The sequence below is a fragment of the Prinia subflava genome, chromosome 6 (assembly GCF_021018805.1).
Source record: "Prinia subflava isolate CZ2003 ecotype Zambia chromosome 6, Cam_Psub_1.2, whole genome shotgun sequence".
NCBI classification, from domain to species: domain Eukaryota; kingdom Metazoa; phylum Chordata; class Aves; order Passeriformes; family Cisticolidae; genus Prinia; species Prinia subflava.
In genome coordinates, this window is record NC_086252.1 from 12,936,987 (window position 1) to 13,201,898 (window position 264,912).

At 44.5% G+C, this 264,912-nt stretch overlaps 6 protein-coding genes and 1 long non-coding RNA gene across 12 annotated transcripts; 4 read left to right on the forward strand and 3 right to left on the reverse strand.

Moving 5' to 3' along the window:
• The first annotated feature begins 15,294 nt into the window (after positions 1 to 15,294).
• Positions 15,295 to 126,230, forward strand: PLEKHM3 (pleckstrin homology domain containing M3). Of its 3 annotated transcripts, XM_063400310.1 has the most exons (11): positions 15,295 to 15,406; positions 15,547 to 15,627; positions 23,909 to 24,755; positions 31,043 to 31,978; positions 44,224 to 44,369; positions 49,084 to 49,277; positions 60,712 to 60,775; positions 77,670 to 77,827; positions 87,795 to 95,161; positions 107,053 to 107,233; positions 124,642 to 126,230. In XM_063400310.1, exons 3-9 carry the CDS (start codon positions 24,101 to 24,103, stop codon positions 87,970 to 87,972), a joined length of 2,331 nt encoding a protein of 776 aa, XP_063256380.1. In that variant the 5' UTR covers positions 15,295 to 15,406; positions 15,547 to 15,627; positions 23,909 to 24,100; the 3' UTR covers positions 87,973 to 95,161; positions 107,053 to 107,233; positions 124,642 to 126,230. The 3 variants fall into 3 exon arrangements, with proteins under 3 accessions (XP_063256380.1, XP_063256379.1, XP_063256381.1); XM_063400309.1 differs by lacking the exons at positions 15,295 to 15,406; positions 15,547 to 15,627 and adding an exon at positions 15,909 to 16,043; XM_063400311.1 differs by lacking the exons at positions 15,295 to 15,406; positions 15,547 to 15,627 and adding an exon at positions 16,480 to 16,606.
• Positions 108,197 to 114,281, forward strand: FZD5 (frizzled class receptor 5). The gene is given in 2 exon segments (XM_063400308.1): positions 108,197 to 109,935; positions 109,937 to 114,281. Coding segments are annotated over 2 exon segments (2,829 nt in total). The 5' UTR covers positions 108,197 to 108,768; the 3' UTR covers positions 111,599 to 114,281.
• CCNYL1 (cyclin Y like 1) lies at positions 117,475 to 150,565 on the reverse strand. The gene is made up of 10 exons (XM_063400312.1): positions 150,200 to 150,565; positions 137,954 to 138,028; positions 135,658 to 135,692; positions 133,890 to 133,990; positions 132,418 to 132,453; positions 131,635 to 131,686; positions 128,428 to 128,547; positions 126,237 to 126,403; positions 121,759 to 121,921; positions 117,475 to 119,207 (listed from the first exon to the last, which is right to left on the reverse strand). The coding sequence occupies exons 1-10, from the start codon at positions 150,441 to 150,443 to the stop codon at positions 119,091 to 119,093; spliced, it is 1,110 nt and encodes a 369-aa protein (XP_063256382.1). The 5' UTR covers positions 150,444 to 150,565; the 3' UTR covers positions 117,475 to 119,090.
• LOC134551885 (collagen alpha-1(I) chain-like) lies at positions 150,442 to 153,386 on the forward strand. Its single transcript, XM_063399868.1, has 2 exons — positions 150,442 to 150,922; positions 151,341 to 153,386. The coding sequence occupies exons 1-2, from the start codon at positions 150,442 to 150,444 to the stop codon at positions 151,574 to 151,576; spliced, it is 717 nt and encodes a 238-aa protein (XP_063255938.1). The 3' UTR covers positions 151,577 to 153,386.
• A 2,733-nt stretch (positions 153,387 to 156,119) lies between these two features.
• LOC134552055 (uncharacterized) lies at positions 156,120 to 160,647 on the reverse strand. Of its 2 annotated transcripts, none has more exons than XR_010080752.1 (4): positions 160,539 to 160,647; positions 158,386 to 158,513; positions 157,953 to 158,104; positions 156,120 to 156,291 (listed from the first exon to the last, which is right to left on the reverse strand). It is a non-coding gene; the product is annotated as an uncharacterized LOC134552055 (long non-coding RNA). The 2 variants fall into 2 exon arrangements; XR_010080751.1 differs by lacking the exon at positions 160,539 to 160,647 and adding an exon at positions 160,358 to 160,476 and having other exon boundaries at positions 158,386 to 158,516.
• On the forward strand, positions 160,646 to 163,687 carry METTL21A (methyltransferase 21A, HSPA lysine). Of its 2 annotated transcripts, none has more exons than XM_063400313.1 (3): positions 160,646 to 160,943; positions 162,068 to 162,179; positions 163,208 to 163,687. In XM_063400313.1, exons 1-3 carry the CDS (start codon positions 160,797 to 160,799, stop codon positions 163,603 to 163,605), a joined length of 657 nt encoding a protein of 218 aa, XP_063256383.1. In that variant the 5' UTR covers positions 160,646 to 160,796; the 3' UTR covers positions 163,606 to 163,687. The 2 variants fall into 2 exon arrangements, with proteins under 2 accessions (XP_063256383.1, XP_063256384.1); XM_063400314.1 differs by having other exon boundaries at positions 163,110 to 163,247.
• A 4,092-nt stretch (positions 163,688 to 167,779) lies between these two features.
• CREB1 (cAMP responsive element binding protein 1) lies at positions 167,780 to 208,021 on the reverse strand. Of its 2 annotated transcripts, XM_063400315.1 has the most exons (8): positions 207,526 to 208,011; positions 188,810 to 188,931; positions 185,270 to 185,416; positions 183,335 to 183,435; positions 180,316 to 180,458; positions 178,731 to 178,913; positions 177,150 to 177,300; positions 167,780 to 174,249 (listed from the first exon to the last, which is right to left on the reverse strand). In XM_063400315.1, the coding sequence occupies exons 2-8, from the start codon at positions 188,921 to 188,923 to the stop codon at positions 174,105 to 174,107; spliced, it is 984 nt and encodes a 327-aa protein (XP_063256385.1). In that variant the 5' UTR covers positions 188,924 to 188,931; positions 207,526 to 208,011; the 3' UTR covers positions 167,780 to 174,104. The 2 variants fall into 2 exon arrangements, with proteins under 2 accessions (XP_063256385.1, XP_063256386.1); XM_063400316.1 differs by lacking the exon at positions 188,810 to 188,931 and having other exon boundaries at positions 207,526 to 208,021.
• Between the last annotated feature and the right edge of the window lie 56,891 nt (positions 208,022 to 264,912).

Below are 264,912 nucleotides of genomic sequence, written 5' to 3' on the forward strand. Positions count from 1 at the left end.
AAAATACCTGTACTGGACACCAAGGGTATCTAGACAGGATACTAGGTGACATGACACACTTACTGGTTTATAATGGGGGCACTGGAATATAAAATTGATGGATAACTTTCTAACATTAGCTAAATTAATTTTTTTTTGTCTACTCTCTTCACATTTCACTATAAAGGAGGAGTCTCTGTTAAAGGGAACATGGTGAATTGTTAGTTGTCCATAAAACTGTTTATGAACAGTTGGATGAAAAAGACTTCTTTGATAATGAATTAGATCAGCTTCAGAAAGAATTGCTCTGTCATTGTAACTTCAAGGATTTTGTTCCAATGATATCACTCACTATTGATTATTGTCTTACTGTTTATTTGCTGTAAGCTTTTCTGGCTATGTCAGGGCCATAGAAATAATACATATGGCAATTCTCTTTTCTCTTGAAGTTTTATAAAAGGGAAAGGAATCCTTCATTTTGCAATTGCCACCAGCTGCTCTGGAAAGGTCCATGATTATCTGTGTTCCATAGCTACCAAAAAATATTTTGTGCTGAAGTATTCCTTAAACTTGTAATTTTTCCTTGGATCTGGCAAAGTGAATTTGACATCTTAAAAAAAAAAAAAAAAAAAAAAGGCAGACTACACTGGAACCAAATTTAGCTGTGACCTTCAGGAGCTGTGACCTTTTTACAGTTGCAGTTGTAAAAAGATTGATGTTTTCATAGTGAAATGTTTTTATTCATCTAGTTTAATCTACAAACAAAAGTGTCTCCATTCCTCTTATTTCAGACTTCTGAACTCCTTTGCAAAATGAGAGATAGCTAGTGAGATTAGCTGATAACTGCAAAAATGGAAAAGTTTCACGGGGGACAGGTACTAACAAAATGAACCATAAAGTCAGCCAGCATAATTAACATTAGTAAGGTAAGATCTTTCAGAGATTAACTACAGGCTAGTACTTTTGGTAGTTCACCGATGTTTATTCTGATTTTGCAAACAAAAATAATGTTTATGAGCCATTGCAGAAAGAACTGGGAAATAAAGCACTTTGTAAAATGCCAGTCTGTGGTGGTTTTAGTTTCTGTTGGCTTTGTCAAGCTTTTACTTGGTGTTCATTCCTCTGTGTATCCATTATAGGATCTTATGTAGACTCAGTTAAAATAAGTTAATAGTTAATTCTTAGAAATACATAGGACATAAGTATTTCATGGCAAGAGATGATATTTCATGTATTTTCTAACAAATAGTAAAAATTGAATATTCTTGATAATGATCAGAAGACATTTGAGAGAGACTTCACATGCTGTATTCACTCTTTTTGTCTGTGTTTCAGAGCTGATGAATTCCCATTTCTTTAAGAGCTGTCAGGAGATTTTAGCAATGAAATTACTATTTTAAAATGAACTGTAGGTTCTTGACTACAGTTAAAATTATTTCAAGTAGGGAAACCAGGTTTGTATTTAATTTTGAATGGCCAGAATTTCCAAAAAGAAGAGACACTGGAGCCACCTCTGCACTCAGAGAAACACTACTTTTTGGGCATAATGTTACAAAGATCAGTAAGATTTCCAGAGAAGTTTGACTGGCATCATAGCCAAGGATAACATGGTGTGAGGCAGCGCTGCTGCCTGCTCTGAGATGCCTGGGATACTCTACCAGTGAGATGATAAAAAGATGAAAGTCCATGGTAAATGCTTAGTTTAAACCCAGAAACAGAGACAACAGCTGGCATATTTAAAATTTTTACACAGGTGAGTGTCTTGAGATATTTGAGGAGTGAAAATTTGTTGGGTTTTTTCTCTCTCTCTCTCTCTCTTTCTCTAGCATTGTCTGGTAACAAAAGATAATATGTTAAGCTTATTTGGAGAATTTCCTAGGATCCAGGATCAGGTAATGCTAATAATATTACAGTGCTAATTTGGGTGCTTTTTTCAGATTTCTAGTTGCTGTCACTTAATTTCTCCAGGGAATTTTGTCAGTACATTCCAATGGCACACTGTCTCCACTGTGTTGAAGTAGTATTGTTTACTAACTTAGAAAAAAATTTCTTTCCCATTTCTGAGGTGATTTACAGGAAGGTTAGTAGAGTTGGCTGTCTAGATAAAACATAGTCTTCTGGAGATGAAATTGTTTAAGGCAGCTGAGATGGCAAAACAGGCAGAATATGGTGAGTACTGAGATTTTGAAGAATCAGAAAAACAATTTTTTGATGTTACCATTGTTGAACTGTAGCATTCTCCAAGGCTGATAGCTGAAGCAGAAATTCTTTTGCATAGGTCAGCCAGAGTTTACCATCCTTGCCCACAGAGTAAGAACTGAACTAGGTTATTGACTGCTTGAGCAGCACTTACTCCAGTTCCTTTTCGCTGTTTTAGAATGAATGGTGAACTTTTGGCTACTTGAGAAGTGCAGTTTCACAACCAAGTACTTCAGCTCTCTTCTGGGTGACAATGAGCTGTGTCAGAACTTTCTGAAAGAGAAGCAGTGGAAAATACTGAAGAAAGACCTGGGAATGTCTGTATCGTTAAAAAAATGTGCACCAAAACAAACTCTTGCTTTTGAGAAACCACAGAACACGTTCTGAAATCCTGGAGCATGAGCCAAGCTGGCGTTGTGGACCTAAGCATAAAGCTATCACAAACCTCCAAAACCCTCTCAGCAGCACACACACAAATTCATTCCTGTTCACCCCAACCAGAAAAGAAGTCTCTACTTAGGCCACATACTAAGTCAAAGTTAATTTTTAGTGTCATTTTACCACATCCCAGTTTAAATGGCTTGCTTGAGAAAGCAGTCTAAAAATAATGATGCAGTCAAAAATTAAAGCTCCATTTTTAAAAGTAGGCGCTGAAAAAATGAATCTGTGTTAAAATCTATAATTCCTGTTTTCCATTAGAAGGGATACAGTGGGGAAATAATATTTACTTGACTATTGCTATGTAGCATAATAGGTAATAGTCTGATTAATTTGTGCCAGGAAGGAGTGTTCATAATGCCTTAAAGCATGGGGACAAAGATATAACATTCTTTTGGAATTTTTAGTTAGTTTTATTGTAAAAATTTCTATCTATATTTACATGAACCGATGTTTTAATGTATTGTATGAGGAAAGCAGGCAATTTTTGATTTTTTGATGGTTGGTTCTCATTGCTAATGCACATCTTGACATTCTAATCCACATTTATAGCATTATCACTTACACAGGGACAAGCAGTGTCAGACAGTAGAGAATTAGCATAGAATGGGGCATCCAGTAGTACTTCTGCTGGCTTTTATCAGATTTTTGTTTGTTTTGTGGCAGTAGATAACTGCCAATAATAATTTAGAGCCCGCTCTTTCCTTGGAAGGTCTGTGCCTGCTGTAAGTCTTTTGTCATCTACAGGCTCAAGCAGAAGAGATAGGCTGAGGGTTCTGCTGTTTGGAAGATAATGGCTGTAGAGTTACTGAGTATGGGCAGGGGACACAGCCATCATCTCCATATCCAGCAGATGAGAGAACAAGGAATGAAATAGAATATAGATGTGAGCCCTGTTTTCTTCTGGTGTTACCTTGTTAGGTCAAAAGATTCCTAGGGGAATTAATGAGCAGCACTGCGGGAGAAAGCAGAGGTGGGAGCTTGGTGATGGCATCTTTGAACTCTGCTAAGTCATCCAGCTACTTCTGTGGCATTGGAAGGGGGAGGATACTTTCCCAGTCCTCCTTCAGACTTTTGGGAGGAGTGTGTTCTATCCCAGGCTATCCATTCCCTAGTTCTTGACTTCGGGCGGGATGATGCCAGTTAAGCCAACAGGTTATGAGAAGAGATGGATGTTGGCTAAGTGCACCCTGCTCAGATAACAAACATTAGTAGCAGTTCTTGTAAATGTCTCCATTTCTTTCTGCAGCAGGTGCTCTGTACACATCAAGAGATGGCAAATTTAGGAAGTAACTACACTTCTGGAGGCTACAAAACCCCTGAGATCTGTGTGTGTATGTGCAGCCTCATGCAGTGCCTATACACTTGTAAATATTTGTTACAAGTAATAATTTGTTATGTAATCATTTGTTAATAGTAACTGCTATGAACAACTTGGCAGAAAGCTGCTTTCAGTCATCCTATGAAAAGCAAAGAGCTTGTTTTCATGTGACAGCTCAATAAGGCAAGAACCTTAGAAACTGTTTATAGAATGTACAGCAGTTTGACAAAGACAGGGATTAAAAAATTCTTATTTTCTGAAGTGTTAGGTAGTTTGCTTGTGTGTTAAAAGAATTTTAAACCTTTAGCATGGCTGTTACCATGTATTGCTGCTTCTGTGCTGAACAGTCACTGAAGTCTATATTATAGTTACACACTCAGAAATTTAAATTTTTTACCTTTAATTAGAGAAAGCAGTCTCCAAGCTGTTTCCAGGCTGGCATAGAAGAATTAGAGGGTTTGTTCTAATTAGATATTGAAATTTAAGAAATGTAATAAAATCACTAGCAGCTGTAATCAGTGACAGCTTTCAGTGAATTGTAAAGTCAGACTTTTGGGAAGGGTCTGGGTGGTTTGTGAATCATGAGTGACTCTGCTTTCTTCAGCTAACATCAAAAATTAATTTTCAGCTTCTATCAGCCAGTATCCAGGCATTGCTTTGTTCTGCAAACAGGTGGAGAGAAAGGAATTGCAGTGGGGTGGCCCATGCAATCACAGACAGGAGTTGGTGCATGTAAGACATCAGAAAAAGTAGCACTGAATGAAGGGAGAGGCCGTGCCAAAATTCTAAATGTAGATGAGCACTAAGCAATTACCAACATCATTAGGCACCACTTCTGGAGCACCAGCACTGATAGATACGTGGTTATCTCAGCCTGGCCTGACCTGGTGTTCCACATCAGCTGATGTCCCTGCACTTCAGCCCTTGTGTCTTTTCCCCCTGCCCTGGCAGTAGGGAGGTGTGGCAGAGGGCGCAGTGTCCCTGCTCAGCACAATGCTGTTCTTTTCTTAAGAAAAGCCACAAGAGATGTGTTTTGTGTGTGGGTCACTGGGACTCTGTGGCCACAATATGAGTGCATGAAGTTAAAGCATCTGAGACTGTATGAAGGGAGAAGGAGAGGAGAGGTTCCTGGACTTACAGTGCTACTTATTCTGCAGCTTGCAACGTGGAATGAAGTCTGTGATCCTCCCAGCAAGACTGGACCAGTTTGGATTTAACACAGACACAGATTCCTCTTACATTAACAGCCTCTTCAAAACTGAAGCCTTGTAGGGAGATTAGTTAGGTGCTTGATCTTTCTGGAATATTGGTAGCACTGATGGACATGTGATGTATATGAAAGACAAGACTTGGATGTCAAAGACAGGACAGCAGACACTAGTGTGCAGTCATTGGGAATGTCACAAACAACAAAATCTGCAATGCCTGCCTGGACTACAGAGTTGTGGCTTTCTTCTGAATGTGGGAGTAGGAGCTCTCTAAACTACTGAGCACTGGTGTAAAGGTTGGTGTTGCTCCTATGTACTCATTTGGCTTGCAGTTTGGGCCAGCAACTGTGTGTAGCAGCAAATTCATTTGACTTTTCCTATCAGTCGGGAATTTTGCCTCACTCTGACATTCTTTGCCCTCTCTGTGTTTTGAGAGAATTGCTGTGCCATAGAGAGAGGCTTCCTGGGCCCCAGGCACAAGAGAAATACTGTAGGCAGTGGAGCAGAGACATACAGGCTTTAGTGTGTTTGTGCTTGTCACCTCTAAAACCACTCCCAAATGCTGCCAAAAAAGATGTTGGCTACATGTTGTCTTTCCCTGGGTCTGGGAAAGGAAACTTGCTAACACACTCTGGGAGATTTAAACCGTAGCCCATAGATGCCTTTCTCACTAACATGATTTACTTAAGTAACACCATTCAGGTACTCCTGGGGAAGGGGAGCTCTAACACCACTGAAACAATCTTGTTTTGCTCCCAAGTGCTATGAAATGGAAGGAAAAGCTAGGAAATCTTTAAATGCCCAACTTGAATATTTGGGTCTGAGGTACTCTAAAGGATTATTTCACCCAATTACTAACCAAGTTCATTCTGTTTTCTCTTTTTATTTCTTTTCTGGTAACAATGCTTGTCTAAACAATGCACACATCTTCAAGGCCAGAATTATCATCTTGCCAGCTTATATTAGTCTCCTGTGAAAGCTGATAACCAGAGTGAACTTGTACAATCTGTACCTGTATTTCATGGATTAGGATATAAACTAAGATCCTGCCTTTTCCTGTCCCGTGAGTGAGTTTGCCTCATCATTCTTAGGGTGACAATGTTAGCTATGTGCACATAACTAGCTTAAAGGATTTTAAGGATTTGGGGGGGGGGGGGGGGTTTGTTGTTGTTTGTTTGTTTTTGTCAAAAAAGAAAAGGGTCAGACTTCCTTCATCTTACTGAAATTTCCTTATATTTGCTCTCTGTTCCTTCAGGATGACAAAGGTACCAACTGCATTAATCCTTTTTGATGCTAGAGGGAGCTCATGGCTTGAGCAGTCAGAATGAATCATGATACCTTGCACAATTCTTGAGGAAACACAGATGGAAAGTAAAGTGCTATTGATGACTATAATGCACCTTTTTCCATCGCTGGCAAAATTAGAAGGGCTGAATGCATCTGCTTAGGAAATTACACATGGCTTTCAGAGACACTCAGAACATGAAATGCTGTAGCTGCATTTTCTTCTATATCTGAGCACCTCCCTTTTGTGACTGGATTTATCTTCCCAGCTTTCTCTGAGGAAATAAGTTGTCTCTCATATCCCTATGAAGGCAGGGGAACTGTAACACCGGGAGCACTCGTGTTACTATGTATGTGTGTATATATACACAAAGTAGTAGTCCAAGCAAAATTCTCCAGAGCCAAAATTCTCCAGGAGAAGACTTGAAAACACAAGGTAACATCGTGAAGCAAAAAGAAGCATGACTGCCTCTTTTGCCATCTCCTCGTTGTTCTTCACTAGGGATCTGTCACTGTAACAGTGCAGGTGACAGCACACTAGCAACCAGAATTTAGGGTCTTTGGAGGCTGAAATGCCACCACACTTGAACTGGCTTAAATATAGCTAGCTAAATTTAGCTTAAATGTAATTTAATTTAATATAAATTAACCTAGCTTAAATATATTAGCTAAAGTAACTTTCCATAATCAAAACAAATTTTAATTTACATGACATCCATTTCATCCATTTTGTTTCAGAGTTCTTGACATGTGGACCTCTAAACTTGGTGAGAACCACCTCCAATCTGTTTAGTTATATTTCAACAGATCCTTACTCCTTCAGAAGCAGCTCAGCTGTCACTTTAGTGCATGGTGAGGTTACTTGAGTAAGAGTCAGGGCAATAGCAAATGGACAATCATACTGCTCCAGTGCCTGCAGCAAAGCACGCTTCCCTGCTGTGCAGAGCTTTGGCCAGCCGGGCTTGGCGTTGGTGCCAGGGCAGCTCTGCCCGGGAGAGGGCAGTGATGCCCGGCCACGTGCCCCGGCAGAGTAGCCGTGGTGGAGAAAATGTCATATATCGGACAAGAAAGTCCACATATACAGGTGGATATGGGCTGTGATTCAAAATAGTCACTCACATGCAAGTCACAGTATTTCAGTGGCATGTTACTGCCAGAGACATGCTGTGCTGCTGGATATAGATCCTGGTAAGGAAGCCATACAAGGGGGCTCTTGCAAAGGGCTGAGATGGGAAGGCATTACAGTGGCATTGACTTCATAGATACCTGTGCATAAGTACTACAGTTTTGATTTGCAGCTCAGTCTGATTTGTGGAATACAAGATACTTCAGCTCTCTTCAGGGTATACTCAGATACAGAGTGCCTAAGCTTTTCTCCTTGGTATCTTGTGACACAGTTGTCTAAAGCTTGATTGCTCGGGCTTTACTCTTCCAGGATGCAGTAAGTACTAGATACTGTTAGTCTCTTATAGGTGACACTGTAGAGACTCCTCTGCCCAAGGCAAACTTATGTTCCTTTATCACCTAAGAGGGTCATCTGCATGAACACCAACACATCATTTTTATTTACTTGTACTTGATTCCCTGTTAATTCTATCAGCCTTTTTCCCTTAATTTTATTTGTGCCCTAGCTTTAAAAGTTAAAATGAAAAAGGCTGAGACTATTATAACACCTAATATTGAAGCTGACTATATTATTGGATGTACTTTGAACATGAGTTACCATGATAGATAAATGGAGTAAAGAGGATTTTAAGTCTCAGAATACTATTTGTATAGCAGTTGTAGCTATGGGGAAATTATACCTGTGGGCCACATTTATGGTTTTGAGAGTTCTGGTCCTTATACCAGAGAGAAAAAGAGCCCTGAGGCTGCTTTAACTTCCATGCAACTGCAGCTGCACCTGAAAGGCTAAAACATCAACCAGAATTCCCTGCTCTGCTGCTTGCTAATTAAATTAACATTAATATGAAGAGTCACAGTAGAGGAGTACAGCAACAGACACTGAAGGTCTGGCTGTAACTTCATAGGAGAAAATAAAAACAATTTGCTAGCAGCGACAATTACACATGGTCAGTTGTTGTAGACTTTTTTTTTTTTAAGGTAGAGTCAACAGATTATGTTTGCAAAAGCTTTGGCATCTCAGACTTCTTGTAGATGAGATCTGGGTCAGGGCTCTCTGTCCAAACCTTTCCAAGGGAATTGGGGTGGAAGTTATTGCTGTATAACATCTGTTCACTCATCTCACTCCAGCTTCAGCATTTCCTTCCCACAGCATTTCCATCCCAGCAAGGAGCTGACGTAGGCTGTATCCACTGAATGCAAACAGTGTCTTGTGAGATATCCCTGAACTGGCTGGAGGCTCCACAGAGTTGTGCTGCTATGCAGGGGCCTGGCGCAGGCTCTGGGTGCAGGAGGGCTGCTCACAGGGTAGGTGAGTGAAGTGTTGCACAGCACTGAGGTGTCAGTGTTCCTCCCAGTCCCCAAGCTGGCAGGATGGGTGCTGGACAGGGGAATCTCTGCACTGAGATGGTAGAGATGTTCCTCTCTTCTGCTGTATAAAAGACCTCACAGGGTGAGTGAGCAATGTCCTGACAGCAGAATAAGGTCAGTGCCTATGGCCAGGAAGGTGGAGAAACCATGGACTGCACCAAAGCAGGCCACAAAAGGCCAGGATACTGGGTGGGGCCAGGACAAGGAGACAGATGGGCTTGGAGCAAAGGTAGGCAGAGAGAGTTCATAGGCAGGTAGAGCAGAGCAAAACGTGTCAGGAAATGAGAGTACTGAACATTCAAGCTGCATCCCTTAAGGCTGCCTATACCCCCATAAGATAGGGAGGCTAAAAATGGTGCAGGGATACAGAAGCCACTCCTGGCCAGGACAGGAGTTCATGAAAACTTAATTTCTCAGTCCCTATCAGTGTAGGGTTGAAGTGTTCTCAAATGTACCCTTGCAGCAGCATTCCCCTTTCTGGACAGGGAAATGGAGATGTGGAGACTAATGCAGCTTGCTTAAGCTCACACAGGAAGCCCATGGCATACCAGAGAAGTAAAGAAAGAAAGTCACCAGCCTAATCTGGCATTCCTGCCTGTAAACCTTTCCAAATGGGGCTGCAGAGACAGACAAAACTGTCACATGGTCTCTACTGTCCCACCTTTTCTAGTGGACGCTTGGTGTAACCAGGTTGCTGAGTGAGTGCTTCTCTGTACCACTCCTGATATCCAGGAGAATGGCCTGCAGGAACAAAAAGGACGTGCTGGAAACACCAGTGGAGGGCATTAGATGGACAAGATTTTGCTAAGCTGGCAGAACAAGACCTGTTTAGTAGAGAAAGAAGAGTTCTAAGGATACAAAGACAAAGCACGGAAGTTGCCCTGAACTAAACCAGGATGGCACATGCAGAGATTAATAGCTGTTTCCTGTCCCATATAATATGTCTTCTCCTTGCAAACATACACAGAGGACTTTCTGGAAATGCATACTTTACTCCTCCTTTCTCCAGTTTCCCCTGGGTTTCAAGACACAGGTGCAATTGAATAAATGGCTCAAGTCTATATTAAATGAGATCAAACATAATTTGAGGCACAATCCAAAACTGCACAGCCGATGAAGGCCTTTTCACTGTTTGAGTAGATTCAGATCAGATCCCAGCTGGATGGTTTATTTAAAGTGTAACAGGATAACAGTAGTAGAGTGAAGTACAGCAACCTGGAGGAATCCATTTACATTCATTGTCTGTTAGCTTCAAATGCTAGTAGAGTTAATAATAAATAAATAAAGGGGGAGGGTGGTGAGAGAATATCTCTGTACTAAACTGTAGGTGTTAATGAGCAAGTCCAAATAGAACTGGTTTGATGAGAACTGATGTAGTCATTCCCTGCTTGCTGGAGGAACTAGACCTGGAGGAGAATAAATTGGACAGACTTACAGGCAAGGTGGTGGCTCTTAGACCAAAACTTTGCTTCCAAGACCTTACTTGCTGAGTTTCCATCTTTTGTACCTGATGCCTTACCTTCAGTTGTTCTAGTCTGGCTGAAGTTCTAAGAAATAGATTCACCAGTCTCTCATTGCCCATTCTCTCTCTGTCACTGAATGATAGGATAGTGTGAGCTCTCCTCCTTTCCAAAAGACCATATCATTTCAGCCTGCCATGCACAAGCTGCTCACTGAGCTTTCCTTCATGCAGGGTCTCAAGACTTCTCCTTCGCACAACAAATCTCTGCCTTGACCATCCCTCCCTTATGTGATGCAATTACTTGTTTTGTGGTACCCATATCTTCTAAGTCATAAACCAACTTTTTTTTCACCTTTCTGTTAATTTCCCCTTGCTTTGGTTATCAATGAGATTTCAATTCTTCCGAGTCACTGCTTTGTTTTTGTTCAGATATTGTTTTCATTTGCAATAAAGATGGCAGTATTATCTGCTAGTGGCAAAGAAGGAGGATTTTAAAAGACACTTATAATGCAAAATCCATGCCAGAGGCCAGATCCTGTGCTACCAGAAATCATTGCTTTATGCATGTTTAATGACTATTCTTTTAAGAAGAAAAACCCCCAATATAAACAGAAACTGGTGAACATGAAAAGTTAAATGAAAACAAGATGGATTTTCTGTATCAGGAGTATGATCCTGAAGTGCGACTCAAAAGAGGGTGAAGAAATACCAGTGATCTTGATATGCTGCAGTAAGACTCTGGAGAAAGAACTGTATCGACTTCCTAGCTCTTCCTGGCAAGAATGACCTCAGGTATTATTTAATTTCTCTGAGGCTTAGCTCTCTGTATGTAAAGGGTGACTGCTCTTTCTTTGACTTGCAGGATTGTTCTGAGATTTTTTGATCCTATAGAGATGGTGTTCAGAGGAGCACCTCTGAGAAGTTTCTTCTGTTAAAAGAGATGCAGTTACTGGTGAAATGTTGAAAAGGCCAAAATCATGAAAATTTCAAAACTACCACACCCTGAGGAAACAAGGGTAAAATCCTTTGTGCAGGCTCTTTCTTCAATCCAGTGTCATGTGGTTTGAGTGAGGAGTCTGTCTCCACATATCTTTCTCTGCTTGTGATAAACCTTTAGCACCAGGATATTCACCTAAGTGGAGAGGACTGGGTGGGTGCCTGTGCAGAGAATTCTGTCATTCCATACCTTGGCTGAATGAAATAATTTATCATAACAAAAGAGGCTCAGCAGTGAGGTTCCCAAGGCTGCTGCCCTGCACACGTACAGGCACAAAGGCACTGCTTTGTCTGTGCAGTGCATGGACCGGTTGTACAGTACAACCATCAACTTCAAGGTGAGACAGAGTAGCACAGTGTCCATACTTGGCTCCAGCAAAAGACCTTCTCATGGGAGAATAATTTCCTGTTACTGTTCTTGAGATTCCTCATTGGCTAAAAATTAGCCTAGCAGTTCTCAACCTTCTATCCACTCCACCTTGGGAAAGGCTGTATCATTCATTATTCATATCTGTGTGTACCATTACAGTTCACTCTTTCAGTGCTGTCTTTTGCAGAGACCTCCTGAGACCTCTTGGCCCCCTTTCACTGTTTAAGTGACCAGCATGCATCTGACCCTGTAATATTGCAAATGGCCACAAAAACTGGCCTCTTACAGCTGGTGGTTGAAGATGGAGGAAGTTTAGGAGCCCTCAGAAGAATTTTAGCTGCATACCCCTGAAGTGGCTCTGAAGAATCTTGGGATAGAGGTTCATGCTTGCTTTTACCTCAGTCCATCTCTTCATCACCAGAGAACTGCCAACAGCCAGAAGGTAGGAGACTGGCCCATGCCAAATCCCAGCCTGTCTTGTCCAGCAGAGTAGAAGGGGAGCTGCTCCAGTCGTGCCTTCCCAGCAGCATCTCCCGGTCACAGCTGCTGGATAATGGACAGCAGCCCCAAGTTTTGCTGCGAGAACTTAATCTGCACTGTCGTCCCTCATTACTGCCACTCAGTGCCGTCGTGTCCAGCCATGAAGGGTCACAAGATGACATGAGAGAGGTCGGGCAGGGGCTGTACAAAAGGGTCTGGCGAGCACCGGCAAATATGGAAAGGCTACAAAGAGAACAGCTAGCCAAACGATGCTCCTCCGAGCGGCTCGGTGGGGATGGGGCTGAACGCGGCTGGGTTCACACTAAGTTTTCCCGAAGGTCACTCTGCAATATGGTAACTCCCAGCCCGGCTGTCAGTGCCCATAAAGGCAGCTCTCCTCACAGTGCGGGGGTGGGGAAGGGAAGGAGGTTTGTTTAGAAGCATTAGTGCGCCCCTCCCCCGGCCCCATTAGTGGCCCTTATTAAACCAACACAGACAAAGAGCAAAGATGCCCTCGTTAATGGAGAGTCTTCGATAATTACTCTGCTCTGCCGCTTCTTTTGGGGCCTGAATAGCCTTTGAATAATGTTTCTCTTGCTGTGGTTGCAGACAATACCCTCGCAGACTGCTTTAAGCGGTGCCAATCCCATTAGCAGAAGAATAGCAGAGCTTTCTGGTTGTGTGGGTGTGTGTGCTCACGGGAGGACAGCGGGCTTGCAGTGGGAACAGACTGCGCTGCCCACTGCTTCGCTCTCCTCTCCTACCCTCCAGGGCCCAAGGAAGCAAAGCAGGCAAGCGCTGGGCGAAGCTCCATCTCGGAAACCACCTCCCTATTTAAGCAGCCCCCGTGCCAGGGGGTTTGTGAGAGCCGTGCTGCCACTCACTGCTGGAGCGCAGAGACGGGCATGGCTGCTCGGCAGCAGGGAGGGGAAGAGCAGAACTGGGGTGCCTCCAGCCTTTCCTCGTGTTCCCCAGGCACAGCTCTCCTTGCACCCACAAAATTCATAAGGGGATGGAGGCCTAATAGCCCCCAAAATCAGAATTAGGCAGAGCTTTTGCTTTACTGTATAGAGGAGATGAGACACATCCTTCTGCGTGCAGTTGATTACAGACCGTGAAAATGGCTATACCACCCAATTTTGGGAGGGTTAATTTTGTGCTGCACACCCCAAGCAGGAAGCTAATTAGTGTGTTCAGTGAGTAGCTATCAGCCAAACTTGGAAGAGTTGGGATAATTCTACCTGAGCCTTTCTCTTTGATCTCCCCTTCCTCATGATAAGTGAAAATAGTGTATAGCCGGCCTGGCTGTGGTGTTTAATTTAATCATCTGATGATATTTATTTTCACAAACATGAACTCAAGCAACAATTATCAGAAAGGTTTCATCTTGTGCTGAACGCTCCAGTTAATGGCCTTTCTGTGAGGAAATAGCTTCTATGTAGGGAGTCAGTAATTAAAACGTGTGAAAAAAAGGCCACTTTTTCAGAGCCAGTGAAAGACTGGTGGGTCTAATGCTCAGCTGGTGTGAGCTGTCAAGTCGGTCAATAGCCACAAGAAATGGGCATTGCTTCTTCCACATTGTGCCTGCAAAGGATGTGCCCAGAGGGTTGTTGAGAGTTTCCCAGTTTGAGAAGGTTTGGGTTCTTGTCAGCGGGAGCCACACTTAGGAACACTTGGTGCAATGATCTGATCTTTGAAAGGTGATTCCGGAGTACTCATGGAAGATGTTCAGATTGAAGGAGCACTTGGTCCTGCAAACTGTCCCACAAGGAAAGCAGCTAAGTTAATTTTCTAGTATTACTAAAGAGAGACAATTTTCCCTCTTTCAAAACAGTGTTGAAACTAAGGAAAAAAAGTACATTTGACACATTCCAAGTAGCAGGAAGATGAGTTCCTTTATGTCTTTGTCATATGGACAAATAATGTACAGGCTTTTTACTCATACAGGTGACCACCATATGGCTCCACGCACAGTTCAGTGTTGGGCTATGTGCTGATGGTTGGTGAGCAACGAGGACACAGCTGGAAGCCAAGCTGTGTGGAAGGTTCTGATAGATAGCTGCCAGCCACTATGTCTTTAACCAGTATATCTTATTGGAAACAGCTTGTGATTTCATGTTGGGGGACAATGATGTGCTTAAACAATGAAAATTGCAAAATCTGAAGCTTGCATTCTGAAAGTTATATATACTAATAACAACAAAACATTTCAAAGGTTCCTATTTCATCAGAACTGAGAGTGTTTTTCTGCAGCTTTGAAAGATAATGTTAATAATTATTTGGGGTTTTTTCCTCTCTCTATTGGCACACAGACTGCAGGAAGAAAAATCTCTACTGGAGAGATTGACTAGAGGAATCAGAAGCAAAGAAGAGATAGAGCCTGCTTTTCTCCCCACAGCTGTGTCCCCACAGGTAATGGACCAGCACACCCTGTGCACGATTTGGTTGGGCCTGAAAGGAAACTTCTACCTTGTAACTGGAAGAGAGGCAAAGTTCTGAAACACTATCAGAAAGGAGTCCTAGAGAGTCTCTTTCCTTCTGAGGACCTCAAGAGATAAATGTCTAAGTACTATTTGAGAAAAGGCTGGATGGTGATTAATAACCTGGCAGGTAATGATACTGCCTTGTCCTTTGTGGGATCTAGGTGAATACAGCTGAACTGGCATAAAAAAGATCAGTCCTTGACTGTTACCAGTGAAGAAGCCATTCATCTTTGGGAGCAGGACTTGGAATGTATGGTGGTCTAGTAATATGTTATTTTTGAAGGCCAAGATTAATCACTTTTCAGAGAGATTAGCTGGTATTTTGTGTGCCAAAGGCTCTCATTTATCCTTTCTGTCACTGAAGTGAGATAACCCATACAAATACTATTTTGTTAATTGCCAGTTGCATTTTGCAGTATACACTAAAGGGTTGATGTATGAGGAGATGAAAAACTACTGGTGGAAGCTGACCTAACACCTGCCTTGTGCTGTGGATTGTGAATCTGCTTCATGGATTCAATTCAGCACCACATTTGTGGTTCCACTTCCGCACTAACCCGATCTCAGCTGCTCAGCACAGCACCAGTGACTCCCCTGTGGCACAGCCAGTGAGCCAGCACCGCGCCCGTGAGCTTAGAGCTGTGCAGGGTGCTAGTGAGAGGTGGCCTGTGTACACCAGACGTCAAAATTCAGGTGCGTCCCTGATCCGGACATGGCTATTTCTTGCTGTGAGGTTATTTTTACAGGACCAGTATTGACAGGTGGGTTGCCATGCTACCTGAAACAAGCAATCTGTAATTGTCTTGTAACTCTTTGTTTTCCTTGGGTAACAGGTTCTGCTGGAGATCCTTCTGCTGCCCTGTGGCGATACGGATTCACGCAGCACGCTGCTCCCTGCAGCCTTCCCCCCTTAGGTAAGCGAGCTCACACTAGGGACTGTTAAAACCCGGTTAGGACTTTGCCTTTCCCATCTGTCCTGAAGTCAAGTGCCAGCTCCCTGAGAATCTCGACTGCTTTAAACTTGGAAAGGTGCAACTTTCCCCGTGATGTTTATCCAGGAGAACCAGTGGTTTTTCTAGCGCCGTGTTTTTAAGGGAAGGAGGCTGGCGGGCTGGCGGGACGGGCGGCGGCCGCCGCTCCGCGGGCTGGCGCAGGGCGGGCGCGGCGGCTGTGGCGGCAGTGGCGGCAGGAACCTTGGTGCGGCGGAGCCGTTTCCCGCGGCGGCCGGGACGGCTTTGCGGCGGGACGCGGCGGCAGGAGGGGCCGCAGGCGCCGGGCAGGGCCAGCGCGGCCCCTCCCGGAGCAGGGGCACGGCGCGGCCCGGGCGCAGGTAAAGACATCCTCCCTTCGGTCCGCGGGCGGGGCGGGGCCGGAGGGGCTGCGAGGTTCCCCGGCCCCTTCGGGGCGGGCGGCCGGGCCGGGCTTCCCGCAGCCTTCGCCGCGCTGCCTGCCCGCCCGAGCGTACGGGGCTGTGGGCGAGGGCCCGGGCGCGGCCGCGTTTGCATTTATAGCACAAACACGCCTGTAGTCCTGTGCTCGTCTGGAAGGACATGTTCCCCTCTGCATGAAAAGGCCCCGCGCTTTCGTTTTCCCCACCCGGCTCACGGTCTCAGCAGGAATTTGGGCGCTCCTCGAGTCCGACTCCAGTATGTGCAGGCACAGGGTGCTGACGTCCCTCTCTATTTTAGTAGCCCAGAGTGTGACATAATGTCGTGGTTTTCTTACCTTGCTGTAAAATCGATTCTTTTAAGGAGCAGGCACCCAGACACAGCCAGTGGAGTTACACCTTCTGGAACCAAATAGGCCCGACAAGAGAGTGTGTTGTATGGGAATGAATGTGTGCTAGCTGGAGTGGCAGCAGAAATGCTGGGGTCACTGGCAGTGCCAGGCGAGGTAAGGGAAGAAACTTGAGTGTACCTTTGTGTAGGGCATCATGACTCGCTCCTGATCTGTTCTGCAAATATGCACAAATGGCCCTCATCCCGCAAAGCTTTACAGACAAATCTGACTTTCAGCACTGCATACCCTACTAACTGACTACAAAAAGGTCACAGTAAGAATAAGAAAGCGTCTAAATCTTAGTTGGTCCAATGCCCATACACTTTAAGGAATAGAAATTTTCATCTTGCCATTTTTATGTCTTGTTTATTCAAAAGTAATGAATGAAATTTGGGACTTAAATCAGAAATCTAAAATGTGAAACAGAGCTCTGTACAGTGGAATGAAAGTTCTTATCAGTCTGTAGTAGCTAAATACAATGTTCCTGCAGGACCTTATCAGACTGAAGTCAAGTTATTGTTGGCATTTCAATATCATCAGATACCTTGAGGTTTCTACAGGGCTTCTGCTAAGATTTTCTGTAGTGAAGATGTAGTTCAGTTTGAACAGAGCAAGCACTTGAGCTGGGTAGTCACACAACTATGTAGAGGTGCCTGTGGTTACAGCCATCCCACGGGGTCAGCTGTTGTGGCAGGGCTGCCAGGACCTGAACATTTGGGCTGCTGTGGTAGGTTGCTGAACTTCAGCATTATTTGGATCCTTGCTTCTTTTCCTTCTCCCGCCAATTTATGTGACAAAGCACTGTGGTCCTGGCTGTTTGAAAAACAAGAGAAGAGTTTAGTTTGAGGTCTGAGATGAGATAGTGATTAAGTGCTGCGTTTCGCTCAATGTCAGTATCCAACCACTAACAGTGTTGGGAAATCCAAGTCTCACTGTAGAGTGGCTTGTACTGTCCCAGCTGATCCTTTGGGTACCACAGCTGGAGAGAGGAGTTAGCTCCAGCTGCAGATCAGGGCTGCTCAGAAAGCTGTACAGTACAGATTTGGATGTCAAGTGTGTTTTCTTACAGCTGTGCTGGGATCTCAGGGAAGAAATGGTCTCCTGTGTTCTTGTGGGAGATGGTGTATTTCTTATCTTCTTTTGGGCCTCAGGGGCAATGCAAGCTGTTGTTCCCAGCTGTGCTTTTGACTTCTTTTTACAGCTTAACAAGGGCAAATTAAAAATGTCTTAATTTCTCAACTTCAAAAAAAAAGTCAAGGATTTAAGGACTGTCTCTCCTCTTCAGCCTAGTCCTAGAAAATGTGGAATGAGGAGATACTTATAAAATTTCAGTTTGCATTAAGTAGAAACGCTTATTTTTTTAAAAGAGAAGTTTTATTTCACCTGGCATATACAAAGTTGCAGGACATCCTAGCAGGAGTCAAGTTGCCCCATAGAGGCAGATACAATTAGAAGTATTAGACTGAGTCATGTTTGTTGTTTCCTGCTTGTCTGGTTCAATCATGTTTCCTCTTGTACTGGAGGAGTTTGTATCACCCCTCTTGGATACCCTGTTCCCTGACAATTTCTGTACTCTGTACTGAGTTCAGCAGGTGACAGGCTGTTCTGTGGTGTCTGTGTGCCTGGCAGAACAGACGGTGTTCTTGTGGACAAGGACAGCATGTAAAATCCAAGTTATACAACTTTAAACAAAACTGGAATATAAGCACAGAATATAAGCACTGGAATATAAGCACCCTTGGGTTGTTATTTGAGGCTACAGGTGTGTTTAAGACCGCAGATCCATGTCTTGGGCCATGTCACTGCACTGCTTTGTTCTTTTTGTCCCTGTGGATTTTGTGAGGTCAGGCAGGCACCAGGCAGCGTGCAGAGGGGGAGGTCTGGATTTGAGCCAGATGTGCCCACGTGCTGATGGGTTTGGCTGGTTACAGCCTGGGCTGTGTGTCACCACCAGCTGCTCCGCTGCAGTCAGTCTGCTTGGCTTTTTGTTCCTTTCCTTGTTCAAGTCCTTCATCCTTCATCCCAGACCAGCTGCTGCGATTTTAAATGGTTACTCATCCCCGGGAAGTGACACAGCCCTTCATTGCTTGGTGGTGCTCCCCAGCCAGGAGGGATGTGTGTCAGATGGCTGCAAGGCAAACAGTCAGCGATAAAGATCTTGGGAGAGCTGTCCAGCAGTCATTTTGTGGAAAAGAAACCCTCCTGGTGGTCTGTCTTCCTCCACTCCTGAGTGCTGCTCAGCCTCCAGCCCCGCTTTGTTCTAGTGTGGGCTCTTGTGCTCTTTGCAGCTTAGTGTTCCTTGTGTTTTAATCACTGTTTCCAAATCACAGTTAAAACTGAAGATAATGTATACTGTAAGCACTGTTTATTGTGCATTGCTGTGCTCATCACTGGATGAGCTGCTCTGGAGCTGTGATGTGTTAGTTCTCCACACGGTGAGGATGCCTGGGGACCTTGTTATCAGTTGCCTCTCCAAGATGAGTGTGACAGGCAAGCCGGAGTGCAGCCTTCAGCTGCTGCTCAGAGAACTGCCCACTGCACTTTCTGGGGTTCATAACCACACTCGGAGGGGAAGTGTCTTGAACCAGGGCTCTGGCAGGGCTCTTCAGCTCCTTACGCAAGCACTTTGTGCCAGTGATATGCAGAACTCCATAGGCAGTGGTAAAAGTGTGACAGCCATCTGTGCATCCTTGTTCTCTCTTCTGTCCACTCGGGTGTGCCCACCTGACAAATACTGCTCAACTTCTTAACTCTTAGGTAGCACCTAAGTCATCAGCTTCATAGCTTTTTCCAGGGATTCTGCACAGCAGACCCTGGTTTTCAAGGACTATTTTGACATAAGTGTGTTCTGTTTAGATTCAGGGCAATACTTGTCAGATGTGACCTACAGAGCAGGTCAGAAATCCTTGTAGCAGCAAAACCTGTGGGTTGTGCTTGTTTGAGGTACCACTGGAAGGCATTCAGGCCACAGTCTGAGGTTGTTCAGAGTGCCAGGTAGAAAAGCTCAGTAGGTCCTTAGCTGTGCCAGCCCCAGTGGATTGTATTCAATGAGACTGTGCATCCACCTCTTCTGCAGATGACCTGTAGTTCAGACCAGGTTTGTCTGAACACCACATAGCCCATAAACTAGACTGTAGTGCTCCAGGCCTACAGCATAACAGAAATAAAAGTCCCTACGCTGCATGAATTTGCTCAGCTACCCAATTGTTACCTAACTGAAAGAATCTCTCTGTTTTTCTTCTTCGTGGAGTTTCAGCCCACAGTTGTAATGCAATGTGAGATAAGCAGAGCTGGTTCCCACAGAAGATTCCTGTGTGTTGAGAAGGGGATAAGGCAAGCTCCCCAGTGCCTGAGGCACCCCTGCTCTCTATTTGTTTGCAGGTAGCTTGTAAAACTCCTCTTGTGCTCTTGAGATAAAATTCTCAGAAACCCAAATCTTTGCCAGGAATTTGAGCCCAAGAGTCATTAAGAATCAATGAGACTTGAGAGACTTTTAATATTACCTGTCTTTTGCTACCTTTTACTGACTGAGAGCTCCTGTAATTTATGCATTTCCTCATGAATATCATTGATAGTTCCTTTCTATTTCTCTCTCCAAATACCAGAGGAAAGGGGAAGTCTCTGTTTATCTGTTGTGTATCACTTGTGTTAAGTATCTCTATTATCTGGAATGGAGGTAGGAAGTCCTCTGAGCATGAAAACAAAAAAGATAGCTTATTGAGTTGTGTGAGGTCTCCCATTCTTTCTTTCTGCTTTTCTCCTCTGCTTCACAGGATTTTCCGTGCTTTTTAAACTTTGCCATGCAGTGGTTGGCAAAGTGCATATTTTCCATGACATGTGAGGATCCAGAAAACGTTATCTGGAAGTTAAATGATCTGTCCAGTGTATATTCCTTGGCATTTGTCATTCATGATTTTTCTCTGCTGTCAGACTGTGCTGTCACCCAAGGTAAATCCATGTGGCTTCTCCAAGGGAGGTAATCTTTACTAAGCTGAACTTCCGTGTCTCGTGCGCTATGACCAGTAATCCTTGCTGTTTACCTCAGCCATGTGAGTGATGGGGCCTCTATAAACTTGTGATAGTAAAGGCTACTCATGTTGTAAGTGCCCATTAATTATCTGACTGCTGCATGCTCATGCTGGGCAGATATACAGAATACTGTTTTTCAGCTGCTGCAATCCCTGTGTCCAGCAGTTTTTGCTGAGTACAGTGCAGCATGTTTCTTCATCCTTTTTTCACTGAGACTAGTTCCCAGGGGCCTGGATGAGCTCAAATCCAAGCTTATAGCTGCCCATAGCTTCATCAGTCTGAGATGGTTTGGGCTGATGCTTCTTTGTTCCTCTCATATTCACTGCCTTAGACTGAATGTCTTTGGAAAATTTAATGTTTATTTTAATGTAAAATGTAAAATTTGTTTAATGTAAAATTTAGCATTTCAAGAAACAGTACATAAAACAAAACATTTTATATAACTTAAAAGGAGTGTAACTTATCCCATTATTTGCCTATTTTTACCTTTCCCATGAAGTAATTTTCACTCTTTTCCCTCCTGGAGGAGATTCTGATGAAACTGTTTACTGCCGTGTCAGAGTTTGGCACCAAATCCATGCAGACATCTGAATTAAATTTTTGTGGAGTGCCACTGTTAGAAAGTGCCTAATTGCATTTATGGAGGATATGTAACTGCAGGATCCCAGTGCTAGTGGGAATTGCTGGCGCAACTCCTTTGGTGGTATAGGAAAGGATGATGCCCTGCCTCCACTGATGTCACCTTTCACATCTTTATTGAGCAGGCCAAACAGACTAGTTGGGAAGGTATGAATGCTGCAGTTTGTGAACCATGTGATGCAGGGGCCTGTCATCTTCTCATGACCCTGTGATTCAGCATCCTACTGGATATGATGAGGTCAGTTTGTAGTTTGGCATCACCACACTTGGCTGGGTGGTACTGGACAGCTCCAGTCTCCCAGGATCCAGAGAAACGTTCAGCTGCTTGAAGCCTCCAGCATGTAAAAATGGACTTGTTAAACGTAAGTGTCAGTTTTTATCCCTTGCTTTCCACCTTTCCTAGTGACTGTTTAAAATAAAGAACAGACCAGCATTGTATCTGCTGTCACTAGAATGCTGCAGTGTCAAAGCCCTTCTGAAGTGATTGCTGCCCCAGTTGTGTGAGGGAGCGCAAGGCTGCATTCTCTGCCAGCCAGTCCCCATGAGGCAGCATCTTTGAATGGACCAGGCTGGAGCCTTCACTGCAGGCCTGTGGTTGTGCTGGTGCTAGTTTTGTTCAAGTGAATGCCTCTCGCAGTTTGCAACTTCAGAATACCATTCTTGCTGTAAAAATATGCCACAGAAGGATGTAGAGTAAGTGGACAGGTTGCACCACATTATGTCCCTTAGGCTGTTCCTTGAGCTCCCAGGCTCTGTGGTACCAGGGAGCAGAACACTGTTCTGGGGCTGCTGGCAGGAGTGAGCTTCAGGAGTAACCTCCATGCTGCATTAAGCTAACAGTGCAGATGTGCCCAGGATGACTTAATTTCCCACTGCTGTCAACTGGCACAGTTGCACAGCTTTGTGAAGAGTCTGCTCCCATACTGTTCTGATTTGAATTAACTCCAGGTCTGATTTGTTCAGCCCTCTGGTTGTGGTTTTGTCTCTAGGTTCACATAATTGAAGCTGATCCTACCCTTCTTCACTTTGAGACTAGCAGTGAATCCTGGTAAAGAGCTAAGGGGAGAAAGATCTCAGTGTGAAGGCTTGATGTTCCAGAGTTGTGTATGTGATTGGTTGTTGCTTTTGAAAGTTATTTAGTTGGAATATCTTTGTGGACATCACAGTCTGAACTGCAGATCTGCTAGGAGGGAGGGTGAGCTGCTGCTTTGGAGCACAACTGTGTCATGGCTGGCTACAACTGGAGCAGGTGTGGGAGGAAGCCACTGGGGGATTGCGGAGGAGATTGATTTGTGCTACAGAATTCTGTGCCCTCTTCTTGGGGGTTTGCCTTCCTCTATCCCTCTGGCTTGCTGTAGTAAAGGGTGCCTATTTAAGCAGCTTTCCTAATAGAAATTAGGCTAATAGACTGTTATGGATTTACAAAAACCCAGCACCTCAAATAGAAGTATTGTCTGTTTTTGATGCTGTTTAATAGATGTTTTTTCCTGCTAAGTGTAAATCTTCATGGGTCCTGGTAGCACTTCAGCAGCATTTACAAGCTAATAAGCTGCTAATTATCAGCCCAGCCCAGCTAATTAGTTTTGTTAAGAGTGTATTCATCTGGGCAGAGCTCTGAGCTAATGCAGCTTTGCTCCTTCTAGGACTTGAGCTAATGTGTTCAAAACTCTGACTTTAAGCTGTTCTGCATGTCCAGGCTCTAGGTCCTGTGATTTGTCTCAGGAGACTTGAGGGCTGTTCTCCTGCCAGTACAAATGCCCAGTCTCCAGGTCCCAAGAACTCGCAGACATTTGACAGGTTACCCTGATTTAAACTACCTACCATGCATTTCCCTTTAGCACAGCAGCACTGTGGTTGGAGCTGCAAGACTGAGAAGTCAGACAGCAGCAGACTTGGTGTGGCAGGAGTCAGCAATGGGACACCCCTCTACTGCACCATAGGGAATAGAAATTCCCCTTTCTTCCCCCTCACAGGTGTAAGCTCAGGTGATCAGTACAGATCTCAATAGTTCTAGCTTTATAGCTCCTTACTGGTCTTATGTTTTGCCCAGTTAGTCAACAGTTTGGTAGTAAAGATCTGCACATTTGCGACAGTGGATATGGTATATGGTGTATTTTGTTTTGGTGGTAGGATGCATTGTCTGTGGGGCTTAGGTTGCTGCATGGTTTCACTTAGGTTCACAGTGATATTCTAGAAAGAAACTGTGCAATGCTCTGCAGCAGCCTGGTAGCATTGATTTATTTGGCAAACGTCACAGTTTGGTTCATGCAGACAGGTAGGCAAAGTAGCCCTGTAAAACTCATGTTGGTCTCCATAAAGTTGTGAGTTCAAGCAATCTTGGACAAAAAGGCAAACTGTGTGAGTCTGGCTGGCCTATTTTATGACCCTGTAGTTGATCAACTTTTTTCTTAGAGGCCCAAGGGAAACTCTATGAAGCATTCCTTAGGTGGCTACCTCTCAATGTAGCTTTCTAAAGCTTGGTTAACACATGGTATCACTTTGGTTTCCTGTCATCTGATGCCCCATCCTGCTCTCTGCAGTTTTCAGTTCAAAAAGTGATTATACATGGAGTTCATATGGAGTGAAGAACAGAAACCACAAAGGGTTTCTCCATACACAACAATATTGGTGCCAATTGAAGGAAAAAGTTAAATGAAGGGGATTATGACTATGGAAGGAGTGATGTGATTAAACATATTTACCTGGGAATAGACTCTTACTGATGTAATGTTTTGCTTTTCCTTACAGGTACTCTTCATCGCTATGAGCTTGTTTCATACAGGGACCATAGCCCACATAGTCAGATCTTCCCTCTGAGGACAAATTGAGTTAGTTACTTCCTACCACTATGGGTTGGGCCTGGTGACTGTGTTTGCTCATCACATCTGAGTTAATGGTGTGCCGAGGACAGATGTGAGGCGGCACTTTAGCTCCATATTGATGTGGTATCTTAAGGCATTGCGGCGCCTTGAGCCCACAGCAGCACAGGACATGGAGGCTCTTGAAGTGGATGATATTAGCCCTGCCTTGGAAGTGACTGAAGACTTTTTCAATAGTTTTGATACTAAGCTTGAAAAGATTGTGCAGCCCTCTGAGGTGTATGGTGTGCAGGAGGTCCCTGAACTGGTTGGGCATGAGGTATTTGATCAGATAACAGAGAGCAGGAACCTGAGGAATGTCGCCTCCTTAGCCAAAAACAGCCTCATCTGGGATCACTGCAAAAATGGCCTCTTGGAAACCAAAGCTCAGACAGCGTTCCCTGCCAAAGACCAACGCATGGTGCAGAGGGGAACAGCTGCTGACAACCTTGCTTGGGCAGGGGAAGGGGAGACCACGGCTTTTAACATCTTCAAGATCTGCCAGCGGCGGAGAGATCGGCCTCGCTCGGTGAATGACATCCTGGTGCAGAGTGAGGAAGCCCCCATGTTCAAACCAGGTCACAACAGATCACGCTCTGATATCAGCCATGTAAACTGGAGAGTGGTCTTCACAGGCACCTCCCTGCAGCAGGCACCTGCACCTGGTCAGGACAATAACTGCGCTCTGCTTTCCTACCTGGCATTAACCAAGGGAGAGGACATCCAAGGAAACACAGGTTTGTGCTGGTGCTTTGTTTATGTTTGTATGAGGAGTTTCCCATTTAGTTTTAATATTTGTCTTGAAAGAGGAGCTACATACTAAAAAACACAAAAACCCACTCAAAACCCCATGAGATTACTCTTAAAAGAATAGAAATCAGTATGGCTCTTTTGTCTTTGATGTGGCTCTGTGTGTTTGCCTGCCTAAGGATCATTTTTTAAACCTACCTTGATTTCTGTTCTTTTTATGGTTTAAATAACTAAACTTGTTTTACTTTTTGCTTCTATCTTATTCAGTTTGACTCAGGAAAAAATAATTTATTTGCTGTATATCTCTGATCATTTCCTTGAATGATTTTCCCAAACTCAAAAAAAGCTTTGAATGCTAAAGCTGTTTGGGAGAATGGCAAATCCAAACAAAACCAGTTTTCATAAAATGAAAGAGCGGCCATTAAAAAGAGGGCGTACAGAGCTTTACTGTAAGGCCCGAGATCTCTGCTCTGTTTCTTTAAATAATGCTGACTCTTCAGTCCATAAACAATTAATAGAAACTAAAGCACTCAATTTGTCAATATTAACCTACAAACGTGTAGGTTATTGTGTTATATTGTGACATAGTTCCTGTATCCCACAGAAGGGTGTTCGTGGTTGACAAAGGCAAGTGCACCTGCTGTTATTTTTATTTAGAGAGATATACTGCTTCTTGTAGAGTGGGGTCTCTGCTCTATATCTTTTCTGTGGAAAGGATGCAGAACAGAAATGCACTCACAAGTCTGGAGACAGAGCTCTTCGTTTTCATCAGCTGTATCATGGGCATCTCCTGGGTTTGACTTGATGTGTAACAACTTCATATGCCCACAGAAACTCCATTAAAATGTAGCCACTGAAGATCTGTACATGTCCCTGGTAGGGTTCTGATCTGTGATTTCTGTGGTATGAAATTCCCATGGACCCACTTCTCGAGGTTTTCAGTGCTTGCTGTGTGCCCTCCAAGAGCCTTTCTGTATGGAATGTTGGAAGGCAAGGGTGCCTTCTTTGAGGAAAGAGAGCTTCTGTGCTCTGAAAACATGCTTTTTTAACCAGTTTCTTTTAGCTGTCCTGTTCAGCTGCTGTGCAGGTTTTACAAGGTAGCCATGCTATTTCTTCCTTCTGTGTTTATGAGAGGGCCTCACAAAGAGTTTGCTCTTGCTACTGTGAGCTGAGCTGAAAAGAGAAGCGCAAAAGCAAGAAAGTAGGTTTTGCAGACATGTATCTGTGCTAATTATTCTCCAGAAAAGACTGAAGAACGTATTTGGAGGTTGGATAAAACCTGCTGCAGTTGTCGGAGGGATCATAGTGGCTGCATCTTTAGGAGACATCCCTTTTCAGCATTTTAATCCAAACCTTCAGCAACTCCTGTCAGTCCTCAGTGCTGTAAAGGACTTCCCTCTGGAGCCTGCAGAGGTCTCCCAGTCCTCCAAAGCTGTCCCAGTTACTGCATAGATGAACTCTTCACTATTTTTTTTTTCTTACCGTCATACTGTGGGCTTATCTGTTCTTGCTGCTTGCTCTTTTTGTAGAATCATAGAATCATTTAGGTTGGAAAAAACCTTAAAGATTATCTACTCCAGCTGTTAACCCAGCACTGCCAATTCTGCCACTAAATTGTAATACAAACAAAATGACACTGAATCCTTGCCATGTGCTGAGAAAGAAAAGGACCTGAACAGCTTTTGGAGCAGTATTTAGGCCTGCTGGTAAAAGAGGTCATGTGCTAGAAATAAACGCTGTTTGTGCTATGGGGCACAAGTGGGAAGCAGAGCTATCAAAGACAGAAGTAGTAAGCAAATTCAAGGTAGGCTCTTGTATTTCTGGGCATGTGACCTGGCAGACAAAGAGAGAATACTGCTTCTGTAGTATGCAGTGAAGCTTGCTTAGATTCTTAAAACACAGTGTTTCAAACATGGCACAGCTTGATGGTCATGTGGATGTTGTTCAAACATTGCCACTCCTGACAGTGTGGGTGCTACAGTACTTTTTCCAGGCAGCTGTTTTGTTTGCCTGCTGTGCTTGTGAGCTTGGGGGACTCTAGAGCTGTCACTGTTGTTGAGCACACTGACAAACTGAAAGATATATGACTGCAGGCTCAGGTGGGAAAACAGGTGGGAAGAAAAGACTGTATTTTTAAGGAGGAAGATACTGGACACTGTGGATCCGAGGCACAGTTTGTCCCTGATCTAGCAAATCCTGCCAAGAAGATGACTAGCCCAACCCAATTTGAGAGCATTTTAAGTCCCAAAGGTGTTTTGTAAAAATCCGAGAGGAAAACTACTGACAAAAACTCTGTAACTTACACTTATCACTTACTAAGCATTAGAGAATTCAGAGGAGTGCTCCCTCAAGATGCAAACTCCTCACAAACTAGGCATCTCTGCTTCTGCTCTTTTCCAAGTTACTTGGCATGACTGTTGTCAGAAATGCTTCAGTGCTGGGAAACAGAGTAAGCTTTCCTGCCATGCCAGCTGAGATGCAAGTACAGTCAGCTGTTCGGAGTGTGTATCCTCTGGACATGCTGATACAACCTTTGGTCTCTCTCTCCAGGGGTGCAGGTTGCACCAGCTGCCCCGTGTGTGGTGGGTGGTAGGTGGGTGCTAGGCTGTCCTGGTTTCAATTCTGTGTGCAGAGTTCCAGCTGGGACGAGTGGACAGTTCTCAAGAGGGAGGAGAGATCCTGAGGAAGATATTACCCAGCTGCTGATTCTCTCTTTGTTTTCCACTGCCTTCTTCCACCTCTTTCCTTGAAATTATAACTCCAAATGGCTCAGATGTGGGCCATTTACTGTGATTATTTCATTTTTTTACTCTTCTTCAATTTACTCTGCCTGTCTCCATAAGGAGGAAAAGAGATGCAGTTTCTGTTTGGAAGGTGGATAAAGAGATGGTACCATTTGTTCTCTGAGTAAAAAGGTATTATCTGGTATAGTGCATGTGGAGGAGATCAGGAGCAGAGCTGTGAGATGTGTGTGTATGTGCAGTATATGATTCAACCTGTCTCTGCCAGCATCTATTGCCCTGACCTAAACAATACGAGGCATTTGAATGTTAATCAAGGTGGCGGCTGGTTCTGTCCCAATTTGAGCGAGAGCCATTGGAGCCAATTTCACAGAGCCTGAAGGGAAGGAGTGGGGTGAAGGAGGGAGCGGGGGTGCCTCTGTGAAAGACAGGGAGAGATAGCCTTTCTCTAACTCAACAAAAGACAAGCAAACCTGCGTGCAGATGAAGGAGGGGTGGCTGGGGGAAGGTTATGAGTTGTCTTATTATAGAGAAGCTTGAACGGTCATCTGTACTTGATGGAAGCGAGAGAGATTGCAGTTGGAGCTGCAGAAGCGCTGCCTCCCTGATTGGATTAATAGAAAGGGAAGATGACTCTAGAATGGCTGTCCATTATCTACACTACAAAGGGATTAGTGTGGGTTTCAGAGAAATTAATGGCTTTTGAGTTAGTGCAGAAATACTAATGAATGTCAGGGCCAGAGATGAACGGTGAACAAAATTGGTTCTCTTTTAGTGCATCCATGTTTGTGCACATCTATCCATCTGGGCTATCAAGGAGTGCTTTTTCTCCACCATTTTGGGTTATAGATTAGGCTTTCAGTTTTCATATTTAGCTGAAATACTCTTGAGTAGATTGTTGATATGCTAGGTATAGTTATACTGACCTTTTTAGACCTAGTGCCAAAATAGCAATTTTTAAAATTGTTGTTATGGTTTTAGTCATATCTCCAGGAAATCTCTGTAGATGGAGTACTTTGAGCATGGTGTTAAAAGCAGGCTCCATTCTGAGTATGTGGATGAATGGGGAAGCTGAGCTGTCAAGGTGAAACCTAAGTGCCTCCTTTTTGTTAGGGGGGCTGAAAGGTAGCATTCTTCCCCCATTTTTAACCCCCCTGAGATCTCATAACAACATTAAGTATATCAAACAATAAATTTTCATGTATGTTGTTTAAGTTTAACTGGAGCTTGTCTACTTAATCCTTATAAATCCTTTAAAGTTGGTCTTTGCTGAAGAGCTGGCAAAAGCTTTTACACTGCTGCTATTCTGCTTCTCTCTCATACCCATAGAAGAATTAGCTGCAGGAATACTTCCAGTCAAAGGCAGGAGCATCTTCTTGGAATGAAGGTTACAGCCCAAGGTTGCCCCAGTTGGTATCAGAAGCCCCTGGACAGTAACTAAGTTCCTTGAATACTCAAGAGTCCCTGGCTCTCCTTGTGCTCTGGGAGGACAGACAGACTCACCCCTTAGCCAGCAGTGGTGAGAGCTGTTTGGCCAACAATCTTGGCTGTATTAGCTGGGAAGCCCAGTACTGATGGGGATGTAGTTTCTATAGAGGCCTGGTTTTGTTTCCAAGCTTTATCCACTCTAGATGTTTCTGTTCTCTTAGCTCTGTGTTGCAGACATCCTCGGTATACTCAGAGACGATGTCTAAAGCTTGTTAGAGTGTGGCCTGTTAACATGAGTGTAACTGGTTAAGCTGAGCTGCTGAAAATGTTTTATGCCTCCAGCTATCCCTGTTTCAAAGGCTGTCAGCCCCAGGGTAGAAATCTGGAGTAGACCAGCTCTTGTATTGCTGTGGTCTGTAATGCTTGTGTTAAGGTCAATTGATGCCGATTTTGTTGTGACCTCATTATGCTGGGCAGTGGATGAGGAGCTCTTTCCAGGTGGCTACCTTGCTTTGGTGCCAGGAATAGCAGACTCCGAGGGAGATAGACAGATGGAGGCAGAAACCTGGACTTGTGTCTGCTACTTCTGTCACTGTTGGTAAGTCAAGACCCAGCACAGGTACCCTTACTGGAAGGGTGAAGTGGAACTCAAATGAGAGTAAGAGTTTGTTCCTCAGCCCTGGGTTGGTTTGTGGTGCCCAGTGTTACAGTTGCTATTACAGTGTAACAGTGAATGCTTCTGAATTTATAAAGGGACCAACAAAAATTGCCTAGAGCCACATGCGTAGTCCAAGGTGAAAATACCAGTCTTGCCTGTGGTGGCTGAAGCAGTGCAAATCAGGTTGGAACAAATTTTGTATGGAAACCTTTTTTTAAAACTCTGAAATGCTTTAGATAATTCCTTTTAAAATTGCGTAATTTTAGTGCTTGGAGTGATTTGTGTATGGCTGGTTTTCTGTGGATGAAGAAAATTCCCCTCAACTTTGCCTTGGGGCCGGAGTTTGTGTACCAAAGCACCTGAGGTGCTGAGATGTGTCTGAGTCCCTCTGGGCAGCCTCTTTTCATTTTTGGTTGGGTCTGCTGCTCCTGAGCCTGATTCTCATAAATCAGCCAAACTCTGGAGTAAACAGAGCTGCACAAAATGCTCTGGTCCCAGGCTGTGCTGAAATGTGGTGAGAGGCTGCTGTGGTGGGCGCAGTTGTGCATTCCCGGGTCAGTCCCGGTGCCAGGCGCTGCAGGGAGTGCGGGCAGCAGGGCTGCTCCAGCAGCCCCTCCACGGGACACGGCCGTGCCCGTCAGACACAGGTGGGGCCTGTCTGGCAGAGCACGTCTCAGGAAGGGCACAGCACTGGCAGCCGTGTCAAGGGCAGCTGAGGGTCACAGGATGAGAATATGGTGTAGCAGGATCTTCCTGCAGGCCCGTGTGGGACCCCATGTTGGAGAATGTGGAGATATCCTGAAGGAATTGTGGCCACAGAGAGCTCATGCAGGGGTATGTTTAACCTGAAGGACTGCAGCCCCTGGAGAGGACCATGTTGGAGCAGGGAAAAGGTGTGAGAAGGAAGGAGCAGCAGACAGGAGCTGGCCAGATAGCACTATTCCCTTTCCCTCTGAGCTGCTTAAGGTGGGGGCGGCAGAGGAGGTGTGTGTGAAAACGTGAAGTTGAGCTTGGGAAGGAGCAGGAAAGAGAGGGTAAGGTGTTTTAATTTGTATGTGTTTCTCACTGTCAAAATCTGTTTTAGCAGGCAATAGGTTACTTGATGGTCTTGTCCACTTCTGGACTAGGTTCTGGGAGACCTCTAGTGTTTTGTTGCCATTGTCATCCTGGATATCTCAGGAAAGTTGCTTTGTTTCTCTGTTTCTTTGTTCCCTTTTTGTAAGGTGTTTTGTTACCTCTGGGTAAAAAAGTGCTGTATTCTCAGTGGCTCAGATGTAGAGTTAGTGCTTGTGTTTGATAATTACAACCTATTAGATGAAGAGTCTCTCTGTGATCCTATCCTCAGATACACCGTGTACAGGTAGAAGAGATGTGGAAGCCAGAGTTATGTAGTAATTTGAGACAATTTAAAAGAAATAATTGTAATATTCTAATTTTTTTCTTCCAGAACACCAGACAGTGTTCCCAAATCTTCTGAAGAAGGGATACTTGGAAGTTAGAAGAGACAATGACAGCTACTGGCAAACCTGCTACGCTGAGCTCTCCCAGTACAAACTGTACCTATATTGCTTGGACAGCAGTGGCAACCAGACTCTTCCCACCGTGTATCCACTCATGCGTTTTCAGAGGGTCTCTGTTACAGGTGGCATTGAAACCAAGGTGGTGGACACTGTCCTGTCAGACAGCTCACAGCTGCAGCTGAAGGCAGAGTCCTCATGGGAGACTTTGGACTGGGGACAGAAACTTTGGGAAGCGGTGCGTGCTTCTGCGCCTGTGTTTACAAGACAGCAGGAGAAACTGGAGAATGTGCCAAAGCCTGAAAACAACAGTGACCTTTCTCAAACTAATGGATTATTAGAGAAGCCTATGGAGCTCTTCCTATCCATGAATTTGACTGAAAATGCTAAAGAGCACCAAAATATTCTGAAATCAGGGACTCTTTACAGGTTAACTGTCCAGAATAACTGGAAGGCATTTACTTTTGTCTTGAACAGGTCTTATCTCATGGCATTCCAACCTGGTAGGCTTGATGAAGATCCCTTGCTGAGCTACAATGTGGATGTGTGCCTGTCTGTCCAGACAGATACTCAGGATGGCTGTGACTCTTGCTTTCAGGTCATTTTTCCCCAAGATGTGCTGCGCCTGCGTGCAGAGACCCGGCAGAGGGCCCAGGAGTGGATGGAGGCCCTGAAAGCAGCAGCCAATGCTACTCGAAGTTTAACTCAAAACCCACAGGTCACACTCAGGAGCAAACCTGCAGATCGGCCCTTTGGGAACGAGCTCAGAAAGGCCAAGCGCCAGTCTGTGACCACCAGCTTCCTGAGCATCCTGACCACGCTGTCTCTGGAGAGAGGGCTCACAGTGCAGAGCTTCAAGTGTGCAGGTGAGCAGCCAGGTTACAGCATCTGCACCTGCATCCCCTCTGCAGGAAAAGAAAATCACTTGAAAGAGCATGTGTGTGTTTAGCAGCACAGCTGTTCCCTGCCTCTCACTGGGGCTGTAGTTAGCCCTTCTCTCTGTCAAATGTGGAGAAAAACCTATGGGATATTCAGAGGTTCACCTGCTTTTAATGAGCAGTGCTGAAATGTTAGATCCTGCACATACAGCACTACATGGGCCAGGGCTGCCCTGCAGGGTGGCTGAGCTGTTTTCCTGATTCAGGACACTGTAAAGGTGGTCCAGAATCAAAGGGGTTTGAATTAATTTGTTGTCTGACTCTAGTCCTATAGGCAAGATCATGTTTTTATCCAGTTTGGGAATGAAGTGAAAACAGAGAGAACCTGTGTGAATGCAGTTCATTGTCATTTTACTTTAGCAAGAGCACCTGTGTGAAGCAAATTTGGGCACCTTATGCCTAAACTATAGTCTCTGACTTGCTTTAGTTCCACTCACTTAGAAATTGTCAGCTCAAGCAGAAGCAGTTCTCTTGGAGACTTTTTCTTTTGTATTATGGGAGCTGTGTTGGTCGTGGCTCCTCCCCATGCTGCTTTGGAGTGTGATTCTCATGTTGCTCTGGAGCCATACGTGACTGAGGAGTGTCTGTGTGGGCCCAGGACCTGCTGGCTGGCCTGGATCCCTTCCAGGGGAGACCTGGGCCCTAGAAGTACTGGACTGCCCTCTAAATTGACTGTGGCTGCAGTTGGGTTTGTCCTTCTCTGCTAGTCATCTGCAGGTCACGTTCCTGCTCATCTCTCTGCAGTGCATGGGCACCCACCTGGCAGCTGGACTATCATGAGGGTTGGCATCATTGCAGCTAATGATTTGGTCACAGTATCTGGGCTTCTGCCTGAATTCAGCTCTGTTCTTGGCCACCGTTTTATGATTTGATGTAATTTGTTTTATATTTTGCTTCATTCTCTGACTGAGGTTCAGGAGAGTTTGAAGTGAGTATTTTCAATGACTAAAATAGGATCAGGCCCTGGAATGGCAACAAAACGCATGTCTCCAATGTGAAACAGGCTTTAGTCTTGCTGTATGTAGTATGGGAGCAGACTTTTCTCTGGGAAAGGGTGAATTCCCTCTCCCAAACTAGGGATGAATAATCTCCATTCACTCGTGTATTCCCTGCAAAAATAAGGTGCTCTGACCAGGGTTGCATGATGTCTTTTCCTGATACACCTGAGGCATTCCCAGTACTCCTGTGGTCTCCTTTTAGCCTGGCAAACTGGACAAATGTTCTTGTACAGAGAAACTCCTCTTGAGCTGTGGAGGGTCTGTGGGAAGCTGGTCACTGAGATTTCTGTCCCCGAGGATGGGGATTCACAACACTTTCTGTAGGAGCAGGTCCTTTGCCATTCCTGAAACCCTTAGAGCCGGCTGGAACTTGGAGCTGCTGCCGTGGTGCAAAGAATCAAATAATTCTAGTTAGAACTGGGAGAAACTGGGGAAACTTGTTTGGCTCAGAAAAGTTTGTGCTGAGGAGGCACACGGGCAAGCTGAGGCTGTCTCCTTGTTCGTGCTCCCCGCGGGCAGTGGTGCATGGGCTGCTGTTTAACCTGAGGGGCTGCTGTGGTAATTACAGCTTGCAGGCATTGAGAGCGCTTTTCCCCAGGGCTGCTGGGAGGGGTGAGCTTGGAGAAAGATGAGGAGGAGGGGGGAGGAAGAAAAGTTTTGCTGTGAATTCTTCAGCCATTTAGTGCAAATTCCTGTAATTACCGTCTTTGTGTCCTGTCCCAATGGCACATAATACAGCAGAAGCCTTTCCTAATTGAGACCTTACAGGAGGTACAAATCCCTCCTTTGTTCAGCCTGACAAATTAGTGCCAGAAAGCGGCAAGGTCCGAGTGGGAATCAAAGGCAAGCAACACAAAGATGGAACTTACGGCTACAGTAATAACCCTCTCTAGTCCTGCAGGGGTGGGAGGGAAGGAAAAGTAATGACCAATGAAAAATGATGGGTTTTTTGTTATAAATTCCCTTGACATGACAGCACCTCAGGGCTGCTTTATTTATTTAGGAAAAGCGATTAAATAGTAATACAACAGGGCAGACCATTGTCTCTCGAACTACCCCCCTTCCTACAGACCCCTGCTGCCTTGGCTAACTGATTGACAATGAACCTCTGATAAAGAAGGTTGCTGGGAGGACCTGATGGGGACAGGCTTTTTAAAATTTATTTTCTCTTTGCAGTCTTTGTGGGGTTCTCCTCCCCGACTTTTTTTTTCCTGTTTGAAATGCTCTCTGCATACCCTTTTCCTTTTCTCTGTCAGTAAAAGCGTTTCAAGGAATTGGTCCCAGACAAACAGCTGATATTCACAGGCAGGTAGGAAAGAATGTGAGTGTCTGCGCCTCGCTATTGACAGGTTTATCTTGGAGTCTGAGTAGCACTTTTCAACCCCCGATATAAGCCAGGCCAGTGGTGTCAGATGTAGTCATGGGGCAGGGAGGACAAACTGTTGATACCCTGGAGTCAGAAGGGCAGTTTGAAAAAAGTTGTCTTTTGCTTGACCAGCAGATACAAAAGCTTTTCTCCACGTTTGCAACCCTGTTTTACTGCAGAGGGCAGGGCATTTTTTGTTGTAATTTGAAAAAACTGAACAGGCCCCTGATTAGCAGTGGAGAGGCAGGGAGTTTATCAACCTTTTTAATTTTGTTGCCATTATTTATATTTTTGGCTTAGACAAAGGCTTCTAGGGAAAGGTAGGCATTTCTCCTGGAGGAGTTCTCCTCGAGGTCTGTAAGGAGCAAATATCCCCAAGTGCCCTTCACTATCGTTATTTCTTTGTCATGTGGCATCACTTTTCCATAGATGGGGAAGACAAATGGCCTTTGTCCTTTCCTCCTGTTTTTGCATAGCTCCTGTTCTTTTGATGGCTCTCTTCTGTTTCACCTTTTGTTTTCTTTCTCCCTGTCCTTTATTAAAACAGACATTTTTTCCAGAGAAGTCAGTTGTGTCTGCCAGGAACTCTTGTTACTTAGACAGCAAGTCCTAATGGATGTGGGAATTTCTGCCTTCTGGAAAATATGCTCTGTGCCCTTTCATTTGTCTGTGTGGCTTTCCGTGCTCCTCTTCTGGGGTGCCTTCTGTCTTTTCCTCCCTGCTTTCTCCATGTGTCCTCACTTGCCAAAACGATAAATACTGCTATTAGGGCTTGAATGACTTGGCTGGCTGAGCTGAACACTAGGTGCAGAGAAGCCAAGGTTAGTAAATGTGCGATTTCCTGAGCTTGCAGCCCTGTCAAATGAAGCAGCAGGTGGAGAGCTGTTGTCTTTCAAGGAATCATTCTGCACCTAGTGCTGTGGTCATGTGTGTAGCATGGGGACAGCCCAGTGCAACATGCACGGGTCATGCAACCTCTGCTCTGTCTCAGCCCCTTGCTCTGGAATCAGTCCCTACTGCAGTAAAAATGAAATTCTTCCCCCCCCCACCTTAATGAAGAGAAAGTGTTTCCTAATAGCTTGCAAGCCAGCAAGTGTGATTTAAAAACAATATAGTCATGTCTGATGTCAACTTTCTTCAACTTTCCAAGGTATCATCAAAAAGCCTTGCAGTTGAAACATCTCAAATACAGAGAGTTGAGAAGCATCCTTAAATTTAGCAAATACTTAGTGAACTGTCATTACACCCAACTCTTATTTGTAGCATGCCACCGAAATAAAAATGCTAGAGGATAAACCCTAGCAAATGCAGCACATAAGGTCCTTTGGAAGGTTTTCAGCACGCTTGTCACATTTCAGTTCTGAATAACCATTGTTCTCACCTGTCCAGGGCTTTTAGGATTGTGCTTTTTCTAAGTGCTGTATTTGTTTTGTGCTTGGTTTCATTTCAGTTGATCTCTTTCTTCCAAGGCTTCAGCAGCTTTTTACCTTCCCTGCATTTGAGACTCCATAAAATCCCCTAGGAATGTTTTGCACTGTAAAGGTTCTATTGTTTAGGTATCTTCACTTTAGGCTTTAGTCTTCTAGTCTTGTATGTGACTTTCAGCCCTATTTCTATTCATTTAAAGCTTCCACTGCTAACAGTGGGGTTTCTAAAACAGCTGAACAGAAAAAAACCTTGGTCTAAGTTAGTATTTGGAAAATACACCTTGTTTAAACAAGGTCACTGACTTGTTGGGAGGAGTGGGGGAAGTGTTTCCAAACAAGGGTGAAAAAAAGAATTTGTGTAGCAGGGACCTGCATGCCTCGAAACATTGCTGGGCCACGGTGCTTTGCTATATGACTGCTCGTTTTGGAAAAAGATTGGAAGATACTACATGCTTGGGTTGATTAACCTGTTTATGAGTGATCAGTTATGATCACAGAGGCCATTTAATTTTCATTGATGAGTTCTCCAGTGCAGTTCTAGGATGGCATGACTAGAGGAAGTGACAGTGGAAACTATCAGCTTTTTCTGATAGAAGTTGGGACCTTCACCCTCCTGGGATTTGGCTGGTACCTTCACAGAGTGAGATTTTCACCTCCATGGGATTTGGTTTGGACTTGGGTGCTGCTGCCTAGAAGTGTAGTTTAGATAAGTGCTTGATCTGTTCAGTGCCTGTTCTGTGCCCTGATGTGCACTTTGCAATCGACTGGTGTTAAGTGACTTCTTTGTCTCAGCCTGCAAGAGGAACTGCTGATAGGACTGTCTTGGCTGATGAATCCACATATTCCTCCTGGCAGCCTTGAAAGGAGCCTTTTCTGCCTCTCTAGGGATAGGTGACCCCATTGCTCTAGTCTGCCCCTGTCAACAACTCTGCAGGTTCTCAGCACATTCTTGTGCTAATTTATTGTACTATTGTGAGCGCAGTTCTGCTGGGTGTAAAGGTGTCTCTACTGTAGGCACAGGCTGTTTGTTCTTGGCTATGCCTTGTTTCTTCCTGCCTTGTGGGTGCTAGGTATGAGTTCCACTGCCCCCAAAGAACTCTTGGTTGTCTGGGGACATTTTTGGTCCATTTGTTGTATGAAACTATTCTTGAGGGATCTTTTGGCATGGAGTTCAAAGAAAAGAATGCCCAGACCAGGGAGTCTACAAGTGCAAGCCTCACCTTTGTTGAGGTAGAAAAAAGCTACATCTGGGCATTTAGTTTTTTAAGAAAGCAAAGCATATGTTCCAATGCTGCTTGCTCAGTTTTACCCTTGCCCCATAAAATTTGGATCTACCTGACTGTTCTGACAAAAAGGAAGTATTTTTCAGACCTGAAAACACCAACACTTATACACCACCCCCACACACCCACAGTTCTTGTCTGGAGAACCCAGAGGTTCTTCATGAATTGTGTGCAAGAGAGAGCTTTGTTGGGCTAGCATCTTTTAAATCAGTCAAGCCAGCTTTTGCTACTAAAGGCCTTGTTGTCCCAGAAAGGCACAGCCATCTGCACAACACTTTTTCTGAAGTTGCAGTTTTTACCAGGTTCCTCAATTGGTTTGGGCCATGACTGTTAATTTAGTTTTTTAAGAAAGCAAAGCTTATGTTCCAATGCTGCTTGCTCATTTTTACCTTTGCCCCATAAAATTTGGGTCTACCTGACTGTTCTAACAAAATTTGACAGAGAAGAGGTAGCGAATCTCAGAGGTGGAGAAGAGATGTGTGAATCTCAGAGGTGTCACAGAAGCCAGCAAGCATCACAGGGAGCCTGTCCTAATGCTGCTCTGGAAAAAAATTCTGTGAGGTGCACTGTGCATTTATTTGGCATCAGTGTCCTTGCAGATGTGCAGCCTTGAGGGAAACACTCAAGGAAAATGGCTGCTTTCGGGTCCACTGCTGCAAAACACGGGCATTTGTGTGTGCATTGGCAAGGCTCTCCCTCTTCTGTTGCATGCCAAAGCAGTGTACTATTGCAAAACCATTACACGTGGATCAAATCAGGGGCAATGTAAAAGAAGTTACAGAACAAACCAGAGGCCAACTGGTAGGAAGGGTTTAGGTTCTCAGTCTGGCCTTCTGCAACATCTGTAGTCTCTGATATGAACCTGTGCTGTGTAACTCTGGATAATTCATATGCCCAAGGCAGTGCTGGGGTACTGATGTGGGACCAAGAAGAAATTCAGCCAAAGAGCATTGGTAAAAATGTGTAACCATACTTACTGCACAGTTGTTTCTTCTGTTAAAAGGAGATACAAACCCAGTTGTGTATTCAGAAATAGCTGGTTATTTCTAAGTGTGCTAATACTGTATCAAATGAAACTTGGCAAACCAGGTAGCCTTCAGTGTAAGTCAGGGAGTGAATTATGCAGGGGTAAGTGGTCTTCAAACTACTGCAGAGCAGAAATGAAAACTGGGTTAGAGTAGAGACTCATATTGCTAAATGACCTGGCTGAGGTGCTAGCACCAGTGTTCTGACACATAAATGACTGGCTTACTCTTTGCTCTTTGCTCTGTTCTCTGGTCTACCTTCTCAGTATGTAGATCCATGCAGGAATGTAATTGACTGTACAAATAGGAATGCCATTATTAATTATGCTTACATTATCTCCTTACTTCTAGCTGGCAGGCAGGCTTCAAGAGCTGATCCAGAGAGTGTGTTCAGTTCCCATTCCTGACCAAAGAGCTGGTGAATTACTGACTCCTACCAATAAATCATTCCATGGTAGATCCCATTTCCTTCTGTCAGGGAGCACTTCAGAGTCTCAGCAAAGCACCAGAGACTGCAGAGAATAATTCTATAGGGGCATGGGGATTAGTTTGAGGTGTGTGGTGTTATTCCTCAGCACTGTTGTCCTGCAAACACAGGGAAAGGATTTGAAAATGTGCTATAGGAGAATGCAGACTGGCCATGTCTTAGGTTAAAAGGATGACAAACAACAACTTACGTATAAAGCATGGCTTCAAAGCTGTTTGTAATTTCCTCAGAGCATATTATCTGGGAAGAATATAACTTTGCCACCTCTTAGAATTTGACACTAAAGGTAAAATCACCTATCTTCTGATGAAACTCAAGTGAGGGGAAATCCAAGCACATAAAATCTAGTTTCCAAATGTATAGTTTTGTTACTTGTCATTTGACACAGCTAAGATTTTTAGTTTTCATTTAGTGATGAAATGTTACTCTTGACTTATACATGTGAAGAGCAAGCTTACACTTTGAATTTTAAATTTGGGTGTTATATTTGAAGGCTTAACTACTATTGGTTCTGCTGGGAAGGCAGAATTCAGCTGTGTAAGCTACAGCATGCCTGTCTGCTGTCTTCTGTAAAGGACATGTACAATGCAGGCATGCAGAATGCTGTGTATGCACCCTTATGTGCTATCACCTGACTTGTTTCCAGCATGGGGTTTTTTTTCTTGATTGTTGATCTTTGCAGAGAAAGTCACAGCTCTGTGTGTTCAGCATGACTGATACGAAGGGTTTTATTCACTTCCCCTACCCTCAGCCATCTATTGGGTGTCTACACCAATCCAGTCTTTGCTGATGGGAAGAAGGGCTGGGTGCCTAGGGAATAATTCATCTCATGGGCCTTGGAGAGCTGCTCTGAAGCTGGGAGCCTGTCGGACATCTCCGACACTGGGATGGGTCACTGGAGTGTCCAGTCTCCCCAGCCCAGAGCCACCAAGCCTACACAGCTAAGTCAGCTGAGCTGGAATGTGTGAGACAGGAAAGACAGGCGTATGCATACTTTCAAATGGTGTTAAGAAAGATCTGTTATTTTAGCACTTAGTCCTGAGCTGTAGCTGATAGTCAAGGTTTCCATTGACTTGGAACACTTGGGACATCCTCTGGAGTCAGCTGGGGATGTGTGAAGCCTTCCTTATGTCTGGAGAAGCTGATCTAGTTTATAATAAAAATGAGGTGTGCATATTGCTGACATGATATGAGTTTTATATGTTGCTTAGGTAGTTATAACTTGATAGCGTGAAACCCACATGGTTTCAACACAGGATTTTTTTTTACTTTAATCTGTTAAGGCATTGTTGTCTTTTTTAAAAGTTCATAAGAAGCTCACAGAAAATGTAGGCAAGGTGAGTAGTGTCAGACTTCGCTTGGAGGTTTATAAGGTTTTAATTATTTATTAAAAATAAAATTGCTCTGGAAAGTAATGGTGGGGAAAGGGCAAAGTGTAATGCAAACCTGGGTAGGCATAAGAGAGAACTGAATTGTTAGTGTATCTTCCTTGTGAATTTGAGTTTTCCCATGGTGGAGTGAATTGGAATAGATGCACAGGAATAAAGGTAAGCAACTGAAGTAATTCTCACCTTATTTCTGTTTGTGCTGAGCTGATAGAGCAATGTTGTATGTCTGATCTAACACTGAAAATTTGTCGCTGTGCTCCTTCTGCTTAGTCTGCTTTATGCCTTTATCAAGCTGAAAGCTTTTTGAAGTCTGTGGATCATTTTCTTTTCTTTGTATTGTATGTTGTTTCTAAATGAATTAGCCTCTAAGCTAATCTGTCACAGATTTAATTATGGCACACAATCACAAGGGACTTGCTTTTTCCTGTTACTGAGCAAGGAACTCTATTGAATAAGGAAAACAGTTGTGTACTTGATTCTAATTTGATCTTTCATTTTCTCTGCTTCACTGTGGAGCTACTCTAGTCTTTTCTTGCCAAAAGATTAAAGAGAAAGCTATCTAGATAAAAAGGATAGTTGGATACGTCTTCCTTGACCACAAGAATATGCAGCAACCTGAAAGTGGTGTTTTCTGTGCTTCAGAGAAGACGAATTCTGTTCAGATATCTTGGATTCCTCCTCCATTCTAGACCACCATCTTAAGTTAAGGAGAGACTTGTGTTGCAACTTTTTAACCTCACCTTCTGTACTACTTTCTTCCTGAAGTCTTCACACTTGGACATGAGCCTCTTGACGTTGATACTCCTGGTCTGCTTACAGAAATGTTGTTGAAATAGATTCATCTGTGCCCAACAGCACTTTCTTACTGCTATTTTTTCTAACCCCTATTTTCTTTCCTTGATTCCGAGGTTGTTTTGTTGTATTTTCCGTGATGAAAGGTTTGGGATGATTCCTTCCCTCTCCTTGCTAACAGTATACCTTGCAGCTACACTTCTTCCCTCTGTAGCTTGCTCTGTAACATTCTTTAAGGAGGGATGATTTTAGGTGCTAGCAAATACTGTGGTATTCTCTTTGCATTAGGCTCCAGGCTTGCCAGACCTTTGTACAGATGTTATATAGATAATATTCTGTGTGAGCATTAGGAATGGGTGGGAGAGGTTTGGTAAAAGTTGTGCTGCTTTTTTCTCCCATCCAGTGCAAGGTGCTTTCTCTAGTAATGTAAGCAATTAAGTGTTTTCTCTGCAAGCATGGTCGCTTCCCAAACCCTAAACTATTTGTTGAGTTGCGTTATCAATCTCAGAGGTGGTCAGCTACATCTGATTTACCTGCTGAGAGAGGTGCTCAAGAATTGCAAGCCAGGAATCAGCACTACCTTTGCCTTTGGTAAACATCATGGCAAGTTGATGTACCTGAATGCCCAGGTGCAGGATTTCTAAGGTCATTAAGGCAATGGCCAGTCCTTCTTCCTCTTCTTTCTCTCTAATTCTTGATCTATTTTATTCCATCTTAAAAAAACAAAGTAGCATAAGTAGTCTGTGCCACAGAAATATGTTTGTCACACTACACCACTTTGAACTGCATAACATCAAAGAAAATCAGTGCTTTGATAACTTGATTTGAAAGGGTTGTAGAAATAGCCGTCATTATGAATCACAACAGAGAGGAATGGAAAAGATGGTGATTTTCAAACAGCAGAGCTTGTAAAGTAGGGGAAAATGTAAGGTGGATGCCAGCGCCACATTATCATCTAACAAACCCAAACTACACAACTGCTATGTAGCTTTGCAGAATATGTTTTCTTGAGGATATGAAGAGGAATGAAAAATACTAGGTGTAAAGAGGAACAAGGAAACCCGTGTGGGCTCAGGAAAGGGTTGTAACAAGGGAGAAAGCAATTCATGCTGCTTGAGTACAAATTTCTTCCATTTTCTCCTCTTCATAAAACCACCCTTCCTGAAGATGAAGGGCGTCCACGATTGCTTGCTGAGGCTCTCCTCACCCCAGAAAACTTCAGTTCTTATGGGCTGGACATAGGGAAGATGAGAGAAGCCCCCCAGCATTTCTTGTTTTGTCACTCCTCTCCTGAGAAAACTCTCTCCATGGACTGGAGTTTCTGGTTCTAGGAGGCTGCAAAAATTAGGCCTTAAAGTGGTAAATTTTCAACTGCAAATATTTTGATTTAGAATTTTGGCAATTCAGATTGGACTTCAGTTTATTCTTACCTTCAGTCTAACAGACAGGAGGTAGAGCATTAGACAATGTAGCAGCCAGTGGAGTGGCAGGGGATGCATGGTGCTAGTTAGGTGAAATCAGTATGTCCTGTCCCATCCTCATCCCCAGACAAGTAAGTGTTGGCTAGTGGGGAATGTTTATAAGGTTTCAGTGACACTGAGTTGGGAGACTATTTGCATTCAAACACAGCTTTATCACTAGAACTTTGTTAATACTTACACTCTGGTCTTATGAAGGGTAAAGAAGAAGAAATGAACATAGTTATCTTTTATCAACTGACCTGTTTATATATTTACTTCTTCCAAGAAACTACATGTCCTTTTTTAAAAAAAACAACAAACAACAACAAAAACCAAAAAACAAAACAAAACAACAACAACAACAAAAAACAAACCACAAAAAAACGCAGAGGAAAAGGGAGATGGAAACAGGGTATGTCCCCTACTGATTCACTTGGTAGTGTGCATTGCAGAGAATCAGTGACCAAATGGCCCTGGAGTGTGAAAGAGGAGGAAGTGAGCTAATTGTGTTGGTTAGGTCATTCTAATGATTTTCTTAGAGCAGAGGGGGACATGGTGGCATCATTTGATGTGGGGAAGGAGGAACTCAATTTATGCCTAGAGAAGCTGACCTGCAATCTTTCCTCAAATCAGTGTGACTTCTGCTGGGGAGAAAAGATGCTTTCAGCTGGAGAAGTCACATAAATTACACTAAATGAAATTATTATATTGATGAAAGCAATCAGTCAGTGGACTTCTACCTGAAAAACTGTTTAACCAATGCTTTTGCAGTAAAAGTGACGTACAAGGATTCTGTTATTCAGTATTTAGAACCAGATGCAGCAGAGACCATCTGAGCATACAGCACATGCCAGAGTGGGGCTCTGGTGCTCTGGCTGAAACAATAAATGTCATATGGGGACGCTGGCATTTGAAGGAAAAGCAGAAATACCGCCGTGTGTGCTGTGTCTAGAGGTGTTGTTAACAACCACATACATCTTGGTGTATCTTACCCAAACATTTTTATCTGCACTTCCTGAGCAGGTTGTTTAATGTGACTGGGCTGTCTGTCTTCAGCCATCCACTCTAATATTATATGAACTTCTGGCTCATTTTAGTCACTGTTGAAAGACAGAAGTGTCAAGTACGTTGAGGTTTTGTGAAAACAGGTGGTCAGGTGAAGGAGATCTCTACATTAGTTCTTTTCAACTAAAGCAGCAGCTTTTGAATACATTGTTTTACCCCAGGGACTCCACACAAGAGGGCATGGGAAGAAGCAAGGGATCTAGCTGTGAAAAAAGTGTCAGGCAGACCTCAGACCTTGTAAGACACAGAGTAATACCATCGTAAGGAAAAAAAACCCTGCTGGAAACTGAGCTGTGTCACTGCTGCTAGTCAAGAACTACTCATTCTCAGTGTGACTGCTGCTCAGTTATTATTCATGATCTGACTGTGGTTTGCCTTGGCTGTGCTAATTCTGTGGCTGAGTCTTACCTGCCAAGTCAGCATCCCTTCTGGCTGTCAGCAGGAGCTGGCTTCACTCCTGCAGGCAGGCATTGCTGGCCCGTTCTGTTGTGGGGAAAACGGGAACTCTCTGGAGCAAGCACACAGTAGAATGTGACCTGTCTAAGCTTCAGGCCATGGTTTTCAGATGGCCACGGCTTTTAAATGCCCAGTGCCTCACAAGCAAGTCTTCTGCCTTTGTTTCTTGAGAAGTCTAAGTATCTTTTGACTGCTGTCTGAACTTTTTGTCACAGACGATCAAATTAACGTGTGCTTTTTTCAGTGCTAGTCCAAGAATACTGATATTTATTTCTCAATTTTTTATGGAATGAGAAATGTCTCTTGGGTCAAATAAAGAAAATATTAAAAGGATCTCAAATGGAGGAATACTTTTCTGACTCCATCCTGAATGCATGTCTCTGGCTTGGTGTACAAACCCAGACTTTTGCCCTCTCTTTTCTCTAGGCTGTCAGCGCTCCATAGGTTTGTCCCATGGGAAGGCCAAGGTGTGCAGCTACAGTGGGTGGTACTACTGCAGCACCTGCCATGTGGATGACAACTTCCTTATCCCTGCACGGCTGGTTCATAACTGGGACACTTCCAAATACAAGGTAATCTCCCTGCAGGTTGGAGTGCTAGCAAGTGAGCTGAATTGCTGATAGAAACACAACAGCCCAAAGGCTGCAGGCATTGGCTGCTAAATACTGCCTTCTTCATCCCTCTTGACAAAATGAGCTACACTCTCTATATAAAACATGTTTTCATCACAGTTTCCTTGGCTAGATTTAAGGTGTTCCTCCACAGGAGCAGCCATGCTTCTCCTTCTTGGTGGCATCTTTTTCATCACTGCTTACCTGGCTGTTCAAGGGACAGGGAGAGGTAGCACACAGCAAACTCTCTCTTAGCTCTAGTCCTTGTAGTTACTGGGCCCTTGAGGAGTACCTGTTTCATGACCACCAGGGACTAAGGATTGGCACCGCTTAGTGATGGATGCTGAATTGTGGAAATGCCTATAGGAAACTGGCTTACCAAATGCAATATTTGTGAGGCCCAGTATGTCCTGTCTCTTGGCATGAGCATTTTGAGGATATTAGAAGGACATTGCTGTAGCACTTGATTGAACCAGACAGATGAAAGTAACATAACAAGAAAATTCTGCAGTTGTTAACTTGACACACAAGAGCTTTTCTAAAACTTTTATAATCTGCTATTTGCTGCTGCCTTGGTGGCTGGTTGCTAGATAGAGGCACTGATTACATGCCTCAGAGCTTTATACCAGTAAACACAGTGTTGTTTTGCCATCTCAGGCAGTATATGCTGAAGGAATAACAAACTCATAAGGAATCCAGACCATACTAGAGCTTCAGACCTAGCAGCCACTGTTAGGAGAGGTTGTTTGATGTTTTGTGTCTGCAAATATTATTATTATGTGCTATTTGTAAAGGAAAAAATAGCCAGTAAATGCCCTATTAGAGGAAAAGCAGGTCTCTTGAAGAAAATTTGTCAGATGGGGAGATTATTAAAAGGTAGCCAGAGCCTGCCATCAGGAAAATGATAGTCTTGTTGTGTGAAGTGCAAGATTCTTCAAAGTTGCAAAGCTCCAAGGTGTGGAGACAAAGAGCCCTCCCATACATATAAGTTAGGAATATTTAAAAGTTCCTTTTTTGGATGCTTTTACCAAGGACTAAACTTGCTAGCACATGGCAGTATGAGCAGACCTGGTATGGGGCTAGTGGATGGTAAGGCAAAGACCTCATATCAAGCTGTCAGTAATACTGCCAAGAAAATTAACTGAGTTTTTTTTCTCAATCTGCAGCATAAAAACTATGCTCTAGTCTGTTTCCTGTGGTATAGGCAGCTGAGGCACAAAAAGAAACAGAGCTTTAAAGCTTAAGCATTCATGGAAAACTTAATCTATTGTCATCTCATTGCAATAGTGAGAAATTCTGTTTTGAACTTTTTGTAGACAGAACAGCTATGAGGTGCCTTGGAAACACAAGCAAATTCTGTGCAGCAGCTTCACCTGTCTTTGTGTGAAAGTGCTCAGAGAGGTATATTTAAGAAAGGAACACAACCCTTCAGGTAGGAAAAAATCCAACATCATCCCCAACTATTAGAGCAGGAACTAAGGCAGGGAGGGGATGTGAAGATAAGAGCACTGCCCTGCCCCTTGTAGGTAGCACAGCACTGCCTGAAAGTGGAGCTTCCGCAGAGGGGCACATGCCCCTGGCTGTACTTGTAATGCACACCCCAGAGAGGTCCTACAGGAAATAAGCACATACCACATTTGATGGTCAGGACTGATTCAAAAGGATTTGAAAGCTTCTTTGTTTTATACAGTCTGGAATGTGTCAGTCCACCAAATTGGAAGAGTTTGTAAACCTGCACTCCTTTCCACTGCCACCTATCCCTTACCTCCTCAGAGGTTTCTGGGGTCTGTCCTGTTTCTGGTAAAGCAAGCACCAAAAGTACTGTAGGACATGAACTTTTACAGTGTAACTAGGCATGTTTCTCTTTTTATGTTTCATGAGCTCAACATCTGAGCAGCAGCTGTAAAATAAGTTGTGGCATCAATTAAGGTTGGAAATTGAGAGGTTCTTGTCTGCTTTTGGCAAGATGGGTCGTGAAAAGCAGAAACAATAAACTTGTCTAGAGCTGTCTCTTTCCATACCCAGGATCCTGAAAAACAATGATGCAGTTAACATCTGGTAGCACATGGGTAGGAAAAGAGAAATCCTCTTGGCTGCAACAGAAGCTCTTTGAAAGGAGTCTGCAGTTAGACATGTTCTTTCTGTCAGAAATAAAGCTGCAGCTCTGTCCCCAGGTTCATTTTTTCCCTCATGTCTCCTACTGTTTTCATATTTATATTTTTCATGTGTTTGTGTGAAGGCAAAAGAAAAGAGGCAGTTTTGTGAACACTTTCTTCCTTTTGCTTGGGCCGAGTGTTTTCCCTGTTTGCACGCAAAGCCCACTAAATATTGCAGTTTGTTTCAGGTGGATTCAGGCTGCACAAAATGCCAGACAAACACAGTAGGAAATGAACTCCCTGTGCCAGAAGGTTTCAAGAGAAGCTGACTTACGGTAAATTGGATTTTGGACTGTAAGTTTGCAGGCTCTAGAAAGGAAAGGTTTGGAAATTTCAGCATCCATCCTTGTATGATATTTAAAGCCAACACCCTTAAAGCTGTTGCACTTTGCATCTTCTCACTCCTTCTGGCTGATTTAATAGGATTGTTTTACTGTCCAGTAAAGCTAGGGGACTGTGAGTATCCTAGGATGGATACAAAAATATTGAATTACTGTGGCTGCCCAACCCTTCCCATTTTAAGACTGTTTCAGCCTCTCATAACGTTGCTGTGTTTGGCAACGTGAGTTAATGTTTTACAAGATCTGTGTGCCTGTGTCAGCCATGCAGAGGGGACTGACACCTGTCTGTCAGCCAGTGATGCTGGGCTAAGCTACCATTCCTGCAATCAGCACTCCATGGGTGCATTGTGTTGGCAAGGAGAAGGAAAGGTTTGGTTTGCTCCTCAAAGGCTGCATTCAGACCATGCAGCAGCAGTGCTGCACAGTAGTGCTTGGTCAGCATAGTGCATGCATGTGGCAGAGTCACTCAGGGGACCTCGGTTGTGGCATCTCTTTGTTCCTATGCTCTTAATGCCTCAGGAGAGATGCCCAGCAGGGGAACAGGTGTGCACAGGTGTGAGTGTGGTATTCGGACAGGAACCACCCTCCAGGTCCCAAGACAGCAGGGATGAGGAGCAGGTGGATGAGGAGCCCATCACTTCAACAGAGGCTTAAAGCAAGGAGATAGACAAGGACAGCACTGAGCACCTGGTCCTCCTGGTGGGAGGAGCTAGTCACTGTGCCAGCTATTCACACACCTCCTAGGGAATCATGGAATATGTGCTGTAATTTGCTAATTGGTGGAAGAGCACTAATAATTGCTATAGATACGCAAGTTGCCAGGGCATTGCTGATGGTTAATGATTGTAAAAGCAGATTGTTTAACTGCAGTTTTTTAATGCACTGCAATAAGCATAATAAAATATCAACGCTGCTAGTGTTAAAAAACTTGGTAAGTTTGGAGTTTATAGAGTTTTGTTCTACAAAACCTGAAGTGCTTGTGTTGTAGCATTAGCTCAGATTCCACTCAGATTGCACAGTTCCTTGTACATGCAGGATATTAAAAAAAAAAAAAGATAAATTAGTGGGGTGTTTAATGTAAATAGATAGGCTATTTAATACAGCTTCAGGGCCTGAGAAACCTGTGGAGTTATAGTCTGCTGTATTTAAAATTGCACATCTTGTTATCTATGTAGTTACTGATGGGAAGGCTGGCCTTGGTGTATTTCTTAGATTTGTGTTAAATGTTGTGAAAAGAGTACACACTCCGGGGCTAGCTTGCCCTGTCAGTAGCTAGTTACTCATGCTGGTTTTGGAAGTGGTGCTGTTTATAAGGATGTGTATTGTTCTTACCTACAGCATCAGAAGGGATATAACCTGCTAAATCTCAAGAGGCTGTGGTGTGTGTGCCCTTTCTACTTTTGTTAGCCTAACTCATCCCTCCCTTGTCTCAGTGTAAACATTGACTTAGAGGTCCAGGGGGACTAATTGAATCGTGGAACCAGTAATATTTCTGTAGCAGAGTTTCAGGTGATTTGCAGCTCGTTTCATATAGTCCCATCTTCTCTTTTCCAGCTGTGATAAAATGCAGAAATCAGGAATGAGGGGGAAATTGGCCTTTTTACTTAAGAAACAGCAGAAGTATCTTTTCTAATGGAACAAGAGTCACATTCATTTTTTGAGATTACAGTAGCTTTTTGCAGGTGGAAATAAAACAGGCCACTATCATGAAAAGTGGATGAAAAACTTCTTGCAGATGGAACTGTGGGAGTATACCAATAAGATTCAGTTTTATTTATCTGTATTTTAAAAAGCACAGCAACATGGGGTTTTTTTTGCCAAAAAGAAAGCAGCGAACAAACAGAAGAATATTAACAGGGAAGAAAATGTTTTTTTGGATTTTAGACTTCAAAAAAGTCTAGTAAGATATGTTACTCTGCAGCAAAAGCTTATGTGCCTGCAGATATCACTGTACTTTGGGTAAGTAGCTATCTCATACATGAAATTTTTGAAGGCCTTGATTTGAAGTTTGACTTGGCTGTAAGCAGAGAGAGTTGGATCTCTCTCAACTCTGTCTCCATTTGTAATTGGTAACAGAGTAAGTGTTCAGATGCATAGGACTGCTGACAGATCACAGAGGGGGAGATCTGCTTAGAAAGAGTCGGGAGAAAAGTCTAACTAAACTGTTTTATATTTTAGGTATCAAAGCAAGCCAAAGAGTTCCTGGAATATGTTTATGAGGAGCCATTAATTGATATCCAGCAGGAAAATCCCATGTTGTACAATCACGTTGAACCCCTGGCAACTATTGTCCGCCTGAGACAGCAGCTGAAATCTCTGCGAGCCTACTTGTTCAGCTGCAGAGCAGCAGTGGCTGAAGATCTGCGTAGAAGGTAAGAACCACAGCCAACCTACAGCACGAGGATGGGGCTTCCTTGGCATGTTGGCCCTCCTGCTGCCTGTTTTGTTTCTCCTCACACTCTGGTTCTGAAGGCATTACCTATTTAGAAAGAAGATGTGTGTGTATCTGACTTCCCTGGGAAGCTGGGTTATGCTCTGCCAAAGAAAATGATTTTATAGGGTCTGAATATCTGAAGTTGTTCTTGACAGCTATTAGCCCGTGGCATCACAGGTTGTGGTGAGCATCTTTTACTCCTCCTCAGGCTTTCTGGCTGTATGTGAGTATTTTGAGGCAGATCTGCTACTTCATGCCCCCTTGCCATGGCATCACAGTGAGGTAGCCGCTGCTGGGACCTTTGAAGCACCTCACAGTGTGGCAGAGCATGAGGGGGGCCAGAGTCAACCACCTTTGCAGCACCTCTGCTCTCCCCTGTGATACAACCTCAGCCAAAGGCAGGGTCAGATGCAGTCCCCTGGCAGGTGACCCAGCATATGATTTCTGCTGGCCTCTTCCTCAGCCAGTATCCAGACATGGCTGCACTGAAAGTTTTGTTTACTGGCAAATACATGGTCACAACACAGCAAAAGGTGTTTCATATTGAGTTTGCTGTGGTGAAAACAGGAGTTTTATAAAAAGTGAACTTCATTTTAGAAGTGCTGTATCTTAGTCCATTCAGCTGCTGCTGCATTTTTCTAACAAGCTAAAAATGAACAATTTTCTTAAAACTGTCAAGCCACAGTTGTGATCTTTAAAAGGTCAAGTAGTTTTTGGTGTGGATCTCCAAAAGAGATGGGGAGATGTCTCTGCCCATGCCATACTGTGGCTCTGGGCACATGCAGCTGACCTGATGCATCTGTAAGCATTTGTATACCCAAGTTTTTAATACAAGACAGCAAGTAGGAAAGCCACTGCTTTGACAGTGGCAGGAAGCAGGTGACATCAGTGACTGTATTTTGAACATGGTGTTCTAGGGACCTGAATTCTTTGGAAGGGAGAGGAGGCTGCACCAGTGTCTTTATCCCAGGTAAGGAGAGCTGGTCTGCTGTTTGGTACATAACCTATGTCATTGCTTTGATGAACTACCTGGAACAAGTAGGAGAAGGATACAGCAGCAGGTTTATGGAGAGCATTGCTGAGTACTTTTGTCAGAGGCACTATGGGTTAATATGTGTTTGTGTGTTACTATTCAATTCCTGTTATTTGCTAGGGCAGCTTAGAGCATTTTAAAAATTAGGATGGTTTTCTTTTATTCCAGAGAATGGTATTTTCTTACAGAACTGGTTTTCTATGCTATCCTCTTCAATAAAAGTAAAAGAAAAATAAGATTTTTGAAGGTTGTTTGGAAAAGGTAGCAGAAAGAAAATTGCTTTCCAATTAGTATGGAAAAAAGTACTTTTCATATTAAGATAGGAGGAGGCAAGGAACTCAATAACTTGGGTAAGACAGTAAAAGAAGAGAGTTCAAAGGAGGCTTAGCATAGCTATCAATTGACTAGAGGTAAAAAAAAGATGAGGAAAAGCCAGGAGGAGTTTCAAATAAGGAAGAAATCTCAGGAAATTGAGTTAATGAAGAAACCAGGACAAGAGGAACAATCCAAAATCTGTCTCCAAAATGGAGAGATGACAATTGCTAAGGAGATAGAAGAGAGGATGGACAAAATTTAGCACAGAAATGTGAGCATGCTCTTTTCTTGGAGCAGAGAGGAGAGAGAAAACATCCCTGTGTCAAAATGAAATGCCCAGAAAGGTAGAAGGAGAAACTGGGCAACAGTGCTCCTAATGCTCCTTTTTGTTTTTTAAGAGTTTCTTCATACCATCTCCAAGTAAAGCTGTGTGGTGAAGAGAAGGACCTCAGCCCAAGAGGTTTGGTTTTGTACTAGGGGAGCATCTCCAGTTCGATAGGACTTGCTACAAGTGTAAAAGTAATGTACAATACACACCTTAGAGCCCAGCTCCTTCTTGCTTTGTAACATGTCCGTTGAGGTGACTTTGGTGCTTGGTTGTTCTCTTAGGTGTCCTCTAAGAGGTGTGCAGAGATGAGAAGAAGAAAGTTCTTTTCCTGTAAGGATTTATTCCTTGCTCAAAATGCTCCCAATGGCTTTGCTGCCTTCATCTAGTATCCCAGTGTGGAGATGTTCACTACCAATGTGATGATTTTATAGAGCACAGCTGAAAAGTAAACAAAGAAAATATGTGATTTAAATTTTCCTTTGGCTCATCACAGGGGCACGTTGCAAGAAAAGGAGGAGTTTAAACAATATGGTGAGATAGCATTCCTAAATTTAGTACTGTTTCCCAATTAAACATGAAAGATGGAGAGAGAGAATCCAGTTATCTGTCCTGCTCTAAAAACATTCTTTTTCTGCTTGGCCTTCACCTTAGTATGTGAATAACTATTAATCACAAGAGAGTGAACACAGCATCTTGAAGACCCATCAGACTCATATAAACAGACTGAAACAAACTGTTAATATTGCTGTCTACAGAGAACTAAAAACAGACTGATTAATTGTATTGGCACTTGCTGCCTCTGGGACACTGATAGAGCCTGCCTTATTAGGGAAAAGCAGATCACTCTGAGGTTTCTTTTATTAATACTATTTGCATTATCATCTACTTTAAATCTATACCTGGCTCTTCAACCCAGATCACAAAACGAAGATGGCAATGAAGTTGGAAACTCGTGGTGTCCTCTGTGAAGACAAAACTGTTTACAATGCTTACAGTCACTTTTTCTGAAGAATCCCAGATGGCTATAAACCAGGTTAGCTCAGGATCCAGTCAGCTTAAATTTGGAAATGTTATTTATAATGTTTGGTGTGCCTAGATAGGTACTTTGAGAACTTTGAAACCTGGCATCTAGCAGGGAACTCGGGACTGAAACCACATGGTGAACCTCGAAGACACAAGTGACAAAGTAAAAAGAAAGGAAGAAAAGAAGGAAGGAAAGAAAAGACAAATCTTTAAAGTAGCTAGAAGGCTCACAATAAAAATGGTGTTTGTCAGTTATAGTGATTTATTCTCACCTATTGCTCCACTGGATTCTACACTTTTATATTTTCAGGGGGAAAAAATAAAGAACATGGACTTGGCTGAGAGGTGAAGTAAGGCCCTCCACAGGCACATATAAGCAGTGTTCCTCTGATATTAGCCAGATGAGATTCCCAGCCTGTTGCTGAGCTCCCTGTTTTACAAGGGATGTTGTTATGCCTAGTTAGCTATAACTGTCACCTCAGTATTGCAACACATCATTTGCCTCAAATGTCTTTACTGAACAAGTTCTCGCATGTTTTTCTTGCCTTGCTCCCGTGGATGCTGTTCAGGCAGAGGCATATAGGACCGAAACCTTGAGCCAACACAGAATTAGTGTGAGTGGAGCTGTACAGATCCCACCACCACCTGCAGATGGTGAATCAACGGCCCAGACAAAGCAAGATGGAGTCAATAAAATTGATGGCTGGGAAGGAAACAGAATCTCTGAGTCCATTAGAGAATGAGGGTATTCTATGAAACTGTGCTGAAGGATGCAAGTTCTCTTCTGGGTTTGCTTTGTTCTTGCCATGATTGAAGATTCTTCAGGTCAAGGAACTGCCAGAATGATTTTTGGGGTAGTGTTCAGATGCCTGCATATCTACTGTAGGGTAGGGTAACATAGGGCAATCTTGGAGCTCCATCTGGGGAGCCCTCTGGGCTCTCTGTTCTCTCAGCTGTACATCTAAACTTGCAGTTCAGGTGCAGCTAGCCCAGATACTTTAGACAGATGTCAGTGACACAAGGGAAATGTACAGCACATTCCCCTTTGCATTAAAGCTTGTTGTAGTGCCCTTGTTCTGTAAGTAAATCTGAATCGTAGTGAGAAACTATATGAAAAACTTTCCTCTTGTTACTCATCTCTGTCTGATACCATTTGTCTGTCAGCTCCAGAACAGCAATGTATCAGTTTTACCCCAGCAAAACTCCAGTGCTAGATACATCACTTAGCAGTGATGGTCTTCCTGTATAGCAGCAGGAGGTTAAAGTGCACCTCCACTGCTGCAGACGTGGGGTCCTGGCTGAGCCTGCTGGTCTGTCAGCACGAGGTGGAACAAGCCCAAATTCGGTTATGCTGAACAATAGAGTCCTGTCACTTCCTACAGTGAGGCCTTAGACATACCACTTCTGACACAGGAATAGATTACTTTCAAAATATTTGTGTGGCAATTGGGGAACCTGTCCAAACACATCGCAGGAATCCTGATTGATCTAGTGCAATCACTCTACCTCCAAATACCTCATGAATGTGAAGCTGGGGCTGTCATCTTTCAGACCAAGGACAACAGAGGGTCACTAAGTCATCTTCAGACTGTCAAAGGAGACTCTCCATTTTCTTTGCTATTTGGGGAGTGGAAAATGCCAAAGCAGGAGAACAAATATACAGGTTCTGAAAGCAGTAAACTGCAAAAAAAAAAAAAGTTTGAGTAGGGAAGAAACAGAAGGATGTGGGTTTGAGGCTCTTAGATAATGGCGAGACCAAAAAAGAAGAAAATTTGTTGCATGGGTAATTGGAAAGAGAGTAAGAGAGAAACTCGTTCAAAGAGGATATCTACATATCCTGAGAGGAACCAGTGTTAAGACCAAACAACATCTCAAAGTGAGGAAAGGTGAGAAAATAAAAGCAGAGAAGTATGCACAAGTCATTTGTTGTCTTATTTAGATCCTGCATGCCTGTAGTCATTGCAGGATGACTAAATAAAGTTACCTGTTGATGGAGCTCAAACAGACTACCTTCACCTCTTCCTTCAACTCTTCTCTCTTTTGGAAGAAGTAACCATGCATGGAGGGTCTTTGCAAATTAGCGTCTTAGAAAGTGTTTGGCTAAAACTGAGGGGGTGGTGTTAAGGTGGAATTTGAGCTTTCATTTCAACTAGAGGTAACAAACAAACATTGAGATGTGGTAGAGCAGCCAGAGTGGAGGCAGTGCTGCTGTCTGTTCATGTCAAAGGAAGGTCAAAAGTGCAAGCTAATGCTCTCCCATGGTAAGCATCCAGCTGAGGAACCTGCCAGAGCTTTCCATGGTCAGTCTTCCAGAAGATGGGTGGGTCTTTCAGTTCATGTGAGCGTTTTATGGTCTAGGGGGCATACCTGTATCTCCTTGTCAAAGAGATGAGTAATACTACATCTCTTTCACAGTGGTAATATCCATTCACCTTTTGAGACCAGGTTGCTTTCAAAAAAACAAGTTCCTGTTAGGTGTGGATACCATGTTAAATATGACTTAAGCCTTTTTTATCCCTGTGTTTTTATATCAGAAATTCTGGCAGCAAAATGCAAAGGTTCAAGAGTGCCTGACAAAAGCAAAGACCATTTTCTTATTCCTAATTTCAAGTTAACTAGGGGATCTAAACTATTTGGATTTAGAAATTAAACTGTCTCTAATTCTCTGTTCTGCTTTTAGTAACAGTGGTACTTGATTCATGAGTTAAATCTAGTAATTCTTGTCTTTCACAATGTTACCATAACCTTGCTCAAGGAACCACAAAGGAGAGAGAGCTGGTGTACTGCATTTTAGTAGGAAGTTTATAAACTGGTTCGGGATTGCTGATGGGTGTTAAGAGTAACTGTTTCAACATAGGGATGCTCGTGGGAATTTCATAACAACATGAAATAACACCTTACCTGGACATGCTTGCTAATAAACCTAGCACTTAGTGTGGGCTGAAGATATGTGGGAGTGACTGTTCCCAGAACACAACCAGAATTGTTCATAACTCATGAATGTGAAATGATTCACAAATGCTTTTTTGCATAAACTCATAGAATTAGAAAAAAGCAATGAACCTTGTAATCTATTGCCACAAGAATTAAATGAACAATTAGTGTTTTGGTTTGGTTTAAATTCATTCATTTATTTTTACCTTTTGACTTCAGATCACTAATTTTCCCAAGCCCCTACTTTTCTGAACAGCTTTTGTTGGCTGGAAAGTTTGGGTTCTTCTCTCTCAGCAAAATTCCAGGAGCTAAGATTTCCAAGGAAATACAAAATCAAAGAAAACAATGAGAATTAGCAGCACTGGAAAAAATCCTACCTTTCCCCCTCACTTCTGATGCCATTCTCTTCCTTAAATTGACAATGTCCATATCAAACGAATTGCAAGAGAAAACCCAACAAGAAATGTTATTTACCTTGCCATGTATATTAGGGATAATTGGCAATTCACTGATACCTCTCTGTACTTTTACAACTGAATAGTAACCCTGAAAAACTGGAGCTGCTCTCTGTGAGATCAGAGTGCACACAGGTTCTGCCCGTCTGCTGCACACGTGGCTGCCGCTGGTGCTGGTGCATGGCTGCAGGGACACGACCAGAGAGGGCTCTTGCCTCTTGTTCAGGGCCAAAAATCCGTGGGAGGGGCAGTAATCAGCATGTGCTGGCCTTCTGCTGCTGTATTTGCAGCGTGATGCAGTAGCTCCAAAGGTGTGAGTTGCAGTGCCAGGGTATGAACTGGCTGAGGAAGCAGCTTGGCACCCTGGTGCAGTGCCAGCTGTGGGTGTGGCAGCTCCCTGCAGAGGGGTGCGGAGCAGGCTGAGCACGGCGCTGTGCTGCAGCGGTCATTGCGTCCCCATGAGTCACAGCTCAGTCACAGTGCTCAGCCTGTCAAACCCGACACTGCTGGCTGGCACATGAAACTGTGCTGCCAGCTTCCCCCCCTTCCCCCCTCATATCCTAGGTTCTAAGAGTCCTTTTGGTATAAAGGAGACTTGGTTGTGCCCACCTGCCAGCTAACTTGATTTCTTTTGATTGCACTGTAGAAAGAAGAGTTCCCCCGCTTATCTCGTTTGTACTTTGGTTATAGTGTCAGGCATAGGCAGATTAATTTGTTGTAGCTTTAGCAGAGCTGTCAGGGTATTTAACTCATTGAAGAAAAATTACCTACACTGGTGATAAACAGGCTTTAAATGCAGAGCAATTACTTAGTGCTAAAAAAGCACCATGACTACACACTTTATCCAAATGCAAAAAGCAAACTCTTATCAGTGGCTCTGTTTGCAGGAGGACACTAAAAGATAACCTTTGTTTGTGCAAATACTTACCTGATAAGATCATCCGAGAAGGAACAGATGAAATTTCTGTCTTGCCTGAAGGTTATATTTCAGATTACAAAGTATCAAGCAAAAAAGAACAATAATCAGAAACTAAGAATGCTCACTTCTTTTAGTTGGATCAAAAGTCTTGGATGGTATGTTTCTTTTCTGCTTGCATCGATTGTGTTTATATCTAGGACATAACAATAAAGCAATTTAGAGACCTTTAACCAATAGGACTTTGGATTTCATTGTTCCCAGTAACTGGCAAAGCTAGAGGCTGGCTAGCATTGAACTTGGTTTGTTCATTGCAGGCTAAAGCCCGAGTGGTAGCCTTTCACAGCACAGCAGTCCTGTGACTCATCAATGGTGAAACTGGTCCGGGAGTTTCCAAACTGTGAAAGCTTAGGAGGTGCTTTTAGTGGGACGTGCACTTGATACCATTTGCCTCTCAAGGGTCACAGGTCACATTCTGAAGCTGCAGAGGTTTGAATTTTTATTGTGATGAGTCTTAACATCTTGTGTTTGACCTCTGTCTAGTTCACTCTGGTTTCTTTTCTGTGTTAAGATTTGACTGAAAGGCTGCTGTTTATTGAATGCTTTTAATTGACCAACTTTTTTAAAAAATCTAGTTAGTTGTAGCACATCAATCAAAAGATTTACAAAACTGACATCTTTTATTTTGCTTTCAAATGACTAATCAGAGATTTCCCATGTGGTGTTTATAGAGGACCTTTATATTAAGGGAAAAGTAAAATTCAAGCACGTTTTGGTCTTTTTGTATCAAGACCTTGTATGAATCCAGGCATGCTCAAAGCTCCAGATGCAACCTCCTGCAGAAATAAATACATACTTTCTAGTAAAGTGTCCTTAAGTGTCATTATTAGCCTACTCTGGGTCTCTGTAGGATTTTTGGGCATGAGGGTGATTTTAGGTTGATCTGGGTGCTGTGTAGTACTTTGTCTGGTTGCAAATGCCATGGTGTGGTGTTTCTGTGAGCCCCGTTTCACCTGCTGTTCTCTACTGATTTTGATTTCCTTTGAATAATTTCAGTTGTAGATGACAGAGGGGCAGAGACAGCATAGACACTACTTTCCTACTACTCACATGAGAGGAGGCGTCTGTGTTGGGAAGCAAGAGGCTCTGAATTAGTCCTGTGTGCCTCCTGCTGAAAAGGACTTTATATGAGGCATGACCTCATTAGGCTCAGAGAACCTGTGCAGGCAAGCAAGCTGTTGGAAACTGGCTCTCCGTCATTTTCTTGCGCACTAGAGTACTTGGTCTGTATGGATTTCCTGCCTCAACTGATTTGCTTGCATTTTATGATGAGTTTTTTTGAAAATGTGTTTGGGTTTGGTATTTTGGTACCTGTAATGCTCTCGTTCCCCACCCACTAGAGGCTGACAAAAGCTGGCAATGAACAGACGCATTTTTGGGAGGTGGCTTCACCACCTACATTCAGGTAGCTGTTGAGCTTTGGGTTTTTCTTTCCAAATGGGACTAATAGACATTTTCTGAAGCTGAACTTAATTGCAGACATGCAGCACAGCAAGACCTGTTTTTGAAGCAGTTGCTCAGCTCACCACAGGTGAGGTGAAAGCATTTTTATGAGTGGGGGCTGAACTGCCTACTTTTAGGCAGTTTCAGGGTTTCACGGCCGTGGAGCTGTATGCTTTCCACCTTTGGTAGTGTGGGCAAATGTTGAAGGAGTGTTTTGCACCTCTGCATTTATTGGGAATCATGCAGGGACTGGCCTGGTTGCTTCATGACTTCTGTAATGCTGTTGCATTTGTGAGTTTTGCCTGCCTGGCTGTTTCTCTGTGGCCTACCACAGAGAACCAATTTTAATTTTCAAGTTAGAAGCTGGACCAGCCTTACTTACTGAGGGTTTTTTTATGCCTCAGTTTCTGTAGCAATGGAAATAATCACTCCCCTCACTTGAGTGCTGAATGTGTGTCTGGGAGGGCAGTGCCTGCTTTTTTCTGCTGGAAACAGATTTGGAAGGGAAGAGGTGTGTTGGATACCAGCTTTGCAGAGCTATTGCTGCAAATTAGCATCTTTTAAAGAAGGGGACAGGTACAAGGATAAGATTTGTCACCAGGGCCTGTGCTGGCTGAGACTTGTCTGACAAAGGAATTTGGTCGATCATGAGTTTGCTTTTACCTGCACACTTTTTACTAGGAGTTAGAACTTGCAGGAATTAAGGAAATAAAATGCCATCCCTGAAGGCAGAGGAATGTGATGTTAGTCATCGATACTAGTCATTTACAGTTTTTGCATTATGGGCTATTCAGGCTATCTCCTGAAAAAGGAAATGTTTCATTAGCTAATTGTTTTCCTTAGCAGCGCTGTAAGGGCATCAGCAAACAAAACAGTTTCTGGCAAAGCTGTTTAGTGCCTGCCTGTGTGATCAGGGGAGAATGATGGGCAAATTTTAATGAAAGAAATTCTATCTGAGCTGAAAAAATACTAATGCTTCAAAATGCTGTTCGGAGTTGACTCCTTTTAATAAGTCTGCTATGTGCAAATGAGCAATTCCAGTGTCATATGTTGTCTGATGTCTGGATTTTTACTGTTTTCCAGTGGTCTTTGACATTGTGCCAAATGTATTATGAAAGTGTGATGCAGCAGAGCCACTGCAACACAGTCCCCTGAAAAAGGAGCCATAGTATAGCCTACAGAGCTGAAAAATGGCAATGCCCTAGTGGGATTGCAGCTGAGAATTGGGTGGGTAAAGTGGATGTTCCTGGTGAGTGAGAAGGAGCAATGCTCCAGAAGAGTGCCATAAGATGGGTGGTGTGCAGTTGTCAGTGCCTTGCTTGCAAAACTCTTCTCCTCCTACCCCAGCAAATCTAATTTTTTTTTCAAAAGCGTGAAAGGAATTAATTATTTGTACTGTCCACCTTAGCAACAGTGAGAAGTCCTAGTCCCTTCAGTACATACAGCTTTGAAAACTATCAGTTTCAAACAAGGCTGTTGTTTAAGATAACCAATGGAATACCAGAAATAGAGATATTGTCATTATTTCTTAGAATCCATGTTCTGTGCTCAGATTACACTTGGTAGTCTTGTTCTCTTGATCTGTGATTTAGCTGGCTATGTTGTTGCAGCTTCTAAAATCTCTTCTCTGAGCTACTGTGTGCTTTCTCAATAGTCTCATATCAAGATATCATGTAAGTTCATATCAGCCTTTCACTATCTTTGAGGTGTCTTTGAACATGTGCAGTGGTCTCTCTGTTCACTGCCATTACAAACCAGTCTTTGCCAGAGCTTTGTTCATGCTTTTAATAATATAAAGAATTTCGTTTCTGGATTGCCTCAAAACAGTGTGATTGAGATTTAGGAAGGGGATTTACAATTTCTACTCTGAAACAGAACATATAGTGGGAAATAGTTTCACTTCTTAAGATCCTTGGTTACTTTTTTGCAACAGTAACGTGCAAGAGTATACTCCCCTCCCCAGGAGACCTGAGTGTGGTGGTGTATTTGTTCTGTGTGGATGGAAAGTAAAGCTGGTCAGATTGGTTTTTCTCTGTGCATGCACACAAAGATAGATGTACTTTTTCTGTTCTTGACATCTTTACAGCAGATACACAGATTTTCATAAACTTTCTTAGTTAATATCCACTTAATGTTCCGATATCCTTTTCTTTCCTCTATGTTGTTATATTAACCCAGTTTTTCATTTTACTGCCAATCAGTCTAATTAGGGCATCTCTTCTATGCTCAGTTTCCTGTAATTTAGCTTTACTTATCAGGTCTGTCAGTACATAAGTGATGGTCTTGCCTGAAACCTTGGCTTATGTAAGGTAAACACTGCTTTTTTAAGTCAGTCATTATAGAGTCTATACCAATACATGTATTTCCGTGTGGAAAGGGGAATTGATATCAGTCAGCTTTATGCTGGAAGAACAGTATCTGCATGGCCTTTTCCCCAACGTAGTGATATCAGTTACAAAACCACAAATCACATCTGAAACTAAATGTACAGCTTTGTAACAGACCAGGAACTTTGTCTCAGACCATAAGAAACACTTCTGATGTGTAGTCTGCATTATTTGTTTCTCTTGCTGCATTAATTGTTTAAAGAAACATCGTGTGTGGTCAGAAAGAGCTTTCAATGGCTGTTAATGTCTCAGCATATGATCTGACAATTAGAGAATGACACTGGCACAGAAGTTATTCTTATTGTGGGGCTGTCGTGCCCATGCAGAAAGCTTTAAAAATAGCTGGTGCTTAGAGAGTGATATAATTCTAGTTTCTTTCTCTCTAACATCCCTGTCCTGCCGTTATTTGGTGGGGAGAGGAAACTTTCCAGTTTCCCAGTCAAAAAGGTGTGACACATACCCATTTTTCTCTTTTCAGGATCTTTCCCAGAGAGTATCTTCTTCAGCAAATCCATCTTTATTCTCTGGCAGACCTTCAGCAGGTGAGTGTCTTTGGTTAATTCTACCTGTTACATGGAGACTGTTCTCACCTTCAGAGCTAACTGTACATTTCCCTTCTAGCTATTCATAGCATAAATACCTGCATTTCCAAGTAGTGTCTGTGGTTTGTAGTTTAGCATAAAAATGGGTTAATGGTGACACTGGTTAGGGATGAAAGCCTGGAGCATCAGTGTTCAAATAGGGATGGAGAGAGACTGTGAAAGAAAGCTGTAGTCTGCAAAGAGAACTTTGCTATGAGAAAATTTTTATCTGCTCAATAAATTCTCATTAAAGTCTCAGCCTACAGGTGACAAGTAGTATTTATTTCTTTGCTTGAAAGAGTAGTTGTTCAGGAAATCAGAAGTTTGTAAAGTCCCTAGTGCAACATGATTATTTACAGTTTGCTGAGCATTGCCAAGAGGAGGGCTGGGGGGGATCCTAACCCCCACCCCTCCCTTCCCCCCAAACCTCAGGCAGCCCAGCACACAAAGCTGAGCCGTGCAGTGTTACCATGACAGATGTGACCATGGAAGAGGTAATGTGCCAGCAGAATTTGTCTTTGCGTTGATACTGATTCAACTAAGCAAGAACCTTGAAGTACATTTACCTGAACAGCAGAGTTTTATTATGTAGCAGATTAAATAAGAAGAATTTGGAAAAAAGAGCTGAAAAGGGAGGGTAGGGAATCTAAGGTGAATGTGCTGCAATGCTCAGATGCACAGTGGAGGAAGCAGTGAGGTGAGGTGTGCTGGCTGACCTGGGCACCTCTGTGTTCACTCTAATGCTGTTGCCAGTGGCATGTAAAACACAATAATTTAAGCTTCTTTAACCTATGTTTCCCTTCTCTAGTGGTGCCTTTTTGGCAGGATAAGTGGAGCATAGTCAGTTCTGGATGTTCAGTTGACACATTAAGTTGAGATAGTTCAGATGCCCCTCAGAGCTGGAGACTACAGAGCAACAGGAAATGTGGCTTTTGCTGGCTGGTCAAATCACAGGGCAGAAATGATTCCATATATAAAATAAAAAGGCCAGTTGCCTGAGGTCTGAAGCTGTTTCCGCATCTTTTCAGCGTGTTCTGCTATCTCATCTTTAATAATCAAGCCATGAAAAAGTGAGCTACTTAACTCCAGAGCTGCAGTCTCCCTGGTGGGCCTGTCTATTAGCCCCCAGTGCTTTGTAAGCTGCTTAATCAGTTCCTAACATTGGTAGTAGATATTTTAGAAGCAATCAGCAGCTTATCAAGCACCCTGGGGGAGAGAAGGAGGGTAGAAGTCATAATTCATGCATTGATTTAGCACTTTCCTTTTACGTGTTTCTTTGTGTTTGTGTTTGCAAGACACCTTCTCTTCCCCTGAGGGTCCCAGTCCCAAACTTATCATATTTACAGGCAATATAATTTGATTACCATTTCTGCTGGGTTGGGTTAAATTACATTTACCTTTTAATCTAGCTATATCCTTGCTGTCAGCATGGGGAGGGTTTTCCACATTTCAGAGGCTCCATGTTTGAAACTGGATTGCCTGTTTTTGTCAAAGTGGATCCAGAGTGGAAAAGAGAGGAGGGCCCCATTGAGAGAATAAATCCAATGGTCAGATAAATACTCCCTCCTATCTGCTTTGCCCCTTACTGCTGCTTTCTCCCAGCTGCTCATCATTTTCCACTGACCTGCAGTTTGGGTAGTTTTAATCCTGGAAGTTTTTCCTCGTTTTTAATTCCTCTGCTGCCTATTTCCTTGTATCCATGGACTGCTTTGCACTGTATCCTGCTGTCATGTAGATTGCATGTGTTTGGGGAATTAACTAAAAGGTTTATTAAAGATTAATGGAAAGATAAGGCATGGTGAGTGAATTAGAAAAGCAGAGAGGGGTAATCTGCAGATATAAGCAACCTTTACCCTGGTTAGTCCCATCTCAATTCTGATTTGTTACCTAGCCAAGTTCCCTTTAAAGATCCTAGAAAACCTGGCTGTTTCCTACCAAGCAGCTGAGTTTCAAAAATGGGGTTTGAGAGTCTATTCTTAGTTGCAAAAAGGTTGAAATGCCTGTTTGCCAGTAGTTGAAGCAGCTTATAATAGTGTTCTAAAATAAAATCCAATATAAATCTCTTTCCAAGATTAACAGGGCCTAGATATAATGAGTCTAGCAGAGTATATATTTGGGCTATCTGGTGGTCTGGGGATGGCTGTTGCTTGGATCCATTTGGATAGGGTTCCAACAGGGAAGACTTTACTGTGAGGTTAAAAGCAGAGTAAAAAAAAATAGAACAAAATGGCCTTAATTTTGGAAATTTCCCAAATCCTGGTGAGGCAGTGGTTTTTGCTAGTACTTGGGTTGTTAACAAATGCTTGCAGTGCAGATGTGAATAACCAAAGAGGCAGCAAGCGACCATCTTCATTTGTATGTGCACACAAATGCACACATGGACTCCAGAAGGTTTTGCTGCAGACCAAGGCCCCAGGGACTACATTAAAGTTCACAGAAGTCTATCTGTGGGTATTCCTGTGAGGTACATGTTCTTAAAATCCTGGTGTCATTGGAGGTGTCAGCAGACAAGATAACTGATTAGGTGTGTTCAGATTGAATAGGCAGAAACACCCAGTGTGATTTAACAGGCACAAGCACCACAGCTCGCCTGTTCTGCGTCATTGGCTGCACTTGCTTGTCTTTGCAACCTCATGTCATCTGCCCTGCATCACCCATAACCCTCTGCATCTGTGTTAGGCAGTTTATCCAGGGTTATTCCAGTCAATTAAAGCTTTCAAGGGGGAGATCTCCACTTGTTAGGAAGCAAGTATTCACTCCTGAATTTGCTGGTTTTAGCAGACATAGTACACTGGAAAAATGGATTAGTCTTGTAGACCATGAGACTGTTACAGTCCAGGGTAGTTTCATCCTAAACCTGCTGAAGATGTGAACTCTGTTCTCTGCTGGCATTACCAATGGACATATCACTGCCTTTGTGCATGTATGGGCAGAGTTTATGCAACAGGAATTAAAAATCATCCATTCAGATTTTACAGGTGTGATTATTGGACTGCTTTTATTGCAACTGACAATTTTTACACTGTTAGATGTTGATTTGGACCAAAGTTGACTCAGACAAGAGTCTTTTATTTCTTAGGAAAAATAATTCTTGCTACTTACACTACATAACATGTTAATGGGAGCTTTTGAAGTAAGAGACTGGAAGGGGCTGTTGTGGTGACTTTCAAATTCAGATGGTTCATCCATAGAGAGTTAACTAATGTCTTGTCTCTTTTTTATGTTAAATAGCAAGATACACAAGTATACCAAGATTATTGCTGTGATGCTCAGGAAGTTCCACCTGAGCATGAGGAAGAACTTCACTGTGCAGTGACCATGCATGGGAACCAGTTGCCCAGAGGTTGGGAAGTTTCCCTCTCTGGAGATATTCAAGAACTGCCTGGACACAGTTCTGTGCCACATGCTCTGGGATAACCCTGCTTGAGCAGGGAGGTTGGGTCAGATCACCCACTTTCAGCCTTACCCATTCTGTGATTCTGTAATGGTCTTTACTGTAGAAACTCTCTAAATTGTGGCAATTATTGCATCCTGGTTATAGCAAGTCTAAAAGATACAGTAAAATGAAAAGGATCCACATAAGGGCAAAAATCACTGGATGTCAAGAATGGAAATTGTGAACAAAATGGGAGATTTAAAAAGATGATAATTTGAAGACTTGTTTATACAGGAACACTCAGGGAAAAATAATGAAGTGACAAAATATGGGAATTTAAAATGATGAGTTGAATTACTCTGAATCACTATGTAAATACTGTTATTCAAAATATAAGTGGCTTTCATTTGGTTTATCTCCATTTACTTTGGAAGCAAAGTGACATAAATTGTATTAAGGCTATTTTCATTCTGAATGTGTATGTCCATACAGGGATTTAATGTAGTATAATTTATCCATTTTAACATTGTAGATAAACTAATCTGTTGAAATTTAGTTAAAACATTATTGACTTCAGATCAACTTTCCTGACTACCTGTAGATGAACCAACAAATAATGTGAAGAACAGTACAGAGAAAGGATGAACAGGAGAGCCCTGTTCTCACAGTAATATGGCACAGATCATACAGTATTAGGGATGCATAAAAATCCTTAATGGAAATGCTTCTTTGCAGAACACAGTGAGTATGACAGCTTTAATGCCACAGTAGTGAGGCCAGAAATATATCATCTTTGAGAGGATTAAGTATCCATAATGAGAATATCCACAGTTACAGTACATAAAATAAAGGGATTATAAGATTTCAGACTAGACATACTATACTGAAGGGATTAGGAAGATGTCTCCCCTACTGACAAACAGATCAATGATTTCATCTTCCTCTGACGTTTGTAACACTGATTGCATACAGCACTGATTACAGCTCCTGGGAGCATTTTGGGCTTGCTGAACTGTTGGTCTCACAGAAACATTCCTCTCTGAGAAATCTTAATGTTTCTGGTCAAGCTTTTCTGTGTATAAGACTCCCTAACAAGAGTGTGGGGAATAAAAATGAACTTCAATGAAACAAAGGTTCTGCCTAATTTGAGCCTAATACATTGTGAGACTGTGATTAAGTCTCTTAGAAGAGCAAAGAAATCATTAGGTCTCCTTCACTCCTCCAGGCTTCTAACCTACACTGTATTTTCACTGCACGTCCTAGACAAAGGTGAAGGAGGAGATCAGAGATGTTCTTTTTACTATTCTTATATATGCAGAGCTTTAGTTGATTTAGACAAGTTGTTTCATCAGTCCCAACAACAGCAAAGAATGCAAGATGTGGACTTCTTTTGCCTTTTACTTGCTGTTTTTTTCAGAAGTAAAACTTCTTTTCTGATAACTCAGTCCTCATACAATTGCTGATAAATACTTAGTATAGATTTGTAACATACAGCCTGATGAATCCCAAGTCCATCAGTGGTGTGTCCCTGCCCAGCAGTTCCTTTTTATTCATGCAGTAAAAGGATGGGAGTTAGCATCTAACCCACACAGAGCTCACACCCCATGTGTTAGCATCTAACACACGTGCATGGGGCTGTATTGATTGAAAAAAATGGGGTTTGTCTAAAGTACTTTGAGCTTGCTGTCCTTTTAGAAGTATTGCTGAATTGGGTACATGACAGATGCCCTCCTGCTCTTAGTGTATGCAGCTGAACCTGTAAAATCATGAGTGCAAAGTCAGTTATATCAATGAGAAAGTCTGTTGCTGTAATTTGTGTCATTCAGTGAGTCAATATAAGCTTCTTCAATATATTCAACTGCTATTTACCGAAGAGATTTTACCTATGTAGCTGTACCAGCAGATTCTTCTAAGTATAGGCAAGCCCTTTTTCTGCTTGAGGGGCAGGAGGTGGACAGTGAAAAGGAGAATTAGGTTTTGGGCAGGCCTGGCTATTCTGAGATGACTGAAGATTTGTCTGTCACAATTCTCTGTGGGACTTGACTGTGCTCAACAAGGGCAGCAAAATGCCAGGCACATCATCTGTGCCATAGCTGCCACAGTTCAGCGTTTGGCACTCTTGGAAAACACTGATTCACATCCCCAGCCTCCCTAGCAAGGGTTGACACAGCATGTGTGACAGAGGTGCGAGCCTGCAGTGTGTTACTACCAGTGTGATAATACCAAATAGTTCGCTGCATTAACTATGTACAGATGCATCTTGGACCACAATGGCATAACGTTAATAGCTGTCTTTATGACATCCTTTATGACCTGTGCCTGATTGACAGTGTTCTAAAATAACTATAGTTCTAAAGTAAGTGTATTAGCAGAGAAAAATGAAAATAATCCTAAGATGGGAAAAACATACAATATACATCTTCATAAATATTAAAAGATCTGATTGCAAAGCAGCAGTTAAACACCTTGTCTACTTTCCTGGGGCTGTGGCTTCTTTATCACAGAATCACAGAATGGGTGAGGTTGGAAGCACCACAGTGTGTCATCTGGTCCAACCTCCCTGCTCAAGCAGGGTCATCCAAAAGCACCTGGCACATCATTTATTTCTGTCACTCCCTGGAGTTTGCCAGCACTGCCTTTCAACAGAACAGGAAGCTTCAGGTTAGCTGATATTCCTGGTGTGTGTGTAATTCCCCAAAGTGCTGACAGCTCTGGTTACAATTAGTGGTAATGACAGTGATCTTACTGGCATTTCCTTTTTACCTCAGCTCTGCTGGGGAGGGGAGTTGCTGTCATTCAGAGTGGCTCATGGTCAGGCAGAGAGCATGGCAGAGCGTGCCAGGCTCGGGGAGGAAGAGCTGATTAGGAGCATTTTGGCAGGTGGCTGTCAGGATGACAAGTTCATCTGAATTAGGTATTGCAGGCAAAGTCTAGAGATCTAGCAAGGTTGTTAGTAGATGTTCTTAATAGTAGGACTGATTCCAGCACTGTGTGAAACCAGAATTTTTAACAGGATCTATTAAATACTTGTAGTCCTTTTCCATGTGAATATGTAATCTAGGGCACTTGGAGTAAGTGTGGCTTTTTAGAATGAAACTCTGTTTAAAATGACCCAGTAGTGGTGCAAGTGATTCATAGGAGCTTTTGAGTTGCGATCTCCTGAGATATTTTAATTTTTTTCAGCCCACAGAAGCAGCAGCTGTAATATAAGTTACCCCTTCTCTGCTGCCTTGTGCTAAACAGGTATCTTTTGTTATCTTCTGCTGTGCAGAATGAAAACCTCAGTACTGGAGATGCGGATTAGCAGTGTGAAGGATTGGGCTCTGAACTCATTGCTCTACTTCACATAAAATGATGGTTTCGGAGAGCCAGCTGGGTGTTTCTTCAGGACTAACATCCCAAGAAACCAGATTTCCTAAGAAATAAAATGCTGTCTCAGGGCTACCTGCTTGGATGACAGAAGAACTTTGGATTTTTTTAGATTTTTCTTTTAAATATACTTTGTACTCACAGAGGTTTTTTTCAAAGCCCTAGCTATTTCCTTGGTATGTTGCTTTCTTGTTCTAAAATGCCCAGATCCAGTCCTATGCAAGGCAGGAAAGTTTCTAATTTTGTGCTATCACTCATGAAATATCATCTTGCTCAGTGGGCATGTAGAGTCAGTTAATATCTCTGCATGCAATTGCCTGCTTAATCTTAAAGCGTATATATACTCTCTGCCTAAATGCATATTTGCTTCTGTGTTTAGAGTCATGTATGTTTTTAAGCTAAGTAAAGTGCTTTCTGTTTTCTACCAGCCAAATTCCTGGTACTCCTTCAACCTTGTTTGATTAAAACAGCCTTTAACCTTTGCTTGAATACCTTTTTCTTAAAACAACCTATAATTCATCCCTGCAAGACGATCAGGAGAGCTTGGGGTGTGACAAAATTGACTTGTAGCTGCCTGGAATCCTTGAGAGAAGGAGAAGGGAGGAAAGACAAAGCACAGTGAGTGTGAGTCTTGTTGCAGAGCTGGTGGGGGAGCTGGCACAGGTGATTTCCAAGCATGTTGCTTATACTGAGACAATTCCTTCTCCTCTTCACTTGTGTCAGTTTGCATCCAAAGACCTGCTGAAATTTCTGGCATTTCTTCCTTTCAGTGAGAGGACGGGGGGAGAGCTCGGAGGAACCTTGTCATCCTCTCTGTCTCCTGCTATAAATTCACTTGAACTGTCACCAGTTTGTTTTTCCTCTCCCCCGGCCAATGTAAAACTCCATCTTCACCTTGCCCTCTGCCTATGTATGCTTGTTAGAGATTAGCAGTGTTTGCTCTTGACCTTGTATTTCTTCCTCTTCCCAGTGCCTGTTTTAGTTAGGGGCTAATTTGTGGAGTATCTGTTTAATACCAAATTAAAGTGAAATATATTCAAGGGTTTACTCCGGAAGGACTGTGAACAGCAAATGGCTCTGCCATCAGTGCAGGCTGCCTGATGCAAACAAGTCAAAGGGGGCTTCTGATTTCTGTTTATTCAAATCTCACTCATTTAATTTGCTCTGCTTTAGTTTGATTTATTTGGCAGTTGGTCTTGTGGGGCTCTTTTTGTTCTTTGCGGTGTTTATTGCAAGGTTTCCTTTCGGGTTGCTCTCTGCCCTGTGAGGGTGATGAGTTAGCGCAGCTCAGTGTGCGCTGCTGTCAGCACTGGGTGAACAGAGTCCCTGGCCTTGCCTGCTCCTGCCCACCCTGCTGTCGCCTGTACCACAGGCTGAACAGACTTTTGGGACAGCAAGGGACCTGGAGGGGGTGTAAAGAGGAGGCAGAGGGTGGGGTGGTGTCACTCGTGCTGTTGGGAGCTGGGACTGTGGCCCGTAGCATGCCTGTCACAACCAAAGATGGGACTCTTCTAAACTTACTGCTGTGTTCTTCTTGAATTTGTTTTATAGCAGTGCACAGTGACTGATTCTAGTGTGCATGCACACAAACAGTAAGAGATCATTCTTCCCTTAAATCACCTGTAGTTTAAATAAACAAGATGGCATCTGAAAGAGGTGACTGGGAGTCAAAATGGAACAAGGAAAGCCAGCTGACTTTAGTATATTGCACAAAAGATGGGGCCTAAGATCTGATATCTGCCTCTCTGTGACTTTTACCTCATGATCATCCTTCCCCCTTCCATTTCCTTTTCCTCTGAACTAAAGATTAATTGTGCATTGAAATCATAACAAGAATTTGTGGTGTTAAGAATCAAGCCAACGGAAGAGAAAATATCCTCAAGGAAATTAGCAGTCCACAAGCATTGTCTGTTCCCTACATATAAATGATTGGAAACTTCCCAGCTAGGGAATGTTTTCCCTTTATTTTCTGTGCAACTTGCATTATTCTTAGCTAAGCATATTGTAGCACACTTGTTTCCAAGTCAATATTTTTATCACAGAAGTCCTAACCCCACTAAAATCTTAGTGGGGCAGAGATTGCATTTACCATTTCAGCTTTAATGCTTCCATGTTTAATGAACGCAGAATATACCTGCTTATTATCCAGCAAACAAATAGCTAGAGGCAATCGTTATAATGTTCCTGCACCCCCCAGTCCACTTTTGCTTGTCCTGGCTTGTGACAAAGATTACCTGTGACAGACAAGAGAATCTGTCAGAAAATGGTTTCTGAAATAGATGTTGCAATGTAAGGATAGGAAGTAGAGTGTAAATTAAAGATAGCTGACTGCAGCAAAAGAGGTCTGAGGCAGGCATTAGGAACAAATTCCCAGTTGTTCTGAGCACTGCACTGTTGTGGATCTCTCTGGTGAGAAGTTTTTAAACAAGTCAGTCGTTTTGGTTGTGCTGGAGGGTGAGGAACAAACTGGATGTGTCTAAAGGTGATTTTTCTAGACCTGTTTTCTTGTATCATTGGTAGTTCCTTTAAAAGCATATTTCTCATCTGTCCTGGAGGTGAAGAAAGATTATTGAACGTTTAGTCCTCCTCCACAAAGCTTCCACTGGTGGAATTTGGAGGGCAGTGAGCATCCAAGTGGTGAGTTGGAGGCAGTCTGTTCAGGATATTTTATCTGCCCTTTCATTCAGTCCAGGAAGCATATTCTTTGTGGTACTTTAAAGTCTAGGCAAAGCTGGAGCTTACCTCTGAATTTGTTAGGAAAAAGGCATGATTCAGACTAGCTGTTTCTGGAGAGGTAGAAAGAAAACAACCAAAAAACCTTTTCTGTAGAGGATGGTGGAAAGCTGTGCACAATTGTTGACTGCTCCTTCAGGTAGCTTCCTTCTGCCAGACATGTCTGTGACATTATTCCTGTGAATTAAAGTACTTTCTATCTCTTCAATTTACATAATTGGAGCTCATGAATGAGTTTCATGTCCACCACCCCTTCTATTTTCTAAGTGCCTCTTGGCCTTTCATGTCTCTCCTGCATTGCGTCAGTGCCTCCTGGCAAATTCTGTCTGTGTCTGTCAGATAGAACCAAGTGTGCGTCTGGCCTTGAGAAATAATCATAAATTTTGTTCTGTCAGGAGGAGAGGCCAGGACAATCCAGTTTAGATTTGAACCTGTAGTTCAAGGTCTCTTAGGGATTTCATGTCACTTAACCCATACCCTCCAGGCATCACTTGTGTCTGACATGTAGATCAGACTGGAGGAATAGGAGGAACAGATTGCTCAGTGCTCCAAAAGAAGATTATGAAGCAAACCTGTGTCTTTAAAGAGAGTGTCTTCTAATAAACACTATCTGCAGAGAAATACACCAGCTCCTGCATAAGTAGTTAATGTTACTGCTTCAGTGTTGGCTCGTAAAACAACTTTATCGCCTCTATGACGATAATGATTAACAAGCTGATTTAGAAGGGTGGGGTTCACAAAGCCATTTGGCAAATTTAGTTTATCTCACAGTGGCAGGAGTACAGAACCTGAGTTTTACAGTATTTTTACCACTTTACCTGGAATACTTAACCCTGGTGGCCAGGCTCTTAGGCAGAGCAGTAGCAGCAGGTTCTCCTTTATGAGGATAATAACCAATGCTTCCTCCAGTGCTCCCGATACCTGAGGAAATTGCAGGTCTCAATCTGAGGATTCAGGAATGCTGGGGATGTTTCACGAGCTCCCATCTCAGCGTTTATTCCCTGATCACTTAGCCACAGTGAAGTGACAGTGTTTACAGACACACTGTTACATGATGCCTCTGGTTGATTGCCCCTTGTGCTGGCAGAATATCTACCCAAAGATGTGTATAGATTTATCTTCCTGCTCTTAGATTCTGGATAGCTTATGTTAAAATATCCTTCATCATTCTCCATTATCTTGGATCCTAATAAAGGATTTTTTTTGTTTAGACTGTGTCAGATTTTACTTTTATTATCATATGGTAGGAATTACTCAGAGTAGCAAATTTAATTTTAAAATCATTTTAGTCCAGAAACACTTTATGTGGTTGTAATATACCATGACACTGTTGAGAATCTAGATTTCTTAACCTTGACAGTTTCTCACATTAAGCAAAACAGTGTATCTGAAATCTCAGCAAGCTGTATTCCCTTTACTGTCTGTTCTGACAGTCCTAATGTAGGTGATCAAAGGTATTTATGATCTCCATGCTATGTAAACATCTACTGCGCTTCTAGAAGTTGGTAAAAATGCACAGACAATAGGAATTTTGATTACTTTCACTCAAATTCACAATACAGACTCCTGCAGAGGTGGAGGTCTTACTCAGTACCTTTTGCTTCTTATCTGGCATTGCTGACAGGAGCCCTGCCCTCAAAACAAACACTCCCTGCCCTCAGAAATGGCTGAAAAGTGTGCTGTCTTTTCTTTCCTGTCCAGAAAGTTCATCATACCTGATGGACTTTGGTACTGATTTATGTGGCCATGATGCAAAGTTGGGGTGTTTCTGTGGCCCTGATCTAATAGGTGGGTGAAGGCTATTCAGATGTTCCTTGAAGCACCAGGGATTACAGCTAACTCATTTGTCCTTCTGTTCCTACACATCTCTCCCCTAGTTCCTGCTAAAGTTGCTGGGATATTACATCTCTGAAATAACACAGTCTGAGTTAGGAGGGGTCTTCCATGCGTGCCTTATCTAATCAATGTTTGATTGCTTAAAAGTTAGTCCCACCCAGAGGTTTCTATTAATGTCTTTTGTAATTTGAACAACTCTCAGGAACTGGAACAAACTCTTAATTCTGTAATAGTTTTTTGGTCTTGTTCTGTTTCCCAAACAGAAAGTTATTACACGTCATGAGTTTAGGTTACCATCTTTCTGGGCTAAAACTCTCAACAGACTTGAAGTTCTGCCACTGTTCCCTTGGCCACCTTTCTAGTTTGGTTTTTAATATGAAAACATATATTGCAACACCATATTCACTACACTGCTCTCCCATGGGACTGGTTTGTGCAACCCTCCTTCATGCTGGCAAGTAGGTTCTCATCCAAGGAGTTTTTGTTGACTGAACAGGGAAGACGAAGTGACTTGGCCTCTCTGCTGTGTTGGTGGTGGCTGGGGGTTTGTGCTGCATTGAGGCACAGCTGGGTCTGGGCAGTGGGGCCCTCAGAGGTGGATTTCTGCCAGCACTGTGCTGGGCCCAGGGAGCTGGGATGAGGGATGGGCTCAGCACAGAGCTGGAAGTCGCTGTGTGTCAGAGATGAGGGGATCACCTCTCCTCCAGTGCAGGGCAGTGTTGTGGGCTCAGAAATGTGTTGTAAAGGTCAGACACAGGGACAGTGGTCACAGACCCCTGGACAACACCTGCAGCTTCTGAAAGTTGTCTGTGAACAAGAGCCCTGTTGTGCACATAGTGGGGGATTTCTCTGGCTTGGTGGATGCTCTGGTCTATGGCCTTTGCAGTTCTTGTTCTCTGGGAACAGCTGGCTGCCCGTTTGTTTGTGAAAACACCACCTTGACAGAGCAAGGGAACTATGAATAACTTTCAGTATTTGAATAGAAGGACCAGGAAACCTCTGGGGAGTGAGCAGCCCTCCTGACAAATAGTTAAACTTTGATCACACATTGCCCTCATAATCATATTAATGTGATGTATCCAAAGCTACTTCAACTTGCACCATAGCCACTGCTGCCTTTTATTTTGGTGAATCAGGAAACACATAACCCAGTCATGTGTCCTGTCTTCCCACTGCAGATGACTCTCACAGCCTTTGCCAACATTGGCTTGTCTGCTGCTGTTTGGCAATCCCTGTATTTTGCCCTCACCTCACTTACTCTGAGCAATTGTTTCTTCAGAATTACACTGCTCCCCAACTGAACACAAAGGTACAGCAAGAAAGTTTGATTTACCTTTGTTCATAACATTGACTTGTATGAGAAGCCTCTGTTTCAGAAATCATCTAAAATAATTGTGTCATCACCCTTGCAGGACATGTTCAGATACTTGTACCCCTTCCGTTTCTCCCATTGCTGCAGACGTCTCTCCCTTCCCCTCTTGCTCTTCAGTACAGCTTGAGCTTTCCCAGGCTGGGTGCAGGAGGCTGGGCAGTGGGGCAGGTATCTGCTCCTGTTAGATTTCCTGGTTTCTACTCTCTTCCTGGCAACCCTGGCACCTGCAGCCAAACTCTGGCCAGAGGGATGCTCTGCAGTGTGGGCAGGGAACATGTGTGGGAGGCTCCTCCAGAACACAGCTTGTCCCATTTCAGGTGGGAGATATGTGGCAGTTACTGTAAAAAGCAGTGTTTGCTTTGCTGGTTTGAATTGTAAGTGCTTTGAGGGCAGGGCCTGGCTTTTATGTATGTACATGTGGGTGTGTATTTTTATACAGTTCTTAATGTGACACACACAGGAGCTACTGTGTGCAAAGCCATGGCTTTCTGTCTTGTGGAGGCTTAGAGAAATGTTTTTCCTGATCCAGAGAGATGAACAGTAATTCTGATCTGGACACTTGGGCTATTCAGAGACACAACTTGCTTTGGACCTCTGGACACAACTGTTTTCCTTCTGTTGTCACCCAGTAGTGTAGCCCAATTCATTCTGGGTACGGCAATGATAAGCATGGCCCTGTGTCCAAAACGATGTTGGGATGGATTTGCTTGACCAGTTAAGGAAGAAAAAGCTGCATTGTACCCTCTGTCAATTGCTGACTGGGATGCCAGCATTAATCACCTCTCACCTGTAGTTTTGACCAATTAAACAATTGCTTGCTCTACAAAGAGTTTGGACCTGCAAGAAACAGACTTTGCTCTTTATGTGTGCTCTAGTAGAAGGGAATCTGAACTCAGCAAAATTTTAGTTCAAGCTTGATACTTTTTTCTTTTTAAGAGACAGGCATATATTTTTATTTTTTTCTAGGTGTATGCTGAGACATCTCCTATGTTAAATAAGTCAAGGGTGAAAATCTTGGTTTCTGTTCCTTTGGCATACTCTTAACGTAGTTTTGTGCTAAATTGCCACACTTCTGAAATGTGATGTACTTTCCTGTAGCTGGTAGTGAGTGATTTCACAGTTTCTCTGTTTTGTAAACTTATTTTGTAAACTGAAATGTTCTTAGGAAAGGTTCAGGTCAAAGCTTAGGAGTGACTCCAGCAGTGAGAACGGTGTGTGGATTAGAAGCAGTGTGCTGGATTAGACTGCATGGGGGCTGTGAAGTCTTCATCACTGAAAGGCTTTAGGAACAGACAGAGCTGTAAAGAGTGGTATAAATATTAGTGCCTCTGCCAAGACAGTCTCTCGAGGGCTTTCTTTTCCTCCCCTAATTTCCATGATATCTGGATAGTGCATTGCATTTTACTATCATAGTTCTATTCTTTAATCACTTGTGTTTCCTTGAAACTCAAAACCAGATTTTAGCAACAACTGGGAGAAGATCCTGGGACTCTTCCACCATGGTTCTGGGATGTCTCAGCTGACCTACTCTGGACCTCTGGCAGTCACTGGAGAAGTTTTAAAACCTTTGATGACATATTCTGTGCTCCTTTTCCCAAGTCATAAAACACTCACTGTGAAATTGTTACCACAAAACAGTGAGTAGGCTTGGGACAGCAAGTAGAAATCTTCCTTTCCGGTTGCCTAGCATAAATGGAGATGAGGATTTTATTCTTATTAGCCACAAACAAGAATGAGAGAAAGCTGCAAGGAAAAATCGTCCTGTGCACAGCCTTGAGGTCTCTGATGAAACGAAATAACACAAAATTTACAGATGCTAAAACCAGTGATAACATCAATTTGATGCTGCACTTTGTCTTCCTTCTCTAATACAGTAAAATGGCCTGTAATTCACATTACAAAATTGGCATGCATGGCTCTTTGAAGATACCATCTTCCTTGTATGTCTGCAGTGGCCAGAGTAACAAGCCCACCCACTACAGTGTTACAACAAGCCATACAAATAAATAAATAAGGAGGGACAAATAACACCATCTCCTCAGGGCATCTGCCCACTCAATGTGTCCTGCTTAGGTTGTGAACTCTTCACCACAGGAAAGCTTTTGTTCTTTGTAGTTTTCAATTCACCCCCAGCGCTTAGGAAGGTAACAGATTATGATAATTGTATTTATTACATTATAAAAAATGTTACTTCAATTCAGAGATTTAACTTTTACATTGTTGCTGACAGTGACATTAGTTCAGATTTAGAGAATTTGTTTGCAGTGTGTCTTTAGCCTGGCATTTTAAGCTGAGCACTTGTGGCCTGAGGTAACTGCTATAGAATGAAAATTCTCTGGAAAATTTGTATGTATTGTGGTTTATTTATTATCTTTGTATGTGTATTTCATCTGTTAGTGCCGAAGTGGGTTTTTGGAGGGGATTGTGGGCTTTTCCCTAGCTGGGTGGCTTCACTCTTTCTTTCTGTTTACTGAATATTGTCAGCTTCCATGTCTTTCCCCTACTCCCAGCTTGTTTGGCTTTCAGACCCCCTCTGTAACTGTGGAGTCTGCAAGCAAAATATTTCTTCCTTCAAAATGAAAAACAACCCCCAGCCTAGGGGAGCTAAATTAGCTTCTGACCATCTGTTAGAAGGTTAGCAGTAACACTACCTTGAACTGTGGCTTCATTTTTGTATTTCATGCAGCAGCTTCTCTGCATTGTTTATATTGTGGTTGAAGAGGATCTTCCTATAGCAGGATGCAATAGGAACGTCATTTTTCCTCTGACATGAGCAGATGTCCTATCTGCAGTAGTAACAATAACATTGCTGCTTCCTGTTGTTGCAGGTGTTGTTAGCAGGCTGGAGCTGAAGGCAGAGAGGGGGCACATTTCAGGCTGTGCCACTCCCTGCCATCAACACCAGCACTCCCCATGCACCTCCTTTGCCAGGTGGACTTGTTAGTAGCAGTTTTCCCGGCTAGTGGGCAGGAAGTTCCCTGGAACACAATTTTCTTCCTACCTGGCACTTGACTCTCTGTTGTTCTTCTTTGCCCTGATATCTCTGCTTTCTCTAGATTTGTTTACACTAAGCCCAAATTACAAGTGGTGTGTTACCATATTTAGGGAAGGGATGCCTGAACTGAGTCTGACACTCATTTAAGTGTAAAACTCCCCACTCTTGGGTTTCAGGGCACAGCCCTGTGCAAGCCTTCAGTCAGCAATTACTGCATTCTTTTTCCTTTTTACAGGAGGTTGCTATCAAATCCCATGACACATTTCTATCACTAATCTGGCAAGCTGCCATTCAGACCACAGGAAGCCCAGGAGAGAAGAATATACACTTAGGGCCTTATTCCATCTTCATTATTCCCTACAACAGCAGAATTCCTTAAAGTCTCTAGAAGTTGGATCTGAATGGAAAGTATTTTGCCTGAATAGCACCCCTTATTGAGACATTGTCTCCAAGTGACAAATTTAGATGAGTGTTGTGATTAGCAGTTTAAGGTATATGGCTTGGTGGTTTTTTTCCACACCAACATGAGGAGTGCTAATCACTTCTAATGGTCTGGCAGGATTCTCTGAGACTTCTTGATTTGAGAGCTGGACACAAAAGGAAAAGAAAAAAACAAGTTCCTCTTTAAGACTTTATGTAGGGAAGTTATTTATTTTGGCAAGGAGTAGAACATTATATTTGAATGGTTTTCAGTGGGAAACACAGTCCTACTATAGGACTAAAGCCAGGACTCTGTTCACAAAATACCTGCAAAAACTTGTACTTTGAAGGAAAAGAAACAAAGCCAAAACTGTGATGTGTGCATAAGAAGTAAAAATTGTAAGGCAATTGTAAGCTGTCAGAGATAATGTGGAAGCCTTAAACTTGTTTCCTGATTACTTCTTTGTGCCTTATTGTATGAATGCATTGTTGTACTTAAAATGACTACTAATATTTTGTTTTTGCCATGTAGAGAGTTACAAAGAGATAGTAAGTTAGTTTTCATGTTCAGATCATTGCTGCTTCATTGGCTCTCATTATGACTTTCATGGAGCTATAATTGTTGGGAAGTAACTTTCCTGTTGTTTTAACCAACAGCATGTAGCTGCATTTCTGTAGTAATAAATATTGTCTCAGTCCTTCAGGGCATTCTGGTTATTGCTGGGGTTCATTCAGTATTGTCTTCTCATTCCAGGTTATTGAAGGAAAGCTGGCTCCTTTCTTGGGAAAGGTGATCAAGTTTGCCACCTCTCATGTGTACAGCTGCAGCCTTTGTAGCCAAAAGGGTTTCATCTGTGAGATTTGCAACAATGGAGAAATCCTTTACCCCTTTGAGGACATTTCTACAAGCAGGTACTCCAGTGTGGTAATGTCAGTCATACATTTGATTTGAGTGTTAAAGTCTTGAGGATTCTCAGCCTCATGACCTTTTATTTAAATAATTAGGGACTACATTCCACTAATGCACATTTCTGGGCAGCTACAGCAGATCACTGCTCCAGGAAAGCAGCCATGAGCAAACGTGGAAACAAATGAGAAAAGTTACTTTCCAAAGCCCTGTAAGTCTCAGAATAGCTGTTCAAAAAGGGAAGAGCCCCCTGTATCATCACACAGTGTGATTTATCCAAAGCTCTTCTGAGTTTGCAAAGTGTCCTGAACAGCCAAATTACTTTTCTGGAGTGATCACAGACATCTTTCTGTTCTCTGATATCACTGGACCCATAATGTACAGGGATCATCCATTATAAAACAACAGCCATCCACTCTGAGGGGTCTTCCCCGTGAAATGTTACCCTAGTTCTCTGCTCTTTGCTCTTTGTCTGCTTATTCCTCTGTGCCTGTGTACACAAGATTTTTTTTAAATGATATTGCTATTCTCAGGTGGCAACAAAGTAAGTGTAAGTGTATGCGAGTCCTAAACTAAACAAAAAACCCCTTTATTTCAGATGATGTAGAGTATTGGATGCCAGGTCAGGGGCAGTAGTCATGTGGAAAACCTAGAAGCAAAATGCAGGAAAGCAAAGCAGACTTGGCGACACAGCAGTGTTACTACCCTTTTTCAGTAGTGTCTTGGATTTTGAATAAAGGAGATATATTTTTTCCACCTTAACAGAAGGACAGTATATCTGACAGCACAGCATTCCTCCACAGACAAGTGGTTTTATTGGTTTATCTGTTGGTTGGTTGGTTGGTTGGTTGTTGTGGGTTTTTTTGTGGTGTGGTGGGTTTTTTTGTTTTTTGTTTTTTTGGGTTTTTTTTAGCTTGTCTGTTTCAAATACAGACATTGTAATTTGTTCTCCAAAGTGTTCATTTGAAAGGAGAAAAAATCAAGGACCCACCTTTGGAAATCAGGACCTGCCTGTTAAAAGGGTAAAGAATCTGGTTCCCTTGCATGCACAAAGATGTTAAATTACAAGTAACCAAGGACTACTGTTCAGGGATTTTCAGTCTGATCTGAGTTTCAAAGTGTTTGCACATTGTTTTTCCAGAGTCTTATTCTTAAAAATGTATTGATAAAGCAGTGGATAAAAGCTAAACAAGGTGGGTGGCTGAGTTGTATAAACAGTTTTTAAGAAAGAATGCATCTAGGGTTCATGGTGAGATAGGCTGAGTTAAAAAGAAAGACTAAGATGGCATAAAACATAAGATGTCTGTTGAGACTGTATAAAAGGTGATTGAAGATATTCCCAAAAGATTAATGAGAATGTGAAGGGACACTTGGGAATACAAATTTACATTCAAATTTGATATGTCTGGGGGATTTTTGGTCACAAAACCTTTTTTGGGTGTATGTTGTTTCCCTTCCCTTCAGCTGAGATCAGACATACCTTGCAATTACAGAGTTCAAAACCCTCTGGAATCAAATAGAATTTGTCAGCAGTTCAAGCCAACAGAAGCTACTCTAGCTCCTGTGCTTATGTGAGTTAGAAACCAGAAAGGACTTGTGTTCATGTTCCACAAATGCAGAGTTATGCTTGATGTCATGCCAAAGGCAGCGGTCTTTGTTAATGGTTTTAATTAAAACACAATCAGCATGGAAGGTTCTCCAATATTTCTCTTTCTTATTTCATCATTCTGCTTACTCCTTTTTTATTCTTTATAGCTAAACCTTGTTTTTATCTCCAGCATTTTCTGTTTTCCTTCCTAGTTAGTTTTCTCATCTCATTACTACACATGCACCTAATCTGAACTAACCAGATTATTTCAGTTCCATATTTTTGCTCTGGAGGCAAGTTATGCCAACAGAGGAGCTTGTGTGCTTTACTCTTCAGCTCCATCAGCTCCAGAGCAGTGAGGGAGAAGGCCAGGTGGAGAGATTTTGTGTTTGCTTCCAACTTTTGAGAGAGGTTTCTGAAGTAGGTGTACTGACCTCTACAATGACAAAGGTAAGGAGAGGAGGCTAGTTAGAAATAGGGAGATGTACAGAGTAACCTGTGGCAAATGCAATGGCAAGTGCTAAAAGGGCCATATGAACACTTGCAATTATACCTGAAAATTCTGATTATGTGTTCAGCTTTCCTTGTCAATTGTCATACAGAGCTCTAAGTAAACAGCTCAGATTTGTGATTTAATTGTACTATTCTGAGTGTACAGAGATGACTACAGCTCTCTTTTCTCCATCCTGGTTTTCTGGAATTGCTATCGACAGCATAGTATTGATATTTTGTACACAGTACTGGCCTGCCAGGTACCCCAGCTGAAGCTGGTGAGTTGAGGAGGAAAGAGCTGCTGAACTCTGAAGACCATGTTTTACTTTTTGCATTTGAATGTTTGTTCACCTTTGAGCTGTTAACTCTACCAGCAAACTGGGTTATTAGGTTAGAAATATGCAAAAGTGGGTGCATGACATCTTTTGCAGACTTCATCTCTTTGCTGTGTGTTTGAAACGTGAAGCCTGCTTTTGTTTGTGTGTGTGTATGTATATATGTGTGTCTGTGTCTGAGCTGGCATTTGGTTTTTTGGCTACCTCCCTGACCTTTCTTGCTCTTTGGAGAGAAGAGTGACAGCTGTCAGAGTGGCCATTGCAATTCCAAGGTGATTCCCAGTTGGCTGTTAACTTTCCATCCCCATGGTCTCTTAGGTCAGCTTTGAGGTGAAGAGATTGTTTCTCTGCAAAATATTCTCAGCAGTTTCTGGCACAGCATTCAGCAGGAATTTATGAAGGATGGGTATTCTTTAGATAGATACAGCTGAGAGAAAAAGAGGGCCCCTCTTGAGGGCTGGAGTTTCTCTTTGGTCTGGTTATTTGCTCGAGAGTCATTTTTGTCAGTCCTTGGGCAAACAGAGTGAATACCTGGGTTATGCACTCCTCAGGGTTTGAATACACATATATTACATACCCTTCTCTCACTAATCAGTGTGACACATTCCTTTGTTGGCAAACCATTCCAAAACAAACACAATCAGTTCACTTAATTAGCGGGTCTGTGGGCTGTGCTTGGCAGGCTCTTTACATCCTGCTCAACAATACAGCGCAACAGTTTGCTGCCTTGAATGTAAGGGTGGGCTCACAAAGTCATAAGCTTTCTAATGATACATCCTTTCTCTGGCTTTTCTTGGGAGGTGGCCATTGTCCACAGATCTTAATGAAAGCTGTGATTCAGTAGTTAAACAATTTCTTAAAAATTGTGCCATCCTTTTGATGCCTCTTCCAGTCAGTTTGATCCTTCTGTCCCTTATTTCCCTCTTTTCTGTCTTTCCCATATTTATATAATACTTAAGCAGGGTTCTTTCAAAATTTCACAATTTCACCTTGTTTTTGAAGGCCTTTAAATCATGAGAACTATTTAAAGCCTCTTGAATTAATTGCACATTTCATGGACCAAATTTTCAGCTAATGTAAACTCTCAGAGCTCTGCTTTACCTTGAGTTCTGGCAACTTAAATGAACTGAGCCTCTACCTCCTATTTGGTTTCTTGGACTGAATTTGCCCCAGGCTTAAATTTAGTGAGTAAACATATAAAATTATTATATTATATCACTTATTTTATATTTACAGGTGTTGTGCAATGACTTTAAATATCCTTGGCTGTAAATTGGCTTGTTAGAGCTATCCTTGCCTATTAGCAAGCAGGCACTTCCCCTCAAGTTGCTCTGATTTTGCTTGTTCTTCACTAATGTGGGGAAAAGGTTTTGTTTCTTTCTCTTAAAATTAAAAAAGACCCAACAACCAGACAACAGAAGTGAAGTCTGTTGCACTGTTATCTATAGTAATGGCTATATTTGTTTTATAACTTAAAACAAATTTTAACAAATTTTAAATCTTAATGAATGCTGAGAAAATTACCTTTGGAATGAGAATAGAATTCATTAAAACATGTTTTCTGTCCCATCAAATAATTAAGCAATCATGGTTATGATTAAGATTATTTTACGTTACACAGTTAATAAAGTTTTGGTCTTGCCTGTCATCATCCTAGTGATTACTTTCACAGGCAATTAAATTTGTTGTGTTTTGCAGGTAAAGTTGCTTGCTTGTTAAGAACAATTTAGACCATTCCTTTCATGTGCTGACTGTAGATGTATGTGAACCATGGAGAGTTGCTCTTTTGTGTTCATATTCATTTATCACGGCTAAACTGTTTTCACTTTGCTAAGTTAATTTGTTCTGCTGATCAGTTAAGACATGTAGACCTTTTAAGATACAAACCAGAAGGCCCAAGTTTAAAATAGACGTGCCACGGAACAGGCTTGACTATATCAAGCAGCTTGGATGCCTCCATAATCTTTGGCCACCATCCTGATAAGCCCTGTGAATGTACTTTGCACATAGTGACAAGTCTTACTAAAGGCTCTGGGGCTGTGCATGCCAAAGTCTTTGCAAAGTTACAGTTTACTGTATTATGGGTGCTGTGTTACTGGACAAATGCAACTTGGAGCATTTGGGGGAATGTTAAAGATAAAAGTTAGGTGGAGAGACTGAAATATGTAGTATATAGCATTTGCAGCAAAATACCTTGGCACAGGTCAAAGGCATCATTCAAAGTACATAATTTTCCCTTGTGCTCAGATTGATTTGTCTTATGCTAGAAAGCCTTTCCCCAAGCCTGGCTCACCTGAGTTGTGCCAGTAGTTTAGTACCTAATTTTTGAAAGAGCTTAGCTTATCAGATGCTGATAGCTAGTTCAAAGCACTCTGAAGTGATCAGCTCAGCACTTATTTGAGGAAATGTAGGCACCTAAGTGGATGTTAAGTTCTCTTGGTAATTGAATTTCACCTGAATCTGTCAAAACTGATCAAAATCTTCTGGCCCACATTGTCTTATTTTTGTTTGTGCAGGGTAGCACAGTAATATTGTCTGGAATATGTAAACAGAAAACAATAAAGTACACCAGCTTTTTCATCAAGTATTGTCTTTTGCAACTGAATTAGCTTTAGAGGTTGGTTTTACTTGCCTCATGTCACAGTGGTTTTTAACTAGAATGTTCAATCAATGTCATATTAGTGCCAGCTTTCTTCCATTCATTTGCTATGTGGGCATCCCTCACTAGCCAGGCTACTTGCATTGGTTCCTAGGCAACTGGAATAATATTGCTGCACGTGTGTGTCAGGCATTGATTGCCTTTGGGGCTTTTTTTGTGTTGTAAGTGAACACAGGCTAGTCCTTTTTCCTTTTCTTTGTGTTCTTCTAAAGGCTCAGAGTTTGAAGGGCCTGTCTGTGATATTCACAGCTGAGCAATTCAGAAATGCTTGCAGACATGTGCATAGTGTGGGATGGTGGTCATGCTGGAATCCCCAGGCAAGGCTTACTTCAGCCAGTGTGGTTTGCTCTTTGGGGTTTTGTAATAGCCAGGTTCCAGGTGGTTTAGTGTTTTGGATGCTTGGTGAATGTTTAGCATCATCTAAGGAAAACATAATGAGTTACCCCATTTAATTGTGCTTTTACTCTGCATGGCAGAAAAGAAGAAACTGAAGAGTTAGTCAGTGAAGGGTTCAGCCCTAAATCAAATCTTTGCTGAAATTTGTTTTAAGGGATTACTCACTTGACCAAATATATGCAAGATCTGGCACAAAAGCAGTGAGTTTTTTAAATGAAAAAATGAAAGCAAATATATAAAATTACAAAAGAAAGGGAGGTGGGTGAGTATGGCACTGCAGTGAGACGGGAGCTCTTTGCCCTTCTCAGCTCTGCTAGGAGCCCCTGGCTGACCTTGAGCAAGCCAGTTTACCTCTCAGTTCCAGTTGGGAGGTGGGAATGGTGGCATGCCTGGTACAGCCAGCCCACGTGCATGGGACTGAAGATGTCCTAATAAACGTCATTGGTTCCAGCAGCTTCATCCCACCTTTATACAGTCACACTGGAAGTGTGGAACCAGTAAGGTTCTTATGAGACAAAAACCCTGTCTTTGAGATGACATCCTGGGCCACCTGTTGATCATCTCTGCTTCATTTTGGCTGTTGAAGGTGAAGGATCTTTGAGGCCTCTTTGTGCTGTGCCCCCCACTTCAGCCACGTGATTCTGCTCAGGGGCACTTAATGGTGGTGCAGTACAGAGGAGAAATATGAGCATAATCAATCAGTTGTGCAGCATCTAGAATTACTTGAGTTATAATCCTGGGGAAAATAGATGGGAAGCATGAAAAGAACATGCCAGAATTTACAATTTACCAAATACTGATATGTTTCAAATGCCCAGAGTTAATGGGGGGTACTAACGTTGGCATTTCCTCAGCATACAAGGAATGATTATATGCTTTTAATGTAGAAAGGCTTTTCTTTTGTAACTAGTAATAATAATAATAAGAGCATTATAATGCCTGTCTGGCTGTGGAGAGCTTTGCCCTTTCTCTTACACTTTCCAGTGCAATAGAAATTATTTAGAGGATTGAATAATTCTCTGTATTTTTGTACTCTGTACAAGTAAAACATCCTTAAAATAAAAATCCTTAAAATATAAAACCCCCTAAAGTCTCAACAGAAATTGAGTTAGGTCAGGAAAGAGGAAAAAAAAAAGAGAAAACACCAAAATAGAGAGGAAGCTATTTCAGCTGCCTTCTTAAAAGACTGAAAGTCTGTGTGAAAACAACATGCAATGTTCACTAAGTCTTCAAATACTGTTTGAAAAATAGCAAGATGCTATTAACGTGCAGTGTCACAATATCATTCATTAAAGAAGGAAACATGAAAGGCCTGAATGGCTATGGGCTCATCAGCTTATTATCAGTGGTGAATAGCATTCTCACAAAGGATGTAGGGACTTTTTGGCCTCTAGACAAAGAATAAGTCAGGATTCAGAAATAGCACCTGAACTGTGAATTACCTATGACAACAACAAGGGTTAAGGGAAAGATAAGTAAGTGTAGTGAACTATTAAGTGAGCCTTTTATAGGCTACAAAATATATTTTATTTTTCCAGAGAAATAAAATCATTTTGATATACTGAGGTTTGAAAACAAGAAAAAACTCTATGAAATTCACATATGGAGACAAAATTAGATCTCAGGATTAACTAGGAAGCAATCTGTTTGTAATATTCTAAAAAGAAATACAATGTTGGTGGAGTTTTCAGGATCACTGGAGAATCTCTCGCAGTGAAGTTAGAAATGATCAAACAGTTGGCATTCCAGGGCCTGTTAAGACTAACTGTATTTGAAATGAGGAAAAGCAAAGCTGTGTAGGTAGCCTGGGGTAGTATAGCTCCACCACTGCAGAAGGAGTAACTTGCCAGCTGCACGAAGGCAGAGCAAGATCAGCATTGCCCTCGCCCTGGTGACATTCGTTGTCAGTGAGGGGGACACAAGCATGCAGTGAAGGCTGATATGGGTGTCCTCTCTACTTGTTTGTAGAGAGGACTTTTTTGTCATCTGCACCCCTTGGTTGGACTTAGCCTTCACCAGAGAAGGCAGAAAAGAGATGCTGAGAGCAGCAGTCAGGGATGAAGGCACCAGAATGGACCAACTGGCAGGAGTGGGTGCCAGTGCAGTGGCTGTGAGATCAGGGCTGGCTGTTTGCTCTGCCTCTGTTTGGTGCCTGACAGTGTGGGGTCCTGGGCAGAGCTTCAGCTACTGCACCAGCTGTAATGAATAACAGTTCAGACAGTTTTTCTCTGTGTTTTGATTCTGAGCGATGGGAAAAAAGTTTGTTAATCTTTTCACTGACCTTATGTCTGAAAAATGAATTTGTATTAATTTGAACACCATCGGTCTTTGTTTGCTCTGCTGATGGCCTTTGACTTGAGAGAGCAGGTGTGCTGGCTCCTCTCTCATCTTGTTCAATCCATTTCAGCTGCAATTTCTGATGGGTTTTGTCATTTCCATGCATACTGTAAAGAAATATTGGGCTAGCATAGGGAGTGGCGATGTGAGAGCACAAAATTACACTCCTCATCAATCATTACCCTCTAGCAACTTCCAGAGCACTGTAAACTGCTGACTAACAAGGGAGAATTACCTTGATAAAATCACCATTAGTGTCAGTTCAGAGTGGTGTAAAGTTTTAAAGACACTGCTGTCTTCTGTCTCTTCTTTGCCCATTAGTGTGTCTGTTTGTGGAAATCCCAACCCAGCAAAGCACGTAAGCACATTTAATGGAAGGCAGATCAGTAATCCCAAAGAAATCAGTGGATATGAGTCCTAAGCATGTGTGTACGTGCTTCAGTGGATAAGGGCAATAACACACTCTCTGAGTACAGAAATTGTAAATATCTCTGCATGAGCCGGTTTCTTGATTCAAAACCAGGTTTAGACTGTAGCTGGACTGAGAAATCCAACAGTCAAGTTTTACTGCAAGACAGCATGGAAGCCAGTAGATATACTGCTTTATACTTAGCCTTGTTCACCTGCCTTTTCTTACTCATATCTGAGTTTTATCAGTTTATGCTAGTTAGAAATGTGCCTCCTTAAATCTCTGCACGGACTTCTCAAAGCTCTGCAGTTATTCAAATTTAGGCCATATTTGAACCCATGCATAAAACTTTAAATGCAGCCAGACCAAAAACAGATTTTGTAAAAGTTACATGTGAGATGCAACCGATACAGCTAACAGGGTGTGTTATCTTATGGACTTCTCTCAGTATTGTCAGACCACATGCATGCTTTATGGCTTCTCACTTTTTGGGGGTTTCTTTCTTCATGTTTTCAGTTTTTCTTCACAGTCTTGAAGACAAGAACCTTATTTCTATGAAAAATAGGTTCAAAGCAAACCAACAAAAAACCCCACTAAAGTTATAACAATGGGCACTTGGATTATTATATAATCATTTGACTACAATAGCTACAAGAAAGGAAAAAAAGATGTCCTACAGAATCACCAGGGGTGACCAACACCTATTGTTTGTATTTCAGGATTACTCTAAAATTTCATGTTGTGTTGCTTTTATTATTTGATTATCCAACTGAAATCTAAGACTTTCTACCTCTGACAGTCCATCTTTTAGTTTTTTCTTTGGTTCCAAAGCTGTAGTGACAAGTCATCACTACAGATAGTTATTTGCATTGAAAGGCTGAGAATGTCCAACTGCTCAGTTGTAGCCCCCTCATATCACCGGATGTTTCATTGCTCGACATCCATCTGCACCTGGGGCTTGATCTGCTGTGACATTAGGTTGACTGCCTCACAATGTCCCAAAAGTAAACCAGTCATCTTATTTGACCAGTTGATTTGTTTGAAGTCTTAATGTCACATTTGAGAACAGAATAACACAGCTTTGAATGCCAGAAGCGTAGCTGAGTGTATTGATCAATTGATCAACATAGATCAGTTGTGTTCATCTAGTCTAGTCTTTCACAGGACACAAGGCAGACACTCACCTGTGTTTCATTTTTTACTTTTGAAATGACAACTTCTCCTGCTGTTGAAGTGGACTGTTCTTCAGTCTTTCCAGAACAGCTGACCACTGGAGCTTCAATGAGAAATATGTCTTACCATGGCTGTTGCAAATCACAGAATCTGTTTCTGCCAGTGCTGAAATATACTGTACTGGAAAACAATATAGTCACTCCTCATTTACAAACAAAGCAAGATTTGTCTTTCATAGAACAAAGTTGATATCTTTTCAGTGACATACCTGAATACTAGTTACTAAGAAGGTAAGTATTAATCCTTCTAAAAGCTTGACTGTGAAGCAGAAGTGCTGGGACAGATTCTCAGCAACTGCAAAATGAATGCAAGTCAATTTATTTTAGTGCTCCTGAGTAGCTTAATACGAGCAAAGGTGTGGCCATACCAGTGTCTTTTACAATGCCACTCTAATGAAGCAAAATGCTCTTACAGCTCCCAGAATGGTGTCAAGGAATACCTACTGCCCACAGCCCATGTGAAGGCTGTTGCATGCTCTGGTCCTGTTTTGTGATTCAATTTTGACATTAATTTGTGTTTGCAGGTGTGAAAGCTGTGGTGCTGTCTTCCACTCTGAGTGCAAGGTGAAGGCTGTACCATGCCCCAGGTGTGTGCGTAAAGAATTGCAGAAGAAGCAGAAATCCTTCTGGAGGCAACTGAATATGGACGAGAACTTCGAAGAGTCTTGCAACATGTTTGAATTGTCATATCAGAACACATGAGGTTTTTAAGGCAGTGGCCAGCCTGAAGAGAATCCCTCTCCCAGCTGCCAGCTCAAGCAAATTCTTGGCTTAGACAGGCAGAAAGTTTTTTGAAAAATATTACCTGACCTTCTTCATCTGTGAATAAGAGCTGCCAAAGTGGCCATAAAGCCTTGTTGGCTTTGAAATACCAATGGCTAAACTGCATTGAAGTCCAGCCGTTAGCTCTCATACAAAATGTGGTTTATGAGAGTATCTTTAGGTCTAGCTAATTTAAGTACCCAACTTTCTTTTCCACCTCTGGAGAAGACTTTATCTCAAGGCAGAAAATATTTGCTGCCATGACTGCATTATTTTTTATGTTGTTTGTTTAGAATTGATGAATCATCTACTTATTTATGTGTATTATTTATTTATTAGTAGCCTTGGCAGGGGCTTTGGTGAGGTGTTTCACAGAACCCAGTAGAGCAGGAATTATTTTAAATCCACTGTCTCCTCCTGATATGGACATGTGGTTCCATTTCCTCATGTTTTCAGAGAACTGTCTTAAAGGATCAGTGCATTTACATTTTAAAGGATCTCCTTGCCAAGGAAAGAAGAGGATCTCCCATTAAACCTTATTTGGGGTGCTTACAAACATAAGATGCAGAATAATTCCTTCAGTTATGTTTATATATTTTTAACCACCCCAGTGAACTACTCCATATTCAGATAACATGGGACTTGTTACTCTTTTTGTTCAGCCAGGAATATCAGTTAAGCTCTGTCACTGAAGTCCTTTGAGATTTGTGCTGGTTACTCTTGATTTTTGGGAGGCTATGTCCTTGTCTGTCGTAACATGATGTTGGTTCTCCTTCTTCCAGTCTGAAACTTCAGGGCATTTTAAGTGTTCACATTGGTTTTCTTTTTATTTCATGAAGTTTACATCAAATGTTTTTCTAATCTGTTAAACTGATAGTCAGGAAAGCGGTCTTGCCCATTTTAGTTAGCAAATACCTCCAAAATTGTGAAACACTAGTTTGCTGGTTTCATATGAAACTTGTGTCCTGCATTCTCTTAGACTCCAAGGCATTTATAGTTCTGTAATGACTTCCATGGTGGACAGTGAAGTTCCAGAAGGTAGGATTCTGTTCCACACACCTGGAACATAGGGAAGTATTAAACACAGTGAATTATTTTGTAAAGGGAAGTACATGATGGATTTAACTGGGAGGTGTGTGTCATTACTGGCAGTATGTTTAATTCATGGCGAGTTCACCTCCAATGAGCAGCTAAATTGTCTTCCCCCATTTCACATTCCTGACTCTTTTCCACACCTTGCAGTGATAAGTGTATTACATACCTATGAAACTATTCATATATATACACACACACACACTCACATATCTATTTACAGAAAGCAAATATGATTTCAGGAGAATAATGCCAGTTGCATGTGTATTTTCCTCTTGTCTCACATAGGTTTGTGAAAATATGGAGTACTGATTTTTGCTTCCTATATAATCTACAGACTGTTGTATTCAAGGCAGAAAGCAGTTTTGATTGTTGAAGCATCTCACTAATTGCTGAAGTATATTAAATAAAAGAACAGGGTACATCATACTTACATTAAAAGGTAAAATGCTACGAGTTGCCTTGTACTGGAATATAAGTGGTTACCTTTTCCAGCCTCCAGTCAAAGAAAAAGTAGCTTTCTCAAATTTGAATGCAACTACTATATAGAAGCATGTTTATATATGTATACATTAGACAACCAGTGCCTTTCTTTTCCAGAAATCCTTCTTTCATTGGGATTTTTTAGAAGGAAGTGAGGGTTTTTCCATGTTCTTGGCAAAGTGCTTGGCAAAGGGATTCCCATACTTAATAGACCTGGTGAATCATGCACCTTTGTCACTAAAATGAATACTTCCCATACACAATGGTGTCTCTGTCTCAGCTCACTGTTCCTCATGTGAAATGAGTTGCTTTTGGCTATCACCCTTAAAGGTATAATGTTCCTTGCAAATCCATTCCCATGCAAAGAATTCCCTGTGTGTTCAGAAATGCAAACACTGGGGAAGTACTGTGGAATTAGTCAGGCAAACAGGAACTGCACTGGTATTGGCTGAATAAACAGAACGCTCCCATGTTTTTCAGCTTGTGTCACTACAATTACTCCTGTGGCAAAACCAGTAGCTCTGAAACTGTCAGCATCTGGCAGGTACTATTTTGAATTATCTGTAGACATAATGTTAGGTCATTAAAGAAAAAATGGTGGCATTTTTCATATCATAATGCTCTGGTATTTATGATACCTCACAGTGCTGGTTCATGTCCAGCTCAATTTAGAGAAGACTGCTTGAGTGCACTGTCAAAAACCATATGGAGTCAAGGAATCAAGGTTCAGACCTTGCAAAATATTAGTTACATTCACATATGTCCTATCTCCAAAGTACCAGTCATGTGGGTGGTTAGATATTGGAATTGAATTCTAGAATAACAACATAGACAGCATTGGAATTGTTCTGGGTTTGTGCAGGTATTACAGAACAGTTTCTTTGCTAACAGAGATTTAAAGGATATAAAGAGTATGATGTTGGCAAAACTGCTGAAATTAGCCATGGGTCTGAAACCACTGCCATTACCAATGACACAGGGCAAGAGCATGTTATGATATTCTGTCAGTGCCCAGAGCTTTATGTGAAAGGATCCTGTAAAGTACAGATCATGTGATCATGTTATTTACTTTAAAATCCAGTGTTGTTGTAAACCAGCTAGTTCCTAAAATGAGTAGACATTAATTTTTACTTTGGAAAAGTAGCTCTAGGAGCAGGCTGTAATGTGCAAGACAATGTCCTCTCAGGGATGCCTAGCTCCTATCCAAAAATAGTTATTCCTTATGAATGGGTAAGATAAAGTACTCTGTCACAAATTTTTGTAAGCATAATGAAAGGCTTACTCCTGCCTTCAGTGGATTTTCTTGCAGGAGCCATCTGGAAGCAGGAGCCTTAGCCTGGGGTTCTGCATGAGGTTTGGGTTTCAGACAGCGCTGTACCCTTGCATGGTTGTCTCTGCTGTACTGACAGTGCTCCATGCTGGTCCCCACTGCTATTCTCTGCCCATTTTGCAGCCCACAGCCTGCACATGGCTCTGCTCTGCAGACTTCTGGATGAGCATCAGCTGGTAAAGTTCCTGGGGGCTTTGCAGATTGCACGGCTCTGCCCACACCCTCCCTGCCAGCCCAGGTGAAATTATGTATTAGTACTGCAGTCTTGTCCTACCCACGCATGAAATAAACTGGAATGATGCCATTTCATTGTGAATCAAGAATGAAATATGCTGTTTGTCCTCTTCAAAGAGAGATGCTTTCATAGCTGACTGAGAAGGAATTGGTCTGTAATCCAGTTACTGCTTTTGCTTTGTACAGAACTTGGTATCAGTGTAAAAATAGGATGCTTAACTGCAGTGGACCATAGCTTCACTCTCTACAGGTACTTATAGTTGTAGTCTGATATTATTTGAATTTAGGACACTATTGAGATCCTTATTCAGGTCTCTTTTCCTCTTTACCCTTACCATCTACCTTTCCTTTAATTGGAAGATGGACCTACCTAGGGGATGCAAAATGCAGCTTTTTTTGTATTGTCAATATATAAAAAGAGAAATTTATATTTCTTGTGTAGGAATCCTCCTATTGCTTTTCTTGGTTTTTGTCTGTCTTACGTGGTGGAAAATGATGGATTTGTGATATGACAAAATATCCTGGCTGGCACATACCAACATGAGCTCTGCTGGGATTGATAGGAATTGGCAGGTGGGAGGAAAGATACTTTTTCGAGAGCAACTTAAGATTTTGGCACAGGCTCTGATGGCCCTGTTAGGAGTGAATCATCAGGGTATCACTAGAGCTCCTCTTGTCAAGGCTTCTCTTACTATTAGGATAGTGTGTGTATTACAGTAGATGGATGATAATGTCTTGGAAGATTTTTAAAAAGAGCAGAGGATGTCTGTTTACAATGAAAAGGGGAAGCTGCCTAGTTGAATTTTGCATTTTTCCCTGTAGCAACAGAAGCCACCGAGTTTGCTAGGCTTCCCAAAGGTCACTGCCTGGATTGCAGCTGACTGTTGATCTGTATAAAAGAAATTAATTGAATAATCATTATAATCTTCTAATTTTTTTCTGTCGCTCAGTTGCAAGCCAGTCTCCCCTCTCTCTCCACTGTCTCTGTCCGTGTCCTTACTCACAGTACTGAGCCTATAGCCAGAGTTGGAGCTTCATAGCTCTTTGTGTTGCTTTTGAACCAGTTGAGTCCAGTCATTCTCTCCTTTGTGACTTGCCTTCCAATTTTCCCTTCCCAGTAGGAGTGCCTTACAGTACTGTATATTAGCATCTCTCTTCCTGTTTCGGGTTTCCTGATTGCATCTGCTGCTTTATTAACTTGTAGACTTAAACTGAAACTCTCCTGTGCTGTGCCTGCTCTTTTGCAGGAGCACCTGAGTAAATCAGTTTGTTTGTTCTGCCCTCATGAAGTGAACTCTACAGGCTTCATATACCAGCTCTGAAGACACCAAGCTATGTGGGAACTCCTCACTTCTGCTCATTTTGGTGCCTTAAATTTTGAGAAGTGAATAATTTTTTTAGAAATGCTCTGCCATGATGCAATATGTTTGGCATTGGAGCTTAAAACCCTTGCTCATGACAGTTTTCCATCTTGCTAGGAATGGTAACCATTAAACTTGTTTACTATCTATGCTTTGTGAGGGCATTATGAGAGAGGATAGCGTGGAAATGGTATTGGTTCTTATTATGTGTGTTTTTGAGACTAGCTGGGCTGCTTAGCCTGAGATGCAGTTGTGCAAGACCTTCAGAAGCTGTGCATATATAAAGATGTCAAGTAGAGAGAATTAAAGCAGGGTCACATGCAGTTTTGCTCCTCCTGGAACCCCTGGCCATTCCACACAGCGTGGCCAGGGACTCCCACTCAGAGCTCCCTGCTCACTTGCACAGCTGGGTCCAGTGCTGTGGGAGTGGAGGAATTTCCCCAAAGCTCAATTATAATGCAGCCTGGCTCCCTGAAGGCTGACCCTGTGAGGGTTTGGTCAACCTTACTTTAAAGAGAGGGTTAACCCATTGAAATCTTAGCATTATTTGCTGAAGTATGTGGCATGTGTCAGCCTGGGGCACATGTCCATTCTAACTGTGATTTTATAAGTCCACATTTGACACCAGTAGCAGGAATCCCATTTGACAGTAGCAGTGCTGTTACTGCATTTTAGCAGTACAGTGAGGAGACAGTCTGAATAATAATGTGCAAAGTCCTTCTTTACTTGAAAACCCTGGTGTGGCCATGATGGCTTGAGTCATACCTTAAAATGCCAATTTCACCCAAATTCCTTGGGGTGGTCATTAATACAAATTGCAAAGATGCTACTTGCAGTCAGCATCAGAGATACCTAGGTCTGGAGAGCTATCAGCAGGACCAAAGTGTGTTAGACTTTGTGCACAAGTGTCAGGGGCTCAATTGTTTATTTATTCCTGCCTAATCCACATGTTGAACCTTATATTATAAGGTACATATAACCTATTATAAATCCTTGAATACACAGCATTGTTTTGGTGGAAAAAGGGTTTGTTTCCGTTTTGCTTATGCACTTGTCTACCAAGTTGATTTTGTTTAACTAAACTGTGCTTTCAGGCTGATTTTTAATTAATACCTGTGATAGCAAGTTACCTTATATGAGTCTGCTATACTTCCGGTAAGCAAAAGTAAATTCATGAGCAAAATGTGTGTTTCATAGGTATTAAGTGATAGAGGCAGCTTCCAAATCAACTTTATTTCAGTCAAGGCAGTAAAAAGCCAGGAAAAGCCAGATGTGAGCAGCAGAGCACAGTGGCTGATGTGGTGCCTGGCAGCCTGAGCTTTCCTTCCTGCCAGAGCACCAGCTCACCTGCACCACTTACAGTGAATTTCAGCATTGCTGGCAGTGCACCCTGAGTTTTTGGAATACCATTGTGTGTGTGTGCTACTCTGTTAACTTATTTGCAACATTGTTATGTGTGTTTCATTGTTTTTGTGTTTACATTTTTTGGTTTGTTGTTTTTTTTTTTACTTTTGACAAGGATTATTTTTTTAAATTATCTGCAGCTACTGAGCAATAGTCTTAATTTATTATTGATATGTAATGATGTTATAATTTAAATCCATTGAGTTGAATTGCTTGTTAACACTTGAGCAGGGTTTATTTGGGTTCACTTGTGACTGCATCAGAGCACTGGTCCCTCCTGTATAAAGGCAACTCTCAATAAACACTAAAAAAAAATCTTACTTCTCCTTTTTAATTTGCCTTCTGGTGAGTACTGTATCATGGGTAGGGCAAGCTTTGAAAGAGTGATTGTTTTCTTAAAAATGCTTCTCTGCTGGTTAAAGTCTTTTGAAGCTAAGAAAATGTGATACTTACTTTTCCCTGAAATCAGCCAGGAGGGCCTCTGGAAGTATTGTTGATGTCTACATCAGGCTCTGGGGGCTTGGATTCCCGGTTAAATCTTGTGGTTTTGGAAAGCCACAAATTGCTTGATTTTTAATAGTGCTGACCCCTGCCACAAGCTCCCAGGGCAGCTTACTGTGGCTTTGAGGCACCCTTGGATACAGAGCTCCTGGGAGGCTTGCAGGAGGCAGCTGCTCACTGTGTGGACCTCTGCCAGAAGTCAAGGTCAAGTTCAAGGTCATTGAATTCTTGCTAAGGAAGGCATCTCCCAGGTGAACTGAGGGCTGGAAGGGCAGGATTTTGCCCATGTTATAAGGGTTCTCACACCTATGGATGTAGGAATAGGCAAGATTCTTCTTGTTGTTGTTTCTTCCAGTGCACCTAAGGAGCTTCTGCAGCTCATTGAATCTGGGTTTGATGACTAAAGATTGCAGCACAGAGCTGTGGTGGAGCTCATGGGCCTAAACCCACAGCCTGAGACTCCCCAGAGCATTCCACACCCAGCCCTATGCTCTGGCAGCTTTCAAAGAGAAGGATGTATCCCCTCCTTCACTATTCCTGCCCCTCCTCAGGAAGACCAGAAGCCCATCAGGAATGTCAATCCTCTCTCCTGCAGGAACTTTTGGACTTCATCTCTGTGATGAAATCAGCTACAAGCGATGAGTTAATGTTTGACCGGGACCACACAAGCTACACAAGGAAACCATGTGCAAGACCTTCCCCTCTTCCTTATTTGCTTTACAAGGTGAGCAAATTCTGTTATGACATCTCCTTCCCCTTTCACAGCCACCTCCCCATCTCACTTCACCCTGTAAGAGATGAAAAAGCATCCATGCAGGGCAGAGACTGGGGGGTCTGTGGAGCCCTGGGAAGAGCATCCCAATCCAAGCTCTAGCTCTTCTTTTAGAGCCAGGATAGTTAATTTTAAAAAAGCTACCCTTCAAGCTCTCAGACCAAAATTAATAGTATTTGGGTTAATATGTGAAATCGATTGAAGATGCTAGTCCATTGTGAAAGAATGGCACAAGCAACCTCCTTCTTTCCTTTGGGACTGAGGGGAACCTTCTGGGTGTGAGGCTTACCACACCTTTTCAGTGAAAGCACACTGAGGGCAAATGAAAATATTCTGGGAGTGTGTATTCTGGACTGTCTTGTTAAAAGAGTTCTCGTTTAACTAAATACACTCCAAAACAGTGCTCCCATCTAGAGGCCTGAGTATTACCACTATGAGAAGGTGATGAAAAGCATCTCAGATAAAGTGTTACAATTAAAACCAGACAAAGTCTCCAAGGCAAGCAGGAGTAAATTCCATCCATTTTAAGCATAGACAAATAAAAAACTTGGCATTGAAGCTGTAAACATGCTTTTAAAAAGTCAGTCCATTGCTTATACTAAGTGACTTTCAATTTTCTATAATTTAGTTCAAGGCATTAGCATTCATTTAGATATTAAAAATGAAGTTGTAAGGCTCATCTGGAAAGCAAGACAAGTCAAATAAGAGCTTGTGTTAAGAGCATTGACTTGAAAATTCTCATGTGTTTATCATGGAGGTACAATATCATGCATTTAGAGGTAAGTAAGAAGGAATTATTAGTAACTAAGTTAGGTACTGTTTAAAAATAAAGTGCAAATTACCATATTGGTGTAAGAAAGTAATAGATGTAATCAGCATGCATGGAGCAGTTCAGTCCAAAGTGCTTTCCTAGCATTTAAGATTATAAATTAATCTCATTTCTGACTGACACTGCAGGCAAATATCTGATGTGCAGCAACAAAGTAATGAAACACAAGGAGTGTGCTGTTTTGGGCACCACTATGTAAGTAAGAGATTAGGCTGTTAGAGACCAGCCAAGAGGGGGCAACCAAAAGGTGGTAAAGGGCCTTGAGGGGAAGCTGTATGAGGAGCAGCTGAGGGAACTTGGTCTGCTCAGTCTGGAGAAGAGGATGCTGAGGGGAGACCTCACTGCAGTCACTACCTCCTTACGAGGGAACGAGGAGGGACAGGCACTGATCTCTTCTCTGTGGTGACCAGCAACCAGACCTGAGGAAATGGCCTGAAATTCTGTCAGGGGAGATTTAGGTTGGGTCTTAGGGAAAGGTTCTTCACCCAGAGGGTGGCTGGGCACTGGAGCAGGCTCCCCAGGGAGAGGTCCCAGCACCAAGCCTGGCAGAGTTCATGAAGCATTTGGACACAGCTCTCAGGCACAGGGTGTGACTCTTGGAGATGATGCTGTGCAGGACCAGGAGTTCAACCCCCTAGTTCTTGTAGGTCCCTTCTAACTCAGCTTATTCTGTGATTCTGTCTCTCCCTCAGTTTGTACATTCTCCTGCAAGATTTCTGAGAGCAGGGGTATAAATGCCCATGAAAGCAAGGCTAGGGTGGAAAACAAATGCCAGCACCATCCTGTCATCAGACATTGTCATGCAATGACTTGTGACACTGGTGGATATTTTGTTGTGTACATATTGCAAAATGTCCTGTTCTGGCTTGGACTCTGCACTTCTGAAGGACACTTTTTCGGATTTAACAGACAGCATGTTCGATGCTTTAAGCAGATCTGAGATCTGCTGGCTCCAATGAAAGCTGCAGTTTGTCAAAGAACCTGAGCTGGGCTCTCAGTATTTAAAGATAGGAGCTGTAGGAGTGTATAAAATTGGCAGATTCCTTGTGAAATACAAGTGCATTTGACACAGAGTTAACCCTGGGTGATAACAGGTAAAAGAGGGCAAAAGTGTAATAAAATACAGGTCTCTACTGTAGGTATTTACACAGTATCGACATTGTTAGCTGCACTTAGAGATTTATGTCAAGTGTTAACTGCACTGTCATAAAACAATAAAGTACTTCTTTATTGGGCTCAGGGCAAAGGGGAGGCATAGAAGGCTCACTGTATAAGGCCCTCCTCCTGCATCTGTGGTAATCCATGGGAATGTTTCCACAGTTGTCCGCAGGAGCTGTGTGGAGGCCTGCTAGGGGAGGGCAAGCAGGAGCACATTTACTATGTTTAGAGCATGTAAATAATGATTTTGTCTCAGGGAGGATACTGCCACCACCAAATTCTGGGAACTAACACTTCTGATAAGACAACCTTGCAATAAGTGGAGAGATTAGGGTTCCTCCTGGCAGCAGGGATGTCCTTTGGTGTTTCATAGAAATGCTGACAAGAACCCATATAATCTGAGAGATTACAATAAGAGAACTACTGTGCTCTGAATGGCCATGAGGTGAAAAGGGCAAGAGTCCAGGGGTTTCTACACAGTGTACCCTGGACTCTCCACACTTCTGCAACTCTGCTACTCACACTGGGCTCACAGTAGGCTTCCCCTCAGCGTTTTGGCTGCAGGACCAGACTTCTCAGCTGAGTTTAGTGTTTATATGGAGTGGACTAAACTGAAACGCCACTCCCAATCAGTCAGAGCACCAGGGAGTTTAGATCCAGGCACAGTGCCTGCCTGTCCATGGGTCTGCAGCTCCAGTTTATCCTTCCTGCTTGTTGTGTCTGCCCTTTGTGAGGTTATGACAAGATTGCTTCAGTAAGCCATGGTTGATACACGGGACTTAGCAGGAAAGCATTGCTCTTCTTCCACTGGAGATGGTTCCTATGTAGTTGTCCCCTGTCTAGATGCCACTGTATAGGAAGGTGTTTTCTTTCTTCTTTCCAGATGCAGGAGGTAATTCTTCTTTATCAAAACATTTAGTAGAAGTCTCCTCCACCACAGCAGTCCCACAGCTGTCCTAAGAGGAGTAGGACAATTATCTGCTTCCTGATCCTGCTCTGGACAATGCTTCTCAAAGGTCATTCAGCTTCAAATAAGAGAAACACCCTTGTTCAGAAGACATTTCAGAGTCCTTCATAAACTTGAGTATTGCTGCCAGCCTGGCTTGCCTTGCTTGCTCTGTCAGGGACCAGAGTGCTCCACACCTGCTGGTCTTCACTGTTCTCTGAGGGAGCTGATAGGAGCAGTTTGGAAAACAGATGGGCAGGTGTTGAGCACTTCAGTATCTAACCCCATGTCTGTCAAATGTCTGAATTAATTTTGAGGCAAAGCAACTGGATAAGCCTTCCATACTTCTTTTTCAAAAGCATTGTCCATGCCTTTTCCTGTCCCATATTTTATCTTAAAAGCTAATGAATAGAGCTGAAATCCGCCCCTCATGTGTCAGCCACATCAGCTTTCAAACTCCAGGGCTAACTTCATACCGGGACAGTTTTCGAAGTCAGTGGGTTCATTCCTGCCATGTTTCAGTGTGAGACTGAGTTAGTCCCTCCCGAGTCCTGGGTGGTGTCACAGTGGCAATAAGCAGCTTCAGTCCCATGGCACCTGTTGTCCCTTTCATCCCTCCAGCCCCCTTCGCTGGTGCAGGAGATGTGGCCCAGATTCATTCCCCTACTCCCAACAGCACCACAGGCTCCTACTCCACAGGACCAGCACCTACCCCAGCAGAGTGCTGTCCTTGCATCCCATTGTCCCCGTGCAAAATACAGATATGTTAAACTCAGAGCGAGGTGAGCAGTCTCCCATGTGTACCCAGAGCAGAGTGCCCCAGCACCTTGTCTGTGTGCATGACCTTTTCCCATAACTATCTCAGTGGTGTCCTCATCACAGGAGTTCTTCATCCTCTAGCGCGATGAGACAGCCTGGGAGATTGAGATGACCCTTTTAGATTGCACATCCCCTGCTCTGCATAGCCACGCGTTCAAACTTTTCGCATTACGCTTCCCTATAGGAATACGGGGGGCCCTTGGAGCCAGCGGCCTGGGACGGCACGGACGTGCCCGCGGCAGAGACGCGGAGCAGAGCGTGTTTCTCGCTCCTCGCACTTTTCTTTTTTTCGTGACCCGCCTCGGTGATTGGAAAGGACCCATGTCCCGTGTTCCACCCCCACCCCCGGCCGGCCCCCTCTTCTTCCCCAGCCGCACAATTGTCACCGCCAATTAGTGCATTGTTAGGGCACACAATGGCGCTGTGGCCACTGGAATGGGCCGCTTTTGTGCGTCTCCAGTCGGCTGTAGGGGCAGTCAAGATTCATTTAGGGCCTTACACAACATGGACAGAAAATACTATCAGAAAAGCAAAAGGGGGAAAGAAAAAGGGAGAGGTAGCGAGGAGGGGGGAGAGCCTGCTATTCAGAGGTTAGCCCAGCCGCATGAAAGGCCCAAGAAGCAGTGCCACATTGAAGACGCCCCTTGGAACACAAAAAGGAACCGGGGCTTAATAGTAATTAGTGGGCAAACTGCAAAGCGCACCGCGGCTCTCCGGGGAATTGTTCTGCACTTTCTGCCGCGGCTGCCCCTTCCCCCTCCCGTCCGCGCTGGCTGCGAGGGGAGCGGCTCGGGGTGGGAACTGGCAGCCCTCCTTTACCCAGCGCCTCTGGGGAGGCCTCACCAAGCTCTTCTTTGTGGCAGGTAAATTGGATTTCATTCTCTAAAGCTCGTAGCCAGTTACTGGAGGTACTTTGCAGCCAGGGCAGGGGGATGGTGTCAGAGTCAGCACCGTTCTCGTGTCAAGGACTTTTAAACTGCCCTGTCCCTTCTTGCAGCCTGGCTCGACACACCTTGAGGCTGGGCTGTTTGTCTGTGGCCTGGCCCTCTTTCCCCAGCGGAGACTTGGAGGCCTCTGCTGTTGTTTTGCTTCTATTGTTTCCCTCTTTGTTCATAAAATAATCACCTGCACGAGGTTTTATGATCTATTTAGGGAAAGGCCTGATAGCACCTCAGTCAGCTTAGCAAGGGTGACGAATCAGCTCAGGCTGAAGACCAAACCTTGCCCATCCTTCCAAAAGTCTACACAGTGCAAGCAGCACTTGCCTCCACCTCTCTCCCTTCATATCTCATATCTATGCCAGCTCTCAGTCACACTAAGGCCTTCAACGGTCTTAAGTTCTTAAAGAACATTTTGGCCCAGCACACCTTGGAATTGTCTTTGGCAGCTGCATTAGGGTGCAGCTGAATATGTTTAATCCCTACTTCTGTAGAGATCGAGTTGCTGCTGTTACCAGTCTCAGCTCATCTCCTGAACTTCTTGTACTAGGTTTAGTTAGGAGCCTATGTGTCCAACAGAGTTAGCTGTGTCTTGGTAATATGCCAGATTCAAAGAGCCACAAGGCAGGTTTGACCTTACATAAACATGGTTAAGTATTGAGAATTCAGGGCATCTTAGCCCCAATGTGAAGTACACAGAGGCAAGAAATTAAGAATAATTCCTTTTATGTTGTCAGGGAATCTTAATAAAATCTATTAAAAAGAAGAAAGCTATGGGGTCTGATGGTTATTTTGTTGGCTTTTTTTAGCTATCCTTGAGCACAGGGCTGCTGGAACAGGTGCTCATCTCAAGCACAACCACACATAGTCCCACAAATTTAAACTGGGCTCTTGCAGATTAAGCTCAGTGTGATGAGACACTGTGGCTAGACCAGACACCAACTGACCAAATTAAGTAGTCTCAGCTGGAAATGTTTCCAAACTGCAGTGTGTGAGATACACAGAGTTCTGGACCACCATCTCACTGCTGGTAGAGGTTGAAAATGCCTCCCTGTTTCCTCTGGTAGCTACAAGTGCCACACTCTCCTATCTCCTAGATATCCAAGCAAGCCTACGAATTACAGATGCTGCTCCAATACCAGTCTTTTTCCATGACCTGGAATCCACAGCCACTCCGTATGTCTCTACAAAATAGGTTTGGTTGTATTAGAACAGTGAAAATAAGATTTACAACCAAGACTTTTTGTCTGTCTGGAATCCCATCAAGGGTTTCATGTGAGGCTGTGGGCAGCACAGCGGGCATCAAGCGCTCAGCTGGTGTTGCTGGGATGGCTCCTGCAATACAAACACAATCAGGGAGCTCACAGTGTCTCACAGATAGAGCTGGTTGAAGGCACTGTCTCACAACACAGAACGTGTCTGTCTCTCACCAGCCGCAGTACATCCTCTCTGCTAATTAGCAACATCCTTGGCAAAGTCTCAGCTGAAAGGATTACACTGTCTTCTCACCTTGCTTATCCCTTCCTCCCCCAAAGAAGGATGTTTAGTCCTGTCAGGATGCAGCCTGGCTGGCTCAGGTAAGGAATCTGCCTTGTTTCCCTCCAGACTGTTCGTCTATCAGAGGATGGATTTTGTCTTCAGGACAGTAAGTCTGGCCCTGGCTGAAGGGAAGTGCAGCCTTGCCTCCCTGCAGCAGAGCCAGAGGTTGTCAGTCTTGTGTGCTGTAGTGGAACAGAGACAGGGAACAGCATCTGCAGCAGGAGCCAGAATGGTATTTTCCAGTTTAGGACTATGGGGTTGATTTCACAGCTCTCCCTGGCTATAGAGACAAACCTCAGACCTTTTGTGTCTGCAAAAACAAGGAGAATTACCCTTTTTTCTCCTGTTTTTTGTGTTCCCTGTCTGCTCAGCCCAAGAGCAGTTTGAACTGCAAGTACATTGAGTACTTGGCACAGGTGGAAGCTTGCACAGGAGTTTCTGTGAGTGCACCCAGTGGAATCCTGTCTGCCACGTGATGGTGTCATGGTTGGGGGTCTGGCAGTGCCAGTCTCTGGGAGACATGGAGAAGGGCTCAGCTTCTCCTGTGTCCCAAATAGTGGGACAGTTAATTCACCAGCATAAGGGAAATACATATCCAGCATGAATTTTCCTGCAGTTGGACAGACTTTGAGCAAAAAGCTGAACCAGGCTACTTCAGCATTTTCATGCCATTAGGAAGATTCTGATCTACATGAGCCCCATCTTTGCAGCAATTGTGCTACCTTTTGTATCAGCTTGTTGCTTATACAAAATCAGATTGTATCTGTTTGGTAAAAAAAAAATACTGTAAGAGTAAGTACATGACCTTGTCATCAATATTTTTGGCAACTCTATGCTAGCACTTGCAGAATATTTTGGAGCACTTTCTTGCATCACCAGGTCATATCCCAAGCATGATAACATAATTGTGTGCTCAAGGTTGCTGTACATGACAGTGAAGTATAGGATTTAGAGAACCGATTCCTTCTTTTGCCAAGCAAATTTCCTGATTTACTCCAGTTCTGTTAACATTAGTCCCTGCTCTTACGGCTACAGAACTGGGAAATCAACCACTCAGCCTTGAGCTGGAAAAGGACCATTCTGGCTCCTGCTGCAGACTCTGTTCCCTGTTTCCATTCCACTACAGCACATAAGGGTCACTTGCACGTGTTAATCCTTCACATCTGACTAATAATTGAATGGGAAGGTTGCTAGCCACATCCTTTCCAAAAATCACTTTGACCTGTGTATTCTATTATGCGGTGAATGACTTACAGAAGGAAGTAATCAAAATGTATATAGTTCTAGCTAGTGTTAATTGCCTTTTCATCTGTTTCTGGCTCTTTTTATTGTGTCCAATAAATGTTGATTATGCAGGGATTTAAATCTGTATTTCAACATAGTTTCATTCACGTGATGTGAATGATATGACTCACCAAACCTTAGTTCCAAATATTCCTCTAGCTCTGTGTCAAGCACTTCAAGGATGTCAAAAGCAGATAGGGAAAATCTGAAGTGCCTGATCTTAGCAAGAACGCCTAAAAGGTCAGGTAGAGGACATTGTTTCAGGAGGTCTCTGGCTTTGATACATTCTGGTTCATAGAAACATGAGAACACAGCATGTGTGTATTGTATGTGAATGTTCTCCTTCTAGGGTAATGTACATATGTACACATACAGGATAAAATTTTCAAATGCATAATTTTTGATTACTTCTGATCTTAAGTGAGTAATTGGCTTGTTGCAAAGAAGTCCAGTTGCTGGAAATAGAGATCCCTTAAGGCTGCTTCAAGAGAGTCTGGAATCACTGCATCTGGAAAGTCTCGATTGCAGCATCTTGAGAGGTTAGTGAAGAAATGCAGTCAAACTGGCTTACAGGTTTGAAACCTATTTTAAATCAGCTCTGTATTCTAGGAAAAGACAGACTGAACTTGCTTTTAACAGCAACAGTTGTTATCATAGGTTTTGCACCAATGCATGGAATTTTAAGGCCAGGAGAGACCACCCATAACTGCAGATGTTCATACTGAGGGCAGTTTCTTTGTAAAGTGTCAGTTCAGCAGAGACAGAAAATTTCTTGGAAATGTTTCAGTTTTGAATGACCAACTTTCTCTGAAAATCAGGCAGGACCTAAGAGACAAAGGCTCACCAGGCAGATTCCTGCCTGAAGTCTGTCCAGTTTGCCAGCAAGATCCATCACTCCAGGATTTCCATGTCCCCTGCTCCAAATCCTCCCCCATCCTGTGCTCCTGAGGTGTTCCTGGGCAGGGGTCTTCTAGGAATTCTGCATGTTTTGAGAGGAAACCTTCTAGCTTTTTCTGATGCTGCAGGATTGCTCAGAAGTATGGGCAGCTCGCCCTGTTTGGAACAAACAAACTGAAAACAGAAACTGTAAGTTATAGCCAGCTTCAGTCTAGGCTGCCTGACTGCTCTCCAGAGGAATGGCCATTACAAAATTGGGTCCTAACTCTGGAATACTTGCCACAGATTTTTCAGACAGAGGGTCCTCTAACCTGTCCCTCTTTTTGCTGGAATAAAAAACTGCTTAGTACTTCTGTCTCTGCAGCTGTAACAGACAATATGTTAATTTTGGTGTAAAACAAACAGATAAAAAAATCTCCAAAGGCTGTGATCTGCAGCAGGACAGAAAAAGCATTTTGCAAAAGAAGAACTGCTTTGAGCAGTTTAACCCTGAAGGTCTCACACAGCAAAGGAGAGGGTAGGAAAAGGCAAAAAAGGACAGAGATATTTTTGAGATAGCGCTGATCAAAACAGCATTGGTGTGAAGATAAGTCGAGCAGTAATTAGTCTATATTGTTATTATTTCATAGAGGCACTTGATGGCTCCCATGTATGAGCTGGGGGTTTCTTTTACTCTGTGGTCAGAGTCAGAGCTGGTGTAAGTCAGCGCTGAGCTTTGCTGGGCTGCAAAGCTGTGCTCCTTCAGGCCTGCTGAGGAGCCTGGCCAGGGTTTGGCTTCTCACACCTGCACTGGTCTTCAGGAGCCAGCACGGGCTTCTTGAGTGTTGGCCCCCAGGAGATCACAGGGAAGTGGTGACAGCCCCACCTCAGGTGCATGCAGAGGGTTACATGTGCCATGATGCAAACCACAGCTTTATGGCTCTTAAGGTCATCTTTGCTGGACTTACAGATCAGGCAGCAAAACTCATGTGGTTCATGGGAAATGCCCTGCTCTCTAAGTTAGGAAAAGGCCTGAGCTGCTCAGATCACTAGAGTGACAAGCACTAGCCCCTTGGTTGAGAAAAAAATCTCAGATTCCATGCTTCAAGGCTGCTCATTTTGCAGCTTTCCTGAGAGCTCGGTTCACTTACAGCTATAGACATACAAATATATGTGCCATACAATAATCCGGACTGGAGCAAAGTATTTAACTCTGAAAAATATTTGGAGCAACTTCTTTGCAATGTATAGAGCAGCAAGAGTTTAAAAAACAATCTCACTGTATTTAAACAGTCATTACTGCTTTCTGGGTAAATAACACATGTTTTTAAAATGGTCTCTATACACAATAGAGGCTAACACAATAAATCCTAATTGCTCTGAAGGACCCATTAGACTGTATCAGGTCAATACATGGCGGAGCTTTTTTGAAAGTCACTCACCCTGTTGTTACATAAGCCACAAATTGAAAGTCCATAAATAAGTATTTGCCAAATGAAGAGTGAGGGCTTTGCCAGGGCCATACTAATTTATCATGTCAACTTCACTATGGGGACTGTTTTCTTTTCAAGGGCCCATGAGAGAAAAAGAAAAGAAAGCATAATGTGATGTGTTTCAAAAACTACATATCTGAAAAGTTTCAGATGTTTCAGGCTGCACTATACCCCCCAAAAAATTAGATGTAAGGAACTTCACTGCTTCCTCTTTATCTCAGTGTTGTGTGAGTCACAGTGAGGGGATTTGAAGAGCAGCCATGGCTGTGGCATGGCAGAGGCCCATCCTCATCACCCTCCCTCCTGCACCTCTGGGCCAGGGCCCTGATCCTGCCTCTGCATTCTGTGGTAGTGGCATCTCAGGATAGGGACATCCCTTCAGTATTCCAACTGTGGCTCATGGGAATGTTCCCAGTGCCTGGGGAGACCAGAGAAAACTTATTACATACATTTTATGCACACTTATATGTACAAGTATAGTTAGTTAATAAGTGATGAGTTTGGCAAGATTAGTTTTATGTGCAGCGACTCTTCCTGATTTTATTTTGGTCTTACTTACCGGAACTTTTGGTGGCATTTTACAAACTTCAGCACTTGTGTTAGATATTGCTAAAGTCTGTGTCACTGTTAGGAATCAAGTTTTGGATTAATTCACTCAGAAGCTTTCAAGTTCCATGTAACCTTTTGGATATGGCTACAGTTTGGCATGGTTTTGTTTTGCTGCAGTATGTTAAGGTGTGTAATTGCACAGGTGTATATAAAAACAAATTGTATTGACGTAAGCTAGGATTTTTAAGGGAATTTCAGCAAGGCATGGTGAAAAGCATTCAAGTGATTTAAAACTGAATTCCTGTCCCCAGGCCACAGCCTTTAATTCATCTGGGCATGTGAGAAATGTTCACCCCTGCTGCTGTTGCACTTCAGTCAGATTTGGGTGCCAGAGTCCCTCTGCAAATGCCAGCAGTGATTGTCACTCTGCTCTGCCAGCTTGCAAAGGGCCAGAGTCCCTCTGTCTCCCTGCCTGTCAGGTGCCTCCTGCCTGTAGTGCAGCAAGAACCTTGGTCTTATTTAGGAGCCCCCGCTCCAGGTGCTGTGACACGGGGTCGGTCTTGGTGCTGGGGTTTGCAGCACAGGCAGCCTGGAGCTGCAGCTCTCAGGTGGGAAGGCAAACATTTGCCACAGGAGGAAGCAGAAGCACACCTGCCCTGACAGCATGCAGCCGTGTCCTCAGTGTGGGGCAAACACTGATATCCTTGTGTGCCTGTACACAGTGGTCTGCTGTGCTGGAGCTGCCTGGGGGCTGCACCGTGATCCAAGAGTGATGTCTGTTCCTGCCCTCGTGACAGGCAGTAAGGCACAGTCTTGTCCTGCTGCAAACCACCCTATGGTCCCCAGCACCCCTCACTCAAGCAGTTTGTTATCAGGGGTCACTGCTAATTCGAGCAATGGCTGAGCCAGCACAGCCTCCAGCTGGGGTGACTGGCAGGCTGCCCACCAGCACCGGGAGGCCGGAGTCACCGCACTGTGCCCCCACTGCTCTCTTCCGGGGAGCTGGAGACTTGTCAGCAGTGCAGACAAAACCAGGATTTGCTGCTTCAAGCAAGAAGGGTCGAGGGCCAAAGGGTGGTGTGCTGATCCTATGACAAGAGGGGCAAGAGGTTCCTGCCCTGCTTTGGTACCAGCAAAGCCGAGAGCGAGATCAGTGCTGTCTGGCTTTGTCCCTGCCCAAAGCCTGGGCTGAAAAGCTCTTTGCAAAAGTCTGCTGAGTCCTCTAACAAGGGCAAGGGCAATAGCCAGTCTTTACAAAGGAAACTGGCTTAGTCCTTTTCTAAAGTCTTTTAAAAGTCATGGTATCCTTCACAGAAGCAATTTGTCCAGGTAAACAGTGTATGCTGACAATCAGCAGTGCAAGAACCAAATACAGAAATATTTATCATGTTTTTACTTCCTTCTTCTACCAGGAACCACTGCATCCCAGCTGAAAAGGCCTCAATGAGTGGAAGGTATGTCTGTGAGGACACATATTGTCAGTCCATGCCCGTATCCTCTGGGCTGGAGCCAGGAGCAGGGATTAGAGGAACTCCCAAGCAGACCTGTTTAGCATGGTGGAGCTTCATGGACACTCCTGCACATGCATAAAAGGTAAAGCAATTTTTAGTAATTTAAGAGCTTTTTTATCTACAAAAACAATTTCTTTGGGCCAGGAAGCACTTCCTTTTTTGTCTGCCGGGTTTGACACAGTAAATTTTGTTCAGACACATTTTCTGTTAATAATAGTGCTGGATGCGCATAAAGCATGTACTCTTGTACTGAAGAGATGAGTAACAAACCTACCAACTGCACTTGCACTTACACCATATTTAATCCTGCTCTGGTTGTTCTGCTACATATTCATAAAAAACAAAAGGGAAACAGAAACACAGAGCAAGCCAACAGATGTCTACCTGGCTCTTAATTGGATTTTATGTGTCCCCAGTGTAGCAAATACAGCATTATTTACAGCCAGGCTCTAAGAATTAGATATATCTGGAGGAGTGGCAAAACCTGAACCAGGCTACAAGAGTTGATAGATTAACTGAAATGAAGAGCTGCCCCATTTTTCCCTTCTTATCTTCTCTCTTCCCACTTATATACCCGTTCCCCATTGTGTGTCAAATCAAACTAAGATGTTGCCCAAGAGAATGCTTATAAAAATGAAAAATGCCAACAAAAAAAGAGAATTTCTGCTCTTATGGAGCTTCATCAGCATTTTCTAATTGTACAGCAATGATGATAATAAAAAGGCTGCCCTCTGCTCTCAGCTATAATTTGGATAATCAACTGAGAGCCATAATGAAACTGTCTGTGACTGCCTTCTGCTGGGCTGCTAGTCCACAGAAACTCATTGTTGGGGAGAATTAAAAGTTATGACTCCTGCTATGAGGATATGCCACTGTCTTCCGAAGGAGCATGAGACTTGTAATTTTCTTCTGTATAGCTCTATTATAGGGAAAACTTGGAGCATAAAGCAAAGAGGTGTTGGGATGTCAGATTTTTTTTTCTTTTCCTTTTTTAAAAAAATGTTGTTAAGCATCAAAGTTGACAGTGCTAAGTAATATGCATGCCTAGGCTGGGTGGACGTGGATTTCAGGGGTGGTCGTGAGATCTCTGGCCTTAAAATCCCTGATGACTTTGGTCAGCAGCAGTCAGTGCTCTGCCCGGGGGTACATCAGCCACTGCCCTCAGAGCAATAAGCAAGCCAGCTTTTACTTCTGGGAGGAAGGCAGGAGCTAAGTCATGCTTTGAGTCTTTGCTTTGTGGGCTCTGGGTGCAGTTAGGGGTGTTTTGGGTGCTGGTGTTGCCCAGCACCAGGCCTTGAATGCAAGCTGTCTGTATCTGTGATGTGCTGTGGGTATGTCTTGACCGGTAGATCCAGGGCTGGATCCAAATGCTCTGGTCCAAACTGCCCTTCCATCCGCATCCACTGAGGTGGACTGGGAGCTCCTGTGCAAGGGCTTGAGAGCAGCCTTCTTTCTGCCTTGGCCAGAATACGGCTCTGCCATAGCAGCTGCGGTCGGTGGCCCCCGAATCTGGCTTTTGAAGCAGGTCTGTTCCCCTGTGTGCCCCGAACGTGCCGTGGGCTTCAGGGCTTTCAGGGAAGCGCTTGAAAATCAGGCTGGCAATTTCGGTGTTTACGAATGCGTGGACTGGAGGACTGGAATTCCTGGCAGCTGAGCGTGACCACCTTGGTGGCCGTGGCAGGAACCCGCGGTCCCAGGGCGCTGGGCAGAGCCCTCTGCCCCGGCACGGTCTCTCTTTGGTTCGCGCTGCGCTCCGGCGCTGCCGCCCGCCTGGGAGGGGAGAAGGGGCTGGTGGAGCGGATGGAGACCGGAATCCGGGGCAGGAACGTGGCAGCGCAGCTGCCTGCACCCGGGCAGGGGCGGTTTCCCTTCCTGCCGGGGCTCCGCGTTCCGGGGGTCGGGAGCGCTGTCCCGCCGGGCAGCTCGGCGCGGGCAGCGCCGGCAGGCAGCGGCGGTAGATGCTGCACTGCCCCCTGTGTCCGGGCTGATGTGCCGTGGCCGGAGCAAGGCAAACCCAGCCAGGATCCTTTCAAGACTTCCCTACCCAGGGTTTCCCCCCGTTCGTCCCAATCCCGTTACGGCGGGCAAGGCACCGGCCCCTTCCCGCGAAGAGGGGCTGAAGGGCCCGAGGAGGATGGGGCGAAGCGGCAGCAGCGCCGCGGGCACCGCCTGCCCTGCTCCTCCTGCCGCCCTGCTCTTGGCGCCGAGCCGGGGAAGCCAAGCCGGGCCGCCGCGGCACTGGGGGGCCGGAGGGGCCCGGGTCTCGGGAGGGGCCCGGCGGGCAAGGGGGGAAGGAGATGCACAGACACGGAGCAGCGGTGGTTTGGCAGCACCGTCGTCTGCTCACTCCGCCGCCGGCCCCCGGGCCGCCGCAGGACTCCGAGCGCGGGCGGACGGGGACCCGGCGGGACGCCTCCGGCAGCGGGGCCCGGGGCAGCACGGCGTTTCGCCGCCGCGGGACTCGGTGCCCGGGGTGGGGGCGGCCGCGGGGAGCCCCGGCGGGGCGGGGCCGCCGGCGGGGGCGGTCCCGGGGCGGTCCCGGGGCGGGGCGCGGGCGCGGCGCGGAGCGGGGGCGCCCGCCCGCCCCAGAGCGCAGGTGGCGGTGGCGGCGGCGGCGGCGGTCGGGATCCCGCTCTCGCTCCCGGCGGGGCCCCGCTCCCGGAGCGGAGGCGGCAGGTGCCCGGGACATGCGGCGGCGGTAGGACGCGCGGCGGCGATGGGCGGCCGGGGGCTGCCGGTGCCGCTGCTGCTGGGGCTGCCGCTGCTGCTGGGGCTGCCGGCGGCGGGGCGCGCCGCCTCCAAGGCGCTGGTGTGCCAGGAGATCACGGTGCCGATGTGCAAGGGCATCGGCTACAACCTCACCTACATGCCCAACCAGTTCAACCACGACACGCAGGACGAGGCCGGGCTGGAGGTGCACCAGTTCTGGCCGCTGGTGGAGATCCAGTGCTCCCCGGACCTGCGCTTCTTCCTCTGCAGCATGTACACCCCCATCTGCCTGTCCGACTACACGAAGCCGCTGCCCCCCTGCCGCTCCGTCTGCGAGCGGGCCAAGGCCGGCTGCTCGCCCATCATGCAGCAGTACGGCTTTGCCTGGCCCGAGAGGATGAGCTGCGACAGCCTGCCGGTGCTGGGGGACACCGAGGTGCTTTGCATGGGATACAACCACACGGAAGCCACCACCCTGCCGCCTTTCTTTGGGAAGCCCACGCGCCCTGCCAAGGACATGGCCAAAAACCTGACGCCGCTCGATGGGCAGCGCCTCTCAGGGCTGGACTGTGGTCAGACTTGCAAGTGCAAAGCGCCCCTGATCCCCATCTCCAAGGAGTCCCACCCGCTGTACAACCGCATCAGGACTGGGAAGGTACTCAACTGTGCCATCCCCTGCTACCAGCCCTACTTCACCCAGGATGAGAAGACCTTCACTACCTTCTGGATCGGCCTCTGGTCCATCCTCTGCTTCCTCTCCACCTCAACCACCGTGGCCACCTTCCTCATTGACATGGAGCGCTTCAAGTACCCTGAGCGCCCCATCATCTTCCTCTCTGCCTGCTACCTCTTCGTCTCCGTGGGCTACATTGTGCGGCTGGTGGCGGGGCACGCCAGCGTGGCTTGCAACCCGGAGCACCACCACATCCATTACGAGACCACGGGCCCTGCTCTCTGCACCGTGGTTTTCCTTCTTCTCTACTTCTTCGGCATGGCCAGCTCCATCTGGTGGGTCATCCTGTCCCTCACCTGGTTCCTGGCAGCTGGCATGAAGTGGGGCAATGAGGCCATTGCTAGCTACTCGCAGTACTTCCACCTGGCTGCCTGGCTCATCCCCAGTGCCAAATCCATCGCTGTGCTGGCACTGAGCTCTGTGGACGGTGACCCGGTGGCCGGGGTTTGCTACGTGGGCAACCAGAGCCTGGAGAATCTGCGGGGCTTTGTGCTGGCACCACTAGTGGTTTATCTCTTCACCGGCAGCCTCTTCCTGCTGGCTGGCTTCGTCTCGCTCTTTCGCATCCGCAGCGTGATCAAGCAGGGCGGCACCAAAACTGACAAGCTGGAGAAGCTGATGATCCGCATCGGCATCTTCACCGTGCTTTACACTGTGCCTGCCACCATTGTCATCGCCTGCTACATCTACGAGCAGCACAACCGGGAGGCGTGGGAGCAGGCACAGAACTGCTCCTGCCCGGGGGACCCTCACCGCCCCAAGCCCGACTATGCTGTCTTCATGCTCAAGTACTTCATGTGCCTTGTGGTGGGGATCACCTCCGGCGTTTGGATCTGGTCTGGCAAGACACTCGAGTCCTGGAGGCGCTTCACCAGCCGCTGCTGCCGGGCCAGGAAGCCTGCGGGCGCCTCTGTGTACGGTGAGGCCAGCCCGGCCCTGGTGGGCAGGACGGTGCTGCCCAGTATGGCCTCCTACCACAAACAGGTCCCACTGTCCCATGTGTGACCGCAGGGAGCCTCGGTGACCCCAGCCACAGGGAGAAGAGGGTTGCGAAGACCCTGGGCCACAGAAGAGGGGCTGACAGCTGGGCCACCCCTGGCATCTTCAGCCCCACCATGGTGGTGGCTGCCTGGGACCATGGGCACAGAGCAGCTGCAGCCCCAGGCAGGGCAGGGGGAGGTGCTGCCAGCTATGTGGGGGCAGAGGGACAGGGATGCCTGGAGCCTGGCACTGCCATGTATGTATGCCCCATTTGGGGTCCCACATCCTGGATGGTGTCCTGGGATGCTGCTGCCTGTTAGCCAGTAAGGTGGCAGTAGCCCTCAAGCACTGATTTGTGTCCTGCAACAAGCCTCTAAGCAGGTCTTGCTGGTGCTGGGGTGAAAGGCAGAGCTGTAGCAGACAGGGCAGATGGTGGCCCCCAATCCCAGGTGGGGGCTGGCACTGCCACTGAGCCCCTCACTAAAGCCCAAAGAATGGGTCAGGGAGAGCTGGCAGGGGGTGCTGCCTCCCTGGGTGCCCTGGGCAGAGCAGGAGACTGCCCTCAGTGCCCCCAGAGCCCCCAGGCTGCATTGAGGAGGAGGAGGAGAGGGTTGGGGGCCTTGGTGTGGGGCAGCCGCTGGCCCTGCTCAGGCAGCAGCACATTGAGCAGGAGGGGTGGAGCTGCACGGGCCGGAGGCTTCATGGGTGGTGGCAGTGCAGGAGGAAGGGGCCGTGGAGAGGATCTGCCACAGGGACAGGGTCCTGGCTGTCTGCAGTACAGGCAGGGACCAGGTGACCCTTACAGTCCCTTCTGCTCTGGGCAAGCACATCCAGCTCCCTTCAGCCAGGGGCCCAGGTCCAGGCAGGAGCTGGCTCCGGTGGGCTCAGCTGGGTGGCTTTGACTCCCTGCTCTGCCTTGGGCAGCCGGCTCCACATGGAGCCACAGCCCGGGGAGCCGAGGGGCTGCACAAGGGCCTGTGCAGGTGGTGAGGCTGCTGGCCCAGCACGGGGCTTGCCAGGAGCCCTGGCACCGCTGGCTCTGGCAGCGGGAGCGGGGCTCTCCTCAGCTGCCCTGGGAGGGGTCAGTGCTGCTTCTCCTCTCACCTGCAGAGGGGTGAGTTCCTCCTTCTCCCTTGTCCCATGTGAGTTCCTGGGGCAGGCAGTGTGTCCTGCCCGCCAGCTGTGACATGTGGCACAGCAGCTGAGCGTGGCACAGCCAGCCCTGGAAGGGTGGTTGTACCCCTGCAGTGAGCAGTGACTGCACGGGGCTGTCCCAGCCAGGCAGCACGCTGTCTCTCCGGAGCAGCTGCTGGGTTTTGCAGTCAGCTTCAATATTGCTGCTGCTTTTTTTCAAAGCTGTGCCTTTGGTAGAGAGTACAGGTTTGAGAGGGAGCAGGTAATTTAGGAAAACTGAACTAGCAGAGCGCTCGTACCTCTTTTCCTCCAACTTCCCAAGCCTTTTTCACTTCCCTAGATCAGACAGCAGCTGAGCACTGACAGAACCATTGCCGGGTGTTAAGCAGTGGTGACAGCTGGGTTTCAGTAAGTAGAATAATGGTGTGGAGGCTCTGTTGTCAAAGTCACTAAATGCAGCCAGGGCAAGGGACTCCAGCTGTGGCATGGGATGAGGCTGGCTGCCTCTGGCTTCAGGCCACTTGTGAAAGCACCTGCGTTTTATTTATTTTTTTCCCTGCACTAAGCAGTGGTGATGTATGTAACTACCCAGCCATTACTGGAGTCCTTTTTGCCCTCCTTCAAGCATGGCACTGTGACCCAGCTGCTCAAGCACTGGAGAACAACTGCTGGCTTTGCTCCTGCAGGGCTGCAAGGATCTGAGCTTGTTCTTAACACCTGTGAACCACTTCAGTCAAAAGGTTTCCACCTCGTTTTAAAACAAAAACCTGGGAAGTGAGGGAACACTCAAGTGGCATGTCTCCAGATAAAGGTACTGCAGGAGTGTCTCGGGGGTGTCATGGATAGAGGAGACAGAGGTGCAAGGATGGAGGGCTCACCAGGGGCTGTTCAGCTGCACCCATCCACACTCTTGCAATAGGGCTCACTCCCTCCAGCATGTTGGAGTGCTTTATTGTGGACAGAATTGTTGTGTTATGAATGTTGTGTTATAAACTGTAAATAGTTGTATTATAGCCTAATTTGTACATACAGAAGCCATAGTGACCTTTGATACAGGTTAGGGACAGGTGTGTTCTCAGCAGTGAGGCAGGTCGGCGCAGAGACATGGTAGTCTCGTGCTGTAATCCAGGGCATTAAATAATTCCAACCTCCTCCAGCCTGCACCTTGCTGGACTCCTCTCTCTCTATAGTGCCTTTTGTAGATACAGCTAAACATACATCATGCAATACAATGAACAAAACCATGTCAAGGGTGGTATTTTGCTGTTTTTGTTTTTTCCAAAGTGCAACTGACTGTGTAAAGAAATCCAAGATTAGCTACAAAACGTTGCCTATTGAAAAATGCAAGAGCGCTTTCAGCTTTGATCTAATGGTAGGGTAATACAATCAACTCGTGTTTGAGCCTGGCTTCTCAGCAACAAGTGGCAGGAGGGGGGAAGAGCCGTTGCAGTGTGCCCTGTCTGCTGTAGCAAATTTACATGTTGGGGTTTGCCTCTTCCATTACCGATGCTGTTCAATGTTGCTTAAATAACTGTACTATATTATGTGAAAAGCTGAAGAAATTTTATTCAAAGAGAAGTATCAACATTAGTTATTTATGAGGATAAAAAAATAGTGTGTATTGTTTTCTTTACTTTTGCTTCTGTTAAGAATATCTATTACCTTAAAAGCTTACCTGTCGGGGGCAGGGGGAGGCGTGTGCTGGAGGGCCGTGCAGGGCTCTTATCACTGGGATCGTGTGGAACTGGTGAGGCAACTACATTGTGTGGCACAGGAATAGCATGTTCCATGTGCACCAAGCCCACGCAGCGCTGCCCCTGGCACGGAGGATGCCGCACATCCGTGCGCGGGCTGGGCGGTGCGGGCGGGCTCTGCCCTGCGCCGGTTCAGTGCTCGGGGACGGCCCTGCCCGCCGTGCCCGTGACCGCGCTGACAGCGCGCTCCCTGACGGGCCAAGGTCACGCCTCGCTGCTAAAAGAGGGTTAACTATCAACTTTTATTGGCGTTCTGCAGTTTGCACAGTACGTGTCCCTTGCCCTGTGCTGAGATTGGTCCCCAAAGAAGTGGCCTTTGATACTCCTGAGGCCAGCAGATGACAGCTCCACACCGAGCAGGATGCTGCACGCCGGCCCGTCTGGGTGGCCGTGTTGCCATCTGCTGTGCGACCTCTCCTGTTGCGAGGAGCACTTGGGGAGGGACAGCAAGGGGTTAAGGCTGGCTGCGTGGTGACTAATGGTGCAGGACTCTGCTATCTAGTTAGGTGTGTAGGCACACACCAGGTCCCACCAGATAGGATCTCTTACCTGGAAGCAGCATTCCAGCACCCAGTGATAAACCTGACAGTCCCACAGCCTGACTCACCTGATTCTGCAGGGATCTGCCCTCCATGCTCAAGTACAGGCAGAACACACCATTTGGGCTGATCCTGTTGCTTGACGGGCAGCAGTTTTGGGTTGTTGAGGGGACATGAATTATTTCAGGATCAGGTTCTACTCCAGGAGCTGTGGACACTCACTGGCTGCTCCCAGAAGTAACTCTGCCAGCACCTTGCTGGCAGTCTTGTCATTCTTGCCTGCCAGGAAGCCGTTGTGTCCTCAGCTCCTCAGTAAACAGGAGTTTGGCAGCACTGCCATCCACCGCCTACCTCAAGCCACTGTTTCCGAGCAAGGGAAGGGCCTTTCCTGGAGGCAGGGTGTGAATCACCTGCAGGACTCTGTCCCTGTGAGCACACACATGATCCTGCACAGCTGGCCTAATGCTCGTGCTCCTGTGCTCTCCAGGTTCCACTTGGTCAACTTCAGCCACCCTCCAGGCAGTCACCGGCTTCCCTGGGGCTGACTGGTGCAAATGCAACCCAAGTTTAGGCTGGGTGGCGTGGGGAAGGACAGTGTCTGATGGTGTGGGGACCATGTGGCTCTTCAAATGGGTTTTAATATCATAGATCAGAAGCCAAAGTGGTTATTTCACCTAGAAAATGCCTTGTCTGTGAAGGCAGCCTGAGAGTTTCCCAATCCTAAGACAAACAGGCCCCTGCTCTGCCATTTAAGTGCTCTTTTGCCAGGCCATTGAGAGGTGGGTGTTAGTAAGGGCACTGCAGTCACTTTGGCAGCACCCTGAAATTCACTGTGTGTTGGCAGCCTGCCCAGTGCTGAGCTCTGAACGGAGCAGCTCACCCTGCCCCGAGCACTCCTGCCAACCTCCTGTGCAACCTCTTGCCTCAATGGCTCTTCTGTCCAGTTCTCTTGCTCAGGGTATGCTTGACACCTATACTCTTTATCCAGGAGCAGTGGTCTTGACATTTATTCCATCCCTCAAGTGCCTGTCCTCTTAACTGCCAAACCCAAACTGAAGTAGTTCTCGTAAAATTCCCTTGGAAACAAAATACACACTCCCTGTACACAACGGGAAGGGGCTGCTGGAGCCCAAGGACATCTTGTAGCCCACAAACACCTCCATGGCCTCCTGCCCCTGCTGCCTGCTAGCACTCGCTGCTCCTGCTGCTCTGGCTGGTGCTCACAGCACTCTTGCTGGGCCGTAACACAGCTATTGTCTCTGCAAACAGCACTTACTGCCAGATGGGGAGTGCTACCCTGGAACTGAAGCAGGTCACCTCCACATAGATTAAATATTATTCAGCTGTTGGATTAACAAGGTACATTGATCCCATAGCCAGTTGCTCTTCCCTGGGAGCAGAGGTAGGTAACAGTCTCTGTAATTCCAGTATTCTGACCATGACTGTAATTTTTCTTCTGCCTCTTTGAGAACCGTGTTGCCAGCATATAGAATAGTGCAAACTGGAGGGTATTTCCCCTTCCCAGTTCATTGTCCAGAACCACCTAAATGCAATTCCTTCTGAAACACTATTATTGCCCAGCACTTCAAAAGGGAACCATATGGTTTACATGTTATTGTTTAGGTAAGAAATACACTAGCTGTGTTTTCCAGAATCTAACTCTTTTATGGGTACCAGAATAGTAAATGGAATTGCTTTTTTTTCCCCTCTTAAGAAGCTGAGTTGGAGTTCAGGCCTGCTTAGTGTCTGCTGAACAGCTCAAAATCCCATTGCTAATGTGCTCTGGGCTGCAGTAAAACTAAAGCAAGGTAATATTCAAAGCAAAATTGGGTTCATAGCAACTATCTCCGGCAGGATGTACTGCAGAAGCAGCCTTCAGCTTGAGATGTCGTTCACCTGCCATCCGGATCAGCAGGAAGTCTCCATCTCACCTGGCAAGAGAGGGAAAGGAGTGCCCCAGTCTCTGCTGAGCTGCTCGCAGAGAGTGGCTGCTTGTGGAGCAGCCCCACAGCAGAGTGCACCAGACAGATCCCACCCAGCACCTGGCGGTGCTGAGGGAAGTAAAGCTCCTTAGCAATTAGGTCACAAGTCAATCCAGGAGCTGGTCACTTATAGCTTCCAATTCAGTGCTCCTCAAGGGAGGACTTGAAAATCAAATTGTCTCCAGAGAGCCTGGCCCTACTTAGAGACCACTGAAGTGCAAAGAAGCTGTCAGTGAGTGGTTTATTTGAGCAGCCCGAGTCAAGTTCTGAATCCAAAGACCACGTGGGAGGATGTGGGCAGCCATGCAAGGCTGCACCCAGCCCAGGCCTCTCCCAGACACTGCCAGCCATGGGGACCAAAGGAAGGTGATAGGCTGCTGTGGGGAATGGAGAGGCCTCAACACACACCACTGGGGTTTCTCTTTTTATTTTCCTTTTTTGAGAGGCAGGGGAATCCAATAGCTGTACAGAACACACCCTTCAACTTTAACTTTAATTAAAATAGAGTTTATTAGCTTTTCTTTTAATACAAACATGAGAAAGGAAAACCACCTGAAGATGTAGTGTTATTTTCCATATTGAATTGTGATCAATACCTGAAGTGCCAAGTTCCGAGGGTTTGGGAGCCAGGGGCTGGCCCGTTTGCATACTGCAAAAGGCTGCATGCACCCTTTGAACAGCTGAGTGCAGCCACACTGACCGTGGCACTCACACAGCCCCACTCCCAAAGGCAGATGGACTTGTTGTTCAGTGTAAGTTTCTGGGCCTTGGCTGTAAGAGGAAGTGCACAAAACCCGTGTCATTCGGAAGGAGATCTGCTCCTAGGACACTGCCTAGAACCTATTTGGATCCAAGAAGGGAAGATACTACAAAGACTTGTAACAGGAAGAGTCTAATAACACTTATCCTGTTTAGAGTTCAGTTTCAGAGCCTGAAAGTAAGCTCTGTTCCAAAGTCTCAGAAAGAGCAAACCCCAAGCCTCTAGCGCAGTTGCACAAGATAAAATTCACTTTGGGAAAAAAAAAAAGTTTATAGAAAGCTTTTTGATAATTCTCAGTTGAACACAATATGTTTCCATCTACCTTGATAGGTAGTCCAGGATTCTCCAACTCATTATTGTCTCATTATGAATGTAACTTCCTCCCAGGAAACTGAAACCCAAGGAGAGCCAGATGGATGCACAATATCAGCTTTAGGAACTCACTGTATATAGCACAAGAGATCTGCAGTAGAACTCAGAGAAGCAGTGCTGCACACACGCCATTCACCACTGGATTGCTACACTGTTTGGGATGGTGATGATGTTTCCAGACCAACTTTTGCATTCAATGCCTCAGAAAAATACACAGATCACATCTCTTCCAGAGCAATATAAGTATTAGAAAATGAGAGAAGCACCATAATTCACAAGAAATGCAGCATGGACCCTATACATTTTAACAATACATAAAACTGTATCTCTGCCCCCAGTCAAAACATTCAAAGTCTTTTGACAATCTTTACTGGAGTGAAGTTGTGGGTGCAGAGATGGAATTCCTTCCTGCCGGGCAGCTTCTTGGTATGAACACATCACCAATAATAGCAGCTTTTAGTAGCCAAACCAGGGAAAAGCCATCAATATGTGTCTATGCTACTGTTTTCAGCTCCAGAGTGGCTTTATACTTTAAGAGTCCCATGTGTTGTTTTTGTTAACACTGCATTGACCCAAAATACAAATGCAGTGAGACTCTGGATGACAAGGGAGAGGGAAGAACATAGTAACTATAGTCATGTGGTTAGTGTTTAAATTCTAAAATTTAAAACTACTTATTATTAAAAACCTCAAGAGTTCACAGCTATAGGCCTACATAGTAAGCAAACATCTGTGGGGGAGAGAAGGAGATAAGTTTGTTTTTGCACCTCTGGATACATTAGAAGGAGGAGAGAGTTGATTTGACAAAGGTCTTGTCTTTTGCACCAAGCGTGTTCTTCAAGCTCTGGGCTCCCTTGGCGGATGGGCTCTCCTCGCCTCCCCTTGCTGGAAGACACCATCACCGCTGGCCGTGTGCAAGGAGTGGTGATTCCTGCGGGTGGATGCTGGTTCCTGGTGCTGCGCCCTGCTCTCTCCTCAGGAGAGGATGGCATTAGAACGGCGGATACCAACTAAGTTATCAGCACTGAAAGATCGTCTCATAGCAGCTTTTGACAAGTCTTTGTATTTGTCTTCACACAGCCGGGAGATTGCCTGGACACCGCAGACAGACACAAAATGAAAAGTCCCCATCAGGAGAGTGTGAACGTTCCAAGGGAGATTTTACAAGTGTAATCCCAACAGCACAGGTGCTCTGTAGCAGTTGGGCAACACAGCACAAAGCAGCACAAAACATTATTTTAACAGTGCAGAAACACACACAGGCATTTCTCTGGGAGAAAAGGTTCAAAGTGAAAAGGTTTCTGTGCTCCCTTGGGTATCTCACCCTTGGCCACTCCATGCAAGCAAGCCAAGGAAATGAATTTCTACTAGGGTGTCTATTTTGCCTTTACCTTCTCTATGCCTTCATTCCCAACATACCCTTTCTTACCAGGATCACCCTCATGATCTGAGAAGGAAGGGCAGCCATGGTACTTTATTATGGCAATTAAATATTAGCACATGTAGACAATCTAGTGTTGAATTGCTTTTTCATCCGTTTATTGGCTTGCCTCTGCCCTGCTCTATCTGGCTATTCTAGCAACAACCCTAGTTATTTAAATCCTAGTAAATTGCCAAAAAGATACTGTGTCTCCTCCCCTGCAAGGCCTGTTTCTGATTGGAGTTTTCAGGCATTATCAATGCAAATTAATAAGGATACCTGTAATAAAAAAGTCGAACTTAATTTCAACCCTGAACATTTACTTCCATTAATAATTTACCACCTATCACCAGCTGAACTTTCAGAGTCCTGTGATCAGCTACAAGCCTACACCTTCCCTTTAAGGCAGCACCCATTCAGCACAGCCCAGTGTTCTGCAAGTTCAAAAGGTGAAAAGCACTCTGAGCATGAATAAAGTTCTAAGTGTATTTTAAAATAATTATTTACATTTATTTCTGCCGACCTTCTGGAGGCATGCATTTGGCTCAAGAGTGGCATTCTTTGAGACACTGGCGGCATGAGCTCCTGGTGCAAGACCAGACAGACTCTCCATCCTGCTCTAATGCTAGCACATCAATCACACAGCAACCTGTGTTGACGTATTTAGCCCCAGTTGCCCATATGGTGTAAATCAGTTTTCAGTTTCTGGAATTCACTAATTCGCTGCTTTATACAGGCTCCTATCAGCTGCTTATGTGCTTCTAACTAAAAGGTGGAATTGAAAATTTTACCAAATAGTCTAAATATTTATCACATTTTAGAATTAAACCACCAAATGTCCAATATACATGCATTAGTAAGTGCATGATAGCAAATTACATACTGTCCTGAAGATTACTCTGGTTTTAAATACCAAGCCCCCAAATACGAAGAAAGAAGAAACAAAACAGGCTCACAATCTGTAAATCATCCACTTATGCCCTGGCACTGAGCAGTTCAGTAAACAATTTCCTGTGGACTATGAACTGCCCTATAACCACATTTACAACTAGTGACAGTGTTAGCTTAAAGTGCAAGTAACAAGGGTGAGACAAAACAGAAGAGCTGCACTGCTTAACTTTAAATAAAGGAATTCATAGGCATATCATCCTTATCATTCCAAAGGACCGGGAGGGATCACACTTACTCCTGAACTTCAGACACTTATAGGACAAAATAAAACCCCTAGCCCTTGGCAGAAATATTGGGGGTGGACTATGAAACAATATAAGCCAAGAATCTGCAGCACACCCCTCTCTGAAAGGGACTGTGGTATCAATGTACACAGGGCCTGTGGTAAGGCTTTTGTTGAAAGGTCAACAAAACAACACGCAGAGTCATCAATTAAACCTGGACAGATGAAAGGTTGCATTGATCCAACAAGAAATTTCCCTGGGAACCCAGGTAATTGTGTATTTTCCACATGTCTTACATATCTCCTGCAACTAGGAAGACTGACTCTGCAGAAGTTAAAGCTTTTTGAAATGAGCCTCCACACCAAGAAGGCTGCAGGGCATCCCCACAAGGGCAGCCTTTCCCATGGAGCAGGAAGGGGCAGTAATCTGCATTCACACTCCTCTGGGCATCCTGAAGGATTCACAAGAAGGGGCTAGCCCGAAAGTTTATCTTAAAGCAATGTTTCTCTGGAAAGGTGGGAAGCCACAACTTAATTCTGCAGCTGCCCCCAGACAAATTGTTTATTAAACCATGAGAGCAGTAAGAGGGCTCCCTCTAAATCTGAAAGCAGCTGTGCAGTGGGATGCAGTGGGAAACCTTCAGCTGGTAGAATTTAGATGGGTCTGAGTGTGACTGTCTCTAGGTGCTTGGAATACAGACTGTGACTATGGAAGGACAGACAATCCATTACATATGACACTAATCCTTTCAATCTTAAGTAGCCTAGCTGAACCACCGTTCCCAAAATAACATCCATTTTATTTTGCTATCTGCTAGACTTTTGTAATCTCTTCCAAAACCCTTCCTTTCCTCAGAATTCTAGCTTAGCCTAGGCATGGTTTTAGAATTGCTAACTGTATTTATAAAGGGGTTAAATTACCCTGTAATACACTAATTTAAAAGCTTTTTAGTTTTTCTAACTGCCACTTAACATGACTAGCAACAGATGCTCTTACTACTCATACAAGACAGAGGAGTCCCCTAATCAGCCACTCTCAGACCATTTACCTCCAGCTTCTGTGCTCTCTCTTTACTGAGAGGCTCCAGCAGAAAGCTCAGGTTATTGTCATCTGCTAGGGAGCGAAGATCAAAGTAGTATTTGGCGTAAACACTGGCAGGAACATTGATATTAAACTGCAGTAGCTCCAAGAAGTGTCTTTCCATCTCGTTCCTGGGAGGCGTAAGAGACAGGAGACAAAGGAAAAAAAAGATTGTTTTAGCTGGCTGAAAACACTGCAGAGACCTCAAGCTTGTTTTAAACCCAGCAGCTTTGAAACAGGTCACCGAGAGCTCTGCATTATTAGTTTCGAGAGACAGGTCATTCCCTGGTGCTCCAAACAAGGTGCAGCTTTTGAGTCCTGGCACCTCCGGCTCGGCTCGGAAGGCAGTGCCCTGTCGTGCACTCGCCCGGCTGAGCCGGGAGGTTCATTCTTCGGAGTTCCATTAGTGCAGCTGTACAATTCATGCGCCATTCTCACTCCCATACGGCCCCACACTATAGTGATCAGATGAAAGGAATGATGTATGCTGTTTATTAGCTCTGAAGAACTTGCAGACATTTTCACCAGGCTGATAACAGGAAGGGGGTTTATTGAAGTAGAGGCGGACTAACAAAAGGAGTAGGCAGATCACCACGGCAACAAATGGATCTATGAAGAGCTGCTGCTATTATCTCACAGAAAAAAGCCTCTTGAAGCAACATGGATTCATCTCCAATAAATAAATAAATAAGCAGCATTAGGTGGGAGAAGGAATTTTCTCCTCAATAGCATTAGGCAGGATAACAAAGTACTATGTCAAAGGGCACTGTCCGGTTTTTACTCTCTTGTCTGTTTTCACTGGGCAAAATACTTGGAGGAAAGCGTGGAAAGTGCCATGACATGAAAAAAACTGCTTCAGCTACTGTAATGTGGTCAGCTAAGGCAGAGATATTCCACAGAGGAAAATAACGTTTTACAAATTAACCTAGAAAGAAACTGGTGGTACCCAAATCGAGCAGTTCAGTTCAACAACTCAACAGTCCCTCCAGGTAGCAGATCTGTTCCAACAGAATTTAGCAGCTGTATAGGCCAACTGTGAATACACCAGAAGATGAGCTGCACCAAGCCAGTGCCAAGGCTGTTACTGCTTTTTCTGGGAGCTTTTAAAATGGATGCTTTACCTATCAGTGCGGGGGCCAAGTAAATTAAGGAGTCATCCGTGTTGTCCGGTACTGGGTAGTGGATCTCAATATGAATAGAGCTTTGTGCTTCTTTCTAGAATAGCAGACTTGAGTATCATTGAACCTAGTGCCAAAATTAATTTCCTGTTCATATGGTCATAAGCCTTTAGAAATGTAAATCAGATAATGTTTTGATGATCAGCTGATCAGAGCTTGATTTACCCTGTGAGTAAATGCTCTTCACTGCCCCTTTTGTACTCACTAGGCTAATACATTTTAATTCTGTAAAAACACAATTCTTCATTGGATTAACAAGTCTATTAACAGTGGTTTAAAACCTGGGAAAGGATAATGTCCATGTTTTTCTGTGCCTTATTTACAAATATATGTAGCCTAAAGAATGACCAGCGTGTGTCCCCTTACAAACAATCATGGCAAGATTAGCAGCTGTACTGTTAATTTTTCAGCAATTATGGATTCGGTCTCATCAAAGCTAGAAAGTTCTGACAAAGGATGACTTCCAAAAGTCAACTGAATTTCCTTTGATTTTTTTTCCCCATCAGAAATAAGTAAAACAAAACAAAAAACCACCTCCCAAAACTCAAAAGAAAAATGTCTTTCATTAAAAAACGCCACCTTTGCTTGATCAGATAGAAAAGGGCTTGTCATAGAAAAGTTAAGATGAACATTTCAGGTATGTTGAGTAGGGTGAGGCAAAGGCAAATGACCACATGTGGCAGTGGCCAGGGCTGGATCTTGGACCTTCAAACCTGAGAGCCCCCAGCTCCTGCCCTAACAAAGCTCTTGGGTTTGGTAGGGAGGAGGTGCAGCCGTGCTGCCTTCTCAAGGGGTGCCTGGCTTGTAAGCACACACAGATTTGCAAACTGGGTGAACCAAACCAGATATAACACCTTTGGCCAGTTCCAGAGTGGTGCAGCCCCTGTGCTTGGCTTGCAGTGCTTCAACAAGAGCATCTGTCATGTTGTGAGATCATTCTAGCTACAGAGAGCCAAGAGAATTCAGAGTTCACAAACAAAACTTGCCACCAGTTCTTGTAGATTGGCTGTTCCTGCACGGGAATGGCCCACCCGGGGAGCCATACCTGGTTGAGTCCTGCCAAGCAGTCTTTGGCTGGGAGCTGCTGGGATTTTGGGTGCATTTTTTGGCAGCATCTCCAGCCATCTCCAACATTAGAATGCAACTGTGACTGAAATCCTTTGCCAGTTATTTTCCCTCCCTAACTCTTGTATTTGGAATATTCACTATCAAATGACTGGTTTAAAAAATACTGCAACTACTAAAACTGACAATAACTATAGTACCAACCATGAATTGAAAGTAGACTTGTAAACTTACAACAATTTTGCCAAGTATTTGAAGCAGTTTTCCAAGGTCCCTATAATGATGATGTTATCCAGCCAAGGAGTGGTGAAGTCTGCCCAGTTGCAGACCTGGGATGAACATCCTGTGCCACTGTCAGGAAGGAGCTAGTACGGTGTCTGCCCATACCTAAATTGAAAGGTCTAAGTCATCTCAGATGAGATGGGATTACAAAAATCCCCTCCTAAAATTGGAGGGAAAAAAATACGCCTAAATTCCATCTATTTTCCTTACCACCACTACTGCTTTGAAAATGACAATTTCAGGAGACCCAGCATTGGCAATAGAGCATAAATATCCTGCTTGTTACTGATTTTTCCAGTGCTATCAGTTTGATTTATCCCAAACAGGGCTAGAAGAAGAGACATCAAAAAGAGCAAGATGTACACTCCAGCACTCCTGGCTTTGCTGACCCCACTTCAGCCATCTCAGAATTATTTGCAGCAACGCTTCAAGTATGTTCCTCAGACAGACGAGCACTCGGGGCCAGCTGAGTGAAGATGTACATTGTATAAAATCACTAATTATGCTTTCCCAAAAGCAGAGCTGGCACAGTCCTGGATTTTGAGACAAAGAACTCCCAGGCAATGGGTATGTATAAAACAAGTAACAGTGGTTACTGTTACAGATGTGAAATAATTTGAATAATAAAAATTGTTTTGGTGCAGAAAACTCCCTCCTTTTTAGAAATACAGCCCCATACCTAGAAGTAAGAAAACTAGATATTCCTCCTCCTAAAGAGTCCCAAATGAGTAATTACTTACTGTTTTTTAAACATTAGTTTGGGCTGAATCCAGGGAAGAGAGCTTGGGGCAAGAACACTGCCCCCTGACATAGGCAGCCTCCCAGTGCTGTGTGCAGAGCTCTGCCAGCTCAGTGTGCCCTGTGCTAGGGCTGGCTGGCACTGCTCAGGGCACAGCACTGTGACTGAACTCAAACACACACAAAGCGTGTCAGGAAAGCAAGGCCAGGAAGCCTGGTGTTTTAAGCTGGACTTGTATCGTTTCTACCTGTGATAACAAGAGAAGTAGGAGAACAAGCTAGCAAATAGAATTAAAACAAAAATGTTGACATTTCAAAGCTCTGAGATAGAGCTTAGTGAGAAGGAATTTAACAAAAAAACTAACGGGCCAACTACAATCCACATAAACACACCCCCAGCCCAGTATGAGGATGAATATCTTCCCATACTGCAGGATCTGGCTTAAAGCCGAGTGCAGCAAGAAAAGACAGCAGATCCAAAATTTCTGAAAAACTGAAACTGACATCTAAGACAAAAATACATCTGAGGAACAGCCTCACAAAAACAAGCAGTAATAAGACTGAGGACTTTGTTTTCAGCACTGGAGGCACATCTCAGAACCCACCCAGAAGGATAAGCTGTAGCAGTAGCTCTGTAACACAGGCAGCCACAGCTACCCACACAAACAACTGCTAGCAGCAGCACTGGGAGTTCAGAGCTTGAGATGTTTAGGCCTTAACTGGATACACAAGCATACATGAAAATCACAAGCTATGGTTCACCTTGCAATTCTTCAAATTCTAAAACAGAAAAGGCAAGGGACAAATTTAGTTCACTTTTTTCCTTCTAAAAAACTCTTTTGATAAGACTATAAATTGGGCAGTTTTGTTCCATGGCTCATCACTGAGATAAAGAAGGTAAAGAAAACTAACTTGGAAGTCAGTCACACAAGTCATTAACATTATTAATACAGATTTGTCTCAAAGTAGGGTAATTATCCTAAGTTTCTTGAGGTAAAAAAGAGAATGAGGCCAGACACTAAATATCCACCTTATATATAAATCATAGCAATAGAGAGGTATTTTTTCAGCATGATCACAAAGACTGCTATTTAAAAAACCACAAACAAACAAACAAACAAATCACACACAAAGAAAAACCAAAAACCCTACCACTGTAGATTACCCAAACCTTGCAACTTACATGTCCTCAACAGTAATGTCCTTGAGTATTTGGCAATAATCCACATTCCACACAGCTTGATCATCCCAGACTTTAGAAGCCAGCAGAATAGCTCCTAGGACTATCCTCTTCCAGTTACTAGGGCATATATCAATCTCTGCATAGGTTAAAAGCCTTTCCAAATAAACCTATAGAAAGAAGAAGGAAAAAAACCAAACAACAAAACCCCACAATTGTATGTGTGTAATTACAACGGGGAGCAGAGCTGGGCAGCAAACATGCCAGTCCAATATGACTATTTATGACTGTTAAGTGTGGCAACATAGGTATCACTGATTACTACCTACACTTAAGAATCAAAACTTTCAGGGGTTACAGGTTCCATTTTTAATCATCCCACAAGGGCTGGACCTCCGGGGTACACGGCAGCTAGTGAGGAGTGAGTTCTGAGCGGTGAGCACTGCTCCTTCAGGGAGACACTGCTCCAGCCCTGGCACAGAGTCCCCTTCACTGGCAGGTTCTCTAGGGGCTGCCTGCACAGCAAATCCCTCAGCATCACATCAGCCTGGCAGCATGGTTAAGGTGCAGCACTTGCAGCTTAACAGGAAGTGCTAAAACCTGCACTTGGATCTCTAGTGATGGGACAAAGATGTGTTAATGGCTGTCTTTCCACAATGAAAGGCCTTTAGTGCTATTTCTGTTTTACCCTGTATAGAACAGACTTCAATCCCTTCATCTCTATCACCAACTGCTTAGGCAGTGAGACATTCCCTAGTCCAAAGATGTGCCTTGGTCTTTTCCTCCCCTGAGATCTCAAACCTGCTCTAGAATGTTGAATCTATCTCTTTCTTGAAAGTTCTCTACTATTCACACTCCTATAATTATCCATTGTACTAAGTAATATGCACTTTCAAACTTGAATATAAATTGTTTTTACTTTTCTATTCCCTCATCTAAATCCAAGTTTCTAATGTAGCTTTAGAGAAATCAGTGGGTAAGGGAAGCTCCACCTCTTAAGGTGTATGGGAAGGATTAATCTTTGTCACTGAGGTTTCCTCATGCTTTCTTCCTATCCTTGGCTTGTAGCCTTCAAATAGCCTAAAGGTGTTCCTATAATAACAGGGCCATCTAGTGGTAAAACTGACTTTATAAACTAGCTCCATTTTTTGTAAACACTTCACATAGTTGGCCCAGGGTTAGCTGTCATCTTGTTCTGTCAAAATTGCTTCCCTGTCTGAAAAAGCAAAAATCTCCAAATACTTTCAGTTTCAACAGCTCTTAAATATTCAGCCTTTTAAATTACTCATTTCCTTATTAAAGGGAGTCCTTCAAGCTAAGTTTGCTTAATTGCTATATTGTCCTTTGTTGACAGTTCTGATCTCTTTTCACACCATTTTTCAAAAAAAAGCCACAACAAAGACTGAAGTTTAGTGTGCAACAAAATGCAGTTTGAGAGACAGTCGAAAGTAGCAATTATACCTGTTGTGGTTTTTAAATTTCCTTTCATATACATATATGCACACACATATGTATATATATATATACATATAAATAAAAAAACATTGTCATTGATACATTTTTAAATCCATCCTGCTTTCTGAAATCAAACAACAAACTGTAATGAGATTATTTTCTTAATATCATTCTTATACTCTAAGTACCTCCATGTCACCTGGGAAAAAAGCTCTTTGGCTTAATTAAAAAAAAAGTTTGGTAGAAAGGTGGCAATGATTGAAGGACTTAATGAAAAAGATCCTTTCCTAGAGTTCCTATAGGATTGACTCTTGATCCCCTGAGGCAGTATTACTTCTTCTGGTTAATATGAACTCAAAACTCACACCTTCCCCTCCACACGGGTGAAATAAAAAGCATCTTTGTGTATGATCTCATCACAGCCCACTGTTTACAGCATCCCACTGTTCTGCTCTTCTCAAGCTCCTTCAGGCAGTTATGTATTATGAAACAAACAGGGTTTATTGGATAAGTAATTAAGCATTACATATTTATACCCTGAAAAGGAAATTGCCCTTTTATTTAATCACTTCTGTGACTACTTAGAAATCTCTACTGAACCCCCTTGTACTGTGCCTTTATTAACAGGGTTTCATGAGATACTCTCAGCTATTTAGATGTCAGTTCAGGCCGGTTCTCTGAGTGAGGAGAGGGGAAAGTCCTCCCGAAGCCGGAGCTGCAGCCCGAGGGCGCCTCTTACCAGGGTCACTATTGCACACTCCGCTGTCAGCTGGGCGGCGCTGAAGAGCGTCCGGACGAACCGGTAGATGTGCTTGTGGTCAGGGTCGTGCTTGTAGTAGTCATCGGGGACCTCTTCCCGCTGAAACAAAGTTCTTGGAGTTACTGAAAATCTGTCTTACTTAACACTGACTCTAAAGAACAGGGTGTTTCTTCTCACCGAGGTGTATACACCCATTTCCTGTCAGAGGCAGAACAGAATTATACACTGAAAGAAGCAGCCTGGCAATATTGCAAACATTCCAAACAAAACACTTTAGTGTTTTGAGTAGCTTTAGCTGGTATCTCTCTTCTGAACTCTTGTTTGATCTGTAGGGCCAACAGGAAAGAGCATGAACTGCCACCATCACTGCAGGTGCTAACTATTGTCCCTGGAACATTTTTCAGACTGAAGGAGATGTAAAAAAAAAGCTTCTCCCTGCAGGAAAATCACAGGTATATACACACAGGGAAACAACAGCTCCTCAAAAGGCAGAATTAACAGACTTCATGAGATTCCTCTTCCAGCTGAGGAAGCGCTGAAGAACATGTGGCAATAATTCTGTCAGAGGTAGAACTAGAAGGTAATTTACACTGTCTTCATAGGACTCATTCTTGAGAGACTCCAGAGAGACAACAAAGCTAATGAACAACTAGATATAACTCCAACACAGTGCTAAACTCTTTCTAAACACAAGGGAGAAGAAAAGCTCAGCAATAAACAGTCTGTAAAAGCAATCCTAAAGTAAGTGTTTGAGATATTTCTGATATTCAGCACTTTTTCTGGAGGGATGAAACTTCAAGAGCTCCAACTCTGCACGCTGGTTCTGCAAGACTGATCCTGAATAGATTTCTGTCCACAGTCCAAGTTAGACACACAGTATGGTCAGGACAGCAGCTAAGAACAGCACACCTGCTTGACACTCAGTGGTTGTAAGGTGAGCAAAGCAGCGTTTTCCTGTGGTTTTATGGTTTAAAATAGCCGGGGAGCTAAAGTCAAGTAAAGTCAAGTAAATGCAGAGGGAAGTTAACTTTGCCCTGTCCACACAGCTTTCTAATATCCCACTAACCACCAGAGGTAAGTTATCTCTGCAAGGGGCACAGGCAACATTAGGCATAGCACGAGCAGGAACACTCATCATTCCTGTGCCACACATGGTACAAAAGCACATCTGACAGTACATTTTTGCTGACTGGGTGTTCTGAGGTAACCCAAAGTGGTATTGCATTCCCCATCCATCTGTGCCCACAAACAGTCACAGTCTCTTTAGGACCCTGCTGCAGGAAGCTGGGGATGGGTGGGTGCTATCCCAGGTGCTTTTCAACTCAGCTCTGGAAGGCAGCTGGGCCCTGCTGCTGTGTGGTCTTGGCTTTGCTGGCTGCTTGGTCTTGCCTTAAGCACAGGCTTTGCCCTTTTTGGGTTCTATTTTTGGTGCTTTTTTTCTGGTCTCAGAGAGACTGTAGTTAGGGCTTTCTCATCCTGGGAAGGGTATTTCTGGCCTTTTGGGTCTCTCCTTCTTCCCACAGGGTGTGAGATTCAGCAGTTTGCTATTTAGCAGTTATTTACTGTTAGTTTTTGCCTGTTGCTGTTTTGTTTGTTAGTAAACTTATTTTCTCACTTACATCTACTTGTATTCATTACTTATTGGTGGAAAGGGATTCGTTGAACCTATACAGGGAAGCAACTTATTCCAGAGCGTTCTCCTTTTAAATTGTCTTAAACCAAGACACTGGAACTGAGAAAGGAAGCACCAAGACTGGTATTTGTGACTAAATCCATGATACCGGTACCTGGGTCCCATTAGGATCAGCAGAGCCTGGTGTGGACTCCTTGTGACTGCATCTTTAGAAGACAAGGTGTTCAGAGATTTCTTCCTGCTATAATTAACCTTTCTGAAGGAACAGTAGGTACCCAGGCAAAACACCATTGCTCTAGAAACTAACAAGCCGTGTGTGCCTTTCCCTCAGAAGTGTGACAGTCAGCCATAGCTCTATTTCTGTGTGCTGCAGTAAGACAGAAGAGACCTTTAAGTGTTCCCCAGAGGACACAATGATTTTCTTCTCATTAAGTAGCAGGTAGGCTGTCTGAAAGGATCAAAGGATGTCAGGTTGTTAAATAAAGAAATTCTCTGATCGAGTCCATCTTACATAAATAATTTTGAATGCAAAACAACAGATTCAGGCATTTAGAATAGTTTTGGTCCACACTTTTTGCTCTGAAGTACTACAGTCCATACAAGAAATCTTAGCTAATATAGCTCTTGTCCTGAAGTTCTTTTTATTTTAATTGAGTAAAGGGTTGTAGTTATTTATATTGTATTGTACAATTCCTAGTACAATGGGTCGTATTTAGGGATAAAACACAAACAAATATAAACATTAAATTGCTTATTAAAATCTGTTGGTTAACAAGCAAAAGCTGTGAAATAGGTTGTACTGCATTCACTCCGGTAAGTCCCAGAGCAAATTCAAATTTTAAAGCCACCCAATCTTTGCTAAATTAATTTCATATGAAAAACAAAGGAAGTGGTTCTGCAGGACAGGCATTAGGATAGGAGTGCTCAAACTGGATGTGAAAAGCACACACTCCACTCTTGAGCTTCCTGTGAGGTTTTGCAACTTTAGGAGTGTCTAGAAAGGTGTACCAGGACCAGTCACATTAAAATCACATCCTGAATGCTCCTTGCTGTTACTGCAAGCAGTCTTAAGTGTATTTGATTTAAAATATTGCCTTTACTGTTTTTTAAAGGCCAGACTCACTCTTGCTTACTTTGTGTCATGCTTCATGTATTACATTCTCCTGTCTGCAGTCATTTAAAAGGTTGGGCACATACCTACTAACCATGTCTTCCTAAAGAAACAGAAAACATTTCTAATAAAGCAGTATTAAAGAAGGGAAGACAAGAGACAGACAAGAAACTTTCAGACATGGAATACAAAAGAATTAGGCACATGCTTGTTTCTATTTATAGTCAAGGCATAAAAATCAAACATAGCTTGTAACATTTAGAAAGACTGGGCTCTGTTAATAATCTAGCTGATCTCAAAAGTCACTGTTTGCACCTTGTATTATATACAAAGAGACAATTTAAGATCAATTTGACTGTGGCCTGGTGCTAATACATTTTTATGACTTATATAAATCAAGATATTACTGATACACACGCAGAGGACAAAAAATTACACTTACTGTGAGAGGATGAGATTTTTCATCAAAAATATCCAGTGATCTGTCAGAATCTCTGCAAAACAAAAGTATCTGGTTTAGCAATAAGAGTTAATTGGTAATGCTATGCTCTACTAAAAATCATTGTTCATTAAAGAGGATCATGGGACATATTTTATAGTTCAGCTTTTCCTAGAATATGGTATGAAGCTACCTTGTATTTTTGCAAAGCATTTAATGATGAGTCCTTACAATTAAATATTTAAGATGCTAAACAATGAATAGCTTTCCATGCTCTTGTATTATGCTTACTGAAGTTCTCCCTCAAAATGTGAAACCACATGAAACTCATTAATAGCATTTACTTCAAAAAGTCAGCTGTAATTCAGAAGCATATGCTGGAACTAGCTGTAATGGCAGAGTGATTTGTACATGGACAGAGTATTCCTTCACCCATCAAAACTAATCTGTACCTCTGTATTCAGGAAAAGCTAAACAGAGTCCAAAAGCTGATTTGTGGTGAGAGAAGTGTGTTTTCCTCCCTCCCTGTTTTGGAGTTTTATGTGCCATTGGATGGGTGCATTACTGACCCTTCCACAGCTGCTCAAGAGAGGGTATAAAGAGAAAACAGATACAGCACAAAGTGCCAGATTTTTCACTTGAGTCTCATCAGCTGTCACTGAAGTGACCAAGACCATATTTGACTCTGTGATCTTGAGTTTCTTCCCAGTCTTAGTGATGCTATGATTTTATATCCCTGTCTCAAAAAGAAAGTCATTATGTTCAGCAAAGGAAGAGTTCACTCACCTGTTCTTTATATGGTAGAATATTGCTAAAGTTACACTAAAAAACAGAAAAGAAAAAAAGATTTAACAAAGCATATTCCATGTGCACTATTCCACTGTAAAAGCTGTCACTCAGTGCAAAATGTTACAGATCCATTTTGCAGTGACCTCCTCTCACATCCCCAAGTACTACACATCTCATTTCTGATGATTAACTGGACAGAAATTGGCCAAATCAAATCTGCCAGCCAAACTACTTTTAAATTCATTGTACAGATATTTGTGCAACAAAATACGTGTTAAGCAACATTTTCAACATATACCTTCATTTCCTGATTAGGTGATATGTAGTGAAAATGTGGACTATTCCCAACTAAAATGTAAGTTCTCCTTGATGTTACATATCTCATTGCAGAGATTCTGCATATGTTTTAACCCTGTCTGGTTGTCTAATCTAGGAACTGTCTAAAAAAGAGAATAATAAAGATGGTGTTATGCCAGCATAATCCAAGAAGTGGACAGGAACAGATTTCAGTCTCTGCTAAGTGAGGCAATAGGTTTCATACATTAACACTCATCTGCTGTGGCCAAATTTCAGATTCTTTACTCATGGTGATAGCAGGAGTGTTGCCATCACAGGAGCCTATCATGAAAAGTTCTGATCTGCTCTCAGCTGTACAGCACTTCAAAACAGCACAAGCACAGCCTTTTAGGTTTTTGTTTCTCTAGAAATGGAGAAGTGACATGCTGCATACTTTCATCTAAAACCAAATTTTAAAGTAACAAATGCACTTAGACATTTCCAAATTCTACAACACTATTAAATCAGTAAAGCCTTCTGGGACTCAATCTACTCAGCCTTCCTTTCCCCTCAGGCACAATAAAACTCTTCTCAGTTCTCAGCTGGTATCATCTATGCACTAAGTGACTTTCTGGTACCCAGAAAACCACCTCCAGCAGCCATTGACATTGGAGAACATAATTATCACCTACCTAAAACTACAAGTACGTGAAGAAAAGGCAGAAAGGCCAGAACTAAACCCCAAGTCTGCAACATGCTGGTTTTCCACAACTAGAGGGCAGACTAATATCACTGGAAAGGACCAAACACAGTCCTGTAACTTTTCCCGCAACTCCACACAAAATCCATTTCAAGTTTTCCCAGGTCAAGAATTTTGTGATTTGGCTTTGTGAACTGAACTTCCCACCTCAACACAAACCTTCAAACCCACACTGCTGACACACTTCTGCACTGCCTCACAATGAGAAGGACTTTGGAAAAGGACAGTCCATGAGCTCTGTCACTGAAACAAGGGCTCCCTCCAGCAGTCAGTGAGCCAAACCTCCACACCCATTCCGTGACCAACCTGCAGAAGCAGTGCTGTGCTTCTCATTCAAGGGTGCAGTTGGCTTTGGAACAGACAAGACCCCCAGAAAATCCCAAATAACCCTTACAAAGTCACTCAAGCCCTTGTTAATGACAAGGGTCCTTACCACTTTATTGTGCTTCTAAGGTTAGGTTGACTGACGGTGCTGTCATCTATAAATATTGTTGAGCATGAGCTGTATTTTTTCGTAAGCTGCCCAGGAGAAACCTTGCGGGGAAAAAAAGAAAGAAAAAAAGAAGAAAAGAACTGAAATACATTCAAGAAGAGAGATTCAGTAAGCTTTTGTTTAGCACACTGAATACTAGCTTTACACCTGAAGTGGTTACTGCACAGGTGGTGACTGTGGATGGTTGCTGCTGCAATGTAAGCTACCCTGTTGCCATCTAGTTCTTTTGTGTAAGACAGATTTATAAACATCCCTTGTAATACACAACATGATTTTAGATAATTTACAGCACATAAAGCTGAGCTCAAACAGCAAGTCCTGATTTTCTCAGTTCTCCCCCGTTCCATTCTTGTCAGTTTGTGTCCCAGTCTTCCCTCTCTGTGATGTACTCTATTAGATTTCCCTGTGACTCCATAATCACCATCTCCCTTCTTTTACATCCTATGCCTTTACAGTTTGTGGTTATCCAGTTTAACATCTGGGTTTTTGTCATGTTACAGTTTCAAAAAAAATAACCCTTTTGCTGACATGGCTCCCTTCACACATGTCCAGTTTAGCATCTGGAATCTGAAACAGAGTACTGTCTGTTACCCTGATTTTACTATTATTATTTAAAGCTAGCAATATGCTCCATCATCCATCCTCATCCTGTCCATTCTGTATCGTAAGAAATCTTCCAAGGCTACCTACCCAGGCTTCCCTGAGCATTTTCAGAGAATGCCTTGCACTAGAGATAGGACATATAATTGAGGGAGAAATTTTAATCAAGCATTTCAAGATTCATTCGTTTTCACCAGAATTTTTTAAAATGCCTTGTCTAAAACTTGGAAGTCTTCCATATGAAAATGTTGACACCCTTCAAAACTCAACTGCTGCCTGGGAATATCTCCCATTCCAGCTGAACTTTGCCAGCAAAAACACTCCAATCATGCTTCACCTTGGTACTGGCAGACCAAAGCTGGAATTGTAAAAAAAAAAAAAAAAGAGAGAAAAAAGATAAAATAATCACCCCCACTCCTTGCATAATCATGCAAAATAAGAGACTTGAAATACCATTATCTTACCAGTACTTTATCAGTAGACATTTTGATGTTTTTTAAGCTTTATGCTACTAACTTCCATTCTTACTTTTTACTAGTCAATTTTTTTTATCCACTTATTAGTGACGTTGCATCTTTTTTGTTTTGGCTGTTTTTTTGGTAAGTGAAGTGTCCAAACCAACTAATATTTGTGGAAAAAGCTCAGAGCATATTTTCAGATTTTAACAGTAATGGAGTATCACTTGTTTATCATACTGATGATATTTGTTCATTATTCTCTTTTCATACTGGATACACTTCTGAAAATACGTCCTGTAGCAATACCCCATCAGCAAGTCATTGAAGACTTGCCATTTTGGTTGAGAAATTAATGCAGTTTTATTTCTGTTTAAAAAAATAAAGACAGGTTGGCTTATATTTTTTTCTTTACTATTTTGAAATGCTTAAGACTGACAACAAAAAAAAAATTATTCTTTTGACATCCGCCATTCTATGCTTTGTGATATTGTGCCTGTTTATTGCTTAGAGACGGGCAAGGATAATTCAGTTTCACCTTTCTACAGAAGATTTGGAACATGTACAAAACTATATACCTAGAACTACTACAGTTGTTTCCTTGAATTTGTCCAATATCCTAGTATCACTTACACAGAATCCAGTTTACTTACATGGTTTATATGGTTACTCTTCCTCTTCTCTCGCACTAGAAAGAGGGAAAAAGAAGGTGAACTGAAAGGTTTCCCAATTTACACTCAATGAAGTCATTCTATTAACCTAGTTTCCTAAAGTATGGGAATATTAAGTTTCAAATTTTACTTTAAGTGTCTAGAAAAGTAGTTTGAGGAAAAAATACCAAGTTTTATCAAGCTAGTAAGCCACATACTCCTTCTGTCTACCCACATGTAAATTTAAGAACAACTACTTTCCTAAGGGGAAAAACATCTCAGCTTTGAAAAGATGCTGTGTAGCTTGAAAAACAGGATGATTTCAGCTAGTTCAAACAGACAATGCCCAATATCCTGCAGCAAACAGAAGCAGAACCAGCACACCCTGAGCCTGCAAAGGCACACGAGGAGGAAGGGAAGTGTCCAGCATTATTTATGTGTTCTCTCTCCTCCTACTAGACAGCAGCAGGTAAAAGGGTATTTCACTATATAAGATGCTGGCACAAGCTGTGCATATGATAAATATGATATATTTATCATATAACTGCAACCATGTCATTTGATCATTTTAAACTGTGTTACTCTTTCAGAAGAGACTGCAAGCTTCCACTTCCAGCTGTGACAGCAGCAATACAACAGCGTGTTAGGGAGAGCTGAGAGCTGCACACATGCATGAAGTACACAAATATGACCAGCATGGACAGGCACCTCTCCAAAGCTCTAACCTCAGATCATTACCACTCTTAGCAGGACACATTCTCTTACATATTTAGAAAAAATGACAATTGGAAAAGAGTATCCACATTTTTAAAATCTTTTTGCACAAATTTGAACTCGTAATCCTGATAACATCTCACTGAGAGAGAACTTATGGTTATTAATTCTACTAATTCCATGGAAGGTCAACTAAAGATGAACAAGGGAAATTAGAAAATAAATTATTCTGTCCAACTACTCCATAAAAATCAATTATTTTAATACAAACTTCAGAGAACAGTTTAATAGTTACTACCTCACATAGAGGAGCCTTTTTATACATGAACACAAGTCTACACAATTCAATATATTTCATTAGAAGAAAACCAAATGATGTTTAAAAGCAATACTACTCCCACCAAGCCTTCACATAGTTTGAACACTGTGTGCAGCAAGGCTGGCAGGCTGCACAGGGACTGTTCTCTGTCAGCATGTGAGCTGCACCTTCAGCACTGCTCATCAGAGGTGTCTGAAATGAGCAGCTCAGACCCTCTGCCTGTTTGAAGAATGACCTTAGAGGCTCCAAAAAAAGAGGGCTTTACATTTCCTTGGTGTCATCTCTTCTGGGGAGCCAGGCTAGCGCTTGTTCCCACTGCTCACAGATTCTGTGAGCACTGCAAAGTTGGTACAACTGACAGTTCTACCACTTGCCACAAGACTGAACAGCAGGACAGCAACTGACAGACCTGTCAAAAGAATTCTTTTCTGTGGCAAAGCTGTGCCAAGTTAAGACACACTGCAGCTTTCCATCAACACATCCAACCTCAAGTGCATCACTTTCTTAGCAAAACAGTGCTTCAAACAACAACCAACTATAAAAGAAACAAAAGCATTTAAAAATATTATTTTAAACTTTTTTTTAGTTGCAACTTCAAAATGTCCTGTTGTAACAATTTGCTTTTATTTGTGCAATATAGAAATGCCTCCACTTTTTAACAGCCTTTTGGAATGCACAAGCTATAGCAACTGTTTCAAAATTGAGTTATTATGTAAACACAGGATCCGCAAAGAAATTGAAAATTGAGTTATTATGTAAATACAGGATCTGTGAAGAAATTGAAAATCCCAATACATGTATATAACTAAAACCAGGACTGGAGAATATTTATCCTCTGAAACTATTCTAATAGTTTAAAACAATATATTCAAAAGCAACTGATATAGACTAACAGCTTAGGCTTATTATTTACTACAGTAAACTTACATTTTTAACTACAGGTTTTTAATTTTAAACAATTTTTGAAACTGTCCTTGGTCATAAAAAACCCACCATTGCCTGAAACTTGAATTACACTAATGAAGAGAGCCTTGCTCTCTCAGACTACTTGGATCTGCACTCTGAAATATGATACGTAAGCATTTTAAAGATCAAGTGATTTTCAGTGTTAAGTAAAATGGTCCACAAACACATTTCTATGTAAATACATAAACTGCTAATCTCTTTCCTTTGAAAGAATGGAGGCACTGTTCTTGAGCTGTTACTTTTGGTTATTTTTCCAATTTTTTCCTGTTTTTTGTTAAATTGGAAAAAACCTTAGCTTACCATCCGTTTGGGACTTGCTCAGGAAAATTGTGCTTGCTCTGGGATGATCAGATGGATTAGATTCCAAGGCTAAATCTGAAATAGGAAGGACAAAAAACAGGAGGTACCTTTAACAGAAGATGATAACTGCAACAATTCCCACCCAGCCTCAAAATGCTCTAGCACAGTGATGGGGACAAGATCAAACCCACATAGAATGGGCTGTCTCTCTGAAACAAGACCGTACTTTTGCCAAGATGAATCAAAATTTTACATTTTTCCCTCTGACAAAAAAAAACTGCACAGGGAGATCTCAAAAAACCCCATTTATCTTCAGAAGTCAATCTGTGCCCCTGCATGTTAGGGTTGCTGGGTGTGGGGCATGTGCTCAGTAGTGAGCAAAAAGCTACAACTTCAGAGAGAAAATAATTTAAAAAAATACTAAAACAACAAAAAAATATCACTGCTGATCTTTCTCTCTGTGGTCTTTCCCTCTATGCTTTATGGACCGAATACAGCAGGAAACAATCTCTGTGGTATTACAAAAGAACCTAATAAGTAACATTTACAGTGTTGATAAATATCAACACATGGAGCTTACACTATTCAGTTCTTTTGGAATTTCAGATAAAACCATGTAAAGCTAAAACAGAGTTACTGAAGAACAAAATGACTGCTGTAATCCTTTGCCACAACAGAGCAGTGATGGCATTAGAAGAGGATATATTACTCCCTCAGATTAAGACGGAAGTGATCACAAAAGTTTGTTGATGAAACTGTGATCATGATGAAATTCTGAGCTGCCTTAGCTTTGACAGAAGAAACAGCTGTTCAAGGAGGTCATGCTACAGACACAGTGACTTATGTGAACACACGAACAGAATAATCTAGGACTGTGATCCTCTAAGTCCTGGAAAGAACAATTTTGCACCCATTTACAGTTATTATTCTTATGCCATGCCAGCCACACAAGCACACACACTCATTGCACTTCTCAGTGTTCAAGGTGGGACACTAACATAGCTACCCCACCCCTGAAACACAAAGCCATCTAAGAATCACCATCAACCTTTAATTAAAAAAACCATAATCTTTTATGCACCCAACCAACAGAACTCTGACAACCACAAACTGCTGGGTGCTGAACTGTGTGAATGTTTGTGCTACTGCACCTCGCCACAACACAGCCACAGCCCCCATGTGTCAGCAAGGGAACAGAACTGCAAAAGTCCGTGAGTCCCCAGAACTTCTCATTCCAGATTCCCACTGGTGCTCAACACTGCTGTCCATGGTTTGCAGGTACTGGCCTTTACACACTGCTATCCTAGCCCAACTGTGTTGCCCTGGCACTGGTCCAGGATGTGGACCACTGTAATTTCGAATCTCTACTGTTTAAGTAATGTAGCCACCATATGTCTAGGAAGACCAAGACTGTTCAAAAGGGAATTCCCCGTCCTCTCAAAAAGACCAGAGTCAGCCATTAAAGCAGACCATCTTGTGAAGAGTTTAAAAGCTCACTTACAAACCCAGTTTTTCTATTGTTGCCTTACTGTGCTCATTCCCAGCACACAGAGAACAGATACCTGAATTTATTAATGTAGTTAAGTGTAAGAAGTCCTGTCTTAGATGCCCTAGAGTGGAATTTGCCTCCCAGCTCACACCTCAAGTACTTCTGATACAGTTGATTCTCTGAAAAAATAAAAAATCCAGTATGCAATAGGATGCCATACTGCCACATTTTAAGTACCATTTGTAACATCTTAACAAAATAGTTTGTTTAAACAATAACTTGTTTAAAATTTGTCCACAAGTCTGGCAAATTTCTGACACTGATTTAACAAAAACACTTTTAAGAGACAGTATACAGCTTCTAATGCTAGCACTGCATTAACAAACCCAACACAGTGATTCAGAAATGGAAGTATATTGCCAGCCTACAAGTAACTGAAGTATCATCAACAGGCCAAACAAGACTGCAATATGCAGACTTAAAATACAGATTATTATCAGTAAGTTATGATGTAAATGGAGCAAGCAACCCAGAACTTATTTATTTACTGTTCAGTAGCAACTTCTAGAATAACTAAGTCAGGCTAGAATGGACCTAGAGCTCTACAGTTCAACCTCTTGCTGAAAACAGAATCAGCTTTGGAAGAATGTGAGGCTGCTCAAGGCTTTGCCAAGCTGGAAACTTCCAATGGGGGTCCATACAGCCTAGATCACCTTTCCTTTCAGGGGGACTAATGCCTACAGGGCTGTGAGACTCACTATGGAATGGTAGAAAAGAGTCTGTAGGACTGTACAAGTCTTGAGCCACATTCAGGGAAAGTCAGCAAGGAAAACTGGGGAGGAAAAAGCACAGGAAAACTGAAGAAAAAGGGCTACTCAAGTCCGAAACTCCTAATACAGGACTCCACGTTTCTCCTTGCTGAGTTTCATCACGTTGGTGTTGGGCCCGTGCTGTTCAGGTCCCTCTGAACAAGCAGCCTCCAGCACACTGACCCTTGGCTGTCATCTGCAATTTGGGCATCCTCCATCACCTCCTCCAGGTCACTGATAAATGTTAAACAGGACAGATGCTTTTTTTCCCAGGGAAGAGACAGTACAGGGTAACACCCATCCTCCCTCACCTCATCAAAAAAAACAAAAAAAAAACAAAAAAACACTACTATCTTGACTTCTGTATGGTTTTGATTTACTTTGAAACCATGTGACTTGTTAATGCTCACTTCTTACATTGTTTCTGCCTCTTGTGCTCTGCCAGTCCCTATATCCATGCCTCTTACATGTTAGAAATCAGGTCTAGGACTGAAAGCACAATGAATATAACCAGCTTTCATCCCAGACAAGAAGGGTCTGCAATGCCTTCTCATTCCAGACAAGGAGATCCACAGCATTGCTGCATGCACTGAATGACAAATTTGCCAAGGCCCCATGAGCCAACCCCCTGAACCAAGCAGACCCACACGTTTAAGGGGAGGAACAGAACTGAAAGGATCATAAACTTCCCTGACTCCAGTTCATGATGGCTCTGCCACACACAAGGAACCTTCTGCTGGACGACACCAGGTGTATCAGCACCCACAGCACATTAAATCCACAACACACATTATACAGCCAGAGCTAAGGTAATAACGAAGTCCATGACACAACACACAGCTCCCAGTACAAAATCCCACCAGAAATGGTCAAGACCAAGCTGGGTGAAAAGCAGATGGGTTTGTTATTCCAGGATAACATGGCATGAGCAGAGACAGTGTACCTGCTTTGGTCTAGCAAGGGAGTGCAAAGAAAGATGCATTTAATAGACCACCTCCCTGTAGCTTTCCTCCTATCAGCTGCCAGAGAATTTTAACCATCCCGCCTGTGCCGTTTTCCCTGGACAATGCTTTTTTCTAAGCAGTGGAAAAAGTAGCCATGTGATTTGCTTGTCCTGAACTGGCAGTGTGGCTCACAAAATACCAAAAAGCAACAGCAATACAGCTGATGAGGGAAACATCAGGAAGGAAGCAGATAAGGGCATGAGCAGAGGTAAAATGTAATGGGAAACACCAAAAGAAAAGGCAGAGGAAGACACAAATCTGTCGGCAAACAATTTGACTCACAACCAAGCATAACTCCTGAAACTCCATCCTGGTGGCACTTATGAGTCCAAAGCCAAGATAGCAGCCCTGAAGGCAAGGGTAAACCTTGAGCAGGAGCTGCATCGGAAGTTGTATGACAGAAAACTCAAGCTTCACAGACAGCTAACAGAAAAAGAAACCATGTATGCCACAGGATAAACAGCAATAATAGGAATTAAAACATGCAGAAACAAGAAATGAGGGGAACAACAGGATGATATTAAAAGCAAGAAAACAGCTCCAAAACGTTTTTGTTCTAGAGGCTATTAACTCAATAGAAATCAACACACTTTCTATCAGACCCCCACACTTAGTGATAAAGAGGTGAGAAGGGAAGATTCCCACCAGAAATTAGGTCAATGAGGGCAGGACAATAATGCAGCTACACAAGGGCTCTTCACCTGTTTGAGAACAGTGTGTTAACAACAACCTTCCTCCTTATTTCTCTGCACCTCTCAGTGCCATTTAGTCATGTGTACTACCAAGCTTGTCAGATCAGTCCTGCCTCCAAGTGGAGCAGAGAGAAGCCTGAACTTGCTTCCCTCTGCCACTGCTCCCCCTTTGAGGAATCCCTCACAGCTCACTTGCACTTCAGACAATCTCAGCCACCTCTGCTGCTGCTGTGCACACACAGACCCCACAGGGCAGACCACATCAATTTTAAAAGCAATCCTCTGCCCTAGCTCAAGATCTTACATCCTTTCCACAACACAAAATCCACATGAAGACTTTACTTTTATCCATGCCATGTACGAATGTGTGTAGGTTTTCGGAATTTATAATGCTAGCTCCTTATCTATGGATTACACACTTCCAGGGGTGACTTCTAATTATTACAGATGCATTTTACACATTGCATCGTGCTACATGTATTATCCTGTGAATAAAGCTGACAGTCAAGGATGTCACTAAGTAGCAGCCCTTTGATAATTTCACTACTTCAGAACAATAAACTATTGCATTTCCTTTAACAGTTTTAGCCCCATCCTTTGCTTTATTAGACAGCAGTAACATTTTGATACAGCACATATTTAAAGCATTAAATGATACAATAATCTCTTTGCTGTAAATTGCATTTTGTCACTAGCTCAATGCCTTACTAGCTGTGACTAATGCTTGAATTTCTCTTATGCTGTAAAGATGCGAGCCACTTAACACTCCCAATAAAGATGTAAAAATCATAACAAATTAGATGAGCAAGTCTGCCAATCCATTTCAGAAAGTCTGTTATTCCTAACAATAATTTCACATAAAATTATTTCTCCTTCAAATTATGTTACTCTAATTATCTTTCCAAAACCTTTTAGGAAAGTTACAACTCTGGTTTCTAAATTTAACCTGCTTTGTTTACTTGTCCCAACCACTCCAAATGCACCAGGGAGCCCAACATGCATAGGTTGCTTTCCATTTGCATCTCTCATTGTTGAAAGATTGTTAAAAGACTATTCCTAAATATTGTGAATTTACACAATAGACACAGATGGGATGTTTTAAAGCTATTTAAAAGGTGTCAGTTAATCTTTACAGCACTACTATAGAAACAGTAATATTACCAATACTCAGCACATACCTAAGTACACACTGATGTTTTGGAAGATGCAGAAATTACTTCAATATACAAGCAGCTCTCATCATTAGAAAGGCATTATTTGTTTTTTACACCACACTCCAGAGTTGGGCTGGAGAAACTGACACAGTAAACATTTCAAATTTTCTAGTAAAATCAGAATTTTGAAAGCAAAAGTGCAGAATATATATTAAATACTGGAGACTACCCAGGGTTCAAGTAATTCATTAATTTCTGTCGCTTAAAAAATCAATAGCATATTACTATGTGTTCTTTCATTTCTCAAAGTGCAGGAGGATCCACACCACGCTCTACAGCCTCCACAGGACATCCCAACATGATCCTGTTGCACCCTGTTCACAGCCCCTGCTGGGGAAACAGTGCCAAGAGATCTGCTCCACACAACACAACACAACACAACACCACACCCGTCCTTTCTGGGACCAAACAGAGCCCAGGAGGCTTCCACTCCATTCCTGATGTACCTGCCAGGGCTATGAGCACTTCTACAGATTTTAGCCAAGGCAGAGTATCAGGAGTGCCCCAAATTCCACAGCAAAAGCAGGACAAGTTAAAACAGTGGTCAACAAGATGCCCCTAAGATTTTATCTTTGAACTAGAAGGGAAACAGTAACTCACAAGCTGGACCGTAGAAGTAACTAACATTTTGTTAGGGATGTGTTCCTGTACTGCATTTAATTTAGGACCATTTAAAGGACAAGGAGAAAGAATTAGTTCTATGCTGTCACTTCTTATTCCCCACAGTGACCTTCACACATAATACAATTCACTATCACCAGAGGCTAAAGTCCACAGCTTCAATTTTCTAACTGCTAAGCCAAAACAAAACAACAAAACAACAAAAACAAACAAACACTAAACCAAACCAAAAATTTTGGAAGACATTAAAGAGCACCCAAATTTTAGAATCTTACATCCATGCTGACAACAGCAAGTGTAAGGAAAGCCTTCCCATAACAACTCCTCACGTGTTCTCTGCCTTACTTCCAAGCCATGGTTCAGAAAGCAGAATGGCAGAAATTCCAGTCTCAGTGTCTGCAGGTGACCAAAGCAAGACACACTGCAGTGTTTGAAGGTGTCACATGCCACCTGATGGACTGGCACGTGGTAGGTTTTCACCTCTCCCAATTCCTCACATTTGCAAGCTTCAGATGAAGCCTGGACCTTACCTGTCCTGTAACTGCTCTGTAAAAGTAAAATAATTATCCATGTAGCAAAACATGTCCAAGAGCTTTACAGAAAAGCTTTTTTTAGTCTTTGAAAGATACTGGCATTCAGCAGTTTAGTATCTGAGCCTGACTGACACATTTCATAACAAGCTAGTGTTAGTTTTTGCACTGGAAAAAACCAACAGTGTTTGATTACTGCAATGATTCAAGACCCTTTCAGAACTCCAAACAGAAGCAAAGCTGTGCTATACACACACAGCTCATCAAATATTGAAGAATGCTACCTGGCTGACGGGGATTTTGTGTAAGCTGTTAAGGTAATCCTGATATTCACATCATCTGCAAGGAGGATCATCAATTTCATTCATCCGGCCTCAGTACATATTTAAAGAAATAGCACCAAGTCTTTTAAAGTCAGTACCATCCTCACTTATCTCTTGAAATCAAAACATTCAGAGTTTTCTTCTGAAAACATTATTTTTCTAGTGAGTGAAATAAAAGTGCACATTCAAACTCTAGATGTAATGAAGAAAAAAACAGGTTTAAAAATCTCAACACAGACTTGCTGATAAGGATCTACAGATGCAAGGTCTGGGCTCTTAATGTTTGGTAGAATTTCCCTCCTGCCTCCCACAGTAACTTCTTCCTTCTCCCTATATGTGGAGGAAACATTGTTAGAAATTTAATTTCATGTGCAGTATGAATCTGGGAGGAGTAGGGTTTTGTCTTTTGTTGGCTCTTTTTGTGCAAGAGTTCATTCCCCTGTTAGTCAGCTTTTTGGTATGACCTCACCACTATAATCACACTTGAGAGAACACATCCTTCTAGCCACAGAACTTCTGTTGTTCTACATCTACCCTGCAGGTAGGAGGGAAAACAGCAAATCTCCTAAAGACAGCCAGCAGAGGATAAGGATGCTAGAATTAACTCACACAGAACCAGTTAAAAAAAAAAAAAAAAAAGATGAAAATTAATTCAAGGCCCTTAGTTCTGTAAGTTTCATCAAACCTTTCTTTCAATACCTGTTATACTGAAAGCCTGAAGAAACACACCAGAAACACAAATCAGTCTCCCTTTATGTGAGCTTCATGTACATAAATTCCATACCAACTACTCTTAAAAACCCAAGGTTTTTACTTGCTTGCTTCAGAAGTCTCCAAGACTTACTCTCTCTTACAAGAGAAAAAATTGTAGAGGATTCTTTAGTTGCCAGCAGCATCCAAGCATAAGAACAGAAATAAAAATACTACACTGCAGTGATGAATTATTTTATTTCCAGTTCCCAAATCTGTAGATCAATTTCATTGCTGTTTTTGGATGACTTTGTAATTCAGTCATTCCCACTACAGATTGTTTCTAGAGGCCATGGATCAAGCTTTTTAAGTCAACAACATGGAAGGTATTTCAGGCTTACAGAAAGTCCAATACTTCATATTTGCCAAGATCACAGACTATCTGCAATGCTACAAATATACCTTTGTAATGAATTTCTGATCAGCTTTTGGAAAGGGATATTGACATTTATGGGGAACCAATACTGAGGTATTGTTAGGTTAAAAGCTCAGTGACTACAAGGAAAAAAGGAGAGGGAACACCAGGAAAAAACGCCAGAGCATCATTTGGTTTTTAGCTCTGGCTTCATGTTTGTCCAAACAGACAGCGGTATTTGTCAACCCATGCAGCTACAGATCTTCAAACAGAAAGGCACAAAAAACCAACACAAGATGGTTAAGCTTTCCCTGTGATGAAAACTGCTGGCATCAAAAAGCTGATTCTTTGCACCAAAGTGTTTTAACTTAACATTTTAACTAGGATTAAAAAAAAAACCCCAACAACAAAAAACCCCCGAACTAAAAAAAAAACCAGGAAAAAACCTCCACCCACATGCCTGAAATAAGCTGAAATTATATAAGAGAAACAAATGAACAGTATTTAGACCTTCTGCAAGGAAGTTTATAGACAAGCTGTTATAGACAACCAGATCACAGACAATCAGTACATCCAAATATCTGTTCATTTTCAACACTGTTTAACAACTGCAGCATGCAGGCAACCTGAAGCTTTCAAGAGTTACTCTAGGCACTACCCAGGTAAACCTCACTTACTACATCCCTATGAACTCTCCTCTTTAAAGTCCCTGTCCATTTCTTTCCCATCTAACCTGTGATGGTCACATCCCACTCAGCTCCTCTCCTGATGCCATTTGTTGTTCCCTCTTACCCTGACTGTCTTCTCCCTTGTCATTCTCCATCCCCAGTTTTATCCAGGTGAGGGTACCAGGTCACTTTGTCCCACCACTTCAGCAGGGCAACACTCTTCCCCTTGGTTCCAGGGAATCAGGCAAACCTCTGCTCAAACTCGCCGAACACCAGCAGTGCAGGGAGATGTTTTCAAGTACAAGTGAGAAATATCTGCCAAGCGAGGTCTTGTTCTAGTTTTATCCAAGGATCAAAGAATTTTTGAAGAAGTAGATCTATGTTTAAACATAGGGATCTAGCAAGAAAGTGTCAGCTGTAAGAAGATCTTCCCCGAAATACCCAGGAAAAAAAATCTCAGGCAAAAAAAAAGGAAGCCCAAAATAAAGATTAGCAGACACTTATTTGCAGGGGAAAAACCCAAACAACCAAACAAACACCAAACCAATCGCCACAGCCCAAATGGCACACTAAGATCAAAGAGCTACCATTACTAAAACTAGATAGGAAAGCCTTTTTGGTCAGTTCAAACTGTGGAACTGTTGATTTAAGGAACACTTAATGCTCAGCTGAAAAGTCAACTAGCTGCTTTAGATTCATGGCAGACTTTGGTATTTATTAGCAGTAGGCATGAACCTGTTTGGAAGAAACTTCTGTTTTCAAAGTTATGTTTATTCCCGTTTACTTAATCCAACTTGGCTTAGCATATCAAATCACAAATACAGGCTTATTTCTCAGTTGGAGAAAGTGTGCACCAAACAGGCTATGGCTCAGGATCTTGAGAGCCATAAAATACAAGGTCATGCTTTAAATTCCCTTAGGAGAGGATCTGACAAACCTTTCCTGTTTGAATTAACTTTTGTTGAAACATTAAACTTTCAGTTTTACTGTGTGTTTTACCTCCATTCCACCTACCACTGCTTTTTTGTCATACATAAATACCACATCATAATCTGCCCATTTTAAGAAAGTGAGAATTTTCTTGTTTGATTCTGATGTGATGCAGACAATCTAAGCAGTGCTGACTGGAGAGTAGTGCCTGCTAAGGAGACTGCTGGAGAAGCTACAGAATAATCCTCACTTAAGAGCACAGACCTGCAAGGAACACATTCCACTTGCTATGAAAGATCTGCACAAAGTATGAAACAACACAAAACAAAAAGTCCAAAGCTCAGCTGGTAGCTTCTGCATTCCTGATACAACTAAAACATTCAATTTTAGCAAAACAAGTGAAAAAGTACTTAAGACAGATTTTAGGACAACAAACAACGTAGAGGTAGAAATTTAAGGAATGAAGCCTCTCCATCCCATTTGGATGCTAGCTTTCTGATATATTTAGCTGTTTTCTTAGAAACTCCTAGAACTGAGCATGGAACAAAAATAGCCAAAATGATCTTGACTTTTTTCCTTGCAGCTTTCTCCTTTCTCCCTGCCAAAGGATTCAGAAAAGGACACTCAGTAGGTTCTCAGCCTCCCATTATAGAGTAAGTTTGCATCTTAGCTAGCCTATGATACTATACAATAATCAATTACAGAAATACGTTTTATCCCCCAAATGAAACTAATATTTTCTAGTAATCAACAGCACAGAAACATGCAGGCTGTTTGCATGGCTTGGGTATGCTGACAGATTTTACATCCTATAGTTTCAGAGGAATAAACACAGCTATCTGGTCTATTACAGATTTATTATTTCATAGAAGGTATTAAATCAAATAGTTGCCTCACTTCTAACTTCTTTATAAAGCCTGTATCATAACACTTGATTTCAGACTTCACAATTAGTGCTTTACATCTTGAAGTTGACTGCTTCAACTCTATCCAGAGAGAGCTTTGTAACATTCAAAAATCAACACAAGAAGTTTTACTTTTAAGACTGACTATCCCGAATTTTCTTTTAATAAATATATCAAACTTTGATACTTTCTGCACCTCTAAAGAGTTCTATCAATCAGAAAACTTCAAATATCATCTATCACTTGCAGCAGATCAACTTTGGAGGGCAACAGTGAACCACATAGCACTGTAAAAGTGATCTTTAAAATCATCTTAAACGTATACTACTTATGCAGTTCTAATTTTAGGATTATCTCCTGCCTCAAGACTTAAGTTTCCATAGTCACAAAAGTAAAATTTGTGATAGACAGCTACTATCTTATTCTTGGACTATACACTTATTCAGGAGGCTTGGAAAGTCAAAAAAATTAAAGACTTCTCTACTTCAAGGCCAGTCCTGAAATGTGAATGAATTCACAATTAAATCTGTTACTTAGCACAGCTGACATGATCAAATACTAAAGATTCAAACAAATACAACCCCTATTCCTGAGGAGATTTGTTCAGCTTAGGCATTTTTGCTTGGCTTATTAGAATCTTTAGAGAGTTTAGCTCCTCCTCCCCTAATGAGTTGAGAGAGTTCTGTAATAATCTTCCTGCAAAAATAAAGGTTTATTTCTCCTAGGCAGCAAACACAAATTCTACTGCTGCACAGCTGTCTCACAGGAGATGCAGGGGGCTGACTGTTCCATCTCATTTCTGGAACAGCTGCACCATATGGTGCTGTGCAGAACCCTGCAAGTTTAATAACTCCATTTCTGAAGGTCTCCTCACACTCTTCTACAGCGAGTCTGATAGCAAAAAAAAATTCTTAAGTTCAAGAAGAGTATGGATCACAGTGGTTATTGTTCGTGCATACACTGTACATGAAAGATGCCAGGCACGCTGTCTTTTTCCAAGTGAATGAATTTCGCATGGGTGTGGTTATGACTGCGAGGAGGAACAGCAAGGTGTTTGTTAATTAGACGAAGTTTTGAATATCATGAGGTGCTAGACTGCGCCGCGCAGACAGGAGCACCCCGAGCCTGTTACGTGTCTCGGGAATTCCCGCAGCACTGCCCTGCAGCTCCCCCGGCTCGGGAGGAGCTGCCTCCCACCGCGGCTCTGTGAGGTACCAGTGCCCCGGGTGGAACTGCACGGAATCCGAGCAGCACACACGCACCTTCCCAGCAGTCCAAGGAAAGCGAATTGGGAACACCGAGAGCTACGCGACAAGGAACGCCGGTGTCATGAGCACAGTCACAGCCCTCCACAGCCAGAGGAAAAACTACTCATGTCCAGCCACGGTGATGTCATATGCACACGATCTTTGTAATTCCTAATTCCCTTACTCCCCACACACCCTCTTCCTTCCTCCTGTTCAACAGAGACTGGAAATGCAGCAGCTTTTGCGATCTGCCCGAACACTGCCACCGAGTCACGACTCCATAGTTAAGAAGAAAAGAGCAGCCAGACTTCTCCACCTCGGCCAGGAGCACCCGGGGCTCTGCCACGTTCTCGCTCCCCGAGCCCCTCTCCGGACCCGGGCAGGGCCGGGCGCTGCCGGGCAGGGGAGGCGCTCCTGGCCCGGGCGGGGACTCGCCGAGCGGCCGCCGGCTCGTCCCGCGGGCGGAGGTCCCGGCCCCAACCCGGACCCGCCGGGGTTGTGCCGGCGCCGTGACAGCCGCGGGGAACTTTGCCTGGGGCGCGGCGCGGGCCGAGCCCCGCGGGGCCGGCGGGACCGCGCTGCCCCCGCCGCCGGACAAAGGGGCCGCGCCTCGGGCCGCCAGTGCCCCCCGGTGCCCACCCGGGCGGAGCGGGGGCACCGAGGGGACAGGGATGCGGTGCCCGGCGCTCCCCGCCCGCCCGCCGCTCACCATCCGGGAACTCCCGGTCGCTGATGTGCTGGAGGTGGGGGCCGCCGCCGCCGCCGGGATCCGAGTCCCCTGACTCGGCCTCCGCCGACCCCGAGCCGCCGCCGCCGCCCGCTGCAGCCGCCGCCGCCTGGTACGCGTCCGCCCAGCGATCGGGCCCCGGCGCTGCCCCGCCGCCGCCGCCGCGGGCCCGGCTGAGCTTGGGGCTGGCGTCCGGGGATACGCAGCAGGTGACGGTGTTGCCCATGGAGCTCGGAGCTCCCCCGCCGGGCCCCGGCTGCGCGGCTCCGGGCTGGGCCGGGGGAGGGGAGGCGGGCGCAGGGCGGGTCGGAGCGCGGGGCGGGCTCAACGCCGCCGCCCCCGCCCCGGCCGCGCGCGGCCCCGCCCGCCCCCACGGCCGCGCGACCGCCCCGCCGCCTCCTGCGCGCGGCGAGCACAGGCCTCGCGCGAGCGGCCACCGGGGGGAGCCCGGGCCCCGCCCCGCCACCGCCCAATCGCCTCTCGCCGTGGCGCCGCGTGACGGCCGCTCCGCCAATGGGCGCGGGGTTCGTCACGCGGCCGCCGCCACGCCCTCCCCTGGCCCGTGTCCCCCCCTCCCTCCGCTCGCCTTCTCCACGCGCACGCGCGCACGTACCGCCGGCCGCGAGGCTTCAGACGCGCCCCTATGGCCACGCCTCCCCGGCGCCGCGCGCTCAGCCCCGCCCCCGGGGGGCTCGCGCTGGCCGGGTGCGCACGTGCTGCGGGCGCGGCGGGAGCGGCCGTGGGGGAATGCGGGACAGGCCGGGGACAGCGGGGCAGGCCGGGGACAGCGGGGGACAGCGGGGCAGGAGGGGGACAGCGGGGCAGGCCGGGGACAGCGGGACAGGAGAGGGACAGCGGGACAGGCGGGAGACAGCGGGACAAGCCAGGGACAGCGGGACAGGAGGGGGACAGCGGGGGACAGCGGGACAGGCCGGGGACAGCGGGACAGGCGGGAGACAACGGGACAAGCCAGGGACAGCGGGACAGGCCGGGGACAGCGGCGGGCGCTGCAGCGCGCTGGAACACGAGCCACAACGCCAGCGCTGCCCCGGCGCCGCTCCTGGCAGTCGGAGCAGCTGGTGGAGCAGCCAGTCGGAGCAGCCTCTCTTCTCTCCCTTTAAAGGGCTGAAGGGCTCCCGCTCCGGGAGCAGCAGAGCCCCAGCAGTGCCCCGTCCCGCCGCTCAGCTCGCTGCTGGGCGCGGTTCCTGTCCGGGAAGGGGACACTGCACGGGGCTGCCAGCATCCCCAGGGACCACTGAGAGGCCGCGGCAGCTGCGTATTTTCTTGCTGAGTTTCAGCTACCTGAGAGCTCCTCAGGGGACTGGAATGTTCAAATACGCTCCAGGGAAGATGGATTAGAGGGCGAGATACCCACAGCAATCAGAAGCCCTGATAAACACAAACTTGCGTTGTTCTGCAATGAAACAACCCACTATCGCTACAAAAATTTAACTCTGGCCCCTGATAAGAAGAATGACTCTGCAGAAGACTTAGGAACACACAAAAGTATTACAAAACCGCTGTTATGCTGGCAGTTATTCCAAAGATAAGCAGGCTCAAGGTTTTACTCCATTTTGTAGGAAAAATCCTAATGTTGGCTCTCCCATGTGATGAGAAACATGGAGTTTTTGGGTAAACCATGTGTAGTTTCTTTGAAGAGAAGAAGTCATAGATGCTGTGTTTCCAGAATTTCTACAACTTAATCCCAGGCATAATAAAGGGACAAACCAAATGATTTATGGTCTTATATGAGGATTATTCCCTCAGACTGATGAATGATACCTTTTCACTTACCAGCAATTTCTCTAAACTGTGTTAGCTAAGCCTGTCTACATGCTATTGACAGTTTGCAAAGCCTTGTTACTCCAGAGGAATCTGACCTTGCTGTGGATTACACAAGGGCCTTGGGGAAGATTTGCTTTCAGCCCTTCTTGAACCACTTGAGGCCAGCTGAAGCCCTCTGCACTCTGCTTGGAAAGCCGCAGGCCAGCCGGCCCTGCTCCCAGTTCTAGGAAGGGCCAGGGGTTAACCATTGGGTAGAACAGGAGACTGGCTTGAGCCAGGGAGGGAAAAAGGGGCTTCATGCAAAATAACCATGCTGACATTGGTATTTCCTTCCTCTGGCACTGCACCACTGATTTTTTGTGAGGATGGTGGGGAAAGCGAAGAAGCTAGAAGGCTTGGTGTGGCTTACAGTAATTCTCAAGCAAGAATAAGAGTTGGCTTGCATCTGCACTATTTAATATGAAAACTGGCATAATTTACTCTTGCATGAGAAGAGCAACACCTTCCCTCACTGGTTGCACCTGGCTGACTCTTTTCAGAAGCTGGAGCAGCTGAGCAAGCTGCACTCCTGCTGCACTGCTAGGCCCCTTCCCGTGGCTCCACGCCGATGGAGGTGAGCTGCTCAATCCAGAGCAGTGGTCGGAGCCACAGGCAAACGTGCACACCTCATCCAGACAGCAGCCGTGCCGAGTGTCCGTGTCTAAAGCCAAGCACATCTGTTCCCTGCAACTGTGCCAGCGTGTGCTGTGGGGCTGCCTGCCTTCAGCAAAGGGAGCTGCAGCTGCAGCAAGAGCCTCAGGGGACCCCAGCAGCAAGCCAGGACCTCTACTCACTCTCAGCTTTGCAGCAGCCACAAGGGAATCCTCTGCCAAAGCTGTGGTTTTGGGCAGTGAAAAATCCTTGTTCAAGGGTGAGGAAGTGAGTAAGTGTGGCTCACCAGGCAGCTGAGCACCAGGACCCAGCCATCGGGGCCAACAGCCAAAACCCCGTGTACTTGTGCCAATAGGTGAAAAATGCTGGGAACTTGGAGTGGCTGGAGTATGTGACATGCCTCACTGCTATTTGGGTGTGAAGGTCTTGGTTCCTCTGCCTCCCAGAGGCTGAAGTTTCCCATGGGTTTCATACTTGGTCTCAGTGTGTAAATCTACAAAAGGGGAGAAGAATGTGCTTCCTCTGCACTAGTGCTGTTGTAGAGTATTGGGATTTATACAAACATGCAGAGAGGAAATAAATCAGTAGTCTTTTTCCCTGTGAGGACTTATTCATGTAGGTCTTAAGCAAGAGGAAGCTGACTTTAATCCCTGGAAGTCACAGAAACAGCAAACTGTCCCACCTCCTTGTCATTCCAGGAGAAGTTAAGCTTCCGCTTTCAATACCTCAGTACACCAGTAAAGAGTAATTTTCCATATCTGTGCATGTTTTCCTTTAGCTGCAGTGATGAGGAATATTCATTTCCTGCTCCATTTTGGCAAAGTAACTCTTAAAGTCTTAATTCAGATCTGATTTATCAGGATAATATGACAAAACCTGTTGCTGTGTGTATTTTCTGCAGAACCAGGTGATCCTGTTAATAGGTGTAGTCTGAGCAACACCCTGCAGAAATGAAACACATTATCTTTTATTTATGCAGCTTAACATTCTATTGACTTACTGCTATAGCAGTACACTGAATATCCTCTATCATGATTTATTACTGGTCCTGGTTCTCTTCCTATTTTCTGTCTCATCTTTGTACTGTTCTGCTTGATTTACCCCAGTGAATCATCAGACAGTTTCCATTATTGAAAAAATCAATTACTTTGATGTACAATGGGCAGCACGTACCTAGTTCCACATTTTGCATAAGCAGGCATTTTGGATGGCGGATCACAGCAATAATGAATGCCTGAGCTGAAAATAGCTTACTACGGACTGTTGGGATCCAACCTCTTTTCCTCCTGCTCCAGAAAGAGGTGTGTGCCATGAGACTCCCAATTACCACCCCTTGTCTCTGAGCAGGGCACCCAGTGGGCAGCAACCCTCCTGTGCTTTAATTCTCACAAAAGGGAAAGCAAAGGAACTTTCAAAAATGTGGAAAATGAATCCTAATTTAAGGCTTCTCAATAAGTTGCTGCAGACTTTGGGAGAACTCCACACAGCCTTTAAGGAAGGCCAGACAGCATCTTGAAACAAACCCTAAATCAGATTGTGATGGCAGCTAAAGGAGTAGTGACCTCTGCTCCTAATATGCAGAGATTAGAAAGGCCTGTGGCTTGTTCTGAATATACAAAGGACCAGACTTGCTCCTCATGTTAGTCCAATGAGGTCAGAGAAGCAATACCCTGCCACCTACTCCAAGTGAGGAGCACACCCTGCCAACCACTAAATGCAGCTTCTGAGCTATAAACTTAAGTATATGTATAATTATTTGCAGGGTGCATAATAAATGAAGACTACCAGGCTTGACAGGACTAATATTAGTGCTACCAGCTGTGTTTTGGCTTGTGGGCTTACAGGGGGAGGTAATTCTGTCTCTTTACTTGGCCCATTTGCTGAGTACATGTGAGCTGCTGTCTGCTTGCGTTCAGAGGAACCCCACTTCTCAGACAAGTCCTTACGTTTCCTGCGATGGATTCTTGTAGGCAGAGTTGTGCAGATTTTTATTTAACTCCCTCTTTGAAATCTCAGCACTTGCATTCACAGCCACACAATCCTGTCATTCTTTGCCTCATGATGCAAACCCAGGCTTCCCTTCATCTGCAAGCAGCAGTATCCCTGAGAGGAGATGTCTGAAAGCAGAGTTACCAGCTTTATAAGTCTTGAAAAATTCCAGACTGCAAGCATACATTCTTGTCCACACCAGCTGCAACAAGAAGATGAGAGTCTTCTAAAAGGCTTGAAATTAAATTGCAGGATTTCTTATAAGGCATCCAGCTTCATAGTCACCATTAGTCCCAGAAATGGAGAATGGCTCATTGCACACACTTCGTTGTGCTTCACAGGGCCAAGAATCTTAAATCTAGTAAACTCTGATGTTATCTTCACCCTGACTTGGTACTGCACATGCCTTTCCAAGGTCATGCACCTCCTTGCCTGTCTGCAGGGTGATGACACCAACTCTGGGATGTGTTTTGTTCAATTTCTCCCTTCTTAGAAAGTGTCACTGCTGGGGGAGGAGTGCTTTCTGATCTTACTTGGATACCTTGGAGAAGAGCCAGGGCTTTGTCTTTTCCTGGAAATGTAGCTGCAGGAAGAATGAATCACCAGGTTGAACCTGTATAACCAACTGAAAACAAAAGCTCAGACTTCTGTGTCTCACTTGGAAATAATTGGGGGAAAAATAGGCATCCTGTTTTGAAAGCCACTACCAGCTGACAGGACAAAAATGTTGCACATGTGATGTCTTTTGAATTTGACAAGTAACCTAAGACTACAGCCATTTAAGGGAAAAATCCCCAAGCAAAACGGAAATAGAATATTCCAGTGTTTGGAGGAGAAAAGTAACCAGGGAGGTTTTTCAGAACAGCCAAGGTGCATTTTTAGTAGCCCTGAAGTTTCACACACTATTAAATCTCCTGTACTACCTTGGCTAGCAGTGAATACAAGCCAGCCAGGGCTGGGAAGCCTGTGTTTGACAGCATAAGGACAGACTGCAGTGCTGCTGTCATTGATTAAATTCCTCCTTTTGCCTTTGCTGCAATCTAAGATGTCATTACAGGCAATGCAGAAGCTGCTTGGCTGGCATGCGAGCATCTGGATCGCTGCAGGGACACCAACAGCACAGGCATGTGGGAGTAAACCTTTCTTTATCTTAGCTTCTCTCTTCTGCTCCTACCTTCATTTTGTCTTCAGGTAAAATAAAACCAGCTTGACAATTACCAAAGACTAAGTTAGAGTTAATGAAGGCTTAGTACCTGAGAAGAAAACTCAAGATGTGCTGGAGCCAAGACAGAGGCCTGCAAAGCTGTACTTTGGGCTGGCAGAACCACCACTTCATTTTATCAAGTATTAGAAAGAGCTGTTACTGCTGGTCAGGGATACAGATTTCTTACATGGAAAAGGAAAATGCTTTTCAGTATTTTAATACAAACATTAACATGAACAGTGAGTTTATTCAGAAAATTCTAACTGTGCATGTGTAAGTCCAGCAGCAAGTTTATTTAGGGTCACCTTCTGCAGTTCTGATTCCAACTCTGGGCCACCACAGCCTGGACAGTGGTGCTAAGGGGCCCTCGCTGTTAGTTTTAAGGTACTTGAAATTGGTTAGACTCAACTCTTCCATCTTCTCTATTGTCTGATGGATTTTCTTTCTAAGGACTCAAGAAGAGAAACACTGACAAAACCATTAGAAAGAACACTAAATCCTCCACATTTTTCATATGCTTGGATTCTTCCAAGGTTTCTTTTACAAGGGTAATGTCTGCACTGAGGGAAATGCCTTTGCATCTATATGAATGCTATAGCTGTTGTCTGTCTGTCCATATAATTGTTTTAAATTTGTTTAAAATTAGTTGTTGTTAGCTAGTTTTAAATTAATACAGTGCATTACTTGCACTGTTAATTTCATCTCCAATTGCAAAACACAGAATCTATGCAGCATATAGTAAATTTCTCCACCTAATGTTAAGCCTCTAGATCCACACTCAGACTCCACAAAAGGAAGGTTTTTGTAGCATTTTCCCTGCCCCTTGTCTGTTCCACTCCCCCACCACAGCCCTGTGCTCCCGGGAGTGCTGCTGGAGCAGCCTTTCCCAGGGTGCACCCACGTCTGCTCTGTGTCAGTCTTGCTCCCTGGGTTATGGACTCCCCCCTCCCAAGACCCAACACTGGCATCTCATGGCCTGGAAGTTCAGCAGCTGGAGATGTGAGGAAGGCTGTAGGGTCTGTGAACATCTTAAAGTGGGGGAGCTTTCCTACAAATGAAGTGCAGCTGGGAATCCAGTGGTTGGCTGTGAAGAAGAGTTTACTCAATTTGCTTTTAATGCCTTAACTAAAGCTTCAGAACCATGTCAGCTTTCAGACCTGCAAAGCCTTTGAGAGCTCACTCACATAGTTCTACTAAAAGCTAAGTGATCTTTCTGTAATGAGACACTTCAATAAACGTGGTGATTATATGTGGCAGTTTATCAAGATGCAAGTTTGAAGGCATGAATGTACTGAGGGGAATAATCCCCTCTTCAGAGGTTCCAGAAACTTCCTGTATTTCAGCTCAAGTACTTATGAAATTATACATCTTCATATTTTTGATCATTACTTCCACTGTTTAATGTAACTGTGTGTAAAGGAAATGAAGTGCTAGATCAGATTGTACATTTATTTCACTTTTTTTGCAAGGATCTTGCAGAAGCAGCAAGGTCTAAGGTCTACTGATAACCCACCAGTTTCTGCAGAAATATAAGTCTTTATTTTTAATTCACCCCATCAGTTCCAAAGATGATCCAAATCACTTCAAGCTGTCTTGATTCTGCGACTGCAAGCTGTCATCAACCAAATCAATCTCTGCTTTATTCCCTTTGTATCTAACAGCAAGTGATTCACCACCTCATCTACTTTATTGGTGTGGAGAATCTGGAAGATTCTTCTACTGGTGAAGATGAAAATGTAAAACTTGTTAAATCATTTCAGTGCTAGTCGTTTGAAGGGCCACTTACAGTGACACATAGGGAGGAAAAGACTGATTTATTTTCTGGGTTTTCCTCCAAGCTTTGTGTTAGCTCTTGTTCATTTGGTTGATGAAAGCTCTTAGCAAAACAGATATTTGTCCAAACTTTACTTCCAAGACAATTTTCATATTTCAGTGGAATGACAACCAGAAGTAGCTGCTGTTTATTTCGGGAGGAAAGGATTCAACCAGAAGTTTCCATACAAATGTAGAACAGAACCATTTGGAATAAGGCGTTGCTGTCAGAGGGTTATCAACAACACAGGTTTCTAGATAGTTTTAAAAAAATCAGATTGTTTCTATTTATACCTGCCTTTGCCTTGGTAACCAGAGACTGTGTGATGCAGTATTTTCCCATCTCAGATGTCTCCAAGATCCATGCGCAGACATGCAGCGCACCCAGTGTCTGCAGAGCTATCACAAGAACTGTCACATCCATTGCTAAGAGAGGATTTTACACACTAAACAGCAAAGATTGCAGAAAGAGAGTTATATTAGTACAGATTCAAAATAATTTGTATTCATTTCTATCTTATCTACTTTGTTCTTTGATCTTTTAAGTACTTCAAGGACCATTGTGCTTAAACATTTTTTCTTCATTACCCTGAGCAGCTTACCCAAATCCAAGGTGGCAGGATTTACTCATAATTGGCTACATTATGCCTGCTTTATCAAATGGTTGAATGAGGTAAGAATGGACTTGAATTGGCGTTTCTTCATACTTTAAATCATTCTTGCTTACCTTAAAATCAGCTGTTTCCTACTTCACAGGATTACCTGCAGCTTAGGTGTCCTCACAGCCCTCTGCAGTGCTCGAAAGCCAAACCAGGCTGTGTTCTCACCACTTCACTGCTGTGCTGAGCTTTAGCCCTGCTGTGAGAAAAGCATTTCAGCTCTGGGCATCTGTTTTAGCCATAATTCTGTGTTGTTGTGTTTTCCTTATCCTTCTACTGTCAGGAAAAGTAGAAGAAACCGAGTATGTCTCTCTGCCACTGTAATACCCAGGTACTCCATTATCTTAGAAAATGGATGTGGAAAAGTGAAAAGAAGGTAAATGTAGGCTCTGAATGAATATGGGTAATCAGGGCCCTACTAAACTAGTGGACTTGCTTCTCTCTTAATAACTCCACTATCTGGTTATGCTCTGGAAAGTAATTTTTGATCTTCTGTCTAAGGCTTATGGAAGTCAGTGCCACGGCAACTTTATCAGGGAAGAAGAGGAAATATTTCTGAGAAGCAGGGCAGGATTGGTAGAGAACCTGCTGCGCTCCAGAGATATTCAGGGATATCTGACTAACAGAATCACATTATTGGGATAAAAGCACTCACTGCATTATCTTCTTTGGGAACAATACATTTCCACATGCAGCCTTTTTTTTAGTCTAGTTGCTATTCAGCCAGACACTTGGTCTTATGAAATACTGCAGGGGAAGAAAACTCATCTGGGGACAGAAAGGAGGCAGTGGGGAGCACTGGAGCCCTGCCATACTCCCCCATATTCTGGTTGGAGATCCCAGGGCTGGCATGTGGTGCAGGAGGTGGAGGTGAAAGCTCTGTGCCATTTGGGAGTTTCCCTCTATTTGCCTCTATTTGGGAGTTTAGGCAGAGTGTAGGTGACTCAAAAAGTCATTCAAACAGAGTTCTCATCTCAAATGTAATGACTCTCATTGCTTTTCCCACACTGCCTATATAAATAATTTAAAAAATAATCGAGATAATAGCACAAGCAATTTCAAACTCTCAGAAGCAGGAATAGTGGCAAGGGATCAGCACTTTAGGACATAAAACCACAGAAAACTGAATCATCACACCTGTTCTGGCACGTTTATAGGGAGAAGTTGGAGTTGTTATAAGACAAGTATGGACTGGTTTGGGGCAAGTGAAAATTTGGGTTCCACTCTCCTACAGTAGCAGAACCCTAAAAACAAGCTTTACTTTCCGCTGCCTCCGTGCAACCTGTAATGATCTTCCACAGAGGTCTTCATGAACCTTGAGCCACTCTGTTGAAAGCGACAGCTTTTAGATGTAACCAGAGTTGCATTTGTCTGCCGGACAGATTTGCTGGTCCCCGTGGCAAAGAGAGGGAATGTTTTCTGGAGCTGGTTACGGTCCCCAGCTTTGAGGGGCCGGCCTTGGCCCATGGGAGGTGTCACCGGGAGGTGTCAGGGCACAGATCCATTCGCGATGGGGCACAGAAGATGTGTCCCCTGCCGCTGCTGCCCAGGCTCCTCTCGGGGGCTGAGGAGCTGCAGCCAGAGCATGAGTGCTGCCAGGACACTTCCCCGGCTCTCCCGTGGCCTTTGGCGTCTTTGGAGCTAGTTCAAGTAACGCAGGAGAGCAGCACTGTGTTGTTTAGCCAAACAAGGGTTTAAATGGAGCCAAAGGTGAGGAGAGGCCCGCGCACAGAGGCCAGGGCGGTTTCCGCACAGCGCGGCCCTGGCGGTGCTGCCGTGCTCGGGGCTCCGCGGAGATGCAGCACCGCGGCTCCTGCGCTGCTACCCAGAGACCGAGGAGCGCTCCCCGGCTGCGATGAGCACGGCAGGGATAATGCTCTCCGTGCCACCTGCGACGGACGGGGCTTGCCGGGCTGCACAAATGCCTCACACGGGCACTGACTTCAAATCCCCGAAGCAAAAGCCAGAGTCTGGCACCACAGGGAAGCTGCGAGGACAGCTGGCAATGTCCCACAGGGATTGGGACCTTTCCCCCCGTACCTTTCCGCGCGGCCGTGCCTGTGGGCAGGCGATGAGCCCCTCCGGGCCCGGCCTCCCACAGAAAGCAGCGCGGCGCTTCTCCCCCCGGGCCGCCCCGGGCCCTCCCCGCCCCGCCGGCCCCGGCACGGCCTCCCTGCCGCCGGCCCCCGCTCCCGGACCAGCGCAGCGCAGCCCTGCGTACCCGGGGAGGGACCGCCCTGGCTCGGGCGCTGCGGAGAGGCCGCGCCCGCCCCTGGCTGCCGGGGGCCGGGCCGGGCGCTGCGCGGCGGCCGCGGGGCTGCGGCGCGGGCGGAGCGGGCGGGCCGGGCCCGGGCCCGGGCCAGGGCAGGGCCTGAGGCTGCCGCGGGCCGCCCCTCTCGCTGCCCGCGCTCGGGCAGGGCCTAGCCGGCGGCCGGGGCCGCGGTGAGCCGGCCCGGGGGCTGCGGTCGCCGGCGGCGGGATGGCCTTGGTGCCCTACGAGGAGGGAGGCGGCTGGGCGGCGCGGCAGCTGCACAGCCCTTGGGCCACCTTCCGCTTCGCCAGCCGTACCATCCGCCTCCAGCAGGACTGGCGGCGGCTGGGGGTGGCGGCCGTGGTCTGGGACGCGGTAGGTGCTCATGGCAAGCGCAGCTTTTCTGCACTCGGTGGCTTCTTGTGGCTCTTGCCGAGCTTTCAGATTCACCGTAGAAACTTCTTTACCGTAAAATTGTAAAGAGAAGGCTTTTATTTATGTATTTATCTGTTTATTTAATGTTAGGAAAGAAAATGTTAAACCATGCTTTACTTTTGCCTCTTCCCCCATAAGAGATCCTGCAGGAATGCAAGGGAGAAGCGCCACCTAAACCTGCACAGCCAGGAAATATTCCGGATAACTCTCACCTCTTTCTTTCCAGTGGCTGCTGACATTAGCTTGGCACCCTTCAGAGCACAGCGTGGATCCCACTGCTTGTAGCCTCAAGCAGGACTGCTGATAGACTTTGTCTTGGGGATAAGAACCCTCCAAAACAGAGGGGTTTGTGGTGGGTCCAAGGCTGCAGGGCAGTCGCTCACAGCATCACTGTAGGAATCTAAGGGCTTCCCATTGGGTTGGATCTCAGTCCACACACAAATTGCACTTTTACCTCTAGTTTATAAGAAGTGTAGCATTTTTAGGAAACTTCTCAAATGAATTGGTGTACAGGGCTGCTGGATATCAGCTTTGACAGAACTTGCTGTGGGAGAGGTACTTATCAAGATGTATATAATATATAACATGCTAGATACAACCAGCTAGAAGTGTCATTAGTTTACTTTCCCAGTCTCCTTCCCAAGGGCATACCAGTGTTGTGCAGAAACCTTTTGAAATACAGTACAAGATACTATGAAACTTTCTTCTGGACTTCTGCAATACCGTGTTCATTTGCTTGTGTTGACAAGCCCTCCAAGTACAACTCTTTCTACCTCCTGCTGTGTTTGGGGATTCATGGAGCAGTTACCACATCCAATTGTAACATCTGTGGGTTTTTTTCCCTTTTGCCAATAGGAGTCTTCCATATAACTTTATAAAAAACTGCCATAAAGCATAAAAAGACTACATGTGCACACAGGAGGTGGAGAAGGGCTGAGCAAAGTCTTGCTGCAGACCTGAAGCACCCAACCCATCCCATAACCTTCTCTCTCAGGTTAAGCCAGAAACCCTGTGTTCAGTGTGACTGAAACCCTGTGCTTAATCACCCTTGTCTCTTGGCTTAGGCTGTTGTCCTGTGTGCTTACCTGGAGATGGAAGGCGTTGATCTCAGGGATCGGTCTGTGATCGAGCTGGGAGCTGGAACTGGATTGCTGGGAATAGTGGTCACCCTGCTAGGTAAGGGCTTTTTTGTTGTCTCATTGAAAGCAAATCACAACTGTAGTAAAACTAGCTTTTTTACATGGACGTGCCTGGTATAGAAGTGAGCACCAAGGCTGCGTGTGTGAACTGTGATGGTTCTTCTCTGAGTCATCTTCCTTCCTAGTTAGACTTGAGAGCCTGCTGATTTTTGTTGTAGCCATGGTGCCACTGTGGTTTACTTTATGGGGGACCCTGTTGAGGCTCGGGCCTGTTGCCATGGCAGGCAGCTCAGCAGCAGTCAGCTCTGCAGCTATTCCCCCCAGGGAACCAGAGCTGTGCTTCCCATCTTCCACCTGTCCTCGCATGCAGATAAAGCTACAGACAGAAGCCACTCTTTGAGCATGCATAAACCTTTCATTAGCCTGTCTTAAAGACAGGGCATGGAGAAATAAAGTGATTTGCTGCTGATCTGTCTGTGGCTAAGCTGGAACTGGGTACTATGTTAAATTTGTGCTATCTTTCCCAGGTTAACTTTGTAATTCAAAGCTCTAGGGGCTGTGAAAGGTGCCTATTGATATCATAGAAACAAAACCGTTTGACAAAATATGTCATGCTGTGCAAAATCACACAGGCATAACTTTTGTCTGACCTGTGAAAGAGGCTCTCTACCTTCCTCTCTCCTACAGAAAAATATGGAATTGGAGCAGGTTAATTCTAATACCCTCTGTAATTTATTCTTTTGTCACATATGGAAAGGCCAAAAGTAACTCCTTGACTTTCATGTATTAAGAAAGCACCAGAAAACATGGTTTTTTCCCTACACAACTTAATCTTCATGTAGAGTACACTTTATATTCTTAAGTGACTGATGAGGGGTAGGATGTCTGTAGACAGGGCGTTTTGCTTGTTTTTTTATTTTGTTTGTTTTTAATCGGGCAGCTCAGGGGAGCTGTTAATGTTTAACAGGAACTGAGGAGCCTGCTGGAGTTAGAGCATTGTATTCCACGTGCTGTCTTGAGGGGCATGGGCTGTGAGTGTGAGCCGTGTCCTCCTGTCCCCCGTAGGTGCCCGTGTCACCATCACAGACAGGGCGGCAGCGCTGGAGTTCCTGGAGTCAAACGTGCAGGCGAACTTACCCCCTGAACTATGTCCCAGAGCTGTGGTGAAGGAGCTGACTTGGGGAAAAGACCTGGACAACTTTCCTCCAGGAGCATTTGACTTCGTCCTGGGTGCAGACATCGTTTATCTGGAAGAGACGTTTGTAGAACTGCTTCAGACGCTGGAGCACCTGTGCTCAGAGCGAACGGTGATTCTGCTTTCCTGTCGTATCCGCTACGAGCGGGATCTCAAGTTCTTGAGGATGCTGAGAGAGCGTTTCTCTGTATCCGAGGTCCATTATGATTCCAGTAAGGATGTTCATATCTACAGAGCACAGAGGGGTAGTCGCAAGGAGGACCTCTGACTCTCTGCTTTGTTAATAGGCCACTGATGCTGTTCAATTCTCCCCTTTGTTTCTACTCAATACACTTGTTCCTAAGCATGAAGTTGCAGTTGTGTTATTTCACTGGCTTCTTGTTCCGCTGGTCTTGTCTGGTCACTGGGCCTGATACAGCAAGGATTGTACTTCTGCTCTACATATTGAACCTCTGCTTCATTTCTGAATAGAGTCGTATAGGGTATTCCACTGTCCTTTTATCAAAGGTAATTTTTGAAACTGATTTAAGTTTGCAGAAATCTCCAGCATCAAAATTGTTATAGCAAAAGGTCTGTTGTCTGAAATCAAACTACACTTAATTTCTGGGGGAAACTTAAAGAGATTGCAGTGAGTTTTGTTCCCTTTATCACTTCCTTAACTCTAGAAAAGTAAGAGTGGATGAAAGAAAAGCTAATGCTCCAGCTCTAAATGCTTTAACTCTTCAGGACTTGTGCATCTTAGAAGTTGTGGTAAAAGAAACCACTTAAAAGGCAAAAAGAACCAAAGGCAGATGCTATAAAGTTGTTCTACTGCTGTCACTGCTGTGTTGAAGAGGCACAATGAAATAAAGAACAAGAACTGGAGGGGCACTGGGAACAGGGGTTGCCAAGTAAGCCAGTTTAGAAATCAGTGGTATTTTTACCTGACTTGCAAGGGAGTGAGTTACACCTGCAGTGCTGAAGCAGTTGTGGTTTCTAAGTTGTCCCTGACAAGTCTGCCTCATACAGATCAAGGCTCCTTGGAGGAGATACACATGCACATGTGCCGCCAGGAAAGTGCAACAAGGAGACTCAAGCTGGTCTTAAAATATCAAATCAGCCCTTGACTCTCAAAGTACTGCTAGATAACGTTCTACTTTGTGCCTTTGTTTGTGCTCCCTCTGTCTCTGAGAGCTGTTATTTAGGAAAGGAGGGTGCTCTGTAAAGTCTTTGTAGCAGGGGAAGTACTTACTCTTGCATTACTTGGGACCTTGGGGCAGTGTCTAGGTTTCAGTGTGCGTTCAGTGCACAGTGGTAGTTAAGACATAAACAGATTTCATACCTCGAGCTTGTAAAACACATCTGTGTGTTTGTCCCACAAGATCCGGGAGTCCAGCTCGCAGCAGACTTCCTTCTCTTTCTAGTGGTGGAAGAGTGAAACTGATGAAAACAATGGTCTAACAGAAGACAGCTACATCTCTAAATGCAGGAATTGCTTTACTGCCTTCTGGGTTTTTTTTGTGGATGTGGAACTTTTTTGCTTTAAACTTAAACTCAAAAAGCTTCAGGTCAGGCTCAGACTTTGAGCATGTGCATGTATTTGGCACTGGCAACAGCAAACAGCTTTACAGAACAAAGCAGCAGCTGCTTTGGGCCATGGACATTTGGGAACCTTTTTGTCACTTTTGCTCCCATCATACTTCCTGGTCGGTGGTCCAGAAGCGCTGTGCTGACTGTAATGTGGAAATGACATATTTATTGTTAAGGTTTGTGCTTCATCCCTGGCACATCTCGTGCATGTTTTCAGCGAAGTTCCTTGCTTGGCTTCGGAGCCCGTCTGGGAGCTGCTGCTCTGAAACACTTGCTGTAACAGTGTCTTCAGAAGCCACATGGTGTCACTAAAACAGTGCTTAGGCAACTGGCTGGGAATTCGCAGCCTGGAACTGGAGTTGGAGTCAGTTCAGGGGAAGGAAGACAACACCTTTAATTGAAAACAAATCATGAGATGAGCTCTCATGTGTCAGGTGTACCTTCCTCTGTCCTATCAGCTGGGTGAGCAGTGGTTGAAAAGAATTATGAGCTCTTTCCCCTCTCTCTGGCTCTAGTTTTCAGAGTGTGATTTGAAGTTCTCACCTCTTTTCTTCCTTTTCCTCCCCACTGGTGTTTACTTGTCTCCAAGCTCTGGTTACGCATTAGGCTCCTGTGTAGCTCAGGCTCCCCTTGGGCTGGAGCTGGCAGAAAGCAGTGAGCTGGTGCCTGGGCTCATGAGTGCCCAGGGGAACTTTCCTGTGGGAAAAGCCTGGCAGTGCTTGGCCCTTGCAAGAGGCTGGAGCTTGCAGCACTGACAGCCATAGCAGCTTGCACTGTTGCCATAGCAGGAACATGCTAAAAAGCCTTAAATAGCTTAAATAGCACAGAATAAAGGCTGGTGCAGCAACCTGCACATTTTTAAGAAGGGGTTTTTGCCACACACCTTGCTTTGACAATAGAAAGAGTTTTGTACTTTCAAAACAAATCAGTTTAATTCCATCTCTTTTTAATTGTTAAGTGTTCAGTGTCAGATTTCCCACCGCTGCTGTTACAGCCCACAGCTGTCCTGCCAGTGCAGGCATGTGCCAGTAGAGACCAGGCTTGGCCTCTATTGCTGTGCTGCTGTTACACAGCAGCCACGTGCACACCCAAGGGAGGGTGTTTGAAGGCTGAAGCGATGCTACTGCCCATAAATCATTGTGGAGAAAAGCACAAGATGGCACTGGCAGCTCAGGGGATTTCCTTGCCACTGACCTGCAGAGTTCTTGGTGGCCTCTTCCCAGCCTAGCAAGTGGCACCTTCCAAGGGGACTCCTTCTCCTCTGACTGCTACTGGGGTGCAGGTCCTGTCAGATTTAGGAGACTAGATCCAGGAATACTGCAGGTAGGCCACAACCATGTACATGTCAGTTGTGGTTGCATTTAAAGCTACAGTGTTTAGGGGCAGGCATAAACTCTGAGAATGTAACTCAGCTGAAACCCTGTGGGCAGTGCTGACACCCACGTGCACCAGGCAGTGAGCGCTGCCTTCCATTGTCCCAGGTTGGGCTTCACAAGTTTTTTGTATTCCCGTCACACTTACCTTCAGGAAGGGGTCAGGAGTGAGTCAGGCCACGAGTGAATCACGCTGGGTGTGCAGGACAAGTGGCAGAGGTGTCACTGCTGGTGAGTGAGCACAGGGAGCAGCCCTCTGCAGTGACACCTGCAAACTCGGGCGTCCCAGCGAACGGGGGCTCCTGCTCTAGTATGAGATGATCCATGACAGCAGCTCCTGCCAGCAGCTGTTTGGCAATCATACCAACACTCTGCCCAAGCACTTTCTGCTCATGCCAGCACTAGAGAATCCCACTCTCCTTTGGGTGGTTCCATTGCCTTGATCCTGTTTTGTAGCAGGTGATCTGAGCTCATCTGTACAAGGACGTGTTTGGCATATGTCCCCGAGTAGTGGGGCAACGCACAAACTGTCTCCTGGAATTCACTCTCTCTAGGGAGTGGGTCCCAGCCACAGGACAGTGACCAAGTAAGACACAACCATGCTGTGATACTGAGAAACCATCCCTGAAACACGTGCAAGAGAAGAAACTTTCCTGAAATGTCATTGCAACCAAGGTAATGTTTGCTTGATATTAAGATACATAGCTGACTACACAGGGATCTGTTACCCAGTTCTTTTTAGTGCAAAATTCAAGCCAAACTGCATTTTTATCTCAGGGACTAATGCCTGTTTGGGATTCTCTCTCATTACTGTAGATTTTTCTGAGCAAGAACATGAATGGCATTATAAAAACTAGAAAATCCCAGCTTTAATGAGCTGACCTTACTGCTTCCCCTTGATTTCACTGGAGGTGTGTTTACCCCAGTGCTGAATTTGTTCTCCTGGCTTCCATCCCAGTGTTTGGATCTAGCCTTGCAGATTACATAATAGGGCTGTGATCCTTGCAGTGTTTGCTGCCTTCTGTTTCTATTCTGCTATAAAGACCAGTAGTACATGGTTTACAGGAATGCTTAAAAGTGAGACATGCAGCATATTTAAACTGTGAAAGGCACAAGCCTTTCAAACATTACTAAACAACAGAACTGTCACCAGAATATACTGGAAAGCAGGTTTAGAAATATCAGGAGGAAGAGAAACTTTGTTCTTCAGGATTTAACCTCCGACTAATCTAATTCAATTAAGATTAAAAAAGCCTTCTCTTTGGGGAGAATACCTCATGAATACTTAGGGCAGGGCACAAATTGAGAGGACACCATAGACTGCTCAAAATATGCCTTTTCCCACATTCCTCCAGCTACCATTTGCCACTAAATTAAATTATTGTAAATGGAACATCCTGCTCAAAAAAGAGACTTTGTATTGTTTTTTAAAGCATGTTTATGTGACTGCACATAAATGTTTGTGTAAAAAGGGAGTTATGACAGTTTATACCACAAAGGTTACAGTAAGAAAAAGCACTTCTTTATGACAATAATTCACAAATTCACAAGAATCACTTTAATATACAAAGCAATTACTACCATTCTGAAACACAAAGCAGCTAATATGTACATAGTGTTAATAAAATGCATTATAACCCAGTACATTTTTTTAAACACAGATAAAGCACAAAAAAAAGTTTTTTAAAAAAACAACAACAGAACACAACAGGGATGTTTCTAAATTTTGGGGAGATGTAAAAAAGCATTTATTTTCCCCCAATGATGGATTTTCATTTAGTCTTTTAACTTCCACAAGTATGTGGGAGTCAAGCTCAAATACCCTGTTCTGTGCTGACATGGTTTGGGTAAAGAATCAGAAATGCAGATGAGGTGGACATACTCTTTCCAGCTTACACTACAAAGGGAGAATAATAACCCTTGCTCTGGAAGCTTCCCTGAAAAACACTGTTTCAAAACAATTTCAAATTATAAATCCAGAGTAGAAACAACTCATTTCTGAAGTGAACAACCAATCTGTGGACAGAAGTCTGTGGAGGGGTTGGCTGCCAACTAGCACCTCTTCTTGCCCTGTTCCAATCCCAAGAAGTCCATTGTAAGCAGCACAGTTTCAAATCTCATATAAACTTGAAGTTGTAGAACTTTTTTAAAATTAATGTTTTAATATAAATAAATGTAATTAAACACACAAAAAATGGAGTGGCACCTGGATATAATACAACATGTGGAGAGCACCCAAACATCCTTAGTTCTTAAGAATGACCATTTCCAGGTAGGTGACTGGCTCAAGGCCTGCTGCCCCCATGCTGCCACTCAGCTATCCCCTCATTTAGAGAAACGCGCAGCTGAGGCTGCGTGAACTGCTCGAGTCCTGAGTGCAGTGACTGCTCAGCTTACGGGGTGTGCCAGCCACGGGTCACTCCAGCCTGGCCCTGGCCCTTTCCCGGCCAGCACACAGCTCCTGAGGACAGCTGATATTCCTGCCTCTCCTGCTGAAAGTGAGCCCTGAACTCACCTCAAGAGCAAGTCACAAACCTGCACCTGCAGTGCCAGAAAGCAAACAGGTCACTCCCTTCTATTTGTGCTATGCCAACTAGCTCAAGCACATCTCTTTGCAGGCCACAGCTCAAATACATTTTAAAAACACATTCCAAGGCGAAACACTTGAAATGCAAACCTCTTTACACTACCTGGATCTGGTCCCTTTTCCCTAAAGATTCATACACTTAAGTCTATCTATCCACAGACCTGAACCTGTCACAAGCACACAGCAGGTGGATTTCAGCACCCTCTCTTCACCAGTCTGGCTCCTTCCAGACCAACTGAGCTTCAGTATACACTCAGGCTTTTGTGAAATCAGTGTCTTTTACAGCTAGCAAATTACACAGCTCAGAAAAACGAGTTCCGAGGCAGACGACAGAGAACCATCAATGTACTGTATGCTTTTTAAAACCTGCTCACAGTGACAGACTTCAGGGTTATAGTTAAATTATCATCGTTTCCGCAAAAGAAAGGTGGTTGTGCTTTTCTTTTCAAGCAGGGTGACACATTGTCAATGTACCTTTACTTCCTGGTGTCAAATTACTGGAAAGCCTTTTGATTTATTTTCCTGGAATGCAGCTTGTAAAATCCGCAGACAAATCACAAATTAAGAAAAGGGGAATGAAGCGGCTGAAAAATAGTTTAGCTTTCCTTCCAAATTAACCTCCCTTTCCCACATGGGATCACTGAACTAGTTCTATCTAAAAATAATTTCACATCCATCCTCTGTGTACTGCTGAGACACCACACTTGATTCCTGCCCCTTCAGCTCTCCTGCCCTTCTGAGGCAATGCCTGCTGGGCACCAGGTGCTGTTCCACAAGTTCAATTAGCGGAGGAGGCAACTGCTGCTGAGGAGTGAGTTGTGTGCAGGCAGCAGGATCACAACAATTATGCCAGAAATCTTCTCAAGCAAACCAGATTTATCTTAGGTTTTTTTTCTCTGTGTTTTGTTTGGGTTTTTTTTTCCTTTTCTTTTAAAAGTGCACATTTTAATTAAACATTTACAAAGAACATAGTGTAACAAAAATAAATATATGACCTTTTGGTTGGATCATTGGCAAATGTTACATCACTAACCAGGCTCCAGGGTGAAAAAAATTACAGTAAAATCAAGGTCTTAGAAAAATCAATTAAATCCTCTATGAACTGTCATAGATTTGCAACCACTGATATCAAACTTGCTTTGATGGGTGGACTTGTCGTTAAACCACAAAAAGCACTGTCTACCATAAATGAAAAAACAAAATAAAAAAGCAGGTGCCAGTTTTCACTAACAGATGACTACTTGCTGCTGTAGTTTACTGGAAGCCCAGATTTTAAAAAAGCAACCTATGGTACAAATTTAGGTCAGAAACTATCAGGGCTGTTTTTCCTTATTAAATCTTTTTTTTTTCCTGAGCCTCTTAATGATTTCAAACACGCCACCAATTTTCTGACCAATGTACAAGTACCAGAGAAGACAGTGATCTACAATACAAATTCCAACTCCAGGCTAGCCAGAACTACAGGTGTCTGAGCAGTCCTGATGAGCACAACAGGCTAAAATTGTGCTTTCGGGTACAAGCAACAGTGCCGGCAACTACCCAGTGCTGGTGAAATTGCTGCCTAAGGAAGAAGGAACTATCCCAGGAGGAAAACAGAAGTCTTATCAGTGGTTCCTTTAGAAAATAACACCTTAACAACCTTTCCAAATGTTTTGCCTTTGATATATAGCTGCCAAAGAGAAAAAGCACAAAAGTGAATTACTCTGGGTGGTGGTGGTGGTTGTAAAACAACTGTTTACATAATTTCCAAAATCTTCATCAATAGAAAACAAACGTCACAAAAGCCACGAAAGATGAAATAAAATTCTTGAAAATGGATAACTGAGAGACAGCACAAAACAAATAATAATAAGCGCTAAAATAACGCAGCCCAGAGCTACTGGGGTGAGGGGAAGCTTTCACATCCACACACACACACATCCACACACACCCAGACACACAGAAAAGTAAAAATTCTTTTCCTGACCTCCATATACTATAATACTCAGCATTCCTGACTTAAAAGCTCTCAGAGCTGTAGATTATATACTGTGTGTATATATATATATATGTACATATATTATACATATGTATTTTCCAAGAATATCTAAATTAAAAGAGCACCTTTGACAATATCTTAACTGCCTGATTGGTGCTGTTGTTTTGCAAAATAATGACATTACAAAAATTATATTTCAAACCAATTCTTGTTTATTATGAACATAACGGATCTAGCCCTTTCTAACCCTCTCTTCAGGTAAAACAGTCTATCAGTTCTTGAAAACTCACAACCGTGAGATATAAAACTAATCCTCCCTCCCCCTTGTCAGCATAATTTCCATCCTACTTCCAAATGGCCTTAGTTTATAGAAGCTTATTACCCCAACCTCACTACTTGGTAAATAACATAGGAGTGGATTCCTGTGTCACATTCTTTCCCTTTTTGGGTCAATATGAATAGTAAAGCATGTATGGGTAGCCTAGCCAGCCCCGTACTTGGTCTAATACATCTTTTATTATTGTAATCTATAATTTTCATTAAATAAATTTGTGTCCCTAAATCCTCAGTGCAGCATAAATAAAGATTCTTGCAGACCCCCATGTACTTTAAATTACATTCTTTTTCTTAGTGAAACTTTATTTGCTAATGAAGTCTAGGCTAAAACCACTACAGGCCACTTGCAGACCACACACAGACAAACGGGTAACACAGTTCTCCTCTCACTGCCACACAAATTTGCACAAACTGTGTATTAGGAGAACCCCACCTGGGCACTGTTTTAGGCTCCCATGCCCATTCAGCCCCCAGGCTTTGTGCCCAGTGATTATCAGCAAGCTCTGGACAGTGTTCATTACCCACCAGACACAGCTCTCAGCGCCCAGCTTGCCTTTGTCAGGCTCACAGCAAAACCTCACATTTTTGCAAACAGATGTTCTACAAAAGAAACAGCCTTAATGTGGGCATACACAGCCTTTTCTGTATTTCTCAAAGCCAGACAAACTACTCCATGTAATTGCAAATGAAGTCACCATGAGCTTCACATTTTACAAGAATGACTCCTGTATTATCAACATTTCTACTTCAGTACTCGTTCTGGAAAATGTAACCGTTTTATGTATTTGTATTCAGTGATTTTCAGAATCAGATAAATTTTATAAAAGCACTACTGAGAACTTAGGGTCTTCTTTAAATTTGCATTGCTAAACTAATAGATTCATCTCCCATTAAATAAAAGCACAAAAATCAACTCTCTATGGCAGATAAAAATAGACCATTTATAAACACCCACAAAACTTGTGAATTATTTCACATTTCTGATACTTATGTTCTCTTCTTGAAATACAAGTGTAATTTGAAATTCTTGATAACTCTAGATTTAATAATAATGCTGTACGTTTAACCCCGTTCCTTTTACATTAAGTCTCCTGGAAACGGAATGCCCTCTCAAATGAGAAATCTAGAACTTTTAATACTGCTTAGGTGTTTGAGACTCAACTGCCCAGAATCTTCCAAGTATTTTTCTTACAACATCACACGGATTTTATAACCTTTTAGAAGCTTGTGTGTGAAATTCGTCTTAAAAAGAGACAGAGTGAATGGGAAAAAATATTAGCTAATACTCTGCTAGGCAAGGCATTAGTATAGACCAGAGCCTTATCCATACATTTCTTCACATAAAAGTTTGACCAGAAGCCCAAAGTAAATTTACTCCATCAAATGACCCAAATTAACACAGTGAGAGACTGGCTTCAGAGAGCCAGTACACAAACCACCCATGATTCTTTTGGACACATTCTTTTTGACAACTTCTTGACATTCTTTTTTGGTTCCTTTTCAGCATGATTCTTTTTAAGTCTTAATGCTTAGTACAGAGGTTTTCTTAAATATTAACTACCTTTTTTAACACCATAAATCTGGGAAAGATCATAGTTCCTCAGTGCATGGAAAAGAAATTGATCTTGCAAACATCTGAGGCACATGAGTAATTTTAGTTGCAGGAACAGATTACTCAGTAAATATGACCCTTTCCATGAAAAAATACCCCAAATAAATTAAGAGTTTAGTTAACCCGGTCAGGCTCAAGTAATCAGTATTGTCCCTTGTGAAGCAGAAGTTGGAATATTTGTGTTTGAAGTCCTCTTTAATATTTGAGGTTGCCCTAGTAGTTGTCATACTGCAATTTAATTTATGTATAGAAGGCGGCCTCAAATTATTTTGAAAAATAATTTATCAAGCCAGGCTGATACTTCTATTGAGTACAATAATTTCCATTGCATAAGACAGTGGTAGGGAAATAAAAACAACCTCATTGCTTGAGAGGACTTGGGACACAGACCATACTGTCATCAGAGAGTACTTCAGTGGAGTTGGCCATGCTTCAACTGTTAGTTGTTCTGCAGACAAATAGGTAGTGCTTTCACATGTTACCCCTGCTTACTATGTCACTGTTTTCAGAACATCATGACTGCATCTTTTTTTTTCCTTTCCCATCCAAGTGTCATTTCCCAACCTATATCCTATGAAGTTGCATTCAAAATGCTGAATGCACTTGCACACGTAAGCTATGAGAAGCAACAACTGACCAGTGAAGCTCATTTCAATGCATTTGTTCCTCAAGTATGGAGAAGGTTTTACTAGTCCAAGAGGCTTAATACAGATTGAAAATCAAACCCCCTCCTGGGCTAATTTGAAGAAGGTCTGTTATCTCCACACCAAGAACATGACAGTGAAGCACCCTTCATCTGGCCTGCTGCTCAGCCGTGTGTTTGTACAGTTCAGCATGAATGTGTGAAACCAATTTGGCAACCATTGCTCCTTCATTGTACCATGCATGCTCCACCTATGTGGCCCACAGTTCTCTGGACCAAGAGGCTGGGGTGGTTCTGTCTCTAAGGCAATGGAAAGAGCTCAGCACAAATTCCTGACATCGTTACAAAAGGACCCTCCCCACAGAAACTTCCCAAGTGACCATTGTAACTCCTTGAAGAGGATCGGGAGACGAGAAAGACGCCTGTTCTTCTTCTTCATGCTGAGACTGATGATGAAATTCATCTTGTAAAGGGAGAAGTGGAGGCAAGTACTTGAACATTCACAGTTTGATGCAAAGCACAGATGAAGTATATTCTGTAGTTGCTTCAGGCAGTTTTGCGCATAGAAAAAAAGAAATGTTTAGAAAATAAAAAGTTTACTTTGTCTTTCTGGGTATAGCCAGAACCAGTCTCTATCCCACCTGGACAAGTGAAAATGAGAATCCAAAATTAATCTGATTTGTGGCAGTAAAGGTCCTTAAGTGCTTTCAACTCCTCAATCAGTGTCTTGTTTTGGTTTTCAAGCACAGCCACTCGATTTTCTAGACATTTCACATACTCCTTTTTCTTCCTGCGACATTCACGTGCTGCCTCTCTGCAAAGCAAAAAAGGCCATTCAAATCCAGAACAATCATCTGCAGACATGGGCTACCTAACTGCTTTCAGGCAAACCTTTACTAGTACTGCCATTTTCAGAGTATGCAGCTATTGTTAAGAAATGCAAGTGAGGAAAAAACAGTGAGTTCATAACAACTGCTCCTCACAAATCACACACACTCAAGATCCATGAATCATTTCAATCTACAGATCCCGGTAAGATAGCACCAATACAATTATTATCATTATTTCTGTAAGCAAAGGATCCTACTCTGTGATAAAATTTTGCTTGCAGGAATTACATTGGAGCCTTCAGGCTGAGTCAAATGCTGCTACAATAATTTGACTTTATTATCATCTATTATTATTTTTACAGTCTTTAACTTTTCCCTTTGCTGCAGTCCAACAAGATGATAAACTGGTGTAAAAATGTGCTTTATTTAGAGCGTTCATGTATTTGCTCTTGAGCAATGCTTTTATTTTAATAATGATATCTGCATCACTGTAATGATACTATTAACGACTCAAAAAAAAAAAACCCCACAAAATAAGCAGTAGGAACCATGTAATTCTTTAGTCCCTGTCAGCTGTACCAAAACCAGACCTCGAGATAGTCAAACTTTTAAGTCTTGCTTGCAACGAATGAGCTGCCTGTAGGCAACTTGGTAACATACCAAGAACAGCAGTGAAAAATACCAGAAGGTATTAACGTGCTGCTGAGCATCCTGAAGGCAGGAGCACCACGGCAGGAACTGCCCTGCACAGCAATGGAATGGCAGCAACGTGCAAAGCAAGCACAAGGCTAAATGCCACGGGCAGATGGGAGCCCAGGCAGCAGGCTCCCCTCCTGCAGTGCAACTGCTCCAAGCAGCACTCTGCAGACACATGGAAATAAACACTTATTTGCCCTGAACCTTGAGGTGCAAAGCAGAACAACTTTGAAAATAAGAGTCTGTGTGGCCCTTCATTGCAAACACTACACAGACTGGTGAGACAGTCAGTGCTCTGGGAAATGAGAGGACAAATCAGAACACAGTTCCCCCCATACTAGGTAAATAGTAGCTGTAAAAACGGAATGCATACAAGGATCTAACTGATAAGAAGCCTCTAAAGTAATTTTTGAAATTCAGCTCCACAAATGAGACAGGATGAAAAAAATATAGCCTGTAAGCCCTGAAAGGACTCAGGTATCCATTTGTTACTCCCACAAATACAATTTTACATGCCTGCAGTGCTTCAGTAAACCATATGTAACACTTAGAATTTAAGTAATTTTGGGCTGTTACCAAAAGATTAAGTACTAGTGGATCAGGAAGTGCCCCCCAGTGCAAACTACTAACATGTCCCCTTGGGCAACATTTTCTTTCTGTGATTTTTTTCCAGTTTAGACTGTGTATATTAAGCCACCTCAAGTCTGTGTATGCTATTTGTTCATTACGAACAACCAGAGTTTTGCTGAATTACAACAGAGCTTCAAAAAATGTAAAATTTATACAGAAAATTTGCACAATAATATCTATGAATATTTACACTTTAATCCTCCAGTAAGTACCACCTTACCATCTGCCTCTCTATCCTTTTTCCCCACTTTGCTATGGAGCTTAGATTTGCAAATATCTATTAAGCAGACAGGCTAAAAACACCACATGCAACATGATACTGTTGCAAAAGCTGTCAATTTAACTCAAGTGGGGTAATTCCCCATTGTTTTTCTTGGCTTTCACAAACACAAAAGCTTTCTTTTACTGGAATAAGAGTGATGACTAAATAGGGTATTCTGTGATTCTAATTAATTTTGTTTTCAAATGCAGAGCCTGAAAGGGTGATATCTACTATTCACTGGTATGAGAAAACTATACAAAAATGGAGATGGATGACATTCTGTACAAAAACCTTTTTAAAAGTGAACTCTGCTATTCAGCATTATTTACTTCATTAAAGCCCCTCATACAAGCACAGGGTCTGCTCAAGTAAGTTTCTATTATGTTCACAGTGCAGCAACCGCCAGAAGATAAATGAACCTGTAAAACATCAGTTTTTTCAGAAAGACAGATGAAGTTAACAAGGCCTTCAGGGGAAGCCCTGCTCAGAAGGGCTGCAAGCACTGGGTTCTCAGTGTCACAGGGTAACACACAGGCTCCAATCTGTGGCCTGTAGGTTAAATGTTCAAGCTTGGTGTGATGGGCCAGTTCAGGCCTGCCCCTTCCCATCCCACGGCAACAGACTTCAGGAGCATCCTGCTCAACTTCTCCCTAGTGCTCCCTTCCTTTGCTACCTCCACCCACTCCCACCTCTAAGCTTAGCTGTTCCTCCTCACTCACTGAATCCTACAGGATCAAGTCTTTACCTTTCTTTTACCCCCTCTGCTGCCACTACTGGCTCCACAGGACTTCAATCAAAAGGAATAACTGCTCATTTAGCCTTTGCTTGAGCCTTTCTGCCCTTGGAGAAGAAAACCAAAGCAGCTAAAAGAACAAGTGAGACAACCAAGAAAGTACTCACGAAGAGCACACGTGGGCCAGCAGCAAGGAGAATGCATGCAGAAGGCCAACGGAAAGAATCCAGGGAAGTAAACTATATGAACGTAGTAACTCAAACAAAGCAACTCATCTTGGTGTTTGTAAGAACATATCTGCAGTCATACAAGTATCTCACCAATTACTTTTCTCCTTACTACAACAACCAAATTCACCTCACAGAGTGAGTTTGACACTTAACATTTCACAGTCACAACACACAGCATTAGTAGATGTGCATTTTTGCTCTGCATCTTTAAATAAACAAAAATTCTTACTAAAGCATTTCATAACATGACTAGGAAAGATCAGGACTCTCAGTGCTTGCCACTAGGCCTGCGCAGAGCTGACTGGGGAAAACAAGTGATGTGCATGTACGTGCCTGTTCTTCATTAGACGCACTTCTCTCTTGCGCGCAGCCTCCTCTGCCGGCTGGGTGGGAAGCGCTGGGGAGGATGCCATGACTACTCCTGGTGCAATGGTGCTGGTTGGGGCGGTGCGGATCTGGTAGGTCTGCACGTCTCCGGAGGCAGCTGCAGGACACACAGGAACACGCCATCAGCGTGGGGACAGTGCTGTCACACGTGCTGTGGAGAGCACCTACACACCTCTCTAACCTGTCATCTCGAACACGGTCACCTCTCTGACCCTGTCACCTCTCTGACCGTGCACCCTGGGCCACAGCTCAGGAGGGACAGCCATCATCTGGGTCACCACTGCTACCTCAGGCTTAGTTTATTAATATATGCAAGGTTTTGGGCATTCCTGCTGAAGAAGTCTTCACTTGGGCTTCGTAACTTGATTTGTCATGCACTATAGCTGTGCTTCTTTCTCCCTTATTACAGTTCTTTGTACTTCTCTGGTTTTGGGCAGTTCTAGCATTTCCAGAGAAGGGTGGTGTCACTATTTCTAGCTATGCTCCAAATGCCTGTCTGGAAAAGGAGGAACTGCACGTGTGAGTATCTAGCATAGAAAAAAAGGTGTAAAATTGTAGCATTTACTCCCACAAGACATGGACAATGCACTCTACTGCTTCTCTAATATCAGCAACACCTTGGCTTTCTTTTATTTTCTTATTGTAATCTTAGGAGTGTGTTAATTTTGCCTGAGCTCATAAAAAACCACAATACCACCTAAAGAAATCATATGTCAGTAAGAACATGTAAATGCAAAGGTCCGTGCAACAATAGTACTCTTCTCTGCTATGCACTTCTACTGATGCCTGGTAAATTCTTCACTGGTTAACTTCCAAATCAACTACTTTACAGTCATAAAAGCAGGAGTACACTTCCTTTATTTTCAATAAGAATTTGTAATACTCCTCAATTTTTAATAAACCAAAATACGTATTTTGATACCATAGCTCTCCACAATTTATTCTAAGAGAAAGTAGCTCTGCCGAGTTGAGGGCTAGACCAAATGATCACTTAAGGCACTCTCCTAAATTGTTCCATGATTCCAAGACTCACTGATTGAGTGACTCACTCAGTGACTAGTTACAAAAGTCACAGTAGGAAGAAATTATGACTTGCAATTGAAAAAGGGGAAAAATTACTAATAAATGAAAGTGTCCCTTTAGAAAGAATCAAACATCCTTGTCTCCTATCTTTAACCCTTGCTTTAAATTTCCTATTGTTGCACATATGGGAGAACTCAGAACTCTAAAGTGGAATTAGCTTTTGCAAAACATATAAGAAATTGGTGTGGACAAAATGCAGGAAATACAGCATGGAAAACCAAAAATAAATATATTAAACCTCAAATATCCTAATTCTACCAGTCTAAAGGGAAAGGCTTCAGGAAAATATGACAAATAGTTTTGTGCAGAGTTTCAGTTATTTTATGGACTTTTCTGTGCCAAAGTTGTTAATTCTGCTTCCTGACACATTTGAAGGAGTCAGGCTGGCAACTTACATCTGCATAGAGAAAATGTGACACAGAATGACTGGCTGAAGTTTCTCACCTTGTACAACAACTTGGTTGCTGGGTACAAGTATCTGCTGTCCGTCTGTGGTCTGTGCATATTGTAAAATGGTGGTGCCAGGTTGGGTTGCAGCTGCGTTGGTCATTGTCAACGTCTGGAGCCCTTGTACTCCATCTGTGCCATTGTTAGACAACTGTATTGCTCCTCCTTGGGTGATGGCAACTGCAGACAAAAAAAAAAAATCAACCCAGCATTTAAGACACTAATTCACTCATTAACTTACAGTATTAAAGCTAGGTATGGAAGAACACTGATCTAAGCTAAATCCTTTGAACCCTTACACACCCCCAAATCAAACAAATGGCTTCAATGTACATGAAAGAAATCATCCTTTGAAAGGTAAGTTTTCAAATGTTTATGAGGGCCAAAACCCACAGCCTAAAATACAAATCAGTTTCTCTAATAAAACAGAATCACACAGAAGAGCTACAAGTCACCCTCAGGGAATAATTTTAATTTGTTAAGATTTTCTTCTTGGTTGATTTAGGTATTTTTCTCAGTCCTTACTTTTTCTTCTCATCTGAAATTCCTCTCATCTTCTGTGCTTTATGCCCTTCATTCTCTTCTGCTGCTAGTGCTATCCATCCTGTGTTGATTTGGCTTTTTTTTCCTTCTGATTGTGTTCCCCCCTTCTCTACAACTTCCTCAGACCCTTTCTGTTTTTTCATCCATAAAGGTACAGTTTGGTTGAGGCAGTTTTAATTTTGCTGGTTTTTTCCTTTTCTTTCCCTCAGTCCTGTCATGCAGGTATACTGGGACATCGCCTCTTTTGTGACTCACAGAATTTCATGGTGTTCCTAAATACAGACACACCAAAATCTCAAGTGTCTGCACACGCAGTTATTTTACAGCTATAAAAGGAATCAGAATTAACCACATCCGTTTCAATAAAATTAAGCAGGGTACAAGGCAAAGGAGTAAGGAGTAAACAGAGATACAAAATTTTAAAGAGATTTTAAGAGACAGATGTAAACAATCAGTTCTTTCTCCCATTTGTATGTGTTGTATATGTCTCCTACTTTATGTATTAGTGTGAGACAGCATGTGTCTTATTTTACTGCTGTATCGTCATTCTTCAAGTCAAAACACTGTATCTATAAAATCTAATAAATAAAGACAACACAGAAACATATACTTATGACATATATTAAGGTTGTTGACATCCTTAATTTTTCAGGACTTTCTAGAAATGCAATTGCAGACTGTAATGGTTTTTCCTAATGATGAGGTTACAGTTTTGTGAACAAGTGTTAATGATCTGCCAAGAAAAAAAAGAAACTTCTGAATTCCCCCATCTAGTTCCTGAAGTGAAGAAGTTTATAAAGCATTATGGTTTTGTCTCAGGATGCATTAGCTGCACCAAGTGGCAAGCAGTCCCAGAATGTTAATTGAGCCTTTCAAACACTTACAATAGAAATGTGTTTAAAAGGCCTGGTTAACAGTCAAAATAATATTTTTTTTCACCTCCTGCTTTGTCCTAGTCCAAACAACAGTTATAGAAATAATAGTTCTTCATCTTCTCATCCCCACTTACTAGCACCACTGAGAAATTCAGACTACATACTGTACTGCCCACTGCTGGTTTGGTAAATGGGAGTTGGCACCGTAACAGTGGCGATGGCAGGTGCTGCTGTTTCCTCTTCAGACTTTTCTTCTTCGATCCTTGGCACTCCTGGGGCGTCTGAGGACAAGTCATTCAAAATTTTTCTGGCAAAGACAGTGTGTTGTAGAGATTTTAATAAAAAATGGGGGAGAAAAATAGTCTATCTGATATACAGTGCTGGGGAAAACTGTGAAGCGCAGCAAGCCAGCAAGGAAAATATGAGTGGAGAATGAAAACTACACACTATCTTCAAACTCTTATTGGAGAGGATTGTTCAAAATGCCAAGCACTGATGGGCAAGGGAGCCAGCACAGAACAGCTGTGCTTGTCAAAACCCACAATACAGCTATTACAACCTTCCCTTTTTCTTCAGAGCAGGTTTCTCTCATCCATTTTTATTTGCTTCCTGCTTTTAGCCATATAAACACTTGGGAAAAAAAGTCAGAACCTGTCTCCTCGCTTACATTGGGGGAACTGCTCCATTTCACAGACTATGAACAGCTCAGCCAGAGAGCTGAGTACCAAGGGAGTTAGCAGGAATGCTTGCAGAGAGCCAGCAGTTCACAATTTAACACCTGCCTGGGAGACAATACCCAGTGTTTGAGAACAGTCTTGCAGTTATGTTCACAGGTGCCTTGCCTGAGAAAATTCATGGGTAAAGGAAAGAACGGATTGTTTCATTATTTCCATGAGCTAATTATCCAAAGTCAAAACTTCTAAAACATCACTGCTATAGGTCCCACTGAACATGACTGTAGACTGACCACAGCAGTCACTGCACTTTGCATCACTGAGACCAAACACTGTCCTTCCTCAGAGGACTGTCAAGCCCTTTCCACTGCTGGCATGTTCTACTATGTCACTGCACAATACAGTAAGTGCCCTTAGGTAAATGCAATGCCCTTAGGTAACAGGCAGGATCTTTTGTAATTTTCCTCCTATGTTTTCCAGTGGATTGGCACTGGAACTCAGTGGGATGAAGCAAACACAGCTGTAGACCCCAAGTTCCAAGACAACACTACTTTCTTATCCAAGCCTCCTAAGGCTGTGGGAGGCAGAACACCTGTATGAAGCTGTCTGGGGAGAGCAGTCATTCTGCCGAGCAGCCTGACCAACAGAGCTTTGCTGTTGCTGTTTTGACTTTGTGTGCTTGCAAGAAACCCCAGTTACTGCACAACACTGTGCAAAGAACCAATTGCACAGATAAAAAATTCCCATCCAAAGAGTTTGCAATCTAGGTGTTAGACCAGAAACTAGTGAATGAAACAGATGAAAAAATATGGAGAGAGCAGGGATGATTAAGAACAATATCCAAGGAGATAAAAAAATCACTTTTTAACCTCATGTCATTATGACATTGTGGTTAAAACCTACCTTTGCCATCATAAATATGGATTTGATGTAAAGGATAAGGTGGCAGCTTTACAAATATAGGAGCTATGAACTGACATGGAATATATGATGTACTTTAGTAGCAGAATCACAGAGGAGTTTTTGTGGAAGAGGTATAGCTTTCAGTTCTGTGAACATATCTGCACCTATCCTCTTTCTGGGGCCAGTTGGAGCAGGTTGAATAACACAGGCTGGGAAGTCACTAAAGACAGCAGTGGTCTGACCTAGCCAACCTTTCTGACCTAACCAACACCAGCCCAGAGTCTGAGCTGCCCTAACCAACCAACACCAGCCCAGAGTCTGAGCTGCATATAAAAGTTTTATGGCTACCAAGTGCTGCTGTGTCACCATGATCTGCTTTGAAGACCAAGGCTGTGTTGTGGCACCAGTGCATGCAAAGGAAAGGAGTCCATCTCAATGAGAAGTCAGCACGCACAAGCACCCTCTTCTCAGTTTTGCTGCTTGTTTACTTAGCTCTGTTTTCTCACCATATACAGCCACTCTTCCATATATAGTAAAATCAAGTGTCTTGCTGCAGAAGCAGACTGAAGGGAATCTGTGGCAGCCTTGAAGTTAACACTGCTCCTCACAAATAAAAATATTTTCCCAGATCTATTACGGCTAGGGATCTCCAGCAATTATTTTCACTATCTTCGGCAGAGCAGCCTAGAAGGCTGCTGGACAAGGGAGACAATAATCTCTCAAGTGCTAAAAAAGTATAATGGTTGAGATATGCTCAGGCCTACAGCCCAGCTTCTATTTCCAAGGCTATGCTCATAAAGGAAAAAGGAGCATCTGAATTTTTTAAAGCAGCAGGAACTAATGGGTCACTTAAAACCTACTGAATCCCAGAGCTGTTCCCTAATGCTATTTAGCATATTTTAAGAATGAAAATGGGATTTAGTACAGACATAAAAAGCTGTACAAAGGTTTAATTAATAAAGTACCACAACACACCATGTGAAGGAGAATCTCAGCTGGTTCTGCCAAAGGTATTTACCATGAGAAATAGAGAGACTAGATGCCTTCCACTATATTCAGCTCATACACTGGCTTGAACTTTAAACACAAACTATTTTGCTCAAGCAGAAATTCTCTCTGACCTATGGAACATCACAACTTCCTTAAGTCTCACGGGAGAAAGGAATTAAGCTGGATTGCTGCTAGCATTTCAACTATAAAGAAAACTATAAAGAGTTGAGTTTTTGCAGACTACAGATTATACAGAAGCTGCTTTTTGCAAAGCTTCAGTGTATTTTGTGTATTAAGTATTCATTAAAGCTATTTCTAAAGCATCTATCACCTTTGATACCTCAGTTTTCTGAAATGTGGCAATTAGCATGTTCTCAGCTCACTTTTGTCTTAAATGAGTGTAACTGCTGAGGTTTCTTCTTCCTACTACTATTTGCTTATCTCTTTACATCCTACTCCATGGACATATTCCATATTCCAATTCCAAGACATCACAGAAGAGAGATTTCAGTTAAAAGGTAAATCTAAAAATAATAAAAATACAATCCCACTGTTTGTATCTCCATGTGAACGCACTCATCCATCAAGCAAGATGCTTCTGCCTTAACCTCCATACCTGTAGGAGGGTCGTCTGGACAGAATTTCTCTTCGTTTCTGGGAGTCTGTGACACTGTCTACTGATTCCTGTGAATCTTCACTTTCTGCTATAGTGGAGATCTGTAAGTAAGAACAGCAATCAAATTTAACAAGACACTGCCAATGCCTTTATTTTAAGGAAATGTTGACATCCTGTGAAAAACACCACAATGCAAGTATTCTATCTAGACAATGAACAGAAAGTTACTGCTTAGGAATAGATCCAGGAAAGAACAACCATGGTCAGTGATCTACCCATCAGAATGTTCTTTATAATTTAAATACTCCAATAAGAAAACATAAACATTAATACCATATGGTTTTTGCCTTCCATGATATTTTGTTTTCATCCATTGCAAGGAAACAAGGATTTTTTTTTAGTAAAATTTAGGGAGAGAGTAAGTAAACTAAATTAAGGTAGCAGAAACGTTTGGAAGCAAAGAATAAAATACTAAAAAAAATCAGTTTTTAAATAATGAGGTAGATATGTTAAAGAGAGACTTCCTTTATGGGGCAAATTACCAGGAAAGTGTTATACATGAAGATATTAAAAAATAACATAGTGCTGCAATTCTGAATATCTGTGCTAAGAAAAGCAAAATGTTTATGCAGTAAAGCTAAGATAAAAATATTAAAATAATTTAGATAATTTTAAATTCAAAATATGCATGACAAAATATATAAAAGCTAATGATGCTTATGTAAAAAACAGAGCTTACATCCTGACAATTTATGCACTGTAGAGAAGAATCTTAAAGGCTCAAAAATCTTGCTGGCACCCACATCTCACAATCGTCAGATAGAAGGCCTGAATATGTCCAAGGCTGACTGTGAACTGCTGGGCTCTGAATATCAAAACCTGATGGATCTGCACTGAACCAGGTGAATTCCAAGCATGGCTTCATTGTCAGTCTCTTATCTTCTACCTCCAGGGTAGCAACTTATGCACTTATCTCAAAACTGCTCACCTCTGACAGATTAAAACTTTTAACTTTTGACTGCAATGGTTGAGGATGGTAGAGCCTGCCACAAACTCAGCACTGAAGCTGAGAAGGAAAAAATAAAGATTATTAACAGAACGGCCTAGTTTTAAACTATGCATACCTTATTTTTTAAAATAATATCCAGTTAAATATCTGCATCAGAAAGTCACAATACCTACTTTTTGAAATACTTTTTGAAATTAAACTTCTTTTGAGCTCATTGTTCTAACAGCAAATGAATAATGTACAGTCTTCGCCCTGTGTAGCTGCTGTACACCAGACAATTTCTGCATTCGGTAACACTGAACTTCAAGTGGATAAAAAGCACGTTAGAGGTTTTAAAGACTTCAGACTACTTGTCTTCTCTATCTTCAGGCTACCTCACCATATTGCATTACCTGTCTTGCTTTACAGAAGAAAAATGCTAAGGCTTTACAAAGCACACAACACTCAAACAGCACATTTTAAAACCACTTCTATGTAAGGACTGATAGGTTTATTTTAAGAACCAGTAACATACAGAGACCTTTTTTGTAAACAAATGCAAGTATTTATTATGGAGCAAAGACTCTCATTCTAGAATACTGGCCTCACTAATTATTAAAATTACATTATTAAAAATAATCATCCTTTTGTTCACTTCAGAATAGTAGGAACTTCTTCTCAAAAATGTATGGAAATACAGTAGAGAGAAAAAGTAGAGTAATATGTAAGAAAAACCATAAAGCTGTTAAACTAACCACACAAATTCTAGAGGGAAACGAAACTCAGCTATGTTTGAAAATGAAAAGTGGTTAAGCCAGAACAGAAAAGTCAAAGTAGCAAATACTGTGCAAAAACACAACCCAGGACACAAATACACTAAAACCAGTGCAATGACAGGCCTATTTCAAAGGCCCAATTCACATATGAAGAATTTCTTCAGTCAGTACCTGAACTGTCTGGACCTGTGGAGACTGAATAACTGATGGCTGGGCAGCCTGAATTACTCCGTGCACTTGAACTGTCTGCCCATTGGGCAGCTGAACTAAGGTCACCGTGGGTGCAGAAGATGTTGCGTGAGCTGCTGGCATAGATACCTGCAAAGAAGAGACAGTGAGCATAAATTAGGTTATTGCAAAATCTCCTCAGTTCAGTATTTGTTTTGGTGAAAGAACTATGTTTCTTCTAGACCCCAGTCAGATGACCCAAGTGTTTCACCATAATATAAAACCCCCTGAACTGCATGAACCCAAGACCTGACCTACTTCACAAAATAATCTAATGCAGAATTTCGGCAGACTCAAACATAATTTGTAAAATCACTAATAAGAGTAAGAAAAACACAACTGCCTCTATTTTGAGGTAACCTGATACAAACACATCATTACCTTTCACTTACTTCACTTGGATACTGCTCAGACTCGGGTGTACTCCTACAGACACTGCTGAGTCAGAGGCAGAAACATATGGGAGTGGAGCTATTTTTATTCTCACTCAGGAAAATGCAAAGAATTTGCCAGATGTAAGAACTTAAACATTTTTAGGGAATCATACCTTCCACTTTCTACAGATTAAGCCATATGAATAGCTGGCAAAGTGCACTTAAATGAAGAAAACTGACCACGTGTTCAGACAGAAAAGCCCCATGAGTCTGCAGTGGAAGTAAGTATTTTGTAGGCAGTCATTGTGATTATTGTGTAACAGGTCAATGCAAAGTCTAGTTTCAAGAGTCATTTCTACGAGGAAAAATTGCCCGTGTTTTAAACACAACTGTGTTTCTCCAGCACAGACCTGCAGGCACGGCAGCTATGCCAACAGGGATACACTGATGACACAGCATGACTCAGTGTGACACACTATGGCTCGGGCTTTGGGGACAGGGTAGCCACACAAAGCTGTTGACGCCGCACGGGGCAATCTCACCCTGGCGGGCCACAGGAACTGCTGTGGGTCCCTCAAGGGCCATGTACCAAGGCTGCTCCATGGCTGGGCCAGTGCCCAGTGCACATCCAGAACTCCCAACTGTGCTGACACGATGCCTGTTTGGGGCTGGGGGTGCCTGAAAGGCTGCAGGGTGCCAGCTCACCCTGCCCTCAGCGTGCGTCCCTCCCACACACCATGGCCGCAGGGAAGGACTGCAGGCAGGTGCGGGCTGCTCTGGCACACCTCAGCCAGGTCATGGGTCACTGACTCGCCAGCTTTCTTCTGGTCACCCAAGTTTGGAAAACCTAACAATCCTCCAGGGTTCAACAGCAATTTAAAAAATTTGATCCACACAGCTGCAGTGCAAGAAAGGGCTGCACTGCTGTCCTACCTCATCTCAAAGGGCTGCTATGTAGTGGATACAGAAGGAAATCCTCTGCTGTCCGTGTGAACACGTGGTTCTCAAAAAGCTGCAATAGCTGATCTGAATTTCCATAAACATCCACCGCTTATAATGAAATCTTGCTTAACAACAAAATTAAAGGGAATTACATGTAGACCTCTCTCCTCCACAGATGTCTCTCCCTAATCCACCAATTTGCATTTGCTTTTACCTTCCTTTTTTAGGAAAGCAGCTGCAGCATTACATGGTGCTACTTAACTCGTATCTGAGAGGAACTGGGGCTGAGATTAACATGAGTACACTTTCCTCTGGCAAATTTTATTCCTCTACCAAGCAACCTTTCTTAATAATGCCTGTCTGACTAAACATTCCTTGGCAATGACAGCAAAGCTGATCAACTGGAAGCCACTGTAGTTGGATTAAGCCCACAGCAGAATGCAACTTCCGCACATGTCTCTGACTCATACCTTGTGGAACTGGGACGAGTTTCCTTTTGACTCTGAAAACCACCCTGAACTCACTAAAAACGCAGCAATTAAACTAAGCTTGCAAGAGGGGTGTAAGCTTACAAGAGATAATGGAAGAATTAAATTGATATAATTATTTAGATTTGGCTAGGCCTCTGCAGGCACTCCCTAATGCCAAACACTGCCACTTCACTTAGTAAAAATATCATGGTAACATAACACTGATGTGAACAACACAAGGAATTATGTTTAGAGTGTTTTATCACCTCCACGACTCTGTACAGGCTGGGGAAAAACCAAGGTGCAAATAACGTAGTGAATGACAACAACGTGGTTCACGTGGATTTTACCATACCTGTATAGTGTTTTTTTACTTGGAAAAAGGTCTCATTCAAGTACTGGGGTAGTTATGTCTGAGTAAAGTGCATTCTACCCATTACTTGTAAGTTCAGCTCCCTGGAGGTTAATATATTAGCACATAAATGTAAAACATTCTTGATTCTCTGGACTAAACCTTAAAGCACATCAAATGAGCAGCAGTTAACTGGTTTTTCTAGAGAAATAAACTACTTCCACTCAGTTCACAATGAAGTGTTATTCACACCACCCACATCCTGTGCCTAAGTTAGACAGTGAGAAAACTGCCCAAAGAGGCAAGCTGGTGCAGGGCAGCTGGTGGCGTGTAAATTCACACTACAGCTTCACCCAACAAGATCACCCTGTGCATTTAATCAGCTCCAATCCCTACACTATCACTTGAATGGAAGTGTACAGACTTCAGAGGGCAGGACTTGCTTGGAAGTCTCTGGACTACCAAAAGGCGCAATGACTTTAAAAAGACACTAACCATTTATAAAATGTTAAGTGATTTAAAACTTGTGCCACTTAAAAGACACTCAATTCCATAAACTATGGTATCAAAAATACCTGTTTGTTCTTTGCAGACTACAATTAGTTTTCAAATTAAATGGTTACAGAAGAGAGCCAAACAGATTCTGTAGTCATTAATACAATGGGGGTTGCTTCTGCCAACTATCAGTGTACTCAAAAACAGAACCCAGTTCCAAAATCAGAGATCCAGCTGGGATTGTGTTTCTCATCTCTCCAAAATAATTTGGGGACAATAAATGATCTACTTCTGTCTCTCCAACTCGCCAACAATTCTGTGAAACTCTGGAGACAAGAGGTAACATGAGCTGTCAAGTGCCAGATTGTTCCACTTGATCATAATGCTCATAATATCCCATCTGATAAAATGTTGTATTTGCTGCGTATTTATCTACATATTCAGTTTGTTCTCTTCAGAATTAAACTGACTGCTACAGACAAGTTTTTAACAGAAAACACAGTAACAAGACAATCCAGTCAATATAGAAAAGACAGTAAATTACACATATTAAATATCTTTCAGTGGTATGGTTGTGGTAAAGAATGCTGGAAATATTTTCATTCATTACTGTGCTAACATTACACAATTTACACACATATAGTTCTTCAGAACTAACACAGCCTAATGTGATGGGAAGTCAAAAATCTCTGCTGCTTTAAAAATGTGAAGACAAATATAAAAAGAACAATACATCACATGTGTTTCAGAATGGTATCAATAGAATCTTCCCTCAGGCCCGTGAGCAGACATTATTCCTCTTAGAAATATTAACCATAAGAAAAACTATTACACCATATGATTTTTATACCTGGGCTAACGTTGCAATCTGTGGTTGTGCCTGTACTGTCATCTGTTGGGTTTCTGCCTCTGTACCGGCTGCATCTCCACTCTGCTGGTTCTCTGCTCCAGATTCCATGGTCATTTAGTTACCTACAATCACAATATTTGTCGTAAGTCTGGGTTGGTATGCAAGTCCATCACTCTTGGTGGATCTGGCAGTAATCACTGCAGCTGAATTCCCATTACAACATACTGTTTTAATTTGCTTATTAAATGTTGCCAAATGATTAGTATTCAGGCAAATACTTTTCATTCCAGGTGTTTGCCTCAGGTTGATTTTTCTGTGTGTAATGTTTCTGAAAAACAAGCCCAGTCTCCTCCAACAATGAGGACAGAAAAAATGAGTTTGCTCATCCTGAAAAAACTGAGCAATTGCACTCTGATGACCTAGCACCTCTGCAATTTGGAATAAAGACCTGTCAGGAAGGGTATTCCCTCAGTGCCAAGGTGACAACATGCCCTGTTACAGCCTTCCCTCTCCCCGCAGCTGCAATCTGCAGATATCCAACAGCAATTGTTTCTGTGCTGGGCGCTCACGTCTCAGTTGGCTTTGCCTGAACTAAACATGCAACATCTCCATGCAAGTTCTTTCCATCACCACACTGTGTATGGCTCTAGGCCACAGCAAGTTAGCCCCTTCCACTCAGTAATTTTAAAGCCAGTATACAAAATGATGGAAGCCATTTCTACTTGAACTCTACCAGAAATGTTTTTATATTTAGAGGTATATGTTAGTTTGCCACGACCTAAGTTTTTTATCATATACAGCTCCTAATACACTGATATTTCTAAACACTAACTGAGCAAACCTAGATCACCAGAACACACAACTCTATAAAAAGAGATTGCATAACTTCCAAACCCATGCACGTAGGCAGAGTGCAATGCCTGTTATATTCTGCACTGATCTGAGAAAATCACTTTTCAGTTCTTAAGTACTGATATGAAAATATTTGATATGAAAAAGAACTTCAAAATACAAGGAAATTATATAGCAATGCTACTGTATTATACAGAACTCCAAATACTAAATATTAATAATAGGTATTACCTACATAGCCACAACACTTACTCTATGTGCCACCCTGTGCTGCCCAATCTATTCAGGCCTCTGGCTACCCTAGGGCAGCACATCTCTCTTCAGAGCTGGTCCAAAACAACCACGAGAACATTTCTGCTTTGGGAAGAGGCCTGAAGGCAGAGGATGCTCAGGGCAGAAAAAGGTGGAAAAATGCAAAATGCCCTCTCCCTTTCCCAGCCCCCTGAGGAAAAGACTTGGAAGCATCAATTCAGGTGGCAGTACCTTGTTCACACTCCAGACATTTAATTTTAAGCACAGGGTCAGGGAAACTTGCATTTCAATGCAAACTATACCTCAGTGTTATAGGAAAGGGAATACGTTTTATCCTGTCTAAAACAGCAGTCACACTTCAACCCTGAATATGAAATGTCTTACAGTAAGCGATTGATAATCAAGAAAGATAAAACACCTTTTCACAGTGGTAAGTACATCTTACATCAAAAGAAAGTAAGTCAGTGTATATTAATCAGAATCTGTATATTTACTACTGAAAGTGACCGTTCAAATGAGCTTGTGTGAGTGCCAACACTGAAATGTAAAGTAACAAATATTTAGTTCTAACATCAGTAAAGAAGGAAAAAAAATAAACCTGATTTTCCTAGAAAATTAACAATAAAAGAAAACATACATTTAAAAAAAAAAAAAAGTAAATTAAATTATTCTAAGCAGTGGAATTTTGTTATGCTTTTCTCTCTAGCCAAGATTTCTGTGCTACAAACCAAGTCTTTCCCATGTTGTGTTTCATATTTCAAAAAACACACAAGAAAACCCATGCACTATCAGTATTTGCAATACACATTACCAAACAGCTTTTAAAGATTTAATTACAACAGTTTAAGTGGTTTTCTATCCCAACTTTAACACACAAGTCATATTTTAACACTTAGTCTCACATCCTCCATGCTATATGCTCATTTTTGAGTATTCTGTATTTTGAAAACTACAACCCAGACCACCATAGGTTTTCCTCTGACTTTTACCATTTCCATTACCATTTTACTGTTTGTCCAAAGTAAATCAGCGACTTTTTCCCAATTCTATGCACGTATCATGGTGAAAGCTGAAAGACATCGGAACCATTTCAGAAGCAGAGCTTTTACATCAGCAGCATCTCCCAGCCAAGTCTCTCCAAAGGACTTTAAAGCACAACTTCCCAGCTACAAATCCAAGTATATTGCAAAACTAATAATGCTTTTGTTTGCTGATAAAAATTATGACTCCAGCACAGAGTCAATTTGGATTAGAAATGGATGAAATGTGCAAGTATCAAGTATTTAGCAATGTTCACAAAGGTAAATGTGTTGCCAAATTCCTGCTGATAAATGCAATGTTCTCTTAGGAAGAATTTCCAATCCTCTCATACTCTATTTAGCAAAGGTCCTCTGTCTTTACAGGCTTGGATTCCACACTTGCATCATCTTTTGCATATGTAATCAGCAAAAGGATTAACTGTTTGAGATACTTCCTCTTCTACAACACCAACATTTCAGAAATCAAATTCTTAACATGAATTGCAAACACCTAAAAGGAACTTCCTCATTTCATTAAGAACCAAGCAATGCAGGAAATTGCCTGCAAGATTTACATCTTAACACATGCAGTTTAAGTGAGTTTCCAATGACCTGTAGTTTTTTGTCAGGCTCTCAGTTGCATGTTATTTACAGGTTCTGAGGACTCTGGTCCAATTTAGCCTGCAGTTACACATTACAGTATTTGAATTCTAACAGCTTCGCTACCACCTTTTACAGTAATCTGTGAGAAAAAAAGAGGAATCAGATTTTTGAACATCAAGGCATCATATTCCAGAGACACTGGTACCCACATTGTTAACTTGTATGGGTATGATCAAGATTGCCAAGATGGCCATGCACGCACAACATAAACACTACGTTGTGTGCACGGGTAAGGCCATGACGGCTGAAATCAAGGTTAATTCCTGCTCTTGCAATTTACAGTGTAACAGACAAAAATATGTTTAGTTTGAAACCTTAACCTCCCAACATATATAAACGAATGCCAATCTGTACCTCCTTTCTAAGCTTTCGTACCCCTAGTCTAGACAAGCTCTGCTGATGTGTATCCCAGAATCTTTCTGTTCTTGTGGTGCCACTCCCTCCTTTTATTCCTCCTGTCCTGTTCACAGTGGCCCACCCTGCTCCCTGACACTGATTTCCCTGGCAGGCACCATACCAGGACTTTTGAACTGAAGACAGGGATCTGAAAAGTGTCCTAGTAGGGAACAAGTCTCCAGGGCATGAACGGCATATGGGGAGGCAAGGGAGCACACTTCTCCTTTTCCCTTGCTTCCAGGCTACTTTCCCACTTGTCACCCACACGCACATACTTTGAGAAAAGATTAGTAACTGCAGTATTGAGCCAAGTATTCTAAATGGAACTAACTGAAAACAACAGCTACTAACAACCAGAGTTGGAAAACCAGAGACTGCTTGCCTAAAACATCCTGGATATGAACTCTGAACAGCAGAAAGCTGACGGGACTACCTGGTGGGAGATGGTTCAACTTGTGATTTAAATGAGAGACTGTAGTACACAGCTTTCTCCATTATTCAAAAGTGGCAGCAGTATTATATTTACTAATGCTTTTTATTAATAATTGACTTACTAATGATCTCAAACTCTGGAAGCAAAGAGGCAAACAGTGAAACATTCAGCTGACAGATGGGCATTTATTTATTTATTTAAATCAAGACAAGGAGAAAGGAGTTCAGCAGAGGATAACTAACTGTCCCAGCTGAATTTACACCATGACTACAGAAGATAGATGCTACTAAAAACAAACAGTTGCAGAATTCAACTGAACTACACACACTGCAGGAAAATCCAAATAAACCTGTCTCCTTAGTTGCATAAACCTGGAAGGGGCACTTAGCTAAAGGACTACTGCAGAGAGATCACTTCAGATTTCTCCTTGACATGCAGTTATGACAAGAAAAGCTAGAGTTAGACTGCAACAATAATAAGGGACAGAGTAATCTTTAATTACTATATTTGTGTAGCTGGACCCTATAGATCAGCTGGATTACAGTGCAGAGGTTGGGAGCCTGTATTAAAAATGGGTTCTGTGGAATTTGGGTATTCAGAGAAAGCAAGTATTTAGGGCAAAGAAAACCTGTTTTATGAAGAGACTAGATGTGTTTTTATTATTTATCCCAGAAAGGAGGAAAATACTTAAAAACCTCAAAATATATATTTAAATTACTAACAGGGTACGCAAATCTTAAGGATGTAAAATTTTAAAGTATAAAAATGAAAAATCAAAAATCTATTAAAATATGAAAATAGATGCTTCATGTACTGCATAAATGGAGCAATGATGCTACAGATGATAAGACATTGATTAGGACTTAAACATGGGTTAGACAGGCACCTGGGTAAAAAGAATATCCAAAAATATGTTGAATAAGTACAGTTTTTTCATGCCAAAAAAGTGCTGAACCAAAAGGAAGATAAAAACCTAATGAGTCGCGATTTAAACTGATTTCTAATCTTTAAAAATTCAAATAAATGCTTTTGTGAGGGGGGAAGATTATATCCCCTGTAATTTTTGCAGGTCCCAATAGTCTTCTGAGGTACCTACTGATCTTCAGTATCTTGAAGACAGGATGCTAAACAAGGTGCTCCAGTAATGCTAACTCCTGTAATCCCTGTTAATTAAAGTGAGCATCAATGCTGTGTATTCAGAGTACGAGCTGTTAGTTACCTCCCCTCCCACCTGCCTAGAGTCAGGATAAAATATTGTCTTCCAATACCTCTCATCTCCTTAGCTCTTTAGTATCCTCCCCTTGGTATATCTGTGGTCTGCCTGCTCTATTTTGCTTCCCTAAATCTTTTTTAATCTCCTGTCTGATTTATCCCCATGAATTTTAGCACATCTCCTAAAGATTAGGCTCTGTTTCTTGGTTTCCCCTTGCCCACACAGGCCGGGGAGCATTCCTACTCTGCAGACAGGCTGCTTTTTGTCTCCCAAGGCAGGCTGGAGAAACGAGAGGTGGAGATCCTTTCCCAAACACCACGAAATCCAAGAACCAAAGTACCACACTGTGGCTGTTAGAGCAGATAAAACTTCCCACCCACTTTCATATGCAAAAGTCCTTAATACCCCAAACCTTTCTTTGTTTTTCAGCTGGACAGCTGGCACAGTAAAACACAGCACCTCTCCCTGCAAGGCTTTTTTTTCTCTCTTTACTAGCACTGTGGTGGCAATTCGCTGTCAGAAGTTCAAGGTTACAGTGACAGTCACTGCCCGTAGGATATAACTGCACCTCCATGAAACACGGCTCGCTTTACGCCTCGCAGGTACTGTCACACCTGCTCCCCAGCAAGCACAGCGTCACCAAGTGACACCTGTGAGGAATCCTCCTCTGACTTCTGGATTTACTTTATTGAAGTATACACACAGACTTCGAAGAAAACCAGCTGTCTCCAGAAACAGTGCAGAGCATAGACCCAACAGACTCATGCCCATTCTGAGCCTGACTTGTACCACACCCAGTCATCTGCTCACCCAACACCCTCAGAGGTCACTCTACTGCCACTTGAGGCTCCTGATCCAGGGCACTATCCGGTCACCCAGCTGCTCACGGCAGTGAAGGACCACAGCAGCTGAGGGAGGGGATTGAGGCAATGCCTGTTTCTCAAGCCCTGTATTCACAGCAGTGCCAGTACAATTGATCAGGAAGCAAGCACAGCTCCAGTATCCAAAGTTCAGGAATTTGACTCATTCTGTATTTAATGCATGTAGCTTTACAGATCCACCATGAAAGCACTGAGAAGATCATCAAACACCACCCTGGTACACAATTGTTTTCACACTTCCAGCATAAAGCTGAGAACATTGACCTGCAATCTGTAAACATTTCCACTGTCACCTTGCAGAGTGGCAGCCCTTTTAGCCACAGCTCAACAGCCACTTTATGAATTCCATTCAGCGGCTGCCAGACCGAAAATGTTCAGAGAAAAATAATTTTATTTACAGCTATCACATGGGACTTCAAATAACCAGTAATAAATGCTTAACAGGACAAGACAGACCCATAATTATCTCCCTATGTCACTAATGACTATAGTGGGTTGGCACAAGAATTGCAATTTATACCACAGCTTATTTGTCATCCCAAGCTGGCACTGCCACTGCTCCTGGATATTTGCTCCCTGTGTCCTCTCCCTTGGGTGACCAGCCTGTGTCATACTGTGAACATAACCTACGTTTGCTGCTTCATCTGAAATCAACCTTTTACCACTCCACAGAATGGATTCTCCACAAAGCCATTTGATGATCACACCAGCTTCTGGGTCAGGGAAGCCCAAAGGCCAGGCAAACCAAGTGGAAATCAAAGAATGGCCATAACCACCAATGCCAGTAAAAATGCCAAAAACTAAGAACAATCTTCAGATTGTGTTCTGCAAATAATCTGCAATTTGTCATGCAAACTGAAGAATAAAAAGCTGGAAAAAAAATCTTCTTGTCACTGAAGTATTTCGTCTTGAACATACAAGAAAAATTTAATCTAACTGTAAAAATACCTCGCACAAAGCAGAATCATTCCATCAATAGAATGTAGTCCCACCCTCTGTCTCCACCAATGTGACACTCAGAGCAGTGTCTAAAAACTCTCTGCTGACTGAATACAGCCTGTAAGAGCCACTGCAAGAGATGTGAACGAGGTAGTATTTTCTTAGAGGACACAGAAGAAACGCAACCAGGACTCCTAATTAAAATTATCAAACTTTTCTGGCTCGTGACTTTCTCATCGAAACTTTTTGTAACACTTCTGGAGTCAGTGAAAATTTCTCACACTTACCAGATTTAGAGATATGAGTGATAAAAATATTGAAAATTATTTGCATTGCATGCTCAACCTCTGTTTTACTAAAGAAAATGCAGTGGAAGATTTTAACTCAAGGGCAGAACACCAAAAATGTAATCTCACAGCTACAGTGGTGAGCACCCAAACCAGCAATCTCCTCTAGATTTTGTTCTCTATTGGCATCACTCAAGCAAGCTGACATTTACCGAGCAGATGGTGAATAGGTAGGCACAGGTAAGGTGTATGAGTGAAAGTTGCTTAAACACTCTTCACTGTTGTATCCTCCTGATTTGACTCCATACTCCTGGCATTGTACTAGTATCTAGTGTTTCTGCCTTTAAGCATTCTAAAAGGAAAAAAGGCTCTGCAACTAGTTTCTTGTATCACAAATTACACAAATAAATACAAAAGCATCCAGCAAGTATTTGGTAAACACACATAATTTAATTCAAGTTTAACCTATACTGCCTTTTTTTGTTCAATAGAAATTATAAATAAAAAAAAAAACCCTCCACACCTCTTTCTACTAATCTTATCTAATAGTTGGGATAAGTCTTATGTGAATACATGAGCACAGCCCAACAGAAGCACCCAAGGGGAGACACCAGAGCAAGCACTTCCTATGGCATTAACAGTGAAAAGCAAACAAATGACTCTCCAGTGTTTTATCCCCTCCCTGTTTAGAAATGCCCCCAAGACACTGCCAGACTTCATTCAGAAAAAACAAAATGTCAAAACAAATCCCAGGAAGGTTACAAAGTCATTAAGTAACTATTATTACTATTGAAAACATAATCCATAAATATGTTCTATTTATAAATGCTCTGCGCTCCTATTGAAAGCACTTAGGGTATTAAAAGACTAATTCACATGCTTTAAGTCTCTGATCCTCAACACGCAGAACAGAGTTGTGATAACTATAAGCACCTTTATTAATGGAGTCAAAAAATCCCAAACCCACCAGAAGATATCTGCAAACTGAACTTTAGAGAAGTGGCATTTTAAGAATGTCCTGGCCAACATATTCAATGTATTCACAGAGATTTCTGAAAACTCTGCCCATTTTGTCATTCTTAAGACATTCATTGCCAATTTTTATGCATTTTAGTTACTTACACACTGACTGCCCTTTACTACAGCTTAGCATCTGTTCTCTGACATTATTTGTAGGACATAAAATTCACCTAATTTTCAATCTACGCAGATTTCTTGCAATGCCTACCAACTATAAAAGCTTTCCTTTCTCAAAAATGATACCACATGGAATTGCCAAAATACATGCCTCTTTTCTCCCTGTGACTGCTGGAAGTACTGTGGCTCACCTCATTACACCTAGCTCCTGGTTACTTAATAAAATCCATCCCAACATCGTATCTGAACAGTACCATTTGTAGGCAGACATCTTTAATGCAATATAAAATATAGGCACCAAATGATTTTTTATTATTCTGTTGGGGAGCTAATGCTCCTGCTGAATACACACAACTCCAGGAACAGGCTCTTTGCAATTGGTACAGGCCCAGTAAGACAATAATGAGCACAGCCACTCGTGATGAGATTTAATTTCTATCCCTAATAAAATTCTCATTTTACCTTTGACTGAAACAGCTGTGGATGGAGAAGAGAGGGATCCATGATTCCATGGGATTTGAAGCTGCCCTCAGCCCAAATGAGGGCAGCTACCTGAAGCCAGCCACTTCTCATATTTGCCCTTCTCAATTCAGTGCTGAACTGTAACTGCACACTAGTCTGATGGCAGTTTTTATTTAAAAAGGATGACGTGATTACATCTGTACTATGACCAGTGAGGGAGTTCTGCTCAGCCCAGGGTGAAAGCTTGCTGGATAGAAACAGCACCCATCTAAAAGCCTATTACTGCAGCCTGACCCCAGGCAAGAGGAGTACAGAGGTGGGTACAATAAACTAACACCTTTTCTGCTACGGAGGCCCTGTGCCCGAGCTGGTACACCCTGCTCTTAGCATGGGCTGATAGCTCGGGCTCAGTGCCACACTGAAGCAGCTCGTAAGGAGGCAGGTTGTACCTGGCTGACAGTGAGCAATCCAGAAACAGTTCTTTCCTACCACCAAGGTATCTAGATATGCCAAATAAATAATTTACCCTGCTGTACTGGTCAACCAGCAGAACATTTTGAGCCACTTCCTTTCACAGCAAACACAGACATGTGGAGGTGTTCCAGCAGAAGAGCTAAGGCAGCCCAGACTGACAGAAAGGAGAGCTTATTCTGCTAGCGGTCAGAGACCATCTCCTTTCCCACTGACAGGGAGAAAATAGGACTATTACTACAATAATTAAAGGAGTATTCAGAGCAGAAAATGATGTCAAGTTAGCAAGGTTAAGATCCATCTAAAAGAGGGTGCATGTGTTCTTTTTTTTCCACTGGATAGAGCTGTCAGCACTTGAGATTTCCACCTGAGCCGCCAGTCATTCAGATGAATATTACATTTGTTCTCCTCCATATGCATTTCTATGTTTCATGGTCTTTTACTGCCTCACCATTCATTCTGACAGATCTTTAAGAATCACCTAAATGCTGCATGACGTATTTTGACAACCTTTTCATATGTTGTAAGGATCCTTGTCCACTTGCCAAGCAACCTTTAAAAGTTCCAGGTCTGAGGCAGCTGGAAGAACTGTTGTAATTCCAAGCCTGTGGCAGCCCGTAACTCTGTAGGAAGAGCCTCTACAGATTTTTATTAAATAGTTATCTGTGAGGTGAGGGAACTACTGAAACTTGTTCTCAGCAAACAACTACAGGGGCAATGACTGACTGCTCAGCAGAGTCACTCTCCCAAAGAGAGGAACTAAGATGTTGTTAGGACAAGGGTATTAAATATCTGACTGCCTCCTGCACAGGCTGCGCTCTAGAGATGTGCTAGGGAAATCCACAAGCTCAGTCACTGGGACTGTGACAAATGCTTACATGAGCAAGGCTGAAGCTACTTTGAAACTATACAGACCAGCCAGCTCTCTTTTGGTGCTCTGAGCAAATCAGGAAAAACTTATAAAAAGATACAAATGAAAACCAGAGCATTACATAGGCCTACATCAGTGGTTAACCTGAGTGCTCCAAGCCCAAGGGTCAAAAACACAGTATGTAGTAATCTCAGATCTGTAAGAGAAAAAGGAATCACCTCCATATAGGTGTTTCCTTAATTGTATTAATTTAAATTACATACCAGGAATGATTTAATGGAATAATGTGATAAAGCCAGAGAACCACATAAATGTCTTTATTATTACCTGAAATCTTTTTATTCCAAAGAAATGTTTTCAGAGTCTCTGTTAATTTTACAGTGTGAAAATATTAATAGACATATGCAATTTATCAGAATAGAGGACTGTAAGATTGAACCAAAGGCTCTTAGAGATCACACTGATTAAATATGTCATTCTAAAGTAATTTGAATGTAAATTTATATTCTGAAACTCAGATCTTCTGGGAAGTCCCAGATATTCAGGGGACTTTCCCATTAATAAAGTAAATGTTTCCTTTTCTACCCTATAATGAAGGAGAGCAACTCCTCATCAGTGTTTTAAGTTTTTTGTATGGTCTCAAATGTTAGAGACTTGAATTTTATAATCCATTTGTAATAATAATAGTAATCATCATCACCATCATCATCATAATCCTGAGGTTTAAATAATGTAGGTTGCCTCAGCAAAATACTGTACACTGAAAAGGGTCAGATACTGGAATCCCAAAGTGACATGTATCACACTTGTTTTCACATCATTCTTCTATTGCAGAGAACTCTCAAATCAGTTGGGGAATTTAGGGCAAGCATGGAGTTTCAGATATTTGTAAGATGCACAGTTAAACTTCATATGAGAATTTTAGGTAGAATTTGTATCTCCTGAGATTTTGTCTGTTGGTGAGAAGGGACAGCTCCACAGCTAATGTCCCTAACTCACTTCTGAATGTCAGTGGCTAAAGCATCAATTCATAAAAGATGTCACTTCAGATATTTACACTTCAAGCTTGACAGACAGGAACTCTTTAAACAAACAGTACCCACTGTGATTGATGCTTGGAATGTATGTGATATTTCTAGAGTTCAACCCATAGTATAAAAGCATGAAGTTATGCAACTTGGTAAATATTGGAAAGTCTTGATTAAAAAACCACTACATTACCATTGAGTTCAGAAAAAAAACCACAACAAAATGGATGTTTCAGACCAACGCTTTCACTGTTTTATTATTAAGTATCTTTAGAAATGTTCACCTGCAAGTAAGACTGAGTTATTAATACAAAGCTGACAATTACCAAATATCAAGTCAAATCCCAGAAAAAAAACCCCACCCATATCTTTAAAAGCAACATAGTTTGGGGGTGGTTTTTTATTATTTAATAGCTTCGTTTTATTTTTAACAGGCAATGTAAAATATTCTTTGCTTCAATGCCCTCCAGGAAGTGAAAATCTTTGAATTCTTTCTGAGGTTGGAGTGCTAGAGTAGAGTATGCCTAAGTATGCCCAAGAAAAACAGCACTTCCTTACAAACCTTGCCCTTGTTAAATTTCTGAATGCATCCTATTCACAAAATTAATGGCAACATTAAAACCAAAAGATCTAGGCTTTAAACCACAGCTTAGACTTGGAAATACTTTTAAATCCTAAAATTGCTCTGGCTTTACTAGTTTCATTGAAAACATTGTTGCTTGGTCAATTAGCACTAGTCCTGAAGCATCATCAGATGATGTTGCTTAATGCACCAAAATTAAATCTATGACCAAGCCTCTCTCTTAAAAACCAAATGAAATGCAAGTGATCAAACTTTGTAGTAAAATAATTCTGATTAACGTTATCAACCAAGTGGATTCTAGTTTACTTTTCATGTATTTTTAAAATTTGCCTGGGCAGTGCAGGAGAGCCTTTTAAAGGAGAAAGGTCACTGATATTCCTGCCAGGTAGATCTACTCTGCAAAAGCATAATCTCCAAAGAAAGAGTAATGTTTCTCAAATACTTAACAGGAGTTCAAGATCTCCATTACCTGTGAGCAACATGACTGCCCCCATGGAACAAGAATGTGATTTGCTGGTAAGGCTGAAGGTCTGCAATGACCCAGAGTAAGCAACAGGAGCCACTGATGAACCAGAAAGGCCAAGAGAAAGAAACAGAATCCATGTTTTACCTCAATGTGTTGCACTCAAAAGAAAAATCTCCATTCTGCTTCCTGCAGCTACAATCTTGCAAGCATTTCTGCTGGCAGCACTGCCAGCTCAGGCTCTGGTTTCCTCTAAATTCTTTCTTATTTACACCTTTACACTTGTCTGTGAAGCTGTCTAGTAAATGGGACTGGGCAACCAATTTGCACTACAGACAAGGAAACACAACCAACTTCTAGCCTGGAGCAGTTCTCTGATCCAGTTCACCAGCAGCTGTACTGTGCTACTGGCACAGGAATAGGAGCAGGAAGAGGGAAGGTGGAGCACAGTCTACCCTGCTGCAGCCAGGACTGTAAACAGGTAGATCAAATCATGGGTATAGATCTCTCAAGACTGTGGGAAGCCAACAAAGATGCTGAAAAAACCTCCTCTATTCTGCAATTTGATTACTGTTGTGATCACTCTGGTTAAGAGTGGGAGGCTGGAAACAGGTTGAGTATTTTTTATATAACCAACATTAGCTTTCTGAGGATTGGGCAGAGGTGTATTTTTCAAACAGCTACGTTGCTGACAAAGCAGCTATTTGCAGCACGTAACACTTCTTCCTCTCCACAGTCCAGGATAATGTGCACTGGTTACACATGGCACATTAACTTTGCACTACAACTTCCAGGCCAGGAGTTTCAGCCACCATTAATTATTTTACAATCCAGAAGACAGGCCAAGGCATTTATCAGTTTGTAGCAACAGTGACACTACAGCCAGCTGACTGCCCAGGTGCCTGGGGCCAACTGACAGGATGTGCACCCAAGTGCTGGACCTGGACCCTTCTGGAGCTTCATATTTCAGCCTGGGCTTCATTAGATATATATATATATATATAAAAAATAACAATTATATATAATTCTCCCCTGCTGACTGGGCTCCTCATAATGAAAAGTACCTAAGAGGTACACTGATCTAACCTCTTGAGATGACTGAAATCTGCCTCTGATAAGGAGTAGTTAGTTCAATCACACAGGTATTACCAGGTTTTTCAAACAAGAAACTTTCCTAGTTGGTTTTTAGTTGTTGTTATTTTTCGACTTACTGTGTTCTAAGCTTTCCTAGCTGTGAAGACAAACTCATGTGGGCTCTGATCGCTACGGACAGAGTCCAACTCTTCCTTCTTTCACTCCAAGTCATGGATATGCTGCCATTCCCCAAGATGGGTCTGCTGACACAGCTCTCTGCTGCTGAATGGAGAAAGTTGTGTCCCCCTCCTTCCTTCCCCTACCATCACTGCAAATCTTCACCGGTGTTTGTGCTAACAGCATCTCAATCGCCGACCAATTCAACTCACTCATGCAGGAGAAAATTATCTACTAAAAAAGCACAGTTCTCTCCTGGGTTAGTAATTTGAACTGGGTTATTATGTTTTATATACAATCAACACTACAGACAATGTAAAGGGATGGTCCAACACCACATAACCAGGAGCAGGAGGGAGAGAGCAAGACCTCTGTCTCCTGAGAGCCACATACAAATCTATCAGCTTGGACAAAACCACAGCAACAGATTACTTTTATTGGTTATACTGTGGCATCAGTACACAGTACCCTTTTTTACACCTTCCCTCTCTTTTTATCTCCCCAGAATTTTCGTATCAGCACAAAAGGAAAATTTGGATGAGTTTCACAAAGAGGGCAGGGTTCCTACACCTACAGTAACGCCCTAGGCTTTTTTTTTAAGAGAAAGAGCTCACTACCACCCAGAAATGTGTAAATTTACATATCCTGTTACTGTATGCTACTTGGAGCAATGGACAGGCACCAGTGGATTTTGAGGGCAGGCCAGCTACACACAGCCAGATGATGTGTCATCAGAAAAAAAAGGCAAGAAAATAATGCCTCCCATCCATTATTTAATGGGGTGTAAAAGATGATGAGAGAGATTTTACAGATGGGAAGAGATTTTGACATTCAAGCCCCAGGAAAGGTGCAAGGTAAAGTAAAATCCAATGGATACTGGAACAGCATAGAGAATGAGAGATTTAGGGTAGCACCTGTAAAAAAAGTGCATGTAAAATATTGGACCCAAAATGTCTCAGGGGGTTGCAGTTTCTGAAAAGCTGATTAAAATATTGCAGCAAAGAGCTGCAGTGAAAAGCAACAGGCGAACTTAAAATGTGAAGAATAAAAAAAAAAGGAAGGAAAGGAAATGCAGAGAACTTGCTAAAAAGACATACACAAAAGGTGTTCAAGACAAGTAAATAAGCAGCACAACAAATCAGTTTAATATATGATATTGAGTTTGGGAACAGCTGTTGCTCATGTTCATTTGCCCATGGCTAGCACATGTAAGAACTTAGACTTAGCTGAATGATCCAGCTCTGTGGCAAGAAGAACCCCAGCAGGATCTATGTCCTCCAACTTAGTTATAAACACAGCCATAATTTAAAAATTGTTACATAGGCTGCACGTTCTCATTTAGCAGCATAGCTGCTTGAGCTGCCCTTATCTCCCTGCTCATTCCAGCCCCATCCCTTCCCCTGATCATGCTGGTACAGCTGCAGGCATGCAGCAGTCACGGGGGGAATGACCCAGATGAAAAGGAACCAGGCTCCACACCTCTCAAATACCTGGAGCATTTCCCCATGCAGTAGTCCAAGCATTTGTGCAAGTGCAATGAAAATGACATGGAAGATGGTTTGGCCAGTATTACTACCCAAAAATGCTATGAGGAACTCTGGTTTCAGTTCATCAGCCAGTAAATAAGCTTCAAGAATTCCTGGATTTCTTAGGCTACCTGCTCTTTTGTAAGTTTAGAAATCTATCTAACAAAGTTTCTGCCTAAAGAAGAAAATACAGCCCAGCTTTAGTTCTGCCATGTGCAGGGAAAAGGAGTTTTCCTGATAACCTCATTGACTAAACAGGCTATTACTGAACACTTAGATCAGAGATTTTTACAGATCACTTTAACTCTCCTCTCCAAAAAGTGTGAAAGCATCAAAGACATAGATTTTTATTTCAGGTTCCTGCACTAAGGTAGCTTCAAAATAGTCCACTGTGAGGCTTCCTGCAACTGTGTTTTATGTAGCCAGTGTAGTGTCCTGTTAGAGAACAACTGAAAATTAACAAAATCCAGAAGAGCAATTGGCAGGACTCTCCTATCTTCAGAACTATTTTTCCATCTTTCACCTAAAGGCCTTTTTTTTTATTTTTTTAAACAAAGTATCAACTCTTTTTTACAAGTATCAACTCTCACAAAATTCTCAGTACAAAAATAGGAATGTTTATTATCTTAGGATAATATCCAGTACCTCTCTGCTCTTTACTCAAAAATCACTGCAATTAACTAACAAGTATCAGTGCTGCTTTAAACTTGTGTGTATGTACATATGATAGGTAAACTATATACATGCATCCAAACAGGAACATGCTTCCTCCAAATTCTTTATCCTCTCACCTTAAAGTGGCTCTTCCAACAATGAGTTTTCTATTCTTTCCACTTGACACATAATACTGTAAATCCAGAACTGCCAGACGAAAACAGCAGCAGAGAATCCTTGGCTGTTTTCAAGTGCTTTTTTTTACCTGAAAGGCCAACTAGAGCCTGGCACATTCTCACCTCCTGTGCAGCTGACAAGGCTGTTATAGAAATATGGAAACGTGGAAGGTGTTGTATTCATTCTCACTCACCTTTTTTACTTGCAGTACAATCAAGTGATCTAAAAGCTCTGAAGAACAGAGTAGGTATCAATGCCTTCATGCTGGGAGATGTACATAGATCATTAATGGTAGGCTGTTCAGGTTTTCATAATCACTACAAAATATGACCTCACAGACTGCAGATGAGGCAACACAATTTTTGATTCAGTAAAAAAAAAATTAAAAAATCACTGCCTTGTCATGAACTTCAGCTGTATGTGGGCAGGGTACCAGAGAGCTCAAACGAGATTGGGGAGGGCTGCTTCTGTAGATGAGGATTGCTGTCACGTCCCATGAAACTAACTTTAGTTAGATTAGTGGCAGAAAGCTAACACAGCCTTCTCACTGCACAAAAGCCTTGAGAAGTGTGGCATGAGTAACTGATCTCCACTTGCTTCCAGAGATCCAAAAATAGAGATGAAGTGTGAATATCCCATTTGTTTCAGAACGGTGCCAACAGAAATTCCGAGCTGGGGCCTTGTCTCCTAACAAAATGTGCACCTACAGAGCTGTAGCTGCACTTAGGCAGGAAGAGGCTGCTCCTCTCTGCAGCAGAACAGCTACTCTGCAGAGTAAGAGCCACAGATTTTGTATAGCAATAGCTGTGCTGGTGCAGGTTTCCAAGAAACAGATAGATTGATGGCTTGACAGTCTAAATGAGATGTCTTTAAATTTTCTGTATCAGCAAACCCCTCTCCCCCTTTTAGACCTTTGTGGTGGTTTTTGTGTTGGATTTTTTTGTTTACTTTGGTTTGTTACCTTTTTTACCCAGAGTAGTAGGCACACCTATGAGAAAAAAAATAAATTAGATGCAGACTGCTCAGTGCAGATCCAAACACTTTACTGAGAGTACAAATCTGAATACTGGTGTTCTCTCAACTAAATTAAAGCATTAAAAATGATTACACTCTGCTTTACTACATGCAACGATCTCATTTTAGGTCACCTGTAAGTGATGCTTAGCAAATACACAATCACCTCTCTGCTCCCTTTTCTCTCTGACCTGTGAGGGGACAAAGCTGGTAAGGAAATTAAAAGATCTGTGTTTGAAAATATGGATCTGAGAGTCTTCCACTCTATTGTGAAACAATAAAATAAAATGGTTTTCTGAAACTACAAAAAACAACCAGCAGGGATTTTCTGTCCCATTTTTGTATTTAAAATGTAGTGCCTATTCCATCAAACCAGGAATGAATGAAATACACCAACAAATACACTCTCTTTAATCACTATCAACAGCTACATTGCTTATTGAGGTCCTCGGATGTCTATTAATCAATTAGAAGTTTAGAAACCCTCTTTTCATGTTGGTACTATACAGTGAAGTGATGTAGAGCATCTTTGGGCTTCATTTTAAAAGAAGTGGTGGAAGTGACAGAAAACAGAACTTCACATACAAGGAAGTATACATGTAACTCACAAATATCCATTTTGAACAAAACCTATTTCAGTGACTTTGTATTTTACTGTATAAATCCACATCTGTTGATACAAGGAAGAAAGGATTCAAGTAGAGTCTCAAAATTCCTACATTCTAAAATAGTGTTTAGTGGTGGTCAGAATGGGACAAAACAGAGATACATGATATTTCTAAGAAGTCTCTGGTCTTTTATTTAAGAAATAGGAAACATGTTTCTAACCCCAGGGGAAAAAAACCGTCAGGTGTTATTCCTGATTGTGAGCAGGCATTCCAATATTTAGGAGGAAGAAATAAAAATTTTAAAAGTGTTTCATGAAGAAAAATCATGTGACCATTATTTAAAACTTTTTATCCTTGTACACACTTAAGAGGTGTAACAATCTTTGCTTAAAAAGTTTTTTCAGTCTGCCACGTTGTTTTTTGCTTACAACGGTAACACAAAATTGCAGATATCCAGGATTTGTAAGTAGAACAAAGTCAAAACAGTGTCTTCTATACTAGGCAAGAAAAGAGGGGGAAAAGGCCCTCAGGTGCAGCAAGGCAAGGCTGGCATAAGGCAGAAAAAGGCATTTAAGCTGACATTTGCTAGTGAAGCTGGGATAGAGGTCATATCCTGTTCGCTGTGCAGCACCCAAGTCTGTGGAAAACTGGCAAAAGCAAATCCCAAACCGAGATTTACCAGCCGCAGCCTGGCTCAAGTTCACTTTGGGTTAAAAATACTACCAGGGGAGAAGCAGCACGGCAAGAGGGAGCCGTATCCCTGTTACGTGACCTGCGCGCCGGGCTCGGGCTCTGCCCGCGGGTCCCGCCCGGAGCGCGGTGTTGGGTGACCGGCACCACTGCCCGGCGCGGCCTCCCGGAGACCGAGCAACAGCGAACCACCAGACCAAGCGCTGCCCCGGCTTCCGAGCACAGATTTTATTAAAAGCTTCTCGTTACAGAGCCGGGGAGCGCCCCACGCACTCGTGTCCATCACGGCGGGAGTCTGTTTGTTTATCCGTACAGCGCGCTCGGGGCGCCGGGGAAGCGGAACTCCGGCGGGCGCGGGGGCCGCGGCGGCCCCGCGGGAGGGTCCCCGGAGCCCGGCGGGGCCGGGGGGCGGCAGCGGAGGAGCGAGAGCCGGAGCGCACACGGCAGGGCGGGGAGGGGGCGCGGGCGGGAGCGCAGCCGCCCCCCGGCGCCGCCGCCGCTCCCCCTCGTCGTCGTCCTCCGCCGCCTCCTCCGGGAGCCGGGGGGCGCGGTGCCCCTTCCCCGCCGCGCTGAGCGCCGCCGCTGGCTGCCGACAGAGCCGCCGCCGCCCGGCCGTGGCGGCCGCCGCCGGGCCGGCTCCCATCCGCCATTATCCTTTGTTCGCGGCGCGGCGGCGGCGGGGATGTTGCAGGGCTCGGCTCCATCTTTAAGGCGGGCGCCCCTCCCGCGGGCGGTGCGCGGCCGGGCCCCCGCGTCCTGCCGCCCGGCGGCTCCCCTGGTCCCCGCCGGGCTCCATTTCCTTCCCTCCCCCCCGCCCCTGTTTGCTGGGCGCCGTCCTCCTCTTACCGGTTACCAGGCTGCTCCGTCACTGCTTTCGTTCGCGCCTGGGATCTCGCCGCAGTTTTATTCTCTCCCCCACGTAACACACCGCGTCAAACTACACCTCCGCCGCGTCACTCACACACACAGGCGCTCCCAGCCCGGCGACAGGCAGGCAGCGGCCGACTGAGGAGCGCCAGCCAGGGAGCAAGCGCCGAGCGCGCCCGGCCCCGCACGGAAACCGCCGAGCGCTCACGGAAAGCGCCGAGCGCCCGCCAGGCGGCGGGAACGGCCGAGCGCGCCGCCGGCCTCCGCGGAAAGAGCCGAGCGGCCGCGGAAACGAACGAAGAGCCCCGGAGGGGGAGGCGGAAAGAGCCGAGCGGGCGGCGGGAAGGCGCGAGTGGCGCTTCCGCCCCGGGGCGGCCCGCGCGGGAAGCACCGAGCGGGGCTGCAGGGGGGAGGGGGGGCGCGCGCTCGCCCCCCCCCCGGTCCCCCCGCCCCCGCCGTGCGCGCGGCCGAGGCGGCCGGAAACTCGCGAGCGCTCACGGAAGCGGCTGAGAGGAGGCGGAGGCGCGTGTCCGAGCGCGCGCCCCGCTCCCCTCAGGAACCCGCGGCCCCCGCCTGTGTTTCTCCACAGTCACAGAATCGATTAGGTTGGAAAAGACCTGTGAGATCATCGAGTCTCACCTGTGACTGAACACCACCATAGATCAACTAGATCATAGCGCTAAATGTTTAAGTTCTTTAAACACCTCCAGGGACCGTGACTCCGCCGCCTCCCTGGGCAGTCCATTCCAGTATCTAATCACTCTCTGTGAAGAACTATTCCCTGGTGTCCAACCTAGACCTCCCCAGGCTCAGCTTAAGACTCTGTCCTCTTGTCCTGTTGCTGGTTGCCTGGAAAAGAAACCAACCCTCACCTGGCTACACTCTCCTTTCAGGCTGTTGTTGAGGGCGAGAAGGTCCCCCCCCCGAGGCCCCTTTTCTCCAAGCTAGATCCCAGCTCCCTCAGCCACTCCTGATAGGACTTGTGCTCCAGCCTCTGCAGTTCCATTTCCTCTCTCTGGACACACTCCAGCACCTCAAAGCCTTTCCTGAATAGAAGGGCCCAGAACTGGACACAGCATTCAAGGAGTGGCCTTATCAGTGCCAAGTACAAGGGGCAATCACTGCCCTGATCCTGCTGGCCACACTATTTCAGATACAGGCCAGGATGCTGTTGGCCTCCCTGGCCACGTGGGCACACTGGCTCATGTTCAGCAGCTGTCGACCAGCACCCCAGGTACTTTTCTGCTGAGCTGCTTTCCAGCCGCTCTGCCACAGCGTGTAGAGCTGCATGGGGTTGTTGTGACCCAAGTGCAGGGCCTGGCACTTGGTCTTGTTGAACCTCATGCTACTTATCACTGATCCAGCCTGCCCAGATTGCTCTGCATAGCTTTCCTGCCCTCCAGCAGATCAGCATTCTCACCCAACTTGGTGTTACCTGCTGATTTGGTAATGGTAGACTCAACTCCTCACCCAGATCATCAATAAGGATATTGAATCAAACTAGGCCCTATGCAATCCTTAGGGGACACCACTACGACTGGATACCAACTGCATGCAACAGCCTCCACCACTACTCTCTGGGCCCACCTATGTAGCCAGTTCTTAGCCCAGTGAAGAGTGCACCTCCATTCATGGGCTGCCAGCTCTTCCTGGAGTATGCCATGGGAGATGGTATCAAAGGACCAGGCAGGTCTCTGCAAACACACTGGTGCCATGGGGACCTGCTACCCCCAGCTCTGCAGAGCTGTATCCCTCCATGGGCACCCCCTCCCTGTGTGTTGCACTGCCCAGACCCCCTTCCTCAGCCCCCAATGTCACCCCAAGACCCAGCCACCTCTTCCCTTTGCAGGCACAGTATGGCAGGTGAAGTGCCATGGCCAGGCCACGCTGCCCCGAATGCACCCTGGCTTCCTGGTGTACCTGTTGTGCCCTCCCCATGTGGTTCTTCAGGTTATTCCTCTAAACTTTCCTCTGCAGCCTTGTTTTTGCTCCAGCCTGCAACTCCTGTCCTGCTGCCTGTCCTCTCTGGCCCTGTTGCCAGCTCTTGTAGCCCAAAACCAGGCACAGGGTGACTGGTGCTCCATCATGACACAACATCCCCATGGAAAATCCCAGCCCTGAGCCACTGCCCCCACCGGTGCTGAAGGTGGCAGAGGTGTAGCCACTCACCTAAGCTATCAAACCACCATGTTTAGAGTAGCTGGGGGCAAGGTGGGGGTTTGCACACCTGACACCAGCTCCCTGCTTTGCCACCTCTCAGGAGGGACGAAAGTTGGCACCACAGGGCAGAGGACCAGCTATGTGTTTGTGCCTTGTCAAAGAGGAGCAGCCATGTGCTGTGGTCCTCAATCTCACCTGCAGTGCCAGTGTGATGTCTGTCGCTGGGGGTTTTAAATGCTGGATAGGTGAACTGTTTCTGGGAAAGGTGTTTCAAAGAGCTGCTGCCACCAGGGAGCAGGGAAAGAGCCAGTGGTGCTCCAGCCAGGTGAGGCCATCCCTGTCTTCTGTTCACAAACCCAGCTGAATGCACTCGCTCATACACCCTGAAGAACAGGTTGCTCCAACTTCAACCAGATAAAAACTATCTGTACTCAGAAAAGCTGCTTCTCATTTCTCAAGACCTCAAGATGGCACTACATAACAAGATTTGAAACACCAAAGCCGGTTCGTTTTTGCAGCTGGCCTGGCACGACACCGCTGCCAGGTGCACCTCATGACATGGCACTGGTGTGTCATTTAACTCCATTCATCTCAAGTCTTGTTTTCTCAAAAAGGTTGAACTGATTTGGCTTATGGTGAGTTTCATCTAATTCCCCCCAAAATTGCAAGAGAGGGTGCAAGGAGCTATTACAGCTGCTACTTTGCCTTAGATTTTGTTGATTACAGGTATTCTAAGATAAACCTTTGATGTTTAAAAAGAAAAAAAGGTAGCTCAGGCAAACAGCTTAAACATTGTTTCATTGCCAACACGTACTATGGCTTGGGCCACAGCTCGTTTTCTGCTTCTGCTGCACTTTTCCCCTCGGCCCTGCCTGCAGACAGGAGCTCCCAAGGTTGCAGGACAGCGTAGCCTTGGCTGCCACCTGTTTTTGCCCCAGCTGTTGTGGACCTCTGCTGTGCCTTTGTCTCTTATCTGTTCCTGTCTGCAGTGTATGGCTAACATAACTTTTGGAAATTATTTTTCCTTTTAGAGTCTGCTAGGATATGAAAATCTCCATGCACTAAATAGGTCTTTTACAATTCCTTTTGGCAGCAGAATGTTTCTTCCACCTAACGTTTTTGAGACAAGCAAGAAATCCAAACTCAGTGTTCTTGATTTGGTCCATTCATTGGCAGTGAATGGAAATGCTTCTCACTTCAAATCACCAATAGAGGTGCAAAAGGCTTGTCTTACCATCTCGTCCTTCTCATTTCACAGGATACTGGGGTAGAGGGTTCTTTCTGATAGTGTTTTGACATTCGAATTCTAGCCCCATTGCTCAGTTTTAATATTTTAATGTGTGTTTAATAAAGTATTTTCTCTGCATTTTATCATATACAGATGCAAATCCAACTAGGTAATTAAAAATATGTTTTAATTCATCTAAAACATGAACATTTTTACATTTTGCTAGAACTTCTGCATTTCCAGAAAAGATTCCAAGATCAAAGTATAAAGATTCAGCCTTTTAGTAGCAAAGTATTTTGTGTGAGAAAATATTTACAATGAGCAGAACAAATGTAACCGGTTATCTGAGTGTCTTCTGTTTGACTCATGGATTTCTTTAACTGTTTTCTCATCCTTCTCTTTGCCCTTTATGTTAATGTTTGTGTTTCATCAGCTTTTTTTGCTCACATGAGTAACAAAAATCACACACATTTACCACCCATACATGTTTCCCAGAACTGAATTGCTTAGCCCTGTGCAGCAAGCCTAAAGGATCACACCAATCAAAATTTAAGGGAATAAATTCTGGTCCTTGAAAGGCGAATAAAGTGTAATAATCAGATCTCAGTGTATGGGTCCCATCAGAAACCTGGGCAACACTCCCAGCCTGATGATGAGAATGCCACTGGTGTTCCTCCAGACTAGGCAGGACTGCCTTTCCGCAGCTGCATGGCTCCTTGCTGCCTCTGATCCTGCTGCCCCTTTGGGGCCCATGCCCTGGCACCCTGCCGACTCTGCTCTCGCTCACAGCTCCCTGGCGGCTCCTCAGCACTTCATGGAGAGTCTGTCAGCTCACCGATGAGTTTGCACCGGGCATCTTGAGCAGTGGCTGCTTCTCTGTGAGCCAGTGTAGGCTCCCCATATAACAGACAGCTCAAGAGAGCAATTGATGTCAAACTAAAACAAATGCCTCTGATGGGCCAGATGCCTGAAGGGCGTTGAGATTACACCCAGTGCTGTGTCTCTCCATCTCTTGCACCATCACAGAGGCTTAAACCATGGGATGGATGTGAGCTGGATTCATGCTTGCCTCATACTGGCTCAGTGGCAGGATTGTGTGGACATCTCATTCACAGCTGCTGTGGAACCTTCTGACAGCTGCTTTGCACATTCCTCTTTCCCTTCTGAGCAATATTAGGGCACTAAGCAAACTTGGAACTTCTTTGGGAGAGGGAACAAAAGTCTGAGTTGCAAAACCCCCTTCTCTCACTGACAACAACACCTTCCTTTCCATCATCCCCAATATACCTCTTGGGGAATCAGAAAAATAGGGTAGCAACGATGTGACAATTACCCACAAAGTTCAACAGTGAGAGGCTGACTTGGAGAGTGAATTGGAATGCTCAGCAGTTTTCTTCATCAGCAGAAGTTTGCTTTATGATGAGTGAAACCCAGCAAGATTAATTAATTACAATTACGCCTCAGAGGCAAATTCATTAGTTTTCAGCTTCCAGGTTGGTTACCTTGGACTCCTTGCACACACTATTGCAATTGATTGCCCATGGCCCACGGTCCATAGAGGCTAACGAGTGACATGTAGATCAAGAAAGGTTTGCCCTTGGCTGTGTGGTGTGGCAGAGTCACAATGCACATGATGTCGTCTGGAGCAGTCAATGCTGCTGCACTGGTAGCATGGAAGACAGTATTTATTGTGGAAACACAGAAGCACATGCATTTTCAGTCTACAACTGTAGAGACAGCAACACAAAAGTATTTTTGCAGGCCACAGCAATTTTTGGGAATGATTCATAACAAAATAATCTTTCAGCATCAAACACTCACTGACAATTTCTAGAGGACCACTGTGCTCTGCCAGTGCAGAAACAGACAGAGTGTGTTTTGTACAAATATGACATTAAGCACAATATTGCTATGGAGGAAAGAAGGCAAAGAAGGCGGGGTGTGCTCTGGGGCTTTGCAGCTGCATACACTAATGGATATTCTCCCAAGGAAATAGAGAGTATTTGCAAAAAATGAATATGGAGAGTGACAGATATTACATTACAGTAAAGCATCCAGCACTTTTCACTGTAGAGAGCATCGCATTGCAATTTCCAGCGTATACAAACTGAGCAACTGATTTTAAAGCAGATGTAAGAGAAGGCAGGGATGCATCCATACCCCTGTGATGGACATGGCCATTCAGTAGCACAGACAAAGCTCTGAAGTGGTGCTGACTTTCTGAGGATGATGAAGATAATAAAGAGGTGCTATTCTGGAATCCAATGACAAAGGCATCCCAGTCCTCCATTTCGGCCTCTGCTTCTGAGATAGATGGAGGCTTAACTTCAAACTCTCATACAGAGCAGTCTTCTATCATTTCATAGCCTCTCAGGATCAGCTAGAACTGCTTACTCATCAGGATATGGACAAAACCCTACAGGTTTAGTATCTGCCACAGAGAACAAGATTCACTGGACTCCCTGAGCACTTTATTACAGAACTAGGTCTAAATTCACAGTTAACTCGGAACAAAGTAACCAATAATAGAAATGGTTTTTCAACATCATCCCACTAAAAGTTAATGATCTGCAGCTCAGGTCTGCCTTTGCTGCTCTTGGACATTCATCATTGCTAATAGTAATAAATCTTCCTGGCCAAATACAGGTTTTACAAGCAGGCAGATTGCATGCTCAATTAGCCCAAGGAAATTGGTCACTTTGCCTAACCCCTGCTGTTTGAAATATGGAGTCTCACTGCTGCACCATCCTGCTGGAGCAGCATCATGTCTCTTCCACCAATGGAGCAGCAAGGGAGGGAAACCCTCTGCCCTGAGTGGGGGATTCAGCTGTTCCCCACCACACATCTCCTTGTGTGGAGCAGAGGACCTTCCCAGCTCACAGGCTGCTGCAGCAGGGTTTGCCTGCTCCAGCAGTGTAGCCATTACTTAGGGAGCTCCGAGTGCTTTGGTTACATTCTGTGCTAAATAACAGCCCATTTCTGAATTATCAAATATCACCTCTCCCAGAAGCAGAGGGGATGTTTCAAGGGCAGGAGTGTGGGAACAGATAAGCAAAAGCAGCATTTTTTGACACTTTGACAGTGTGCTGTGTTTTCTAAAGGTAGCCAGAAAAAGAAATCTTCTGGCTTTTTGAGCACACTGCAGAAAGCCCAGCCCAGCCCACTGTCTGAACTTCATGCAGACTAGTAAAAAGTCTAGGCTTTCCTTTCAATCCATGAAAAACTCCTCCTGAATATTTTCTTCTCATTATAGCTTCACTTTTCTCTGTCTTCCTCATTAAGCTGAATTTCTTCTCACTTTGCTTGAGGCCCATTTAACAATTTCTCATTTTGGTTACTTTGTTCTGAGAATTGAGACCAGATTCTTCACACAGTGTCTTCTCATTGCAGTGACATCCTAGTTTATATATCCCAGGCTTCTGGGGACACCCCCCTCTTTATCCAAAGATAAATGATGACTTGTGTTCTCACTAAACCCCCTTCTCAGCAGGCTGCCTCCTTTGCCCCTATCTCTGTCCCCTCTGACTTAGCAAAGGCGTGACTTAGGCTCAGCACTGCAGGGCAAGCTCAGGTACAACCTGTCGGCCTCCGTCTTCTGCGCTGCCTTCCCTGCCTTAGGATCGACAGAGGCTGGCCCTGCAGAAGTGCGGTTGTTGTTGTTATCCCATCTTATGGCAAGTCCCTCATGTGCCAGATGTCAGCAAAACTGCTTTGGGCTGAACCTCTAAAGGTCACATAAGCTTTAAAGAACATCTTGTGTTTTCATGTGACAGATTGTCACACAGAAGGGAGAACTGAAATGAATTGGTGGCCAGGGAGGGGCTTAGACATGCTGTAAATACCTGGTACCTCTCCAAACAACAGTGACTGTTTTCTTGTCTATTAAGCCCTTTTATCACATACTTCATGGCTTTCCCGCCTGGGTATGCTCAAAAACTTTCTGTTGCTTCAAGAGCTAGAAAAAGCTATGATTGGTATAATTAGCTTTCAGTGAAGTACCAGGCATGGCAAATACAATATGAATGGGATACTGACCTGGCACTGCAGTGTACCTGGGACCCTGCATGCCATGAAGCAATTGCTGTCATGAGGCCACACTGGCCCTAGACACTAGGGAGAAGGAGCTTCTCAGTAACACACCACTTGGAGAGCTGTTTCTTTCAAAGAGGAATGGGATTTCATCTGCTGGACATGGAGGAAAAAGCTGTTGGATGAGACACAATGGAAGTGAAAGCCAAAATGAGAAACCAAACCAAACACAGTAAATTCTGTCAGGGTGAAAAGGGAAGAGAAGGGTAAACTAGGGAATAATTCCTGGAAATGTCCTCAGCTGTGGCCCTAGTGCCTACATTTTAACTCAGAATGGATGTTCAGAGTGGTACATTCTATATCACTCTGATGTTTAATACCCCATTTCTATTTGCACAGCCTGCTGTTTTTGAGCCAGTTCCTATCATATAAAAAATATTATTCAGACCAACTGCACAATTTGAAAAAAAATCTTACCTCTCAAGAAGCTAGCAAACACTAATTTGGTGAATAATTGTGGTTCTGGAAGAAAGAGAAGAGCCTGTGTCTGGTGTTTGGTTTCAGTATCACTATCTCACAGTCAGTCCACATACATTCAGCAGCTCCATTTCTTAGCATGTCCACTTAGTATAAACTCAGGTTGCAGGAGTTAGGGAAAGGAGCGAGAGGTTGTTTAAAAAAGAAAAATATAATGAAAACATTTTAAAAGTAGTGCAGGTTGATCTGAAACAAAATGCAGGCAAAAAAGAGGGTGGGTGTAAGAAAAGAATGATTACCATTAGCCCTCTTTGGTTTCCATAACAGGCATGTGCTATCTATTACTAATTTAGCTGATGAGAGAGCCACAATTTCTTTAAAACATGCCAGGACTCCAGTCTGTCTCTCAGCCTGTAGTATCCAAACAACAAATTGGGTCCCAGCTGGGATGTGTTTATCAGCTTAAAAAGAACCGATTTTCTCTTCCACAGTCAGAAGGAAAGCATTGTCTGACAACATGAACCAAGATCAGTGCTCTCCCCAAACTCCCTGCCAATGGGCAGTTTTGGCTATTGGATTGTCCAGATACTGATTCTGGCTCTGCAGCTTTAACTCTGCCCTGTTTCTGGCAGCCCATCACCATTGTCCATCCCCATCCCCATCATCCATCCCACCAGCAGAGTCCATCATCACCTTTTATCCACCTCCCACATCTCCTGCAGAACTAATTACGCTTTGACCTCTCTGCCCAGAGGCACTGGCTTAAGTGAAAATGAGTCTAAGCCGCTTTGAATCGGAAACAGGCAAGCAGGAAGTCTTGGTCCAGATAACTGGGTTTAGCCTTTTTGTGTGTGTTTGTGCTTGTTCTTGTCTATTGTCTTTCAGGTTGATTTTTATGGACTGCTAACTATTAAAGCACAGTGATTTGTACAATACTTCCATTAGCCTTGCTATTATGTGTAGGTAAGAATGAGATACTGTATCTAATCACAAGTATTTATTTATCCAATGATATAACATATTTACTTGTGTGGCTATATAACATACAATTTAATTTGTTCTATGAAAATAGTGAGCCTTCCTTACTAGATTTGTGTCAAAGCATCTGAACATAAATTGGAATTCAAATAAAAAATCACATTACTTTAAACTATTCGTATTTAACTATTGATAAAATAGCTCAGATGGGCACAGTGTAAATGATAGTAAAATTGGCATTTACAACAGCCCTATTAGACAAAAGGGAATTGGACTGAGAGAAGCAAATTGATTTTTTTCTACGCTGTGCTTGAAGCAAAAACTGTGCGTAGAGAGGAATCTACTAATTTAGAAAATCTTAGTTGTTAATTGGGGTACAAATGTTTGCTTTCTTCCTCTGTCTCTCTCTATGGGGGTGATCTCCCTGCGGCGTAGGTGAGGGCTGTGGTGGGAAGTGGCCTCCATCTCTCCCCAAGGACCCTGTCTGACCTGGTGTCCCCTCTTTGGGATGATGACCCTCAGTCCCACTGAAGTGACCCTCACATGCCACTGCTGGGAACAGCTCAGCAGCATTTTCAGCACTGCCTGGGAGCTCTGAATGCTGCACCTGCCTTGTCAGGCAGCCCCAGTGAGCAGCTGCTGAGAGCTGGGAAACAGCCCTGGGATGTCTTCATGAAAATCTGCATGAGAAATCAGTACCTGAAAAGCAGATCCTTACCTCAATTTATATGCAAAGCATCCTTATATATATATATATATATATATATTTTTTTTTTTTTTTTTTTTTTTTGGACAGCCCCTGCTCATATCATACAGCTGTGGAAATGCTTGTTTTCCTCCCATTGTGTGGTTCCCCCAAACCCCAAGGGTACCAAGGGTTTGTGTTTCCAAGCCCCCAGCCACAACCAGGGGCTGGCTGTGAGGTGCTCTGTGGGTGTCCAGCCGTGGGTTGTACCTGCTGCCTGACTGTGAGTATGGAGCCATGGGATTGCCAGCACCAGCCTGGCTGGGGAGCAGTTGGCTCTGTGTGCAGGAAAAGTGGAGGCTACTGACTGCAGATCCCCTTGGCAAGATAACTATTGATTGCCCCCCTTTCCCCTCCCTTAACTGGTAAGGTTTGATATAAATGAGTTGCCAGGCAGAGCTATATACAAAAGGATATTATGCGATGGGGAAAAGGCAAAGCCAAGCATTTGGCTGAGTTTAGGCTGTTCTGTGCCTTTCCAAGCACAATAAAATTAACAGAATTATCTCTGTGTGTGCAAGTGCTTGTGGAAGGCTAATGGTGTCAAAATGGCAAAAGAAAATGAGAACAGGTTTGGGAAGGCAGCAAAGTGTTATCCCTGGATGAGATGATTTGTGTTTTAATTTGAATAGCTTCACCTTGGAAAGACCCTGCTCTGAATGGAGAGTAAGTTATTCTGGGAGAGGAACTCTCCTGCCCATTTCTATCAGTGGGAAGAGAGTAAGAAGAATAGTGGAAGGATGCTGCTGTATCTGGATGCAGCGCATGGAGAGCTGATGTTCCATATGAGAGACCATTTCCACACTTTTATTTAGCTGTGGGGCATAGGTGATCTCTAGTCCTATGCCCATCACACCTGTCTCAATCTGCCAAATACATTTAGCTCTTTTGGTAGCATAAGTACACAAGTAAAACCAATTAAAAGATCCAGATTGCTTTCATTTATGGACGCTTTTAGCAGAGAAGGAACAAATTGGACACTACCTATGCAGGTTTCTTGCCTCAGTTTGGAGTTTCTGCTGAACCTCATCTGGATGAGTCTTGATTTCTGCAAAATGGAAATGCAATAGGAGGAGGAGCTTTGTAGTTTGCAAAGCTGTAGTCAGGTCTGACCTTGCTCCTGATGTCTCCCACCACTGATTCCCATGGTGGACATGAGACCTGCCCTGCGTTACAGCTGTTTTTGTGTTTCTAAGCTCTGAATTTCATCCTCCTCTCACTTTCTGGGCTTGCCATCACTGTCACTTCCATCATGGCTACATCAACTACATGTCCAAGAAGAAGGTGGGATAAATATCGCAAAGCTGCTTTTGTCTTTGAGGCTTGGCGCCCCTTATTGTAACTGTGACTTGGGAGGAAGGGGAGGGATCATGAACTGTAGAGTGAGAAAGCAATGCAGCACAGTACCATTTCAGTGCCAAATTTCCATGAGTTGGCTGACACAAACCTCTCAGCAAGGCAGAAGCGTGGTAGACACAGGAATCTGAAAATGCAAGAGAAAGCCCCATACTACAGCACTAACTCCTAGTGAACAGAAACAAGCTGTTTCTGTAAGCACAGTGCCAAAGCTCTATTAGAGTGTGCCAACCACAGTCCATGAGGAATAACTTCAGGTTAAACAGCTGCACAAGCCAGATAACCTGAGGTTGGCTTCATCTGCAAAGGTCAGTGGGCTGGGTGCCAGTTACTTAACCAAGTTAAAATCTGGGTGATGATGTCTGCTCTGTTAGGCAAGCTCACATGAACTACCCCAGGTCAGACACCTTTGGGGAGGAAGTCTGGTTTTTCCCAGCACTGATTTCTTTGTGCAGGATTCCTGCTTGTTAAGGACGTCTCAGTTAGCATGGGCTGCTATGCAGCCATGGGCCGTCAGTGCTCCAGGGTGGTGTCTGCCGTGCCTACATTTGGAATGATAGCACAGCTGCCAAAAATCATGATAACAGTGTTCTTTGATCATTCCTTTTCCTATCATTTGTCTCATGTCATCTCTGTGGGGAGGTATCTCAGGTGATGAAAGGTTTGTAGGGAGAGGTGGGTTTTCTGATCCGAACAAAGAATACAGTTGGAAGAACCAGGCAGACTTTGGTGAAGCCCTCCTCCATTCTGCTGTGCAGTGCGGGACAGGGGTGGCTGCTGAGTGGTCTGTGGGATACCAGTGGTTCCACAACTCCTCCATCAGCTTTTGTCACAGCAGAGGGCCTAACAGAGGATATGACCTTTCCCTGCAGATCTGGTCTTGCTTTTCGGATAGAATACTGGGTTTGTGTGCAAAGTCTTGGTAGTGGGGGGCCACAAGGGTGACTTCTCTGAGAAGCTGCCAGAAGCTTCCCTTATGTCTGATGGAGACAGTGCCAGTCAATTCCAAGATGGACATGCCTCTGGCCAAAGCTGAGCCCACCAGCAAAGGGGTAGTGCCTCTGGGATTACATATTTAATAGCTACAGAGAGCCAGGTGTTACTGCTACAGGGAAGAAAAACTGCTAGGGAAAAAGGTTTGGTTAATCATTAGATTTTCCTGTGACTACCTGCAAGTAAAATCAAACTCTTGGAGTCCTGTTTAAGATGGGTTTAATGCAAGAAATATTGGAGTGCCATGCCCAGAAGTATGTAGGATGACATAGGTATCTGGGTTGGGAATACTACCATGAGAAGCTATATGTGTACCTTGAGTTACTCTGATAATTCTCTTTGAGTGTGCCACCCTGCTGGGACACCAGCATGATTTCTCTCCCCAGCCTGAGACAGCTTCTGGGAGATCAAGATTGTTATTTTTTTTCTCCTTTTAAATCTTCTGAACAAGAACTTATGTGCAGACTAAGCAAAAAGTCCTGAGGCTGCAAATAGCAGGGAAAGGAGCTATAATGACCATATATGTTTAATGGCAGGTTGTAAATGACTGGTGATGTTTCAGCTGGAGGTCTTCAGCAGTGGAAGCGTTGATCTCAGAGTGGTAGCTGCCACCCATTATCTGCAACGAAACAAATGAAAAGACTTCTGTGTCTTTGTTTGATGCCTTTTTTATGTCCCAGGTTAGGAGATTTCCCTTGTTCCTGTGAAGCACACTACACTGACAAAAAGGAGAATGGCTGGCAGCTGCCTTCAGTGTGGGAGTCATGCTGCTAGTGCAGCCTGCACATTCCCAGACTGCTCTCTGGGGCCTGGATTCTGCTGCCCTGCTCCCACTGCAGTTGGAAAAGACAAAGCCAAGCTCCTTCACCCCTTGCTCCTTCCTAATTCCTTGTGTGGACAGTTCTGCCCCAAGGGCATAACACTGGCCAGCTGCTTCAACCGAATGTGGGTGCTGGTGATAGCATCTGCTGTAACCTCGGTCAGACCAGGGCATATCTGTTCCCTTTCTGCCTTCCTATCTTTGACCTTCTCCACCTGGCTTTGAGCTCATAAAGAAAACAGTAATTTCTCTCTGTGTGGTGGTTTTTTTTTCCATGCAGCCTGTGGAGTCACACAATTTCTAACCAAACCAGGAAAAGATTTAGTTCAGATCAGTCTAGATTGTTTAGCTGGTACAGACCCTCATGGAGTTATTTCACCCTTTCTAAAAAATTCTGTTTATATACAATGCAACAACAAAAATTCTGTTTTGAAGAAAAAGCAAAACATTTTGATGCCTTGCTCTGTCACTGTGAATGCATTATGAGAGACATACTTCTTGAGATTTCAAACTATTTATGTCTTGTGTTGATTTTGGGGTGGTGTCCATCTGGCAGCTACCTGGCTCAGCAACCAGCACCCATCCCTGACAGCACCAGGTGCTTTTCCTCTGAGCAACCAGGACAGGGATCTGCCTGTGGGAGTCTTGGGGGCTGTGGGTTACCCTGCATGCTGCCCCTGCACAGCCCTGCTGCAATGCATTATCAGGGCAGAGCTGAAGATGGCAGCAGGAATTTGGTTTCTCTTCCTGTATTTTGTCTCTTTGGCAAGCGCAGCGCAGGGCTGCTGCAAATGGGGCTGTGATATGGGTTTAATGACATTGTTCCTGGGTTCTTTCTCCTGCAGAGAAAGAAACTTTTCTTCCCATGCATTTGACTCTATTCCATGCTCAAACGACACTGAAGAAACCCAGAAATCTCCACGCGGGTGTTGAACTACGGTGACTGCCTTCTGTAGGGATCCTGCATTTGATGTGGGGACACAGGCTGTAGCCCCAGACCCATGAGCTTCCTGCACACCCGTGCTCCCAGCCACACTGACTATCCATGCTATCTCTGATGGACTTCAGGAATGGGCACCAAGTGGGTTTGCAGTGCACAGCTACGAAAAGAAAACAAATTCAAGACAAATCTGCATTTGCATGCTGAATGCCTTGCATACCCACAGGGCTGATGGCTGAGGGGCTCGCAGCAGGCAGCTGGGGAGGGGGCACTGCCAGGGGTCCTGGGGACTGGGGCTTTGCCTTCTTTACTGAGGGGGAATCACAGCATAAGTTCTGCTTGTATTAATAGCAGTAGGCAAAGGAGGGATGCCTGGTGCTCTGCCAAGTTTGCAGGCGTGAGCACTTGACTCTCAAGCCAACAAGGGAGACCAAGGAAAACAGCAGGAACTTTATTCTACATCTTAATTTATTGATGTTTCCTTAATCCTCTCACAGACCTCATCTGTTAGAGAAATCAGGTTCATATGTCACCTGTAATGTCTCTTTCCAGACAAATAGCACCACAGCATCTGCAATTTTCATAAGTGTGTTGCACATTGAAGACGAAGATACATGGGACACTTCAGCACAGATTGCTTTTAAGTGCTGCAGGATTTGCCTCATCAACATGAAGGTCTGTTCACTGTACAGTGCATGCTGGTATTAGTTTCAAGTTCCTCAGATGCATCAAAAGCAGAAGAGCCCATTGCTCCAGGCAGGCACTGTCAGCTGACGCATTGCCCAGATCCTCATTTAAAAGGCAGAAATTGAGAGGAGGCCTCAAAAAAGGAAGGAAGGAAAAAAAAAGAAAAAATATAGCAAGCCTGTAAACTTTACATAATTTCCTGGGTTTCATCCATTTTACTGTAATTTTACACATGTCTTCACATTAAGAGCTTATATTGTCAGAGGAGCACTCAGGATAAGTAATGTCACTCAACGAATCACAAATGGAAGCCATGTCGGCTGGCATTGCAAAATGGATCTATAACTGGCTTTTTGTCCCTCAATTTGACATGATTTAATTCGATTTCTGTGATTTATGGCTGGGAGGAGGATGCTTGCTGTTCCCCATTCCCTCCATGCACCCAGGCTTGATGTCTTCTCTTCTTCTGAATATTCTGGCTTTTGGAGGTAATGAGTGTCTGAAAGGGTAGTGCATGTATTTCCTGCCTGAACTGAGTTTTAAAGCAGTAACTGGGAGAGGGATTTTTTTTTTACCTGTCCTTGCTGACATCCCAGCATAACACGAATCACTCATGCCAGCCAGGAATTTGGAGATTATGGCAAAACTCCATTTGTAAGAAAAACGAGTGAGACGTTTGGGGTGAGTTATGAAGACCTGCAAGAATTTACAGCCACAACACAGAGCCGCCAGTGACAGCAGTGGCACCCGGTGCTGCTCCAGGCTGCTGCTGCCTGGAAGCCTCCTCTGCATGTTTGTTTACTCACTTAGCTCCGACACAAAACCTGCCATGTCGGTGAGTTTCCGTGGGCTTCAGTGGGATCACAGCTGTGACACAGAACAATAAACCGTCTGTAAAATCTCACAAGATGCTACTTGAGTGAAGAAAGAACCGTGGCTGATTTAGCAAGAGGTGTTGCATCCCAGTATCAAATGCAATATAATTCAAGATAATCATGCACATATAGCAGAGGTCCAACACATTCACCTTTGTGGACGCAGTGTGTTAAGGTCCCTGCAGCCAGCTGAGGCACTCCTGTTCTTGCTGTAATGCAGAGGCAACAGCTTTGATACAACACGTGCACCTGAAAGCTGGGGCTCTTTGCAGCTCACCCCAACTGGAGGCCAGAGCATCAATGTATGAAATCCATTTATTTTAACATTCCCTGTGCCTGTGCTGACCACTGCAATTTCCTGCCCCCTGGAGAGCAGCAGCGAGCCCCTGGCTCCTAGCTACCAGGTCAGCACCAGCTGTGCCCCAGCTGCTTGCAGGCTGTGTGTTGGTGTGGTGTGCAGGACAGGGGCCAACCATGGGCACGCAGGGGCTCTGCACTCACCTGGGCACAGCTGTGTGCCACACACACCTACACGTGCACACGGGTGCACGCAAGCACCGCTCCTCCGCACTGACGCCAGCACTGGCAGGGTAAATCCGTGCTGCCCGTCTAAAACCTCTCTTCTGCTCACCACATGCTCTCCCTCTTGTGCTGACAGGGTGTGGGTATGAGCTGCTGACCAGGTGCCAGTCCCAGCCATGGTGGTTTTGGCACGCAAGGAGCTCAGAGATGCTGGGGTGGAAGGCACCCATGATAAGAGAGATGATCATCCCTGATCTTGCTCATCCCACAGACGCTCATGTCGTTAGCTCTGTGAACAGGCTCAGGTAAGCTCCGTCCTGACCTTGCCAGTCAGGATTTTAGGAAGGAAACATTCAAGGCTACTGTTGTGCACCCTGTGTCCAGGCCACCCATCAGGCCCCCACATTATGCATCTGTAAAATCTGGGCAAAATTTACTGCTGCCTGTGCAGTAGTAGGACAGACAGACTCCTGCCATGACCCTGGTGGGTCATTCATGGCTTCCTGGTACCTTTTTTCCTTGCTGCATTATGCTTGAGTCATGAATATATGTATTAACTACAGAATAGTCTTAAGCAAACATTTATCTTGCAGAGCAATGGCTGTTGTTAAAGACACCAGGGATGGGTGTCTAGGAAAACAAGCCCATTCAAGCACAGCACTAGAAATGAGGACGTCCTCACAATATTTTTTTCCTTGGGTTAACAGTTTCCAAATAAGCAGGTGAAATGATCTGAGGTGATTAAAGCAATAGAGAAGATTAGTTTTGTTATATGTAATCACCTTTGCTTCTATTTTATGTGTGGAGTGATTTTCTCAGCAGGATGCATTATCTATTTTAGGGAATACTAGTCTTTTTGTTATTCCTTTTTTTTTTTTAGATGTAAATCAGCTTTTTAATATTTTTGTGTCAATTTGATAGACTCTAATAGCAAGTCTGTTTGGTAGTAGATTCCCCCCTTCCCCAAGCACTTCTTTGCCTTTAATTGCCTTAATTGTTCTAATTTGAATAAATCTGGGATCACACCTTAGCTTGTGGAAATTTCCTGCAGATCTGCAGTGTTCTGCATGGAGCCACTCCTTCATATTTCTCTGTCAGTTCTCTTGGGTGGGGTGGCAGGGGATGGGGGGAAGGTGGAAAACTCAGGTAGTGCCTGATATTGGCAATGCGCAGGTACAAGTGCTCCTCTAGGTCGGGCTATAACTTCATCTCAACTCTATTTCATTCCTGCTCCTACAGCAAGTGGAGACCTCATCCTGCTCCCTGGCTGCCCTCATCTTCTCAAAGAGATGAAATTTTGTGTTAAATTAGGCAAACTTCAAAACACACATGCTTTTTTTTACTGTTGCAACTTTTAACAGTATATGCAGTGCTGGGGCACTTGTTTCTGCAGGATTTCCTCTCCCTGTGCCTCGGAGGAAGGCATGGATTTAAAGTGCTTATTTTAAGTGACACAAAGCAATAGTGGTCTTTTTCAACAGTGCTTAGCTGTGCTGCCTCTAGCACTTTCCTCGTTTTGGAGGGAGGATGCTCGTAGGGGACGTTCCTGTCCAAACCCCTGCGCTGCTCATTGCCTTGGGAAGCTGCAGACCTTGAGCTGTCGCTCCACTTTGGATCACAGACAGAAAGAAGGGAAAGGTGTAATTTGGCATCCTTGTGCATTTTGTTGGTGAGCTGAGATAATTTTACCCTGACAAAAATACGTTATCTCCATCAATCCCTAGACTTTGGTGGGGCATCCTCACTGAAAGATGCAACAAGGAGATTACGCCTCCATCAGTAGGGGATCTGTTCATGGTGGCGTGTGAGCTGATACAGCCTGTCAGGTACATGACAGGGTGGAGAAGAGCTGAGAAATTATTTCTTATAGATCACTTGGAAAACAGTCCTGGGAGCAGCCCAGATGGGAAGGGCTCCCTTGGGAGCACTGGGAAATGAGCATTCATCTGTCAAGGATGTCTTCAGGAGGTGGAGATGGCTGTGGACCTCCTCCTGCACTCCCTGGCCCAGACAGAGAAACCTGCGGATGGGGACACGTCCCTGCATGTGGGATGCTGCCTGCACTGGGAAGCTCCAAAATCAGTGAGAAGGTAGAGAGGGGCTCTATTTCCACGGAAATTGTGCCCAGAAGGCACCAGGCAGCACAGAGGAGTCACTCCTCGTCGCTCAGTCTGTCCCCGTGACATCCAACCCGAACGCTGCCAGGACTGGGGGGAAGCGGTCTTTTGATTAAGCTGCCACTGGGGCACCTGCCAGCTGTGGGGTCACTGCCTCCTTGCATAGAGTAGTTAAATATTATTGGGAAGTAAAGAAGGAAAATGCTAGTTATTACTGTGGAGAAAAAAAGGTTACAGTAAAGAAAGGAATTAAGAGAAAAAGAACAAGCTGACAATTATTAGGGAGGGAGATGCAAAGAGATAACGAGGGGAACAAACATGTAGTAGAGTATATTAGACCTGGGTGCGGATGTAAGTATAAAATGCTCCACAAGTCCTGTAATTGAGAAAATCCATCAAATGTCCTGACAGCTGTTCCAGCATTTCCAGAAGCGATAAAACTTGAATTTATTTCACTTCTGGAAAGGGGGCAGTATCACCTTCTGGCGGCTCTAATGAAATGCCATAAAATTTGAGGAAAAACTGTGCTGTAAAGTAATAAAAAAGGGCAGTCGGCAGCGAGTTGTTTTCTGAAACACTGTCACAGGGGACGTGGCGGGGCAGACCTGCTCCCACTGCTCCCAGCACCCCAGCTGGGGATGCTCTGGGCCCTGGCCCCGCTCCCTGCAGCCACGGCGCTTGCAAGTGAGCACAGCAGAGCTGAGCCCGGCTGGGTCTTGGCCCTGGCCGGGACGCACAGAGGTTACAGAATAACCATTAGCTTGTGCCAAGCTCAGGCAGGGCTGCAGAGGAGCTGGGAGAGCCTCGTGTGGCATCCACCCACCACTGGCCGGCCCCAGCACCCTGGCGATTCAGAGCAGGGGAGGGCTGCAGAGTGCAAGCACTGAGGAAATTTTCCTAATTTAGGTTTTTTATTAATTGAGTCATTTGCTGACAGGAGAGAAGGTCATTGCTGTTTACCTCCTATGGTAGCTGCTAGGCAATAAGCTTGTTTTCCTATTTAATTCGTTAATTGAAACTAAATTTGTAATACAACGTTTAAGTTATTTGAAGGCTCTTGGACTCTGTAACTTAACCTTAATTTGTTGGCAGGAGAGCACACCTTTTGCATACATTTTTCTTTTTGGCTCACCATCATCTCTCACGTAATTGCTGCAACGGTTTTCTTCCATTGCCTAATTTCATGTAAATGCCTCAGGCACCTTGGGAGCCAGTGTTACTACCCCCAGCTGGCAAATATTAGGGATCTAGGTAATATATTTAAACAAGAGTGGGTGGAGACATCTAAAAATAGAAGGGAGGGCAGAGCAGTGCTGGCTGTGCAGAGGGACCCCTTTCCTCCTTCTCACCACTGTCAGGGGTTGGGCACAGGGGTAACCAGTCACACCTTGTCTTCCCTGGGTGACACAAGGGAAAAGTGGCCAGGACAGCAGACCAGGAGCCACCAGTTTGCTCCCGCTGTAAGGTTAGTAATGTAAAATACTCCATGTCAGATGAAAAGCTTAGGATGAGGTCATAAGGATGTGGCTAACACATCCTGGTCATTATGAGGAGTAAAGCACTCTGTACCACTGGTTTCTATTCTGTGAAACCCTGTGCCCTGGCACTGTGGCCATGGTCAGTGCTGGGTTTCCACCAGCATCTCCCTCTCTTGGACACCTCCTGTGGCTGATGGACCTCTTGGAGGGTAACTGGGACAACTGTATGGGATGAGAAGTCTGTACTCTGGTCAGACTGTGGTTCCCAGTATCTTGGCTGAAGGATGAATTGTGGGAGTCATGTGGGAGTAGGAGCCTGCTGGAGGGAACCCAAGTTGAGGGAAGCATCTCATTGCCATTGTGCAGGAGGTGCAGATGCTCGTGTTGTGCAGCACACAAACCAGAAAATAAAGAAACACAAAAAGGTGATCTATGAAAGGACTATGAAATTCCTAAGTGGGCTTGGGCTTTCAGACACACTGGTATATACTGGCCAAATTGGAGAGACTGAGCTCTGCTGATAACCTGTGTGCTTTATTCTGTGTTCTCAGCCCAAGTCCCTGCTGCTTACAGAGGTGTTGAAATGAGCAAGGGAATGATTGTCTTCAGCCCATCATGAGAATTCAGAGCCCTTTTCTCACAGCAGGCTGCTCATGGTCTCTGTTCTCTTGCTTGGCACTGTGTGCAGTGGGAACCGGAGGCATCCTGTGGTGTCCGACCAGGTGGCACAGACATTTCCTAGACTGCTTGTTGAAAAGAGCTTTCTCCACAATGAGTACTCTGGGGCACCCCAGGACTTGCAGTAGGAATTACCTAAGTGTTAAGGAGAGGATTTCCCAAAGCTTAGGTGACAGTGTATTAGAGGCTGATACTAAAATACCCTCAAGCAGGGCAGGAGGATCCCCTTGGCTGGCACTGCATGCGGGGGAAGCTTGGCTCCTGCCCAGCTGTGGGAAGGATTCTTCTGATTAACCCAAAGTCCAGATTTCTACATGAGGGTTCCCATGGCAACCAGGCTGCATAGATTAAATATTTTAAAATATGGAAGTGATGCTGGTGTGCGAGGCAAATGCAAGAACTTTAGGGCAAGTGGTGTCTCTCCGTTCCATCCACATGGATGAGCTGTGGGCCACGCCGTTGTCCTGCAGCCCGGCTTCTGCCATCTCACCTGGCAAGGCTTCTCCAGGCTGGGAGCAGCCACTCTGCCCACCATCCTGCCCATCAGCATTGCTGCTCACAGCCTGTGTGGGACAACCCATCTCTCCAAATGATTTTCCACACCAAAAACTTCAGGACATGAGGCCGGCCCCTTTTGGCAGTTGCTTCCTTTGCTACCAGTGCTCTTTAGAAAAGAAAGATGGAAAATACAATTTAAGTGCTGAACAAACCTTCCCCAGGCTTCTGCCCGTGAAACATCATTTGTGGAGAACTTCAAAGCGGTTGCCAATAATTTGGGGTGGGAGAGGAGCAAAGCAAAGAACACTGCTGATTTGCCTTCATTGTACAGCTGTTGGAAAGCACTGGCTAGTGAAAAGCAAATGCTCTGTGGAAAATGATCAGTCTAACGATATTTTGACGGAAAATTTCTAGAAAGGAGTAATGCACTTTGACCTTTTGTTTCTGACATACTGTTTTACACAAAGTGCGTGGCTCAGGTCGCACCAGCCCTGCTCACTGCGCTAAGATTATTCTGCCAGCTCCAGCAGTACCCATCTTGTGGCAAACCAACAAACACCACTTACAGCAACACAGGATCTTCACTGGGAGTTGCACATTTCAAGCTCAGCGCAGTCATGTCTTTTCTCACTAGTCAACGCTAATTTATTGATCCAGCAGTTGAGTAACAGTGGCAATATTAAAGGAGGGTGGTGCCAGCATCGGGGCATCCGCAGGGAGGTACAGATGGCCTCTCTAGACATGGCACAGGTTTAACCACACCGCTGCTTCAGCTCCCATCTTTGGAAGAGAGATATCTCATCTCTGAAATGACTGCAAAGTTAGGGAAGTTGAGCTTTTAATGGCACCCACCATACCTATATCCACTTTTAACGTTTCAGCCTTGTCTCAAAGGTAAAGAAGAGTGAGGCTCATTAGAGCCCGTTTCCTAATTAGCTGCTGCAAACAGATTTTATTTTATAAATGCCTGAATGTAAAGTTATTTGTATACCTAATTTCTTTTTTATGTTACATTTATTTTTAAGTGTAATTCACAAAGGCTTCACATTTATAATTCTTTCAGGGGCATTACAACCAGCGATGCACATTTATTACAACCCCTTAATTTGCTGCATTTTATTTCCATATGTTTTTGAATTGCTATTGAGCTTGTTTCATGCTCTTCCCATCGTTAAATTGTATTTTTTTATTGTACATAAATGGTAAATAATTGATACCTGCCATCTGGTGCTAATCATCCTGCCAGCCCTATGTCTCCACCCTGTCCTTTCATTCCTTGCTAGCTCTCCCCATCAGTTCTTCCCCTTTCTTTCCCAATTTTGTCTGCATCTTCAGCCCTTTGCTCCCTGGAGGTGCTTGCCGTGATGTGGTGCCAAGAAACGCACTGCCCTTCATCTCTGCTCAGTCCAAATACTCCTGACATCTTTCAGGAGAGGCAGTTTCCCTAGGGATACTCAATCTGCCATCCCTGCCCAAGCTCCCCTCATCCTCATGGTCTGTCCAGTCCCATCACCCAGGGATCACTGCAGACCCCTCAGATGGAGCCACTCTGCCCCAAAAGCGCTGGGCTTTACAGCACATCTCCTGTGGTGCCCATGTGCCTCATTGCTTCCTTGCCAGCATCTCCTCCTGCCTTAGACCCCTGAGAGATGAACACTGAACTGTCGGGCTGGGTTTCTCTCAGTAGAGACAGGGCTGGAAAAAAAAGCAGCCAGACATTAGAGATTAATGGCAGCAAAACTCCAGTGCTCGTGGCCTCAGAGAGAAGCAGCAAGCCAGAAGCCACGATGCTGTGACTACCTCTTGCCCTGTCACAAAGTTCCTCTGACTCCTGAGATTGCTCAGCAGTTAGTTATAAGGGCTATGTACTCTAAAAATCATATTTGCAAAGTATCCAGTTGTCAGAGTAGGGAAAACCTGGAGCTGCCTAAAACTAGAGAGTGCTTTCTATGAGCAAAGCCACTTCTTTGTCTTAGTCTGAATGAAATCTTTCTAGATATAAATAAAATCTCCTTGGACCCAGATTGTTAGGACGGAGAATGTCTGTCTAAAGGGTTAAGAGTTCGGCAACCTCGTGAGTAACCAAAAACAAGGCTTCAAGATGGGGAATACTTGGGAAAATTAGGAGCCAGCATTATTACCAGCTCAGCTGATAATAACAGCTGGTGCTGTGCAGATATGTGACCATCCGTGCTGAGCTAATTGTTGATAAAATCCTAGGAGTTATAATTAGCCCCCGTGGGACTCCTCATGCCGCTAAAACGAAGCTCATGCCTCCCTGTTTGCAGGGAAGAGCTGCAGGGCAGGGGGTGGCCCAGCACCCTCAGGGTACGGGGTGCAACCTGGCGCTGCAGTGCTGCCCCCAAAGGAGAGAAGGCTGGGGGTCTTTGAGGGGGTTGGGAATAAAGAAACCAGTGCCTCCCACCTTTCCACCTGATGGCCAAAACGGGCTGTTAGAGGACAGTCTTGCCCTTGCCCAAGCACAAGCCCTCCCGCTGCTCCTACTGCTGCAGCACAAAGAGATTTTTGGGATGCTGTACCTGAGCATCCATCTGTCTGTCCCGAGCACGGTAAGCCGGGCACAGGTGTGTGGCGCTCCTCTGCTCTGTGCAGCATCCTGAGTGCCGGCGTGCAGCTGCAGGTGGTGCCAGCCCCTCCCGCAGCCCCTGCCGTGTCCCCAGGGGCAGGGCAGGGGTGCTGGGGCCGGCACCGCTGGCGCTTGTGCAGGCGATGGGCCCTTTGCCTGTCCCTCAGCGCATCCGTGCGGACGAGCCGGGATTGTCCCCGCACACCCAAAGGCTGTGCACGGCAGCGCCAGCCCCTGGGCACCGCCGGGCACCGGGCGGCACAGAGGGGCAGCGAGGGGGCCGTGGCGGGAGGGAGGAGACGCGAGCAGAGCAGCGGGAGGCAGCAGGAGGAAGGGAGCGATGTGGAGAAGCCTGTGCGGCAGCGCTGGGCTCAGGGCAAGCTGAAGGAGAGGGCACTGCCAGCCAGAGTCAGAGGCAACAGCCCCCGTCATGACCGGTGGTCCTAAAAGATGGAAAATCGGCTGAAGGCTAAAGGATCACCCCTGAGGGACTGATGCCTGCAGTGTATTTAGTAAAGAGCCAGGCTCCTTTCCATACTGCCTGTATTTTAGCGCACAGGGAACAGCCCTACTGAATGTGCCTCGAGCAACACCCAGAGAGACACAGATGGGCTTTACTGTCCTGAAACCTCTTTTTTGGCAATCTCACTTCACTAGGGGACCGATCAATCAATAATTAAAACACAGGATAATTAAAACCTCATAAAAACCTTCTCTGGGTCCTCAAAGTCAAATATATCGGTGTTTCCACCAGCTACACTGCTTGTCCTGATTTTGTGACGTCCCTCTCACACGGTGATCTGACCACAGTTTCTTGCTGCCATGGAGAGCAAGAGCTGACAGCCTCCAGGAGCAGCAGTCGCCAGCGGCTCCCTCTGGGCCCTGATGCATTTCCAGCAGTGGTTGCATCATTTGCAGCGTGGCTGTGTGTGGGGATGTGCTCATGTGTGCATGCCAGCTTTTGTTTGGGAAACAGGGTGGTTTTAGCAGCTGACATCTACCAGAAACTGCAAGCTCTGGGTGCCTTTGCAGCTGAGTAAAGCCCCCACCAGACCTGAACAAAGTCACTGTGAAAGTGCCAAGTGAAATCCCACCATGACAGAGGAAGACTAAAGGCATTTTACCTGTTTACTGCCAGGTAAAAAGTGACCATTCTAGGAGCTGAACTTGTAACATGGGTCCTTTTCATAAATCTAGTGATGACAACAAAACGGCAGTTTTCCTACAGAAAACACAGACCTTTTCCAGGCATCTAAGGGTTAAAACACAAGCAGACTTTGAATCTTGAAAGAAAACCCTCTGCCCAGGGAGCTTTCCTGGTCGAATTCAAGCCTCTGACACACTCTAGCTAAATGGCATTCATTAGGTCAGAGGAATTTCTTTAGAGGAAAAAACCCTGTACTGGAGCCAGGTGCTACCAACGTGTGATTAATAGCAAGTGGTGGGGTCTGTGCTCATCAGCTGAGCAGGGGGACGTGGGGGGATAGAAAGCTCTTCCCAAATGTCTTTGGCACAAGCCTCAGCAGCTCTTTCTAAGCTCTTCCTGAAATCTAGCTCACTTGTGGGATTAAAAAATGCTGCTGCATCAGTAGCTGTGCTTATGGGAGCAGGTGAGATGCAGCACTGACATTTCGAGGTTATCCAAGCAAGAGAGTTCCTGACCATAGCTTTGCCTGGATGCTAACGTTGGCTGCCAGGCCACACCCCCTGGATCCCCCGGGCACGCAGGGGAATAAGCTGCAGGGTGGGGGAGTTGTCACCCTCCCCCAGCCACCCGGCCACAGGGCCACTCCTGTGAGTCCCCTGGAGCCCGGGTCCCTGGGGCCGCGTCCCTGCGCCCGGCAGCCTCCGCATCCCTGCGGGCCGCGGGAATCTGAAGAAATGGCTGTCACTGCCAGAGCTGCTGGTGCCCAGAGCTGGCACCGAGGCTGCCGCCGCGTCCAAATCCTCCCACGCCCCCGGCGAGGCTGGCACGGCACCCGGCGGCTTCGCGGCGCGCTCGCGGGGAGGGGGGACGTGCCGCCTCACGGGCCTGAATTTTCTCACTTGTGTCTGATGGGCTAATTATTATTGATTGACATTTCTGGAGTTTTTGGGGCACTTTGGGGAAGCGTAGAGTGTGGGAAGAGGAATATGTTGACAACTTTTTCACATAATCCTTTACAGCCCCCTCATTTTTCAGTCAGCCATGGAACGTGTCCAAATATCTGGGATTTTAATGAAATTAAAAGCAAGCAGACCCAAAATCCCTCGAAAAATACAACAAACCATGCACAAATTTCTGTTTCCTTCCTCTCCAGCCCCCATACCACAAGCTTGTAATGGATATCCAGGGAGGTTTGGTGGTGATCTAGGAAGGCTGCTCTGGCCCTTGCTCCCAGCCCCACACCAGGGCAGCTGTCCTGGAGCCATGGCACTATGTGGCCACCCTACCTGAGTGATCATGTGGTGTTTGGTGACAGCATCTTTCATTCCCTCCATGGTCTGCCACCAGGTCCTGTGATAAGGACTATTTATGTGACAGTCCTGCCCACACCAAGAACTGTTTGGCATACTCAGTTGTGTTCCAAGGGAAGGTCCAGAACCCCTGTGTGCTGAGCTGGCTTAAACAACATTTCAAGAGTTATAGCTGCTGGTGTGTATTTTTCCAAAGCCCTGAGTGAAACCCCACTGGGAGCTGCACCTCAGCACACGCTGCTCAGGATCCCCAGAGGGCTTCAAGCGTGTTTGTCACAGGAAAAAAAAGATAGCCCTTGATATTAATAAATAACAGTCTACTTTAGCCTAGCTGAACTGAAGTGAGCAATTTGTATGGCATGTGCTGCAACAAAGCAGTTAAAGGTGGTTACAAGGGACAAGCAACCACACACTGCATGCAGGAGTGTCAGCACGTGCAGCCTCCACCTCAGCTGCTGTAAATGCGTTCGCACAGGTTTAGCCCCCACTGCGGGAGGTAACTCTTGTATTGCATTGTGAACAATGAAAACTGTTTTACAGTAAATAGCTAACTGGCAAGGCGGATTTTAAATTTCCCTTGGAAATGGCAACCCAAACTGCCTGCATGGCTGGGAGCATTTCTGCTTTCTCACTGCCGTGGCTGCTGGCGCCAGGCAGAGCCAGCATGGCGACGTCTCCAAAAGAAGCTCCCGTTGCGTGCTAATACTGCGAAGGTACAATCCAGACACAGCTGGAGCCCTGGCTCCTACAAGATATTCAAACCTCAGCCTGCAAACACATACTCTTTCTATTTTCCCCGGGCAGCTTGCTTAGCCTTTAGGCTTCCTGGGTTTTGAATTGACTCTGCCTTTTGAGTGGGAGTTTTAAGAAAAAAAAAAACCCAGCAGGTTGAAAGCAAAGGAGCCGGCTGTGCTGACTAACCTTTTTGATTTAAGGCAAATGTGGGGAATACTGAGGGGAGAAGCAGAGCCTGTGCTTTGTGAGCAGCGCAACAGCAGTGCAGCACGCGCTTAAAATGGATCCCGATGCCTGCCGTCCTCAGCCCAACATTACTAATGTTGTTTAACCTAAACAAGGCCGGACAGGAGGATTTTCCCCCAGCATGGATTAATGAGTCAGGAGAAAAACAAAATTCAGCAGAAATCCTCTTAGTCATTTTTATCGGGGGTAGATTTTTCACATCTGAATCTCAGCTGCCAATTTGCATGGATAATCTCAGATTAGCATTAGTCCATGGTTCATTTTTTTGTTTCCCCCTTAAATAAACCCACTTTTGCAGTGACAAAGGAGGCGAACAATTCTTTAGGAGAACGGCTGTGACATCTAAATAACAATGATAAAAAAGTCCATCTAAAACCGAGCAGCTCGGCACTTTCGGCTCCCCCCTCTTCACTATGCATTATTCATGGTAGACAACAGGACCAAATGTGTATGCTCCCTGTGCAATTACCAGGAGAACATATTCAAAGACATATGCTAGTGCCTCTTAGTGAAAGGAGATGTGCAAGTACCCATTATTTACTAGGCACTGTTATAAAATCTGCAAGTTTGACTCCAAGGTTGCAGCTTAATTGACTCCCCCTGGTAGCTCTTGTCATCCATCTAATTCAAGCCATGTGAGAGACTGGTTGTTGTTTTGTGTGTGTACAATACACTGGCTGCTTTGGCACATGCTGGTGGAAAAAATGTGGTTTGCATCAATTAACCTTTTTTATAGCAAGGAGAGTGGCTGAATGACAGGGCTTCTGAGAAGCATGTAAAACTTCAGCGTGTCACTCACAGCAAATCGTCACCGAGGTCATCCGTGTTATCATCATGGCTGCCTCTGGCCCCGCTTCCCCCAAGCACAGAAGCCTTGATAAGGATCATCTGCTTGGTTTATTGCCTTCTTGATCCAATAAATATATTTCCTGTGAGAAAACCCTTCTGTGGGATTTATTTAAATCAGCCTCCCCAAAGTCATCTCTGCAAACTTCCTTCCTCTTCCTCCCACACTGTTTCTCTCTGCGTGCCGTAAGCTTTAGGGATCTCTGCACTGATTCCTTTCCATATCCCCTTTCCAAGCAAACAGTAACCTCTGTGCACGTGAAAATAATTTTCCTCTAATCAGCCATAGCAGCCCAACTCCTTTGCATCCCACAGTGCATCCCCCGAAGATTCATGCTCCTTTTGAAATGGTGCACTGAGGGCAGCAAGAATGCCCAAAAAAGGAAGGACAAGAGTTAAACAAAGTTTTGGGAAGAGACTACAATACTGTTCCTTACCCAGTCAAGTGAACATAAGAATCTGTATGGGAACCCTCATCCTAATTCTGAATAGGAACACATTCAAATAAATGGGTGTATTTTGGAGAATATGTGTGGAATATGCACACTCTTTTTTTTTTTAAGCAGTCCCACTGTCTGCGGTGCTTTGGGAGGTAAAGGATCACTTCCAGCTTGCCGAGCCTGGGAGGAGTGACAGAGCGGCGATCCGGTGTTCTTTCCACGCAAACCCTGGATGTAGACATGCTGCAGCACCACAACAGGGAACTGACTTCGCTGCAAATGAAGCAAGGCCTTAAGTGCTTTGTTGAACAGCAGCCGAGCTCTTTGGTAATGAACAACAGTGACAAAAGAAATAAAGAAGCAAGCCGTGATAGCCCAATGTGGTTGCAGTGGAGTAGCTGTTGTGATGGCTGCTGGCGTGAGATGACATGTGAACACAATCTATCTCCACACGCTGCTGCAGTCTTTCACCAGAGGCTAGCTTAAAAACCTTGAAGACTTGGCAATTAAGAGGACCTCTAATTGAAATAGAACAACGGGAGCATTTTAATTGCCATGCAGCTCCCCTCCAGAGCATCGTGGTCTAGTAGAAATTCAAGGTTTCTACAAGAAGGTTTAAAAGCAGGTTTTAAAAATCATACAGAAACCACATCATGTGTGTTTTGCCTCAAGAGCCATTTGACTCCCTGGGGAAGGAATTAGTTACTCCCCAACACCAGGGCCACACATTGGGGTAGAAAAGACATGTTGCTTCAGTGGGTGACATGTACCTGGAAACATTCTTGCTGGAGGACAGGGACACCAGCTACAAGTACCAGACAATTTAAAATGCACTAATGCACTAAACCATGCACTGGAGCCCTGACTGGAGCTTCCTTTAAAAAAACCACTGGCTGATAGTGATTATCAGCTGGACAGGGACAGGAAAAACCCATTGGAGTCGGTGTCATGCAAACTGGGATGGTGGTATTCCAATGGGAGTGCTGCAGAAGTTCAAGTCACATTAAAAAACAAACAAACAAACAACAACAAAACCCCCCCACAGAAGTCTGGATATTCCTTCTCATTACCTGGATTATGCTATTGTTTGCTGGCATTGACATGGGGCTCTTCAAGGAAGGGACATTCATTCCTTTGTCCTATAGCTGGGAAGAGAAACACTCCAGGTAGCATGAAGAGTGATAATAAATGGGATTGCAGCAGCAATCTCACCCCAGGGCACAGTGTGGACAGGGACTCTTCAGGGAAGGAGGGAGATGCTGGAGGTGCTGGGAGCTCTGCCAGTTTCCCCTGTGGCGGGTGCCAGGGCCCGTGCTGGGCAGGAGCCGCTGGCAAGTAGATGTTGTAATATATTAATATACTTTTATAATTCCTTTCATTTCCAAGAGCCCCGAGACACACCACAGCAGATAATCCTGCTGATTAGCCAAATCAAAGCTTTGTGAGCAAACCCCGCGCGCTCTTTAGGGAGCTGTGCAACACAAAATCAATGTATTGAAAGTGCGCTCTCCACAGCAAGTGCTGCTGATTCACAGCCCTCGTCTGCTTCCCATTTCAGGGTAAGTGACATCCAAGGAACGGTGGTGGTGTTGTTTTCCATTATTAATTATCTGCTGGTCCTGGTCTGGATGGAAATTGAGATGTGAAAGCCACCATCCCTTTCCCAGGGAGATGAGAACCAATGGAGAGGCAAAATCAAGGCCAGGAGTGGGGGTTTCTGCTGTGCATCTGCGGGAGATACCTGACCTAGGCTGAAGCAGCAAATGCATGCTAGGAAGAAGTCTGCAAAAAATGGTGAGCAGGTGTCTGGCACAATAAGGAGAGGAAACACAGAATAACAGATGAAGAATAAAGGTCTTTTCCTCTAACCAAAGGCTGTATGAGGACTCTAAAACCAGCCAAAGCCAAACCCCTCGCTGGGAGCTGGGCATTCACCACTTGTTTTTCAGGAAACCCCCATGTCAGGTGCTCCTGCCTGCAGCTGGCTCCTGGTGCCCGTTTCAAAACTAGTTCTTGGTCCTCCTTCAGGGAAACAACAGTGCTGGGGGGAGCAGCACCCTGCAGGACCCCCACACAGCTCCCCCTTTTCATCACACCACAACCTTTGTTTTCGTCCCCTCCAGCCCTGGCAGCACCGAGGCAACCTGACGCTCCGCCGCGGGGAGGACCTATTAGATAATTGACTGCCTCCCCTGCCAAGGCAGCAGGTAGTCTCCTGACAGAGGCTGTAACAGATATTAAACATACTGCTCTTGATCTCAGCAAAAAAAGGCCACTGGAGTAATGTTTTTCTTTAACCCACTAAGTAAAAGCTTTCTAGCTCATCTTAATAGGTTTTATCTGATGAAAATGGTACATTCATCATGGAAAGGCTTTTCTTTTTTTTCTTCCCCATTAAACTTTCGAAGAAATGTTTTAATTTTTTTAAGCTGTCATTGATTTTTTGTAAGCAAAAATGGACATGTTGAAGCAGAAAAAAAATCCAGTTCATTGTAAGCCAATTTCCATTTAGGGGAACATTTCAACATACAATTTCCAATTTGGTCTCATCACATCCTCCTTGTCCTGCTGTTACACAGGTCAAAACATTACCAGAGATTGATAAAAGTGCAAAAATATGAGCTTGTTTTAGCAGTAATTGGTACTTTTATATTTGTTTCCTGACAGTTTGGTCTAGCTGCTTTCCTCTTTTTCTGTCAGCTCACACCCTCAGGTAGCTGTGTGTTGATGCCAGTCCCATGATGGGGAGGTTTGTTTCTCTCCCATTTCCAAACAGCCTCTTCAGTCAGACAATGGAGTATGACTTGTGTTCAGGTGAGCAGACACCAACACCACCAGCACACAGCACACGTGATGACCAGAAAGTAATTAATGTCTCTGTTAAAATCAATCCCAGTGCTGAAACTGCCTGTCCCACACTCCCAAAAGCCTTGGTGCCCTTGGAAGCCTTTCCCTGCTCTCACCTCCCATCTGGGGCTGTAGGGGATGAGGAGTGGGGTGGGGGGCTTTGGGGGTAGATCCCTGACAGGGCCCTGCTCCCACTGTCTCAGAAGCACAAGGTCACAAGTATGGTGAGCCGCTCTGCACCTGGATGACATCTTCTGCTGGGCTTCTGAACATTGCCACAGCCCCTTGGTGCTGGCAAATCCCGTGCTGCCAGTGCTGCACCTTTGAGCCCTGTGCACCTTGTGGCCTCATTAGCCCCAAATTATGTCCAGCCAGGGCCGTGTACAAGCCAATCTCCAGCAGCCAGGGCTTCCTGTTGCCAGCTCAGCACCTCTGCCTGCAGCCTCCGACATATTTTGCAGTCGTGTCCATTTGGTACCAACTGAAGGCAAGGAGGGAAAAGGTGAAAAGCAAGGAAACGGCTCCCGCATTGTTCATCTCCAAAGGAGGGAGGGAAGCTGCTGCTACAGCCCGCAGGGGCACCATCTGTCGTGAGTCAGCAACCAGCCAGATTTACTGCCGATTGATTAAATTAACATTTGTTATAAGCCAGGGAAGGGAGGAAGGGGGGAAGAAATCCTCTTCACTGCTCTTGAATTATTTATGCCCTGGAAGCCTCCATGCCATGCTCGGGGCAGGCAGCAGCGACATGAGCTGCAAGCCCCCGTGCAGAGGGACAGGCTGGGCTGCTGCAGGTCCTCCTGACCTCTGACAAATTATAGCAAGGCAGGGTGGTCTGAGGTGTGCGGGAGGTGCCGTTCCAGAGGGCGTTTTCCTCACGTTGTTTTGGCCACGAGCTCTGTTTTCCCAGTAATGGTGTGAGGGATGGTTGTCAGCACCGCCACACTCCTTGTGCCTGCACTAATTCTTGGTGGGCTGGTGCAAGAGCAAGGGCAGGTTTGTTTGGGCAGGACAGGATGGGTGGCTTCGCTCCACACCCCTGGCAGGTGCAGGAGAAAAAATACAAGCTGAATTCGCACCGATTTCATGTGGTATTTTTTTCCTAGGTGCTGACAGTGAATCTGGATGGAGTCAGCTGGGTGCTCCCAGGTCTCATTGAAACCTGCCTCCATGTGCAGCATGTGGCTGAATTTGGGATGGGCTCCTGTTGCTCTGCAGGGGCTGTCTGGGCCTGGCCAGGACGGGGAGAAAACCTGGGGAAACTGCTGAGAGATGCGTTGCACGGGCCATGCCTGAGCAGGGTGGACCTGCCAGCAAAAAACATCTGTGCAAACCTGGGCACACAAGCTGCCAAGCCAGTGAGGAGCAGGGACTGCAGGTCTTTTGTTCTTGTGCCTCACAGTGGGTTTCAGAGCCAGCAGCCCCAACGCAAGGCCACAGCCCTGACCATCTCTCTGCAGAGCTGGCAGCCAGCCTGCGTGAGAAATAAGGCAACTCTTCCCTTCCTCCCACAGACCAATATCCTCTGTGCAAACATAGCAAGGATGTGTTTTCTCTCTGTCGGCTGACCTGCTCTACAGGGATGAAGGCCCTCGTGCCCCGCCAGGGCAATAGGTGAGAAGTGTGCTCCCCACAGGGGCTGGGGCACAGTGAGGGCAGTGGAGCTGAGGAAGGAAAGGAAGAGTCACCAAGGGGTGAAGCCAGCAACAGGGATGACTGTGGGAGTAGTGCCACCTCCTGTCCTCACCAAGCCTTCCTAAAGCCCAGTCACTGCCCAAGCCTTTGCAAGGTCTCACCCCACAGTGCAGGCTGGCATGTGAGTTCTCCTTGAACCCCCCATGGCCTGCACAGCCTCCCCAGACCTCCCAAGTCCCAGGCTGCCACACAACTCCCTGGCAACAGCAGGGCAGCCAGCGTGCCTGTACCAGAGAATTAATTTAGGTATTTAAACCTCTTGTTACAGTCAGCCATCAAATATTCATAGTAACAAATAAACGAGGAGAGGAGGGGCAAGCTATTGCAAAAGGGCTGAAAAGGGAAATAACTTTTTACAACCGGACCATTAAGTTATAAATCTGGGCATGTCCAGGATTTATTTACCGTGCTCTCTGGATGTAAGCACGCTGAAGCTGCAGCTGCAAGCGAGGGCAGGAGGTGTGTGGTTTGTCCAGCCCTAGGATGAGAGTCAGAGAGGGTGGGAGGAGGGGGGAGGCCAAGGAGGAGAGGAGGCTGGTCTTGGGGTACAGAAGTTGGCAGTGAGAAGGCAGTTGGCTGGTGTTGGCAGAAGGCAGTGAGGAAATCAAGGAAAGGCACCCCTGCACATCCCTGCACAGGCTGCAAGGGGACACGGGGGTGCATGGCAGTGACGGGTATGGGAGGACAGATGTCCATTGAGCTGGGGCTCCGGGCAGGTCTCTCCCCTCTCACTGCCCTGCTTTGTCCAGCTTCAGGATGGTTTAATCCTACCTGTTGGAATTCAAGCTGAGGGCTCTGGTTGCTTCTGCAGCACAGATGAAGAAAAAGCTGAGACGGGGGTGCAGGCCACCAAGCCCCTTCCCTTTCCCAGGTTCCTAAAGAGCCATTGCCTGTAGACCATTTCCCACCACTGTCACCGGGGAGGGAAAAGACACTTCTTCCCAATTCTTGCTGCAAGAAGCAGCCCTTCCATCCTGGTTTGTAATGGTGTGTCTTGAAATATTGCAGGGAAAAGTCATGCTCTTGACATGAAAGGATAAAACATGGCACCAGGGAGGGACCACATCTACTGGCACCAGCCAGAGGATGTCCAAGTAGCCCCTCCAGCCCCATGGGGGTGGTTTGGGTTTCCAAGCAGCTGTTCAGCCTAAGCTCACCCCCAGTCCCTGGAGAGGCACCATCATGACCTGTTTCAGCAGAATTCCTGTTACCAGGGAGAGGACAGCAAAGGAGGGAGCTGCCTGCTCCCTGCTCTCTGAGCCACTGGCAGGCACAGGTACCTGCAGGTACACAGCAGGCCCAGAGGTCTCCAGCAGACTTTTCCCCATCACTGATAGAAAAAGGGGTAGGTGTTGTGGGAAGGCTGCTCTCTTGCCACACACCCCTTCCCCAGAGCCCTCTCCCCATCCTCACTTTTTCCTGATGACAGTGCCCACGACAGGGGCACTGGTTGGTGCAGGAACCTTGCAACAAAGTGGGGGCTTTGCAAGGCTTATTTGTGCACAAGGATTTTCCCTTGGCCAGCCAGGATTTCCTAACCCTCGCAGGCCCATCACTGTAAAGGTCAGGGTGTATCTCAGCAGCGCAGTGCATCCGGCACGGTGAGCGGATGCCCCGACCCCGCTCCCAGTGGCTGGTGGGGATTCCTGGACAATGTTCCTCCATGAAACTCCGGGTCCAGGGAGCAGAGCCAGCAGGGAGGGTCGGAGGCATTCCAGGGGCAGTTCAACCCCTGATGAAGTTTCCAGTCATATTCTATTTTAATGTTGAGATCCTCCATTTGTTCAGTTCTTAAAGGTGACCCACAAAGGAAAGTACAATTTGGGCCCATGCCCAGTGTTTGCTTCCCTGTGCTGAATAAAAAGACCTGGAAGTGGGTATTTTTATAAAGCTACTTTTTGGCTTTAGGAATGTGGATCTTTGCTTTACCTCAATACCCTGGGGAGGCAAAAAGGCTCGCCTATGCTGTGGTTACAGAAATTATAACGATGTGAGCTGAGCTCCTGTGACATGACTGGAGCAGGCTGTTTGCTGTCCAGTATTGCTGTTTATTTTGTAATTAACATCACCTAATTTCAATGACCAGCTGACATTTTGGATAAAAAGTCTTTGCTGAAGCCTCAGCACCCTGCCTCCTCCTATGGTACATTTTCCATGGGCTCACCCTCCATCTGCTTCAGCAAAACCTATCGACTGTCAGTTCCATCAGCTAAACCAGCAAACAGGAAACATCGTTAATAGCTTCTTCCCTCCAGGACTTTTGTCATACAGAGAAGATACCTACAAGACAGAAACCCAAATAAGAAAAACCCAGTCTCAGGCCCCAGGGCCGCGAGGGCTGCCCTGGCTGTGCAGGGCTCTTTGCTCTTCCATGAGCTGCAGGCAAAGGAGAGTGCTGCCCTTCCATGAGCACAGCCACCCCCCTGAACCTCATTTTGAGGCAGAATTTATGGCTGTTCTGCCATCAGAGACTGCTCATGTGAAGCCTGTACAACTTCACACAGGCTTTTGTCTCGATCTGTGTGTGTGTGTACTTGGGAGCTGTATCCCTGCCACTCCTGCATGGACACCCCCACTGCTCTCCTCTCACCTTTCTCTTATTTCCAGAACCACTGGTAAGAGCTGGGGTCAATTCTGACCCCGGGTGTGTGCCTATGCAGTTTACAGCAAAAGCACTTAGGGAATGCAATCACTCACAGAAACCCAGTTCCTGTGGGGCTGACACCACTCTTTGATGCATTGAGGTTTTCCTTGCCATGGCCCCACCTTTTCCAGTCCTTGCTGCCAGCCCCCAGCGCCTGCCCTGGGCGGAGCATGCCAGGCACGCTGGCAGGCGGGATGAGGGCAGTGGTGCAGGGCTGGGGACGCTGCTGCAGCTCTGCCTGTGCTGAGTCACACCCACCGGACGCTCCTGCACATCCCTGCTGGAAAGGTACCAAGAGCATTAGCATTGCAAGCCCAATCGCTGCAAAATAAGCCTGATCGTTGCAGCAGCTCCTGTTACAGCCCGTGGCTCCCTGCCCTGTGTCCTCCAGCCATCCGTCCCGGCCGGGTCAGGCAGCCTCCCTTTGGTGTGTGCTGAGTGCCTGATGTTCACACCAACACGCTTGGGTCTTCTCCAAAACAAGCCCACAGACTTGGTCAGCTGCTGCCACATCTTATTTACAGACTGCTGTTCCCCCTCCCATGCTCCTGTCCCCCAGCCCAGTGATGGCTCCTGCCTTTTTGCTCCATCCCGTGGTAGTGCCTCACTGTGGGCTTCTCTACATCTGTGGAAGGAGCAGACAGGCACCAAAGAAGCCTCCAGCAACACCAGAGACTGGGAGGTTGGCCTTTTGTCAACCCTTGCAAGCATAGGGGCGGCTGGAAGGGACTGGCCTGCACGCCAGAAGGCTCACAGCCCACGAGCTCTCCTTTCCTTCAGCCACAGGCGAGTTATTTATGGCTCTGGGCCTCCCTTTCCTTGCCTGGGACCCAGACAAGCATCTCTCCCTCTCAGGCTGCTGTGACGATGGCTGTGTTTAAAACCCGAGGTTCCCGGGCACTATAGCAACGTGGCCATACAAACACTTTGGGCTGAGCCACCCTTTGTTTGGCGTTTCTGGAGCTGTGCTATGACTGATGAGCTCTCATCAGACCAAAACCATCTCGAGCAGGCTCTGCCGGGGCCAGGCTGCTCTTGACGTCAGCAGGTTTTGGACCCAGGCCCGTCTTTCAGAGGAGGTGAAGCCAAAGCTGCTTTTAAATTGTGCTGCTTCTGCTGACAGCAGAGAGGACAGTGTGGGGCGCAGGCCCACACTGTGGCCATGGCAGGATCCTCCAGGGATAAAGCTTGACCAAACCCTCTCACTTTAGCTGGCTGGCCCTTCCCACCACCTTGCCCCCAAGACCCTGAGGCTCCTGGTGTGGGCAGCAGACCTGGCACAGGCCCTGCCTTGAGAGCCCCAGCTGTTTCTTAGGCAGACACGGCTTCCTCTGCCCTCTCTTCCTCAAGCATCACCTCTCAACCCTCCATGTCTTCCTTTCCAGCAAGGTTTCCTGAGGGGACAAGGTTACTGCCACCAAACTCTGCTGACAGCTGGGGGACTGAGAAGCTGCAGGACCAGCTCTGCTTGGCATTCACGCTGTGGGAGACACTGGAGAGACAAATTGCAAGGTGCCATGATCTCAAAGATGTCTCTAAGGCAACACTGCAAATGGCAAATAACCAGCAGTTCAGGCTGTTCCAGAGGGCTTTCCCTTCCTATTGGATATCCAAGCGTCTCTCTCCCACTCTTGAGTCCTTATAACAGTGTCAGAGACAAGGGGAAGGTCTGCAGACAGGAAGCAATCTATTGCCCATGGCATCTCCTCCCCAGCCTGCCCTTCCCATGCCCCGGGGCTCCTGGCTCTGGCTGCTGCTCTCCCGTTTTTGGTGTATACGGGCCCTCTCTGGGCCCTCCCACACCCCGAGGCTCCCGGGGCTGCAAAGCCACCAGCCCATTTCCCTGGGCTGCCAGAGGGGCAGTGGCTGTCCGGGGAGGGTCCTGACTTACAATGCACAAGGGAAGGGGAAGGCAGGGGTGCCGTGGGACACCTGTCAGGATTCATCCAGGACAGAGTCGGGCCTCAGGCTCCACATGCCCAGCACAGACGCACAGAGCCTTTGCTGCTGCTCCAGGTGCTCCGGATGCGCTGGTGTCTGCCCATGGTGATGCTCCTCTGGGCACGGCTTCCCAAGCACCTGCTGACCTGGCTGCTGGCTTTGGCTCTGGCCCTGCCACGTACCTGGGGTCCTGCTCCAGGCTGGGGGTTGCTGGGCAGGATGGAGTGTAATTAACTGCAAATTTTCCTCCTCCCCAGATTTGTTCAGCTCTGCTAGGTCTCCCTGCTGCTGTTTCCAGGCACTTTGTTTTCTCCTGTCTTTTTCCTGCTCACCTTCTTCCATCCCAGGGCTGCTCTTTGAATCCACCAAAGCTGCTACATAGGTATTACACTAATTTTAACAAAGGCTCTTGTTTACCCTGGGGATTTTGTTAGTGTCTCTGTCAAAGCTGCCTTTGAAAGCTTTGCTGCTCATGCTCACTAATAATTTAGTGTTTGGCTTCTGCATGGCTTCCTACTGTTCTTCTGGCTCCACCAGTCTCCCTCATGCTTCATCTTTTTCCTCATGCAGGTTGGGAGCAGGAACCAGTTAATATTTGATTTCCCCTCTTGACTGCCGTGTCTGGGAGGCATCAGGGGATCAGCACAGACACCCAAGGAGGGAGCAGCAGCTCCCCTAGAGCTATTTGCAGCCCTCCCAGATGTCTGACTTTGCTGCCTTTGTGTCCCTTGATGCCTCATAGTCCCCTCATCCCTCCCCACACCCACTCTCTCAAGGTCTGTTCTCCCTGTTGATAATCCATTATCTACATTTAATGCCTCACTAAAGTCCTCCTCTTTGTCTGACAGTGAAACCCCGACCAGATGTGAAGCTTCTTCTGTTACTAATGGCAAATCCTTTTGCAATAGCTGGTTAGAAAATGGGTAAACTTTTTAATGAAATAAAAATTGAATCACCAGGCTGATTTTCATTCTGTGGATCTCACCAAGGAGCAGTGGTTTTTTAGCATTATTCTTATCATTTTACAGAAAATCACTCTTTAGAACTGTGGCTCAGAAGATGGGTTTGTGTTGTCAGTACGCACACCAATAGACATTTCCTTTGCTGCGCTGATGTGGTTATTATTGCTCTCATGGTCCACTCAGCTCTAAAGAAAACCAGAAAGGGAACAAGAGGTGGAAGAAAAAAAAATGCAAATATGGTGTTATGTGTTCAGACTTCAGAAAACTGAAACCACCAGTAGCATTTCCAGAAACAAGATTACCCTCTGTGCCTGCTGAGCACACCCAGATGGATGCACAGATAGGCTCCAGGAAGAGGGTGAAGTGTGGCTTAAAAGAAGGTCTCCAGTTAACCCTCAAACTGTGTTTTTATCATTTGGCATAATTTCCAGAGTCCTTCTGCAAACCTGCGTGCTGCTATAAGGTGTTAGGTTGTCTCACAGTGCCATGTGAACGACCATTAAAATACAGCAGTGGCAGGCGCTGCGCAGCGGCAGAGCTTTGCAGCAGCAGCGGCAGAGCTGCAGCACCAACGCAGCCCCTGAGGGCCCAGGGACAGAGCCCTGGGGACCCACAGGCTGGGGGCTCACAGATAAAATGTCAGCACGAGACCCCTTCTGGCAAGCCAGCACCAGCACAGCATTTTGGTCTTGTGTTTGGGCTGCGTGTGCCAGGATCGGCATCGGCTTTTTGCTGAGACAGGTGGTAAGAGGAGATCCTGGACCACAGAAACCACGAGCATTGCCAGCAGGCTGGGAGAGAACTCTCCTCCTGACTGAATGATTATTGCCATTACTGCACATGTGCCTCTTTCCTTCAGATTAGAGCACTCATTTTTGCAGCTAGTTAGAAATCCACTGACAAATGCCAGCCTGAAATGTTTCATCTCCTGCTCAATGAACTGTCACTGAACCCCCCCCCAAAAAAAAATTCACAAGGACATGCTTGCACTCCTGGTGGGTCTGCCCAGAGCCAGGATTTGAGAGCTTCACAAACTCACTTATGATATTCTTCCAGTTGGGGGTAGTCTAGCTAGTTTTTAAGTTTCTGTCTAATTCAGAAAGAATTTTTGCTTTTAATTTCTGGATACAATGTCACATCCTGTGAACTGTAAAGCTTGTGTACCAGCAAAACTGTGTGTTAGATCTGTGGAGGTTCCTGTGTTCTGTCACTTGGGATAAAGAAGTTGGTGAACTCACCTGATACCCCAAGCAGCTGAAACAATAGGCAAAATATGCACAGCACAGACACACCAGGAAAACCTATGCTGCCTGAGAGATTCAGTGGGAGCTGGTGCAACAAAGGTGCTTGGCTGTGACTATGAAGATGTCCTGGGACAAGAAGAGCAGGCAGACAGGAAAGCTGTGAGGAAGAGCTGTGAGGAAGTGCAAGAGCAAGCTGGCAAAGGAGTCCAAAGAGAGAAGAGAGGGAGAGGTGCAGGACCACACACCAGTAAAAATGGCCCTGGAGATGTAAGCAAAGACATTTTTCCCCACGTGATTTTTCCCAGGCGCAATAGAATATTTTTTTGTGAGGGTAGAGGTTGGCAGCAGAAGTGCTTCCCCTTGCCATTGTTTTCCCTTTCCAAGGCCCAGAGCTTGCCAGGCACTGCCTCTTCTGTTCCTCACCATCACCAAGGAAAGGCAGGCATACATAAAATGACTGACTTCAGTGAAGCCATGGTTCACCGAACCACTCAGTTAAAGGTGGCTTTGGCCTGGAAGGGAAAAAAGCCCTCGAAGGCAAAAAAAACTCTGGAAGGAAAACTTGATGACAGCATCTTTGCCTGGCATTTACTCTGAAGGTGAAATCAGCGGCAGTGAATGCAGCGATAGGAACAACAGGGCAGCCCTTCCTGGGCCTGCCATCCTTCAGTACCCTCGCAGGGCCCAGTGCTGGTTGTGTTTTGGCCTTAACAGCAGGGCTGGGGGATCTCACAGGATGAGATGGGCACTGCTGGCTGCAGGGTGTTAGCAGGAGATGTTCTTTGCTGCCCGTGGTTTTTGCATTTCCATGTTTGTTTCTTTTTTCCTGGAAACTTTTGCTGCTGAGATGCCCTCTCAGTCGGCAGGAGCAGAGCTATCCTGCACGCAACAGTGCCACCAGCACAAGGCACACACTGGGCATTGCTCCACCACTGCAGAGTGAAGAAAAGTAGGTCAGGAAAGTAGGTTTGACAGAGCCAAGGACTGGACTTGTCACCTCAGTTGCCATTGGCGTGGGAATTGAGACCTGCCGTTGCCAGCCAGCGAGCAGAACAGGCAGCATGAGGGATGCGGGCAGAGCGGGGAGCCCCTGCCCTGCCAAAGCACGGCACTGCAGGCAGCCCCACTGCCGACCTGCTCCAACAAAGGCTGAACATCTCTGTGCTGCACTTGCCTGAGTGGTAATTGAAGCAAACTCCTGAGCCCAGGGAGAAGTGCTAATTGCAAATACCTACTGCTTCCCTCGGAGTGGCAGGACAGCACTCCGCAGGCTGGTGTGCCACTCCTCAAGGGAAGGGTCTGCTGCTGGTCACTGACAGGAGAACAGAAATCACTGCATGGGGCCCCAAGGACTGAAATTTGCCCCATTAGTGAGTCAGAAAATCACCCACCATGCTGTGCCTGCTGCTTTAGAAGGCGTGCTCCTTTGTTTAACACACTTTCTAATGGATGTGATGCAGACACCACATGTGCTTCTGTGTTGCCCACTCTAAAGGTTGTCTGAACATTTGGGGACCTCAGCGCACTGAGGATGGGAGTGGACTGTGCTCCGGGCAGCAGAGAGGATTTCTGATCACTGACACAGATGGATGGTGTTAGCACACAGCAACTTGCTGAGAAGTTACCTGTGATAAACCCCACATAAGGCAGAGAAGATTCAGGCCTCCAAAGCGACTCAGTGCAGACACAATGGTTGCGTTTTGGCAAGCAGGGCCCTTCTGCCTGAGGTAGGGTGGCAGCGGCAGGCAGCTGAAGACAGACGGATGCAGTCAGTGCCTACAGAACGCCCTGGCACGGGCTGTCCCCTCCCTGCAGCTGCCTGTGCAACCCTTTGGGGGCTAACCCCGGTGTCGCTGCCCCTCGCTGGTGGCTGATGGCTTTAGTGCCGGTCCCAGCGCCGCGCTGCCTGGCTCCCACCCGCGGCTCATCCTTTGTGCGGAGGCTGGGGGCCCCGAGCAGCCCCGCCGGCCGTCACGCTGCGGGGGCTCGTGTGGGGTGGCTGCCCGGCCATCGAGAAGGATGACATCATTTTTGTCTTGGGAGCCAGGCACGGGGCCGGGGGAAAGGCTTAGCCCACTTATCTTCCGATGTACACCTACAATTTTCCCTTTCAATCTCCTTCCAATCTGGCTATTCCCACGTGAGTTACTAATATAGGACACGCAACGGGGCTTCTCCCTGCCTGGCCTATCCTCATCTATTTGACTAATTAGCTTGGTTTCGTTGGGGGGGGCTGTGGGGATAGAGAGGGGGAGAAGAGATGAAAGGGGAGGGGAAATCTTGTCCAAAATCCACCCTTCTGCTCCATCTTCCCTAAGCCCTACACTGGTCAAGCTGAGCACAGCTCTGCTAATTCTGTCCATCAGGACCCACTGCAGTGCTCAGTAGCTCTAATGCCATATATCCAGTGCCCTGCAAAACTGGGCGGGTACTTTCCACTCACCCTTCCAAAATACCTGCCCGCAGCAGCCCTGCAGGTGCTGGGGCGATGTTGCCTCTGCTCTGGGGAAATTACAGCCCCCAGCTGGCCATCAAGGCAGGGGAGAAAGAGAGAGGGGCAAAGAACAGAGGGGTATCAATTTGTTTTCCTCCTACCCCTCCTGCAGCTTGTCCCTGAAGCAGGTCTGGGACAAACAAGAGGCCTTGGGGACATGTCCTCCTGGAAGGGTGTCCCTGACCTCCTCAGCACTGGGTCTCATCAGCACCAAAACTACCTGGAGCCGGACCTGTGGATCTGAGAAGCTTTATGAGTTGTTCGGCAGGGAACAAGTGGTTAATTACCATGTGCCACTGCTGTTAACCTCTGCAAATAAGTCTAATTATCACAGATTAATGAACAGAGCGCAGGCACATCCAAGGAGCTGTCGCTGAGGGTCTTCCTGGGGCCACATTTCATTATTTTTCCAAATGCTGCTATCCTGTCTCCCACACTGCCCCCCCAGCCATGCATCCTACTGATGCTCCAGCTGGTCCCTGAGAGATGTGGCCCCACAGCTCCTGCTCCACTACAGCAGTGGTGAGAGATGCCAGGGGGTGTGCCAGGGGAGGCACAAAATCAGGGCCCAGGACAGCTGCCAGGGCTCATTCCACGGACCTCAGTGTGGCCCTACAAGGATGCTTGCACATCAGGGCCATCTCCTTGCACAGTGTTACAGGGAGCCCCCTGATGTTTGGGTTGTGCCTACCTCAGAGGCTCTAGCTTTTGCGAGTAAATAATCAGATGAGATCCTCCTGTCTCATCTGGGAAAGAAAAAAAAAAGAAATACAAAACCTAAAGCATGTCATTAGCTCTTGTGGTTGCAGGGAAAAGCTCAAGTGAATCTCCTGGGCTGAGAAAGCAGACAAAGGGAAAACAGACCGTGGTTATTGATTTTTATTTCTAAAAGTCCACTCTTTCCCCACTGCTGCCTTACAAGAGCCTGTGGCTGGGAAGAGGGGGGTCCTGGCACCTGCTGTGGGATGGGCAGCAGTGTGGGTAGATGGCAGGGCACAGCTGTGGGACCAGGCTGAAGATGCCAGGAATGGCAGAAGGCTGGGGATGGTACACGATGTAGCCTCAAAGCAAGGAGCATTAATAAATGATCAGATTTTACGATCATGACAGGAAAGCTTACACTTCCAGCATTAAAATAAATAATGAAACATTTTTTTTAGCTATTCTGGCTTATTTTCAGCACTTGCTGAATGGCTGATGCTTTCTTATGGTTGCTTACCTAGCACTCAAGAGCATCCTTTCAGATTTGGACCAATTAGCCCACACTCACCTTGACAAGCACTGCTACAACACAGGCACACGACTGCTGTACTCAGGCTCCTGTGCCAGCAAATCAATGGAGCCTTTTTTTGTTACCCTTAGGAAGCTGATAGCTCCATCTTTACGTGTCTGACACCAGGAAGGGTTTGCCAGTGGAGAGAGGAGATCCACACCTGGGTACGTGCTGCCTTGGAAACCAGCATCTTCCTGCCCCTGCAGAAGAACCTCGCTGGCCTTGACCGTGTTGGGATCGAGCGTGTTCCATCACATCCCTCATGGCAGCTTTGCAGCTGAGCAGCACAAATGTGTCCCAGCTTCGACATACTGTCATGGGGGGGAAACCAGCAGATGCAAAGGAAGCTGAATGGGCAAATGAATGTTAAAATAATTGGAGCCACCATTTCAGACTTGATGAATATGTTGCTCAAATTACAGCTCTGCCTTGAAAACAAAACAAAACAAAAGCTTTGATGAATGTAACATTAATTTAATAATAGTGAAACTTGTAAATAATGTAACGCTCATTTAAATGGTTGCTCTTGCAATATCTCTTGAGAGGAGAGTAAGGGACTCGATAATGTTGGGGCTGGGCTGACACATGTTCTGTAAAATGTGATGTTTTATTCATCAGCTTCCCCAAGAGCTGGTGGGGCAGTGGGGTCAGGGCTGAGGCACTTGCAGGCAGCCCCCAGCCCTGCCACTGGCCATGCTGGTGCCCCCTTCCTCCTTGCCAGTCCCTTGGGTTTCCCAGCACTGTCCTTCCTTGTGGCTAGGCACTGGCAGCTCCTCCGGGGCTCCCTCATCCTGGTGCCTGTCTCTCCAATCCCGTGGATGTCTGCAACACCCACACATCTCAGACTTTTCTCCTCCCTTTGCTGAAGCATTTATTTAAATGTTTCTCTTATCCTTCACCTTCACTACGAGGCAGAATTAAATTCACAGAAAAGCAAAAAAATACAGTCCACAGCCAAGTCAATAAACACCATCAAACCCAGAGAAAATCAGAGCAGAGATACCCAGTTCCACTCTTTGTCCCTTCAATTTTTTTTAGTTGCCCTTTTTATTTCTCTTTTACTGCTGTAAGAGCCTATTACCAGCATCTACAACTTCCTTTCACCAAGGACCTCTGGGTTTTTCCTTGCCTGCTTCCTCTGCTTTATTTATTGACATATTCAATAATTTAGAGAAATCTTATTTTAAATGCACAGGGCAGAACTCACCCCCAGGTTTAAAAAACAAATCCTGTCACATTTGGCAAACAGCTGCACACAGAAGGCAGACATCAAACATATATATATCCAAATATGTAAATTCAAAGAATCAATAGATATGGCGTATTCTTTATTTTAGATTTTCATCCAGAAATAAAAGCTTATTGCTGTATTGATTTCCTTGCGGTAAGGATCATCCTACGAGACGTGATAAGCTTTCCTCCTGGATTGAAGGTCAGCCTGCTGCCATGAGGACTATTCTTACATGACCAAAAAAGCTTGATCAAGAGCTGATTTGCAAGGCTGGGCTCTAACCTAGTGTGACCAGTCTTCCTCCTCCTCCTCAGCGCAGGAGGCACCTCAGTGCCAGATACGGGAAGCCCCTAGACATGGGGCTTTCAGTGTGAGTCCCACAGCACCTCAGTGCTCCCCCAACAAACACCTGGGGCCTGAGCTGGTCCCATGGGGGCTGAGCCTGCACACTGGCACCATCATTCATGTGTCCCCCAGTCTATACTGCTGCTGCACACTACATTCATTCTGCTGCAGTATGCTGCTTGGAAGGTTCCCTCTCCTCTCCTATAGCCTGTAGCACACTTATTTTTCACCTCTCTGGTGCCCACCATGTTACACAACCTCACAGCTGATCAGTGCTCTCCAGCCAACACCTGCCATTAAACTGCCCAGGTTTGTTTGTACAAAATAGAGAAAAAAATGTAAATGTGCCAGGATGATTGAGATATACACAGGTGGTGTCACCAGAAACAGGAAAATAGAGTGAGCATTCGGTGCACATGAGAGAGCCGCCCGTGCTGCTTCATACTGACTCACCCAGGACCGTTAGCATCCAGATGATGCCAAAGGCAAAGAGGCTGCCTTGCAAAACCACTGGGCTGTGCCTCTGGGATTTCTTCATGCATTATCATTTTCATCTTGCTGCTGTTGGCTATAAAATAAATGTGTACATCAATACAGTAGTGGAAAGCAAGCGTCTGTTTTGAAGAGATGTTGGCATTGTTTTATAAATGTCAGCAGCTGAACAGCAGTGGGCTCTGTCACCTGCTACCGCTCCTTTCACTTCTCTTCTATTAAAAATACATATTGACAATAAAACCCTAGCTAAAAAAAAACCAGCCCCTCCCTCTCCAGAAGAAAGACCTTGCTCTGCTCTCCTTGGAAAATCTTTAAACATGTGCCCTGTGAAATGACCTTACACATCTTCTCCCCTCCTGTGAATGCCATTGAAGTACCTCTTTTAAACCAGGCAGTAAAAAGTGAGGCTTCTGTAAGTGGTTTAATAGCAGTGCTTCTCACAGCCACAGCAGCAGCAAATGCCTGAGCTTTCTAAAAGACTGTATTTTGTGCAGCTCCTGGCCAGGCTGTGCTGTGCTGTGCCAGCCTGTGGGTGCACATCTCTGCACAGTGCACAGCCCCTGACCCACCCCAGGGTGCTCTGTGCACAGGCAGCAGGGGTGGACACGGCCTGGCTCCAGCGCTCGGTGCTTCTCACTGAAATCCTGGGGCACTGAGCACGGAGGGCTTTGCCAACCTTGGCAGACAGGAGCTGGGCTATATCTGCTCCTGAGGGCCTCTCCCATCTCTTGGGGTGCCAGGGGTGAGGAGAGATCAGGATCCGGGCAGACGTAGAGGTGAATTATCACATCTGACCAAGACACTGTGGATGGCACTGCTATTGTTTTACAATGGTATCAGTTTAAATTGTTTTTTCCTTTTTGGTGGGTAGATTAAGTTTTAATTGAAAATGATGTTTTAAAGCATTTATTTCCTTTCACTTAATACAGGAGAGAGAATTTAGAAAAGCATCCCTTGAAAGCAAATGGGTTTCATTTCAGCAGTCCCTGTCTAAAACCTAACTATTTGAGTTTCTGTCCCTTCTTTACTGCTTTCCTTCACCAGGAGTCTCAAGGAAAGAAGGCCAGCGATGTTTACAGCACACTGCCCACTGGGCAATCCAGGCTGTCACACATCTCTCAGGTTTACAGTAAAACAAATGTTGGAAAACACGATGGTCATGCCTGCAGTTTGCATCCTTTTACATCTCTGCATCAGGGAACTGGAAAGCAGCAAGTCCCAATACCTTCATAGAAATCCCAAATAAAGCACTTTGTTCAGGAACTCGAGCACATGAACACTGCCACATAAATGTCGATCACCATGAATCCTAAACATTGGTCATTTGTAAACTATCCGACTGCAAGTCAAATTGTTTTATGGTTAGGGGAGCATTTAATATACAATGAACATTTTAAAGTTAGCATTTCATACTCAGAGTGATTAATGGCACCATATTGTATTTCAATTACTACGAGATACTTCCCCGTAATAAACGATGACAATAATATTCACATTAAGTCAATAAAAAGCATCTCCGAAGTGTGATGTATACACGCCATTACCACAGCCCAACGTGAAAGCATCATACAAGTTAGCAACACTGATAACAGAAACCCAGCACCCAAAGCCAGATGTCTGTGCCAGGCAGGCACTGCCCTCTGCCTCAGGAATCTGCACCACCTTCTCCACTGCTTCTGTGCACAACTTCATAAACTCCAGCCTGGGAGCTGATCAGAAGGTGACTGCAAGCATGGACATCCGACAGTCATTTCCTAAGCACTGCTACTGCTACACAACAGGTCACACCAAAGCCTTTCATCCTCTCCTTCTTCCATGGGAAGCCTCATTAACCGAAAAGGGAAACGTTGGTTTCTTATACTCTTTTTAACCTGCTTGCTTGCTTTTTAATTGCTAGCTCTGATTTGAGTGTCCAAGAGCACACTGACTGAAAACAGCCAACTTCCATAGCCTCACACCTGGAATATAGTTTCCCATCAGAAACTGGAAAGCTAAAAAAAACCCCCAAACTAAAAACAAAAAAAACCAAATGAACAACCCCTCCCCAACAAATGAACAAAAAAATCAAATCAAAAAAGACCCAACCAAACAACCCCACCCAAAAATCGAACAACAACAAAACAGCAAAAGATCAAAAAACCTGACCTCCTTCCAGAACTAAGAAAATATTTAGTTTCAATAAACATTGAATTGTTTTGCCTCAGCATTTAAACTTAATTTTGTTTCATTTGACATAAATAAAAAGACACTTGGCTTAGATGTCAAAACACGACAGCACATATTAAAAAATATATATGATATTAAATAATATCTAGAAAAAGATAACAATAAATTAACTGTTTTGAACACTATGTTTATAGCTAGCAGAAAATGTAGTAAAATGATGATGTGGGAGTAAAACATTTTTTTCATCACGGAAATCAAAACAAGACATTTCACCATTATCAAAACAAGAGAGAAACCCAAATAATTCACTTTGACTTTCCTGTGGAAACTTTTGTCCAGATTGGCACATTCTCACAAAACGCTTCAATAAAAAAAAAAAAACCATGTGTGTTCTTCAGATGAAAATTCCCTTCTGCTGGGGACCTTCGCAGCCACTGTTGGTGAAGGGCTCCAGAGAACAGGTATGTCAAATCACACCTGGCATCCTTGTCCCTCCAATTCAGGGTCTGCATCCCCAGCCTGAGACCTGTACAGTCCCTCTGCTCACTGGAGGCTGTGGAGGCTCACCTCAACAGTCTCCCTCTTTCTAAGGAAAATATCAGCAAGTTTGTCTCTCACTCTGTGAAAAGCAAGGCTCACCCTTTGATGTAACCCTAAGAAGCAATGAGCAATGCACCAATAAGCATAGTATTTCATAAAACTCTACATGGAATTAAAAAAAATAATTTAAAAAGACAAAGGCGAGAGACAAAGAGAAAAACATTTTTCTTTGTGGGTCAGCTTTAATGAACCTGATAGGAGGATTGCAGGAGTGAGAAAATCTCGGAGGGAGTCATTATCTGTAGATCACTGCCCGGGCAGACCCTAATAGCCTTTCCCAAGCTGTTAGAGGCAATTATTTCAATAAGCATTTGTCCTGCAGGGAATGGCAAGACACATGGCCATGCCTGTCCATCCTCCCTGCTGGTCTAGTGGGGAGGACACGGCCCCTGGGGGGGGGTCCCGAGGGGACAGGAGCCCCTGGCCTCCTCAGGAGGCTCTGGCCAGAGAGGACTGTGCTGGTGCCTGTTGCATGGGGGTCTTGCCTTGCAGGGCTTCCCGTGCAGCTGGACCCGCCGTGGCCGCTGTCCTTCCGAGACAGAGCAGCTGCAGCTGCCAACCACGGGCACGTCCTTCTGCAGTCCTGCATGGACATCCCTCCACCAACATGCTCTGCAAAGCACTACTGAGCTGCCCCACACCCTGCACAGCCACAGCCCCACACTACAGACTGTGCTGGTTTATAAATCCCTGATGTTATGACCAGTGACTTTTACTAAAACGATTCAGGCCTGGCTAGAGCTCCCAGCACTGCCTCCTGGTGCTGCAGCAGCCAAGGCCTGCCCGGATCCTGCAAAGACACATGGGGTGAACATGTGGGCTAGGCTGGGGATCACAGTTGCATTGACACCCTCCCACAGTGCCAGCTTCTCTGAGGGCTCGGGGAATCTTCACCCACTTTTCTGCAGCCAGCAGGAGCTGCATCTGGGGACAAGCACCATGTCAGCCCTAAGGATGAACTCATCACAGCAACAGCAACGTAATTTTATTAACTGTTTACTCTGCTCTGAAGAGGAAAATAGCAGCTGCTTCAACAAGTCTCTGTTAAGGGATTTCTTTGGAAAGAAATCCAAAGACCTCTTTCATTTCTACTCCTAGACTTCTCTACCAGCTTGACAACAGCAGGAACAAAACATACATGACAAATACAGAGGCCATAAGCCCTGACACACACTCTGTCCAAGTCCAGTTTAAAGTGGAAATTACCGGTGGAAAACAAAGAAACCTCTATAGTTTATCAGTCCTAATTCCATTAATGATAATAATACAGGTTACTAATAATAGTATGTATCTCTGTTTGACACAAATCAAACTTGTACTGCTTAATGTACAGCTGAGAGATGGAGGCAGACGTAGCAGTAAAACACAAGTTGAGTCTCCAGGTCAAACCAGGCCGTGTCCTGATCACGCCACCCCTTGCTTTTCAAGTTTCACATTATTCATTTCTTGAAACACATGTTCCTACTTAAGCCAATGGGAAATTTGCCATTGACTTCAAAGGGACCCAGAGCGAGCTCCTGCAGCAGTTGCCCTTCTTAAGGAGAAGGGCTGTGCATCCCCAGTTTTGGCAAGGCATGAGCAATCCTGCTGGCTTATAAAATCACACTTAACACCACAAGTGCTGGGTGAAAGTTTTTTCAGGAATGCTCTGCCAATCTTCCTCATGGCAACTTAATGAAAACCGCTCCTGAATTTGTGCAGAATTCAGCAAACAGGTTAATAAAAATTATTAAAAAGTGTATATATGCATGCTGTAGCGACTCTGCCCAGAAAGAGATTTGTCATGGTTTCTCAGGACACTCTGTGCAGCAGAACTACATGCTTGAAAAATGCAAGAGGGCAGAGGTTCAGCCTCCACAGTTAGTCTCCCTGGGTGGCCCCTGGTGAACTGGGTGGAGGACCCAAAGGGTGGAAAGTTTGTGGCCAGTGCTTTTCCTTCTTATCCGGACAGGAGAGGGGTCATTCGCCAACAGAGCGGTACTGACAGCAAGGGCATGGCAGTATTGTATGTCACCCATTCAGACCCCGAAAGCCCTTGAGACACCCCTGTCAAAAACTCAGTGATGTCTTTGTGTGTTACCACAGAGAAAAAGTGATGTCAGACTGAGGCAGCCACTGAGCCAGCTTGCCTGCTTCCAAGAATCAGTAAGAGTTTCTGGAGAGACATGTCTCCCTCACCCTTTTCTCCTCCAAAGCTCCATTATCTCTGTCTCTCAGCCTCTGGTTTTGGAAATCAGCAGGGATCCATCTGGCATGAAAGGTACCTGTCCTCTGCTTGGCAAAGCTGTGGTGGGAATGATGAGACCCAGCACCTCTACACTTGGCCATCCACAAACCAAGCTCTCAAGGCAGATTGTTGCAGAACGAGACTCAGAGCTTCTTAGCTACCACTTTATCACCTGTATAATCTCTTAATTTCTTTCCTCAGAACAACTTCTCAGCTCAGCTTCTGAGGGCAACTTCTGTTTTATAAAATTCTTTCCCCCACTCCTTATAAAACAATCTCGTAACATTCCCTGTGGCTTTACCAGTAGTAACAGTTACACACAGTCAGCGGGAATTGCTATGGGTACAAAGGGCAGGGATGACAAACTGCTGGCCCCCCACTGAGCACTGCCCCAGAAGAAAGGACAGCCCAACAGAGCTTCCTCAACTACCAAATCAAGTCAGGCAGCCAGGAATCTTCTCCAGCCAGAGAGAGCTCAAGGGAATCAGGTATGATAGCCACTGTGCATTAACTGCATTAATCTGCAATTTGAGAGGATATGGGTTTCTTTCTGGGTTCTGATGATTTGTCATTTTGGACTAAGCTTCGTCTCTCTCATGTTTAACCCACAAACTCCTGCGTTCTGCTACCAACACCCTAGGAATAACGGAGTGCTCTTGGAGTTACTGCCTTATTTCCAACAGGCAGGTATCTGTCTCACCCAGCGATGCAGTATTCCACAGAATGAGTATGAGATGATCTGCCAGGTGCTGCTCATGCTATAGACAGAGCCATGTAGATCTTCAGGGAAAATCAAAGCCAAGAAACAAAGATTGTAGTGGGAGAGAAGCCCAAAGACTGGCTCTCCTTGAACAATATCTGTTTTCCTTTCAGCAGTTCACAGTTGCCCAGCAGACAAGGACTGAGCCCCCGGGAGAGTTCATTTGTGAGGGATTTTTTTTTACAGGTTATGTGTTGCAAGGCCTTGTTCAAAGGTCCCTCTTCAAGCAGGATGGGAGTGCAGAGGGAGAAGCCCTGAAGATGCAGCTGCTGTTGGGATGGGAAGAGGCTGCTCAAGGGAAAAGATGTTTCCATCTTTTTTCATAACAGGAGTCCCGAGTGAGATGCTCTTTAGAGGGGGAAATGCTGTGGTACCCAGGTGATGCTTCTGTGTCATGCCAGCAGAGCCAGCAAAGCCCAATGCATAAACCAAAGCAGAGTTTGACTGCAGTAGCTTTGTATGAATCCTGGCCACAGCTGTGCCAAGCCAGGTACTTTACTCTTCATGCACCTCTGTTGGGGAATACGACAAGCTGGCCAGCAGGCCAGCAGCACGGGCTTGCTTCCCTGCACACCAGCATTTCCTTATTAATTCACACATCCGCACTTGACTGTGAGAGCCACACCTTTGGCAGCTTCTCGAAAGGAACAGCACTAAAGGGAAACCCCAAGAGGATGTGAAAACAGAACCATGAATCTTGCAGCTTCCAGTCAAAGACAGGCTTTGCTCTTAATGCATTGCATCTCCTTCCTCTGCAAAAAGTCTAGGGAGAAACCCCCAGTGATGCTGCTCTAAGCTTGTTTCCAGAGAACCTTCTTCCCACAGGCCCCACATGCTGAGCACAGCAGGGCCCCTCTTGCTGTGCATGCTACCTCTGTGTGATTTCAGCTCTTTTTAACAGGGCTCTTGCTGGCTAAAGCCAAGTCAAACCAACATTTGTCCAGACTAATGAATGTAATAACACAAACCAGTCCCCAGTTACCATCTACTGAACCATGCCAATGTTCTCGTATTTTATTGTAAGACTTCCTGTAAACTACCAAAGTGTGATGCGACCCATTCATTAAAAGGGCACCAGCTCAGAGATGCAACACACAAGGGTATCTGCTGACAGCTACACAGCATCTCCCAGGGCTGCTGGGACCCCCAGCCCAGGCCACTCTCCAGCAGCACCACTGCACTGCATCAGCAGCCCACAAGGTCTACAGAGTGGACACCTCACGTGGAAGCTGTAGGAGTTCAGCCTGAACTTGAGACTCAAAGGGCTTCCTTGCAGCTCATTATTATTTATTATTTGTACTGTAGAAGCACCTGAGAGCTTACTAATATGATCAGAGACTGTTTATGTCAGATGCTGAACACCAACAGAATAGCAATGATAACTGCCCTTGCCAAGAGGTTCAGAAGTATAAAGATCACTTTGGGCAGAAGGGAGGACTTTAAAAACAGAAGAGAGAGTTGTAGATCTAGAGGGGTTCTGAGCTCTTGGTGGGACCCAAACGAAATTGCATTTCCCAGTGGGAAATTTCCCCCAGTTTCCACTGGGGTTGCACGTCTCTGCCTCTGGAAGCTTTGGCCCACCATCATACATATACAACCACAGTGCTTTTCTTCAACATAGCTTTGTGTCCTGGCTTTGAAAACTAGGAAAGAGAGGCTGATCCTAATGCAAACAGCCACAGCCATAAGGTAAAAATTATTACAAGAAATACAAAAACTCTAGAGCATGTGAACAAACCACAGCAAATGAAGATTCCTTCCCCACGGTGGAAACTCAACCCTGTTACATGCTGAGCATGTGTGCTGCCTTTTCAGGACAGGAGGCCAAGAAAATCTATGACAGATCTCAATCAGACCCCAGACCCATTCAACTATGATTTCTAAATTTCCCTTGAAGCATCAGGCTTTTTGTTTTGTTTTGTTTTTTCCTCAGCCCAGAGAACTCAGCTGGATAATGTTTCTGCTTCAGGATGGCATGTCATGTTTTCCCATCAAGGGTCTTCTGTGTCTGGCCAGTGATTAACTTGCAAAGTCCACTGAGACTTTTGGGTACCCTAAGCTATGATTTTGGGTTAGATCCATTCCATCTCTAATCCTGGAGAGTGCTTATTATCTGCCCTGCAATTAAGCCCATTGCAGTGTCCACAGGGCACTGATTTGAAAGAGAAGGTGTATGTTTTCCAGAAGGAGGGGAGGCACAGGAACCTGCTGTGCCATACTCCTGTGTCCCCTTTTGTTGCTGAAGATCTGGGGAACGGCTTGTGACTCACTGGAGGCCAGGAGGCACCTCCACCCACTCATGCCCAGCACAGAGATGCCACCACCCTGCTTCAGTGTGTCCCATCCAGACAGAGTCAAGTGCCACTGTTGGCTGCAGCTACAGCCATGCTCTCCCCAGCATGGAGATGGGAAGGGAAACAACCTCTCTGCCCTGTGTCCTGGGCTGCATCTGCCAGAAGGAAGCATGAAACACTGAACAGGCCTCCACGTCACTGAAATGTTGCTGTGCAGGCATGGGACCAACAGTATTGACCTTTCTCCAGGAACATGAGGTCTGAGGAAGATGAGAGGCTGAGAAGTGAGGTATGGAGGAGGAACAAGGGATTTCTGGGGCCTACAGAGAAGTGCTTCACTGTAGGAAAGGAAATTGTCTCCTTTTTTGCTGCTTCATGCTTGTTAGGATTTTGTTTCTTATCAGATGTGGACATGGATACGGATGCACAGACACATCGGAGTATTGGAAAGTGGCAACGCTGAACAGCAGGGTCACCTTTGAGCTCTTCTGCTGCACCTCTGACGGCCACCTGGCCATAAACCACCACCACAAACCCTCCACTTCCCCAGCAGAAGCCTTCTGCATCCTCTCCTGAAGAGGTTGAACTACAAATCCAAGCATGCTCCAGTGCATTTATCAGTACTCTCCTCCCTCTTTGATCTTTGCAAGGCTTTACAACCAATGGCAACCTCAAACCTACCAACCTGCAGGCACAACCTCTCCCTCTCCAGGAGGGACACAGCCTGAAGAATCAACAACCCTGTTACAGGCTCTAAGGACAGCAAAGCTGTATTAGCTCAGTCTGAGATGGAAGAGAGGAAGAGATGCAGCTGGCAGCCTAAACACAAATGTGATGGTAGAAGAAACTGGTAGCCTGGACACCTGGACCAATCTGTTCTGGCCAGAGAAAAGTGCTTTAGCACTTTTGTAGACTGTGCAGGAGGCCATAGGGTTTACAATTGCATCATGGGCTGTGTACAGGGTAATTCAGTGTAGCTGTTGAAACATCATCGGTACCAAAGGAGGTGTATTCAGTGAAATATTTACAGTATGAATTGATATTCTCCCTGATTGCTTTATGGCATCTTGTCTCTGCCCAAGCCAAAGCAAAGAAACACAGAATCAACATCCAAAAGTCCCCTGCAAATCAGCCTTCTCTGGTGGGTCCCCACTAAGCATCCCTTGCCATTGCTTCTGGGGCAGTGGAGACACAAATATCACAAGGGAAAGCAATGGGAGCAACCAAAATTGTGCTTCTGTGCACACCAGTGCCTTGCAGGGATCCAGCAAAGTGCTGGGAGTGATTTTGCACTCCCTACTTGGAGAGGGTAGAAAAGGCTGTTGCCAGAGGACCTATGGCAGACTGTGATAAATTCAAGCTTCTCAGAGAAAACAGTGAAGACACCTTTCCTCTTTCTCTTGAAGAGCAGGAGTAAGGAAATATTTTTCTTTTCTTTTCTTTCTCTTTTCTTTTCTCTTTTCTTTTCTTTCTCTTTTCTTTTCTCTTTTCTTTTCTTTTCTTTTCTTTTCTTTTCTTTTCTTTTCTTTTCTTTTCTTTTCTTTTCTTTTCTTTTCTTTTCTTTTCTTTTCTTTTCTTTTCTTTTCTTTTCTTTTCTTTTCTTTTCTTTTCTTTTTCTTTTTCTTTTTCTTTTTCTTTTCTTTTTCTCTAGGACTAACTGCTCTCATTGCCCCTTAAAGTCAAAAATATAACCACTTCCCCTTTCCAGGTGCCAAAGAGCACTGGTGCTATAGCACAACCAGCCATACCACTTCCCTGCATCTTCATGACATTTCAGCAAGTCATAGGAATGATGAAGTCTCCTCCTCATGCAAGCTATTTTCTTTTTCCGTTATGGGACAAACCTGTGCTCTGGCTGAAATGCTCATCCTTACTCCCTGCAGGTCCAGCCCACTCCCTTTGCCTGATTTTTTGTGTAGTCCTCTCTGCCCTTGAGCCCAGCTGTGCAGCAGTGGGGCGATGTTGCTCCTCCTCCACATCTGATTGCGTTGCACTCCGTGATGGGTGGCGTGGTTGGGCCAGAGCAGGGAAAGTGGCGATCTGCCAGGAGAAAGGTCAGTGCAGCCTCAGAAACAAGAGCTTGGCAGAAATCACTCTGTTACCTCTGGGTTAGCACAGGTAGAGGCCACCTCCGGTACTGGCCTAACAGTTTGATACCCAGTGTACAACAATATTCTTTTTTTATTTAGGCTTTTCTACTTCTGCCAAGTGACAACCCCATTCTGCTTTCTCAACTGACCTCCAAAGCAGAGTATCTGAGACAATAAAAATGCAATGTCTGCCTGGAAACCACCCAGGCAAGCGGCCAGATCTGTAGCCCCGCTCTTCACCTCAAGGCTCACAGCCAAAATCCTGCCCTCAGACACAATTCCTTCTGAAGCCAGCCAGAGAAGCAGAGCAGCATCTGCTCATCAGATCTGCCCACCAGTTACAGTGCAGCCAGGGCATAGTCTGGGCTCTTTGCTGGTGTAGAGCAGCTGAGCTCTGCAACTGAGAACAACCTCCTCCATGAGGGTGGAAAGCTGGCAGTTCCTAGAGGACATGCTTTCAGCAGAAAGTTCAGCATAAGATGGACAACTAGAAAGATTTTTAATTGATTCAAATGAGAGCTACTCAGTGGCAAGCAGAGGTGACTATCAGAGAAGACTCCTGGGCTGCCTGTACATCAAGCTTTGCAGTAATCCAAAGCATGAGCAACCCATAGCTTGCACAGGCCAGGCTAGAGGGGAGCTTGGACATCATACTAACATTTCTACATATTAAAATGGTAGTTATGCTAAACAACGTCAGAAATAAAGCACCAAAACATTTTTTCAGCTATGGGAATTACAGAATTCAAAGACAAAAATCTTAAGACACTTACATATTTAAGTAGCTGTGAGCATAAACCTTCACTGCTTTTGTCGTTTATTTCTCTGCCTAGGTCAGAAAAGCCTCTGCATATGCATTCGGCCTTGTTCTGACAAGCTGCTAAGGATAAATGCTTATAGACAGCTTTTTCTGAAACAGGTATTTCTTGTGTAACCCTCTCAGTACAGGAGTGTGTTATGATACCCAAGTGCTGCTTCTTTCCACAGCCAACCACCTTTGTCAAATTCTCTCCTCTACAGTCTTTAAAAGTTTTCTCTTCCCAAGGTGCCCAGGAAAGGTGTTGCTCTGGCAGATGGGGGCATGCTTGGAATGGGTAACGATGGTCTGCAAGACCTCTCCAGCAGTGCTTGCTGCACTAACCTTCCTCTCATCTTCCCACTAACACATACATTTACACATTTATGGGTATATTTATGAGAAAGAGTAGTTTATTATTCATGTCCAGCCTCACACACATCTTCTCTGCTAAGCTAAAGATGCCAGGAATGGTCCTGTTTGAGACAACCTATGGCTCCCCAGGTGAAGGCTGGGGATGGCACCGTTTTCACAAGCAGCTCACAGGAGACATTCAGCTTCAAGGGAGCTGCCCCTGAACCGTCCAGACCTGCCTCAGGTCTTTTTCTTCAATGCAACCACAGAGTGTTTTTGTAGTAGTGAGACCATTTATTTGAGAAAATTGCTTGTGTCCAGTTCTTTCCTGATTACTGCAGTTCTTCAGCAGCTTCATTTCCCCTTTTCCCTCTACATTTTGACTCTGCAGACTAGAGAGGTGCTTACTCTGCCTCATTCTTCTTCACAGCACCTACAAGAACTTGGGATTGGTGCAGCCATTATCTGGGCTTTCTGTAGAAGTTTATTCTGAAAAGCCTTCTTCAAATACAGTTTTCAAAACTGTTAACACGGACCCAGTTTAGGAAAAGGCAATTTGTCTTCATTGCCAAGAAAGAAAACGTACCATGAACTAATCAACACTGATGAATTCTGTGGCCTTTCACATCAGTTTGACCGGGACATCTGGGAAGAGATGTGTCTGTGCTAGTGGCATTGCACCAGTTAATACCAGGTGAGGCCTGGCTCTGGCACACTCATCCAGGTGCAAAAGAAAGAGAAAAGTGAGAAGAGACAGTCATGGCAAGGAAAGCGCGATGCAACTGCTCTACAAGGAGACAATTTAGCAATCCCTGGCAGCATCTGCTGGTACCCAGTCCAACTTACAGTGCCGACAACCCACCATCAAAGGGCACCACAGGGACATTCATCCCGCAGCCTGATGGCCAGATACAACCCTGGCAATGCAACCGATGGGACCATAGGGCCCTCTGCATTTGAGAGCAACAAAGAGAACATATTTCTTCCATTACTAGAAGCCCCTTCCCACCCCCATC

Excerpts from the sequence above, each read along its gene's own strand:
- PLEKHM3 (XM_063400310.1), top strand. The coding sequence starts at position 24,101 with ATGTGGTATCTTAAGGCATTGCGGCGCCTTGAGCCCACAGCAGCACAG. Across the intron at positions 24,756-31,042 it reads GGACATCCAAGGAAACACAG|AACACCAGACAGTGTTCCCA; the intron begins GTTTGTGCTGGT and ends TTTTTCTTCCAG. Across the intron at positions 77,828-87,794 it reads GAGGACATTTCTACAAGCAG|GTGTGAAAGCTGTGGTGCTG; the intron begins GTACTCCAGTGT and ends TTGTGTTTGCAG.
- LOC134551885 (XM_063399868.1), top strand. The coding sequence starts at position 150,442 with ATGGAGCTCGGAGCTCCCCCGCCGGGCCCCGGCTGCGCGGCTCCGGGC. Across the intron at positions 150,923-151,340 it reads GGGGGGCTCGCGCTGGCCGG|GGCTGAAGGGCTCCCGCTCC; the intron begins GTGCGCACGTGC and ends CTCCCTTTAAAG.
- CCNYL1 (XM_063400312.1), bottom strand. The coding sequence starts at position 150,443 with ATGGGCAACACCGTCACCTGCTGCGTATCCCCGGACGCCAGCCCCAAG. Across the intron at positions 131,687-132,417 it reads TTCTACCATATAAAGAACAG|AGATTCTGACAGATCACTGG; the intron begins GTGAGTGAACTC and ends TTTGTTTTGCAG. Across the intron at positions 121,922-126,236 it reads GACATTACTGTTGAGGACAT|GAACGAGATGGAAAGACACT; the intron begins GTAAGTTGCAAG and ends TACGCCTCCCAG.
- METTL21A (XM_063400313.1), top strand. The coding sequence starts at position 160,797 with ATGGCCTTGGTGCCCTACGAGGAGGGAGGCGGCTGGGCGGCGCGGCAG. Across the intron at positions 160,944-162,067 it reads CGGCCGTGGTCTGGGACGCG|GCTGTTGTCCTGTGTGCTTA; the intron begins GTAGGTGCTCAT and ends CTCTTGGCTTAG. Across the intron at positions 162,180-163,207 it reads AATAGTGGTCACCCTGCTAG|GTGCCCGTGTCACCATCACA; the intron begins GTAAGGGCTTTT and ends TGTCCCCCGTAG.
- CREB1 (XM_063400315.1), bottom strand. The coding sequence starts at position 188,923 with ATGACCATGGAATCTGGAGCAGAGAACCAGCAGAGTGGAGATGCAGCC. Across the intron at positions 185,417-188,809 it reads AGATTGCAACGTTAGCCCAG|GTATCTATGCCAGCAGCTCA; the intron begins GTATAAAAATCA and ends TCTTCTTTGCAG. Across the intron at positions 180,459-183,334 it reads TCCAGACGACCCTCCTACAG|AAAAATTTTGAATGACTTGT; the intron begins GTATGGAGGTTA and ends TGTCTTTGCCAG.